The sequence below is a fragment of the Corticium candelabrum genome, chromosome 4 (assembly GCF_963422355.1).
Source record: "Corticium candelabrum chromosome 4, ooCorCand1.1, whole genome shotgun sequence".
In the NCBI taxonomy this organism is placed as follows: Eukaryota; Metazoa; Porifera; class Homoscleromorpha; order Homosclerophorida; family Plakinidae; genus Corticium; species Corticium candelabrum.
The window spans coordinates 8,464,713-8,740,428 of record NC_085088.1 but is presented as its reverse complement, the minus strand read 5'-3'; the positions used below and the strand labels follow the sequence as shown (position 1 = coordinate 8,740,428).

General features: G+C 41.0%; 19 protein-coding genes and 3 long non-coding RNA genes across 31 annotated transcripts; 13 read left to right on the top strand and 9 right to left on the bottom strand.

The window, feature by feature from the left end:
* The first annotated feature begins 3,935 nt into the window (after positions 1-3,935).
* Positions 3,936-18,674, top strand: LOC134178121 (E3 ubiquitin-protein ligase rnf213-alpha-like). Its single transcript, XM_062644912.1, has 28 exons — positions 3,936-9,882; positions 9,953-10,180; positions 10,255-10,448; positions 10,534-10,636; positions 10,827-10,930; positions 10,998-11,183; positions 11,243-11,506; positions 11,577-11,697; positions 11,773-12,171; positions 12,306-12,425; positions 12,495-12,611; positions 12,675-12,932; positions 13,020-13,095; positions 13,167-13,201; positions 13,274-13,356; positions 13,427-13,580; positions 13,650-13,842; positions 13,914-14,005; positions 16,301-16,358; positions 16,423-16,604; positions 16,667-16,808; positions 16,874-16,957; positions 17,014-17,197; positions 17,268-17,475; positions 17,555-17,629; positions 17,693-17,974; positions 18,088-18,263; positions 18,323-18,674. Exons 1-28 carry the CDS (start codon positions 3,967-3,969, stop codon positions 18,462-18,464), a joined length of 10,176 nt encoding a protein of 3,391 aa, XP_062500896.1. The 5' UTR covers positions 3,936-3,966; the 3' UTR covers positions 18,465-18,674.
* Positions 18,675-28,868: 10,194 nt separating this feature from the next.
* LOC134178571 (uncharacterized) lies at positions 28,869-30,533 on the bottom strand. The gene has a single exon (XM_062645442.1). It carries the CDS (start codon positions 30,531-30,533, stop codon positions 28,869-28,871), a length of 1,665 nt encoding a protein of 554 aa, XP_062501426.1.
* Positions 30,534-53,076: 22,543 nt separating this feature from the next.
* On the top strand, positions 53,077-77,190 carry LOC134178092 (pre-mRNA-splicing factor ATP-dependent RNA helicase PRP16-like). The gene is made up of 23 exons (XM_062644880.1): positions 53,077-53,751; positions 53,803-53,920; positions 58,024-58,160; positions 66,516-66,571; positions 66,634-67,134; positions 72,649-72,807; positions 72,857-72,937; positions 72,997-73,158; positions 73,218-73,364; positions 73,414-73,512; positions 73,573-73,684; positions 74,525-74,587; positions 74,652-74,807; positions 74,859-74,959; positions 75,361-75,570; positions 75,634-75,798; positions 75,851-75,999; positions 76,058-76,112; positions 76,169-76,303; positions 76,365-76,490; positions 76,552-76,647; positions 76,710-76,831; positions 76,892-77,190. Exons 1-23 carry the CDS (start codon positions 53,136-53,138, stop codon positions 76,962-76,964), a joined length of 3,639 nt encoding a protein of 1,212 aa, XP_062500864.1. The 5' UTR covers positions 53,077-53,135; the 3' UTR covers positions 76,965-77,190.
* A 122-nt stretch (positions 77,191-77,312) lies between these two features.
* LOC134178692 (uncharacterized) lies at positions 77,313-79,236 on the top strand. The gene is made up of 2 exons (XM_062645576.1): positions 77,313-77,427; positions 78,134-79,236. The coding sequence occupies exons 1-2, from the start codon at positions 77,421-77,423 to the stop codon at positions 78,583-78,585; spliced, it is 459 nt and encodes a 152-aa protein (XP_062501560.1). The 5' UTR covers positions 77,313-77,420; the 3' UTR covers positions 78,586-79,236.
* A 383-nt stretch (positions 79,237-79,619) lies between these two features.
* LOC134178770 (uncharacterized) lies at positions 79,620-80,926 on the top strand. 3 transcript variants are annotated; one of them, XR_009969698.1, is made up of 4 exons: positions 79,621-80,014; positions 80,077-80,425; positions 80,489-80,569; positions 80,785-80,926. It is a non-coding gene; the product is annotated as an uncharacterized LOC134178770 (long non-coding RNA). The 3 variants fall into 3 exon arrangements; XR_009969697.1 differs by having other exon boundaries at positions 79,620-80,014; positions 80,077-80,569; XR_009969699.1 differs by having other exon boundaries at positions 79,621-80,055; positions 80,141-80,569.
* Positions 80,927-81,052: 126 nt separating this feature from the next.
* LOC134178771 (uncharacterized) lies at positions 81,053-82,590 on the bottom strand. Of its 2 annotated transcripts, none has more exons than XR_009969701.1 (4): positions 82,460-82,590; positions 81,871-82,316; positions 81,501-81,785; positions 81,053-81,436 (listed from the first exon to the last, which is right to left on the bottom strand). It is a non-coding gene; the product is annotated as an uncharacterized LOC134178771 (long non-coding RNA). The 2 variants fall into 2 exon arrangements; XR_009969700.1 differs by having other exon boundaries at positions 81,501-81,849; positions 81,912-82,316.
* On the top strand, positions 82,547-91,554 carry LOC134178769 (vesicle-associated membrane protein-associated protein A-like). Of its 3 annotated transcripts, XM_062645662.1 has the most exons (5): positions 82,547-82,730; positions 82,785-82,937; positions 83,000-83,103; positions 88,825-88,916; positions 91,296-91,554. In XM_062645662.1, the coding sequence occupies exons 1-5, from the start codon at positions 82,676-82,678 to the stop codon at positions 91,321-91,323; spliced, it is 432 nt and encodes a 143-aa protein (XP_062501646.1). In that variant the 5' UTR covers positions 82,547-82,675; the 3' UTR covers positions 91,324-91,554. The 3 variants fall into 3 exon arrangements, with proteins under 3 accessions (XP_062501646.1, XP_062501647.1, XP_062501645.1); XM_062645663.1 differs by lacking the exon at positions 88,825-88,916 and having other exon boundaries at positions 91,296-91,320; XM_062645661.1 differs by lacking the exon at positions 91,296-91,554 and having other exon boundaries at positions 88,825-89,016.
* Positions 91,555-94,104: 2,550 nt separating this feature from the next.
* Positions 94,105-95,058, top strand: LOC134178886 (uncharacterized). The gene is made up of 5 exons (XM_062645798.1): positions 94,105-94,287; positions 94,350-94,532; positions 94,591-94,638; positions 94,691-94,753; positions 94,809-95,058. Exons 1-5 carry the CDS (start codon positions 94,270-94,272, stop codon positions 94,983-94,985), a joined length of 489 nt encoding a protein of 162 aa, XP_062501782.1. The 5' UTR covers positions 94,105-94,269; the 3' UTR covers positions 94,986-95,058.
* Positions 95,059-102,848: 7,790 nt separating this feature from the next.
* LOC134178629 (uncharacterized) lies at positions 102,849-104,506 on the top strand. The gene has a single exon (XM_062645516.1). It carries the CDS (start codon positions 103,142-103,144, stop codon positions 104,315-104,317), a length of 1,176 nt encoding a protein of 391 aa, XP_062501500.1. The 5' UTR covers positions 102,849-103,141; the 3' UTR covers positions 104,318-104,506.
* Positions 104,507-104,733: 227 nt separating this feature from the next.
* On the top strand, positions 104,734-128,121 carry LOC134178570 (G patch domain-containing protein 1-like). The gene is made up of 15 exons (XM_062645441.1): positions 104,734-104,929; positions 108,874-108,959; positions 109,048-109,196; positions 109,265-109,350; positions 109,414-109,457; positions 114,123-114,281; positions 114,341-114,482; positions 119,835-119,896; positions 119,953-120,034; positions 120,097-120,162; positions 120,408-120,834; positions 122,328-122,691; positions 127,698-127,752; positions 127,818-127,906; positions 127,981-128,121. The coding sequence occupies exons 1-15, from the start codon at positions 104,734-104,736 to the stop codon at positions 128,020-128,022; spliced, it is 2,049 nt and encodes a 682-aa protein (XP_062501425.1). The 3' UTR covers positions 128,023-128,121.
* Positions 128,122-130,747: 2,626 nt separating this feature from the next.
* LOC134178912 (uncharacterized) lies at positions 130,748-132,430 on the bottom strand. The gene has a single exon (XM_062645827.1). It carries the CDS (start codon positions 132,334-132,336, stop codon positions 131,527-131,529), a length of 810 nt encoding a protein of 269 aa, XP_062501811.1. The 5' UTR covers positions 132,337-132,430; the 3' UTR covers positions 130,748-131,526.
* Positions 132,431-143,195: 10,765 nt separating this feature from the next.
* Positions 143,196-144,681, top strand: LOC134178568 (uncharacterized). Its single transcript, XM_062645440.1, has 2 exons — positions 143,196-143,726; positions 144,442-144,681. Exons 1-2 carry the CDS (start codon positions 143,196-143,198, stop codon positions 144,679-144,681), a joined length of 771 nt encoding a protein of 256 aa, XP_062501424.1.
* Positions 144,682-145,423: 742 nt separating this feature from the next.
* On the top strand, positions 145,424-181,670 carry LOC134179050 (coiled-coil domain-containing protein 178-like). 3 transcript variants are annotated; one of them, XM_062645953.1, is made up of 25 exons: positions 145,424-145,730; positions 145,833-145,897; positions 146,131-146,191; positions 146,262-146,360; positions 147,105-147,156; positions 150,217-150,286; positions 150,356-150,418; positions 158,191-158,270; positions 158,336-158,439; positions 163,658-163,707; positions 163,772-163,867; positions 164,230-164,366; positions 165,416-165,494; positions 165,561-165,665; positions 168,280-168,342; positions 168,403-168,471; positions 168,538-168,591; positions 168,657-168,695; positions 169,854-169,967; positions 170,022-170,096; positions 170,163-170,233; positions 170,296-170,381; positions 180,204-180,277; positions 180,876-181,025; positions 181,085-181,670. In XM_062645953.1, the coding sequence occupies exons 1-25, from the start codon at positions 145,430-145,432 to the stop codon at positions 181,481-181,483; spliced, it is 2,556 nt and encodes an 851-aa protein (XP_062501937.1). In that variant the 5' UTR covers positions 145,424-145,429; the 3' UTR covers positions 181,484-181,670. The 3 variants fall into 3 exon arrangements, with proteins under 3 accessions (XP_062501937.1, XP_062501936.1, XP_062501938.1); XM_062645954.1 differs by having other exon boundaries at positions 145,670-145,761; XM_062645952.1 differs by having other exon boundaries at positions 145,424-145,897.
* Positions 153,123-153,837, bottom strand: LOC134178955 (uncharacterized). Its single transcript, XM_062645866.1, has one exon. The coding sequence runs from the start codon at positions 153,747-153,749 to the stop codon at positions 153,294-153,296; it is 456 nt and encodes a 151-aa protein (XP_062501850.1). The 5' UTR covers positions 153,750-153,837; the 3' UTR covers positions 153,123-153,293.
* A 238-nt stretch (positions 181,671-181,908) lies between the features above and the next one.
* On the top strand, positions 181,909-212,707 carry LOC134178125 (integrator complex subunit 8-like). The gene is made up of 31 exons (XM_062644918.1): positions 181,909-182,529; positions 184,185-184,252; positions 184,323-184,450; positions 184,507-184,573; positions 185,294-185,367; positions 185,423-185,473; positions 186,445-186,481; positions 186,551-186,691; positions 187,347-187,439; positions 187,498-187,641; positions 192,693-192,932; positions 197,220-197,290; positions 197,345-197,426; positions 197,492-197,576; positions 200,326-200,468; positions 200,522-200,632; positions 200,686-200,834; positions 202,085-202,140; positions 202,195-202,295; positions 202,359-202,449; positions 203,129-203,201; positions 203,268-203,301; positions 206,009-206,077; positions 206,135-206,193; positions 206,252-206,373; positions 206,427-206,530; positions 208,867-208,917; positions 210,151-210,224; positions 210,278-210,342; positions 210,402-210,445; positions 212,476-212,707. Exons 1-31 carry the CDS (start codon positions 182,391-182,393, stop codon positions 212,599-212,601), a joined length of 2,892 nt encoding a protein of 963 aa, XP_062500902.1. The 5' UTR covers positions 181,909-182,390; the 3' UTR covers positions 212,602-212,707.
* Positions 212,708-215,436: 2,729 nt separating this feature from the next.
* Positions 215,437-225,603, bottom strand: LOC134178666 (uncharacterized). The gene is made up of 3 exons (XM_062645550.1): positions 225,334-225,603; positions 225,175-225,272; positions 215,437-216,214 (listed from the first exon to the last, which is right to left on the bottom strand). Exons 1-3 carry the CDS (start codon positions 225,554-225,556, stop codon positions 215,555-215,557), a joined length of 981 nt encoding a protein of 326 aa, XP_062501534.1. The 5' UTR covers positions 225,557-225,603; the 3' UTR covers positions 215,437-215,554.
* A 7,657-nt stretch (positions 225,604-233,260) lies between these two features.
* On the top strand, positions 233,261-242,663 carry LOC134177900 (uncharacterized protein F13E9.13, mitochondrial-like). The gene is made up of 5 exons (XM_062644676.1): positions 233,261-237,316; positions 237,375-237,814; positions 237,875-237,969; positions 239,419-239,750; positions 242,097-242,663. Exons 4-5 carry the CDS (start codon positions 239,440-239,442, stop codon positions 242,410-242,412), a joined length of 627 nt encoding a protein of 208 aa, XP_062500660.1. The 5' UTR covers positions 233,261-237,316; positions 237,375-237,814; positions 237,875-237,969; positions 239,419-239,439; the 3' UTR covers positions 242,413-242,663.
* LOC134177901 (tumor protein p53-inducible nuclear protein 1-like) lies at positions 242,448-243,390 on the bottom strand. 2 transcript variants are annotated; one of them, XM_062644678.1, is made up of 2 exons: positions 243,113-243,390; positions 242,448-243,025 (listed from the first exon to the last, which is right to left on the bottom strand). In XM_062644678.1, exons 1-2 carry the CDS (start codon positions 243,267-243,269, stop codon positions 242,607-242,609), a joined length of 576 nt encoding a protein of 191 aa, XP_062500662.1. In that variant the 5' UTR covers positions 243,270-243,390; the 3' UTR covers positions 242,448-242,606. The 2 variants fall into 2 exon arrangements, with proteins under 2 accessions (XP_062500662.1, XP_062500661.1); XM_062644677.1 differs by having other exon boundaries at positions 242,448-243,043; positions 243,113-243,385.
* Positions 243,391-244,225: 835 nt separating this feature from the next.
* Positions 244,226-252,232, bottom strand: LOC134178958 (uncharacterized). Of its 2 annotated transcripts, none has more exons than XR_009969732.1 (9): positions 252,048-252,232; positions 251,903-251,996; positions 248,694-248,762; positions 248,315-248,354; positions 248,103-248,250; positions 247,026-247,078; positions 246,853-246,960; positions 246,216-246,324; positions 244,226-244,649 (listed from the first exon to the last, which is right to left on the bottom strand). It is a non-coding gene; the product is annotated as an uncharacterized LOC134178958 (long non-coding RNA). The 2 variants fall into 2 exon arrangements; XR_009969733.1 differs by having other exon boundaries at positions 252,061-252,232.
* A 689-nt stretch (positions 252,233-252,921) lies between these two features.
* Positions 252,922-264,153, top strand: LOC134178337 (G1/S-specific cyclin-E-like). Its single transcript, XM_062645200.1, has 9 exons — positions 252,922-252,950; positions 253,012-253,078; positions 253,158-253,208; positions 253,277-253,621; positions 253,681-253,923; positions 253,983-254,129; positions 262,099-262,311; positions 262,371-262,427; positions 264,013-264,153. The coding sequence occupies exons 2-9, from the start codon at positions 253,022-253,024 to the stop codon at positions 264,094-264,096; spliced, it is 1,197 nt and encodes a 398-aa protein (XP_062501184.1). The 5' UTR covers positions 252,922-252,950; positions 253,012-253,021; the 3' UTR covers positions 264,097-264,153.
* A 60-nt stretch (positions 264,154-264,213) lies between these two features.
* LOC134178336 (ankyrin repeat, SAM and basic leucine zipper domain-containing protein 1-like) lies at positions 264,214-265,674 on the bottom strand. Its single transcript, XM_062645199.1, has one exon. It carries the CDS (start codon positions 265,648-265,650, stop codon positions 264,214-264,216), a length of 1,437 nt encoding a protein of 478 aa, XP_062501183.1. The 5' UTR covers positions 265,651-265,674.
* Positions 265,675-268,560: 2,886 nt separating this feature from the next.
* On the bottom strand, positions 268,561-270,393 carry LOC134178567 (52 kDa repressor of the inhibitor of the protein kinase-like). The gene is made up of 4 exons (XM_062645439.1): positions 270,006-270,393; positions 269,276-269,881; positions 269,102-269,191; positions 268,561-268,709 (listed from the first exon to the last, which is right to left on the bottom strand). Exons 1-4 carry the CDS (start codon positions 270,391-270,393, stop codon positions 268,561-268,563), a joined length of 1,233 nt encoding a protein of 410 aa, XP_062501423.1.
* Between the last annotated feature and the right edge of the window lie 5,323 nt (positions 270,394-275,716).

The window sequence follows — 275,716 nt, the reverse complement described above, 5'->3', positions numbered from 1 at the left end:
GTGCGTGCGTGTGCGTGTGTCTTTACGGTGTGTGTGTACTGTTACTAATTAGTATTGATTGTGTTATAAGAATGGCGAGAAGTTAGAAGTTTTGTCGAGTTAGCTGCGGCACAATCATCTGGAGAGGGAGACTTCGCGACGACTAAAGTTGCTCACCTTGACGCAGCATGTACTGGTTTCGTGCAGCTTTTATTTAAACTGCCACGACGTGCAACCTTTATAGAGTTGCAAAGAGCTTGCACTGATGTGTTCAAATCTCTTGAGCGGGATTCTCAACTCGGTGCAAAATGGGTAAGAGATGTTAAGTAGTACTCTTTAATATCTAAACCGTTTTCTTCTCATCATCTTAATAACTTACAGATTTCAATGTGCTAGACATTTATGACTTAAACTCATTTTTATTGATATTATATTTTTATTGATATTATTTCGTGTCTTGGCGAGCCCTTAAGAGCAGTGACTAAAATATTTGTCAGGAGTATGAATTTCTTCTTGTAGTAACTGGGACACACCTAAAATGTAATATTGTAGAATAACTTATTGGTAAAGATCAAAATTTGAGCACACTTTATTAATGATAAGCTTTTTCCTGATTTGCTGTCAAATGTTAGAACTAATTTATCATGAAGTGCTGAAGACACGAATGAGCATGTTTTTAGAGGGTATGACCACATCTGTGTAAGTGCACAGTACAAGGCGGAAAATAGTGCATACTTTGCACTATTGATATACTTTTGATATACACTATTGATAGACTACGTTGATATACTTTTAATCAACGTAGGACTGGATGCTCTGGCTGGAAAATGTCAGGTTGGCTTGAGCCAGCTATACATACCTTGATTTAGTACTGCATGAGTAAGGGACAGCTCCGAAATTTTATAATTTCTCTTTGAATTATCCTTGAATGAAAGATATTTAGCCAAGATATTCTAAACACATCTCTATAGAATGCCCTAGAAACATAAATGTGCAGTTGTATTTGCCAAGAAAATATGCTCATTACCGTAACGCTTTGGTACTTGAATGGCGTTTAATATACTGTGTTTAGTTAATCACATATAAGTGTGATTTAACTGAAGTGCACGGAAATGTTCAGCAACGACATTTTGCATAGAGTCCCGTATCTATTTTCGAATAACGGCTAGATTCGGACGCGAGATCTTGGTCCAACGCAATTGTCTAGGGATGAAATATAGGGCAACGTTGAGACGTTAGGTAACTATTCTTGATCCGTGACAATCAATGGATTTGGCTCGTTCTAGCGAGAACGAGACTTGACTAAACGTAAACCACGCCCTCCCTCTAGGCCCGGACAAATACCTCTAGTTTCGGATGGCCTCTTGTGTAGAGCTACCAAAGCACAGACGCAAACCGAATCTATTTGTTGCAGTAGCCTAACATCTCATCTTCCAAACAATGGTATGAGCAGCGTCGTCGTGTTTCGTGCGTAGCCGTGGTAGTCGACAGAGTTGAGTGAAGTCACGCCCTCTAGTTTCGGATGCCCGAAACACGCTAGATCGTCATTTTCCGAGCACATTTAGACACTCTGTAAAGATTTTGAGCATAGAATCTCGACGTCTAGTGCTAAAATCAACTTCTAAGACATGTTTCTACGTATTTCTAGCCAATTTCTTATTACTCTCTGCAGCGTAGAGATCGTACTGTGCCGTTTGAACATTAAGGGGACAAACGTTTCCTATGTAGCAGTATCTTACTGGCTTGCTACGCAATCTAGAGTAAAGAAGGTTCGACTTGTACAATCATAAGTAGGGTATTCCCCTCTGATAGTGGACATCTAGTTTCCTTTTCTCACGAGATGGTAGCACTAATTTGTTCCACTTTTCATACGGCATTTTCAATAGACGAACGTTCCTGATCTCTCTTTTGCTTCAGTAACAAACAGGAGTAACATGCGGCTTGTCTAGATTCATAAGGTTGACATACCTAGCCTCGGATTTCCACACTAATGTAGCACCAATTACAAAATCGGCTTAGACCAGCCGCATGTTATTACTGAAGCAAAAGAGAGGTCAGGAACGCTTGTCTAGAGGAAATGCGGTATGAAAAGTAGAACAAATTAATTCTATAGCATGAGAAAAGGAATCCACTATCAGAGTGGAATACCCTACTTTTGATTGTGCAAGTCGAACCTTTTTTTACTTTAGATTGCGTAGCAAGCCAGTAAGATACTGCTACATAGGGAAATTTTGTCCCCTAGATGTTCAAACGGCACCGTACGATCTCTACGCTGCAGAGAGTAATAAGAAATTGGCTAGAAATACGTAGAAACATGCCTTAATTAATTAAAAGTTGATTTTAGCACTAGACGTCGAGATTCTATGCTCAAAATGCTCAAAATCTTTACAGAGTGTCTAAATTTGCTCGGAAAATGACGATCTAGCGTGTTTCGGGCATCCGAAACTAGAGGGCGTGACTTCACTCAACTCTGACGACTACCACGGCTACGCACGAAACACGACGACGCTGCTCATACGATTGTTTGGAAGATGAGATGTTAGGCTACTGCAACAAATAGATTCGGTTTGTGTCTGTGCTTTGGTAGCTCTACACGAGAGGCCATCCGAAACTAGAGGTATTTGTCCGGGTCTAGAGGGAGGGCGTGGTTTACGTTTAGTCGAGTCTCGTTCTTGGTAGAACGAGCCAAATCCATTGATTGTCACGGATCAAGATCAGTTACCTAACATCTCTACGTTGCCTTATATTTCATACCCAGACAATTGCGTTGGACCAAGATCTCGCGTCCGAATCTAGCCGTTATCAAAACTAGATACGGGACTCTACATGCATTATTATTGGTTACGTCCTCGCATAAGAGCTGATATCGCCATTTCTTTATTTGTCTATTCGTATAGAAAGATTCGGAAAGATATCTGAACGACTTTAAACATATTAAGAAGAATCTTGGATCATTTGAGAGGTCAACATTGTATCAACTTGACCTAATCAACTCACGCGGAAATTACCACATAGGACATACTCAATTCCACATCCCGTCCGGTTGCAACGTTACAATGGACGAACTCGTTCGAGTAGAAATCATCTCTGAAGTGGACGACTCTGCTGGAACCGGAAATGTCTATCGGCTTTCTGACTTGCTTGATTTAGAGAGCAAACTTGTGCTCATTTCTGGACAAAGAAACGAACAGTCGACATCAACAAATGAAGACATCGATTACTTTGTTGAAGTAATTAACGTTCTTCCAAATTAATTAAAGTTGCTACCACCGTGCCTTTGTTTAGGTCATGAACCAAGCATGCAGACTTGCATCTGTGATTGTAGACTTGAATAAAGCAGGAAACGAAGAATACTTTCTATGGAGACGTACTTTCCGTTCTCGACGACGCCGTAGCGCGCTCTGCATTGAAACATCTAAAGTAAGGCAACTGTCAGTCAATCATTCTATTTTGCTCGAGTCTCTTACAAAACAAGCTGACGTCATGAAAGAATATCTTGAAAATTGGATTCAAAAAGTAGAGAATCATCGAAGCGAGTACTATTACCTTAACTATTTTACGACACCTCAACTTCTCTTCTTGCGTCGTGAACTGGGAGCTGTTGCGAAAAACAAAAGTCGTCAAATACCGAATGAATTGTTTTCACTTATTGGTTCCGTACACCCGTCTTGTACGCATTCCAGCCTACTAGCTGCACTCACCAAAGCATCTGTCGGTGGAGACATGGCAAGATCTCGACTGGTAACTTTTAATTTTGTAGATCAACACCAATCCAGCTTACAAATGGCGCCGAAAACGTTTGAGGAGCAAAAACGAGAGAATCCCTACCTTACAATAGATACGTTAGGGCGAGTACTAGATACCTTGGCTTCGAATACGCTTCAGCCATCCAGCCGTCCGTTTCCTCTTCAGCGGTATCGAGAAGGAGAACTTAATCTTACAGTTACTCCACAAAATGAGGTTTTGGCCTCTGTTTTGAGTTTGTACATGATTGACACAAACCTTCCATTTCCGTCTGCCCAGGAAGTACTTTTGTGCTCTTCGTCAACTTTGGTGGAAGACGTATGTTTGTTCTGGAGAAGAGCAATGAAAGATCCAGGACGAAGGCGTCTCTTCTGTCTTGCACAAGCCGATTCGTTAAGTTACGATGTAGCGAAAAAATCTCTCGAAGAATTCTATCGTCTTGCACAAAGCCTGGAGGCATCAGAGCAGGCTCGATTTAGAATAGTTGTAGTGTGTGCTGCAGAGAACGAAGATAAGTCTTATGTGGCCGATGCGTTAGACGCTTACCGCAGGCCGGCATTATCTTGTTTTTCGCCGCAGAACCTGCAGAAGTACTTGCAAATGAAGCTGCTGCAGTCAAAGCAAACTACACTTGCTAGTAGAAAGCAAGCCCCCACTCAATCAGCGTTACAATTGGATTGTGAAGGAAGTTCAGTAAGAGTTGTTAGATCTCACCGTGCGGGAGTCGGTAAGACTCTTTATGTCACTATGTTGACCGATGCTTTGGTTATGCACAGTAGGGCACGACATCGGATGAGACAGCAAGAGAGTTTGTATGTCATCGTTCCTCTACACGACAAGCAGGTACACGTCGACTCGATTGTGAAGATTCTGACGTCTTACTCACCTTCTCCAGAACCAGAAAAGCAATCACCTCGTGTTATTCATATAGACGTGTCGTCTTCAGTGATTCGAGGCTTAGATGAAATGTTGTTCAATCTGATCGTTTTAGGAGAGCTAGCTGACAAGGACGGTTACGTTTGGCGGCGTTCTTCGATAGATATGTACTTTATTGAAATAACAACAACAGGACGACAGCATGGTTTGGAATTAAATGCAAGGGCCACCACCGCCAACCCTGTGCAAACTCTTAGTACCTCCCTGCTCGACTGCTTACCAACGATAAAATGCGTGTCGCCTCTAGAAAGCCTTGCGATGCTATCCGGTAACAAAATGTCTGCAGTCAACAGCAGAATGCTTGATCGAGAGCTTCGTGATTGTGATTTTCAACGGGCGTGTGAGTATCTCAAAAAGTTTACCACTGGAGCGTCTCTTGACTTGTTTCAATTTCGAGAAGGTGAAGGTAGCGTGATGCACAATCTTCAATCGAGCTTACAGATACTCTTAAATACTTGCGGCGTGCAAGACCCTTCTTGGGCCGAAATTAGGCATTTTGTCAGTTTCTTGAGTAGTCAATTGCGTGATAGTGAACGAAACGATTTCTGTCAGCCATACTGTTCCGAGGATCTTCCAGGTTTTAAAGCGTTTGTTTTGAAGTTCCTAATTCGAATGTCAACAGACTTTGCTACACCATCTCTTGACATTGAAAGATCTCAAGAAAGCGGGAATGTTGATAGCTTTGAGAGATATCAATTAAGAAGACGTTGGGAACACTCTGATCACCCATACCTATTCTTCAACGAAGATCGTCATACGATTACATTCGTTAGCGTACAGATTACGAGAGAGGGTAAACTTTCTGATCCACGGACAGGCAGGATTCTCGATGCCAACATGATGTCACCTACTCTTAGTACCGCTCTTTACACTCAGGGATTTCGTCTTCAAGAGAATTACGAGGACTGGAACAAATCTCGTAAAATTGTAGAGCTTTGCCGGGTGATGGGTGTCGAGGGAGGAAGAGACAGTGACCCGAACTATGAGCTGACGATGGACAACATGAAAAAGATGCTAGCAATACAAATGCGATTTCGCTGTGGTATTCCGGTGATCATTATGGGAGAAACCGGATGTGGAAAAACTCAGCTGATTAGATATATGTGTTCACTTCAGTTAGGCTGTACAAAAACAAAAAATATGCTTTTGATGAAAGTACATGGAGGCATCACCAAACATGACATCGAAGAAAAGGTCAAAGAAGCTGAGTCACTAGCCCAGTCAAATTATTCTAAGGTGCATTCGAAACACAAGATACAAACAGTTTTGTTCTTTGATGAAGCTAACACTACAGATGCAATAGGATTGATCAAAGAAATCGTGTGTGACAAGCGACTCATGGGAAGGAAGGTGCGAGGACTTGGCACCTCATTGCAAGTCATTGCAGCTTGTAATCCATATCGCAAACACACGCTTGAAATGATTCAGCATCTGGAAGATGCTGGGTTAGGATATCATGTTAACGCTGATGACACAGACGACAAGATGGGGACGATACCATTACGAAGATTGGTCTATCGAGTTCATCCACTACCTGATAGCATGAAGGCTTTGGTGTGGGACTTTGGCCAGTTAGATCCAAATGTCGAAAAAGTCTACATCAAACAGATTGTCTCTAAATACGTTGCTAACCATCAACTATTGCCAAACAGTCCCGCTTTCGTTAAGGTTTTCATCGATGTTCTTGCTGCTTGTCAGTCTTACATGAGAAGCAAGAAGAACGAATGTAGTTTTGTCAGTTTGCGAGATATTGAAAGAACAATGACAGTAACAATTTGGTTTTACAATCTCCGTGATTTGCTAGATCCGCTGGTGTTGGCAAAGCACAAAGAGAGGTTGCCTCGAGGCCATCGTCTTGCTTCGGTAGATTCCTTGACCCGTTCTGTTATTCTTGGATTAGCCGTTTGTTATCACGCCCGTTTGAAGGATCGGCAACCATTCAGAGACTTTATTGCTCAATACTTTAAACCTCCCTGCTCATTGCCTGATGGACCAAAACAGTTTCTTGCCGAAATTACGTTTTGTCAGGAAGCATTTCTTGATGGTATAAAGCTGGACCAACAAATAGCCAAAAACACGGCTCTTTGCGAGAATGTGTTTATGATGCTCGTTTGTATAAACTTACGTATTCCTCTATTTTTGGTCGGGAAACCTGGCAGCTCCAAGTCTTTAGCAAAAGACATCGTAAAAGAAGCAATGAGCGGTCAATCGTCTGATTCCGACCTTTTGAAAGCGCTCAAACGAGTGAATATGGTTTCCTATCAGTGTAGTCCTCTGTCAACATCAGAAGGAATTATAGGCGTCTTTTCTCAATGCCAGCAATTTCAAAAGGACAATGGCACCGAGCATTACGTCGCGTGCGTAGTACTCGATGAAGTAGGTCTAGCAGAGGACTCGCCTCGCCTACCGTTAAAAGCATTGCATCCTCTGTTAGACGATGGAACGGCCGAAACCGATATTGTCGATGAAGAACAAGAGCGATCGAATAGAGTGGCTTTCGTAGGCTTATCGAACTGGGCTCTAGACCCCGCAAAGATGAATCGTGGCATCTTGGTGAACAGGGAAGAGCCGGATATTGCAGAATTAATAGCAACGGCCAAAGGCATTTGCAACTCGAATTCAAAAGCTCTTGGAGTGATGATGTGTTATCTCGAAGGAATAGCAAACGCTTACAAAGAAATATACGAAAAACAGAAGCAAACACGTCGAGAATTCTTCGGATTGAGGGACTTTTACAGTCTGATAAAGATGCTTTTTTCTTTTTGTAAGTTATCCAATCGTGCTCCATCCCATTTGGAGGCAAAACATGCTATTAGAAGGAATTTTGGAGGTCACGACAGGCTCGATGTCATCGAAATATTTGATCGTTGCTGCAACTTTCAGTTCGCTACGAGACACATTTCTTCGTTGCCATTTCCTATCGACAACACAACAATGGGGCTAATCCAATCTGCACTCGAGAGAGGACGAGAAGAGATGTTGGGTGAAAGTCGGTATGTCATGTTGCTGACGGAAAATTACGCGGCTCTTAATATCATTCGTCAGAGCGTGGGTCTCCGTGATGATGCAGTCGTAATCTTTGGTAGTGGATTTCCTAAAGATCAAGAGTACACTCACATCTGTCGGACTATCAACAGAATCAAGATCTGTATGGCAGCCGGTCGCACGGTCGTTTTGCTGAATCTTGACAAATTGTACGAAAGCCTTTATGATACTCTCAACCAGTACTATGTTCGTCATGGGGATCTCAAGTTTGTTGACCTGGGATTGGGCAATCACAGGCTCAAGTGTCTAGTTCACCCCGATTTTAGATTGATTCTTGTTGTTGAAAGAGAATTTGTGTATAACACTTTACCAATACCATTGATCAACAGAATGGAAAAACACTTTCTTGCAATGAAATCTGTTTTATTTCCATGGCAAGAAAATATAGTAGCGCGATTGCATACTTGGATTAGGAAGTATTTGCAAGTAGATACCAACTGGCATTCTAGCGACAGTGAAGAGAACAGATGCTTAGAGTTCAAGGAAGAAGATTCTTTCATTGGTTACCATACAGACGCCGTGGCTACCATAATACTTCAAACTACAAAAGAACTTTGTCAAAGAAGAGGAGTAGATGTGAATACCTTTAAGAGCGAGCAGTGGCAAGAAAGGGTCTTCGATGAATCTTGTAAAAAGTTTATCAAAAACGCAACACCCGACTCGATTGTTCGACTATGGCACTCTGCGCTGTCACACGAAGCAGAAGATATTTGCGATGTATACTTTTATGAGCAGCAGCACGCTAGCCTGGCGGAATATATCGCATTGGAGACCGTTGTGGATCAGGGGAGCAACGTTTGTAAAGGACGTCTCATTCAAGTCACCACTCATGCGCATTTGCTCTCTTCAGAATACTTAACGAACATGAATGGTACCAATAACACCGAATCCGTATTGCTGCAACAGTTCGACACCGAGCAACAGTTTTGCGACAGAATTCGATGTTTCTATAATAGTACCGGACGTCGTCCTCGTCTTCTAGTCGTACAGTCGGAATCGGGCGAAGGAAACAACGATATGATCGCCGCAGCTCGTTACTTGATCGAGGAAATTCGAGATCAATGTTTTGAGACAAGAAATAGTGATTCCGGTTCAAGACACGTAGTGCTTATTGTGCAAGTGTCCCGCATGACTTCTTCTAACTTTGTTGGATTTCAAGGAGGTTCCTGGACTGAAACTCACCTCGATGAACTCCGTCCGAGTAGCCACGGCAACGCCTTACCGGTATGCAAACTGCTACATCGTACAATAAGTTCGTTACTGTCTGCGGCAAACGATCTTCCAACAGGAGATGATGGTGATACTAGACCGACAGCGAATGCAGTAAAGTCGGCTCGTTCGGAGGATGTCACAGTGGATGGCAATGCATTGATTCGAGCATGCGTACATGCAGCTGTTAGTCGTATTGATAATGAACAACAAGCCATTGGAGACGCTTACAGAATAATCGATATTCTATTAAGACTGGTTCCTACCACAGACTCATCAAATTTGCTAGAATCAAAGAGATTTTCTACAGAACTCGTAAGGCAAATAAAACATTTTCTTGAAGAAAGAAATAGTAGAATGGAAGGCGGTGCTGCTCATCACTTTCCTTTGTGGATTAGAAGGGAAGCTATGAGTTTTACCAACATTCAAGCAGGAGGCACTTTCAAGCGAACCTTGTGGTTACGCATTGTCAATACAGTAACACCCATTTTAGCCGAACTAATAGCTATTATCGATTGCAATTCAAATCTTGATCTTCTGCAGAGATGCTTTACGAATGCTGGAGATTGGATAACCGAATTGTGGCTTGATATCTTTTGTGGTTCTTATTTCGATCAGCTAAACTTGCATTACGATGATCTGCTTTCGAACCCTTACAACGAGACGAGACACAGAGTAACTGCTCAGGCGACTGGTTTCCGAGGACATCCGTTTAAAGCAAAGTTTCCCTTCTCTCATTTGGTGAAGAGGCAGGTGGATGAAATGCTACACGACGCACGAAATCATGCAGAATCGCGGCACGAACGACTTGACGTTGTTTTACAACGATTGGTCGATGCGAGCGAGATTGGAAAAGTAATATACAAATCTCTTGCTAATAGTAGAGCAAACAATTTTGAACTGATGTATCTGTACCTCGACGACTTCGTACATATGATATATAAAGCTACTTCTCCAAAAGAATACCCGGTAAGACATTTTGCTGTATTTGTACTGAACCCTGTCCAATTAAGGTCTTTAATTTTTGACTCTATGTTAGCTGGTTAAAGTTGCAATTTTGAGTGAGATAAATGAACTGGCCGCTGCACAGCCAAATATCGACGAAGCGCTAGGGAGAGTGTGCAATGTCAAGCTCTCAATTGCAGCAATCCATGCTGCCTTTGACGTTGCGCGACCAAAAATCCACTTGTTTGGAGATATAGTTCGCCGTAGACCTCACATACTGCGAAGAGCACTTGAAAATGTTGGTGAAGTACGGCAAGAAATGGTTAGCATTCAATAAATGTGTTAATCAAAACTTGTGACTTTTGTTTCATCACCAATTTTCATATCTTTGTGTAGTTACTAGATGCCGTGGCAGCTAAGGCTCTAATAGACGAAATGTCTCTTAAAAGGAAGTTTGCTGACGATAAACAAAAATTGATGTGGCTGCATGAAATGCGAAGAGTGCAACTGCTGATCGAATCGTGGCTTTCCATTTCGAAGGAATGTGGCCAACACCAAAGAAGACGAAATGCCCTCTACTTGAAAATACGGTAAACATACATTAAACAAATGATTACGTTAACATAAATTTAAAATATTTGAATGTCTATTTACATTGAATGATTTGTGTTTTAGCCATAATTGGAGAACATTGTTAGCGTTACGGCTATTTACTGAACATGTTGAAATGGCGACAAAACATCCATTTCTTTTGTCAGCTAGTTTAAAATTTTCTCAGGTAAACGTATAACCTTTTGTACATACATAAGGATTTTTTGTATTTTCGCCCTTTGTATTGCACCCAGATTGCTTAGACATTGGCATCCTGCACATGCTGATACTTATAAATAGTGGAGCACCTATAACACCAACGTTGATGTTACACTTGTGCATGACGAAGACGTAACGGTTTGACTTTGTTTATACAGCATTTAGAAGAAGTTGATGTAGACTTTACTCAAGCAGTTACCATAAGTTGTGTACAACAGTTTCTCAACACATATGGAAAAGAGTTTTTGAAGCAACTTTTTGGGTATTAGTATGTCGTATATATGGTTGTGCGGTGAGTATATAATATCTTCAGGTACTTCTTTTCGTAGACGAGAAGATGTCACATGCGGGATTTGCCTAGAAACATGGATTGACAAAAATCCGGTCTCACTAAACTGTGGACACATTTATTGTTTCCTGTGCATAAACACAAGCATTTCGCAACGTCGTTTGTGTCCTACATGCAGATCGAAAATTTCGGATACTTTTGTTTGTCAATCCAGCGATCGGCTTCGGTACGTCCGAGTACTATATTGCATTTTAAATCTTTCGATCGTGAATGTCGAACATGTAGGGAAGCGAGTCAATTTTATACTGAATATAGACGTGTCAGCACTGCATTCTTTATGGAATTAGTGTCTGTCCACAGTTTCAGTAGTGCGGCATCTCGGCCACCAGAAGAAAGACTCGTACACATGCTTATGGAACTAGTCGTGCAAAGAAAGTTGCCACTGCTGGACTGTCTTAGTACTCGACCCTTCTCTCCGTTCGAAGTAGACACGATTGATCCAAGACCTGTTGTTCGCTCATTTCTGTTGCAACTTCTGTTAAAGTACAGGTAATCTTGCACGTGCATGGATCAGAAATGGTCGTCTATCGTTCGACGTGTTTATTTACGTTAATTTTAGCGACAAGACTCTTGATTATATCCAAACAGCATTTGACGAAATGGAACGACTGCTCCGACATTCTGGAGTGAACCTTGAAGACATCAAAAATTTGGAGATAATTTTCGTTCACTGCATGGAGGTAATGCTCGAGTCAGTTCAAGCAACGACATTGGCGTTGTCTTTGATATCTTAATCTTTGTTGATTACAAAACAGGATGCACTGAAGCAACGAGCGTGTTGCCAGTCAGAACTACCATTTGAATGCGTGGCGCTGTCTCAATTCGATATTGGTCTACGTGCTATGCAGGCGTCATCATCGACTGTAGTTCGTTTACAAGGGATTGCTGCCCTTCGACTAAGCCTGTCGTTTACTGCAGACGCAATTGTCAGTCTGCTTTCCGTTCGACAACGAAATCAGTTAATGACGAAAGATCGATCGGCGTCGTTATCAAAGCTTTTGCAAAGAGCAGAAGAAGTCTGTACAAGCGTTAGAGACCCGCAGTTAAACCTCTTCCTGATGAAGCTTTTAGTCCGAGAGCATGGCATGGATATTATGCCAAGAATACGTGGCGATTGTAAATTGCGTTGGATAACTGCTTTCCATCAGCATGAGGTGAGGAGGTTCTAGAAACTGCATGCGTGACACACACACACACACACACACACACACACACACACACACACACACACACACACACACACACACACACACACCATTACTCTAAATCTTCTTTCTATTCATTGTAGACGAAAGCTGCTGTGCCGGACTACTTCACAGTTCTTCAAGAGCCATATTTAACATTTCGCAATGCTGTAGCAAGAACTGTCATGACCGGAGACACACGATATCTAAGCAATCTGTTGAAGGCAAATCAATTGATCGCTCTGCCACTAATTTGTGTATTTGTAACTACTCGTGTACATGCACATTTCTAGAATCCTCCAGGAAACTGTCAAGCTAATGCAACGACAGTGGCAACTGTTTTAGCACTTTTCGCAGAAGTAACTAAACAGTTTTCTTCGACAGAGTGTGAGCAGCACGTTTTGTTCCAGGTTGCAACAGCAGCTAATATTTCTATAGTATACTTTCGCTAAACTCGCTCGTATTTTGTGTAGAGACTCGCTTCATTGGAGAACATTGTGAAACGAAAGGTATCTTTGCCTAGCTGGTGCACAACTTTCGTCTCAGATCTACTGTGCAACTACTCAAACCGTAGACCTCTAGCTCAGCTTCAAGTCTCATCTGGCCAGAGTATTCGAGATCGTTCGCTGGCAGGCTTAGCAATTCATATACTCATTTCAGTGTCCGTGTCTGGTGATTGCCGCCTTATTCATCCGCTACGCCAGATACTGACTGATCCGCAGAGTATGAGTGTGAGTCATTGTACGAGTTGGGTAGTATTCTCTACTGATTTACTTCCTTTTATTTCTATCCTCTGCATGTTCTCTAACAATATATAGACTTCTTACTTTCCCAGCATGCCAGAAGATCCGTTCCAAGAAGCCAGAGAAATGAAAATGGGGACAAGGTGGTACGGTAAGTTTCACAGACTGATTGTGTCAATAGCAGCAGCTCGATGCGAAGCAATCAAATTGGTCTCTTTGCAGAGTGTTCTAATGGGCATCCGTATTTAGTACTAAATGTAAGATTGCCTTGTCCCCATGCAACTATATAGATTAAGTTGCGTTCTCTAAAATGGAAAACGTTTTTGTAGTGTGGTTTACCAAGAGCAACATCTCGTTGTCCAGATTGTGGTCAAGCAATCGGTCAAAACAGTGGAAATAGAGATGCCACAATGTAAGGCAGTTGGATTGTATATTAAACAAAGAGGGTTGATTAATTAAATTGTTGTTTCCTTTATATATAGCCGTCAAGTGGTCGAGACTGGTCACATACTTGGAATCGTCAACCGAACATCTGACAATCCTTCTTCACAGCGTGCTCTCTCACCGTCAAGCTGCTCCTTGTTACGTCTAATCTTGAACGCACTTCTCATGTGGTCATCTTGTAGCGGTGCCCAGGTTTCAAAACACACTCAACTGGACTAATCGTACAATGCATACTTATACGTTATATCTTCTGTATTTTAGCGTATCGCCAACGGTGTCATTCGATGTGTATCTCCTGCTGTCAATCAATATTATCTTCCGCAATTTTTCTGGTCTCACTTGCAACACGACATAGTTGTATTTGCCAAAGCAATTGGCAGAAGTGTAGACGACGCCGTTGTTGTCTGTCACCGATTCCTCATGCAATTTCTTGGCAGTCGAACACAGCAAAGCGGTAAACACTATTCTAATATGACGGCATTACCGAGTGAAATACTTCATCGGTTGTTCTGAATACTCCTTTAGAACACGCGAGTTCGACAGATTGGACTACTAAAGACGGTAGAAAGGAATGGGAAATAGCGTTCAGTCGAAAGTTCTCTGTTCCGTTTTTCCAAGTCAGTGTTTCGTACTGTTATTCTTCTATATTAATGCGTGCAGGGGTGCGGGGGTGTGCGTGTGTGCGTGCGTGTGTGTCTACGTGTGTGTGTGTGTGTGTGTGTGTGTGTGTGTGTGTGTGTGTGTCTGTGTGTCTGTGTCTGTGTCTGTGTCTGTGTCTGTGTGTCTGTGTCTGTGCCTGTGTGTGTGTGTGTGTGTGTGTGTGTGTGTGTGTGTGTGTGTGTCTGTCTGTCTGTCTGTCTGTCTGTCTGTCTGTCTGTCTGTCTGTCTGTCTGTCTGTCTGTCTGTCTGTCAAATACATATATTTCAAATCCAAAGAAATTTTCATCAAGAGCTTAAAAGCTAGTCTTTAAGTAAAGTTCCCCTAAATCAACAACAAACACTTAAGACTACAACAGATGACCCCATAGGGGGGTCAGAATACATCTATAATACAATGCTAGCAAGATATCTATTTAAAGTTCCTCAACTACAAGAGTTTACTAGAAGTTGAACTACATTTTAAAAACAAACATCTAACACTTAACGAGAACAATGCAAACTACCCGGAGCCAACTTAGTGGCTGAAAGACGAGCCAACTTAGTGGCTGAAAGACTGGGTAGAGCAATCTACAGTACCGTCAATGTTATTAGTGAGAGCTGAGAGTTTTCTCATTATGACTCTAGCGTTGCACTTTAGAAGTTGAGTTGAAAATCTGTTTCTCCAGATGTCTAGAAACTCAGCAGCATTAGGTCGCCCAAGTTCATCACGTGACTTCTTGGCTAGTCTGTCCAGAAAGATTTTCCCCATCTCACCCTATAGTCCAAAGTGTTCTATGACTAAGTGAATAAAACTGACTGTTGCTCCACCTGGTAGATTTTCTTTTGCATATTTTACCTTCTTCCTCTCTTCTCTTCTTTCTGCAGCAGCACCATCTGACTCAAATGACTTTAAAATATTATCAGAGCTCCAAGGGTGTGCCAAACCTATATCCAGGTCAACGTTGCAAGCCTTGTCAGGTCAAAAAAGGCAATGTCTGGTCTATCATTTGAATTCGAATAGCTGTGTCGTGGCTCTCTTCGATGGTGCGCATTTAGCTCACGAAGACAATCAGACCAGTAGATGCATGCTATGGCTTCATGTGACCAAACTGGCCCACCACCAGACTTACAGGTTAACAGGTGGTACCCACTGCCATCTAGGGTGGCTCCACAGTTACAGGTGGTCATCCAATCAGAAAGGGGTATGGACAAGTCTAATCTCAAGAAGGTCGCCAAACGAAATTCATGGGTATTAAGTGCGAACACTTCTGAAGTTGGGATTGCGTTCAACCAAGCCCCAGCTCCTTTCCTTTTTGAGGAGCGAAGTCGTGCGACGTCATGAGCTGTGTGGGCTTCACTGATCAACTGCTCAGCCTCTTGTTTAGCTATAGCTGTGTATAGCTGTCTGTCTGTCTGTCTGTCTATCTGTCTGTCTGTCTGTCTGTCTGTCTGTCTGTCTGTCTGTCCGTCTGTCCGTCTGTCCGTCTGTCCGTCTGTCCGTCTGTCTGTATGTCTGTATGTATGTATGTATGTCTGTCTGTCTGTCTGTCTGTCTGTATGTATGTATGTATGTATGTATGTCTGCCTGTCTGTCTGTCTGTGCGTGCGTGCGTGCGTGAGTGCGTGCGTGCGTGCTTGTGTGTGTGTGTGTGTGTGTGTGTGTGTGTGTGTGTGTGTGTGTGTGCGCGCGCGCGCACGCGTGTGTGTGTGATTGCCAGTAAAAATAAAAAACAAAGACATAATCGGCAGAAATGTGAGTCAGCAGTGTCTACACCAAAATAAATATTTAGTTTCAGAGCAGAAGCTAAAACAGTTTTAACTTCTGAATACTTCGGAAAATATCTTCTAGACAGTCAACGAACGTTGGCGAGTCCCCAAAATAGCAGCTATTTATTTAGTAACGTTGCAATAATGCATGCAGTAGTTTTTAATGGGACATTTTTACCTCATTCAATTAGCCACATAAACAACATCGATATATTTTTTCAACTAAAAAGTTTCGTTGCTGTCTATTGTTAACAATCACGTTACGTTGCTTGCGTCAGCTTGCTTGTTTCTGTATTTAGTCGTTTGTTTTGTTTTACCATATCATTTCAAGCACGATGTTTTAACATCCGCAGCTCGCTTTTTACACTAATGCGCCATGCATCACTAGTTTCCAATTCTGCACTAGTTATGTTAGTTCTAGGCGGTAGTTGCAGTTTACTTCTTCAGATTTGTCTAGAGCCTTTCTTTGATGTAACATGTGTGTTCTAAAATGTCTATGAATACAGACTGTACAGAATGAAATCAATGGTTGGATGGCGCTAACTTTGAATGATAGCCAATCTGGTATCTAGCTTGATTACACATTTCTTGCTATACAGTATATTTATTTCTTATTTGTTTGCGACAGGTAACAATCGTCTAATGAGAGAGCTGTACGAACTAGAAATGCCCAAGAGCTCCCGCTTCTCTCCTGGATTATGGCGTTATCGAGTTTCTGTTAGTATTGACCACCTCGTTCGCACTATGGAACAAAATTTAGATTCTGGAGATCCCCATCAGTGCGTTTTGCTCAGAGAATTTTTGAATGAGGTTGAAGATATCGCGATTATACAAATAATATTGTCAAATAATAATAGCCATTTAATATACAGGAAAAAAAATTGCGCGCGTTGCAGTACCTTCCGGACATCATCAAGCTGCAACGTCTGTTGTTGTGCAGATATGACAAAAGGATCTCACAAGAAGAAGCTCTCACAACTAGCGTAGATGCTTTTCTTACGAAAGTGAAAGATGGTGAGATAAATAAATTTATAAAATAGTAAGTGTGTGCTTATATGTTTTGAGGCTTCGTTTGCCAGTACGAGAACGATGGGTATTTGAAAAATTGATTGTCAGTTTCAGTAAGGCCTGGAACCTTGTCCAACAGTTTGTGATTACTCATGGTAGGTATGCTGTTACTACCTGTTTCGGGCATGAAGTAAAGAGCAATCTTTGTCAGGTCGCTTGAGACCGAAAAACAAGGAACACGAGCTCGAGACCGTAACGGGCAGTACTTCGTTGGCTTTTCTCTTGCCACGACATCGAGATGAAGGAACTTGCGCTTTATCTTTAGTCGATTATCTAGTCGAATGCACGCATAACGAGTTTCTTAGAACCTACAGCAGAATTTCCGGCTGCGAACTGTCAGTTCACGTTATTTCATTACGTGTAAATATGAAAAATAATTATATTTTTGTGGTACCAACCTTTTAGAGAACAAGTTGGAATTTCAATAGATGAAGTGACAACAGCTCATTTAATAGCGTATGACGTCGAGAGAGACCTGATGCCCTTAGTATTTTCTCACTGTGACTACTCGTTGGCTGTTGGAGAAGGAGAAAAGAGCAGTTACAACTTTCAAGCTCTCGAAAGGCAAATCGTCGACCGATTTATTGCAGGGAAACCACTCGTTGCCATGAAGGTATAATAAATACACCAATTATGCAATATTCTGTCTCATGCATTATTACTTTTTAATAAGTGGAATTGTTTTATTGTAGGCGTACAGTATTAATTTTGTCAAAGACGTGTTTACTATTGACTTATTCAATCGCGTTAAGAGAAAGATCGTCCAGGTTGAATAAGTCAAAGTTACCTTGTATGTGATGGAGAGACTAACGCTCTGTCCGTTCGTGCAGGAAACGCTTCCTCCCTCTGTTCAACGTCAAATTGTTTCTGAAACACGAAAAGATGTTCAAAGTGTTCTTGCAGTCTTGGATATTGTCATCAGATTTACAGCATCATCGGGTGGTGCAGCCGACGAATCGTTGCACACGTATATTCACACAACTCTACGAATGTCTCTAGATTCAGGTCTCGTTAGTGGTAAAGCTCGACAAATATGCCAATTGAAGCACATCTGCGATCTGTGGCGACTGCTGAACGTCGAGAAAGCTAGACAACTTGCTTTGGCCGACCGAGTATATCCATATCAATTATTATATTTATATCAATTATTATATTTATATTAATTATTATATTTACCTATTTCGTTTTTTGTGTCATGCTTTGCAACCCAACACTTTTTGTTTAGAATCCTTTTGATCGAGTTTCGGCAAAATACAAAGAAAGGATTCCTAAGAGGGACGGAAGTAATCTCCTAAAAGCTCTAAGGAGGTTAAATATCGAAGCTATGCTGTCAGTTTTGATAGAAGTGATTTTGCTACAGTTGGGGCAATGGGAAGAAACACTCCATATAGAAGAATACGGGTTTGTGTGTCCATTCACTGTAAACGGACTCGATTGTCTAGATAATTTCTTTTTCTTAGACTTGCAGATGCAATTTATGATCTGCATGGAGTCACGACGATTGCAGGACTGGATGAAATTCCGGCTCAAGTGCAACTGAGGCACATTGTTGATTGCTGGACTATGACAGTCAAGTTGCAGGCAAATATGACGAAACTGTAATGAGTTACGTATACGTATGTGATTTTAACTGTCACATACAAATGAGAATGTGTTTTTAGTTTGGCGTGTCTGCTTGATATTGTTATATGGACTTGTTTAGCAGCGACTTTTTGTGTTATTCATTGTTTAAAGGTTTGTATCTCAAGACAGAATAGGGTTCCTGTATGATTGTAGCATTATATGATCAGAACAAGATTCTAGGTATCGAAAGTTTGCATTGCATGTTCTCTCTTACAATATATTAGCAGATCACAACTCGTCTTGTTTTGTGACTGCAACACTTCAAACTGGTTGTGTGTGATCCCATACAAACAAGTTGTCATCTGCATGTTCGGAATAAGCAGCAAACTTTTTACTTGATTTATGATTTGATATGAAGCTACAAAGAACTCCTAACGTCATTGGACGTCTAGGTGTGTCGAGCTCCCTTCAGTCCACATTATTTCTGTAGCAACTGTGCTAGCCCAATGCCTTATTTGTTTCTTTATTGGTGCTGACAACACATTGAGTTGTTTTACTTTTCCAATATCAGCTAGTTATAACAAAACCATGCACAATGACGGGTTATTATCAATTTAATTGTTCACTCCATTATCTAATTTTGTAAATTCTAACAGCTATACTTTGAAAATATTGAATGAATTGCAACGGCTCATGGGTTTATTATCATCATCATCATCAGACTTTTTGCACAGCAGAAACGTTAGACTCACTGCAATGTGGGCCTGTTCATCTTCTTTCTGGTAATTTCTGCAAAACAGGAATCTTTCTGGTAACTAGGAATACGTGCTAAATCCGGTCAGACTGTGCTAAAAGCAGCTCTATTCTACCTATAAACGAACACGAAGTTGCTTCCACCAGTCCAGCAATCACAACACAGTCACTGCACGTGACCACGTGACACTAGTGTGGTGCACTGCGATTGCAGATAAAAAGACTGATGTATTATAAGTAAGCGATGTCTTATATAACCACTGATATGCTAACGTGCGCTAAGACGTAAAACTATGATATTACTACATTACATCACTCCCCCTCAGACGAAGGGCTAAAGTCCGAGTCTACAATATAATCATTCAGATATTGTGGGCGAGATCTTTGACGTTGAGATCTTCTAAGTACCCAAGGAGCTTCAGTACTTGAGTTAGAATCTGATTCAATGGGATCAGGTAACTCTTCCGGATTATCCTCAGAGTCTGTGGAAATATCTGAGAGAATCTCTCTCTGTTGGTTTACATTTGTTTTAGTATCCAAAAGATCCCTCTGTTGGTTTACATCTGTTCTAATATCTTTAAAATGCAAGTTACGTTGTACATATGATTTTATTCTATCATGATGGAGAGTCACATCCTTCCTCCCATATGGTCGACGAACCTTGTAGACTACGTCGGATATCTTTTCAACAACTTTATAAGGTTTCATCCATCGTGGACAGAAAGAACGAGATACTTGTTTCCCTCCACTAGGACGTGTAATCCACACTAGATCTCCAACACTGTATGGGGTGAAGTGCAACTTTGATTTGTTGTACTGTCTCTGTCTTTCATTTGACCTATGACTGTAGTTTTTCTTACCTTTTGGCATATGTCAGGAACAGATGTCAAACTGTTTTCTACATAAGCCATTGGTGATGTCGTGTTGTGTTCTGTTATCCTGCACACAGAATCTGCTGCAGCTTGTAACAACGTTCTAGGCATCTCTTTGAAAATAACTCTATATAGAATGTCTCCAATCGACTCATGGTACGACGTATTATAGGCCAGTTGGACGTGTGTCAAATGGTTTGCCATGTTGTATGGTTAGAATCTATCACCTTTGCTAGCATTTCTCCCATTGTCCTATTGAGACATTCTACCACACCATTTGCTTGGGGGTGATATGCCGTTGACTTAGTATGTCGTATTTCATGTTGACTACAAAATTGTTCAAAAGCTCGACTTGTGAAACATGTTCCATTGTCGGAATGAACTACTTATGGCAGTCCATATCTACCAATCCATTCTTGAATCTTGCAATGTCTTCTTGACACCCTGATATCCTGAGAAGGCATTATCATGCGCCAGCCGAAGTACTTCACATTAGAAATACGGGACTATCATCACCCCACAAGTCAGGTTGATATAAAAAACGCGAGACGCAAGACGCAAGAATAGAAACCGAGTTTATTTACTTGCGTCTCCTTACGTCTCCGCGTTTTGCGTTGAGGGTTTTAATGTGAACAGACACGTAAGGACGTAAGAAAACGCAAAGCACGTAAGGAGCACGTAACACCTCCTTACGTCTTTAATGTAAACCCAGCTTTAGACACAACGCCCTAACATAAAGCTCCATGCAGCAGTTGCTCTTTGCATAATTTCAGAAGCAGCTACCTAATAGCTGCTTGCCTCTCTTTAGCTAAGAGAACAAACTTAGTGGTTATCAGCAAGCTATTCTAATAACTTCTTCTTCTGGTAATAATTACAATTTTTTGCCTAGCAGCTGCCTTTTAGTATCGTGTGCGTTGTACACCTATGTAGATACCCGTAGTCACGCAGACGCGAAATGTCAGATCTAGCAAAATGTGTACTCATGCAGTAACAAACACAATCATCGCCACTGAATTAGTTAATTAATTAGACACAGTGTGAATATTGACGACAGCTTTACTTTAGAGAAGACGGGAAGCATCTCAACTTTGGGGAATAAAAGGAGCCCAGCCAGTGTGCATGGCATATATAGCTAACAAAACTTGTCTTCTGCAAAACTTATTTAAAATTATTATAGATAATTGACAAACGTGATAAATGACGCGAGACGAGACTTTCCGTGTAACGTTGCTCAAAGGGCTTAGATTAAAGGTCAGTCGGTATGAAAATCATTTATTGAAATTTATATCGAGAGATACATTACAACATGTACAAGCATCTACAAAACTGGTAGCACAGTACACTATGCTACAACAGAAGTAGAAAATCCTCTAGTACTGTATCTATCTATCTAGGCAGAGCATATTTGGTTAAATACAATATATGCAGCTGTGAAATTTTCTATTGCTGTTCTTTGAGCCTTGTCAAAGGCAGATCCGATGTCCTAGCTGTTACATCTTGTCAATGTGAGACGTAACAAGACGTGTACTGTATGTTTCACTTTAAGCTCTTCAACAAACTATAGCTATACAGCTAGGGTGCTAAAGTTGGCCTGGTTGATATTCTTGTTCGCTCGATTTCGATCGCTCTTGCAATCGAAAGAGTGAGCGCTCTTTCTTTCGAATTCTATTACTCTATAATATTATGTACGCTTTTTAGCACAGATGGCGCTCCATACATCGATCTATATATATATATAAAGGAGAGGTGTCTGTCTGTCTGTCTGTCTGTCTGTCTGTCTGTCTGTCTGTCTGTCTGTCTGTCTGTCTGTCCGTCCGTACGAGCTTTTCTCAAAAACAGTGAGTCCGATCTCGGCCGACTTCGGCTCGCGCACGCCGAATTCATTCGGGTCGAAAGTGAGACTGTGGTCGTCTTCCTGACTTCTCCCACGACGACGCCATTTCCCGCTGATCGCACTCGCTTCCGCTCGTGCGCGAATATCTCCGGAACGACGCATCGTATCTCCACCGAATTTAGACTGCCCGTTTCCGACGTCGGACGGTAGGCGCCGATCGTGTCGTTCCTTGCGGGCGACGCTGGAAAACGGAAGATATTTTGCTGATATCCGGGTCTTGAAAAAATACGCCCACAGTCGTTTACGACCGTCGAAGAGCTGCCGTGTTTAGTGCACCTGTTCCCCGAAACGCCAGCAGCATCTTCGAAGAGACGACGTTTAGCGGGACTGTCGAAAAGGCGAGAGTCGGCATTCGTTATATACAGGGAACGGATTATCTGGGTAAGTATTGCACGTGACTTGCACGTTACGAGATTCACGTCGAAATTATAGATGCCAGGTTTGATACACCTGTTCTCCGCAACGGGACTGTCGAAATGGCTTCAACGGGATCAATAATCCAATCAACGGGATTTTTTAAAACTGAACACGTGTCGAAGAGATGCCAAGTTCGATACACCTGTTCCTCGCAATGGCAGCAACGTCCAAGTCGAAATGGCTTCAACTAATTGCTAATCCAATCAACGGGATTTTGGAAACGGCAATTGAACGGGATATAACTATGAATGAGAATTCTGTCTGGCTGCTACTAAACGGTAAAAGCACTTACACTACGGCTAACTAGTGACAGTAAACGGTTACTGACAAAACATTACAGTCTACTGCGCCAAAACATTACAGTCTACTAGCTGCGCAATATCCGGGAGTGCTATACTATTGCAAGTGTATACGCGACACTTTTCGTTGTTTTTACAATGCCTCCGAACAGACGGACTGGCTCAGGTTGCGCTGACAAGGGCATAAATTAGTGTAATTGGTTTGTGCTGTGATTGGAACTTTTTTGCACAGGGATAATAACCAACACTCTAGAGCAGAGAGTTTGGAAATCTACAAAGATCTCTCTATACAAACTGTACGTGACCTGGCTACACCCCCTCTGCCTCTCCAACCATCAAACGCATTTTTAGATACTTTCTGCTATAATCTCTACCTATAAAGGCGACCTGTCTGTCTGTTTGTGTGTCTGTCTGTACTGTCTGTCTGTACTGTCTGTCGGTCATTAATAGCAAACAGTGTCTGCAAATCAATAATTTGTGTGATTAAACTATTACCTGGGTGTTTAGCCTCGAACTTCCAGACTAGAGAGCGCGCGAAGCGCGCGAACTCTAGTCTGGACCAAGTCGATACCAAAATGATTTCGGAAATAGCCTTTCTAAGCCAACCAGCTTCTACAACCCGAATCTCGGTTGTAAATTCTGATTGGCTTAGCAATAATTGGTTATGCTAAGTGCACTAGCACTGATTGCGCGCGTGTGAAATCCTCGTGGGCGGCTAAGTGCACGCCAGAACAATGACTAAACTCTGCATGCCAGAACAATGACTAGACTCTGCATGTCAGAACAATGATTAGACTCTGCACGCACACATCTTAGTGTTAGTTTCATCTTCATTTCTTCGATATTTTCAAGCTTGCGGTGACAGGACATGCACAGCAGCGTCGCCAGACCATCACCTTTGACAACTGGTCGAGCGGTAGTCTCGCTAGTCGAGCGGTTAGACTAGATACCAGTCTGCCGAAGAATCAAAGAGTCGTCGTTTCATGTCGTCTACCAAGATATCGCCGCAAACACGGCAGACGTCTCTTCTTTGTTCGTGAGATCTCATGGCATTTACAAATGATATGTTGATCTAGGTAAAACGATCCTACGCTGTTAGACACCATTTAGCATCGCTATTGATAAATAGTTCCAAAATCATTTTAGTATCGACTTGGTCCAGACTAGAGTTCGCGCGCTCTCTGGTCTGGAAATTCGAGGCTACCGGGTGTTGTCCCCGGGCGAAGCCGAGCATTGGAGCTTGTCTATATATCTAAAAAGGAGAGGTGTCTGTCTATGGAACGCCGACTGTCGCAAAAATACCGTTTAGTGAGAGCAGGAGCATACTGTAGAGCGTGGGCAGTTTACAAGCGGAAGCCAAAACAGCGCTACTTCTAAGAGAGCTTGCTGATATCAACCGCTCTAACTAAGAGACCTTGCTGATATCAACTGCCTTAAAGAGAGCTTGCTGATATCAATCGCCCTAACTATGAGAGCTTGCTGATATCAACCGCCCTAACTAAGGGAGTTTGCTGATATCAACCGCCGTAACTAAGAGAGCTTGCTGATATCAACCGCCTTGACTAAGAGAGCTTGCTGATATTAACATCAATTTATGCACACGTACTATGATGGACACCACAGGCAACTTGATGGCCGACTGTCTCTCTTTCTTGCAAGACGTTGTTGCCAATTACTCATTAGGAGATTGGAACTACCGAGATTCTTTACGGCAAAGGGGTGAAGAAATCTTTTCTAGCTTCTTGGCATTAGGTTTTCCGCAAGACACAATAGACACGTTGTTGTCCGTAATTGTGTCTCTTCGCGTCAGAGAGGACGTAGATAGAGACACTTTCTTACTGGAAAGAAAGACATCTGGTAGAGGTCGTCCTAAATTTGAACTGGCAGAAGAGCATTTGCATTATTTTCTTGACCATGGATTTTCAGTCGTCGACATCGCGAAAATGCTTAGAATTTCTAGGAGCACTGTTCACAGAAGAACATCTCAGTTTGGGCTTACAGGGCCAAGAACATTCTCCAATATAGGTGATGAAGAGCTTGACGACGTTGTTTGAAGCATTCAGAACTACTTTCCTAATTGTGGTGAGAAACTACTAGAAGGTCATCTTGTTGCCAGAGGTCTCAAAGTTCAGAGAAGAAGACTGCGCGAGTCTCTTCACAGAACCGATTCTGTTGGAGTAGCTATTCGCCGCCATTTAACTATTATGAGGAGGAAGTACCATGTACCTCGTCCGAACGCACTGTGGCATATCGACGGCAACCACAAACTGATATTTATTGTATGTATGTATGTATGTATGTATATATATATATATATATATATATATATATATATATATATATATATATATATATATATATACACTCTATTTATAACTGCATTATTGTTATAAAGATGGCGACTTGTAATTCATGGAGGCATTGACGGATTTAGCCGACTACCCGTTTATCTGACATGTTCTAATAACAACTGTGCAGACACTGTATTAGAGGCTTTTCTAGGAGCTACAAATCAGTTTGGTTTGCCATCACGTGTCAGATGTGATCATGGTGAAGAGAACGAAAAGGTCGCCAGGGACTGATGCAGGGGTGGTGGACAGGGTGGCTAGCCACCCTCCCTTTTCCTCAGATTTTTTGAACGGAAAGAAACCTTGTAGTATTCTGTTTAACTTTAATGGTAGACAAATACAATACAATGTTCAAGGTTGTGTTCAAGATCAAGTCTACTCTTACAACGCATTGCTATCATCGTACAATACAGAAAGATTGCACATCCTTCTCGGGTGTTGACTCCTAAAAGTACTGCATATCTTCTCTATGTTAAGTAGAATGTCAAATCCATGAAGCGCCAGAACACCTAAGTCGCCAAGTCTATCGCAAGTCATAGTGGTAGGGTATGGGAGCCTAATTGGGAACGCCTACTTTCATTTCCGCCTTCTCCAGCAGGTTTCACTTGAAAGCCGTACAGCTGTGCACTGAGTAGCGCATGAACTTGAAGCTTAGTTTTTAGGCTAAAAAAGAACTGAAAACTGCAGACTAGAAAATTTCCATTGTCTAGGTAGAGCTTCTAGAAGTACGCGCGTTGAGATATTGATATCTGCGCAAAGTGCCCTAATTGGGAACGGCAGAGTTCTTGACGATCGTTCAGCGGTGGAGTAAGCCAGCGCTACAACATTGCAGAGCATCAATTCTGTATTGTACTGATTGATCGTTAGCTCTCTTTGTCTTTGTACTGTGAGCGTACGCTCCAATTTTCTCTAGGGGCTGGATTGGCATGTGATAGAGAGAGAAAGGGAGAATCAAGACTCTGAAGGGCCTAACATGATGGTATTTGTATTGATATTCAAGTACAAGTTGCGAAACGTCGCAAACGGACTAGTTGGAAGGAACTGTGGCTATGAATTGTTGAAGGTATTCCCACATGCTCCTGGAATTCACCTAGACACTGGCGTGAACAAAAACTAACAGCTTTACTATCATCCAACATTGCAGTAACAAAACTCGCTACACTACTATTATCATGTGGAACCGCTGCTACAACATGCTGTCTTGTAATCTACTTGTTAAATTCAATGACTACATTCTCATTCTAGACACATCCATAACCGTTCAAGGTCTGGGTACGTTGACAAGTTTGCACAATGGTAATGGTACCACCTCCAGCACTTGTCGCAGCCAATCCAATTTTTCTGCTCCTGTTTGGTGTCCTTGTCATAGTGTGCACCACAGCCTTGACATGTGCTCTCAGACTGATCAATGTGAGGACTTTTTGCTACTGTTTTCTTTACTTGCTGTTTAGACTTAGACTTAGCCTTTGACTTTTGCATTTCTCGCTGCTTTAGTCTTTCAATAGCTGCTTCGCTTGTTAGCGCTTCACCATAGTAGCCTGGTTGTAATCTACTTTCTTTCACATTAGCTTTTGTCTCTTGAATTGTTTGGAAGTGTTTCTTAAAAATTCCTGTGACACGTTCTGTTACAGGAGTAGCTGACAAGGGTTGTTCTATAGATGTACCTGAATAGGCTTCCGATGGCTTTAGCTTATCTTCTCTAATTATGCTTCTGTTAAGGGGGTGGATGCCAGTGGCACGAAATCCACTTACTAAGTGCTCAGGAAAAAAGCTCTCTTTCCACAGCTGACTCAACAAGGATGGAAAACTACGTTTAGAGACCACAGCCTCAAACTTTTCACTTTTGAATTCTTTCAAAAGTCGTGCCCACACATGCTTTACAGATTTGAAAACAGAGACATCTAGTGGTTGAAGGATGTGTGTTGTATGGGGTGGTAGACAAATGATGATAGTATTCTGTTTTGCAGCTTCTGTTACTAGCTCTAACGTGACATGAGAGCCATGGCCATCAAGAAGTAAAACAACAGGAGCTGTCAGTCGAAGAAGCTTTGTTGCTGGTAAAAACATCTGAATGAACCATTCAGAGAACTGAGCGCTTTCCATCCATCCTGAGTTGCTGACACTGAACATGCAACCGTGGGGACCACCTTCCATCCAGCTAGGATTTGTAGTCTTGGCCTTATAGACAACATATGGCAAGACGCGTTCTCCTATCGCAGATCCACAAGCAAGAACTGTGATGTTATCACGGCCAGAACCCGTGCCAATCTCATAGACATCTTTTTGGCCTTTTCGTACTATTACTTTCTTTGATGTAACAGATGTACATAGTCCAGTCTCATCACAGTTCCACAGACGTCTCCCCAATTCACTGTATGGTAGAGTCAGGAGACCCTCCTCTTGCAAGATCTTTTCTAGATTGGAAAAGAGTTTATCCACTACTTCAGTCGATCCTACTTGTGCACGCTGGATGGTCAAGTGCTCTGGTTTTCGCTCACTCAAACTTGACCATCTTGTGAAAAAATTCTTCCACCATTTCTTGCCTGGGAAGTCACTAGGAAATGGATTCTGCATGCCAGAGTCATCGAAGTATTTTTTGATGACACTGCCACCATGTCACGAGTTGGTGGATGGCCAAAACTTCCAAGGCTTATAATGCATCGAGCAATAACCTTCTCTTCTAGAGAAGTGAGGGCAGTAGGACGTCCAACGCTGGTGTACTTGACTCTCTGGTGTTTGTGTTTAAATAGGGTGGTGGCGGCACAACCAGCTCTTGCTGATGCTTGTCGGTATGACAATCCCTGCACTTCTACATACTCTATTGCTTGCTTTATCGTGTCTGGCGCATACGCTCTAACAGAATTGCGCTCTCCAGCCATTTGAACTGCTAATGACTAGCCAACGTATAGCAAACTCCACCTACAGGGCGTGCTTTCGCTGTCCTTGTGGGAACTCTAGTAAATAGGTTTGCAGGTTGCGAGATTTGACTACTCAATGTAGAAGAACGTTTGCCGCTACTTCAAAACAAGACGAAAGACCTCTTGCACACTTGCCTTAGACCGTCTAGGGTCCTATGCGCTTGGAGTATAGATCTATTGGTAGGAGGTGCAACTAATAGATAAGTTACGCTACTGTATGAGCTGTAGTCATATATTATTGTATGTATGGACGTTTGCAAAGCTGAACTACACGTCGGACAATCATTTACACAAGAGGATGCCATTCTAGGACGGAATTGACCACATTCACTCAGATGGATATGCCGTTTCTGTAAGAAATTGCAATTGATTTGCCACAATTATGTAAAAGTAAGACCCTTTCCTGCAACCCTTTCACGTCAAGCCCAATTGGTGACAGTCATTTCTCTTCCTTTCACACAGCAGACCTACTTTAGGCACGCGCTAGATAAGATCGTAGTAGGGAAGACCAAAAGTTTCCAATGCCTGGAAAAATTCTGATGACACAGAAGATATTAGACTACTGGATCACAGTCTTATAATTCTCTTGGAAGGCTTAGTCAACGAGAAACGAACTGTTCCCAATTAGGACAAGCCTCGTAGATATCAGTAATGTGAACCTTCCACTCGTTAGCAGCTCTTGTGTCAACACGATAGATCGCTAGCGTGCCAGCTGCTTAGAGGGTGTAGAGTGAAGATCAAGCTTCAACGCTATGGTTCGTTAGGTGCAGTGAGATTCGTTTTTCAGTAAAGAGCTTGAGACACAGGCGGAAGTACGTGTAGGCGTTCCCAATTAGGCGCCCTTACCCTACGAAGCCAGGTATGCACTTGCCTGAGGCAAGAAAATGACCTCTCTGCTTCAGCACTACCAACTGGAAGAACAGCTAGAATGCAGAGCAGTTCTCAAACATTTGGAAAGAATAGCGGATCAGCATCCTCGCTCAAAAGTTGTGTTATGGATTTGGTCTCCGCAATCCCATGACAGTGCTGCCTCCAACGGATAAGTTCACTCTCAAAGTTATCCTCTGTTGGCATCAGATGTCCCCATTTAGACGTCAAAATTCCTATCGTTTCTTCTAAACTTTCATTCTTGGTAATGACCTCTGGTACTAAAACACAGAGTTCAAAGTGTGCTCTTTTATCGCTTGCAAATCTAGACTCAAGTTCAGAAAGGATGGAGTCCAAAAACGGAATTGTCAGTGTTACTCTCCAGTAATTACAAGGCAACAACACAGTAGGATTTGCTCTTGTTTGCCTTCCCTTTATGATGTGTGGCATTGCTTCATCACTCCCAATATCAGCGGCTAGCTTCTTGGCTTTAGCGTATATTCGGTTATGCTCTACATCCACATCGTTTCGAATCCTTTTGTAAAAATGGACAACTTCGTCAACTTTCTTGAAGCCAAAGTACAACTCCTGCAATCTTGCTTGCAGACACTCTGCAATTGGACGTATGGGTTCAAGAAGCTGCCTCACAAGCATGAAAACTACAATGTGCTCAAATCCAACAAATGTGTACCTCAAGCCATTTGCAGCAGTTCGTGTTTCTGAATCCCATTTCCAGTTGCTTTCATCAGGATAAAGTTTGTCACAATTGCTTGGGTAACATATCTCATCCCAGGTTTCAATAAGATAGGTGTAAAGTTCCAGAATTGTGTCAAAAGTTGTATGCCTCTCAACCCATCTCGTCTTGCACAAACCATTGATTTTTGTCTTCTTGGTAGCTGGGCACTGACAGCTAATAACGTGTTCCAGAAGTCTCTGTCGTTTGGTAGAGTTATGGAAAAATAGGTATGCTTGCTGGCAACTGTCAAACATGTTCCTAATTGCCGTTATTTGTGACGACTTGCATATTACTAGATTCAGACTGTGCAAGCAGCAGCCTTGATAATCTGCATCAGGTGCCACACGTTTGATATGCGCTTGCACACCAACACTGGATGAGCTCATTGAACTGGTTGTATCATACGCTTGTCCTCGACAATTCCTGATGTTAATCTTATGCTTTTCAAGAACACATAGGATACCCTGTGCAATAGATTCTCCAGCTATCCTTTGAAGAAAGGCGAAATCCAGCAAGACTTCATGTTTCTTTGGCTTCAGCTCAAAGTTCCCTTTTTGAACTTCTAAGAACCGTAAACAAACTGACAATATCTCTTGCCCATGAGATGCAACCTCGTCTGCTACAACTGAAAAGTGTGCACATTCCCTCAAGCATTCTCTGTAGAAATCTCGAATCTGGTCAGCAGCAATCTCTGATATTTCGTTCTTAATGTTTTTACTGATGTACTTTGCATTTGCAGGTCCTGTCCTGAGATGCTGATCCAAGCAAGAATTGGTGCCAGCAAGCAGCCTCACCAATGCAATAAAATTTCCCTCGTTTCGTGTTACAGGACTGTCAAAGTTGATTTTATCTTGCTTACAACCTTGCAAGGCGATCCTCTGCTTTCCACACATAATAACAGCTTCAACGATGGTAGGCAGAACTTCTAAGTTGAATTTGTAGTTTCTGGCATTAATATATGTCATTCTGTTGTCAATTCTTGCTTCAGGATTGGAATAATGCATCCTAAAGTGGTACGTCCGATCAACAGCTCGTGAATGATATTCCGTTGTCGCATGTCTACCACGAATCTCTTTGGATTTGTTGTAATTAACAAACGGGGTTCTAACGAATACGCCAAGGTGAAGAGATCTTATCTCATCAGGAGTCAGAAATAAAATGCACGGTAGACATCAACCTCCCTTGTCATCCCTTGATTTACCATAGCGAAGCCAGTTATACTCTCGATGCCACCTTCTTTGAAATGTAATCTGCTTGACCTTCCGCTTTTTACCCTCAGGATCTCCAGCAGGAAATGACCTGTGGCCAACTCATCATCCCGGATGTCGTCTTGCGCGGTAGTTAGCAAACGGTACTTGTCATCGGCAGTTAGCTCTCTTGTATGTCTAATTGCAATCTGAAGGAGACTGCTTTGCAAACCCTCCGGCTCCGGTAGTTGACTTTTGCTGAGTGTCGTCGTCGCAGGTTGTACATATTCTTGCGACAGTTGCCTTTGTTCATTCCGCATCCCTGATTCTTGTGCTCCGTAGCCTCCATCGAACGCTAACTCAAACAGTGTTGGCTGCTTGAATTTCTTTGAGTCAGACGTCATGATCAGATGCTAACGTCACCATCAGCCGCCCTTGGCAATACCTTGGATATGGGCTACAGTCGCTGGTGGACTTGAGTTAAACTGTCTTCACTCAATTCGCTAGTAGCTATCTAGTACAATTTTTTCACACTCCAATATGTCTCACTTACGACCACTAGCTAGCCACCCCTTTCTAAAAAATCCTGGATCAGCGCCTGGTCGCGCAGTTTATGTTGCCACACAGGAACAGAGGTCCTGGTCGAGGTAGTGTCATTACCGGAAAGAGCGTGCACAACACAAGAATAGAACGTTTTTGGAGAGACTTATTTCAAGGATGCACAGGCCTGTACTATAATCTGTTCTATGCTATGGAAGACGATGGACTCCTCAACGCTTCTGACCCTACCCATTTGTACTGTTTGCACTACGTCTTTCTTCCACGCGTAAACAGTAGTCTCCGTATATATGCCAACGCTTACGCTGAGCACAAACTGCGTACAGAACATAATCAAAGTCCAATTCAGCTGTGGATAAGAGGGCAAATACAAGACCAAAGTGTTGACGTTAGCGAACCAATGACTCCTGTAAGTCTCGTATTTATATATAGTTCCAGTTTCATTCCACTGCAACTATCTTAAAAATGTATTTGTGTAGGAAGAACTAGCAGTCTACGGCATAGATTCTCATGGACCACTCCCTCAATTCTTACAGACAAGCAATGATGTTGTTGTTCCATCTGTTAAAGTCCGTTTGTCTCAAGAACTAGTAGAAGACATACAACAGCGATTTAACCCATTAAGAGACAGTGACTCTTTCGGTGTTGGCATTTTTTAGAGGTTATGAATTATGTACAAAATCATATGTCTGATAGTGCATGACTGGCATTTCGTCGTAGTCAATGCGGTATACTGTACAGTAAAGTATATTCAAAAATGTATCTCGAAGTTCACATATTTTGTTTAGGTAGCTAGCGATCGGATGGCCCGGCCATGTCGTAGTCCAATTAATTAAGAAACTAACTGCAAAGTGTTTGCAAATTGAAATTAATTAAGCTATTGCATTATATAAATTCAAAAATATTTTACCTCTAACTAGGATATATAACGCATAGTTATGCAGGCGTGAACAACACCTAAAACACGTGGACGGCTGTCTAGCAGTACATTCTCTGAATTAGTCGTGAATATGGAACGAACGAGTGCCCGCTATGTACGAGTGCAGAGAACAGACCGAGAACTTGACATCCCTCTCGAAGATGATGGATCGGTAGCAATCTCAACGATTCAGGTAAACAGATTTCAGTTGTAACTAAAAAACAGTTAGTTTAGTACGGACTAAAAACCTAAAGCGATGCCGTGTGATACGAGTTTGCTACCACTCCTCTTGATGTGGGGCCTTTGAATGTCCCATTTTGCATTGGCGCTTCTTATTGTTTGCTCTAGATATGGTGGGATTGAAATGCAGAAATTTAGTTTATTGCATCCACCAAATATTGCTAAGTAGTAAAACTGATGCAATGATTTGAGAGCGTGGCGCAAGTTGTACAAGTTACATTCTAGATACAGTTTCGGACAATGAACTTGTACTGCAGCAATTAGTACCTGTTTGGTGCTAAATTGCCGAGTGACCAGACTGTCAGGTGCTTAAACTATCTCTGAAAAGTTGATATATATTATGTGTTTTAAACCTTAAATGGTGCAATGTAGGGATGATGTATTGCTCAGCCTGTATGAGTGAATTCATGAAAGATGTTACAGCACACATGGCCTTGTTTCTATTCTTTTTCTACAAAAACTCTACGTGTTTCTTATTTTTTCAAAACGTTTTTGTACTTTTTTATTTATGTGGGTTAGATACTAGTTGTAGGGTATTAGTAGATGGCGCCTCGCGTTGGTGAGTGTGTGTGTGTGTGTGTGTGTGTGTGTGTGTGTGTGTGTGTGTGTGTGTGTTTGTTTGTTTGTGTGTGTGTGTGTGTGTGTGTTTGTTTGTGTGTGTGTGTGTGTGTGTGTGTGTGTGTGTGTGTGTGTGTGTGTGTGTGTGTGTCTGTATATATATATATATATATATTGATATCGGCAAACATTGACTATCTACGATTGGGAGTAAGGATTGATTGATCATGTAGTACGGAACGTGTGAATATTCAGCTCCCTAGGGTGTTTCTCGGTTGTCAAGTACTCACAATCCCTAGCTACAGTCCGAAGGATGGAGCGACGGAACATCATGAGGCTTTTCGTCGCTGTTTGGTCACTTGTTTAGTCGCGGACACGGAAACGATTTTTTTGAAGTAGGTTTTATAATGAAACATAGTTGTGGAGAGGAGAAATTTGAGGTTCGTGTGTACACAAGGATATATGTCTTATCAGGGAGTGCGGTAGCACTCCCTATGTAGGAATGCGAAGAATCTAAAATGGCGCCCCATACAAAAGTATCCAAACGCATCCGAACCGGATCGCTCAGAACTCATTACAGAGATCTCGGACCCACGTAGCGCTCAACTTCAAACGTTCCTAATGGTAGCCAGACTATCACCGCTGACACTAAGCGCCTCAGAAGCCAGCTATTGGCAAGTAAAAAAACCAATTTATTCTTTCACATTTCACGTTTCACATTTCACATTTCACTTTTGTCAGCCAGGCTAGCGCCTCACTCGAAGCAGCTACAACGACGAGAGTCACACCAAACGATTCGCTCTTGTCCGAAGAATTGCACTGACTCACCAGTTAGAAATGTGCAAAGTCACCTTGTATCAGTCAACTGCTGCCATGCAATTCCACGTACTGCTTCCCACAACGCCATGTTGTTCCGGTCACGTGTGTACATGTGACTACCGTTTGGAAGCCTAGCTGCCACTTCCACCTGCTGCTACATGCTGCTTACAGTTGCATGTAGTTGAACATGTACGGCTATGTTCAACGGCGCGGCGTCCTGTCTGACTCTCTGTGCATGTAAGCGTGTATCTCTTTCGTGGAACCCTAGGTAATGGGAGTTGTTTATAGATGCAATCAGTGTTATTACGTACATTCGTCAGCTGCTACGTACTTCCGTGTATGCTGAGCGGAACGTGGGAGTTGTTTAGAGATGCAATCAAAGATTGAAATCACAGCCGAGCTGCACACGTTTACTAGAACTGTCATTTCCATTTTAAACTACCCAAGTCTAAACAGACTATCACCGCTGATACTAAGCGCCTCAGAAGCCAGCTATCGGCAAGTAAAAAACCCGATCTATTCTTTCACATTTCACATTTCACATTTCACTTTTGTCAGCCAGGCTAGAGGTCACTTGAAAAGAAATACCGTAGCTAAACTGGGATGTGCAGCGTCTAATTACAGCCTGAAATTCGTGGCCTAGGGTGGGAGGGGGGGGGCGGGACAGAGAGTGCAACCTCCACGTGGTCTGTCCTGGGGGTTTGAACATGAAAGTATTCTCACATGTTCAAAATGCTAAGCACTCCGTTTACTAAAACTGTCATTTCCATCTAAAAATGTATGAAACAAGTCCAAAAATATATGAAACAAGTCCAAAAATATATGAAACAAGTCCAAAAACATTTTGAGAAAATGATGGGTATGTAGGGATGGGTATGTACTTATGTCATTTACGCCCATCTCCTACATCACACTCTTTTTACCTATATCGCTTGCAGCAATTGTGAATGTGATGTACGAGATGGGCATAAATAACATAAGTACATACCCATCCCTACATACCCTTCACTTTCTCAAAATGTTTTGGACTTGTACTATAATACGCAAACGCTCGGAAACGCCCACTTCCGTCTGTCCACATGTCTGTCTGTAACGCGCCGACCGACACGACGCTGGTCTCAGATCGTCGCGAAACGCGGTGGGCCAGTCGAGATCGCAAGTCCAAGACGAACGGTCGCGTCGGATTTCCCCTCGACTGCTTCCGACGGCCCGAAACGAGACTTTGGCGGCCTGAAATGAGATGCGCGGGAGTTTGTTTATTCAAATTGACCGAGTATGCGGTCGACGCACACCTGCTATCGTACGCCGTTCTAATTCTCTCATCTACGGTGTGAGGATAGGCTGGGTGTAGTCGGAGTAAGCCGGCCGGCTCATCGGGCCGCTTGTGCGTGCGTGCGTCCGCGTGTTACTGAATGTGTCTTCGCGGAAGTGACGTCATTCTTCACAAATAGATCATGACGTTTAAGGTGGAAAGAGTCTGAGATGGGGATGCTGGAAAATGCGTAGAAGGCCGCGTCTCCATCGCACCCACATTTTGTGGGCGTGGTCATTTCCTAACGACAGTACATGCAGCCTTCGTACATTGTAACATCCTCAACTTTGGCGAAAAAGATGCTCATCACCAGGCGGACGTGGAAGCTGCAGGTGGATGTTTCGATAGTTGAAACGTTTGGTTTTGGGACACCTGCTAGTCTAGCTACACTAAAAATAATTGCCTCTAAAACAATGACAAAAACCTGACTTTCATCTAGTCAAGCGTTTAGTAATTTGCTAGAACAGTTATCTGTTCGTCTTTAGCTGTTTAATGCTAGAATATTAAATTATAGATTAGATTTAGCAGTGGATGTAGAGCGGTGGGATCTACTCACTATATATATATATATATATATATATATATATATATATATATATATATATATATATATATATATATATACGGTTGATACCGATACCCGATCTTACAAGAGAATCCAACACAAACTCAACCCTGCGCTAGTGATATAAAGAGAGCTGCCATATAGGACCATGCGCCTTTCTGTTGTGCGACCCAGATTAGAAGCCTCGCTACGATTGACAACAATTAATTTTTCATATACATTATATTTAGCCATATATTGCACACGTGATCCTACAATGTTTTAAAAATGTACGCATATTTAATTAACGCATATTTAATTATCGAGGTTTACTTCTGCATAAGTTCTGTTTGTCAGCATGCTTGTATTCAAGACAATTTTAATATTAACGAAAGTTAGAAATTATGACAATAGTTTGAAAGTTGCGTGATTGCCAAAATGAATTTGGCTTTACCCGGTATTGCTTACATGTATGCATGATTTAGCCCAATCCTAGACTCTGTTCTGATATCATCTGTTTACACAGGCATATTTTCCGCTAGCGTCTGGGTTGGAGTTTGAGGAAGATGGTCGCATGCGATGTCTCCGTCTATCCAGTGGACGTGTATACCCTACTAACGGCGAATGGGGTGACAGGGTACACCATGCCTCAACTCTAAGTGGTAGACATCATGTCACTGATCATGAAAACGATCCTGTCCCATCCACCGCATCCGGGATCGATTCAGCGACATTTGCCGTGCAGCGTCGTCCTCTGTCCAGAATGCACGTCTAGCTGCAGCTAGAGAAGAGCAGAGTGCTCTTTTTAGACGTAGACAGTCTTTCTCCTTGCAAACGGATCGTGCTACCAGTGCCACAAGAACAACCAGTCGCACTTCAAGAGGAAAGAATCGCCGCCGAGTTCGTTCATGGGGATGCGACTTTAGATGTCTGGGGTCAAAGAACCAAACAAGATGGACAAGAGCAGACCACAGCACACTGAAAATTGCTGGTCTAGGTACTAAAAGAATTACGTTTGAGAACATCGACGAATTTTCGAGTATGGAATTGAAGGACCGTCTCTACAAAGAATTCCCTAAACTGGCCGGGCAAGGCTTCGAACTTCTTCGACTCAAAGTCAATACCACGGTATTGGAAGAGATTCCTGTTGGCTCCTCCGGTTATACCTCGTTGTACCTAAGTAGCGTTTTGCAATCAGCAAAGATACTCGTTCGACCCAAAGCAAATGATTTAAGTCTAGCACCTGATCGGGAAGTAAGTATGCGCTAAGTCACTTATCTAAGTTGCACTATAATTATTAATGCTTCTAATTATTTTAAGAGCTTTTTAGAGTCAAGAAAATCGGACGAGCCTAGAGAGAAATGTCCATGGTGTAGTGATGATGTCAGAATGTCAGAGCTAAGAAGACATCTAACCAACAACTGCAGGTAGCATCTCTACACCTGCACCATTTGTATATAGTACGCAGTGCGTACTTGATACCTCAGTCGAAGAATAGTGTGCCAAACGAGAGCACTAGAGTACGAAACCTTTTTCTAGCATGCTAATGTCACTTCACATACATTGCATGATATGTATACGTATAGCCCAATTCCATTTTTGGTTTGTCAAGCTGGACCGGCGAATCATAGCATGCATGAAAAACTTAATTGCATGAACGATGCAGCTTAATTAATTAATAGGCTAGTTTAGAATAATTTGTATTTTACAACCTTCTTATTAGTAAAGTGCTCTTTTCTATATTTTAGTAGTCATCTCGTGTCAGACGTAAGCGGTCAGCCTTTATCTTCTACGTATGTCCACTTCTTCAAGTATATAAGCGATGATGTTATTTATTATCTAAATCAGGCTTTCTGATGCGTTATTGCAGTAGTCAACCAGTGGATGATACAGACACAGACACGGGGTTGCCAGAAATTGTATTCTCTAGAAAGATTTCTGATGAACGTCGACGTCTGCCGTCAACATCTAGATGCTCTCAACAATTTCCTACCGTCTCTCAAGCTGCAGCTAACATCACATTTCCAGACTCCGCAGTTTCAGCTGTTCGGGTGTTTCAGAATGCTGCTGCTATCCAATCTCAGGCACTATCGCTAACCATTCCTCGGCAAGAATTATCTCTTTCTCAACCAGTGTTCTCTATCCATTCTATTCAGCCCACTTCTAACTCCTCTTCACCAGCAATTCACTCCAATTCTCAAGCACGTTCTTTGGCTTCAGTATCTCAGCCTTTGTGTTCCCCCCACTCTCTGCCTACCGTTTCTCTTACTGCCTCTCAGTCAGAATCTTTTGCAGTGCAGTCTAATTCGTCATCGACATCTACGCCTTCTTTGACGGTACCTTCTCCTTCTGAGCACAGTTCTGCTTTCCATTCTCCGGCTCCGTATAGCAGTGTCCAAACTTCGACTTCATCTTCTTCTTCTGTAGTAACACTTTCTGCTGAAAACACATCTACTTTGCATGACTACCACTCAATACAAGGTGTACTTCATCATCACACTGAAAGTGTGCTAACGGGAAATCCGTATTATCTACGACTGTCAAGACATAATATCTTTGCGGAAGCTGTGGCATTCTACAAGACTGCAACAAACAACGATTTGTCAAGACCACTGCGCGTACAGTTTGAAGGTGAAGATGGGGTTGATGCGGGAGGAGTAAGGAGAGATTTCTTCAGAAGCCTGTTTGTCAAGTTTGTTGAACCGGGAGGGGGTTTGTTTGAAGGTTCACCCAACAAACTCTGGCCTGTTCACAACGTCATCGCTTACCGCACCAGAATGTTTAAGTTAGTTGGCACAGTGATAGCGCACTGCATTCTTCAATGCAGTATGGGTATGTCTTCGTTTGCTCCCGCACTGGTAAAATATATAGTGACCGAATGCGAAGACGACTGTATCGCTAACATATGTCTGAAAGACATACCTGAGTCAGAGACAAAAGCAATGTTGTTAGAGGTATAAATTAACTTAATTGACTGCAACAGTACATAATTTGATCGATACAAGTAAGTAGATGTGTTTTGCAGATGAGCGGTGCCGATACCAGAACTACGTTTCAGTCAGTGATAGAACGCTTTGATGTCATCGACATGGTAGCGTCTAGCGGATGGACTGGTTCCACTAAGTTTGATCAAAGAGATGCAATCATTCAATCAATTGTATTAAATGAGTTGATCTACAAACGAAGAGCTGGCATTTCTCAATTACGGGAAGCCCTTGCTAGTCTTGAAGTTCTAAAGATAATGCAAATGGATCCCGAAATTTTGAAGCCATTATTAGTTTATGACTCAACTCCTATGACCTTGACAATGTATACATTTCTTGTGTAGGTAATTATGTTGAATATTAAATCAATTATTTTATTTCTATAGGTTGCAAGAATTTTTAGTGGTTGAAGAGCCTGACACAGCTAGAAAGCAATCCGCAGAATTATTTTTCCAGCAACTACTAAGCGACAACATTGTAATAAACGTTGGAGAAAGTAAGCTCAAATTATATAATGTAGTCATCTAAATTATAATAACTGGTTTTCTGTACAGACACAATACCAATTTTTCAAGCTGTCCTAGAGTTTACAGCATGTGTTGATGACATACAGCATTTTCTGCCTGAATCCTACATCAGTGTAGGATATCATGAAGAAAGTGACGAATCGGCAACGATGCCCACTACATCCACATGCACTTTGTCACTTCTTCTCCCACTGGTCCACGCAGACTACGAGTCGTTCAAAAATCAGTTTGTAAAGACTTTGCAGTATGGTCTGCGGGGGTTTGATCTTACTTAAGTTAACGGTTCGCTACGGCACCTGTTTTAATTGTGTTTTTCGGCACTTTTCAGTACGTAAGTCACGCAGTTTGAGTTCAACGTTTGTCAATGTAGTAGACATGTGTAGCAGGTTGACAATAATAAACATGGCTCGTCATCAACAGTGGTGTAAGATATGAAGCAACCGACGTACGCAACTGCTGAATCTCGGTTGCATAGCTGAACGTGTCCGTAGAAAGTTTTTAGTGGAGTGCGTCACATACATTTTTCGACTGATCCGCGATTTAGCCAGCAGGCTCTGACTAAGATCATTAGAACATTTGAAAGAGCAAATAATTGTTGACCTGTCTGACAGGGCCGTGAAAACCATTTTGTCTGTTCGACCACTTTTCAGAAAGATGATTTTTGCCAGGGGCACAATACAATCATCTAGGTATAGGAGATTCAATAAGTAACACATTTGCAGCACTTTGTACGCGAGTCTTGCGTTTTCTATTAACGTGCATTCCTTTTCCTTTCTAGACTAAATTTCAGGCCGTATTATTTCCTTCCTACCGGCCTAAAGGCTAGGCTGTTTAGTTGTTTGTCTAGACTAGCCTTTTCGTTATTGTTACTTAATCAGCAAGCAATGGATTAAAGCTAACTATATACGCCGGCCCAGATGCAGAATTTTTAAAAGAGGAGCCCAGTTGTATTATTGGCCACGCCCATACCATTTAAATCTTTGTTTGACCTACGGAACCAGCAAACTCACTTCAATCTGTATTAATTTTGTAGCATATTTATTAGATAATTATTGACAGTTAAGTTTAGAATTGAACGAATTAACCATCCCTCAAAACATTAATTAATTAAATACGTTCGCTTTAATAATACAACAAACAAGATTTCGGCTGCAGTGGGCTTGTCGTTGAAGTAGGGGTCATGACACCCAGGACAGGTACCCCTCTCTTTTATCCGCTTATGATATCGATATACGCCAACCTAATTTGCCTAGTGTGCCTAGTAAAGTCCCATATGGCTCGGACGGTATACTGTAGTGTACTAAACACTAAAATGAATTAGCATTATAATGCCATTTCTCACTTTGTCACGGTTATTATCAATCTTTGATGAGTACCTACCGTATTACGGAGTTTGCAATTGTCCTTTCTATCTGAGTTTTACTAACTAAGAGATATTACAACCAAATTACTACTACATGTAGTATGCATATCAGCAAGCTCTGTTAGTTAAGACGGTTGATAAGAGCAAGCTCTCTTAGTTAGGGCGGTTGATATCAGCAAGCTCTCTTAGTTATGGCAGTTGATATCAGCAAGCTCTCTTAGTTAGAGCGGTTGATATCAGCAAGCTCTCTTAGTTAGGGCGATTGATATCAGCAAGCTCTCTTAGTTAGGGCGGTTGATATCAGCAAGCTCTCTTAGTTAAAGCGGTTGATATTAGCCTCGGAGCCAAACCGCTTTTGCACGTGAGGGGCGGGAAAGGCAAGTGAGAGGGCGGGGAGAAAAAAAGCAGTCTGGGGACTACGCTATTGTAAGTGAGTTCGGAAGTAGGCGTAACGACTTAACTCGTTATTACGCTAAACAAGTCTCACAGTTATTAGCTATTAACAATCTACTTACAGTGGTGAGAACCAGTTGTTGTTTACTAACGCGATTCATCATGTCATCTACGGCAAGCAGTCTGCTTACGCCCAGGAAGTCTGTATCTTCACAAGTGCAGAATTTGCGACAGTAAGTTTACGTCAGGGCGCGAAAAACACAGCTTGTTTGGGACCAAGCAGGAATTCCACATCACCGATTGCAACTAGACGACTACAAAACGCAAAGAAAAGACGGGATTTTGCCTTACCACTGAACTACTGTGTGAGCTTCGTCCACTACCACGGCCACGAACCGCTCTCTCGACTCATTTGCTTGTAAGGCACATCGCCACTCGCGTGAGCCGCGGCCGACAAGCACTTCGGGGCTTCCATAGACATAGGGGAATTTCCCTACCTTCATAGCAGCATCTGACGAATCCGACTCACCAGCAAAGACAGCTGTAAATCTTTTGCGCTTAAAATAGCGACCTGATCTCTCATCAGCGACTTCAATGGAGTCACCACTAGGACCACAGGATCCACGGGATATTGCCAGAAGCCATTGGCTGCAACGCTAGTCGGGCACAAACGTGTGGGAGAAGATGAAAAATTAGCGACTTTCCAAAGCCTGTAGAAAAGCACGCGAAGACGTCCCGTCCCGTCTACGGACAAGGAGGCGAAGAGATAGCATCTGCAGTGGCTTCAAATTCTGCACGCCGAACAGAGTCAAAACGCTGGACATGGCAGTTGCAATGGCTTCATCGTCAGGCATTGCTCCGAAGTCATCCATAACTACCAGACAACAAGGACGTTCGTACACTCACACACTAACACCTTAGCAAGCTGTAATTGCGATCACTTACCTCATAACCTCTTGCACCTGCATACGCAATAGCGTGTCGTGCTGAGTTGGTATTAGCATTCTCATCACCGATTGACCGCCTTCCTGAAGGCGTGGGTTTTGATTGGCGCGGTTGCAATTGAGCGAACAAGAACCTCCTCTTCCGAACTAGGTTTGATCGGCAGAGTCCCCAGACCGCTTTTTTCTCCCCGCCCTCTCACCCGCCCTCTCACGTGCAAAAGCGGTCTGGTTCCGAGGCTAGGTTGATATCAGCAAGCTCTCTTAGTTAAGGCGGTTGATATCAGCAAGCTCTCTTAGTTAGGGCGGTTGATATCAGCAAGCTCTCAAAGATAAGACGGTTGATATCAGCAAGCTCTCTTAGCTAAGGCGGTTGATATCAGCAAGCTCTCTTAGTTAGGGCGGTTGATATCAGCAAACTCTCTTAGTTAGGACGGTTGATATCAGCAAACTCTCTCAGTTAGGGCGGTTGATATAAGCAAGCTCTCTTAGAAAAAGCGTTGTTTTGGCTTCCTCTTGTAAACTGCTCACGCTCTACAGTATGCTCCTGCCCTCACTGAACGGTATTTTTGCGACAGTCGGCGTTCCATATCTGTGTGTGTGTGTGTGTGTGTGTGTGTGTGTGTGTGTGTGTGTGTGTGTGTGTGTGTGTGTGTGTGTGTGTGTGTGTGTCCATCTGTTGGAGCGTTCTAAAAACGGCGAGTCCGACCTCGGTCGAATTTGGCTCGCGCACGCCGAATTCATTCCGGTCGAAAGTGAGACTGTGGTCGTCTTCCTGACTTCTCCCACGACGACGCGATTTCCCGCCGATCGCACACGCTTCCACTCGCGCGCGAATATCTCCGAAACGCCGAATCATATCTCCGCCGAATTCACACTGCCCGTTCCCGACGTCGGACGGTACGCGCTGAGCGTGTCGTTTATTGCGGGCGACGCTGGGAAACGGAAGATATTTTTGCTGATATCCGGGTCTTGAAAAAATACGCCCACAGTCGTTTGCTAGTCTACGACCGTCGAAGAGCTGCCGTGTTTGATGCACCTGTTTCCCGAAACGCCAGCAACGTCTTCGAAGAGACGACGTTCAGCGGGACTGTCGAAATGACGAGAGTCGGTACGAGTCGTGACTTCGTTAGATACCGAGCTGCCGTGTTTGATGCACCTGTTCCCCGAAACGCCAGCAATTTCTTCGAAGAGACGATGTTCAGCGGGACTGTCGAAATGACGAGAGTCGGCATTCGGTATATACGGAGAACGGATTATCCGGGTAAGTATTGCACGTGACTTGCACGTTACGGGATTCACGTCGAAATTATAGATGCCAGGTTCGATACACCTGTTCTCCGCAATGGGACTGTCGAAATGGCTTCAACTGGATCAATAATCCAATCAACGGGATTTTTTGAAAATGGACACGTGTCGAATAGATGCCAAGTTCGATACACCTGTTCCTCGGAACGGCAGCAACGTCCAAGTCGAAATGGTTTCAACCAATCGCTGATCCAATCAACGGGATTTTGGAAACGGCAATTGAACGGGATATAACTATGAATGAGAATTCTGTCTGGCTGCTACTAGACGATAAAAGCACTTACACCACGGCTAATTAGTGACAGTAAACGGTTCTCTATACAAACTGTACGTGACCTGGCTACACCTCCTCTGCCTCTCCAACCATCAAACGCATTTTTAGATACTTTCTGCTATAATCTCTACCTATAAAGGCGACCTGTCTCTCTCCACTTCCGTGTTGTATTGGCTCTATGCGGGCATTGGAGCTTGTATATATAAAGGAGAGGTCTGTCTGTCTGTATGTCCATCTGTTGGAGCGTTTCTCAAAAACGGCGAGTCCGATCTTGGCCGAATTTGGCTCGCGCTCGCCGAATTCAATACGGTCAAAAGTGAGTCTGTGGTCGTCTTCCTGACTTCTCCCACGACGACGCGATTTCCCGCCGATCGCACTCGCTTCCACTCGCGCGCGAATATCTCTGGAACGGCGCATCGTATCTCCACCGAATTTAGGCTGCCCGTTCCCGACGTCGGACAGTACGCGCGGACCGTGTCGTTTATTGCGGGCGACGCTGGGAAACGGAAGATTTTTTGCTGATATCCGGGTCTTGAAAAAATACGCCCCCAGTCGTTTGCCAGTCTACGAGGGTCGAAGAGCTGCCGTGTTTGATGCACCTGTTCTCCGAAACGCCAGCAACGTCTTCGAAGAGACGACGTTCAACGGGACTGTCGAAATGACGAGAGTCGATACGAGTCGTGACTTCGTTAGATACGGAGCTGCTGTGTTTAATGCACCTGTTCGCCAAAACGCCAGCAACGTCTTCGAAAAGACGACCTTCAGCGGAACTGTCGAAATGATGAGAGTCGGTACGAGTCGTGACTTCGTCAGATACGGGGAACGGATTATCCGGGTGAGTACTGCATGTGACTTCCAGTTCTGCTCTGATAGATTCGTCTAACTGCACGTGACTTCATTTCGGACAGCGCAATATCCGGGAGTGCTATACGATTGCAAGTGTATACGCGACATTTTTATTCACTGCAATCATTCATGGCCAACATCACCTATGATACCATCAAACGCATTTTTAGATACTTTCTGCTATAATCGACTATCTCTACCTATAAATGCGACCTGTCTCTCCTCCACTTCCGTGTTGTATTATAGAATCTCAGTCTCTTGCGTGTCAGCTACTATGGCGCGTGATGTGTGTTATAATTCCGTCGGCTGGGCTGCGCTAACTCGTCGGTTGGGCTGAGATATCATGTTACCACAACTAATTTGCATCTCAGCCCAGCCGACGACAGCGCGTCAAGTGGGTCATAATTCCGTCGGCTGGGCTGCAATATCATATTACATGCAACGTTCTTGTCCTAGCCCATAGACGTAGCACGCATAAATTGTGTCAAATTTTCTTGGCTGGACAATCCTAGTAGGTTCATTCGTCGGCTGGGCTAACCTAAATTGTTGCACTCGTCGGCTGGGCTATTCCACTTGTCATTTGATATCTCAGCCCAGCCGACGAGTAGCGCGTCGAATGTGTCAAATATGCCATCGGAAGTGAGATCGCCGTTGACAATATGGTAACTGCCCTCAGAAACAGGGAATGGGTTCCGATGACGCATGCCCACGCGCATGATATAGCTAACGTTGTGCACACACCATATAGCGTTGCACAGACAGTGCGTAGCGTAGGCTTTAGCAGGTCGACTTCAAGTGTAAGTGTCAGTCGATCTCTTGTTTTACATTTCATTTAGCGTGTAAAAATATTGTTGTCTCAAATCAGCAAAATCTTAAATAATTATAAGTCACAGTGTAGAAGCATAAAATCATATTTGAACTTTGAGATACTTTGTTAAGGCAAATAATGTGTACAATGTTCACTTTCAATCACGTACCTAACCTTATTTTAATTTCTATAATTAGTTAATTATAGAAGTTATAATAGTTATAATATAATAGAATTTTATTTAATAATAGAATGTTAGTTAATAATTTCACGTAAACCCGCTACAATTTCAGATTGTCATGGCACTGATTTTTATGTTCGTGCTCGTGAATTTGTTCAGAATGTATTTTTGTAAAAGTAAATTGTCAGTATCTACTTCACTAGCGTACGTACTATAGCTTGTAGCCGAATTTTGACATAAACAGGTCTGTTTTGTTATTGTAACGTGATTGGGAAGTGCTGATGTTACCTGTCATGAAACGTCATGTATTTCAAATATTAGACAATAATGGCTGAAATTGCAAGTAATGCACTGTACTCTCTGTTCGCGTTCACTTTTGATACTTGAAGTCGCAATAATTATAACTCCGCTGTTGGTAGGATTGGCACCGAACGAAACCGCAAAACGTCGGATTTCCGGTCAACAGATCTCAGTTTATAGCTAGGGTTGTAGAAGGGGAAACGGATGATTAGCTGCATGCATAGATAGCAAAGACCTATCTAGAAGACGATAAGCATGAAACTGTAAGCGACTCGTCGAGACCTGTTATGTGAGGCCTAAACTCTAGATATAATAAGGCTACAAAACATGAAAATAATAAAGGAGCTATAGAATATTTAGACAGCACACGTACCGCTTTACTAAAACCGTTACGGCGTAGGATTATGACATACACTGTTTCCGCTACGTACTATTCTGAAATTTTTAAACCTATATATACTTTATTACACCCAAACTGAAAGTAAAGTACCTGCTTGAAGTCGTATGGTAATCCCAATGTTTGATGACAGCATGCTGTTGACTATACAGCTTACCACATTAAATCACTGTACACTGTACCAATATTAATTTAGCCTGTCACAACTGCAACATCTTCTTTTACAAAACGTGAACACCAAATTCAATTCTCAACTGCTCATAATTTCCACCAACCAAGCATATTGATCAGATGATCAGAAAATATACGTATTAATTAGGATATCTGAACATAAATAATACTATTTCCTGCTGTAAACTGTGCAAACACGTTAGATCTATAAATACAACTATTAGACAGAATGTATTCTTGGCAATCTATGCAGCCTGTAATTACATTATTAATTAGTCAATTAACTAAAAATTATTAACTGTTCTACAGCATCTAGATAGGTGCTCCATCCGGCCACGCACTATATCGCCCGATATAGTGCGTTTTAAAGCAGTCAAATTGATCAGAGTATTGGGCAAAGATTTTATGGTCTAGATAAAGGAAATATTCTGCATTCAATTGCTAGTGTATAAGCTAGGGCTACCTGACGCATTCAGAAGCTTTGTGTAGACATGGGTAATTCGTGCATAAAATGATAGTCAAATGTAGGTTATGTTAGTTTGAATATCTCGCCCGATATAGTGCGTTATAAAGTAGTCAAATTGATCAGACGATTGTGCAAGGATTTTATGGTATAAATAAAGGATATATTCTGCGTTGAATTGCTAGTTTATATGGCTACATGACGCATGCAATGCTTTGTATGGACACGGGCAATTCTTGCTGAAAATGATAGTCAAATGTAGGTTATGTTAGTTACATTTCCTTATATAGCCCGATATAAGGCCCTAGAAAGTAGTTAAATTTATCAGACGATTGGGCAAAGATTTCATTGTATATATATATATATATATATATATATATATATATATATATATATATATATATATATATATATATATATATATATATGAAGGAAATATTATGCATTCAATTGCTAGTGTATATAGGGCTACCTGACACATGCAGAAGCCTTATATAGACATGGATAATTCGTGCAGAAAATGATAGTCAAATGTAGGTTATGTTAGTTGAATATCTCGCCCGATATAGTGTGTTATAAAGTGGTCAAATTGATCAGACGATTGGGTAAAGATTTTATGGTATAGATAAAGGAAATTATTGCTACCAGGCGCATGCACAAGCTTTAATATTATAATTATGCTCTACTTTTATTAATTGTTATTAATTATATAGATCTGTCCATCTTGTATCATCGCGTTTTCAAATTCTGCTTTACTACGCCCTTCACTGGGAAAGTAAACATTGTACACATTATTTGCCTTAACAAAGTATCTCAAAGACAAAATATGATTTTATACTTCTACACTGTGACTTATAATTATCTAGGATTTTGCTGATTTGAGACAACAATATTTTTACACGCTAAATGAAATGTAAAACAAGAGATCGACTGACACTTACACTTGAAGTCGACCTGCTAAAGCCTACGCTACGCACTGTCTGTGCAACGCTATATGGTGTGTGCACAACGTTAGCTATATCATGCGCGTGGGCATGCGTCATCGGAACCCATTCCCTGTTTCTGAGGGCAGTTACCATATTGTCAACGGCGATCTCACTTCCGATGGCATATTTGACACAGTCGACGCGCTACTCGTCGGCTGGGCTGAGATATCAAATGACAAGTGGGATAGCCCAGCCGACGAGTGCAACAATTTAGGTTAGCCCAGCCGACGAATGAACCTACTAGACTAGTCCAGCCGAGAAAATTTGACACAATTTATGCGTGCTACGTCTATGGGCTAGGACAAGAACGTTGCATGTAATATGATATCGCAGTCCAGCCGACGGAATTATGACCCACTTGACGCGCTGTCGTCGGCTGGGCTGAGATGCAAATTAGCTGTGGTAACATGATATCTCGGCTTAGCCGACGAGTTAGCGCAGCCCAGCCGACGGAATTATGACACACATCACACGCCATAAGCTACCACGTACGTGCTCTGGCTCTCCGTAATTACGCATGCCTCGTCACTGCCCTCGCAGTCCAGTTCAGTGAAATGCCACACTACATTACCCCCTTGTCCAACAACAACAAAACTACAACTCAACCCAAAAAACAAATCAGTACCACTTCGCTTATGCTCTTCTATAATTCTGCCTCCTTTGCTTTCTGCGACAACTTCACTTGTCTGCCTGACCGCGTTACAGTTCCTTCTTTGTAGATTGAAGGCTGTTCCGGCTTTAGTCTATTCCTACACGAAACTTTCTTACCAGCTGACTGGGTGCCAGTGTTCTCTGTCGTTCTACTGTCCATTGTGTTTGCGGCTGTGGCATCACCTGTCTGATTTTCTGATGCGAGTTACTGATCACTCTTGACTGTCTCCATAGGCGATGGCTGGGTATCGTCGCGACTGATCCCAAGGTTTCCTGAGCTACCCGACGCCCGATCGAGTTGTCTATTCATGTCAGGTACCGGCGATTTCATTGTCCATTCGAGGTGGCTTTCTTGTCTCGTACTATGATACTCTCGCACGTGCCGTCGGTTTCTCTTGCCATCTGTCACACCGACTTGTCGAGTGATGCTCCACTACTCTCCACTGCTTTGTGGGATCCATGCTGCCGTCTTGCAATACAACAATCGTACCAGTTCTCAACTCTGGGAAGGAGTGCGTCCTTCTCTTTTTGTCATGGTCGGAAGCCATGAGGACTTTGCTTGGTATCTGATGTGTCGGATTCACGATCACGCGAATATTGTACGAAGGCACTCGGGTATTAGGTATCCGTTGTAATAAGGCCTCACCGGGCGTTGTCCCCACCATCCTATTTTGTCGAATTCCAAATATCCATCTATATTTGTTGGAGTCGGCGTCCGAAGAAATGGATGGTTGGCCTTATGCCTCTTAACCTTTTCCGTAGTAGCCGATGGAATCGTTCTACCATCCCAAGTATATCGCGGGCTCGAACGGACATGCTGCACGCCCAACTTCTCTAGAACTGCTCCATTTCCGTGGATACAAATTGAGGACCGTTATCAGATACTAACACCGAAGGGAAACCAAATCGAGCGAAAACCTCCATTAGTTCGTCCACCACTGCGTGATCGTAGTAGACTCCAAAGGTATTACTTTCGGGTACCTTAACCCATAATCGATCATGGACAAGCATGTATGGCCCTCAATCGTGACTAGATCTACTGCGCGTTTGTTCCACACGATTTCCAATTTTTCAAAGGCTGCAAGTTTTTTAGCATGCAGGGTTAAAGCGTCTACGCCAGCATACATATCCCACAGCTTTCCGCGAAGATATTACCATCTTTCGTCAGTCTGGCCACCAATTTTGTTCTCAACTTATCCAAAAATGCCTTTTGCCACAGATGCTCTTCGTGAGCTAGTCGAAGTATTAAGTATTGGAAGTCGGAGGACCTCTGGAATGACGTAGCGATTGCCCAATAGTAGAGTGCCATCTACTACAGTCAGTTGATCACGTACTAACGAATACTGTTTCTCTGCGGGACTGAAATCTCTCCACGTGGCCGTCACCACCCTCTTGATGACACTCTTAAACAGAAGGTCCTCTACCGAGGCCTATTGAATTGCTTCCTTATTCACTGGTAATTCTTTTAAACCATGCTAACATATTCCAGAATCCTCCATAGACCGATACTCTTCAGGAGTTGGGTTTTGTCTGGAAGCGGGGCCCTAGACAGTATACGTCAGCGCAGATCAGGTGTTGGCCTGGCGTATATTTTAGGGAGTACTGATAGGGCATTGAAGAAAGTTACCTCGGCTGGTTTGTTGTCATAACGTCGCACCCAGTCCACGTGGTGAGCCGTTGAATCAGATAGATCTGACCGAAAATAAGAAAGCTTTTGCAGTACTGAAGTGATAACCCTCTTGACTTCACTAAATGCATCTCGCAGTCCTTGATCAACCACAAATGGCTCCCTCTTGGTCAGCCTACAAAAGGTCTCCGTAGCGCCCGCATCTTGTTGGTCCAGCAATATCTCTTGGCCCGTCAGCCAATGACCTAAATACCTAATTCACACACAACTGGCGTACCTGGCACTTCTGCCAATTGAGTCTCAAATAAGCACTTGTCAGACTCTCTACAACTTGCTTCATCCTCTGGTTGTGCTGTGCTTGATCACTGCCAAAAACGAGAATGTCATCTAAATAAATTATGACACCCTCCAACCCCCGAAGTATATCGCTCACAACTCGCTGAAAGATCTCGGGAGCACAAGCAATCCCGAACGGCAGCCGCTTCAATTTGAAAGACCACAGTTTGATGCAAACGTTGTGTATGGCCTGGCTTTTTTAGATAATGGAACTTGATGAAACCCAGATGCTACGTTCAGAACCGAAAACACTTTAGCTCCTTGCAACAATGCAGTGATTTCATCGACTGTGGGTATCACGTGCCTTTCTCGCACAATCGACTTATTCAATTGTCTGTAATCCAAGCATAGTCTCAACGTTCCGTTAGCCTTACGCACCGTAGCTAATGGAGATACCCATGGTGTGGCTTTCTATCCGGCTCAACGATATCATTTTCCTACAGCCCGATTGAGCTCTGCGTCGATAGATGCTCGCAAACTAAAAGCATGTCGCCTGGGGGCAGTGCCACTAGTACTGGTATGGCCTTGTTGTCTAGCCCTATGTCTATTGGTTGAATTGTGACCATATTTACCCCTGTTGGTGCCAATAGCTGCAGTTTGGTAAGTAACCTCTTGTCCAAACAGTACTGTCCGACCCTTAGGCACCACAAAGCAGATACAGAAACAGGACTTGTCGCCGGCTTGTACCGTTATCTCTGCTACGCCACGTGTCACGTCTTCCGTAATGAGCGTCCTCGTTGCCTCCGTATCCAACAGCCTTTTGCATCGTGGACTATTTACGGTGAGAGTTGCCTCAAACGCCTCAGATTGTCTGGGGTTACCTGCAACGTACACTGTCTCATATACGTAGTTCTGCTGTTTCTCTGACTCTAGTAAAGGTATATTGTCGTCTTCCAGTACAGCTCAGACCTCGCAACTGGCATTTTTTCTTTGAAGACACACTAAGCTAAAATGACCCTTCTTCTTGCAATCGGAGCACTGAGCGTCTGCAGCTGGGCAATGTTGTATTCCTCGTGCATGTTGCCAGTCGCAATACTTGCATTTGAAGTTCTTTCGTTCGGCTGTTGGACTTGGCTGCAAGACTCGATTTACGTGACTGGGTAGAGGCGCTGCCGAATGACCGGGAGGACATCCTTCAAAGAGAGAACTATCAGCGACGGAAATTTCCATTGCCACTGCTTTCGATATTGCTTGAGCCAAGGTGCATGCATGAGCTTTGCTTCTTTTAACAACTCTTTCCTAATTCGTTATTTCTTAGACCCACAATCAGCTGATCTCTCAGTTGTCTGTTGGACACAGAATCTACAGTGGTGGATTCAAAATCGCAGAGGTCTACTTTGTGCACAGACGATCAACAAAATTAATGTTGCCAGCGATAAATTCTTGCTCCCCTTGTTTGATCTGTCTAAATTATGCCTTTCCGACGTCGTGCTAATTGAGGGGCAAAATACGCTCGAACAGCATTGGTCAGTGCTTTATACGTGCTACCTGGTGATCTGTCCTCTAAATCTGGTGGTGTGGGGACAACCAAACCTTTCACGACGTACGCTCAGCCCGGCCAGATTCAAGAACAAACGTTTCTTCTCCTCCGCTGTTGTGACCTTGCAAATGGACATATAGTCATACACGTCCTCTTTCCAAAACTCGAACTCGGACGCTACGTCGCATCCATAGTCGGGCGCAAATTCCTTAGGGGCCTTTCCTGCCTTGGCCACCGCCATGTCTCGAAATGATCACGATCCTGCCGACTACGCCAGTGTAGTGAACTCGGTTCAGATAGAATCTCAGTCTCTTGCGTGTCAGCTACCACGTGCTCTGGCTCTCCGTAGGCATGCCTCATCTTGCAGCAAATTCAATTGTTGCTGAAATTGGAGCTGTGGAAGACAAATGTAAAAAAGGTCTCTATTGCTAGCGCTGCTATCTAGTGCCGCAGTAGTAAAACTAGGAGGTTGGATGTTGCTTGTCCGATTTGGCTCGGAAGCGTATTGTGGACGTTCAGCTGTGTCCGGTCCTGTCGTTATGCAGCCATCTCTGGAATTTTGAACATGTCTCAGTGATTAGTGCAGTCTAACTAAGGCGTATAGCAAGGAATTTTAGAGGATTGGGTTTCTACGAGGTACAGAGAGCCAGTACAGGCAGGTTGGAAGACTGCATGGTTTGTGGAAGCAGCAGAATTGCTGGAAAAGAGCAATTGTTGTTTCCTAGGCGGAATATTGATTCAGTGAAATAAACTGCATGGTTAAATATGTTGGCCAGCTTCACTACAGAAGTAAACCTAGCTAAGTCTGAGACTCATGGATCGAACTTGATAACGTGTACCGACCTGTAGAGACTTGTGTATATGTTCTGTAGTTTCTGTACGTGTGTATGCTAGCTGCCCTGTAAGGAAACTGCACCTGGATTGAGGAGCGATACAAACATCATCTAGACACTAAACTAGACATTAAATTACTGGCAAATATAATGGGATCCTGAGAAATTTGAGATGTTACAAGATGCGTACCAGTAAAAGTACAACTAGAGAGCTATAGCAAACTTGAAAATAAGACAAATTTTTAATTCTATAACAACTAGCTTGAAGAGCCCGCACTGTAGATCTAGCCCACGTCTTCCCATTACAAAATGTCGCCGCGAATCTGCCGTGAGTTGCAGGAAGGAATCCTTGGTAAACTCTATGCTTGTACTAGTAGATTGTCTCAATAGACTATACAGATCACCTGAAAGTGGATAAGCATTTTTTCATCAAAGTGATCAATGAGTGGTATCGTTTAATTAATTAGGTTAGTTGATGTGTTTGTTTTACTTTGCAGTAGTCACGTGCAAACCGGTTTGTTAGCGTGCGCTATAAACGTGTCTTTCTTTGGCCTTCTGCTAGAGCGTAGAGTGTGCCAGAGACTTGGAGCTCTTGAAATTATGTCAGGAGGACCGGAAGGATTTGAAGAAACTGTGCATCGTCTTGAGGCCCCATCTACCTCAGTTGGTGGCCTGGTAGTGAAGAAGAAAGCCAAGTCCAACTCAGATGTTGATCAACATGTGTTCAAAAAGCCACAAATTGTACTTGGATTGCAAGCACTAGCTGCTCAAAAGAGAAAACTTCGTGAAGAGGAAGAAGCAGAAAAGACGTTGGCAAGACGAGCGAAAATAGAGAGAACTGGAAAGCGAGTACGGGGGGATGTGGCACTAGAATTAAGTGGATCAGCGCGGTTTAGTAAAGGTAGAGAAGATGGGACGGTTCAGGGAAAAGATTACAGCTTTAGGAAGTACAGATCAACTACAATTGAAACACCAACGCATACAGGTGGTGTTAGTGAGGAAGCTAGATTGAGACACTGGAGTCGTCAAGAGAGGGAAAGAGATAGGCGCGTTGGTGTGTATGCTACGTCACTTGAGGCAAGAAATCAAGACCAACAGACAGAGAGAGATGGAAGAACAAGAAATGAACGATCTGGAGAATCAGCTTGGGAAGCTTCACCTTTGATCAAGAGAGAAACAGATTGGGAAGAGAGAACCCCTGGATCAAGACTAAAAGGCGAAGCAGTTTCACATTGAATGAGTATATCATCTTACTTTGAATTTTTAGGGTTGAGAACCCCTTCAAGAACTGGATGGGAGGATGGAGACTCAACTCCTAGCCGATCAAAGTGGGAACAGCCATCTCCTGCAAGAATTGGGTCTGGGGACTCTTCATCTGATAGAAGGTATATCTAATGCTCTTGTTCACATTACCGTACGTTAGGCACAATAGCCATATAGAATAATTGTGAGATTTATTGATAATCTTTGATATTACTACTATACATATAAATGGTGCTTTTTATTATTTGCATTGATGTCAGTAAATTACTTCTTGTAATATTGCATCAAGTGGTGTCTGAGAGCTCTTTGTAAGCTTTGCCAATGACTTTACTAGGAGGAACCTAGTAGGTGCATTGTTAACCCAAGTATTAACATGAATAAAGATCAAACAAACATTTGCTTTTCTTTTGACATCCTATGCACCACAGAAGGTTGGAGCATGTGATTGTAAATGACATGCCCATTTCGTCGTGGTGTTATTTTTGACCTAGAAGAATGTCTTTGACAATCTGAATTGTCAATGACGCTGATGTTATGTTGACGTTACGTTGACATTATGGTAATCTAACATTGTACTACTAACCAGGCTTTACACATGGTCAACCTAAACCTACTTACAGGGCTGCCACTTTTATATATTTTTACACATATCCTATGTAAATAGGCTACTCCTGCGCCCTTAAAATTCCCAGGGTATTCCAATGCAAATTGCTTTACAATATTTTTATGGCGCTAGAATATCCAATCTACTAAACTGTATGGAAATTTGTTTGTTGATTTATAGGTGGGTGCTACGATTATAGCACACTAGCCTGCACTTGGCAAGTCCAAGCGCACGCGGTAGGCAGTGGAAATCAAACCCGCCCTGACTCAACTTCCCATTTATAGCATGATGCAACTTCCACGACACAACAAAGCCCACCCGAGTCAAGTCCCGGCGAGTTGAGTGCGAGCACTTGTGCGAGCCAGTTGAAATCACACCCATTCGGCAGCATCGCTGAGCCAATCTGTTTATTTGTCCTGCCGCATTGCGTGCGTATGGACGGGGCGGACAGAAGCAACACTAGCACAATTATATATAAATTATTATGCAGTATGTTGTATGTGTAGATTAGCAATGTGTTAGGTGAGTCAGACTAGTTGATGATCACTGCTATCTAGTAAGTGTTTTTGACTGAGTGCCTTTCTTTTGCTACGACCATTCAGTTGATCGCTACAGAAAGATTACAGTTCTGCCTTCTTTGAAAGTTAAGCCTTATTGTTTCCTGTGTTTTTTACCTTCTAGTAACAGCTGTTTACAGTTTAGCAGCTTTATTGTTACTGGGCAGGATTTGATAAACTGACATTATTCAATTTATTTAAATATGATGTTACATTGTCATCGTGTGCAGCAGTTTTATTGAGTTAACTCCAGTTGTGTGTTTGTGAAAGCTGGGCATGGTCTGAAGGATGCTCAGGATATATAGTAGACGTTCAACTCATGTGGCATTCCTGGGCTCATGACCCTGCCCACTCATTTATGCCTCTTAATTGATCAAACCACATTGCTTAGAAAAATGCAATGAATGAACTAAATAAGAAGCTTTAACTTGTGTAAAGTCTGTGTTAGTTATCTCTTGCTGCATATCTACTTTTGCTCAGTGCAAACGATCAAGTAATTGCAGTAAGGTCTGATAAACTAATTGACTTGTGTCTACACCACTTTCTCAATTGGGTTTGGTAGTGAAGTATCCAGTGATGAAAGCAGACTACAATGCAACATTGTAGAAACAATATTCAGTATGTAAGTGCTGATTAGATGATATTTTAATCATCAGTGAAGATTTTACATCGTGCTTTTAAGACATGTGAGGCTGAGTAGCTTATTTTATGCTGCATTATTAATATTGATGTTCTACGGAATTATTGCTATGTGGTATGCAGTTCTGGTAGGCCAAGCAGTTAAGTTTGGGATGCTTGAGGAGAACTGTTTGCAGTGTATTGCTTAACTAGTTCTAAAATATTTGTTTTTGCCAAAAGGTTGTGGTTTGTTAGGCGATACATCAATGGCTGGTTGTTATTTCTTACTTTCTGTGTACTGACAGTCTGTTTTACCTTTATAGTAGCATTGTGTCTTCCATCGAATAGAAATACAGAAGTGTGAGAGGTATACGTAACTTTTACTAAGTGGCAGACACTGGTTGTATTACCATTGAGATTATCACTAGCTGTGGTGCATTTAAAGCAACAATTTACACGTAAATTTGAGTTTACTGTTGTAGAATTTTTAGGTTAGTTCAAAGATGTGTCACACATACATGAACTGTTGTTTGCATCTGGTTTTATGCTCTAAGCTTAGCAGAGAGTTCTGTAGGTTCTTTGAGATAATGGCAGCACACAATTTTCAACTTGCATTGCATGGGAATCGTGTGTTGTTACAATGTTGTAGGATATGGATACATGCAGTTTATTATCAAATCTGTGACTAAGACGATGAATTATTGGCGGGGAATTTATTTGGTGGATTGGCGGATTTCTTAGCAAGCGCCAATATAAAATCCGCCAACAATTTAGCCACCCAGATATGTTGACATCATCACCTATGTGAATCAAGCATCATGCGATGTGGCGCGGATGAGGTTACAAGATGGTAACCACTGCTTGCCATTTGTTGTGCCTACCCTGACAGGCTGTTAAACAGGGAGGTTAACCATGAGATTGAGGCCGTGTAGCTATCAATGAAGTATAAGTGAAGTCATGCAGGTTAAATTCCATAATCGCAAACTCCTCCATGAAGCAGCCACTTAATTTAACTACGTAGTGGGTGGGCAATATTGTACATATATCAATTATCTAACAACGATGTCCAATTGCCAATTTATAATCCGTCAATATGCTTTTACCATCAATTCTTAGTAAACTGCCAAAATATATTCTCGCCTATGTTTCATCTTATACGGTAGTTTCTCTGTTGCTTTCGAGAAACCTACTGATTTCTGTATACAAGTGACGAATGAGATTAGAGGTTTGCATAAATTGTGAAACAAACTATGCTGTGTGAGGGAGTAAACTCCCACAAGTTTAAGAAGGGAGACTTTGATGCTATGATGCAAATGACACAGCTTGCAAGTTGGAAGTAGTGAGGGTGCCCAAGTTGTCAGCAAAATTATTATTAAATTTTCTGTTTTCAATTAGCAACAATGGATGTCTTCTTGAGAAATAGAAATAACAGCTTTCTAGTTACACTGCTTATTGCATTTGAAATAGTATTTTTGCCATTAAGTTTATTCAATGAAGAAACAGAAATCACAGCTGTTTTGTTATTATTGCTGGCTTAGATGACATGATGCAGGTTACAAACAACACAGGATACACAAAGTGCAGACTTTAGTTGGAGTTAGAGTTGTTACTCTTAAAACCAATGGCTGGTTTCTATGATCTATTAATGTGACAATTTGATACTAACCGCAACCATTAGGTTACCAATGTACTGAAACTAAGGTTATGTTTCTCACAGAGCTGAGACTGAAGATGTAGAGATGTGTTACTGTAACCTGAGATCTGCTGTACGGAATACATAACTTTGTTGCAATATAGATGAAATGGTGACACTATATTCAATATATTGTAATTATTCATCAAATTATTTGACTATAAATTGTAAATTTCTATGATAATAGTGATATAAGGGTGTTTGATTGGGACTTTTTCAGAAAGGAAACATTAGAGAGACAAATTAGGTTGTTCGATTGGGTACTTTTCTCTCCAGAATGCTTGGAAATGCGTACTGTCCTTTCCACCCTCTAGTCTGAAAAGGACAGAAAGGCATTTGGAAAACAGCATCCCATGATTTAAAGTGCCAAACGATAACCGAAATTGTAATCAAATGCAAAGTCAGTGTCCAAACTGCAGTCCAGGTCGAGATGAGCCAGAGCTTCTAACAGGTAGTGAAACACAGGTGGCTAAGTCCTAAAACATGCGGAAGGAGAGCTATATTTGGGGTAATTTTGCAATGCTTTCACACATTTGTCTTCATGGTGTATCTAAGTGTCTGCATCGATGTCACTTGAGCAGTAGCACTATTGCAACAGCTAGCCTCTTATTGTTATGCACGTGTGCAAACATATCACTTTTCCTGTTTCAAACAACTGATTGCTTTTCTACGTTTGTTGGCTTTGTATTTTTGTATTTCTTTTTTATTTTCTAGAAAGCTAGAATTGTATATACCCTAAGTGTTTTTGTGTAGACCTGGCAAGAAGTATCGATCTAATGAAACGCCGTTGCCAACTCCCACTTACAAGTATAATTCATGGGCACGAAAAAAGACAAACACTGGAGGCACACCACGATTTTCAACAGGAGCAACTACTTCTGCACAAACATGTAAGCAGCACAGGTGTAGTACTTTAGTGTTTGGTTGTCTTATCGATTTTTTTGGTTGTCTGACCAATTTACTGAGCAAAACTTGATTATGATTGGAACCACTTGAAGCTCTTGCTGCATCTGCATGTGTGTGCTTTATGATTAAAGAAGTGATGTATGATGTTTCCTTATTGGCAGTCTCAGCATACGTGTAATCGTGGTATACATTTTGGCTTTCAAGTCACTTACCCAGAGCATGAGGTGGGAAGTGTATTTAATAGCAGGTATGTTACCGGTCAATCAGTTTCGATTGTTAAAACCTTGGTCTCACAATCGCATAGTTGGTCGTTGCAGCTTCACATCAGAAATGCAACGCTGCTTTTGGCGTACTTGACAATCTATTCGGGTTCTTTTGGGTTATTGTGAAGAATTTCTAAGCAACGAGTAAGAATGACTCAAGAATAGATATGCTACAGTAATTTTCTACTAGTAGTAGTAGTAATGTGCCATGTTGTAGAAGCACAGTCTTTTGCGTTGACTTCTATTTTCTTCATGGGAAAGGAAAGTCTGTTGTCATTTGTGTGTGCTGTGGCGCTCCGAAGAAGCAAAGGAAAAGGAAATGTAGAAATGTTTGTCATCGTCTTCAGAGATACTGGATACTCACATAATCTAATTGGAATATTAGCCCTTTGCTCTGGTTGGCTAGCTACTCGATTCATTTCTGCTTAACCGGAGACGATGTGAGGGTTTTGATGCTGGGATAGAACTGAATTCTATCCTTGCGTCACCTGTCTGTCACGGTCCGCACCACGTCATGTAGCATGAAGACATTCACGTAATATGCCGTTGTCCTTTGTGTGGGCAGATGTGACACGGTAACGGACTGCTCTCCGTCGCATATTGTGAACCCGGATTTACAGTTCCTAGAAGATTGGCTCTTATTCTGTACATAAAATCAACAGTGAATGACAATGTATCCATATCCAATGTTCTATTGTAATAGTAGAAAGAACACGCCTTTGATTAGCAGGTATCCTGCTCTTTATACATGACACTAAGTTTCAACATAGGGATTAATTAGCTACAAGCTCAAGTGGACATGCCGCATTCAGACAGTGAATTTTGTTTTGCTGAGGTTCTTAGTTTCCTGTAACAGCACTAAGTATACAAACATTTGGAAGACAGTTGAAGAATTAAGACAATTAGATTATAGAAAGATATTTATTATGTCTTACAATGAGCCAAAGACTCTCCTGAAAAAGTTAGAATTGTACTGTTTTTCTCTTTCCTTCTTTTTCTTTTTTGAATATATATATATATATATATATATATATATATATATATATATATATATGCATTTACTGCAACAACTTTCTTTTAGTCTTTGGCGGTATAATGCTAAACTGATCTTGGACAGACTAGCCATCTGTAATGTTGACAATGTTATGTGGGAGTATGTGTGATTTGTTTGCCCACTAGTGGGTAAAATAAAAAAAAATTAAAAAAATAAAAATAAAATATCTAAAGACTTTAAAAGGAATATGACATCATCAATCAGTGGGATACCATTTCCTCGAGCTTTCAAGTACATATTAGAACAGTCGTCTGTAAAACTATGGTGCTACAACGGCAAGATGTTACATGCACATATGCAATTAGAAGTTTTAGATGTTCGTAGTTGGGATTTGCCTACTTGACTTGGGAGAAATGTTGGGAGGGATGTTGGGGGTATTGGGGTATTGTAAAATATAATATAAAGAATTATATATATATATATAACTTTTTAATTCAATATTTAATTTTTTAAAGCGCGTCCTTACAGGAGAACGCCAGCCTCTCTAGAATCATTCTAGAATTAATAACCACAAAGCTACTGCAAATTGTTCATGCAAACTAGTAATTGTTCTACTAAAAATTTGTCCATTGTGAAATGATGCCTTGCATGCTATACTTTTCAATGTGCGTAAACTGTTCGGCGTCCACAGACCAAGAGACTCAACAACAAGTGGTTCAAATATGTATGCTTCCTGTTGCAGATACCATTGTTTGATGCTGTAAGACTTTCTCATCTTCCCCAGCTTCTGCTGCTGCTCCTGCATAACATGCTGCTTGCACTAAATATGACGGCTGCAGCGAGTTCCTCGCAGTTACATTGAAATACGCTGGTAAACCATGTTGAAAGTTAGGATGAAGTATGTTGCCTGGTTTTTTCCCCGAATCACTTGAACAACGCTGCTCACGTTGACAGCGGGAATCGTCCACCAATAATGTGTTAAAGATCACGTCACAGAGGGCATCATGGTGTTTTATGATCAGGTTGGTCTTCTGACTACAGCCAAGTAGGTGGTCTCCGTACTCATCCAGCACCGTACCACAAGTACAAAGACTAGGAGAAAAGATGGGAAGGCAGAGACGGATCCGCACTGCAACAACAAACTCTGCTGGGCATGGCAATATCTCAAACCACGCACCAGCATACTGAGCCGAAATTGTATTCATGCGTGCTCGATCACATAAATTGGCTTCTTCTTTTAGTCTGGACCACAGATTATTGTCCAACAAAAGTTTGCAAGTGATGTTGACTGTCTTTGCTTGAGTTCACTGAGTATTGAGGTAGCAATTTTCTGAAAATGATCTTTTGCAGAGCATTCTCCTGGAACAACAAGAATCGGTGACGCTGAACTCTGCAAAGAATCATATTGCGAAGGGGAGACCATGAGTTGATTGGACAATTGACGGGTAGCATTGCAACTTCCTAGAAAAACCGCTGAACACGTTCTGCATGCCTCTGTCAACCCTAATCCTCTTAAACGTATAGGGAGAGTAGCTTGATTCCAGGAATTTTCAGGAATGGACGAATTGATGATGACTTCTAGACAGTTGTGTAAGTTAATATCAAATTTTGAGAGTTGCTACATTTGTCTTTCGGCACCGTTCTAAGTAGATGGTCGATCTTACAAAGAGACAAGCATGATCTAAGTAGATGAAGCTCAACTTGCGGGTTCTCCATATCGCAGAGGTGTTCTTGACATTCCTGTATTTTTCTATTCTTTTGGAAAAACAGTTGTCCAAAGACCTTTGTGTCTCATAAACAGGTGATCCCAAAAGCTTCATGCCACCTTCCAATAATCCGATGCGTTGAATGTCTGGATGAAATTCAGAGAAGGTTTGGTCTCCGCTCGGCCAAAAAAGCTCACATTTGGATACATTGAGATGAAGACCAAACGATTTGCAATATGTCAAATATAGATGCAACAATATGACATGGACTTATGAATGTTCCGTTGTCCAGATACCACAATTGTAAGTGAAGATCAGAAAAGTGGCCAACAGCATCCAGAAACTGGAGGACAATCAATGGGAAAAGCAATGGTCTGAGCGGATCGCCTTGCTGAACTCCAGCGGTTGACAGCAACTGGTGTTTTCCAAATCGCAATTCCCCGGAAAATGGTAACACCATTGAATGCATTGCTCATGTCTAACTTGAGGCAGCAGAGGTCTGGGTCATCGCCATGGATTTTGATAAAAGCAGACACTAAATGTATGGCTGCTACTAATCCACCGGAGGTGTCAATGCCTACTTGACCGTAAGGTAGAAAAATTTGATTTTGAAGATACACAACATACACGTCTGAGGAGGCGTCGAAGGACTTTCCCAACGTCAATAGGTCTCACTCCACTGCTGTTCTTTTTCTTGTATAGTGCCGTTAGTGGTGCTCCATATTGCCAAGGAGCTACACGTTTGTCAATCTTACCAGATAGTGCAAGGCAGACCAATTTTTTCAAGTTATCAAGGCACTCTTGAGCGGCTGGAGCTGTTGTTTCTAACACTACATCAAGCAAATGTTGAGACCTGAATTTAATCCTGGGCTGGATGCTTTAGGAAAACTTTTTAGAGATTCCAGAACAGAAATGACAGAGGCACATAATGATGGAGGGATGTCACTGGACAATTCAGGTAAGTCCTGCAGTGGATGATGCAGTTTTAGCTCCTCAAATGCTTCCAAATCATCTTCACTTGTGCATCCGTAAGACCCCAATGAATGCATTGCTTCACGGTAATGTCCCTCCCTGGCTTTCCTTTGTTTTGGCTTTGCTTCTTAGCATCAGCTCTTGCATCCATCCATAAAGGGACGAGATCTCCAGCCTGCCACTGGCGTAGACGAGTAATATTGAACTCACTACGTGCCTCTTCTTCTTGCTGCTACGAACAGGATTCCTCAATACCGCTTTAGCAAAGATGAAAATACGAGCATAACCCCACAACATATTACTGACAGCATTATGAATTTCTTCAGCTATGACTTAAGCCACGAGAGGTTGAGCACTGCAAGAATATGACAAATAGTGTTGACAGATAAAAAAGCTGCTTCTGTCATCAATGCGTCAAAGAGGACTGATTCAGTCTCTGGTGGGCTTGTGAGCATGGATGCAACACGAACACCTTCCAGAGCAGGATCATCAAAACACTCATAGAAAATGTGTCTTCAAATGCGCAGTCGTCTTCTTGAATGTCAGTTCTAGATTTTTGAAATCCACATTGCATTCATCTGTATCAGATGTCCCGTGCACATCCGGGTCTTCTACAATGGACTGGTTGTAGGCTCCTTGTTAGCCACTTGGAATTACTAGGACTAACCATTTTTTCTCTGCATCTCGAATGGCCAGGGCCATCGGAACGACGGCAAGAATTCCATCATTCAGAATAAGTGAAGCCACTTTTATGACACACATTACGGCAACATTCCTGAAGACAGGTGATAGGAGGAAATGTCCTCTAGTGATATGACTTACGTTGACATTATGCCAGTGGGCTGAGTCGTCTCGAAACACGGAAGCACAAAGTGGACATTGACAGAAAACCATACCATCTGAATTTGACTTCTCTAGTTCTATCAAATTGGAATTCAGTCCTGTCACAGTCTCAAAAGTTGGCATGCGTTCTGTTCTGGAAAAACAATTCTGTTCTAACCAGCAAAATAAAAAACGTGTGCTGTAAATAGTCTGTAAAATTGTCAGGAGTACCAGGTAAACCAAAATTATCAACAGAGTGAAGATAAGTTGTCTCTTCTCTTTATATCCGGGATATGTCTATATATATAGATATTAATTTTTTTTATATTTAAACCATATATTTGTATATAATACAGATAACACATATCCGCCCTAAGGACGGAAGCACAAAAAGTCATAATAATTAGGCAGATAGTCACTAATCAGTCTTGAATTGTACTGCCATAAACGAACAGATAACTGTTCGTGAAATTGCCTGGAAGCTTGGCCCAGAGACAAGCCAGATGATAGAAGAGACTTGACAATTGATCTCAACACCTCCAGACTATGTGCAGCCCACACTTCGTATGATTCCACCACAAGAGGGTAAAACAAACAGTCATAACTGGAAACGTTAGCAAGATGGCGTTCATCTTTGTCCACTTCCCCAGTCTCAGCAGCAGCAGCAGCTTTTATGGCAGCATTAATAAGGTGAGAGGGAGTGAACGAATTCCTCACGGAAATGTCGAAATAAGCAGCCTTGCCTAGGGAAAAGTCGAGATGGAAAACGTCACCTGGTCTTGTCATAGAATGAGAGGAACAGCGTTGTTCTCGACGTACATTGGAGTTGTCTAAGAGCAACCAGTGGAAGATGACGTCACATAAGGCATCATGTCGCTTAATCCGAAGAGGACCACAGCCAAGAGCATGGTCACCAAAAATGTCCAATTCATGACCGCACACACAACAGACTGAGTGTGGGGGTGCTGGAAAAACCGGAATTCCCAAACGCAAACACAAAGAAGTCACAAATTCACGCGGAGACATGGCCAGGCCTAGACTTGAGTTGGGGATTGCCCTCAACCAAGCCCCCGCATGAGGATATGCGACAGCACTGAAACGTGCCTGTTCTCGCATACTAACAAGGCTGACTTTAATGCTGGATCTCAAAGCATCATCCAGAGCCTTCTGGAAGGAATGTTGTGTAGAAGAAACAGAGGACGAGACAGAACTAGTAGGTGGTAAAAGACTTGCAAGATATTGCCGGCATTGCACTTCACCAGGGAAAGAGGAAGAATGCTGAGTCCAATCATTTTCTTCATGTACCGGCATGAACGCTGAGTCATTAAGAAGACGGAGAGACAACTGCCGAGAAGAGTTGCAGCTGCCAACGAAAGCTGCAGATGAAGATCTAGAGGCCTCACGAAGACCTAGACCACCCAAACGAACTGGAAGAGTTGCCTGTTTTCATGCCAGGTCAGAGACCGAAGAATAGGATAAAGCCTCTAAACTGTGATGAAGACCACTGTCAAACTGCATCAATACATCATTGATCTTGAAGCCAGGAACCGTTCTAATGATGTGATTCAGCTTGCAAAGGCTCAAACAGCTTTATGTTTGCATAACCTTGTTTGCAGAACAGCTCAAACATAGATATATAGATATATTATGTTCTGACATAGACATACCACACATTCCTTTTTTTATTTGATGAAAATGCAACCTGGTGATAGCTAGTAGATTGTACTTGAAACAGGATTGGTATGTGATGAAGATCAGGTACTGATTTATATTCAGATGAGAGAGTCAGTTGTGTGTAACTTCTTTACCTAAGGGATATATGCTTGCATGTGCTTATTTTGTAGTTGAACTTGTAACTACCCAAATTACACACACACACACACACACACACACACACACACACACACACACACACACACACACACACACACACACACACACACACACACACACACACACACACACATGTGCACACACGTGCACACACACACACACACACACACACACACACACACACACACACACACACACACACACACCTTTAATTAACCTTCAATCTTTAACTGTCCACCTCTATTGAATGATGGCAAAAACAAACAAGAAAACACAAAATGTCATTTTCTGCTAACTAATGCATCAAGTTTAATTTTGATAGCATGTGTGTCTTTTTTTGTCATCTTCTCTTGAAAAAGATCTTTGCATTTGTTGCATTTAATTCTTGCTCTGTGTCTAACCAGCAAACCAGGACAATTTTTCTTGACTGCAGTTATGATTTTGTTTCTCTGTTGAGACTTGAGAGTTTGTTAAGAATGGATTTTGTAAAGGCTGTTGACCTCGAGAGCTGCTGGTGATTGCTGAGTTGAAACTTTGATTTTTGCGAGCATCTTCCAGTTCTATTTTCTGCTAGCTGAGTAGCCAGTTCTTCGGCCGGGCTGATTAGATTATTGACTGTTAGTTAATATCCCTTTGAAGACTAATGAAAATGTAACTGAGCGTCTTATTCTGAATTTATTAGCAGCAAGTTTTCCGTATAGAGATATACCCGGGCAGCAGAAATTTGGAATTAACGTGAAGTACTCACCCATATATAGCTTGACTTGCAGGCTCGATTTAGCTCACTGTTTGCACTCTGTTTTTGACGTTTTCGTCGAAGACAAATGAAAATGTAACCGAGCGTTTGCAATACACAGACTTATACAATTCTATTCTTTTATGCTCATAGTACACACATCTCTGCCTCTTATTTGGTAGAGGGTTCTACATGGCAGAGTGCACTGAACATTATAACAGCGAACACCTGTCAAGTCTTTTGTTGATGTTGTTGTATCCTTTGTTTTCTTTTAGTCTTGTTTTAGTTGCTGGGTGCCCATTTCTTGCTCTTTTTTGTAACCTTCAAGCTTTTAGTTTTTTAATTGTCCCATGTACATACATTGTATCTTGTACAATTTGTCGTGCTGAGTTATTTCGGAGAGCTGAATAACCATTGCACAGTTATGTAAGCTTTGCACATTATGAGACATGCAGCAAACGCTTCCCTACCTGCTGATATGACAACACGTGGCATGTCTGCAAGTACTTTTGGGAACTAGAGAGCCAGTACCTGCACATCGTTGTGAAGTACGTGAAACATGCTCTGTGATCACTTGAAAGGTGTTTTGCTGTCACGACTGCATCTTTGTGTTCACTAGTTGCATTGGACAGATAGTTTTACGTAGCAAACATATTGCGGAATGTTCTGTGTTTATCAAATGTGGTTGTTAACATCAGAGGTAGTTGGCATAGGTTTTCCTGTATACTACAGTTGTTGATGGTCATTGTCTATCCTCATTAGTAATCTGCTGTGTATCTTTATGGTTGTGCACTAGAATTACCAAGAAGTATTCAAGATATATATTTGCAATGTCTACTTGATATACAAGCACGGTTTATAGCTTACCAATTTAAAACCTGCTTAATAAATGAAAACATGAATACTTTGCACAATTGATTGTAACATTCTTGGTCAGTTATTATTGTCTATTACCTATCATACATTAGACAATCGTTATATCAATATTTCAACTCAGTGTTTACATGTTGCAGCTGAAAGCAATGGAACTAGTAGCCTCAATAAGGAGGATTGGGAAGAAGAACAAAGGGTGACAGTTTTCGGTATTTTTAGGTCTTGTGTTTTAGTGACTGTCAGTTGCTGACATTACAGAGACTGGACAGGGCATGGTATGATCTAGACTCTGGCTATGATAACACTAACAATCCATTTGCTGACATGCCAGAATCTTATACGCGTGAACGAGAAGAACAACTGGCAAAAATGGCAGAAAAGAAGATGTCTGCTCAACAGCGGCAGATTCACAAAGACAATGAGCGATGGGAGACAAACAGAATGCTTACTAGTGGTGTTGTTCACCGGCTTGATTTTGATGAGGATTTTGAAGATGAAAGTGGTGCTAAAGTTCATCTGCTGGTCCAGAATCTTGTACCACCGTTTTTGGATGGTCGTATTGTGTTTACCAAACAGCCAGAGCCCGTCATTCCCATCAAGGATCCAACTGCTGACATTGCAATTTTAGCTCGGAAGGGTAGCCAACTGGTACGAACCAGAAGAGAACAAATCGAGAGAAAGAAAGCTCAGAAGAAGGAATGGGAAATAGCTGGAACAAAGTTGGGTAACATTCTGGGGATTAAACGAGAAGATGACAAGGTACTCTTACGAATTGTTTTGTTTTTATTTATTACTGTTGCTCTTTTTGTGGATTGACTAATTTGCATTACTGACAGCTGCTAATGATCTTTTATTTATAATTAGGGTTGTTTTAATAATGTTAATAATATCTGCTAGGGGTTGTTCAAAATTAGCAGCAATTTTACAAGTGTACAAAGTCCACGTTATGGGAAAGGGTTATGGCCTTTGTACGCTTTAGAAAAGTTGATTGCTAGCAAATGGGTTGTGCTAATTTCTCTGTTTCCATGGCCGGGCTGGAATTACAACATGCATTGTTCCCGTGTTATTCACCCATATGTACGGCATTTGCAAACATGTACTATCGCGGCAGCCTACTCCGGTTGTGTTCTAGAACTACAGCAGTCGTAAAGAGACCAGCTGTCTCTACCATGACTTCTCAATGTTTTCGTCGTTGTCCACTTGAATGACCGGAAATCTTGAGCTGGCATCATTTGAGTGGGTTAACTGGAATGGAGGAAGAACTGTATCAATGCAGAAGCGCTGAAGACCACCCACCTGTCAACCCTCTAATAGATGGAACCATGGTCAAGCTATTGAATTGTGCATTGACAATATTGTGTATGCTTTGAGGAGGAGGGGATTCTTCAGAAGAGCTTGGGCTTTGTACGCTCGTGAAAGTTTAAACGACTCCAATTTGTTTAGTAAGGCATGTGAGTTTTACACTTGCATTGTGAGCATAGATCAGTTGAGAACCAATTTTTGTAATGACGTTGTTGAAAGGACATTGGATGGCCTATTGGGCACTTTAGGGAGTCATTGCATTAATGGTAATACAAGTTTTAATATGGTAACTCTAGGATTTAGCAATAATTTTCTGAATTAGACAGCATCGAGTACGCTGAAGCAATTTTGGAATGTAGAAGTACTTGATAACCTGGACCATACATGAACCATGCACTTTTCATGCACTTTAGCTATGGAAATCAGGGTTTTTTTCTGGGCAACTCCTAACTTGCGAACGAGCTGTTCAATTTGTGTTCAGGAATTGTAAGCTGTGACTGGAATATAACAGCAACAGGGACCTGTCTGAAATGAACTGTAGGATGAAATACAATATAATTCCTAAGACGTAATAATTATCTCATTTATCCAATGCCATTATTACATGAAATGCAAAGGTGTTACTTCAAGTAAATGCAGTATCAAATAAAAATGGCTTATTTGAAGTATAGTAAAATCAGTTTGAATCAGTCATCTGTACCTGTGACTCAAGCAGAGCTGGTTGAGACAACGGGCTTGCATACAGGGAGGCAAAACTTGCGTACACGTATACATAAATTGTATTGTAGGAAAAACACTGGGAATTGACACATTGACACAAAAAAGTAATGCCATATACACATATTCACTACTCACTTCTAAACCAAAATTTGTCAGGAAGGTTTTCTTTGCTTGTTTGTGTATCTAGTGTATTCTATCATTGTGAAGGAGATCCTTGTTTTGGTGATTCTATTTATTCTGGTTGAGAAGTGTAACTCTGGGCTCACTTTGTTTCCTTTGGTGGTGACTGATCTATTGGACACAACAGATTTTTTGAATGTACATTTCTAGTATCAGGAAGATAGCACTTCATTGTTTTGCATTTAGCTGTTGGTTCATTTATTAACAGATGCAAGATAAGATACTCTCTTCAAGACTTGGTAGTTGTTTATCTGCATGTGAAATGTTTTGGCCCAGTTGCAATCAATTATTTTTAAATTTCTAATGGACCGTGCAAATCCTACAGCATTGAGCATTTTGTCATGCTTATTTACTGGTCTGATGTTGTTTTGTCGACACTTGGCTATCTGGTAGAAAGTTTTTGCAATGTTGATTTCATTTGGACAGCATTTAAAATCTCATATAGAACTATTACATGGATTTTGTGATGTTCATTGTTGCACAAATTTTCACCAAGAAGTACAAACCACCAACTGCTTTATTTTGGATGCAAGGTTAATACTGTTTTTTAAACTTCTGATAAAATTTGGGCATATTTAATTGAGGCTTTTCTAAAAAAGGAAAGATTAGATAGATGGATTGAGTTTTTGATTGCCATACTTTCTCTTTCCAGAAAGCTGGGAAAGTGTTTCCATCCTTCAGCCTCAAAAGGACAAGAGAAAAGTTGAAAAACAGGATCACATGATTTAGAGTCCCCACGAAATTGTAAGTGGAAAAGCAAAGTCAGTGTGCAAACTGCAGGCCACAGGAGCCAATAGGACATTTAACAGGTGGTGATGTACGGATGAATGAGTCCAAAAAGGGCATCAGAAGGGCTATATTTTTGGGGTGATTTTGCAACAGTTTTGCTCATTCACTTTTATGGCGTATGTAAATGTACTTGTCAATGTCATTGAACTGTAGCACAATTGCAACAGAAATCAACAGGTGCTTGCATTGTTTTATGCACATGCACAATGCATGCCACCTTCCTGTTGTTAACAACTTGCTGTTCTATCTGTGTTAGCTTTCGACCTGTTTTCAGGAAGCCTTGATCGAATTTAGAAACAGGTCACACCAACTCACCTTGGGATCTTGGTCTAAGGAACCATCTAGGTTTTGCTATGGCTCTCCAGTTGTATTCACAAAACCACTGTGAAATATTACTTAATTAACTAGTCAATTTCTATTCTTCATGGTAAAGCTCAAGTGAGGAGCTTTTTGATGAGTCAGTTACTTTTATGCTGTAGTATAGACGTGTTTTGTGGCAATCAACAGCAGTTTCAAACTTTGTCGAACATTTTCCAGTCTTCGTTCAGGGTTACTTTGATTTGTGGTATTGAATACTCATAACTCCAGTTTCTGCTTCAATAAACAAATCTAAAACCATGCTGGATTGCAGTTAATTTACAAACCATCATTGTGCAGTTAAAAGACAGTGGAAATATTGAAGTTTATAATAATTGAGAGGAAGAAGGCTTCGATCAGAGGAGTTTTGTTTTTGCACATACCTTTGCTTGAGAGTGTCTAGATGTTGCATGTGTAACAAGATGTACTGTCTAACCAGTGAAATCATTGTCAGAAGACCAAAACTCTAACCACTAGGCTAAAGCAGCTTACTGTTATTGTTCAAGTTAATTGTAAGGACTAAAGGCCGGTTCACAGATCTCGTTGACCAAACATAACATAATGTTGAGTACCGAAATGTTAAAGGAGAACTCTCACCAAATACTATAACTTGTTGAAAGAAAGACACAAGGTCTGGTGTCTTCCTGCAGGAAACCTACGGTCCAGACAGCCACAGAAGCAGAGAATGGGCAACGAGTTATTCAGACGATTCCCCGTATGTGGCACAAAGTCTTACTCTCTGGAAGTAACTACTTTAGGTTAACCATACCAAGTGCTCCTAACGCACCCAAAATGCAGCGAGACATGATCTATGAACTAATCTAAGAAGGGTCTCCTTCCGAGGCTCCACGGTTGTATTGACACAGTCGATACTTGCATGATAACTTTGGGGTCCCAGTTTGCTTTAGTCAATAAATCACAACTTGACACCATATGTCTCACAATCCTTACCTTGAAGAACAGGTATTGGTCTTCCTTGCTAACCAACAATCAGAGTTACGCTCAAGCCACCTGCAGCTTGACAGCTTTCATCTGAGAGATGGTTGATTTTGGTGAGAGTTCTCCTTTGAACACCGTTAGGTAACATAGTGTAGATGCTATTCACAGAATACGTTTCTTAAACATAGTTATCTAGTTTTGCATACTCTGACCTTTGGTTGCGTCACTTCCTTGGTTAGCGTACAATTGGTTAAAGAAAAGTGCTGAATTGCTCAGACCCTAGTGGTCAAACGTTCCGCTCTGTTACATAGAAATAGAACACCATCCTATTCCAAGGTTGCACACGTAGCAAATCCTAACGTAACGTCACCTTGTTCACAGATGATGCTTGCAACATTAGGTTACGTTACATTATGTTACCTTACGTTACATTACATTGGTCTAGTGTATGTGAACCAGCTTTAAGAGTGCACCTTGGAGTTTCTGACACTTGGCAGAAGAAGTTAGAATTATTAGAACATTTGTTTTTTGCCTAAACTCAGGCAGATGTAAGTTTTATGTAGCTATACTACTTTCACTTCATGCTATTGATCTCCTGAGCCATTCGCATTAGTGCTCTTTCAATTCAATTTTCTACATTTCTTGGTGAATAACGTTTGATGATTGTAACCAACATTGGTGTGGTTCAACTGGCAACAATGTTTGAGAAATGTAATGCAATCCAAATGGTTAGATTACTGTCTGCAGTGATAAAATACATGACTGAATGTTTTGCCTATCAGAATATGCTCTGTTGCCTGGCTGTGTTGTTGTATACATATATGATCTATAGATTAGCTAATTGTTGAACAATTTGGAAGTAGCGACAAAGAGAGACTAATTTCCAGCAAGCAGCATCTGGTCATGTTTTTGCTCATTTTGCATTGTAATTTGAACGTGTTTAGTGGTTGTCAAGCTACATTGCTTAACTTTTAAGAATTTAAGGTCTATTAGATGTTACTTCTGACCACAAATAGGTCATTATGTTGTAGGAGCAGAGTTTTAGAGTAACGGATAATTTCAACACACCAGCAGTTTGTGTGACTGTATGGCACTAGCTCATTTTAACTCATTTTAAACTTTTCCAAATATGGAGCCATCAGTAAAGCACTACCCAGGCTTTCTGCTATGCTTCAATATATCCCCTAGGCATCCTTTCCTGTAAAAGTACTAAATAAACAAACATTTGCTATTATGTTTTGACATAGACATACCACACTCTCCTTGTTTGATTTGATGAAAATGCAACCTGGTGATAGCTACCGTATTCGCCCGTAATAACGCCCATGTCCATATATATGCCCATGTGCGACAGGTCAGAACTGTCAGCCTGAAAAGAACGCCCATGCCCAACTGTACACCCAAGCCCAAGTATAAGCCCAGGATACGCATGCGCAGACAAAACAAAATGGAGTTCGCAGAACATTCGTCTCCATCTGTGTGCGTTTGATGAGGTGGTGTCAATGTTGAGTGAAAGTGCTAACCTCTAGATTCATGTCTTCGTTGCAATTTTGACCTGCTTTGGGCTGACCACTCTGGTTTGCATGTGTATACATACGCCTGGGACCAAAATAATGCCCATGCCCTAGTATACGCCCAGAAAAATTTTTCTTTCTATACACCCGGGGCGTTATTACGGGCAAATACGGTAGTACTTGAAACAGGATTAGTATGTGATATAGATTAATCTCTTCTAATTACACTTCTAAAGCACTCCTTCTAGAATGGAGTTTGACCACTTTCAGCGGTTATTCATCTGTTTTCCATAGTATGGAAAGCAAAAGATTTGTGTAATTTTGTAGTGGTTTTAATTGCATTTAGCAGTTAGTTTAGTTCAGTGCTTAGTTAGTGCAAGCTTGCAGTGTGCATCTTTCAAAGATAGTGCTTCATCGTGCATTCAGCTGGTTGTTTAGCGCTCATGTCCCTGTATATAATGTTTTATGTTAGGATGATGCTGTTGATGAAGAAGGAAGTGTCAACTATAAGTCTGAACAAAGGTTTGCTGATCACATGAAAAAGCGGACTGAAGCATCTAGTGACTTTGCAAGACAGAAGTCACTAAAGGAACAGAAACAATATCTTCCTATTTATGCATGCAGACAAGAGGTATGTAGGTATTTTCCTTGTGCTCTGTAGCTTATTGTTTTTGTTTTAGTTGCTAAACATCATAAGAGAAAACAATGTCGTTGTTATTGTTGGTGAAACTGGATCTGGTAAAACAACTCAACTTACACAGGCAATGCAAGTTTATTATTATTTGGACATTTAATGAGCAATTGACATTTTTTCTTCTAGTATTTACATGAAGATGGTTATTCACAGTTTGGTGTTATTGGCTGCACTCAGCCTCGACGAGTTGCTGCTATGTCAGTAGCCAAGAGAGTAAGTGATGAGATGGATGTTGAACTTGGTGAACAAGTCGGCTATGCGATTCGATTTGAAGATGTTACTTGCAAGGTGGCATTGCTCAATAAGGTATGATGCTAAATTTGCGTGGTTATTGCAATTTGTTGCAGAGAACATTAATAAAGTACATGACTGATGGCATACTTCTTCGAGAATCATTGAGGGAGTCTGATCTTGACAGCTATAGCGCCATAATTATGGATGAGGCTCATGAACGCTCACTCAATACAGACGTATTGTTTGGTCTTTTGAGAGAGGTATGTAGAGTACCATATGCTTTCAATTTTTGCATCATTTCTTGTGCAGGTCGTTGCTCGGCGGAGAGATCTTAAGCTTCTGGTTACATCAGCCACCATGGATGCTGATAAGTTTGCTACTTTTTTTGGTAATGTTCCCGTTTATCAAGTGAGATATTTATAGTATGTCATGTTAATGAGACCATGGTGGCAGATAGTTGCTTTATAGATTCCTGGAAGAACATTTCCTGTAGATGTGTTTTATAGTAGAAATCCTTGTGAAGATCACGTGGAAAATGCTGTGCGTCAAACAATACAGATTCATCTTCAGGCACCACCAGGTTATTGCATTTCACTTTGATTACATAATCATATATACTGCTTTGCAGTTTCTTGTTTCTTGTGTGTGGCTACTTTGTTTCCAGTATCAGTAACGTAGTTTCAGGACCATCTCAAAAGTGCAGTTTTTCCGAACATTAACTCATACAGTACATAGACCAACTCCCACTTACTTTGAGATCTTTGTTGCACTTTTTGTAGAGGCACAAAATGTACAATTAATAATATGCAGCACAAGCTAGTGTCAAGTCTACTGTTTGTCACATTTGATGCAACATAGCATAATATTGTAGTCAGTGATTGAACACACCATTGTAGCAACATGACATGAATATTTAAAGACAGCCATCATAATCTACACAGTATGTAATGATGACTATGCACTGCATGGTGGACCAATGATATCCATCCAGCTATAATTAATGAGGTAGAACATTATGAATTGTGCGAGCAAAGGTAAACTGCAGCACTCGTGTTTAAATGGCTTTGCCAAATTCTTTGTATTTTGTTTTCAATTTTTTTTGTCTATTGCTAAGTTGCAAGAGCAACACATAGGGTCAGCTGGGCACGAGAGGTCAGCTTCAGATGCCAACTAGCCGGCCATGCATGCTCTTGTGCTCAATCATGTATTAAAAATGTACAGCAGCTGTGTGAAGTACACATTCATATTTTGACTCATCACATACCTTCAACCACACGAATCAGACATAATGAAAACGTGTGGTTTCTGATTTTCATATCTATCGGCTAAACGCCATTGGTTCCATTTGAAAGGAGTTATGTTTTAAAAGGAAATGTGAACTTTCAAGATGGTCACTTATTGTTATGGTTATTTGTTGAAGGTGACATTCTAGTCTTTATGCCTGGTCAGGAAGATATTGAAACTACTTGTGATGTCATAACAGGTAGAACATGCAGCTTTGTGTCAGTATGCTGTAGGCAATAGAACACTGTCGTGTTGTTGAATAGACAGGTTAGAAGAGGTAGAAGAGACTCCTCCTTTGACTATACTTCCTATCTATTCGCAGTTGCCATCTGACTTGCAAGCAAGAATCTTTCAGAAAGCGCCAGATGGTGTAAGGAAGTGTGTTGTAGCAACAAATATTGCAGAAACGTCTCTGACTGGTAGAATCATATGATTGTATTGCTGTGCATCCATAACATGATGTTGTCTAGTCGATGGGATTATGTATGTCATTGATCCAGGCTTCTGTAAGATGAAAGTTTTTAATCCACGTATCGGCATGGATGCTCTGCAAATCTACCCAATCAGTCAGGTACAGTAACTTTCTGGTTTAAAGTCCTATAACTGTAAAGAGTGGCAGAAGCAAGTTTTTGTTGGTCTAACTTATTGCGCGTTAAGTAGGCGTAGCTCATTTTTATAAGTAGCACACGTTAAGGTTGTTAACAATAGCATTTAATTCTAACACTTGTCCTACATCTAAGGCATTCCTAGTTACTAGATAGGAATGCATTGTCAGCCTTTTACAGAACCGTGTAGACCAAAAGTGTTAAAAGGTATTAGCTATTTAATTTTTTCCTTATTAAAAAGTTAAATGACAGTGAGCGGCTGGTGAACGTTTATTTTTTGTGGAAAGCCGTTGGGCCATAACTTGCTGGACTGTTTCTGCTGCTCCTGTTGTAGCTCTTATTCTGACTTTGCTTTATCGTCATTCAGGCGAATGCCAATCAAAGATCCGGTCGTGCTGGAAGGACTGGTCCTGGCCAGTGTTTTCGTCTGTACACGGAAGGCTGCTACAAGAACGACTTGTTAGAAACAGCAGTTCCTGAGATTCAGAGAACCAATCTTGCTAATGTCGTTCTCTTACTCAAGTCCCTTGGTGTCCAGGACTTACTCAAGTTTCACTTCATGGATCCTCCACCACAGGTTTAATTAATGTACCATTTTGTGTTGCATCTGTTAGCCAACTTACTGAAATTGGATGTGCAGGATAACATATTAAACTCCATGTACCAGCTGTGGGTTCTAGGTGCTTTAGACAACACTGGAGCATTGACACCTCTTGGAAGACAGATGGTTGAGTTTCCTCTTGATCCTGCACTGTCGAAGATGTTGATAGTGTCTGTAGATATGGGTTGTAGCACAGAGATTTTAGTATGACAGTTTAATTCTATTTGTGTACGTCTTGTTTATGAATGCCTTCTAGGTAATTGTGTCAATGCTGTCTGTTCCTGCAATCTTTTATCGCCCTAAAGGTCGTGAAGAAGAAAGTGATCTTGCTCGAGAAAAGTTTCAAGTACCTGAAAGTGACCACTTGACATTGCTGCATGTTTATCAGCAATGGAAAGCTAACCAGTAAACATTTTCGTCATGGTTTGTTAATAGTAAATCACTGATCATGTTATATTTCAAGCTACTCTGCCCAATGGGCAACAGAACATTTTATTCACATCAAGGCACTTAAAAAGGTGTCCGTTTAACCAGGTAGTGATGCTTTACTGTTAACTTCTTTTTAATGTTTAAGGTTAGGGAAGTACGAGCGCAACTGAAGGATATCATGGATCAACAAAAGATGATCCTTATTTCATGCGGGACAGACTGGGATGTACCCAGAAAATGCATTTGCTCAGCATACTTTTTCCAAGCTGCAAGACTGAAGGTTATTAGCTCTTACTTAAGCAAGGTTCTAGTGATTTAAATAATTTTGTTTTTGGTTTCAGGGTATTGGTGAGTATGTGAATTGTAGAAATGGAATGCCTTGCCATCTTCATCCAACCAGCGCTTTATTTGGAATGGGTTTTACCCCGGATTACGTCATTTACCATGAGCTTGTCATGACAAGCAAAGTTTGTATTAAATTTTTATCAGAATAAACGGTGATGTAGTGTGATTGTACGCTTATAATAGGAATACATGCAGTGTGTCACTGCAGCAGAGGGTGAGTGGTTGGCTGAGCTTGGCCCTATGTTTTACAGTATCAAAGAGACAGCTAGATCTCGTTTGGTATTGGACCATTTAGATCCACACGTTGATTACTGAAGTCTAGTCTAATGTTGATGTCATAGTTACGTGATGCTGATGCTAAATCTCAGCTAAATGCTATGGAAGAGGAAATGGAAGCTGCTGCTGAAGCCATGCGCCAAAGAGAAATAGAAGAGGAGAATAAAAAAGTCTCTATGACACCAAGGTTTGTTTGGATAAGCATGAGAGATTTTGAGATGTTCAAGTATTGTGTATTTGTGAATAGAGGGAAGATTTACACACCAGGAAGAAGGGATCCTGGAACACCCAAGAGGACTCCAGCTAGGTTTGGTATATGAGGACTGGAGACTTCATGTTCAATCTTACAAGAAATGTAGTAGCAATAGCTAGGAGTAGTATTAATTTACTGTTACTTACACTGCTGTCTTAATTAGTTCAAAATTAACTAATGTTATCGGGAAAATGAATACATAAGTATTAATGCACTGTTTGCATGGTCTGTGTCGGGTATGTTGATTTCTTTATCATGTAGTGGTTGAGAGAATTGGAAGTTCATATCTACCAATGTAGCCTGGTACCAGACCCTCTCCTCATGCTGTTGTGCCCCTCTGACACGACAATGCCGGAGATGTCACCTCATGGGAGGCACGACAGCACGAGGAGAGGGTCTGGTATGAGGCTATACAAGTGAGAGTACAGTACTCGTTTAAAAATTTGAATTTATTTAGAAATTATGGTATGTTAAACATTTCCAAGTTTCTGTGCAGCGATTATCACCGCCCAAACTAAAATCAATGAAAGGTAGCGTGCGTCTTTCTTTTGTAATAGTTGGTGTCAACATACATACATACATAAATGTTGGTGTCAACGTTTGGTGATTCTTCTCATCATGTTTTCTTTCTTTCTTTCTACTACCAACCTTCTTCAATTGTCTGTTTCTACCCTTCCAGTCAGCTTGTCTCCGAGATCGTCAATGATATCTGCAATATCTCTTTTCAGTGGCGGTGCCTTTTGTCAACATTGGTGTCAACTGGTGGCGATTCTTCTTGTCATACTTTCTTTCTTTCTTTCTTGCTACTATCAACTTCCTTCAGTTATGTCAGTTTCTGCTCAACCAGTCAGCCTGTCTCTGAAATCTTAGCGGCGGTGCTTGTCAGCTTTGTTGACACCTGCCGGTGATCCTTCTGGTCATGTTGCTGTTTCTCTATCTTTTGACTATCTATCTACATTCCAAATTTCTGTTACTGTTTACATTTTTTTTATCTCATCTTAGACATAAGTAGAACTTCAAAATATGGTGGTCACAAACTGCTTTTGGGGATGCTTTCTGATGTAGTATGTTGTTCAATTTCCGTCCATAGGGCGGTTATAAAGAAATTTGTATATATATAATATATATATATATATATATAATATATATATATATATATATATATATATATATATATATATATAAACTTGAAGCGCCACAATGCTCTATGTGATATTCTGTATCGATATCTGCTAGTGGATAATGCTGGGTCTCGTAGAGAACAGTGTTTCTCCAGCGAAAGTAACGACAGGCCTGGAGACGTCTTCCACCCGGATTTCTTACAAGGAAAAGCTGCTTTTTTTGACATCTCAGTTAGAAATTCTTTTACCAATCATTTCATCAACAGTTGCTCTACCAAAGCAGGAGCTGCCGCCGAAGCTGGCGAAGTTCAGAAAGACCTTCGCTACGATTCAGACGTCACAAGCGCAGGAGCCAGTTTTTACCCTATGATTGTTGAGACATATGGAACATGGTCCACATACAGCTTGGAGATCATAAAAGTGATTGCAAGGAAAACTTCAGTTTTGAACAAATTACCTGTTAGCAGAATAGTATGTAACATACATGAACAACTAGCAGTACGACTTTGGCAGTATAATGCCAGGATGGTTTTGGACAGGCTACATTTGGTCTGTCATGGAGAGTAAAATAAAATAAATATATTTATAAAAAAAAAAAAATAAAAAAAAAAAAAAAATATAAACTATTTAGATATAACGCATAGTGTGCAGCACTGTGGTTGAACAGACTTTTAGATATCTAGATATCAAAATACGTGTGTAATCCTTGTTCGAAATCAGGATGGAAGACAGCACCTGGACGCATGTTGTTTGTCGACTGAGCAGTGTTGTTCTCTTGGACAGTTGGCATTCGACTCAAAGAGCGTGAAGGAAGACATCACACAGAGCATCATGACCACGTGTTCTCCATTTCCGTTCACCACAGCAGGTGATCCCCAAAACGATCCAAACTCTGGTTGCAAGAGCACTGACTCGTTTCGGAAACAAGAATTGGAACTCCAAGCCAAAGGTGCAAAGATATCATCAACTCTTTCTGGGGTATGACAAGGTCAAGATTTACTGGCTTTCAATGTTTCTCCCAATAGCTTTTCTTATACTGACGCGTGATGTCGTCGTTTCATTCAATTTCTCGTCGCTTCGCACGTGATCGTTGGTAGGGTTCTCACCAACACAGAGGCAAAACAGTTAATTGACGAGCGTGTGTAGCGAGGTGGGTCGCACAACAGAAAGGGGCGTGGTCCTATAGGGCTATCTCGGTCTAAATAAATATTTAAATACCTGGTGTGTGTGTGTGTATATATAATGTGTGTACACAGGAACAACCTCAAATTTCACGACCACGTTTCATAACAATCGTTTCCGTGTCTGACTACAGATCAGTCTAAGAACGATTCGTGCATGTGACCAAACGGCGACGAAAAGCCTCACGAAGTTCCGTCGCCCCATCCTTTTGTATTGTAGCTAGGTACTTGACGACCAAGAAACACCTTCAGAAGCTGACTGGTAACTCCTAGTATGCCACCTACTGTCAACTATTCACACGTTCTGTACTACAGTATGATCAATCCTTGTGCTGTATCTAACACTGTAGCTGATATCAATTTATCTAGATGTCAACACATACATCATACCACTGTCGTTACAACGGATACTTAGACTGTACATTTCAATTGTCTTGAATTCTTGTATAATACCTCACGTGCCAAAGTCACGTGCAACCAATAACACCACTAATGTGGTTGTAATAAGCCAGCCCCTCCCCCTTTTTCATTTCCGTTACTTTCCATGCTAGAGTCCCGGATCTTATCTCGGTCATTTCCTAGTCTCGGTCATTTCCTAGTCTCGGTCATTTCCTAGTCTCGGTCACTCGTTCTCTGCCAAATAGCTGCAGCCAGACCTAGCTGCTACGCTAGCGTCATAGTCCTACTGGATAGCAACTAGGTAGAGCGGGCCACGTCAGCATCCGTCGTAACGTTGCTGCTGTAGAACTTGAAACTGATCGCACCTATTCTCGGTCACAGAGTATCATATCTCGGTCACAGAGTATCATATCTCGGTCAGTGCTTGCCATCTCGTTTCTACAACTCCGTTTGAGACGTAAGTCATCTCTGTCGATAGGCTCCTTATATGACTTCCTTTCGCCAAATTGTTGGTTTTGTCTTGTCAACATCTACTCGCGCAGACAACGAAGAAGACGGATGACTCACGGGACATAATCTCGGTCACCTGATCTCGAGTGATTTTCTCTCTTCAGACGCAGATCTGAGGCGTTCTTTTGGCTCATGTTATAGTCATCACCGCTGGCTACTATACCTACGGGGTGACGTTAGTGCTCATCGTGCTGTTGTTACGGCAGAACGTGAAATGTGAGAGACAAATACTCGGACATCCGGGATCATATCTCGGTCAGTCGCTTTCGTCGCGTTTCTACAAGACGAATTGAGATGTTAGTCATGTCTGTTGAAAGGTTCGCTTTGGATGTTTATGCCACTGAATAGCCAGTTTTGTCTCTTCAGTTTTTCTGTTGCAGGGCGGTGGGAAAGGTGATCGACCTACGGGACATAATCTCGGTCACGGTATGAGCGCACTTCTTGGGTTCTACAGCTTTCAGGTAAGTGGTCTTACCTTCATTGGGCATTGTACATACGGTCACAGTCGACTAAGGCTGACTGAAAGTGTTTTGTAGTGAATTTGTAGAACTATAGCAGATTCTAGTAACTAGACTGTTAGTTGTCCTGTCTAAACTATGTTTTTGAGTAATAATTAATATAACCTTTATTTAGTACATGTGGTTTAGTGCTAATTAGCAAATTTTGTGAGTGATAGATTGATCATCATGGAGATAAACATTGAATCCATTCTGGCACAAGTTGAATGGTCACAAAAGCATGCCAGGACTCTGCATACTTGTAAACTGTGTACGTACTATGATCTTGTTGATTGTACAAGATTTTAGCTACTTCAGTTATTATCAACAACATGCACTGCTTAGCTAATTCTATACACAGAAGGTTCGTTGGATATCTTTACTGGACTAATTATCATAACTGTCTCAGACTCAGAACTGTGTCATGAGAAAGACTGTTTTCTCTTTGGCAACAATGTCACCATTTTCATAAGTTCTCAGCATAACTCTCCTAGGGATAAAAGTAAAAAGCAGTTTGTGTGCAATTCTACTTGATAAAATCATCAATCATCCCATCCAAGATAAAGAATCATTATATCTGCCAGTCAAGAATGTAGAAACAGGTAGGAATACTCTCTGGCTAACTGCTAACAAAAACGTGAAAATTCAGAGTCAGCACGTTGCATGTTTGAAGTCCTGAAAATAGTAAGTTAAATACACACATTCGTGACAATATAGCTCTAGAACAACAGTAGACTAAAAATCACACAATACAACCTACTCAGGAACCCATCTTTCTCAAACTCGCGTGACCGAGATTATGTCCCGTACGCCATCACCTTTCTCACTGCCCTGCAACAGTAAAAACTGAAGAGACAAAACCGGCTATTCAGTGGCATAAACATCCAAAGCGAACCTTTCAACAGACATGGCTAACGTCTCAATTCGTCTTGTAGAAACGCGACGAAAGCGACTGACCGAGATATGATCCCGGATGTCCGAGTATTTGTCTCTCACATTTCACGTTCTGCCGTAGCAACAGTACGATGAGCACTAACGTCACCCCGTAGGTATGGTAGCCAGCGGTGATGACTATAACATGAGCCAAAAGAACGCCTCAGATCTACGTTTGAAGAGAGAAAATCACTCGAGATCAGGTGACCGAGATTATGTCCCGTGAGTCATCCGTCTTCCTCGTTGTCTGCGCGAGTAGATGTTGACAAGACAAAACCAAAAATTTGGCGAAAGGAAGTCATTTAAGGAGCCTATCGACAGAGATGACTTACGTCTCAAACGGAGTTGTAGAAACGAGATGGCAAGCACTGACCGAGGTATGATACTCTGTGACCGAGAATAGGTGCGATCAGTTTTCAAGTTCTACAGCAGCAACGTTACGACGGATGCTGACGTGGCCCGCTCTACCTAGTTGCTATCCAGTAGGACTATGACGCTAGCGTAGCAGCTAGGTCTGGCTGCAGCTATTTGGCAGAGAACGAGTGACCGAGATTAGGAAATGTCCGAGATCAGATCCGGGACTCTACATTCCCTCCTCCGCTTGTGAACATCTTCCTACGCCACTGCAAGTAACTGCGTTCTTAGCACGCGCTCAGCCGGTCTTGCTGTTAATTATCTCAAGTCGATCTATTTCGAGAATGACTGCTGTTAAAAAAGACAGCCCAATACAAGTTCCCGGATGTCCATACTACATTCCCGGATGTCCATACTACATTCCCTGACAGAAACAAGACATATGTACAGACTGTCTCCTTTGGCGGTCGCATACTAGTATTCAACGGTGCACATGCATATGTAGATCCATCACCCAACATCTAGTTACTTACATGTACCCGCTAGATGCACTTTGTGTCTATTCACCTTGTGTCTATTCACCTTGTGTCTATTCACCTTGTGAAATCTAGCTTTTCGCACCCATTCTCTTTAGAATATTATACTTTCGTCATCAGTCACCGCTGTCGCACAAAATGTTAGTACAAGAGGAGGCTCACACTGAGAGGGTGCTACGCATGCGTGTTAGTGCCCAAAGATTCACTGTGTTTCCTTTTCCTACTGCCGGCTCTTGCTGGTTGTAAAATGAGTAGAGATCAGCTCGTTCGAATAAATCCTCCAACGGAACTTAAGTTTCAAGGTTGGGTTTTTGGGGGACCTTATGATTACAAATTGTAGGCGTTTGTATCTGTAGGACCGTTTACTGAGACAAAGACGGTAGTTTTAACCCTCGAAAACATCAAGGATGCTCCGGTCTGCTTTAAGGTAAAGACGACGGCACCCAAACAGTATTGTGTGAGACCCAATTCGGGCGTAGTCGAACCACATTCCTCGGCAGGTGTACAGAGTAAGTCTCCTCTCTCTCTCTCTCTTTCTCTCTCAATCATCTTAATTATTTTTGTACTTTAGTCATGTTACAACCGTTCGACTACTCGTCAGCCAAAGTCAGTAAACACAAGTTTATGGTGCAGACTATGTACAAACCTCAGAACTACGTTGATTCGGAGAGCGTTGTAAGTGAACGACACTGTTTGCGAACAATGTTTTGTTGTTTTTCGAATAGATAAGCCTTAATTAATTAATTAATTAATGTTACTATTTGCATAGGATGCAGCAGTAACGGGTAAACTTTGGTAACTCATAAACCAGCTGATTTGAGTCTTAATTGCTACTTTCTTGATAACTTTATATTAAAGGTGCCTGCTCACGATTTACCACACAGGCACATCCATGCAAACTTGAAAGCATGCCACGATTTCAAGTTGTGTCATAAGCAGAACAAGGGAATATCTTAGGGTGCACCACGTTTTATGACATACAGTCTTTATTCCTAGTATAAAGAAAAAGGCGAATCGCGTTCTTGTCTGCCACGGCAATTTCGCTCCTCGTACTTGACATTTCAGGAAAGCTAACGACAAGTGTGTTACATTCTTTATCCACACATTTACTATTTACCATCTTGAGATAGCTTGCTGTTGAACGACAAAGTGCTTTCTCGGTCGTTTTCTAGTTGCACGTGACCCGGAAATGGGTGGAGCACAGAGCATCACGTGATGGCATCTGAAACTCGAAGCGTGAAATAAGCCATGGAGAGGTGCCAGATGCCACCGCCGCTGCACCGGCAATGCAGATTGTGCATGTATTTTTACATGGTAGCTACAAGAGCTGGCTATACTTGAGGGATAGTCTATACCCGTAGCGACTGACGATGCGCCGGTAGCAGCGTTTCTTCTATGGAAATTCAACAACTGCAAATCAGATGTATGTGTTGGTACACTGCTAAGCTAGTCTACAACTTCATAGATGGTAGATGTCTGTCTAAATGCCATCGCGTGCTCTGTGCTCCACCCATTTTTGGGTCAAGTGCAACAAGGATAAGATTGAGAAATCGCTTTGTCGTTCAACAGCATGTTATCTCAAACTGGTAAATGGATAATTATGTGCATGAAGGCACGATTTCAAGTTTGTGTGGGTGTGTCTGCTCGTGCCGGTGAATCGTGAGCGGGCACCTCTAACTAAGTTATCTTTGGACTCTGCACTCCACTAAAAACAGACTTTTTGACATAGAAATTAAACAAGGATAAAAGTGGCTTTTAGGTTTATAAATCTTTGACTCATAGGGCAACTGCTATGAGTCATTACTAGTGTTTTTCTTGATAATGTTATGTATATTATTTACACCACACAATGTTCATTTTTATGTTTTGGCATGGAATTCAAGTTTTTCAACAATGGACAATCTTTAATTAAACAAAATTAAGCAGTACAGACCAAGATGACATCTTTACAAATATTAGTATTAATCTATTGTTAATTAACTGTGTGACGTTGTTCACATAGTTAACTTCGGTACAGCCAGTGACTCTATCTCTATATGGTAAATACAATGTTCTTGCTAAAAGTTGACACAGCACCGTTTGTCACTTTGTTGTAGTAGCTCAGGTTGAGGATCATCTACTTGACTCTATTATTCACATTTCTGACACTGCAAGGTATTATCGCATGTGTCAAGCATTTGTACATACCTGCAGTGGCATCCATGTGTGCCACTATGAACAACCTTACATTAATGTCATTTTAAGCACCAAACAGCAGTTGAGTAAATGAAAATATGGTGATGCAAAGATCAACTTACTGCTTAACCACATCTGGCAGACATCACTACTTCCCCAATTTGACTTGCTACAGCTCAGATCATAGTATACTTTTCCAGCTATTTGCAATACATTGGTGAAGAGTAATACTGATTGTAACTGGCATGAAACAATCGGAAGGTCAGTTCAGGAAGCTTTTTCCTTCTGGAACATTGCTTATTAGGCTGTGACTATTTGGCATGTGATGCTAAATTTCCGAGGCATGCCAGGAGGGATACCATAAACTCTAAGGGAATATGACTAAGAGGGAGTCTGTCTTCATTAGCCTGGGGATATACTTTATCTAAACACAATTTAAGCTGAAGTTTGTCCTGCAAAATTTCTATTCTAAGCAATAGGGAAAGACCCATCTTATTTGGTGTTTTTGTTATGACAGAATTCTGAATTTTGAAGTACTTTCTAATTTTACCCCGAACAAACATGTGATAAATAGCTTAATTAACAGCAGACATGTTCAGGATTCGAAAAACCGGTCGCCAAGTTGTCAAATGGCGATCTCTGTCACAGGAATGGCGACTAGTCAAGCTTAGGAAGTTGCCATGCCGTGGGAATGGTAAACCATGACGAAGATAGACTTTCCAAATTTCTGAGTTTAGTAGGAGCTTGAAAACTAGTACGGTGTAATCTGGGTACACAAAAACCTCAACTTTTCTGTCTACATGAACATAAACTGTCCGACCTTGTGTTCTGCAATCTTAATGCGCTGAAGGAATGACACTTACCTGCACCTGGGAAACACTTAGGTAATTAATTAATTAAAGAAATCGAACAATAGGCTCGATTTTGACTGGCTTCCTGTACAATGGCGTGCATTCAGCACTTACAAAACTTGAAATGTGCAACAGAAGCCAGAGCAATTCTAGCCGAGACCGGCGAATACCAATATTCCCGGAAGCCAGCTACTAGTTTCTTGTCTCGGTGCCAACTAGATTTGATGGCTAGGGATCTGATACTGGACAAAGCTCCTGCAAATCTAGCTGTGGGCACAGACGGAAACTGTCTCTCGTTGCTTTTTGCAGGGCACAAAAATTGTCATTAAGAACTACGGCTTCACACTGTTCTTGAGCTCATGCTCAATTACATCAGTTGCTGCAAGGCGCTGACAAGGTGTCAATGAAGTCTGGCGTCTCTCTGCCTCACAATCTACTTGTCTAGTGTTACTTATGGTAAGAACTTCAAGTATGAGATAACGGAAATATGGGACGTGTGCATGACGTCTGCACAAAGAGACCGTGGCCTTAGTGTAACAAACTGTTGTTCAGTTGGTCAGTTTATAAACTCTAGGATGTCCAAACCTTTGAACCTAGATATTAATCTAGAGAATGAAACGTCTTCTATGCCTGCGTGTGGTTACATTGCTGCACCATACTATTGAACTAGGATGAGTGTAACAAAAAGTAAGTATATATATAAAAAGTAAGTATAGCTTTGGTAATGCCAAAGAAGAAGAAAATGCAGGCGGCAGCTACAGGCTGCTTGTAGAAAGAGAATGGGGAAATTTTGCAAAAGTCAGTGGCAATTGCTGTTTGTTCCTATCATTAGTGGGGACATTGACTGCGGTTAAAACAGAAATGACTTCTTGGAATAAAGTATGGTCTTCTGATTGGTGAGAGCAATAGTGAACTAGGCATTTGATGGCAATGACTGGTAACACAAGTAGCAAAACATAAAAGTTACGAGCCTCATTTTGAATTGCTGCTGTGTTAATTGACTAAATACAGTTCCTTGTAGCTGCCCGTGTACAGTGATGATGTGCAGCTGTATATTTCAATGGTAGAGTCTAGTTCCAGTTGGCCAACAATAGAAATAAGAAATACTGTTCTGAAAGTGTTCAATACACTGATCAGCTTGAAGACTTATTTGCTTAAGGTCTCACATACTTTGCACGATGTGGCAGTTTACAGTTTATATAAAATTGACAACATTTGTACAGCTCCACAGGAAGGGCAATGATAAAGAAGACCGATTCATCTCACATGAAGACACTGTATTCTACATGTTCTGGCTCCTACCCATATTGCATACTGTGGGGTCAGTGTTTATTTATGTTGCATGTCTGCAATGCCACAAAATAACAATATACTTTTTCATCATTAGCGCATTACACGGAAAACAACAGATTTGTGGAAATGGTAACAATATTCTAAAACGTACATCACTGATTGCATCTACAGTTTGACTATGACATCCAGTTTACTTGCTATGGCAACATCTAGGACACTGTTGCTAAATAAGCTGCTTGAATACTTTTCAACAGTAAACAGTCAATACAGTATAAGTGAAAGTGCACGATTGGTATGGTGTTATAATAAGAAGGAGCTGAGTTAGTTCATTCTCTGACTGGATAGGTTAGAGTATGAATTGGCGCAGTAAGTACATTGTTCTGCAGTGAGCAATTAGGTTTGGTAACTGAAACATGAGTGAGAGTGTGATCATGTTACATGCAGTTGTTGTGTATGAACACCATGTTGAGTTTGTGTTTCCTAGATTAGAAATTGATGAGTGGAGAGGCAGAGAATGTCTGGTCTTGTCTTGTGAAGTTTTGTTTATCTGCGAGTATTTGTGTCTCGTTGGAGGTTCCTATAGGACAGTTTTACTTTGGTCGTGTTTCTGCCACAGGACTTATTTAATACATCTCTGTTGCATTAGCAAAGAAACTCACAAGGTGTTTCTGGGGTCTAAAAATGTTGAGAATGTTTTTGACCCCTAGTCAAGATCGGCACATTAGGCCAGGTCAACTAAATAGATTGATTATCATTCTCGTGTGTCCCAAGTTTGGAGGCCGTCCAGTGAATTTTTTATTTTATGCGCATGTATAAAGCAGAATTCTGCAGTAGCTAGATGAGTAGCATGGTAACATTCGCTACGGTGAGAACCCCAAACAAGTCATGCCTTTCGTCATACTTCAGATTTGGTGTCGCTGTTAGGTGTGCAAGCCATGGTATGGGTACATCATTTCAGAGTAGGCCACTGTTGTGGATATTTTTACGGACTAGTAGTGGTGTGCTTGATTCTGGGAGTCTCCTACTGAATAATTTGTGGACGTCCTGCATAGAGACTTGAGTTGCCAATACTAAGAAGGAGCTGGTAAAAGTAAGTCCACAGACCTCGGTTGGGGAGGTCGTAAGTTTGCTTGGGCAATACATGGTCTGCATCACAAAGCCAGACAGTTCTGTAGCAACCAGCAGCCACGTTCACGAAAGCAGAGATGGAATAAAGTACACGAAATGATGGGTCAATGTGTAATAAAACTATATGTACATCTTGAAAAGCTGGTACATGCTGTTTCATACTCTGTTACCTCCACCCAGGTATTTACAATTGATACTTACATACGTATACATAATAAATACATGCTAAATTTAAAAAATAAAATTTATTTGTAATTAAAAAATATCTGGATGATAATTTGTTTAGTTGACTTGGCCTTGTATGTAGATGAAACACGCATGTTGGATTTGGCATAAACTAATTCAAAAACTGAAAGGAGCAGATGTAGATTTACACTGAGGATAAGCATTGATCTTTCCGCATGCTCTTGTTTCCGACTAAATGGGTTGCATAGGTATTCTCACTGTTCCGATTATCTTGGCATGATAATGATGTACAATCTAAGTTTGGTGATCAATTAAATCACACTTGCGCTTGCACACACACACACACACACACACACACACACACACACACACACACACACACACACACACACACACACACACTGCTGTTAGCTGTCAATAATTGTATTTGACAGGATTTTAATATTAGTGATTGAGAATAATTTTATTCTCTTCTTCCTCACTTTCTTTCTCATGTGACTAAGTTAACCTACAGAATGTTTATGTTTCATGATGCTGTAGCATTAAGCTGATAATCTAGCATTAAATACACATCACCTTTCTGTCATTGATATGCATGATTTTGGTGGTAGGCAAACAGTTTTAGGCTACATTGCACAAGGCTATTTGGGAGGTTTGAATTACTGGTCGGCTGACTAATACTGAAATATCATTTAGTTGCTAAGATTGACCCAGCAAACTCATAGGTTTTTGGTTTTTGACCTTTCATTTTGCTGTTTCGTAGGTTGCTGATTGCTGTCTTTGCAAATGTTCTGACTTTGAGGGCTCATGTTCCTACACTACCATTGATGCTTGCTACAACTGTACAGTTTCCAGGTTTTTTATGAACGTCCACATTTTTGCAACGATCATTAGAATAGCTTGCGAGTTTGGGCCATTGGGAACAAATTTTGCGTGTTAGTTGTCTGGCCATGATGTTTGGAACTTTCATTTTGGTTTGGGCTCAAACAGTTTTGAGACAGCCCAGTGTCATCATGATTCGTAGAACAAACACACTGATTTCTTTACAGAGGCTTTAAGCAGACTTACTGCCTGCAGCCAAGGCTTGATCATACATTAATAGAAGGCCCTTATCTCACCTGTTGAGTTACCATCTTTGCTGGAAGCAGCTATTTTGGTATTTTGCTCCCACTGCAAAGTCTAAGTGCTTTGATTACTAACTAAGCCTACACAGTTCAGTTAGGTTTCAAGATTTGTACGTACTGAGATGTTACCAAAGTGGTCATCATGAATGGTGTGCCCATTGGCAGCCACATCTACCAAAGCCAGTCCTGGTTACTTGAACTGGCAAGTGTGGGGACTAGAGCCGATCACGTACCAAAATGTGTAATCACAAATGCAACTAAATCCTTTACGTGACACTTGTGGTCTGGGCTTAACCTGGGATTACTGAGTGTATACTTTAACCTAGTTTACACACAACATTATGGGACCCGGGCCAAACCCGAGACCGTCCGTGTGTTTACACAGCAATTATTTGAGCCGAGTTGGGCCCCGGGCCCATGAGCATGGCTCACTTTCGAATGCCGGGTCGGGCCCCTGTTATGATATAGCTCCGTCCATCATTGACTAGCGTGCATGCAGTTAATCATGGCAAAAGATTGTGAACTCATCTTACATGTTTTTCGCACGCTCTCATCTTCAGTGAGTGCTGTCACCTGATCGTCAGTCCATAGTACGCTTCTGCATCCTGCCGTTGCTTACAGGCCACGTGATTGACTCGCACTGCAGACCCTGCGCATCTAGCTGAGATGCCGAATGTGGCTATGGACGTGTGAATGCAAAACAGGGCCAGGCCCGGGACTATGGACCCAGGTCGATCCCGGACACAATTTAGTGGGTCTCGTGTAAACAGGCTTTTCAGATGCTGGTCGTGCCCTGGAACAATAATAATGTGCATGAAATCAAAAGCTGGGCATCATTTGCTCATCTTTGGTCAGGAAGTGATTAAAGAATTGCTGAATGATACTGAGAAGAACAGATTAATGAAACACAGGCTGCTACTTAGGTGGCAACTACTGTCATTCTTATTGTTAATGGTGACATTGAACACATTCGAAAGAGAACCTTTACAGGTTTGATGCGATAGTTAGCAGGCTTTGTGTTTAAATTAGTCACTATGTACAGCCCTGTTGCATCACTGGTGTAGCAAGGATTGAGAAGTTACTTGGGCAAGCACCATATCAAAAGGAAAGTTATGCTTATTATGTGTCGTTATGCCTCTTCATGATGGTCAAGTGGGGTCTTTACCCCCAGCTGGGCGCCCACCAACCCGGCAGGTGAGCCCAGCAGGGTACATGCTTCTGTGTAGTCCACACGGCGATCAATGACTAGCCAATTTGATATAGATTGCAGGCATTACAATGACTGCGAACTTGGGTCAGCATGCCTATTGGATATCAATGACCACCAGGAAAGTGGTGAATGTCATGGTCAACAGACCATTCACCAGACCACAGAAACTCCTAACGACTGAAATGAGTCATAGTCTCAAGGACAAAGGTAGAGAAACATGAGAAAGAAAGACAAACAAGTCTCATAATTTACTGTCATCACTGAGGTGTGAACCCCCAAACCATGGAGTGGTAGCCATTGTCGCTAACCACTAAGCCACGGCAGTGACTTTTATGTGTGTTGTTATGCCCTTCCATGATGGGCAAGTGGGGTCTTTACTCCATCTGGGCGCACACCAAGGCAGGTGATTCCAGCAGGGTACGTTTCTGTGTATTCCACAAGGCGATGAATGATTAGCCAATTTGATATGAGGGGTTGAGAGCTAAAGTGGCATAAGCACCAGGCACTTAGTTTCAAGAAAATTGAATATAAAGTTTGTGATGTACATAAAATCAAAGAGACTTCTTTCTAGCTAATCAACTTGAAATGAATATATACTAGTGCAGTGAAAGTTAGTCCTAGTCGTTCATTCCTTACTCTTTTCTGCCATTAGAGTGTACACTCAATTTGCTTAAAGTAACGCGCGCTAGGAGATACGCCGCTACAGCCCCAGCAATACCTCTTGCTTCCATAGTGCTATAGCGGAGTGGCTGATTTCTGACACGCCTACGCTTCTGTTACTTATGCCAATCTAGCACTAGGTAGATATCATTGCTCTGTATCATCTCCGTAGCATAACTCAATTCTGCCTAATGTGTCGCTTACGCCACTTTAGCTCTCAACTCCTCATATATATTGCAGGCATTACGGTGATTGCGAACTCTGCTGACCAGCATTCCTAGTGGATATCAATGACCACCAGGAAAGCACTGAACGTCATTGTCAATGGACCATTCGCCAGACCACAGAAACTCCCAACGACTGAAACGAGTCATAGTCTTATGGACAAAGCAAGAGAAACATGAGAAAGAAAGACAGACAAGTTTCATTATTATCTGCGTCGCACACAGTAGCACTGGTGCAAATAATTAATTTACGACACACACACACACACACACACACACACACACACACACACACACACACACACACACACACACACACACACAAGATAACATAATATTCAGTCAATCATTACTAACTACACTACTCAGTGTTTAACAGTGTAAACGAGTCGGAAGAAATGGTCAGTAGTATGCCTTGTCAGCTGCTTCATGCCTACTTTAAGCAACTCCATTATATAGAAATCTACGCTGCCTTTGTTCTGCCCTGTCTTCTTGTTATCTTTGTAAGTTGTAAGGTGTTTGTGCATTTAGCCAACATTAAATTTTTTCATGGTTTTATTTCAATAGCTGAATGTGTGACATAGAGACTTTTCAAAACAATGTGGTCTTCTGTTTGTCTATCTCTTTCATACCAGACTCACAGACAAGGCAACAAAGTTATGTGAATTGATGCTAGGGGCTTGAATTTCAGTGGGGCTGTATTGTATGAATAGATATGTGATTATGGATACATTATAGAAATTCTGGTGTTGTTAATTTCAACTATATGAAGATCTTTCAGTTTGTAAGTTTGTTTAATTGGTGAGCACTATATCATCTCAGTGTGCTTTCACAGCTTTTTGGGACTTCTTGAAGAGCAGCTTTGAACTGCTTCATTATTCAATGAAGTGTGGTGGTTGATTTAAGCAAAGTGGTTTTGGCAATGTGACAGAATCATGCAGCCCACCGTTTGGGTGAAAATGGTACATACTTTTGTCTTGAAAAATCACCGCATTTAATGCCAGAGCTCATATTAAAACTGTTGGTACTATGTACCTTTGTACAGTGTGGTTTGGGAATAGGTTAGAAGCCATGGAATTCCCTTGGAGGACGAAGACGAAGTAAGACATCGCTGATAGCTACAGTTCTAGTGAAAGTTAACAGCATGTGTAACTGATGCATGAGAGCAGTTGCCAACTGAAAATTTACCTGAGGAGGAAGCAACCAAATCAGCATCAGAAATATGGCTATCAGTGATGTCTTCCTTGTCTTGATCCTTTAGGGAATTCTCTGGCTTCTACCCTAATCCCTGGCTACTTTGTACAAAGGCACATACTACCAAAATGTTTTAATAAGAGCCCTGCTGTTAAATGCTGGAGTAATACCCTATTTGTGTATTTCTTTGCTTTTGTCTTGGGCCACACACAAAATATCTGGTCTGTGGTTTCTGGGCAGGTAATTTTTCCACAAAATCTTTTTTGTCTGGAGCTCACTGTGAAAGTTTTTCTGCACCTGGAGGTAGAATGCTTTCCACAGACTTGTCAACTGAATTGTACTGGTTTCGTCTCCTACTGTGAGCAAATTTCAGTTATCTTATTGCTCCATTACATTTTTGTTGCATGTGTACTGGTCTGTCATTACTGGTTCCATGTGCTGGGGCCCCCTCGTTCTTGCATTGAAACTTTGAGAGCAACCAGTATCTTATTTGGTGGTCAAGTCGGCAGATTTACACATATTCCAAGGTGTTTCTTTTCTCTGTCTGTCAGCCTTTCTGCTGCTGTGAAAGTTTAGGCTATATAGTATTGTGTTCAACATTTAACCAGTCTTCGTGCCCCCTCATGTACAAGTCTGTAAACATGCTTTCAGGACGATGATGTCAGCCTCACAGAGGCTTTTTGGCCAGTCACTTATGGCTAAAAAAGACTAAACAAACTTAAGAACTACACAATGCCATGTATCCTGTTTTCAGAAGAACTTGGGTTGAATACTTGATTGCTTAATTAGTTTGTTTGGTGATAAATAGAAATAGTACTATGATGCTGATGGTTGTGAGTCTCTTGTAGCCAGACTCTTCCCGCTTACATCCTGCTGGCGAAAAAGGGTCTGGGAAAGTGCTTTGTATAGGTTGTTCTGCCGCCATCATTATCCCACTGCCTTCTGGTGGGGTAAAGAAGTATTAAACAGTCTTTGGTGGGGTATCAATATTCATAGTGAACACGACAACACGCATGTAGCAGATGTCATGTTGTGATGTCGTAGTTGTGACGTTGTAGTTGTTTTAGCATTCCAATAACAACAACATCTGCAGCGAGACTCGCAGTTTGCATTTGTCTGAGCGAAAGACGAGCAGGCGTAGCTGAAAAACCGCCATTAGTGAGGTGTGAGTGTAGTCTGAACAAGCAATTAATCGCATGGATGTGTGCATGCTTGTGGTCATTGTCGTGTTCCAACTGCACTCCCACCTCACTAACGGCAGTTTTTCAGCTACGCCTGCTCGTCCATTGCTCAGACAAACGTAGAGCACAAACTGCGAGTCTCGCTGCTGCAGGTGTTGTTGTTATTGGAACGCTAAAACAACTATGACGCCACAATATGACATCTGGTACACGCGTGTTGTTGTGTTCATTATGAATTTTGATAGCCCACCAAAGACCGTTTAAACACCTCTATCCCACCGGAAATGCGGTGGAATAATGACGGTAGTAGAACAAACCTATACAAAGCACTTCCCTAGACCCTTTCTCGCCAGCAGGATGTAGGCGGAAAGGGTCTGGCTACACGAGACTAGATTGTTGTGGCATTCGATCTAAAAAAACAAAATTTCAAAAATACATGCGTGCTGGTCAACTTTACTGCTGTGCTGGAACCAAAAACCTGACATTTATTTTATGTAGCAGTACTTTTGTTTTGATGGGAAAGTTTATAAATGTTGTAGCTGACAGGTTTGTTTTTAGTGGAAAGATTGTGAACCTGCTGACGTTATTGATGCGAAGCTGAAATGCACATTTGAAATGCCAGTTGCATCACAGGTGTCAGTTGTACTGGAAAATTGATGACCAAGGTGTATTGTTGTTTAATTTTCTATATTTAGAACAATTTGTCGGCAACCTCATCTGCAGCAACAGAATCAGTTACTAAAGCATCATCTGCTGTGATTACTGAACAGCCACAGAGCTCGTCGCCTATTGCGTCACTGACTACACCAGGTACAACATTTTACTCCATTGATCCGCCCAACGTAAGGGAAGAAGATCAGGAGAACAAGGAGGACAGCGTATGTTTAACCCATCTGTGTAAGTAATTTTGGTATTTTGGTAGACTGTGTGTTGCAGCAACAGGAAGCTCCTGCTTCTGAAGTTTCTACTGCAGACTTTGATGAGGTAAAAAATTTGTTTGGAGCAACATCATTTGGTGTGTAATTTTGTGGGACAGGTTGTTAGGGAACGGTCAGCTCTTCAGAAAAGGGTGTCTGAGCTACAGTCAAAAACAGCAGAGGTACAAATGCATGGAGTTAGTCGTGGGCTGCATGTCTTATTTTTGTGCTTCACAGCTTGAAAGTCAGAATATTCGGCAGCGTAAGCAAATAAGTGACAGTCGTAAGTCTGAAACGACACCGCAGCTCAAGCCCTCCGCTGAAATTGCTGTGGACAATAATGGCATCCCCGTCATTGTTTTTGTTCTTATTGCACTGATTGTTGGACTTGTTGTTGGCAAGCTCTTATTCTGAGTTAGTCAGCTTGGCACGTGTGCTGTAATGCCATACACTGTGTTGTTGATATTTACTTAGATTTGATGATAACAGTCGTCTGCATAGTGTCTTGTGTCATATCCCTGTTGGTTCCTCATGTTATTCATAGATATGATTCGATGGATAATGGTAGTTATTGGTCTAGTGCTTGACAACTGTTATTTCAAGAAGATGACGTAGGAAGGGCAATGGTACAAGTAATAATATAGTGCCTGACATAGGAGCTGGTCCGGCCACTTTTTCTAGAGTGAACTTACCAGAAGCCTATTTCTGCCACTTCCGTTTCAGATAAGTAATCTATTTAGTAAAACAGCTTACGTTATTGATCACATACATGCAAACTCCATATTTTGCAGTTGTCGACTAGATCCAAGTAGCCTCAAACTTCCCGACCAATTTGCAGCTCCATGGGGAGCTGAAATACAAGACGCTACTTTATACATACTTGCTAGCGCACGTTAAGCCGGACCACTTTCGCTACAGGCCTGCCTTGCTTTGGTGCAGTTTACCAGATTTCTCTGCCCTTGCGTTAGGCCAACTCCTGCCAATCCCGAAAGTCCGCATCAAGGAGCGCTGGCACTCGGCCTTTTATACGTTCTCCTAACGTCTCGGGCGGGCACCCGCCCCATCTCGTCGCCCTAGGCGATGGGAGAACGTAGATAGCCGATGGGTCACGTCCTGTATAGGTATAGACAGCGTTTAGCAGCGCTGAATTTCAATGCAAATGTACAAGTGATGGACAACCAAGCGATGGCAGACAACAACAAGACATGCAACCGAGCGATGATCGACCGTCGAAGCAACGGCCGAAACGACGTTGAAGGCCAAGAGATGGCAACGCAAGCGGCGATGGCATACTGGAATTAGTAATGTACATGATAGATTGGACCATTTTTCTGAGCCATCCGGTTCTGGACTTCTCGGTTCTGGGCCAACCGCTCCTGGACCCCTTTCTTTTCCCAGTTCCGGACTTTTCCATCGGGGTTTCTCTAGTCGTTACAAATGCATGCTTCACCCATTCCGATCGCGTGGGTCATCTTCTTGCTGTATCCTAGCTCCAGAAGTTCTCTGGCGCGTTCCCCATGCACTCGTGGCCCGAGACACTACGTAAAAAAGCGTATTACGAGACCACAACATGTGTTCTAACAGCAACGTAAATACTGCGTCCCGTAGATAGAAAAAAGTTTCTATGTACATATACAGGCGAAACTCTCACAATAGACAGCAGATTATTTTGTTCCGTAAAGTTTGCAGAGTAATTCACAATTTGTAACGCGCTCTCTAGATAAGTGTGGTGTTCGTGTAACACAAGTTATCTATATTTTACTACTATAACATATACGCTCTCTAGACTAACTCAACATTCACCGGAATGACACAACCGGAATTCAGTCAAAGCAACACAACCCCGGATGCAGGAAACCATACACAACAACTTTCCGCTTTCCAAAATTGTCAATAATATCTAGGTAGCGTATTGATGAACAAAATCCCGATGGTAAGCTGGGCGATGGCGCAGTCTCGTTGATCTTCTGGGAGCCTGTTCTTGTAACTCTTCCAAACGATCTTGTTCATTTCTCTGTTCTTGTAACTCTTCCAAACGACCTTGTTCATTTCTCTCTCCTTCCTCTGCTATGCCAAATGATTGATCTCCCTCCCCTAGAAGTGGTCCTAGCGGCATATGCTCTAAATCTGCTAGCTTGGAGGATAGAGAAGGTGGGGCTTTAGTTCGTACGAGATTATTTGCATGCCATTTTCACCTGTCACTCAACAAGTAGGAGTCATTCGAGATCTTCTTCTGAATTTGTATTGGTGCTGAAAGTTGTGATCGTAACTTGAGACCAACTTGAGGTCGCTTGATCCTCACCCAATCTCCCGTCTCAAATGACGACATTCTAGCTGACATTTTCTTATCTACGTATGATTTTACTTTTTCTTGCTTACGTTGAATGTCTGCCCGCAGACCTTCGTTCTCGTTCGTATCCTGCACCTTGCTACTCTTGGGTTCAGTTTGCAGTCGTAGAGTATCCAATGGTCCTCGAAGTTTTTTTCCAAGCATTAATTCAGCAGGTGACCGTCTAGTCAAAGCATGGGGTGTCATTCGATAATTTACCAAGATCGATCGTATCGCGTTGATAATGGATTTGTCATTTGCAAGGTGAGTTTTAAACCCTGTTTCAATGCCTGATTAAATCTCTCAAAACCTCCATTCGCCTCAGGATGGTAACAAGACGTCCTAACATGCTGAATAGCTTTCTTTTGCAAATATTTCTCAAACTGAAACGACGTGAAATGTGGTCCATTGTCGGTAACAATGATACTTGGCAAACCCCATCTAACAAATAAAGACTGAAGAAAAGCAATGACAGTGGCAGTGGTTACATTCTGCATGACTTGCACCTCCGGCCACTTTGAAAATAAGTCATGAACAACGATCACTGGCTGTAGGGAGCTGCGTGCAGTTCTCCAAAAATATCAATCTGAATTCGGTCCCGAGGTCGTGCAGGCCACTGAACTGGTTGTAATGGAGCCACCCTAGGACGAACTGATTTCCCACTCAGGAGACACGCTTCACAATCTCTTACCCAATTCTCAACTTGCTTATCCATTCCTGGCCACCATACCACCTCCCTACAACGCTGTTTCATTCGTACCATTCCTAAATGTCCTTCATGTGCTATCCCCAACACCTTCTCACGCAACTTCTGTGGTCTGATTACTCGCTGACCTCTAGCCAAGCATTTCAGATCTTTGCCCCATAAGAATAGCTCGGATCGAACATGATAATATCGTTGAAGACTCTCATCAGTCATTCTCAATGGCCATCCTTTCTGCACAAACTGAACAACCTCTTGTGTGATGTCATCTACAACTGATTCCTGTTCCAATTCCTCAAGAGAAACAATTGTGTCCGAAGAAACCGTCAATGTCTGAATTCACAGACTATCATCCTCAGCAGCAGCATCTGGCTCATCACTGAGACAACCAACAATTTGATGATTGACACTTGACAAAAAATCAGCAACTTGATTTTGCTTACCAGGTCTATACTGTACTGAGAAATTATACCTATGCAATCTATCCGCCCATCTATGTAATCTAAGAGGGCGTTGTCCAGAACCGGTTATTGAAAGAAGAGTTGTCAACGCCTGATGGTCCGTGCGTAAAACAAATCTTCGGTCATACAAATAGATGTGCCAACGCTCCGCTGCCCCAATACAGGCCAATGCGTCTCGTTCCGCCACTGAGTATTTCTTCTCTGTCTCTGTTAACGCTCTCGATGTAAACGTCACAGGTCGCTCCTGTCCGTCCTGATATTGTGAAAGAACAGCGCCTAACGCCGTTCCAGAAGCATCACAGGTTACATACGGAACTGCCATAGTTGAAAAATGTGCTAGAACCGGGGCTGACGTAACTGAGTCTTTTAATTGCTGGAATGGTAGTTGACATTCATTTGTCCACTTCCAAGAAACATCTTGTTTCAACAACCGTCTTAGAGGAGTAGTGATCTCTGCGTAATCTTGCACAAAACGCAGGTAGTAATTTGCCATTCCAAGAAACGAAGCCAACTCCGCAGATGAAGTTGGTGATGGGACCTCCTGTATGGCTTTCACGTTTGATTGCTGTGTCATTATTCCCTGTGCCGAGATGACATACCCCAGAAACTCCACTTGTCGCTTAGAAAACATGCACTTGTCTTCATTTAAGGTCAACTTGTGGTCGGTCAGTTTCTGTAACACCTGCTTTAGTCCATGATCGTGAGACTCTTGTGTAGGACCATGGACAACAATATCATCCATAAATACCAATGCTCCCTTGATTCCAGACACGATGGTCGCCATCATCTGTTGAAAAGCACTCGGTGCGGTGACAAACCAAATGGCATTCGACGAAACCGATATACTCCATCGTGTGTCACAAAAGCTGTAAGATTGCGACTGTCTTCCATCAAAGGCACCTGTAGATCTCCTTGCTTCAAGTTCAATTTAGTAAAGATGGCCGAACCATAGAACTCCGCAGCTATCTCTTCAACAGTAGGTAATGATATTTCTGTGGAATAACAGCTTTATTTACTTGACGAAGATCGACACATAAGCGAATCTCTCCAGATTTCTTTCTTACGACTACTAAATTTGACACCCAGGGAGACGACACCACTTTCTCAATGATAGCCTCTGATTCCAATCGCTTCAACTCTAGCGAAACCTCGTCACGCAACGCCAGAGGAATTCGGCGTAAAGATTGCACCACTGGTTTAACATCTGGGTTGATCATGGGCTGATGAGCAAATTCCTTGACATATCCTAAGCCCGTAAAAAGGCTAGGCCATTCACTCTGCCATTTTGATACCACTTGCAGGATAGGCTCTTTTCTTTGAGTCAGATCGTCTTGAACTATTTGAAACCCCAATGCATCAAAAAGATCCACTCCCATAATGTTTGCTCCAGAGGATGTCACGTAGAAAGGAAATCCACCTAGTTTGTGCTTTCCACACTGGACTGGAATATGGATATCTCCTATCACTTTAATAGGAGATCCTTTATAGCTATTAAACTGTAGAGGGTTTAGATCTTCTGAAGATCATGTTAGAGTGCTTGCTGAGCAAGCAGATATTCTTTGCCTTCAGGAGCACTGGTTGCTGAAAGAACAGTTTGATCTACTTGGTCATGTAAAAATGGATATGTTTTTCACAGCTGTCTCCCCAAGGAGGAGTAATTTAATGGGTCAAGGGAGACCCTATGGTGGTGCTGCTATCATGCGGAAGAAGGAGTTACAAAAGAATATCCAAGTACAAAAGACCCCATCAGACAGACTGAGTGCTATTAGCATTGATTTCGGAGTAAGGAATTTCTGGTTGCGTCAGCATATATGCCCTGTGATTTGGGAGATGTAACATCAAGTGATGATTATGAAGAAGAACTTGGATACTTGGATGGTCTTGTCAATAGCCCGGAGTTCACAGCAAAATAATAATTGGGGACTTTAATGGTGACCCTCGCTCATTCAGTAGTAGCAGGTTTGGAAAGAAGATGAGAAAGTTTCCAGCAAATAATGATGTCGTCATTGCAGATCTAGATCGCTTTGAAAAAGATGTAAATTTCATGATGTGGGAATCAGGGGATCTCTCAAAGTGCAGTTGGTTGGACTATGCCTTAGTGTCAAATAACATCAGATCTCAGGTTAGAGACTTTCATGTAACAGAGGATAATATAGTTCCTGGTTCTGATCATTGGCCAGTGCGACTATTCACTCAATTGAATGATAGTCGATCAACATAATGTAAAGACCTCCAATGTCAGACATAACCATTTGGTTTGTAATTGGCAACAGTGTCAAGACCTGGACTTACTTAGATACCAATGGGAATTGGATAGACGCCTATCAGATATAGAAATACCGTGGGATGCAATTCTATGTAATCAACCAGACCGATGTTGTCACAAAGCTCTCTTGGAACCATATTGCGAAAGTATTATCCATGCACTACGTACTGCAGGGCAAAATAGTATTCCAAAGAAGAAATACAGACGAGTTTGGCTTCATGGATGGGATAACGATATTCGACTAAAACAACAGGAAGCCAGTGAAGCATACTGGAAATGGAAGCAAAGTGGAAAATGTCGATCTGGTACACTCTTCGGAAAATATTCCGAAAAGAACTCAAGAGAGTTAAGCAGGCGAGTGAAAAGAGAGAGAGTGAGATCCTCTTGGAAAAACTTTGTTCAGCAGACAAGAACGATTTCTGGAAAACAATTAAGAATCAAGGTCGACCATCATGCAATGGTGTTCAGATAGGGATGGCAAGAACGGACAGCGACATTAGCAATTATTGAAAAGAGTATTACCAAAAATTAGGAAATATTCAAGATCAAACTTTTTGCGATGTATGGAACAACCAGCTTGATAGAATGGTAGAAGAAGAAGATATGAGAAAAAGAACCTCGTGGTGGCACTTTGTTATCAATGCAGAAGAATGTAGGAAGGCTTCTTTACAACTGAAGAACAATAGACCTCAGATTTGGATGGTATTCAGGCAGAACATATCAAGAATGGCTCCCTGAATCTCTATAGACATATTGCTGGCTTGTTTACAGGATTGGTCAAGCATGGCTGTATTCCGAGAAATTTTAGAAACTGGAATAATCCCCATCCTGAAAGATCAAGCTGGAGATAGAAATAATCCAGACAATTATAGAGGCATAGCGATATCGTCAGTGCTGGGAGAACTATTAGAGAAAATTATCATGGCAAAATATCAGAGAGTTTGGCATACAAACAAGCAACAATTCAGTTTTAAGGCTGGTCATGGCTGTGATATGTCTACGTTTGTCGTACAGGAGTCTATCAATTATTTTCTTGAAAATGGAAACGAGATTGTATTTGGATGCTTTCTTGACTTATCGAAAGCGTATGATAGAGTTAATCATGCTCTATTGTTTATGAAGCTGATGGAACGGCATACCCTTACTTCTATCGTGAAATTCCTGAGGAACTGGTATAAAGAACAAGACCTATATGTGAAATGGAACTCGTCAAATCAGCGTCTTTCAAAACATCTAATGGAGTTAGCCAAGGCAGTGTACTCTCTTCTGCTCTATTTAATGTTTACGTTGATGACCTTATTACTGGATTGGAACAATCGGGAGTAGGTGTTCGAATCAACGGGAGGTTTAGTGGTGGCATCGCATAAGCGGATGATTTATCGCTTCTGTCTACAAGCAGAGAGGGCATGCAGAGGTTATTGGAGATCTGCGAGAGTTTTGCAACAGACCGCTGCCTGAAATTTAATATTCAGAAAAGTAAATCAATTAGTTTTAGGAAGAGGCGATCCATTTACTGTAAAGAGACAGCTTTCTCCATCAATGGAGAGAGTCTGCCTGAAGTACATGATGTCATTCATTTAGGTCATAAATTATCGGCTGTTCCGAAAGAAACAACTGGTGCGGTGGAAGAGCGGTGTCGGAAATTCTACTCTTCATTATACTCAATTGTAGGGGCTGTCAAAGGTGTGGGTCGTAATCCTACAGTATGGACAACAATAATGTACTCTGTATTGTTACCTGTGTTGGGCTATGGATGCGAACTGTGGGATTTGGGAATGGGAAGTACCAAACGTTTACTACATCAAGCGTGGAGAAGAGGGTATCGGAGAGGGCTAGGGATCTCAAACAGAACATCCTTGCGTGAAACTCTTGGAGAACCTATCAGGGAAGCTCCAGATCTATTGCGTGTTAGCCAGCTCTCTTTCTTATGAAGAGCAGTTCATTCTAATAACGAATTAGTGAGCGGGTTCCTTTTGAATACTCAAGGCAATCTGTGGCGATCAGTGGACAATGAGACAAGGACAAGAATCATGGTGTTGTTCTACATGGACTTTAAGAGCTGGATTAAACCTTAATTTATGTTTGTTTATTCTTCTACGTTTATTTTTCTATGACTATCTATTTTTTCTTGTTAGTGTATGTATCTTGTCTGGCCTATAGCACTGTACCCGTAGTGATATGAAACAAAATATATTATTATTACTATTATATTACAACTTACCTTTGGTGCTGGGGCACAAAGAACACCTGAAAGACCTAGTAGTGGAAGGTCCACCACTGAGAATCCTTTACTTTTGACATAAAAGCGGAAACGTACCGTCTCCGTAAGTGCACTGGGATCGCCTCGTAGTACCTTGCGGACCCGTTTGGCTTTGGCTTCAGTTATCAACTGAGAGTTCGGCCTCTCAGCCCCCAAACTCACGGGAGTTTTCCTTGCGCTTGTTTTCGTCCGCCGCCATACTACGATTACATCTCACGCCGAATTTCACGCAGTGTACCCATATATATAGAGGTCCACATGAAATTAATGCTGTGTGCAAGCGAACAGACCAATTCCTCGAATGGTCTGGCCTAGAAGTCAATGCAGCAAAATGTTCAACTTTTTCACGTCGGAGGCTGATTCATCCAACTGTCTTTGACCCGGAAATCTCTATACAAGGGCAAAAGATTCCATTCTTGTCACACAAGAAAAGCTACAAGTACTTGGGTCTTCCAATTGCGTCTGATCTGTCTCATGCCGACATTTCAAGAGAGCTTCTGGAGACTACTAAGAATTTATTGAATAAAGTCGATCAAACAGCCGTTTCCCGAATGAATAAATGTCTTCTCTATAAGAGAGCGGTGCTACCGCGGCTTTCATGGTTACTGAGCATTGCATCTATTCCTTTGTCATGGATCGAGCAATCATTGGACAGTGTAGTCACGAAATTCTTAAAAAAATGGGTCGGTCTTGCTCATTCAGCAGCTGTCTCTCGCCTTTTCCTTAACACCAAGAACGGCGGCCTCCAACTTGGCCAACCGTCAGATTCTTTCAAGAGACTACAGTCTTGCAACCTGCTTCGATTTACTAAATCAAATGACGAATGCTTGAGAGCCCTGGCAACTATAAAGATTTCAAGAGAGACTGAGTTGTCATCAACCAGATTTAGTGCCGGCAGTTTCTTGGCAACTCTTGATACTTCGCCTGGGTGCCTGCAATCAAAAATAAAGAACATCAAAAAGACGATTACGGAATCATCAAATAATCGTCATTTGTCACATCTTACCTCCCTGTCTGTACAAGGTCAAGCGGCTCGATTCAAGGACGTGGAAGCTGAGCACTTTGCCTTGTCCCTAAAATCTCTACCCGATGACTTGTTCAAATGGGCAATAAATGGGCTCCAGGACACCCTCCCATCAGCAACCAACTTACAGTTGTGGAAGAAAATTTCGTGCAATCAATGTCCTCTCTGTCACCAACCCCAATCGCTGTGCCACGTGCTAAATGCATGTCCCAGTCTACTTGATCGAGGTTTGTACAAACAGAGACACGACAATACGCTGAGACTATTTGTGGACTTTCTAAAACGTCATCTTAGTCAACAGTTTTCCATAGTAGCCGACCTACCAGAATCAGTATACAATTTTCCTGTCGATATAACCTGTACCTGCCTTCGTCCAGACATTGTTGTTTGGAATGCCGTCCTCAAAAAGGCCTGGATGCTTGAGCTGTCGGTCCCATTCGAAACAGTCGTGGAAGAAACGAAGGCCCGGAAAGAACGCCGCTATGCCCAACTTGTCAAAGATGCTAACCATCAGTATAAGACGGAGCTTTTGCATCTCTTGGTTGGGTCGAGAGGATTGATTTTTCCTGAAACTCGACGAGCAGTCTGCATGTTGTGCAAGCCTCTTCAACGCGACTTGGACGATCTGTTTCAAGCTGTCATTCATTCCACCCTGAAAGACTCTTTTCGATGCTGGTTGGCAAGAAGAGACAACATCTCTTAACTTAAAAGTGTTTTTTTTTTGTTGTTGTAATTTCTGCTTTTAATCATTTGTGATGTATAGTCTTCGACTGGACCTCTACATAGTACTCCAGAACTCTACTTCTGTTATAGTGCTACCAGTCCTGTAGACGCTTATTGTACTGTATCGTTCGGTATATTACAATAAAGGACCTTCCATAGATAGATAGATAGATAGATAGATAGTTTGACCTACGCGAATGGTCTGGACTGGAGGGTTGACGAATACTTAGCGTACTGGCCATTGGCGAATTGTCTTGCCGGTATACGTATGCGAATTCGCAAATGGTCTAGCCCATTCGCAAACAGTCTAGCCCATTCGCAAACAGTCTAGATTCGCATTTGGTCCGTATCAGTGTCACAAGGCTAACGCGCGCAAGCTAATAACGCACGCTAATCATGAGTGACGGCAGTTTTGTCGTGATTGGTACTGCAAAGGAAGTACCTGAAACGGTAGAGGAGGAGATAGCAAGACGGAAAAAGAATGAGTATGCAAACCAGGTGGTTAAGGACAAACAGGGTCGAAGACGATTTCATGGCGCTTTTACTGGAGGATTTTCAGCAGGATTTTTCAATACTGTGGGAACTAAAGAAGGTGAAATGGAATGACGGTTTTGAATGTTTATTTGTCTGTTTGTCTTTGGCAATAAAACTGAATACGTCTAGTCAATAGAGATAGTGCGTGCGGGGCGGGAAGTAGGCGTTCCCTATAGTACCCGTATTTGCCACCATTTTAGGGGGCAAGCTTCCGTCTTCGGCAGGTATCTCTCTTTGCGACGGCGGCTTGTACAACATTTCAAGGACGTTCGACTGTGTGTTAGATAGTACAGCGATAGTATACTAATTCCAAAAGATTTAAAGCAAATTTTATCGGTGAATTTGCGAGTTTGACGTGATTTCTTAGTCTGATGGTTGAGTGCGATAAAGCTAATTCTTAGAATAGAGATTATGGAACAGAAGTCTAAAAGCCTCTCCGTCGAATCGCAAAAGCGATACGAGGAGAAAGTTGTAACTGCGAGCCTAAAACAGATGCAACGGGGGCTCAACTGTGGACGGAGGAGCCAGAAGTCATTCCCGACGTGAATTGGAGTGACATGATGTTGTTTAGGATTGTATGCTGTTAGGTGTACTAGACCTTCTCTTGAGACGAACCAATCTCTCTCTACTGGAAGTGCTTGTAGCAACATAACTCATCCTTGCAGATGGTACCCAGTCAGGGTTAGTTGAGTCATACACAAAGGATGGCTTTCCTAGAATCGTTCAGAGTAGCATAGATTACTCTTTTATTATAGAACATACTAGAAATGACAGCTCTACCAGACAGAAAGTGCTCAGAGCAAACACGCGAATGCTGCGACGGCTTCCAGTCCTTTCTGTTTAGGCTGGAGATCCACGCTGCCCGTCGTCTGTTGCTCAGATGATGCGTTTCAGGTCCCTGACTGGTTAGTATAGCCGTATAGAATAAAAACGTAAGTTGCTGCCCTGACTTCTACGATTGTGGCAGCCGCAAACGCAGCAAGTATAATCTATGCTAATACGCTTGCCCCCTAAGATGGCAACTTCTGGGATATCATGTGATTGTGACGTCAAACGCACTATCTCTATTACTTTGTACTAGTTGTACGGTATCGGTATCCTTAGGCGCCTCGCATTCGTGAGTAACACGTCCAACTGAGTTTTCAGATCGTCTACTGAAACGTCGAGTCCTAGCTAGACAATACGTATTTGTTGAAACCCTAGCTGTCATGGAAGTAAACATGCAAACTTCCTAGTAGTTTAGATTACGTACATAGGCCTGGTATAGGTAGTCGTCGTTTTGCGATCCTGATCAAGACAATTGAAATGTACAGTCTAGGTATGGACTCGGTTCCGTTGTAGCAACAGTGGTATGGTATTGACTGACATAGAAATTGATATCAGCAAACATTGACTATCAACAGATGCAGCACAGTGTAGTAAAGGATTGATTGTAGGGGACGTGTGAATAGTTGACTGTAGGTGGCATTCAAGTCCTGAAGGTGTTTCTTGGTTGTCACGTACACACAGTCCCTAGCTATAATACAAAAGGATGGGGCGATGAAAGTTCATGAAGCATTTTCTTCGCAGTTTGGTCACTTGCAGGAATCGTCTTAGACTCATCTGTAGTCGGACACAGAAATGATTTTTTAAGGTAGGTCCTATCATGAAACGTGGTCGTGGGGAGGAGAAATTTGAGATTTGTGTGTACACACACACACACACACACACATACACACACACACACACACACACACACACACACACACACACACACACACACACACACACACACACCAAAAGCTCGATGGAGACCCATATAGGACCATGCCCATTTCTATTGTGCGACTCGGATTAGAATCCTCGCTACGCTCGGCAACAATACTATTGTATTGCAAAGGCAAGAACACGTCTGACTTTACCTCTAGAGGTGTTGTTACCGTTTCCTCTATTGCAATATGGTACTACATGTTCTCAATCATTTACCAGACCCTGTAAGACGCTACCTCTTCCTGAGTGTGACTTATCATTGCATGGTTGCTGTAACAGACTGGCTTATACCTGTTTACACAAGCACTTGTAAGCGGGCCAGCCCGTGCTGGCTTGGTTTCTGCGGTCCGTGTAAACGTGGCCTGAGCTAGCCAGACCAGCATGGGCTGGCTCGGGTCAAGTACAGCATGTAAATGCATAGCGTGCTGGCAAACGAGCCACGCATGCTCATTTTAAAAATGGCGTGGAGAGAGAAGGAGACTCTGTGTCTTATCCAATTGTGGGGCGACCAAGATGAGCAAGAAATTTAGCTTTTGAACTTCATTCCTACAACAGTCGCTTGGCAATAGACCTACGTCTTATCTAAATAGTACGACATCTCGTATATGTCCTGCACATTTCTCGATGTGACTGTTGTAAAGCCATAGAGAAAAAATGCAAGCAGGTTGGCTTCTGTCCATTGGAAACGTGAGCTAACACAAGCTATGTCAATCTCAAGTAACTAACGCACGTTAATGACACACATTGGCTGGCTTCTACAGAGTGTGTCGTGTAAACGCGGGCTGGGATACTGGGCTGGCTCGGATCGCTTTGCGTGCTCTTGTAAACTGGGTATTAGTAAGTACTGTGTGTAGTTGTAAGTAGTTGTCACGTGGCCAATAGCAGGTGCCTGTCACGTGACCTAAATACACGCTGTTCTTTGTAACTTGTACGTAACTAGTAATAGAGCTACTTCACGGAGATGCTGTAACTCATTAATGTGCCATACATCACGTGGTGTCAGGAGTAACAAATTACCACATCACTGACTCATTCACGGAAACAGACCGAGATGGCGGCAAAGTACACATTTGGTCTTTCTGCCATGAACTGGGGTGCATCAGACCCTATGAAGAGTTCAGACAACTCGGAACATGTTAATTTCGTCGTCAATGGTCCACTCAACAAGGCAGAAAAAAAGAGAAAGCAAGCTGGCTTGACATGTGGATCAGGCATGAGGGCCATGAGGTATACAAGACTTTCTGAGAGGACGGCGAAAAAGAACACCCCACCAAGGCAATCGACAAATTGGAAGCCTATGTTAGCCTGTGAAAAAATAAACGTATGCGTGTGTTTCCGATTTCACCAACGGAATCAGAAAGATGAGAGCTTTCATACATTCTTGAAAGAATTGTGCTTACTTGCAATGGACTGCGTTTTCACGGACAATGATGACGTCCTCATAGACTGGATCATCGTGGGGTTTTCCACAAGAAAGGTACAAGAGTACCTCCTGAATGAAGGAGAGGGTCTCACACTAGACAAAGCTATCTTATCCACATTGCACGCCAGTACGAACTGTCTGAACAAAATATGAGTGAGATGAGAGGCGAGGACACTAGAATGCACGTGATAGGCATTGCAGCATCACTGCCCAAAGGTGACACCAGCAAGATCAAAGCTTTCAAGAACACCAGCACCACAGATATGTCTAAGAAAAGAGGAGACCCAAGCAACAAAAACACACGTGCAGCCGCTGTGGAAAGGAGGCGACCCATGCCAGAACTAAATGGTAAATGCCCGCTATAAGTTCACAACGCATGTTTTGTGACAAAAAATGCCACTGGCATACTGTATGCAGCAAAAGGCTGGCTTGGCTGCCGATACACGCTCTACAATCCACCAAGGAACCAAGTACACTGTCTAGCAGTGACAGTGAGGACATGCTGGATGACGGATACGCCCCATCTTACAAAGGAACGATGTTAAGCATCAATACAGTTTTTCTGTTCATCTCAGTTAGTCTGTTGTTTAGCCTGTCTTTTCAGTAATTTTAGAAGACACATTGGAGGAAGCATATTATACTTTTTCGTAGATTTGAAGCTAATGCCACAAATGGTGTAATTTAAAAAAAGCAATTTCTCTACTTTAGGAGGCTGGACAGTATGATAACACCCTATTATTTATTGCATTTTATGATTGATGTAGCAGTAGCACGGAATGCATGTACTTGCTGCTATGTCTGACATTCTAATGCTAGACTTGTGGTTGTAGGATGGGCTCCATCTGAGTTTGTGTCATCTCGATCAAGAATGAAAAACAAGACAGAACAGCGTCCTGAGGATTTTATGGATGAAGAGGTTTGGAATAAATAAAGAAAAATTTTCTTGTCTTGCTTGATGTTACAGTAAGCATCACACGTGTGTGACTTCAAGCTTTGATTTATAGGATCTAGAGGTATTTGGTATTGCTCCACGACAAGTAGTAACAACTGAACCATTTGCTGGAGAAAGAGAGGATGATTTGGAGAAGTTAAGGAAGCGAGTGAGACAGCACACATTGCTGGCACCTTTGGAAGATGTCATACGACCTACAAGGTACTGTATTTGGAGTGAGCAAATGCATGACATTCTATGCTTGCATGCTGTCAATGCTTTGTGGTCAGGATGACTATTGGCATGCGCTTGTTGAACAAGATGGGTTGGAAGGAAGGACAAGGCATTGGACCAAGAGTTGCAAGAAACATAGGAGGTTAAGAGCTTTGTTGCAGTTGCTATGATAACTGTGATCATAATGATGTCATGCTGGAAATAGTGAAACAGTATGGCTGTGTACAAAGACCAGAACAGGAATTGCAAGTAAACCAATAGACACAATGCTTGTGAAAGAGTTTATGCTGCACATTTGCTGATTAATTAATACATGCAATTGACTACGTAATTTCTTGTTGAACTTACTTGTCTATGAAACAGTCAGCAGATGACTGCATGTGAACAAGGCTTTTCAGATGTCAAGACAAGTGTTTCTATCAGACATGTAGTATCTAGATTAACTACAGTGTTCTATGTATGTAAGACAAAGAAATGTTTAGAACTTCTGTACATGTAAGCATGTACTTTCAATGGCTTTGATATTATTGGGTTTGCTTTTTTATGGCACATACCTAAGAGGCTCTAATTCAGGATCCTTCTAGGGTAAGCACTTTAAGGTAAGCACTTTTTGTATGTTCTAAGGAAGGCATTTAGATGTGTCGTTATTTTTTGAAGGCCCCTAGTAAATTGAAGCTAGTTGGTTTCCAGTGTTTGCCAGGTCACAACTGGATGGAGCAAGCTTGGTCAAAATTGAAGAGAGTTCCTGAAATGATTAGAACATTGTTTTTTTATGAGAGCTCTAGTTTAACTATAACATATGATGGTCTTTTGAAGAGATGCATTGCATAATTCAATATGCTCAAAATGCTTTTGACAACTCCACAGTGACAGTAAATAGTGATGACAGTGAAAGTGATGGTTGCTGTAGTGGTGGCTGGCTTTGAGAATGTCTAGATACAAACATGTGAGTAATAAACTAAATACCATTAGTTATTGATTGATGAACTGCAATGGTATCACCAAGTATACCTACCAGGTCTGATGTGTTACTTGATGGCAAAGTATTTTTTACTAAGCACTGTTCTAACTGAATTTTTTTTAGGGCTCCTGTAAAAGCTCTAATTGAGGTGTTTCATAAAATACTGTAATTGAGTGATGAAAAGGTGCTTGGTCATTAGGAGACTGCTAAAATATTTTTGCTTTCAGAAGGCGATTCAGTTAGGATGGTGGCTATATAGATAGAACTAATTTTGGTATCAAGTAACACATGAGTCCTTTGCTGTATATCAGTGCAGTTCATCAATCAATAATGGTATTGAAGAACGGCACTGCACATGCACACAGTATCACATAGCTGATGTCATACAGTACTACACTTTTACACAGCTACCACTACCACTGTCATCACCTTTACTAACTCCAGTCTTAGCAAAGTGTCTGTTGGAACAAATTTGATAGAAAAATGATGAGAGGACTTTACAATATGAGATTAAGCTGAGGACAGTACAGTTGTCAGACTGCCAGAGTTATCAGCAAGCACTTGGTTATAACTGTTCATCTTCCAGACCACATTTTATTTTAGCTGACATTGTACACCAACAGGTTCCATTAAGTAATTTTACTAGACGCCCTAAAAATTTAGGTACCTGAAAGGCTCTTCTTTCAGATCCCACAAAATAATTCTATAGCCTCTAAGGGTGCCTACCTTTTAGAATGGCGCCTAACTGAGAGCTTTTAGGGTAAGTTATTTTAGTGTCTTTAAAAGCAACTGTTAGAACTGACAGAACCAGAACTAAATCAACGAAAAATCTGCTTTGTGAACAGGACTGCTAACCGAAGCAATGTTAACGCCTACTACGGCTTCATCAGCTACTAATCTATCAACTACCAGAGCAACTTCAGCTAACAACACTTAGTTGATCTTGTGCTGGATGCCAATCTTTCTCAAATGAAACTATCAGTAGTGCTGTCAGCAAAATACTGCGCCATCACACTTCTGGAACTTTTTTGCAGAAAAGAGGCGTGTCAGTTCCGTCAGTTCTAACAGTTATAGCTCCTTGGGCAGAACTGTCAGAACCAGTTCGAACAGTTTCAGAACTAAATCAAGCACGAGTTCTAGCAGTTCTGGCAGTTCTAGAACTGCAAATCGAATGCGTCTTTAGAGCTTCTATAGTACTCGAGGGCAAATATATAGCTAGTGATCTCATTGGTCGTTGAAGTGATTTTGTATCATTTTGTGTATTCCATTTTGGTGGCTGTTGTTGATTTGTCATCTGTTTGCTTTCCTTTCTGTTTGTTGGTTTGTTGCTCTGTTTCTGTTGTTCTCTGTGTTTATCTGTTTCTGTTAGTTCATCAACTTTCTTGGCAACTTACTTGTATGTCTTTTTTGTGAGATTTTCATTGTTTGTTTATTTATGCAACAGGTTTGTCTTTTACACATAGACGTACATGCATTAGTATTACTGAGAAATCATTTACCAATAGGGGTGTGTTTTGTTTAAAGCAAATACTGGCATTGTTCTAAAACATACAGTACTTTAAAAGTTGATGTAATAGAAAAATTTAATCTTATTTAGCTACTGTAGAGATGGCAGGTAGTCTAGTTGTTTTTTCACAGGAGACTGAAACAAGAAACGTAAACTATGCACTCCACTTTTATTTAAGCATTAACTGTAGCGAAAAATGAAGTTTTTGTATAGAATCTTTAATTTTAAAAGTTGTTTTCAGTTGTTCAGCTTTTGGCAGTGGGCTTGGTACTGTGTACACGTCATTGAGACGAGACGTTTATTCTAGTGCATATACAGGAATCTGTTGAGGATTAACAGTATAGTATTGCAAGGTTGCAGGGTACCAGCTGTTGCAAATAGTACAGTCTTTGTGTTTTGTGGTCTGCTCTTTGTCCGCATTTATTTGTCTATTTATCTGTTCGTGCTTGTTTAGCTGCTTGTGTGTGTGTGTGTGTGTGTGTGTGTGTGTGTGTGTGTGTGTGTGTGTGTGTGTGTGTTTGTGTGTGATCTTGAGTTTTTCTAAGTAACCTGACAATTTTAAGCAGAATGTCAAGTTTGCAAATATAGCAATGAGTCTAATGTTTTGTTTGTTTATTTTCCACATCAAATCAATTACTATAGGAAATTTTTTGCAATACAGGAGAACTTCCAGTGGTTAGGCATTGAACAATGTTTGGCATACCAACAACTTTGTCTTAGAATGTCTTTATGTCTAGACAAATGGCAAATCTTGACAAATCTTGAAAGATTTAACTATATACTGTCTCTTTTCTATAGAAAACCCCAGAAATGAGCAACGAGGCGGTAGTCATGTCATGTGTTTTTACTAATTAAAGGCAATTTAGTAACAAATGAATTGAATATATCTATCACTTCATTCATTTTTGCATATTACGTGTTTATGGCATTTTCATTGTGTCTGTAAGGAGAGGGGCATAGACAACTTAATAAGTAATGGCCATTATGCCATACAGTTCTAACCCAGAGTAGAACATAGCTGTTGTATATTGGACATTTGTTCAACTGGAAACAGTAGTGTCTGAGCGTGAATGTACCAACGGAAGTTTGTTCAAGAACTATAAATTGGAGAGGGTGGACATCCTAAGCTTGTCAGCATGTAACAAAGGTGAATCTACACTATTTGATAATTTTGGTGACTAGAAAATTGCAGATCAAGAGATGGAGTTCAGATTGATTAAACTATAGAATAGAATTACCATGATGTTTGGTAGTTACTTGTACTTTCTAAATGTTCCTTTAGTCACTTGTGGCATATGTGCAATTGTAATTGGAAGGCACTGCGAATGCAAAATCTTATTACATTTGTCATTCATTAATTCGTGACTCTTTCTCTACATTTCTTGTCACAAACCAGTTTATTGTGAAACACCCACAAAATTTGGGGTTGCAGCTCTTTTAGCCCATCCTATGGTATGCCCTGCTTTAAGTGGGCTCATTTATCATGTGTCTTGCTAACTACATTGCTTATTTTATTTAATAAATAATATTCACATTCATTTACTGTATCACCTACTCTTTGCTGAAAGCTGGTATAGGGCAGAGTTTACCAGGGTGTACCTGTATAGCTACCGTAAAATACGTTGCAAAAATTACAAATCTCGGCTTCTTTTGAGCAAGATATTGAAAGCATTGGTCTATGCGAATGTTCTGCAGAAAAGTCATGAAGCAGTGTCATAAATATGCAACAAAACTTTAACAATTCAAGGCACAACCATTAATTACATAGAAAAATGTAATGTGACCTTGTAAAGTAGCAAGCATGTTGTTCTCCAATACTTATAAACCAGTTTCCTTCTTTGCCTTCTCTTTATCTTCTTTTGTTTCTTCAGTATTTGTTAGTCCCATTACTTGATCCACCATGTCCTCACATTTTCTTACCCGTCGATTGTTTGTGCATCCATTTTGAAGCATGCACATAACTCAGCTCACCCTCACTTATACCGGCACTCCTAACCCTCTACCAGCATGCCAGTATAGCTGCCAGACTCAGTCAAGCCATTTTTGGTAAGTCCTCGCATTACCAACATGCAGCAGCATGTGCAGTCATATTACTACACGTCCAGTCAGAAGGTTTCCTCATCTGACATTTGGTTTACAGTGCCCAATAGGTTATGATTAGATGTTTGAGATGGTGTAAACAGTGCAGTATAACTGACAGAATCATTATTTTTGACTACTGTAGCTATAGAGTATTGACAAGACTAAAGTAGAGACTAGAGATTGTAGCAAGTTTTTCTATGTCATTTTCTGTGTGGTCATATTTGAGTGGTTTTTGTTGCCCTGTGTTGTTATTAGGCTGGCTAGCTAGCTGGATAGATATTTTAGCACATACTGTGTGCTTGTTTATGAAATGGTGCAGTCTACATGTATATGATACTATGATGCTAAGCAGATTTACTGTTAGGATGATGGTGTGACATATGCTCCACGTGATGTGGAAGTATTTCAAATTACTCCAAAAGATGATGTAAAAGGCATAGGGTATAGCGGTCTGGATCCTACAGCAGCTCTTCATCGACTGAAAGAGAAAGAAAACAAAAAGCTAATGGGAATATCAGGCCAGGTAATATAGAATATCCTAATAATAGTTGAAGTACAATAAATTATGTATTTTGATGGTAGGCATTTGGAATTGGTGCATTAGAAGATCATGATGACGACATATATGACATTGATCATCTTTCTAATTACAATCGCATTCTTGATTCTGGCATGTCATCTGACAATCAGTTTGGGTGGACTGGATGTAATGCAAGAGCCTCAGGTCTTTGCAGATAACTTGCTGTAAATTTTATTAACATTTTGTGTAGCATGTAAGAGCGTCAAGATGTTCTCTTTGTTTAAGCTTTACAGAAAAGTTTGAGTGTTTGACTAAATTTGCATATTCTGTGTATATGCATGTACATGTGTCTTGTATGACTTATAGGTAAGACATCTGTTTCTTTGTGTGTCAGTAGTGTGCGTGTGTGTGTGTGTGTGTGTGTGTGTGTGTGTGTGTGTGTGTGTGTGTGTGTGTGTGTGTGTGTGTGTGCGTGCATGCATGCGTGCGTGGTGGCATCTGTAGTTTAATTGGTTAGGCAATGGCATTTGGAGAATGGAAACATCTAGGTCATAGCTTCAAGTACAGGATGGGCACAGGCATAATTCCCTTAGGCAAGGAACTCGCGACTCAGGAGTGTAAATATGTACTTGGTCATTGACTGGGGTGGACAGGACCGTTGTCTTGGCTGTAACATTCTCCAGCAGACAAGTACGTGTGGGCCTTGATGTCCAGTCCCAGAGCTGCACCGTAGTCAGTGCCCCTGGTCAAGCTCCAGATGGATTGTAGCGCTAGCCCTAAGCCTTTACGTAGTGCATGGAGGCCTTGTCTCTAGAGGCAAGGGGAGCTGAGCTATCTCCAAAGCTGATTTTCAGTCGACATCGAATGTTCGTGTGTGTGTGTGTGTGTGTGTGTGTGTGTGTGTGTGTGTGTGTGTGTGTGTGTGTGTGTGTGTGTGTGTGTGTGTGGTAGTAGTAGTAGTAGTAGTAGTAGCAGTAGTAGTAGTAGTATATTGTTATAACACGTACAGCTTTCTTCTCCAACCGATGAAGTCGTTGATTCTGTGTTTTACTCAACGACGACCAGGCAACAGCAGCATAGTCAATGTTAGGCTGCATTACAGCTTTATGGAATAAGAATCTTTTGTTTTCGGTCATATTGTTTCTATATCACCAAAGAACTCCAATCTTTCTAGAGCTTTGATCAATAATAGCTGAAACAGGATGTGTCCAAGAAAGATACAATCAAATTGACACCAAGATACTTAGCTGTAGTTGTTGCAGAAACGATGTCCGAACTAATGCAGATATGAGGTTGTTCAGAAGGATGACTATACATAATTTTTTGAAGCACTAGAACTTGGACTTCTTTGCATTCAAAACTAGTTATCTTGAAGCCATTTACTCATTTTTTCAATAGCTGCATTTAAGATCTTGCACACGTTTGCAGGTGTAGGGCCTGAAACATATATACAAGTATCATCAGTGTACATCAATACCTTACAATTTGTGACAACATCGGGCAGATCTCTTGTATATAGAATGAACAACAAAGGACCCAATTTGGATCCTTGAGGGACTCCTCTTTTACATGAAGAAGGTGGTGATACTTCGGTACCAACTCTGACCGACTGTGTACGATCATACAGATAATCTTCAAACCACTATAACTGTTTCCTGAAATTGCAATTTGCTTTATTTTGCGAATAAACGACCATGATGAACTGTGTCAAAGGCCTTTTTGAGATCAAGAAAAACAGTACCAGAAAAAATAAGCCTTTATCCTTGGCTCTCAAAGGTCGGTAGCTAAAAGGGTGATAGCTTCTTTTGTAGAGCAACCAGATCTAAAACCAAACTGAGCTTCGGTTAATAATTGATTAGATTCAAGGTAATGTTTTAATTGATCAAGGACAAGAGACTCCAATATCTTGGACATGATAGGAAGTAAAGATGTAGGTTGGTAACAACTTGGATCATCTCTTGATCCTCCTTTATAAACAGGTACGATCAGAGCTTCTTTCCAAGCTTTTTGGAAATGACCTTGATGTAACGATGCATTTAGAATCTTAGTCAAAGATGGAAAAATGATGTCTGCAGCCAATTTCAGGAAATTTGCCTCAGGTCCACCAGGACTAGAGGCTTTAGCAGTATCTAGTGACTTCAGACAGTTTGTAACTTCCACCTCAGGTATTACAGAAAAAGCGAATTTGTGGATAGGAGTATCCACGTTAATCAAAGGCGCAGTGTCAGACTCATGTACATCAGTTGAGTAGTACCTTTGCGTGGGTTAGTTTAGTCATCGCCTAGCACTGGATGGTGAAAACTACTCAGTAGCTACTATTTGTTATCATGTGATGTACTCCAGATACTAATAGCAGAAGACTTGTCTTGGAGCTTGCAACCCAAGAGAACTTTCATCTTGTTTAGCACCAGAGATTGTCAAGTGTCTAGGGACATGAGGAGAAGAGACAAATAGTTTTGGCAAAAGGGTAAATGAAGTTGTGACTTGTTGAAGAAAGAATGTGTATGCTGCTATCAGTTAAACTCACGGGAAAACTTTGGGTGTGAGTGTGTAATGACATTCCATAAACAGGAGACCATACCAGACACAAACATTTCTGTAAGAGTTAGATGTTGCCAAAGCCAAGGTTTCACCAAGGGTCTGGCTATCACTGATGTTTGGCAAACTCTGTGTGTTTCTAAGGTGTCCGTGTGTGTGTGTGTGTGTGTGTGTGTGTGTGTGTGTGTGTGTGTGTGTGTGTGTGTGTGTGTGTGTGTGTGTGTGTATGTGTGTCACTAGAGGAAGATCAAGTCTACCACCAAGCTGTGCATCTTGGTCTCTGTTCTTTCCACCCTCTGATATGGTCTGGAAACAGCAGTACTTCTGGAGCCACGGATACACTGTTTATAGAGTTCTGCTCCATCCTTGGAGTGTCCCTATGGGACGGGAAGAGAGACACCTCCATCAGAAAGATAGCCCACCTCTATCAGAAAGATAGCCCACCTACAAAGAATCTCTACTATGCTGACGCAGAGACGTCTTCGGTCATTGGGTCACATTTTGCACATGCATGAGTGTCGTCTACCAAGGAAGCTTTTTGTGTGTGCATCTCTTCAAGGTGTTCAGTCAGAGGCCAGAGAATGAGATGGAACAATTTAGTACTGAGGGATTTGAGGAATTACAATCTTGATGGAGTTTTGAGAATAGTAGCACACGATAGGAATGAGTGGAGGAATAAGATCTGGGCTGCCACACAGGAAGTAAATTTCAAGAAGGAATAACAAGAAAAATACCGCAAGGATGAGTAGAAACGTCACAGCGAAGCAAGGCAAACGGCATCAAAGTTTGCTGTAAACCATGCCGGCCTTGTAACCCACCAGAGACAGAAGCATGGACAGTCCCTGACCAGTCAATGTCACCAGACATTCTGCCAACAAGGTCTCCACAACCATGAGAGTTTCTGCCGTCAAAGTACATCCACTCGTCTGATATAGCCTATAGTGACCTTGGCCTGCATTGTTTCTCATTGGAATGAACGCAGCGAAAGGAAGGAAGGAAGGAAATGTGTCTGTGTGTGTGTGTGTGTGTGTGTGTGTGTGTGTGCACTCGCGTGCATGTGAGGGATTTGAGGAATTACACACCGTATTATCTTGCATAGAACGGCATGCCATTATAAGCTAATTTTACCAGAATCCGCTATAACTCCAGCTGGTACCTATAACGGCATGCCGTTATAGGGTGAGGTGCCGTTATAGAGTGAGGTACGCTGGTCACAGTAATACGAGGCCTATCTTTTGATATTAATATTGCGGTAATGGAGGAGACACGTGTTAAACTAACGCATTGATGACAGATGAAGCAGCTACTTGCGAAGAACCATTAGTAGATGACGAACCATCAGGTTTGACACATCAAGACATTGATGATGATGAGGAACACGAAGAAGTAGAAACTGATTAGTGCTTACCGGTAATCTCTATGCATGGCATGTTTTTGAAGACTTAGTAGTGGTTAGTAGTACCGCTTAAGGAAGATATTAGATTTTGTTGGATGTGCAACTTGAGGCGCTGGTAAAATTCCCTCATTTACAACGGCATGGCGTTGTACCTTGAGGTATAACGGCACCCTGGTAAAATTCGTTCCATAACAGCATGCTGTTCTATGCGAGGTAATACGGTACAAACTTGAGAAGGTTTGAAGGATACTAGCACAAGATAGGAATTAGTGGAGGAATAAGATCTGGACTGCCACACAGGAAGTAAATTTCAAGAAGGAAGAACAAGAGAAAGATGGCAAAGACGAGCAAATGTCGCCACGAAGGAAGGCAAACGGCATCAGAGTTGTTCTATGCTGCAGCTTTGATAGTTGTGGTTGCACTGCTGTAAACCATGCCGGCCTTGTAAACCACCAGAGGCATAAGCATGTCAGTCCCTGACTAGCCAATGTTACTACTACCACCAAACATTCTACCAACAAGGCCTTCACAGCCACGAGCATTTCTGTTGTCAGAGAATCGCCACCTCTCCAGCACAGTTTGTGGTGACCTTGTCTTGCATTGTTTCTCATTTAAATGAACGCAGCGAAAGTGAAGTGTGTGTGTGTGTGTGTGTGTGTGTGTGTGTGTGTGTGTGTGTGTGTGTGTGTGTGTGTGTTTGTGTGTGTGTGTGTGTGTGTGTGTGTGTGTGTGTGTGTGTGTGTTTGTGTGTGTGTGTGTGTGTGTGTGTGTGTGTGTGTGTGTGTGTGTGTGTGTGTGTCAATTACCATCTGGCAATGTTGATTTACAAATTGTTGTCTGCCATGACTGCCTCAGATGTTTCAGACACATTAGTGATTTAAAGAGACACAAATGCATTGCTAAAGAGAAAAACTTGTACATCAGCAAAGTGGAGCCATCGAATGCCAGACCTGTAAGAGATATTTTTGAAGCAAATGATGCTGAGGCTATTCAGTACATAAATGCATCGATATACATGGGAAGATTTTTTGTGACTTTGTCTTTGTCCTCACTGAAGGGGTGTAGCGTGTTTGTTTAGATGGAAGCGATACAGGAGGAGGAGATGTGTGTGTGTGTGTGTGTGTGTGTGTGTGTGTGTGTGTGTGTGTGTGTGTGTGTGTGTGTGTGTGTGTGTATGCGTGTGTGCATGTACAAAGAGGTCTATGTGTAAATGTCTGCATTCATATTTACATGTTGTTTACATTAACAGATTAATGATGCTATATTTAATTGATAGAGATAACATTTGTTATTGAAATATGTAGATCTACAAACTTCCCAAAGTATTCTAGAAGTGTACAATGTATTTCAATAGCATTGTGAGCTAGCATTGTTACATTTAGACATTAACAGATTAATTATGCTATATTTAATTGATAGAGATAACATTTGTTATTGAAATATGTAGATCTACAAACTTCCCAAAGTATTCTAGAAGTGTACAATGTATTTCAATAGCATTGTGAGCTAGCATTGTTACATTTAGACAGAGATGAGTGATATAGACATGCAACGTTGTGTTGCATGCAGTTACATGTAGAGAGGATACACTGATTTATGTATACAATTGTTTGCTACGTTAGATGGCACTGAAACTGTCAATAATTTGTTTCGAAAGGCAGATGAGACATTGGCTTCGCAGAAGGTAGAGCAATGCACTTAACTGCTTCTTGGCAGTAGAATTAAGTGTTTGTGGTTTAGAGATTTCCTCCTCCATTGTTACCAAAAGACTTCAAACCATATCATCAACAACATCTTTCACAGATGCATGTCTCAACACCAGGTTGAACTGTGGAAATTTCTTCATAAATTGAAAATCACATTTGACTGTTGTATTGCATTTAGCTGATCTAGGCAAGAAACTGACTGCACAAGAACGTGGTTACATCCTTGGAGAGTCTACTATTGGTGGTGAGATTTAGTCAATAGTGTAGGTAAAGTACTTGTTTTATTATCTAACAATTATTTTGAGCACTGCAATGGTGTCAGTTGATAATTGTGTTTTAATGTACAGCCTGTTTTGATTTAAAGCACCTCTTCTCTTGTATGACTGCTTTAATTTCTATTAATTGTGTTACTTTAAGTTTTGTTGATTTGTTACATGAGTCATTTTGATTAAATCTGTCTCTAAAAGGGCATTGTAATGGTTTTGTTAGGTTTATCGTCAGTTTATGGCTTGGTGTCAGGAGAAGACAGGATGAGACTTTTAGCAGCTCGAGAATTAACAGGAGAACATGGAAAACAAATGCAACCATTTCTCAGAGAACACAAAACACAGGAACAACCAGATGGCTACCCGATGCAGAGCAATAACTGCCAACCTGAAACAGAACATTATAGGAAAACAGCAAAACAGTTTGAGAAGTTGGCTGGTGCCATGGCATCTCGCTTTACTTCTTCTTATGTAGAGAAGCAAACTGATCAGACAGTGGAACAGAAAGTTGATGAGACAGATGTCAGATTAGACGAAGCTGTTTCAGTTGCAAAAATGAAAATATTTGGACTGATGACAAGACAGATCATTGACTGGCACCCAGATAGGCTAGTGTGCAAAAGATTTAATGTTCCGGATCCTTACCCAAAGTAAGTACTCTTATCTTTTCATTTTAGCATGAGTGCATACCCTATCTCTAGACTCATAACTAGTGCAGCAAACAAACAGGTGTCACGTCTGATGTGCCATAATCTTTTGACTTGAATTTTTACTGAAAAACAGAGTCAGACAACTAAAGAAACTGTTGTTTGATTATTGATTACTTGTTCATTGAACAATGTCTCCTGAAATTGATGAGATGGATATAGAGATACGAGTATGCACAATTGCATAGAGTTATATGAATTGTTTCAGCTGTGAGTCATGAGAAACAGGACATTGTAAAGTCATGAAACTGTGCGAGTAGCGGTACTCAAAACGTATAGGGGTTAACTGATTTCCAGTCTGCAGGCTGTGTGTGTAGATGGATGTGTGACTATGTCTTTCACGCTCAGGAATGTGTTTGCCCTCAATGCGATCCAATCAACGAGCAGTAGTTGCAATTTGTTGTACATGGCAACTTTTGACAATGGACAAACCACCAACCAGATATGTGAAATGTTCATGAAAGAGTTTTTTAGCAGAACAGTGTCATTCCTGTTTGTGATTGCCAGGTCTTGTCAGAAAAAACAGCAGAACTTACTTGTCTGCAACTGCTAACGCGAAATCGATCGCTTTTGTGCCTTACAACTTTCTTATGGGAACCTAATGTTGCATAATCATGAGTGATAGTTAAGTCTCATATGTGATAACTGTTACTGTACTTTGACGAGTACAGACCATGTACAGACTTTGCAGTCATGTGGAAACTACAGTCACTTTGTATAATTTTAGATAGATTTTACAAGTAGCGAGCAAGATTCAAAGAAAACTAGCATCTAAATTTGTAATTCTTTGCGACAGTCCTATCGTGGTTTTCAGAAGGCTTATAGCTGTGGAAGCAATGGTCTATAAACACAGCTTCAATTACTAGTTAGCTTCTTTTGGTTCCTCACCACGTGGGGTGTCAAGCATAGAACATCTGTGCAGCTATTGTCTTGAGTCATCTCAGTGGCACAGATGGTTGGTAGGCTTGTTATGGACTCTACTTTGTAGGCTGTAGGTAAATGTGCTGGCTAATAAAGTGTAGAAGCATTTTAAAATGCCATGAATTTGGCTCTGCTAGCTCTTTGCTTATTACATTGCAACGTACAATCAAACTGTTGTTATGGACAGTAATTTTAGCTTTGACTACTGAGCAACTTTTGGCAGTAGCTCTTATTCAGCTAGTTCTGCAAATGGCTTTGTAGATATTTTACTAAAAGGACACCATGCCACACAGTAATTTTGCCCTGAAGTTTATTTTGGTCTAAGTTGCATGGCTGAAACTGAAACAACAAGTGCTGTGGTGTGGTACTGTTTGGCATAGTAATTGTTGTGGAAGTGTGTAATTTTTAGAAACTGTCATGTTCTTGCATGTAGCATTTGATTTTATAGAATGTGCCATGGGATGTGTGTCTGATTCTGTAATGGATAGATTGTCCAAAATTGTCTTATGATTTAGATCAAGTATTGTTGGCATTCCAAAACAGAAGAAGTCTTCTTCACTGGACCATTTGATGTCTACAGGTCATCTAAATGCCTTAGGAACAGGGGTGCCTCAAACTAGAAGTCGCGATGGGGTACAGTCAGGTGATGCTCCTAAACTTGAATTTCAGAGAGTAATAGAGAGTCACTCTCTCTACACGGAGAGAGAAAGACAAAAACTTCCATCAAGTGGTGTTGATATTGCTAACAACAAGGATCAGTTTGTTGATGAGATTCCTGAGCAAGAAGAAGAAAGACCTTCACTTGATATCTTTAAAGCAATATTTGCTGAGTCGGAAGAATCAGAAAGTTCTGAAAATGAGGATGAAGACACTGCTGAAGTAAGTGCTTCATGAGCAAAGTCAGGTAGAGAAAATGATCTGTTGAGCAGTCACAGGATGCAACAATAATTGCATCATGGCCAATTATAAGTATGACACAAAAAGTCAGGGTTTCACACAGTTTCTCATGTCAACATCTAGCTTTGCAGCTCTAATTTATCAGCATTCAGCCAGATTGCAGATCCAGGGATGTTTGGACTGCTGTGTTGACTAGCAAGAGGAGCAAGTGTATATGACAGAACGACCTTGATTATCCGGACCTCGATTATCCGGACAAATTCTGTGTCCCTGACTTTTTGTGTTCCCGGATAAAGAAACTACTATAATATATTTTCACTTTGTACTAATACATTGTATGTACAGTGTCTCACAAATGAGCAAATACATAACAGAGAATGTAATAATCTAATAAATAGATAGCTGTTGATGACTCTCCTAGTGACATGAATGTAGAGTAAGCGTGGAACAGAATGTGAGAGTGTGGTCTCACAGTGGAGGAAAATTTGTTGATATTTATCAACTTCTGATTATGTGGACACTTGATTATCCAGTCTTCTAACCTGTCTCTGGAGAAGTCTGGATAATCGAGGTTGTACTGTAATTTTAATATATTCTGTGTTTATAGTATTTGTAGCAAATGTGTACAGTATAGTGCAATTAGCTTTATTCTTATGTTGTTTTTTACATCCCAGATATATTTTCTCAGTTTATCTAAATGTTTAAACGTATGTTAGGGTATTTTAATTCCAATTTGTCTATGTTAGCTGACTAAACTGTTGAAACTATATGGGGCAATTTTGTTTGGGCATGAAATAATTTAGTCATTAGATATTGCTTGTTTATGCTTGAAATCTGTTTTATTTGGATTTAGTTGTTTTGCTATACATACTCATTTAAGAGAACCAGATTTGGTATTAGCTTTAGTCTTCTACATCATTATTAATTAATTTTCAAAGTGTTGGGAACAGTGTAATATATTATTTCTCATTGATCTTCATCTTTTTGGAATGGAGGTGGTATAATGTACTAGGCTATTAACATTATTTGAAACATAGGCTTGGTCACTATTACCAAATTACTTTTGAAGGTTATTCTAAGAAGCAGGCAGCATCTACATAATTTTATATGTGATAGTGACATTTTCTGTCAAATGAGTTATTTGTATATACATATATATATATATATATATATATATATATATATATATATATATATATATATATATATATGAATTCAGTGTATACAATTATATGTTATGTTTAGCAGGAACAAAGGACCGTCAGGCATGGCAATTCTGGCAAGTCTCCTGACAGTAATTGTTAGATATGTTGCATCAAGGGACTAAAGGGAGTAGCAACTAATAGTCAATTAGATCAGTAAAGGACTTTCAGCTTTGCTGGAACTGAATATTTCTACAGCATCATGAACCAATACACAAGAAAGTCTCATAGGTCTGGTTAGCAAACTAGACGTGTTGTCCCGGCTAACAGCCATACTGAACATCATTGAGATGTTGAACAGGTGGATATGCAAAAAATCCACCAATGTAGTTTAAATTATGGTGTTACTGTGGTCAATGATGTCTTGGATTGATGGACACAGCTAGTGTGTGTGTGTGTGTGTGTGTGTGTGTGTGTGTGTGTGTGTGTGTGTGTGTGTGTGTGTGTGTGTGTGTGTGTGTGTGTGTGTGTGTGTGGCACACGCACGATTTGCCGTAACAGGGAAATGACTCATTTGTTCAGATTGTTTTTGCAGCTGTAGGTTACAAGACGACAGGTATCATCATGATGGCTGACTTCCAGGTTCAGGTGTGTGTGGGGCAGAATCCAGTCACACCTTTATGTAGTGCCTTGTGGTAACAGTTGTTATTAACGCCGGCAAACTTGACTAAAAAGGCATTTGGTCGTGTAGTATATGTTCTGACCTTGATGTCAGTTGCTGTGTGTACATTATACCGTTTCCACTGCAGCGGTCTTGCATGCCCTCGGTGTGTATCAGCTAGTGCGAAAGAACAGTGGGTAAAGAAAGTGGGAGCATTGTGACTATCATTGTTAGCAACGACAGAAGAGGTGTTGCAGTGAACCGGAAAAACCCTTAGGTTCTAAGAACTAAAAAGGTTCAAACTGAGAATTGTGTTGGTCTAAGTGAGACAAATGGTTCAGAAGGACTGTTCATGATGTTGATGAATGTAGGATCCTGCACCCTGGGAGACCAGTACCTTGAGTAGGTCAACCTGTTAAGTGTAATGAAGGTGTTGGATTGTGTTGGATTGTAGTATTATCATTGCTTGAAAGAAATCTGGGGAATTTTGGAAAGCAGTTTTTTCAAGAATTATTTCTTGTAGATTGAAGTTTGATAGGTGCGTTGTATTGACGATATCGTTTTGAGACAGAACCAACAAAGTCTCTGTTGTGATGTTTCAGTTTCGCACTCAGCAGATTGCTCGACGGACCACAAATTGCTTTGAGCTCAACTTAACAATCAATCTCAGACAAGAAATAAAAGATTGAGGTAAAGAGACATTAAATGTTAATGCTTTACAATACCTAACTGTGCAAAATGACTACAACACTCTTGCTCATTGTCAAGCAATGGTATGAGATGATGGGAAATGAGAAGTGGGATGTGATTAAGAGTAGTTTCTACCAGGCTGCAAGAAGTCTTGGCTGTGACTCACATACAGCCTGATTGCTTTGCAGTAAATTACACGGCGCTACAATTCTTGATCACAAAGCGCATGCAATCATCTGTTTGCAAGATGACTTGGTACAACCATCACAGTGGTTGCTAGTGGTATGTAGTCAAGAGAAAAGCCATGGTTGCTGCAATTTAGACAAGCTAAGAATTCCTGGATTCAGCAGAAGGCACGGCAGATTGAGCAAAACTTGATAGAGGACTGGCAGGAGAACTGCCCTTGGAGGGCAATCAGAGAGATCCTACTGTTACACAGGCCTGTAGGAAACATTTGAAAAGTGGTCCAGCCTAACTCGCTAAGAGGGTGTGGTCCATTAGTGCAAGAGAACAGTCTTCCAGCCTACTATAGGTACATAATCTATTGTACAACGGATTGTTGAATAATTACTCTCATTTGCCAACAATTACTGTAGTATACAGCCTACGCAATGACCTCAGTCTCCTGGGCAGCATAAATAGCAATTCAAGATGCTAGAATTTACTTTCGTTTCAACTATGAATATATTATATATTTAATCACCTGTATTTTCAATCAGAAGTTTCAGGCAATGTCGACTGTCCAAAGTCCAGTTTCTGTATGTTAAAAGTACCCTGGCAAACTGGACTGACCAGACTGCATGCATATGTGGTTCCTGCGGCTCTGAATTAGGCCTCTGGTAAAAGTTCACCTTAGTAAAAAGTCCTACGGCCCTGGTACTACAACCAACACTTTCCAACATGATCAGAAAGGAAAGTGGCCAGTCTTACTCAGGTAAGAAAGAGACACTGTAGAGATGAATAATCATTTTCATACTGTGCTCAATTTGCAAAGCAGACACATTATGTCTGTCATTCAATCAGCAGAGCAATATCGGATCCGTGGTAGCTATAGAAAGACCACCTTCAGGAGATGAACTTTTTAATGATGCTGCTAACTTAAGTGGCAACAAAACTAATGACAAAACAGAATCGTGCCAGAAATGGTAAACTGTTTGCTAAAGTCATTCAAAGACGACTACAAAATGCTTTTTGAAGGACATTCTCTTAGACTCCCAGTGCGTCTGTTGGTCTGGAAGAGTCACATCATTCAATTCCCAGGGATTCTTTTTGGCTGGTTAGCAAAAGTACTATATGGCATTCACTAGTGTTGGGGCTAGTGTGCATCCTTGTCTCAGACCTTTTTGGACACTAATTTTCTCTGTAGATCCATCACTTACTACTTCTTCTGCCGCTATGCTATCATGGAATGACTTCACCAGATTCAAGAACACGTGAAATGCCATACTTGTGTAAACCAGCCAAAGAGCATGAAGTTATCGCGTAATGGCATAGAGGCAGAAGAGATAGTATAAGTAGTGGATCTACAGTAAAAATTAGTGTACAGCCTGTGCTACAATTCAGTCATTCTGGAATGGAGACTACATTGTCAAAATCTAGGTCTTGAAGTACTGTAGCAATGTAATGGTAAGTTGATGGAAGAGAGAACAAGATTGTCATCTCGGACGTTTGTGACTGAGCTCTTGTTTGCATATGACGTTGCTGCAGTAAGTACAACAATAGCGGAAATCGAAGAGGTGATAAGGTACCAGAAGCATGCAGACTGAAAAGGAGCATCAAGGAAACCAAGTTACTAGTGGCTGGAGCGCAATCATAGGAAGAATGAGTGAGACTATGCCTATTGTCATTAAAGGTTAAACCATAGAAGTTGTCATCGATTTTAAATACTTGGGTTCGCTAATTGAATGGCAAGGAGAAGTTAACAAAGACATAGAAGAAACGATTGGAAAAGCTTCCAGTGCCTTGGAATGTTGAGATCTCCTACCATTAAGGACAGAAACTTGTCCATTGAGACAAAGAGACAAAGCTGTACTTCTCTGAACAGTCTCTGTGCCTCAGCATTGCACCAAACAGGACACAACAAGACGCTAAGAGACGTTTGATGATCGATGCCTGAGGAGGAGCCTTGATGTGTTTAATAAAATTCCATGATTCAGCTACACTACTAATGCTCAAGTAAAGTCAACATTTGGAATGTCCGAGACCTGAGAATGACAGATGATAGAATTTCAGAGAGTGTTCTTTTGGGCTGGCTATCAAACAAACGTTCAGCGTATGGCTTAAAACTGTGAATGCGTGTATTGGGGATGTTTCTTTGCAGACATGATGATAATCTTAGATTTTGTTACATATGTTTGTATTGGGTTTCTCAGAGGTTAGTTTCAGGAAGATTCTCACTGTTTTTGTAGAGGAGACTTAATCTTAGTCAAGTTACAAGTCTTTAGTTACTATTATATCTTAAATGTTTTTCGACATTGTAATTAGTATCTGTATAGGACACTATGTATGGCCCGTGCTTACCACCGCCAGTTTTAGAAGTTGTTGCAAAATGTGAGTTACATACTGGTATGGACAAGTAGGTTCATTTTTACATTAACTGTGTATTCTGGCTGTAGTTGACAGAGATGGTGGCGGTGAGCCAGATACAGACGATTATAAGTCATCCTATAAACCTTCCAGTAAGTCATCGAAGTTCACCAAGAAGGTCAGCACAATCAATGTATCTAGTGAAGAGCACTGGTGATTCAAGTGTGCTATTGATTACATGCTTTTTTCTAGAAGAAACACAAAAAGAATAAGAAACGGAAACGAAGAGAATGATTATGCTATTGTATATGCTAAGGGTGTGGTATATAATCTACTTCTACATCTCGTGTACTGAGTTAGAAGTGTAAAAGAAAGGAAAACTACAAATGCAAACGCTATGTTGCTGAAACATGTCGTCCACCAGGAGCTTATATACTTGAGAAGATGGCAAAGATTGTACTTGTCTCGTGTGAGATCATCCCAATGGCTTGTAGTTAGCTTTGCTGTCTGGCTATCTAGCTATCTGCTCTGCTGCCTGTCTGTCTCTCTGTCTGTCTTATTTCACTATTGAACACAAAAAGCAAATTTTACAAGAACACTATAGGTAAAAACTGCCAAGCTAAATGTCCATCTACTGAGACATACAGATCGAATTATACTAAAACTCTAATGAATGATGTTCTGAATGTCTCTTTCATTGTCGTCCAATTCTTCATTTCCCTCTGCAATTCTTCTAAGCTTTTTCATTATTACATTGGAATTGGACTTCTGAAGGCATATTAATAGTCTCTCTCTCCATTGTCCTCTAAACTATGCTTCACTTGATCCACTTTCTACATATCTCAATCTCTTGACCAGCTGGTTCAAATAAGAGTCTGCCTTTTCTCCCCAACAACCAATGTTCAAAAATCAAAGGAATGAAAGTACCTTTGCATGACCCTGGATGCTTGATTTGAATATTTATTTAGTTTTTCTCCTCTCTTTTTGCAGCTGCAAATCTATCCTCTCTCGATGCTCTTACCACTGTGTCGCTATTGAATGGGTGTGCCAGAGAGAAATTGTGTTTGACATTGGCACCTGTTCCTGAATCATGCTATGATGTCTGGTCTGTCTTCACTGTGTGTATATTGATTCTTAGGTTCTTTTTTTATGATGCAGTTGCAAGTCCCTGAGACACTGACACCACTCTGCCAAAAGATTATTGTATCCCACACAGGTCCTCTACCAAGCTTACAAGTGAGGAGATGGTAACATCATCATCCAGTTCCCTGCCACAGTTACTATGTGTTACACAAGAATTGAAAGGCATCGATTGTCCTAGTCTCAGAAAAGCCGCTATCTGAAATTCATTCTTATTCATTGCAAACTTTTCTGAAGTAGGGACTGATTCTAACCAAGCTCCTGCTCTTCCTTCTAGCGATCGTAACCTGGCAGCATCTCTAGCACCTTTTGCATCATCTAAGATCAAATCTGCCTTTAGTTTGTCGATTCCTTGAGTAATTCGTTGCTGAACCTTCACAGGATTTAAAGACAAATCACAAAGATTTGAAGCATTTCCCAAATTGTCATTCAAAGATGGAGACAACGGTAATGACAAAAAAGCTGAGTTTAAGTGATATGCCAATAATTGAGATGGTAGTTCTAGGTCTGTTGAGTGAATAGTATCAACAGATTCTTGCAAACTTGGGAAGCGGAAAGGTAACTCATGAATACTGTGAGGCCAATTTGCTACAAAGGCAATGCTTGATGACTCTTCCGTTGATATCAATCCAAAACCTCCATGCTTGATTTTGGAGTAGGTTGTCTCCATTTGCACTCATCGATTGACTCTGACTTCAAAATATCGGTAAATGTAGTTCTAGTCATTTCATCATGGATCTTTGCAGCAGGTTGAAGATACTTGGTACATGACAATCTAGCTAGGTGGTTTATCCTGGTACATGACAATGTCGCAAAAGTATTAGTGCACTCTGTGAATCATCCAATTCAGTTAACTTTGTGCATAGATCTTGGCCAGACTTAGAAATCTCAACGCAGTTTGACTCCACATACCTGGACTTCCAATTGGTGTTCCTAGTACTTCTCTGTCATCAAGTACCACTGGAATCTCAACCTGGCTATCAAAAGACCCACTTGGACAATAGAGCTCACACTCTCTATCACAAATAGCTGCTTTGATATCTGATAAAACAGACATACAGCAATTTGATGGTCCTAATACATAGATGTCATCAAGGTAAGCCAGGATGGTTACATTAGGATGTTGCTGCTGTAGCAAAAGGAGATTTGGATGGATTGCTGTAGGAAAGAGAGCTGGTCCCAATGGGTCCACCTTGATGAATTCCTTCCTCTGACTGATGGTGACAACAGATTGATTTTTAGTGTATATCAGAGATGATGGCTTTGAATACATTTGATGTACGTGAGCTACATCCCAGGAAAACATTCTTCCATGAGGTACTTCCTTTTGATAGAGTTGAGAGCGTTACTGACATCTGATCCATAAGCAGCTGTATATGGTGAGTCAGCAACTCTGCTCCTCCAGCTGTTGCCACTCCATGTTGTATGGGGCTGAAGTACTCTGAGAAAGATGATCGTTCCTGTAAACATATTACCCTAGCTGTAATCCTCCTAGGGTTAGTCTCCTCAATTGCTATTTGACAAACATCTCCATTAGCTTTCGGAAGAGCTAGAAGTCGAGATGCTGACAACAAAGGGATAATGTTAGATGGAACGTTACCCTCAGCAATGAGAATCAAAAGTAGAATGATTGTCTTGCATGAACTTGAACTGTTGGTACCTCCATCCAGATGGACTACAACTTGAGCCTCTTGGGAGCTTTCCGCAAAACTTCGCTTACACTAGATTTTTGTCAGGATGGTTTGTTGTTTGTCATCACAACAAAGATCTTGTAAAGGAGAAAATCGAGAAGGATGTTTTGATTCAATTTTTGTATAGTCTCATCAGTGGCTGGAGCTAAGCCTTGACTTGTTAGAAGCGTAACAGCTTTTGACTAGCCTTAGAGCTACCTTCATTTCTGGTCAACTTTAGTAGATCCTGGATGCGGTAGTAATTCTGGTCTACTTAGCTGAATTAGCTCTTCCCAGTAGAAGTCCAGGAACCTCATGTGCACAGCTGTCTCCTTCCGGCCGTCTGTCTATCTGTCTGTCTGTCTGTCTGTCTGAATAGCTATCTATCTCTCTGTCAATTTCATTTATTGAAACACAAACTCTACGTTACATTTCTAGCAATAAATACAATCAATCTGAGTTCAGCTTTAGTTTAATGCAAACTACTTTGATAGTCTCTATTGTGTATGTCCTCATCTACTTCACCAGGGAAGACACGTGTCAGCTTGCGGAGGATGTCTGTATCTCTGTCTGTCTGTCTGTCAAATACATATATTTTTCAAATCCAAAGAAATTTCCATCAAGAGCTTAAAAGCTAGTCTCTAAGTAAAGTTCCTCTAAATCAACAACAAACACTTAAGGCTACAACAGATGACCCCATAGGGGGAGCAGAATACATTTAACCACTTAGTTTAAAACAAATTGATATTCGTCAAGGACACTGCAGATTTTTGTCCAGGTGAAATTACTGCCATCTTCCTAGAGATCACATTTGCATTGCATTGCTGCAGCTTGATCGAAAATCGTCGTCTCCAGTGTGTCTTGAACTCAGCAATGTTAGATCGTCCATTGTCATCCCTCCACAAAGCAGAGAGGACCCTCGAGTACTCAGACGCTTTCTCCCCCAACGGCCAAAATGTTCGAATACAAGAGGCACGACAGTTGGCGATTATCCACCAGGTAGTCGTTCCTGGGCGTACTTGTTTTCCTTGATTTGCTCCCTTCTCATTGCCGCGCTTCCCCCAGTTGTAGCTGCACGAGGTAAGATGTCTGATGCCCATGGGTGAGCTAGTGCCACGTCTAACTCAACGTTAGATCCTGTCTCCAAGTCATAAACTAGGATGTCAGGCCGATTGTTTGAATGTGTGTAGCGGTCCCTAGGCTCACACTTGTGGGGCAGATGAACTGAACTCAGGCACTCGGACCATACTGACATCATCGAATCGTGGGTCCACACAGGGCCACCACCGTTCTTGCATGTTAGGAGGTGGATTCTATCTGCGTCAGAGCCCTTTATATCTAAAGTTCGACCACAATCGCACTTGTTGACCCACTCAGGAAAGGAGACAGGAATCCCTAACCTCATTGAAGCTGCTGAAATAAAATTATTGCGTGATAGCGCAAACTTCTTTGAGGAAGGTACAGCACTGAGCCAAGCCCCAGCTCCCTTTCCCTGCAGAGACAGCAGACGTGCAGCGTCTTTTTGAGATGAACTGTCAATCAAAGCATTAACTGTAATCTGGTTGTTAGTATCTGTCAATCTGTGGAGTTTCTTTGTGTTAGATACCACCTCTGACAGATCCTTGTCATCATCCAATAGTTGATCCAATTGATAACCAATGCTTCTCTTCTCCTTGCAATTTGATAAAAGAGTCCTGACATGATCTGCCAGGGAAGAGAACCGGTTCGGTAACTCCTGCAGGGAATGACCCCAGCTGGATAAAAAGGCAAAATGGGAGACAGTTTGCAACAGTGTCATTCCGAACCCACCAAGACGTATGGGGAGTGTTGCTTGCTCCCATTGTCTAGCTGTTAAATCTCTGGTACCGATCAAAGTTGTAAAGCACTTTTTAGTCAGTCGATCATGAATAGTGGCAGCAGGTTGCAAGCTATCCGGGCAAACTCCTCTAGCCAAATGGTTGAGTCGGTTTGCATGGCAATATCTCAGAAGAAGCATTGCTCCCTGAGGCTCATTCAAGTCAGGTAACTGCTGGCAAAACACATTGCCAGAGTTTGCGACGTCAATACAGACATTTGAGATGAAGTCATGGCGGCCAATAGGAATCCCAAGAATCGTAGTTCCTGTGTGGGAAATAGCGATATCTGTTGACAGTAAATCTGGTACTGCTGAAGGCAATGGGCAGTACAGCTCACACTTCTTGTCTTGAATTTGAAGTCCGACATTGCCAAACTCTTGCTTTAAGGATGCAAAAGCGTCGAGCACATTGAGTGATGATCCAACCAGGAAGACATCATCCAGATAAGCAAGGACAACAATGTCTTGGAACTTGCATTGTATGGTAGCCAGAATGTTGTGAATACCTAATGAGAAGAGCACTGGCCCAAGGGGTCCCCTTGATGGATGCCTTCCTCAGATGACAGCACCATTGAGACATTATCCATTAGGTAAACTAAAGGATTGGACCCAGAATACATTTCCATCACGTGGTTTGCAATCTCAGAAAAGATGACAAAACTTGTGACATCACTTGGCCTCTGTGAATGGAATTAAAAGCGTTTTTGCGTCAGTCTTTAACACTACCCAGTCCTTGTTTTCCTCCAGCAGCAAAAGGACGTGATGGACAAGGAGGTCTACGCCTCCCTTGGTTGCTACCCCATGTTGAATTGGTGAAAAATACTCAGAGAGTTGGTCTTTCAGCTGTAAGCAGATAGACTTGGCAGTAATCCACCTCAGGACTTCGCCAATTGCAATGGGCCTCACATCACCATTAGGCTTGGGTAGGGCTACTAAGCAGGCAGACGACAGCAATGTTGAGATTGATTTTGGAATTTCTCCTGATGCGATGCAGGAGCACACAGTATGCAGATATCGGGCAATTGCTGCATCAGACACCAGAACTCGTAAATGCTCATATCGCCAACCAGAACGGCCGCAGCCAGAGCCTCTCGGTAACTTTTGTATGCTGTGCAGGAAAAGCTGCATGGAAAGAGATATGGTTTCTTCGTTCAAGATTGCTTCAGGCAGGGCAGATGATCTCTTTGGGTGTTTGCTTGCTAGTATCTCTGTAGTTTCCTCTGTGGCTGGTGCTAACCCTGAACTTGTCAGAATACGAGATGCCCTGGACAGTTCCCCACACTTGATCAATTTCACAGCCGCTCTCTTGACTTGATCTCTACCACAGACTGATTTGCTTCTCACCGCAGAACTGTCCAAAGAGAGTAGTTGTTGCCATTTAAACCGCAGGAACTGCTCATATGTGGCAGCAATGACAGACGACCTTGCCCTGCCCCCTCTTTTGGGTGACCCAAAAATCATCCTGGGCAGGAGATAAAGCAACTTCCACTCCCCTTCATTAGATGGATCCTCAAAGATTTTCTTGAGAGGCACTGTGCAGCAATCCAAAAAACGAAACTTCATTGCGGGCTTGATGCAACTGATTATTTGAGCGGGGACCGCTTTCAAGATATCATCAGGCGACAGAGATTGAATGAAATCCCATGCTTGAGACTCACAGCTCCCGTGAGGGTTCAGACCAATAGTCTCCTTCTGACGATCGGCTGACAAACACGTGGCGGCGCCATCTTGATTGACACGAACTCTTCCTGCGGAAACCACAGGATTGCCAGCCCCTGCATGACTTCTTCTTGCATTGTGACAGATGCTGTCCAAGCTTCACGAACCATTTCCCGCAGAACTGACAACAGGAAAGGCCCAGTCGATCACAAAATCTCTCCGGAACTTCGTCGCTATCGTGGGCCTGACGAATGTGGTGAAGGACCCGTTGGATTGTACCTCTCACTGAACAAGACGGGATAGGACATGCTTCCATGCAAGATTTGACCTAGTATACGCTTTACGATCCAAACGAAACAAGCCTATCTTATCAGTCAAAAACCGTCAGGAAAGACAGTCAACACCATCTAACATCCGGGCCGTCTCCCTGTCTGTCTGTTTGTCAATACATATATTTCAAACATTGAACTATTTATACACCATCTAAGCAAGCAACTAAATCATACCCAAGCCAATGTTAGTCTGTCTGTCTGTCTGTCTGTCTGTCTGTCTTTTATTTTTTACATCAAAGTATGATACAATTCTGCAAAGAACTACAGTAGTACAACTAGACTAATGTTCATTGAAAGCTAACATTACAGCAAACTAAAACACTTATATAGACTAATGAGGAAAAAATTAGGTGCTGAGAGAGTCAGGCCTCTCAGACCTACTGCATAACATGCTAAGTTTCTTTGATATAACTTGAACATTACACTTCTGTAATTGTACAGAGAATCTTTTCCTTCAAAAGTCTAAAAATTCTGCATCATTAGGTCTTCCTGCTTCATCTGATGAAAAGACTGCCAGTTTCTGCAAAAATTTTCTCGCCTCTTCTCCCCGTGATCCAAAATGTTCGATAACCAGTGGAACGACTTTGACTACTGAGCCTCCAGGCAGTTTGTGTTGTTTGTACTTGGCCATCTTTCTGGTTTCTGTTTGATTAGCTGCCTCAGCAGAGCTTGGGAAAACATCTGAGCTCCAAGGGTGTGCCAACGAGATGTCAAGATCAAGATTAGAACCGTCTGTCTGTCTGTCTGTCTGTCTGTCTGTCTGTTTGTCTGTCTGTTTGTTTGTCTGTCTGTTTGTTTGTCTGTCTGTCTGTTTGTCTGTCGGTTTGTTTGTCTGTCAATCCATGTATTTTGTTAATTAATTAAAGCAATCACTATAATACATCAATTGCAAGGCATTTTTCTAATATGTTCAACAACTAAAACTAGAACTACAATTAGACCGATAACAATGACAAAACAGCAAGAAAAAGTAGCAACTATCAGATTTTAGTCAATGCCTAAAATACTGGGAGCTGTAATCATTGCAGATCCTTTCAACATCAAGTCCAGACAACTTCAGAATCACTCGATTGGGCATTGCATCTCTGTAATTGATTTGAGAAGCATTTCTTTCAGATTGGGCTGACATAGTTCATTGGTGGATTTCTGTGCTATAAAGTCCTGAGATATTTTCTTGCCTCTTCCCCCATCTCCTAAATGTTTCATTACAGCAGGAATCGTGTTCACTTGAGCTCTCCTTCAAGCAGTTTCTCCTGTATTGTACTTTTCCTCTTTTTCCTCCCTACGTTTTGCTGGTGCTTTATCGACATCTGAAAACTTTAACAGGAGAAAAACATGACAATACCAGTAATGGGAAAGTGATGGGAATTACAGTAAATCCCATTAAGTTCCCACTAATGGGAAAAGAACACTTCCCATTAATGGTTATTGGACCTAATTCCCATCAATGGTATTTGAAACACGCGTTTCCCATTAATAAGTGTTCTATTTTCCAATTATACAATGAGAAAAGATTGAAGCAGTAGCGTAGTGTCCATTAGATGGGATCACTTATTTTCATCCATGGGATATTGATGAAAACTACTCTTACCATTTATGGTTATATTAGATTCTCCTAATGGAATTATTTCTTTCCCATGAATCAAACTGAGTAAACCATTGATGTACTCTATTGTTTGTACCTATTTTATATTCCATTAATGTAATTATTTTTTCCTGCGTGGAATCAACAAAAACCATTGATGGAAACTGTAATTTCCAGTCATTGGCATATTAATGAGAATAATACATCTTTTCTTGGTATTAGCATTATAGCAAGGGAGAAGTCTATTCACTTCACAGTGTAGCATTGCTGTGGCAATCAGAGTCTAATCCTGTGATTGCTTGCAAGTTTGCTTCTTTCATCTCATATCTAGCAAGAACTGATGATCGAGTTAATGTCTGTTATCTTGTGCACATTAAATCTAACACATTCTGACATGTAAATAATAACTTCCCTAGCATATACCTCTTGTGTTTGCTTGCAGTTTTAAACAAATTAAGTCTCCCCTAGGCTTGAGACTGGCTCGATCGAGAGTCTAGGCTTCCCCCGCTGGAGATCTCCTGTACATGCGCGCGTAGTGTCGAATGCGAATTTTGACTATTAATTAACTAAATGACAAACGAGGACGAGTAGAGTCTAATGTCAATTATCGGACACTCCCCAATATCGGACACTGGCGTACGAAGATTTCTTGTATCTAAGGCATGAATGTAGAGAGTAGTCACACGGTAACACGATGTGCTAGATTCAGCTTGATCACTTGGCGTATTGCTGTTCACGGTGACAAAATAGAACTTCCGCTGCTTTTCCCGTATATCGGACACGCCCATCAAATATCGGACAGCCGCAGGATTTTGCTTTCGACGGTACCACAGTTCACTGTCTGCACCTTGAAATAATAGGTACATGTCTCTTCTACTCGCAGTGATAACAGCAGATCGGCAGCTTTACACGTTGCTCTTCAGGAAGCTCAAGAAGAGGGGTGCATGGGTCTTGTGCTCTAGTATCGGACACTCGAGTTTGCTTGATGCGAGTGCAAATAGGCGAGAACCGCGATGAATTGTGTTAATACTGACTGTAGACGTTTTGTAAATGCCCCACGAGCATCAAGAGCCTTGACTCGTCTCTGTATTGAAAGAATTAGCTAGATATGGCCGTCCACAAACAAATGAATGAATCTACAGGTGCTAAACTGAGAACATTTATAGCCCTCCTTCATCTAGCACGTCCTGAACATCGCCATCGTTCGCAAACAAATGAATCTAGACACGGCGGTAGTAGATAGCCTCGCGCGGCCAGACTCTACCGTCGCGTCATATACACGTCGCCTTGTCACCTAAAAACACTGCTTTTGCGATCGTAGTTGTCTATTCCGCGTCTATATTGACCATACATGCATCATAGGCGTCATTTCAAGATCTACTTTTCTCTCCAAATACTTCTTTTGTTTGATACGGAGACGAGTCAAAGACTTTCCGTGCTTGGTGGGCATTTAGTAGACGTCTGCAGTCAACACTAACACAATTCTTCACGGTTCTCGCCTATATTGCACTCGCATCAAGCAAATCGGGTGTCCGTTAATAGAGAACAAGACCCGCCCCTCTTCTTGAGCTTCCTGCATGAAGAGTAACGTGCAAAGCTGCCGATCTGTTGTTATCACTGCGAGTAGAAGAGACATGTACCTATTATTGCTGAGCGTAGCGAGGCTTCTAATCCGGGTCGCACAACAGAAATGGGCGTGGTCCAATATGGGTCTCCATCGACCTTTTGGTATATATATATATATATACCAAAAGTTCGATGTGTGTGTGTGTGTGTGTGTGTGTGTGTGTGTGTGTGTGTGTGTGTGTGTGTGTGTGTGTGTGTGTGTGTGTGTGTGTGTGTGTGTGTGTGTGTGTGTGTGTGTGTGTGTGTGTGTACACAAATCTCAAATTTCTCCTCCCCACGACCACGTTTCATGATAGGACCTACCTTAAAAAATCGTTTCCGTGTCCGACTACAGATGAGTCTAAGAACGATTCGTGCAAGTGCCAAACCACGAAGAAAATGCTTTATGAAGTTTCGTCGCCCATCCTTTTGTATTGTAGCTAGGGACTGTGTGTACGTGACAACCAAGAAACACCTTCAGAAGTTGAATGCCACCTATAGTCAACTATTCACACGTCCCATACAATCAATCCTTTACTACACTGTGCTGCATCAACACTGTTGATAGTCAATGTTTGCTGATATCAATTTCTATGTCAGTAAATACCATACCACTGTCGTTACAACGGAACTGAGTACATACCTAGACTGTACATTTCAATTGTCTTGATCTCGATCGCAAACCACGACTACCTATACCATGCCTATATACGTAATCTAAACTACTAGGAAGTTTGCATGTTTACTTCCATGACAGCTAGGGTTTCAACAAATACGTATTGTCTAGCTAGGACTCGGCGTTTCAGTAGAAGGCCTGAAAACTCAGTTGGACGTGTTACTCACAACAACTAGTTTCAAGGTGCAGACAGTGAACTGTGATATCGTCGAAAGCAAAACCCGGCGGCTGTCCGCTATTTGATGGGCGTGTCCGATATATGGGAAAAGCAGCGGACGTTCTATTTTCACCGGCGTGAACAGCAATACGCCAAGTGATCAAGCTGAATCTAGGACGCCGTGTTACCGTGTGACTACTCTCTCATTCATGCCTTAGATACATGAAATCTTCGTCTGGTTTCCGTACGCCAGTGTCGATATTGGGGAGTGTCCGATAATTGATATTAGACTCTACTACGCTAGCTACAAGACCAGCACGGAGACTCAGGGATAAGTCAGTTCAGTCCATTCTTTCTATTGTACAATCGTTTTCCAAGAAACGCATGCAGTTATTACGTCATGCAGCCTTTGAGGATCGTGATGGCGAAAAAGATGATAATTATCTAAGACAGGGATATATTGTTGTGACACTCATGCAGTTACTGCATGATGTTTTATTTGGCACGTAAATGACACTTTTCTCTAATTTTCAATAATTTTAAATTATTTTAACTTCCAATTCATCGTGTTCCGCGTTTCATCTTATACACTGGTATGAAACGCGGAACACGATGATATACGGATACCAGTGTACAAGATGAATCGCGGAACACGATTAAGTAGAAATGGAACACAATGAAGTGGAAGTTAAAATAATTTAAAAATGTTGAAAATTAGAGAAAAGTGTCATTTACGTGCCAAAGAAAACATCATGCAGTCACTGCATGAGTGCCACAACAAAACAGAAGAAGCAACTAACACCGGTGTAGGAAGCCGGGGATGGGGACTGAAGCCCCCGCGCTCATTGTATACGTAAAGGATTGAAATTTGTGTGCCGGTGACTTTTGCAAATCTGTGTAAGGCCCGGCAAGCGAGGTAGCTAATGGCGCAGAGGCAGAGACAGATTGAGTCCTATTTTTCTGATCAAAGTTCTAGTACCTCATACACAGCAGTCGTCTGCAGCAGCAGGATCGTTAGAGTAATCTTGTGACTCGCCAGACGCATCTGCAGTTGCTCTGCCGTCTGAATCATGTAGTTGCAAACTATGAGTCACTAGAAGAATCGATTACTAACGACATGAGAGCCAGAAAACGCGTGTCAATTAACTGTACGTCGCACGTCGGCTGCGAAGAGAATACGAGACAACAGAGCTGAAGAAACAGCCAATAGCCGCGAGTTGAGACTAGCCATGAACAATGACAGAACAGCCAGAGCGAGAGAACTAAAAACGCCAGAGCAGCGGCAAGCAAGAATGTCTGCCAACAGAGAAATAACCGCAAGAGCACGACAACAAGAGACACCAGAGCAGCGACAGGCAAGACTGTCTGCTAATAGAGAAGGCACTGAACAAGCACAACAAAAGGAAACGCCAGATCAGCGACAGGCAAGACTTACCAACAGTTGAACGATGGAAGAGAGAGCTTTTACTACGACCCTTCGATTTACAGCGGACATGCTGATGTACAGATTGGAGCAATGTCCAGAAGTGTCAGGATTGCCATGCCCTAAAATGGGTCGGCGAATTCCGGGAATGTGCTGCTGAAATGAGAAAGTCAATTTTCCTCTTATCTCAAACATTTCCGAGCCGCTAAAATCTTTGCTTCTCTTAGAGAATCACAAATCAAAGGAATTGGTTAATAACATCAGAAAATACAACTCTGCGTTCCAGATGACAAGATTTGGATGTACGGAGAGAGTCTTATGGAGAGAGTACGGAGAGATTTATGCCCACCTTTAAAGTTCAGGGCCAGGTTTATCACAGAATCGGTGCCATGCAACCTCAGTCAGGAGAAACCCACAGTTTCTGCAAATCTATTTTATGTGTGATGAACAAGAGCAAGCTGAGAAACAATGCAGAGCTGTGCCTGGAGTGAAGATTGACATCATTTTGTCTCTTCAGGTGATACTTCACAACGTAAGCAACTATGTGGCAAGCTTCAAGACTGCCCTAGAGAAGATGGACCTAGCTACCAGAGCACCGCATAGTAATTCGACCAGACAACGCTCCAACCATTGAATATCCAAGACGATGTAACACTCCACTGAGAGATGAAGTTGCGTTAGCCAACAGTTCAACAAGCGTGACATTGTTCTGCAAAGGCGCAACGACCAGCTTCAACGAGCCGCTGAACCCACAGATCCTACGATGCGCTTCAGTACCCGCTACTCTTTTGTCGCTGTGAAGATGGATATAATTTCGAACTGCGTCAAGTTGACCCAAGAACAGGTTTGTCTACCAACAAGAAAGTATCCGCCATGGACTTCCACGCCTACAGAATCATGGTTTTTAGTCGATATGCACGCTAAGGTCGAGGAAGTACGCCACAATCAGAGCAAATTGCGAGTCGACAGCTACATCCACCTAAAGGATGCTCTCACCCAGAATAGCCAAGGAACTGACGGAGCAGTCATTCTTCCATCTTCTTTCACCAGTGGTGCCAGGTACTGCACATGCATAAGAAAACTCAAGATGCTATGGCGTATGTCAGAAGTACGGCCGTCCTGACCTGTTTATAACTTCTACATTCAACCCTTCTTGGCCGGAGATAAAAAAAATTAGCTGATGAGAGGACAAACATCCCAGGACAGACACGACCTTCTGGCCAGAGTCTTCCTCCTGAAGTTTAAAAAGCTAATGGAATTGCTAATCAACGGTGCTATCTTTGGCACAACACGCTGTCATGTTCTCCATCGAGTGGCAAAAGCGGGGCCTTCCCCATTCGCATATTCTGGTGACACTGGCTTGAAGAGAAATTCCACCCTGCTGATGTCGACCCTATTATTAGTGCAGAGATACCCAACCCCGAAGAAGACTCAGTGCTCTACAACATCATCAAGAAGCACATGATCCACGGGCCATGTGGTGCACTAAACCGAAATTCACCATGCATGAAAGACGGCAAGTGTACAAAACGATATCCAAAAGAGCTTCTCCAGGATACTCAGACAGGGCACAATGTGTACCCACTTTACCGCAGAAGAAGGGCGGGAGATGGTGGCTTTCCAGCGAAAGCGACAGTCTCAGGTTGCAGCGAAGTGGAAATTGACAACAAGTGGGTGGTCCGCTATTGCCCTATCATGTCAAAGATATTCAATGCATACATTAATGTTGAGTACTGCAATACAGTGAAATCGATCAAGCACATATGTAAATACGTCAACAAAGGTAGTGATCAGGCAGTATTTGGGGTTGAACGGCAAGGAATGAAAAGGAATCAGGTTTCAAGGTACGAGATTGGAAGACACACCTGCAGCAGTGAAGCAACATGGCGTATTCTCGACTTCCCGATTCATCAGCGGTACCCATCAGTGCAGCATCTGAGTGTTCACTTGGAGAACGGTCAACGTGTGTATTTCAATGAGGCTAATATAAGAGAGAAGTTAAGCAACTGCCCAAGACCACCTTGAAGAATTTGCAAGGACCGTACTGTACTGTGATGTGCCACAGTATTACCGATGGGATAAGACCAGCAAGATGTAGAAGCGACGTATCCAGGGCATGCAAGTGGAGGGCCATCCCGGAGTCAAGTCCTGTGATACTATTGGTAGAGTATATACTGTCCATCCCAGCGCGTTTGAATGTTTCTGCTTGCGCCTTCTACTTCACGTTGTTAAAGGACCAGCATCTTTTAGAGATCTGCGAATAGCCGATCAAAGGGAATGTGCAACATTCAGAGAGGCATGCTCTATGAGAGGTCTTCTTGATGACAACGGTCACTGAAATGCAACCTTTCATGAAGCTGCCGTCAGTCGTTCTCCATGCATGCTGAGAACCCTCTTCAGTTTTATGATTGTTACATGTGGGCTTGGCAGCCCAAGGAGTCTGTGGAACACACACAAGGAGAGCTTGGCAGAAGATATACTGCTGCAGGTGAGACCACTTTGTGATCTATGTACAGTATAAAATTTCCTGTACAATGTTTGCATACTAATATTTTCTATTTGCGTGGTTTGCAAGGTATAAATACGCCATCAGAATCCTAGCGCACAAGTTTACTTTAATGACGACATCTTCAATAAAGCACTGATCCTATTAGAAAACAAGATTCTCAGTTTAGGAGGTAAAGATCTCCAAACGTATGGTATGCCGACTCCTCAACGATATCAGCAGGTGCGCATATCCAGGGACCTGATACGAGAGACGAGCTACAACCAAGAAGAACTAGCAAGGTACATTTTTCGAGCAATGAGTCCCTGTTAGTCCCTGACCAATCCGCTGGCTATCAGATTATGTTACAAAAGGTGCAAACTGGATCTGGTGGTATCGCGTTCCTTGATGCACCCAGTGGTACCGGTAAGACGTTTCTATTGAACATTCTCCTAGCCAACGTGAGGCAGATTTGAAAGATTGCCATTGCAGTGGCATCATCAGGCATTGCCGCTACACTGCTTAATGGAGGCAGGACTGCTCATTCTGCATTCAAACTTCCACTACACCTGACCCACATGGAAACACCAACATGTAACATTAGTAAGGGCACTCTGATGCAGCAAATGTTTTGAAAGATTGCCAACTTATTGTTTGGGATGAGAGTGCCATGGCACATAAACTGGCATTTGAGGCACTGGATCGCACTTTGAGAGACATTACAGGACGAAAAACACTTTTGGTGGCGTCAGTATTCTTCTTGCGGGCGATTTTCGGCAAACTCTGCCTGTAGTCTCAAAGGAACTCCAGCTGATTAGCTGTCTGCTTGTTTCAATCTCTTCTTTGGCAACATGTCCAAACAGTTACTCTGTTTACCAACATGCGAGTGCACTTGCTAGGAGACACATCTGCGGATAACTTTGCATCACTGCTTCTAGAAGTTGGCAATGGAGAACTGTCTGTTGATTGTGAAGGCCTAATAAGCTTACCTCCTGGCTTAGGTCAAGTGGTAGAGAATGTTGAGGCCCTGTACAAAAAGGGTTTTCCAAACTTGGATCAAAACTACAAGAATCATAGCTGCTCTGTGAACGTGTTATTCTCGCACCACGAAATGACATGGTCAATACCATTAACACCAAGTTGTTGCTGCAACTATCTGGATATGAGAAGGTTTTTGAAGTCTATCGGCACTGTTGTGGACGCAACAGAGGCTGTGCAGTATTCAACTGAGTTCTTGAACGCTTTGGAACCTTCAGGCATGCCATCGCATAAGCTTAAACTAAAAGTTGGCTGCACAGTTATACTTCTTCGAAATTTGGATGCGCCCAAGCTTTGTAATGGCACAAGACTAATTATCAAACAGATTATGGCACAAGCCACCATACTGACTGGACAAGGAAAAAATAAAAATGTATTCATTCCAAGAATTCTGCTAATTCCTTCAGACACACCCTTCCAATTCCGGAGGTTGCGGTTTTCTATGCGTGTCTGTTTTACGATAGCCATCAATAAAGCACAGGGCCAATCACTAAAAGTAATAGGAATTAATTTGGATTTGCTTTGCTTTCCAACGGGTCAGTTGTATGTTGCATGTTCGAGAGTTGGCCAAACTGACAGTCTTTTTGTCTACGCACCTGAAGGAAAACAAAAAAGTCTATGCAAAAGCACTACTACAGTGAAATAAAGTTATTCCACAAATCTACAAAAACTGGCATTTTTAAAAGCCACCAAACACGCTCAGAGAGAGTCAGATACCTACTGACGTGTGTTGCCATTCATACTGCTAGGACTTAGTACGTGTACCGGTAAAAAGTGCAGCGGGTATATGGAAGAAATAACCATAGATATTGTAACTTTCGCTTGCTAATAGCCCGTGCAACGAACGGGTTCAGAATCTATATAAGAGAGCTGTCTGTCTGTTTGTACGCATAGCCGGTCGTACCTCCGCCGTCCAGAGTCCCATCTCCACCGAATTTGACCCGCGCACGCCGAACCTGTACCGGCCGACAGTGAATGGCCCGATTTCTCCAGATTGCAGGGGTCACCTTTCGAGGGATCGACCCCCGCGTAAAATTTCTCGACGACGTGAACGCTACACATTCCGGTTCATTTGAACGCACGCACAGGTTCCGTGTGGACTGTACGCGTCGTCGTCCTTCGCAACGCTTCCGCCGATCGACGATTTCTTGCCGTTTGAAGCCGGTCCTAGAACATACGTTTTTCTCCAAATTCTGATTGCATTTGCACCGAATCCGACCTACGCGTTTTCTGCACCGAGCGGTACACGGGAAGTGTGTCGATTTCTACCGAAAAACGCGAGAAGAGCAAGATTCGAAGTCATCGGCACGCGAGTCAAGGGTGAGTAAGTACCTGCACGTGACTTCCCAGATTTGCGACTTCCCAGATTTTGCTGCCCGGATGGCATACTTGATCCCTTCTAATTTCTCCGAACGGGATATAATTGAACGGGATATAACTCCGAACGAATTTTTCATGAGAATTCTTCAGATATACACTTATAATAAATTAGAAGGGGTTAGTGAGATAGATGTATACACGATAAATTAATAGCTAACAACTAATAATACGTATCGCTCCTAATAGAAATAACGTAAAACGTTCTTCACAGACAAGAGTTCAGTTATAGTGGTTAGCCATTTTAATTGTCCGTGTGCTTGTAAATTATTCAATAGTTCAACTGCACGTATAGCTACCTGCAGTTTTACAAAAGACCAATGGCTCTAGATAACATAATGAGATTTCATACTTTCGGAGCTATTGTCCTGGAACAGGATGTAACTTCCTAGGACAAGTCACCCGAATGTAGAACATATTCTAGGACACTGACAGTTTCTCCTGGGGAGCTTAATTCTGTCTGACGCCTCTGGAGGTCCTGCATATGTCTGATCCTGTGACAACTGTAGTGTACAAATAACTCTTGTAGGCCTATATCATTCATAATGCATATACTAAGTGTATATACCTTACTACACTGGTTATACGCTAGACTATTTAGTAATCTAGGTAAAAGTCTTGGCGAACAATTTGGAACTCCGAGGAAATTGTGTATATCCGGGTATGCATAGTTTCTTGTTGCGATGGAAACGTTATGACATGGGAAGTTTTGAACCCGACGTTTTATTCCTTGTTCGCCAGCGCAGTTGTAATAATGCAGCTCCGTTTGCGTCATGCATTAGTAAAGCTGCTGCCCACCTGCAGCGTCTTCGAGACAGACTGTTACAATACGCTGATGGACTCTATGTGAAATCGCCAGTGATTATAGAGACAAGTGATGAAGGGAAAAAAGTATCCGCAGGTGGTTTTTTGTCTCTGGAGAGTTTCAGTATGGCCAGTTGTAGCTCTACTAGAATGTATCATTCGAGACTAGAGGTGTGTGGAATATCAACTGGGACAGGTCAAACACATAACGCGATGGTTGACAAAGGGTCGGTCTTGGACACGACGATCCTGCCAGAATTAGATTTTGATGAGATAAAAGATTTGTTGGTACGATTAGACGATGATAGGCGTGTTACAGAAGAAAAATTGGTAGAAGAGCGACATCGATGTAAAGAACTGAAGGTGCGTGATGTGCACGCTGGTGCTTGCGTGCGTGCATGCTTGGTTGCGTTCTTGCTGTGTGTGTGTGTGTGTGTGTGTGTGTGTGTGTGTGTGCGCGCGCGCGCGCGTGCGTGCGTGCGTGCGTGCGTGCGTGCGTGCGTGCGTGCGTGTGTGTGTGTGTGTGTGTGTAAGCACATAGTCACTTACATGAACTGAGTCATGTGGGTGCGATAATTACGTACTATTTTACTCAGGATAAGGTTGGTAAACTACAACAGAAACGGTTGCAAGATCTACCAGAATCTGTACAGCAAGGTGTGTTTGTGCAGCCTATTGGAGATTGTGGATTTTATAATTTTTGTAATTGTTACTGTATTGATGGCAGAACACGAGGCATGTGCTATGGATATCGCTGAGTTGCAATGGCACCTATCCTATCAGGGTAGAGTACAAAGCAGGAGGCAATCAGCTGCTAAAGTTGCTGGTTAGTCAATTGTAACACCTATTTCATTTGAAATGAAGACTTTTAGCAAGTGGACCAATTAATGAGGTAGCAATTAAGACAGACAGACAGACAAAGAGACAGATGGTTACATTCGCACATTTAACTTTTTCTACAAGGTACTGTAAATCCACATGTTTTCATATGCATTGTATGTTTGTATTGTTCGCACAACTCTTAAATGTACTAAATTAAAATGCATAATAAGATTTTCTTGAATGACAAGCTGTTATTAGATATCGTTACTAGCGATGTTGATGATGTACAACAGCACAAGATCCAACTGAACAATACACTGGTCTTACAACTACAGAAAACCAATGTGAAACTCTCTGTGTACAACATGTCCCGTTAGGGTAAAGAAAGTTGTGATTAATAGGAAGGATACACAAGTAAGTGGTAGCTAGTGCACGTAAGGATGAAGATGAAGGTCGGCGACAGTCACACATGATAGAATCCAAGAGTAGAACAGGTTGCCTTAATTTCTCGTGAATGCCCTGTTTGGTGGCACTTAGCCTTGCCAGATTGAAATTTTGTCTAGAACTGACTGCACACACAAACACACACACCACACACACACACACACACACACACACACACACACACACACACACACACACATGCACAACATACACAAGTTGGACGTAATATACAGCAGTATTATAAGGGATTTAACAGTATTTCTGATTACAGTGACTTTTCAATTTATTTGTTCTGCATTTGTAGCCAACCAAAATCAGAAGATGAAAGAAGATGTTTATTTTTTACGAGAACAATGGTATGTTCACTTCTCTGTCAAATGCTTGCATGTATAACTAAAGATGAAGGTTATGACTGAGACAGTAGCTTTTATTTTCTAAAGATTATACAAAATATAAATACATTTTGGAAATTGCAGCAAACTGTTTATGTACTTTGGGAGTATCTAAAAAGGCTCAAAATTGTCCCTATCTATGGCTAGACAAGAAATTATTAGAAAATCCTACAAGTCTACAGGTGATATTTTGATGATAGTACTAACTGACCTGATTCTGTTAGTACCTTTCTTAGTTAATTAATAAGACTCTTTCTTGACACAGAAGTTATGATCCCAACTTGGAGCATGTCACCTGTAGCAATGATGACATGTGAATAGCTTACTTTCTCACTGATATTGCAGTACATGAGTAAATTTGGTTCTACCTAACAAAAACACAGATTGCAAACTGCTGTGCTTGTTTATTGCTTAGCTCTTAGGAACTAAGATCTACTTAACAGTGGTTAACAAAGCGCCAACTATACCATTCTCCTGTTGTGTGCAATCCCAGTCTAACATGTGGGATGTCTATAGCCTGCATCTGCATCTCAATCTAGGTTAGCTAGTAGTGGCTTCTGAACTTGAACTGTCTTCAGCATCATCATGTTTGGTTCTAAACCATAGGGAGGCAGAGTCATGACATAGCAGATGATACATACACAAAACGTAAATTGCATTCTTGATGTACTATTATCAAAACGTCACTTTTATATTTGTGAAAGTTCTCTGCTCTCTTTTAAGTTTTGAACTTTATTAGCTGAATTCTTGTAGAGTTGAAACTGTAACTGATCTCATTCCTAGACTGCATGGACATAATGCTTTAGACTGTCAGTTGGACATCAAGACATCTGAAATTAATTAAGTAACAAAGAGCTGCAATGTTTTACACACATGTCACATGCTTAGAACAAGGAAACCTGACCTGGCTCAAAGTGCCAAGGGCTTGTCGAATTTTACCAAACTGCAGTGTTTCAACTTCAATTTTGCAGAATTGAGATTTTAGACGAAAAATTCAAAAACCTATATACATATATATATATATATATATATATATATATATATATATATATATATATATATATATATATACAGTGTTCTCCCCAGGCATCTCAAGACATGACAGGCACGCCCTGGCTAAATTTTACAAGGACACGCCCATTCCTGCCATTCCTTGGCTAGAGCCGCCACGCCTTGACTTATGCCCGCCACGCCTTACTATCTATGTGCTAGGCAAGAAAAGGGAGACCAGTGGTTTGGGTTCTTATATCTAGGAATAAAACACCTGTTGCTGTGGAAGTCCAAAAGCAACGTCATAGAGATTGCTATGTCCCAAATATACTTATGACGTTTTTCGAATCCGATCCGACGTCATTTGGTGGTGTATTCGCCCACATTCCAATCCGTATGTGAGTCATGCCCTCGGCAGCTGTTTGTGCTTTGGAGTAGTTATTGGTGCGTTGAGAGAATACAAAGTCGCAAGGCAAAGTACATCAATGCGTCGAATTGTGTTGTTGAAGTGATAGCCCAATTTCTCGTTCTTCTAGTGGCGTTTTTGGCACCTACGGAAGCCGATTTTGGAAGCGTTACCCTTCACAGGATGTAAGACAATGCACTGATTACAGATGCCAAAACGTGCTTGAACGGCATCGGCCCAAAGCCTAAGTTAGTGAATGCATTGGTCAGGTTAGTGTAAACACGTTTGCAGTTTCACAAATCTTGTAGATCTCGGTGAACATGCCGATACGCTGTGCATGTGCACGTCTCTACCTCTAGCATCGATATCGGCATGTAAAATTGTCACCGACTGCTTAGCGAACTTGTCTACTAGTGCTAAGTTACTAACTAAAGCTATTACAATCGATTTTGTGATTTGTATTGGCATGGATTATATTGGGAGATGCAGGTTTTGACATGTATGCAGATTACAAAGTAGCCCGGATGAAAAGCGAGGCGATAAAGGGTTGTGTTGTACTCTGTCCACGCATAGAAATATTGTACAGCTAACATTTTAGACCAAACACAAGCACCCTATGTTGCTTTAGCACTGCACCACAAAGCCAGGAAATCCCACTCAGATGACCACGCCCACATTTGAACCAACCACGCCCACAAGTGCATTCCATTTAGCCATGCCTACACCTCCATGCCTTTGAGATATTCTGGGGAGAACACTGACATATATATATATATATATATATATATATATATATATATATATATATATATATATATACCTCATTCTCTTGCTGCAAAGTCTTGATCTTTCCAATTCAGGCTATAAAAAGACTTCAGTCAGCTTTGCCTTCAGAGCACCCAGGGCTTTACGGTTACGCAGTGTTGAATTTGTTAGCAATGAAAGCAATGAAATGTGCATGCTCTAGTATGACCATGCACCTTTAAGCACCTAAGAAATAGACATTTAAAGTGATACAAGAAGAATCAGAATAAACAATTTCTTTTACTATACTGCATGTATGTGTATTTGTAGACATTTGTAGCATTTGTCTTATCATAGCATACCAAGAAAACTCAAATCTTGTCATGACACTCAGTTATTGGGTCACTTTATTGCTTTTTGCTATAAATAATTCATCTTGTTTTCTCTGCCGACTTGGAGAAAATAGTTGTATTGTTTAAGAGATGAGATCGAGTACAGTGTACACAGAATGGGTTTGAGAGATGAGAGTATACAGGCTATATAGGGGCATGAAAGCAAGGTTATGTGCCTTTAATGATAGACTGCATACTAGCTATAATTAGGCAACAAGAAACATTTTCCTACATGAAACATTTGTAGAAAGATACAGTGCAGTGTACTTACATTTCACAAATTTTCAAATTGGTGTGTTTGATTGCCTTAAATTGGTGTCACATTTATAGGAATGATTTTTATGGCACTTACATTGTAGGTTTGTATTATTTAATAAGCAGAGTGGTGATTTTCTTATTGGAAGTAAAATCACTATCTGCTGTATGATTATTAAGAATAATTATTACAAGTTTCAGTTGCTTGCTTGTGGTCACTATGTCATGCATGTTTAGTCCACAACTGGAGAGGAAAGTAATCAGAGAGGAAGAAGCAGTGGGAAACATTAAACATGAACTGAATGAGGTCAGTTCATGTGCACTCAGAAAGTTGTGTTATTGTGCCTATTGTGATAAACGGCAATTATACATGCAGACTTTAGATTGTTTGAATCAAGCACAGAAGCTATTGTTAGAGACAGAAGACAAAAAGGCGGAGGTTGTCATGTGATGTATTGTAGCAAGTGATAGTTTAGAAAATGCAAGTTTACAACCTGTAGCGAGGTTGTAAGGGTTTCAGAGGCACGTGCGTGTGTGACATCAGAGTTGTCAACTTTCTCGCACGATGCAGGAGACTCCCACATTTAGGCCCTTCTCCTGCTTGTCCGCATTTGACCGCAAATCTCCCGCATCTTTGTCGTCCTTAATATTCAATTATTGCTTTCAATCCAGGGCACAGAAATTAGAAATTATGAACATTACTACGGTTACCAATCCAGTATCCCGTACACTCTAATGAATGCGAGGGTGATGGGGTGCGAAGCTAGTAAATCACGTGTGCTGCACTTGTGTTCCCATTCAGATTGCACGTGGCAGTCTCCCCTTCTGTTCAGATGGAAGATCTTTAATTTAGTTGATATTAGAAAAATGGTTGCTGCTTAAACAGTTTTCCGCATTCTCCTGCATTGCTGTAGAATCCCTCTTTTTGGTTACCACAGGTTGACAAGTCTGGTGTGTGTGTACGTGTGTGTGTGTGTGTGTGTGTGTGTGTGTGTGTGTGTGTGTGTGTGAGCACTATCTTTTGAATGGCTTAAGCCTAGTTCACAATACGACGCTGACGTTGATGCTGACGATGACGCTGACGATGACGATGACGCTGGCATGAGCGTCGTATTGTGAACATGTCAACGTCGACGACGTTCGTCACAGCGTTCGTTCAGCGTTCTTGACGCTGGAGTTGACTCGAGTTCAACTCTAGCGTCGATTCCGGAAGTGTACCAACGTAACCGGAAAACACGTGATTACTTTCTACAAATCAAAGAACAGTCTTATCAAATCCCGGATTTCGCATGGAGGGTCTAATTGACAGCGTGCGGAGTTATCCGTGTCTTTGGCGCGTACATCTAAAATTCTCCCTGTTGCCGCCTTCGTTGAAAGATTGGTCTGACCCACATTTGCTGTTGTTGATATTCTCTAGCTCTACGCCTACGGCGACGAATGAGAAGTAGAAGAATTACAATTTCTTCGTCCATCTACGATACACACGTGGTGTTACAATAACGTGGGTTAAGCATGCGCTCAACGCTCGAGTATCCAGACAGGTGCTGACCAACGTCTCCTGACGCTCACGGAAAAATATTGTGAATGGTACAACGTCAGCGTCAGCGTCAACGTCCAGCGTCATCGTCAGCGTCAGCGTCAACGTCCAGCGTCATCGTCAGCGTCAACGTCAACGTCAGCGTCGTATTGTGAACTAGGCTTTAGCATATCAATATGAAATTTCAGAATATGAAGATTTTGCCTGAACATCTTGCCTGAAGATCTCACCAAAATCTCAAGACAATTTAATAATGAGTACTCGGGTCAAGGCCATAGCTCTCTGAACAAAGATTGTTGTCGTCATGTCTTGAAGCAGTTGCTACCATTATCAGTAGATTGCTGCAATATTGAATTATCATCACTTAAGTCGACAAAGTTGTTAGCACGTTTATAGAAGGCCTCTTTAGGAGGTAGTGGCATTTTATAGTGGAGTTACGATTACCACATAACAAAATAAAAAAAACATTTTGAGAAAATGATGGGTATGTAGGGATGGGTATGTACTTACTCATGCTCATCTCCTACATCACAATCCAGTACTGTGAGTGTCACACACGACTGCTGTGTTTTAATTAATTTAGGTAAAAAGATTGTGATGTAGGAGATGAGCATGAGTAAGTACATACCCATCCCTACATACCCATCATTTTCTCAAAATGTTTTTTTATTTTTTAGGTAAAAGGATTGTGATGTAGGAGATGAGCATAAATGTCATAAGTACATATCCATCCCTAGACACCACCCATCATTTTCTCAAAATGTTTTTAGACTTGTGTAGTTTGAAATGGAAATGACAGTTCTAGTAAGCGTGTGCAGCTCGGCCGGGATTTCAATCTTTGATTGCATCTCTAATCTCTAAACAACTCCCACGTTACGCTCAGCATAGACGGAAGTACGTAGCAGCTGATGGATGTACGTAATAACACTGATTGCATCTATAAACAACTCCCATTACCTAGGGTTCCACGAAAGAGATACACGCTTACATGCACAGAGAGTCAGACAGGACGCTGCGCCGTTGAACATAGTCGTACATGTTCAACTACACGCAACTGTAAGCAGCATGTAGCAGCAGGTGGAAGTGGCAGCTAGGCTTCCCAATGGTAGTCACATGTACACACGTGACCGGAACAACATGGCGTTGTGGGAAGCAGTACGTGGAATTGCATGGCAGCAGTTGACTGATACAAGGTGACTTTGCACATTTCTAGCTGTTGGGTCAGTGCAATTCTTTGGACAAGAGCGAATTGTTTGGTGTGACTCTCGTCGTTGTAGCTGCTTCAAGTGAGGCGCTAGCCTGGCTGACAAAAGTGAAATGTGAAATGTGAAAGAATAAATCGGGTTTTTTTACTTGCCAATAGCTGGCTTCTGAGGCGCTTAGTGTCAGCAGTGATAGTCTGGCTACCATTAGGAACGTTTGAAGTTGAGTGCTACGTGGGTCCGAGATCTCTGTAATGAGTTCTGAGAGATCTGGTTCGGATGCGTTTGGATACTTTTGTATGGGGCGCCATTTTAGATTCTTCGCATTCCTACATAGGGAGTGCAGTACACTTCCTGATAACATAAGTCTACTGTTGGCATGTGGGTTGTAGTAGTAGTAGTAGTAGTAGTAGTAGTAGTAGTAGTATATTTCAAAAAGCCAAAACACCAAATATTAGCAGCTGACAGATAACACCCACGCAGCAAAACAAACAACTAAAGATGGTTACCACTAAGAGACAGTTACTACTTTACGTTATTATGCCTAAACTATCAAGATAAGCTATAGTCAACATCTACTCATCTAGATGGGCCTCACTTTCAATGAGTCCCAACAAGTCCACTTTGATAGGTCTATAGAAACTGGATCGTGTTCCACGAATGCATAAGATGCTTGATCGTAGAAGAGCAAAAGAAAGCCTGCATCTTATCAACTGCATAACTTTGCTGTAGTGTTCACCCGATTTTGCTGCATGGAGACTTGCAAGGCGCTTATAGAACGTAGTAGCCTCTCGACCTGTGCTTCCTGTCGAACTGAAGACAAGTGGAGTAAAAGATCCGTGTTCAATTTCTCGTATTCGCTCACCATACTGACGTTTCTTCTCATTCTCATGCACTCTAAAAGCAGATTCTAAGTTGGGGTGTTTCAAGCTGGATGGAGCGTTTGGGTAGAATACCCTTACATCGAAGAATGCTCTTTCTCCAGCCCTCCACACGCCACGAGCAGAGATATCCGCTCTAGCCTCCGGCATTACGTTGGCAGTAGAATAACTAAAACTTTCACCTGATAGCGGTTGCAAGGTAGGCTCAGTAACAACATCATGACAGACTTCTCGTAGTAAATCAGCTGTTATGTCTCTGACTTCATTATGTCTTAGACTTCATAGTAGTAGTAGTAGTAGTAGTAGTAGTAGCAGTAGTAGTAGTAGTAGTGCTATGATCCAAATATAGAAGGAATACTTTTCGTTGATGCAACCAATGCATTTAACAGTCTCAATCGTCAAGTTGCTCTACACAACATTTCATGTCTCTGTCCCATGATACATCCGATTTTGGTCAATACATACAGAACAGCTACACCTCTTTATGTTGGTGGAGAGACTATATGGTCCCAAGAAGGCACAACTCAAGGCGACCCATTAGCAATGGCTATATATGTCATAGCTACAGTACCACTATATACAAACTATTCAAACGAATGGAAGTACTCAGATCTGGTATGCAGACGATGCATCGAGCGGAGGCAAATTAAAATTGCTCAAGCAATGGTGGGATAGATTAAACAAATCAGGACCATACTTTGGTTACTTTCCTAATCAGAAAAAGTCTTGGCTGCTTACAAAATCTCAGTTTCTTGAAAGTGCACAAAAATTGTGTAAAGACTCAGCAGTCAACATAACCACTGACGGTTGAACCTATCTCGGTGCTGCCATCGGTAACAACAACTTTCAGCAAACTTTCCAGGAGGCCAAAGTAACTGAGTGGACTCAACAAATATCAATGTTGACAAAGATTGTCAAAACTCAGCCACATGCAGCTTATTCTGTACTCATGCATGGCATCAAAGGGAAATGGACTTATGCTACACGAACTAATGAATTCCAGAAGACTATTCTAGAACCACTGGACTGTCAAATACGGAAGCAACTGATTCCTGCTCTAACGGTGAGATCTCTATTAGGAGATACAGAAAGAAATCTTTTGTCTCTCCCATCACACTTGGGGGATTGGGAGTGATTAATCCAACTTCCTTGATTAGTGAATACATAACATCTAAGCAAATCACAGAACCTCTGATGAAACTTATCCTACAACAAGAGTATCATCTGTTTGACTCAAACAACCAACAAATTTTGCTCAACTTTAATCTTCGTTGAAGTAAATGAGAAATGGAGAAGCAGACGGCAGATTTGGTAAACAGAGATTCAACCATTCAATAGAAAAGAGTGACTGAACTAGCAAGCGAAAAAGGGGCATCAAATTGGCTTACCGTACTTTCACTGCAACGACATGGATTCCACTTAGACAAGACCTCGTTTCATGATGCACTTTGCTTACGCTATGGTTGGCGACCAAACATCCTTACAGATCAATGTGCCTGTGGGTCAGCTGATGCAATGCCAGATAATGCCAGATGACGCATGTTTGATTGCATTTAGAGTTTGGTAGATGTCACATATTTTTGCCTTGGAAGCTGCCACGACTTTGACTTGTCAACAAATTCCGGCTGAAAGTGCAAACAAAATGTTGATGCGGAAGGCGTCGGAGCAGCGTCTTCCCCTGCCACCTACATCTGGATCTGGCGGTACAGTCACTGGCATGGATCGTCTGGTTGCTGACATTATTAATCTCCTCAGGACGGCTGGCCTCGGATTCCCGGTTAGTTTCTGTGACAGTGAGGGTACGTACATCGTGCTCACGCGTTGGGATGATCAACGGCCACCATGACACTTTAGCAAATACTGCAGCTTGAAATTCAGATATACCAGCACTTCCATCAACTTGGATGGCTTTTAATGACTACAATGACTACAGAGCGAAGTCGTTTCTGCTATATTATACCTGCTATTTAGAATATAATATGTTTGCATATGCAGGTCTTAATGACTGCATAGTCTAATATCAATTGCATGTTTTTCCTTTCTCCTGTGTGTTTTGTAGAATTGTCTTTGCAAACACCAATACGAGGAACAAGAAAGTTTACTCTGACAGAATTTAATGTTTGCATTTGTAAATAAAATAATTTTGGAAAATAAAACAAATTCTGACCGACCGACTGTGATTTTTTTGCGTTGTTACCCGAAACGAAGAACTCTTTCGGTGCGGCCTCATTTACTATGTTTTCTAAGTGTGCAAAAAGACAACCACGCCCACAACACTCCATAACCGGGGCAATCCCTACATACAAGGTACTCTGTGATAAGACAAAGCACCGTAATACACATAATTGACACCAAATGTTGCATACACTGCAAGCTGCAGTGCAAATTTTAACAATGGAATAGCAGAATTGAAAACATGGCAATGCAAGGTAATAAAATCACTTACATTTACTTTACTGCTGCAGCCAGGAATGTTTTGTGCTTTGAGTGTTTACTTAGCACATACTGCTAAAGTCCCACAACCATGCAAGTATAGTGCTACAAATACAGTAGGTGCAATCATCTACCTAGAGGAGCGTTCCGGAGAAGTGCGCAGCTTTAGTGCGCAGCGCAGTGTGCACCTGAAATTGTGAGGTCCGGTGATCAAGGGAGTTTGCAGAAAGTGTTCCTGCATAGGGGTGAGTGCTTCGTAAACTGTTAGAACACGATTCTAACGCCAAAGAATTTCACAAAACGCCAATTCTCTTGAATGTTGCCAGACAGAAATAAATCGCACGAAAAGAAGGTCAGTCTGTAGACAGTCTGAAAGTAGCACGACGGTTTCCACAGTTCTTGGAGCGACAGAAACAACAGAGATACCATTTCTGGGAACGTGATTGCATCAGTAAGGCTCACGTGATCTGATGGCGCGCAAAAATAACGCTTCACTTGGCGGACGAAATTCTTGAAACGGCTCCGTCAGTTTTTACGTTTTTGAATGATCTTAACGTACATCTGTCGGGTATGCTCTGAGATAGCACCCAGATGCTCAACTTGGTTAGTATACATTTCCCATTAGTGGGCGAAGGCGGAGCCAGCAGCCTAGCACCTATCTCCAGAATGCTCCTTTAATCTGAAACAACCACTTTTTCATTTTCTTCTTGTTCTTTATCGTCCAAGTCGTTTTCATAACCTGCTGTTATGGCACCTCATGGCTTAATCAAAGTTAATGTTTCTGACGCAGGTGTTATTGGCTGGCAAATAAGGATGAAGATTTGTCAGTCTTTGCACCTGATGTAAGATGCCTGCTAGGACAACCAACCATACCCTGCACCATTCTTTCAAAGTTGAGGCGATTTAATTTTGTCCTACCTTGCAGCATTTTTTAGGGGTGGCACTTAAACAAGGAATTGCGGTTATGAAATCCATTTTTGCAAAAATTTGCATTGCACCATACTGGTGTTGACTACAAGTTACAACTTTGTCTGAAGGTAGATCTGTATGTATGTAGCTATAATTTTGTTACGGTTATTAGTAGGTTGTAGTCATTGTGATTTTTCACATTGGTGACTTGCTTGAAGCATGGCTGAATAATTCAGCTAAACCATAGTGCAGCATTGGCTATTTTCTATGAGAGGTTGGCGTTTTAGTGTGCACATGCATAGAACTCAATGAAATACTCATTTATACTACTGAGGTGCTGGTCAGCTCACTGAAAGATGCCTTAATTCTGCAGTTGTAGGAAAGTGAAATAATGTTCTGGATTCTTACTATAGATGTTCATGAGCGGGAGGGGGGGGGAGCTGTACCATGGATGTCATCATCAGTAAGCAAAAACTACCTCGCTTGCCAGACCGTAAACAAAATTTACAAAAGTCATGGGCACAGAAATTTTCATTTCTTACACCGAGCGAGGAGACTGCAGTCTCCCATCTCCCCGCTTCCTACGCTGGTGCAGTACTTCTTCCATTCCAGTTGATTCTCTCAAATGATGTCAACTGGAAGTTTCTTGTCATTGGCCCTGGATGAAGAGGAAACATTGAGAAAGCCCAGGTAGAGGCAACTGGGCATGTTATGAAGCCTTGATATTGTTCTAGAACAAAAGTGGAATGCCCTGTGCCACTACATTTGCAAGTTCTGCATGCACTGGTTAGTATCATTATGAAACAGAAAAATTAGATGGTGAAGACACTTTTCAGCCATTGGCTACCGATCGACATTTATGAGCATACAGAAGTCAATACCCCTCCCCTTGCATGCACTGTGGTACGCTTATGAAACTGTCAATAATTTTGAATGACCCTTAGGCAGCTAATTAGTGCTGTAGTGTTTGTCAATTGGTCTATATGTTTGTTTGTTTGTTAGTCAGTTGTTTTCTAAGTTGTCAGCTTTGTCTGTTCTTCTGTTAGTCTGTCAGTTTGCCTAGCTGTTAGTCTGTCACTTCATCTGTGCCTTTGTTAGCTGAAGAGTTTCACATTTTGTAAAATTTATTGTGCTTGCATGGTGTTGACATTGTTTAGTTGGTTGTGGCAAACAGATAGTAGCAGCACTTTGTGATTGTAATCTATAGAGTAGCTTCATGGCTGTTTTTCAATATGATCTAAATTGATAGGCTTATGGTCGAGCTAATCAGGAAAGAATGCACATTGAACGTAATCTCAATAGAGTACGAAGCAACTTGAAAGACATTACGTTAGTGTGCTTGGAGCAGTTTTCATTGTTACATTAGTTATCATCTATAATCATTTTCTTTGTAGTGAAGAGTTGCAAGACGTTTTGAGCAAGAAAAGTAGTAATGCTCATGAGATCAATGATGCTCACATGAAGTTGATTCAGGACAAAGGAACATGCAAAACGTTTGGTTGGTCAGATAATACTAAGTTTGTAATAGAATAATAGAGTGATAATGCAACCATATTGTGCTATAGTTTGCTACTTATTAATTTAAAGATAGGAAACTATATGAATTAATTGATAATACTATTACATTTTCAGTGTATTTTTACTATTTACATTTTCGGTGTATTTTTTACTATTACATTTTTGGTGTACTTTTACTATTACATTTTTAGTGTATTTTATATTACATTTTTGGTGTATTTTGCACCATTGTGCCTTCCTGCTCAACTTTTGGTGCTTTAGCATAGTAGACATTGCATTTAGAAATATGTGCTGCTGTCTGGGGCTCCAAGGGTAAGCAGCCTAGTGCAAGTAAGTGCATAGTTTACTCAACAAGTATCAAGAGGTTGTCATTTACTCTGTTGAGCACAACTAACTTTCAACAGCAGCAGTAACTCTACAGCAGTTCCAACTATTAAGAAAAACCATGAGCAAAGAAACCAACTGAACAGTGAGTCAGTGTTTATAATTGCAACAAACTAGTACGAAATCTGGATACTAAATTATTTTGAGACTTGGTTATAGGAGATTTTATGGCTTTGTTAAGGAGACATGCTCCTCGTGAACAGGAAAGTCGCTTCAAGTATTGTTGTAATTTGGACATGAACCAAAATCTATTTTTACACTAATACAGTGTCACGTTGTGAGTATTTGCTTATGCAGGAATAGGTCTTGTTAATTACTGTGGGAAGCTGCTCAAAATTGTTAAGTACATTCGCGTGTCACTTATCCGACCCCCTTGGGACCGGACCCCTGTTGGATAAGTGAAAATGTTGGATAACTGAAGCCGTTACAAACTCAACTATTGTTCGTATTAGACGGCATTTTTTCCACATTAGGTATACTGAATGTAGCTGTAGAATGAATGTAGATGTAGATGAATGTAGAATACAACGAGAAGAAACGCTTGAATTCACTCTCAAACTTGTTTCAAGAAACAACTGACATGCACATGGATGTACATGTACGTACACTTACACAGCTGACCAGCCACGTAATCACCCACATGACAAGCTTGACCTGTCGGTTAACCGGCATGTCGGATAGGTGAACGTCGGATAAGTGACATGCGACTGTACTAATTAGAATTGTTATTAATGAAATTACAGTAGACATGTGGGAAATACATGTCTAGCAGAACATTGTTATGTCTTTGTTGTGATGACGTACCATATTCGCCCGTAATAACGTTCTACCGAAATAACTCCCATTCCCGTTTATACGCCCATGTGCAGCAGGTCAGAACTTTCAGCTCGAAAAACACCCATGCCCAAGTATACGCCCATGCCCAAGGGTACACCCAGGATGTATATGCATGCGCACAATAAACAAAATGGTGTCTGCAGAACATTCGTTGTTGTCTGCGTGCGTTTGATGAGCTGGTGTCAATGTTGTGTGAAAGTGCTTACCGGTAAAGTCATTTCGTCGTTGCAATTACTGATACTGATGCTGTTGACATGCTTGTGTTTAGTTTCTGCATGTATGCTGATGCTGTACGCGAATACCAGTACCAGTACCTTTGATCTTGCAAATGGGCATTTAGTGGTATTTCTGTCTTCGAGTGTTTAGATGATGACTGGCCAAACGGCAGCATGTTGCAACCATGTATACGCGTGGGACCAAAATAACGCCCATGCTCTAGTATATGCCCAGAAAAAAAGCGTTTCTTTTCTATATGCCCAGGGCGTTATTACGGGCGAATACGGTATGGTGGCACATGAAACTTATACCATGTTTACACGAGCAAGCATAGCGAGCTGAGCCATACCAGTCAGTGTTAGCCTAGCATGCCAGCCCATTTACACAGCATACTCTTTAAGCAGTGCATCTGATGGGCATGCTGTTTGCGTGTGTTATCTAGTGAGATCGACATAGCTTGCGTTAGCTCATGCTTGCAAAGGACAAAGCTAAGCTGCTTGCATTTTCTTCTCTATGGCCTACAACAGTCAAATTGAGAAACAAGGATGACATTTAACAAGATGACATCCTATTCGTACACAGATTTTCACACTCACTTTTTGCCATTTTCTAAGACCTGCATGCCAATTTCTAAGACCAGCATGCCATTTTCTAAGACCTGAGCATGTGCAGCTTTTATTCCAGCACAGATAGCATTTACATGACATACCTGACATGAGGCAGCCCAGGCGGGCATAGCTAGAAATTCCAAGTCAAGCCAGCACAACTTGCCACAGCTCGTCATGGCTCAACCAGTGGTTACAAATACCTTGCAGCTGACTTACAAGTGCTTGTGTAAACAGGCTATTAGATGCTAGGAAGGAAGAATGTAGAAATCTCTCTCTCTCTCTCTCACATGCACACACACACACACACACACACACACACACACACACACACACACACACACATGCATGCATGCACACACGCACGCACACATGCACATACATGAACACACAAGTGCATGCTCACATTGTCTCACACTAACAAACCACTTGATGGCATAATTGTGATTAAGTGTAGACTATAGTCCGTGTTTCTACTAGCTTCACGTTAAACTAGTTAAAGGGGAACTCCCATGAAAATAGAAGTAACGTTCTCATGATAGTACTAAGTGGCCTGATTCTATTGGTACCTTTCTTCTTAATAGAACTCTTTCTGAACGGAGAAATTGAGCTTCCAATGTGGGGGTGTAACCCTATGGTAGTCGCCATTTTGAGATGATGACGTACGAATATCTTACCGATTGCGCATGTGTTATCATCAGAGTATAGGGCGTAGCTTCCGTACAGTTTTGAGCCCGAATGTGATGACGCTGAGAGCAGTTTGAGTTCGGGAAAATCTCATGAAATTGATTCGGACACAGGGGACGGAATCCCTGAGCGCTTGGTCAACTCAGACTGGTGCACATGCGGTCCGTGTGTCGTCATGCCCACTGCCTTTGCTGCCAAGAGTTTGACGCGCTAAGTTAGAGACTCTGTGGTTTACGGTGTGTGGTAGAACACGCAACTTTTGAGCTTGTCTGCCTCAACTACAACGTTCTGCACACTGCTGTGTCCGCAGTGGTAGATGTCACTGAAGATTCCTTCACAGATCCTCTGAATCACAGGTTTCTTGACACAAGTGCGTACGGTATTGCCATTTTGTTTATTGTCTTTCACTTTACAGGCTTTTGAGGTCGACAGCATACAGGCAGTTCACACATTGGGCTCCTAGGAGACTGGGCAGGCGTGCTAAAATGGTCATACCATCATGTGTAGATTTGCTATTAGAAGACCTTTCCCAGAAGAAGGCGAAGTGTACGTGGAGTTTAGGTAGCATCATGATTAGATATGATTTTGACAATAATGCTTGTAACTACCTAATTCTAAGAATCTGTGTCAACTAATGTCCCATCTTATACATGCTATAGCATTTATATGTCATAGATGTATGTTCTATGTAAATCTTGTTTTACGAGCACTAACAACAGTTTCCTTGAGTGGTCTTTCACAGGTGGCAATGTTGGCTGGTAAAATTACAGGAGGTTGTCTGGCTTTGTGTTTTCGAAGAGGTTGTGGATTCAGCTGCCGTTTATTTAGAACTGCTTTAAGGATTCCTTGCAGATAGCCATAGCTCTTTGATTCAGTGATGGGCTTTGCAACCCAGATCTTGGTAGGTTTGGGAAAAACCACCTTGTATCTCACTTCTCCGCCTAGTCAACCTTGTACGCGTATGGCCTGAGGTAATAGTAAATGACATTACCACGCATCGTAGACGGCTCACACCCGAGGACGTTCTTAGTGAGCATTCAAGATACTGTGTTATTAGATGCTACAGCCTTTCAAATTCTGACCGACCCTCGATATATCCTCGCTACACAGAGCAACATACGCGAGTAAGATATTGCTACATCATCATTTCAAAATGGCGACTGCCATAAGGTTACGCCCCCATGTTCGAAGCTCAATTTCTCCGTTCAGAAAGAGTTGTATTAAGAAAGAAAGGTACCAATAGAGTCAGGGCACTTAGTACTATCATGAGAATGTTACTTGTAATTTCGTGGGAGTTCCCCTTTAATTAAATGAGTTCATAAACTAAACCAGTTTGACAAGATGACTGTTTCCACTGGGGACTTGTGCATCCAGGATGTGCTATTATCCGGACAAATCTGTTTTGCAATGGCGGATTATTCCTGGAACAATGCTAGCTACATTGCACTGCTATGTAGCAATAGTTAGTTGTCACTTCTATTTCCGCCTTTAGTAGGTACATACAGTAGCTGCTGCTTTCTTTTCTTTATTTAATGATGCTTCTATATATATACAGGAGAGCTGTCTGTGTGTCTCTCTGTCTGTGTTCGTATGTAAGAGAATATCTCCAAAACGGCAAGTCGCAGTGCCACCTAATTTTGCACGTGCACACTGAATCGATTAAGGTCGACATTGAAGGTGTCGTTGTCTTCCAGAGTTTTCTTGGGGTGACACGATTTCTTGCCAATCCAACCCGTCTCCACTCGCACGTGAATTTTTCTACAAAGGCACATCAGATCTCCACCAAATTTAAAATTCCCCTCCTGACCTTAGATGTTACACAAGGAGTGTGTCATTTATTACTGGCGTTGTCGATAAGAGCAAGATATTTTGAGTATATTCAGGTCTTTAAAAATATGGTGACCTTTGTTTGCCTGTGTACACGCATCAAATAGTTGCCACGTGTGCTTACACCTGTTTTCTGCAATGGCAGCAACATCTTCAAAGTGATGACATCCAGTGAGACTGTCAAAATAGCTGCAAGATAAAACGTGATTTGGTCATGCACATAAAGGGAGAACAATTTATTCAGGAGTTTGTGTGTTTTTTCCGCCCAATAATGGGAGTGTATATGCAGAAACTTGTGTTAATTAATGTAATTAATTTGCCGAGGCTAGTAGTAGTAGTGTAGATAAAATCAAAACGGCATTTTCAGCAATCATCTTCAAGTACGTATTACTATCACACGACAGCTAAACCTAGACTACTTACTAAACCTACTACAAACTACTATAAAACAGGTTTAGGAAAAGCAGTTTAGGTTTAGAATATAGCAGGTTTATTGCAGATGTAAACAGGTCAATCCTTAAACCAGTTTAGCTTAACTTGTTAAATGAGTAATAGTGGAACACAGCCATATTGTACTCGTAATTTAACTAAACCTTTGTAATTGATGTTGTAAGTAAGATTTATTTCATTACATGTGGGCAGATGAATGGTGTGAAAACTGCTTGCAAGCTACCAGTGCAGCAAAGGAGAGAGTAAGAAATAAAGAATTAGAGCTGTTTAGTGATTTTGCTAAAACGTGATCTTTTTGGGCTACAGATTAATGATCTTAAGGTTGTGTTATCGCAGCTGGCAGATGAACAAGCTCAACTTGTGGCAAAGAACGATGGTCTTGTGAGCAAGATGGAGACTGAGGTAAGTCTATGAACAGTTGTTCATAGCTGATAGTAGTGATAGGTATGCAGTCTAGTTGGCTTGCAACTTGTTGTGGAAACAAAGAGTTATATGGCTATTCTGTTATTGCCAGTAATAAAACTTGGTTTGGGAAAGTTAATGTACTGGTTGAAGTGTGTATAGGATCATGGATGCTTTCAAAGTCTTTTTGTTTATGCAAAATGGTGCATTACAGATAGCTATGTATAGGTTCATGCTAAGCAACATTTATTTAGCATTGAGGGAGGTCTTGGATGTTGTAATTGAGTCAAGCTGTAGTAACTACTGTAGCATGATGGACAATGATCAAAGATGGTTTTTGTTTAGTGTAATTTTACTTTTAGCGTGAAACGTTGAATGGTGAACAGGCAGAGTACGAAGGCCGAGTTCAAGAGGTCAAAACCAAATTGAAGAAAACCAAAGCTAAAAATGAGCAACTGAATGATGAAATTCACATGATGAAGCAAGACATTGTGACCTGGTAAGTAAGGCACTTGCAGAAGTTGCAAAACTTTTATTAGCATATATTGTAAGCTTCCCTTTAACTGTATCGTGATGCTTCAACAAACGGTATCACCGTTTGCTCTCATTTGGTTATCTTTGTGTGTTGGATTAGCTAGTGCTTTTATGATTGTACTACTGTAAATCAATAAATTTTGTAAGCTATTTAATTTGATAAATTGTATAAATTGCAAAGAATTTACTAACTTAAATTGCTTACTAACTTTTATAGTCCAAATACTCATCAATACTGTCAATCCAGAAATTTTCATACTCATAATTTTAGTACTTTTGCCCATGAAGTAGTTCGTACATATGGTATTTTCATACATAACATCAGTACTGTACTGTAGCTGAATTCAAGTGCATCTATCCATAAATTTTAGGCATCTGTATGAAAATAACTAAATTTCATGAGTATGAAAATTTTTGGATTTACGGTACTTGGTTTTATTGATTTCATAGTCATTCCATTAGGCTCACAAGAGTGAAGTCTGCTTGGCTCATTGGACGATGTAAACAATATGTCCATTAAACTCACTAACATAGCAAGCAGCAACAGCGGGACTCTTCATTTGCGGATGTACATATGGCACTGTTTGAATGATCGTCTTCATTGTTTGGGCGGCAACGGCTTTGTCAGCTCAGGGTAGCGTGCAGTCGATGAATTGGCTTTGCAAGCCAAGAAATCAGAGACATATCGAGAGAAGTAGGTACATCGGCAGGCACCTACCCAGATGTTGGTTGAGCCTCATTGTCACTTTCATGCATGTGTTCAAGATGCATGAGAGAAATTTTTTTAACATTTATTTTTACAAATGAGTTTACTGCAATTTGTAGTTACGTTTATATCTAAGAAAATTTATTGATTTACAGTATATATATAAATTAGTCAGATTATTTTACTCTATTTTGCTGTTTGAAATTGTGAAAACTTTGGTAAGGTATTGTATTTGAACTTCAGAAGAGGAGTTTTTCAGTGATGTTTCAATAATGTGTAACTTGATGAAATGTATCTACATTATTTAGTCATGGAAATGCCATTCGTGACAGAAAAACAAGCAAGCGTTGTGAGCGAGACTTACAAACATTGGAAGAGCAGCTAAAAGTAATTTAGAGGACATATCTAGATTTAATATGTCATTGTAGTTTACTGTTAATGTTGAAATTCTAGGTGTCAGTTGAGGAGTATCAAGTTGCTGAAACAAATCACAGTCAGAAGCTAGCAGACATGTGTCAGCTTGAATTTACTGTACAAGAAACTGAAAATGCACTGCAAGTAAGTTAACCAGTCATGATGAACTTGTCTTCTATTCACGCTACCTTTGTGTTGTATTGTAGATGAATTTATATTGACTAACTGTTATTCTACATTTGATATTTATTGGATTAAGCTAATAACATGTGGTTGCACTAGTGCAAAAACGAATAGCATTGTTGAAGTCTCCTACTTTTCTTTTCTATGTGTGCCAAGTTTGAACCTCTAAAACCATTTGGTTTATTTTTGAATGTATTTGCAATATGTTTCGTCTGACTAACTAACTTTCTTCAGACGGGTTTTTTCATTCTGCATGCTTTCTCCGACTGAACTGGTTACGTTTCTTTGCTGCAAACTATCCTGGGCAGAAGCAATTTTTTTGTTTAACGATCGGTTAAAAATACTGCTATCACGATTTTGTGTGAGCAGCTTGATTGTCGCGTCTTCTGCCAATCTAAAAGTGGCACTACGCGTGCTCCAGCACTCACAGGTGCGTCTTCTGACATTTGCAGCCGCTTCTTTTGTTCTCAGCGATCCACAAAATGTTTAGGATGCAATATTTTGTCTACAGATGCTGCGACTAGACAGCTAAGCAAGCATGACTTCTCTTTGCTGCGGTATCTAATAAAATGCGCTAGAAATTGTTCAGGACGAATGCAACTGACGAAAGCGCACTTCAAAATCTCTCAAAAGATGTACTGATGACTTAGTAGGACTTTCTGCGGTGACATCTAACGGTCTATCACAGCACCATTATTGAGTATCAAGTGCAACCTAGCTACATTGTTGGAAAGAGACTACTGAGACCACATTTCTGCATGCAGCTGAGCAGTTTGCTATCTTTTTGGTTGAAATCGATTTGAGCTGATTTTCTTGGGTCTTCTTCAGCAGTTATTTATCTAGGTTGCGTTTTAGTTGTAGGGAACTATGTTGTGTTCAGTAGTTCTTAGATTCTATTTACTATGATGTAATGAACCCATCAAGGTTCTCAACTTGCTTGGCCATGGCCAAAAAATCAATGTCACTACGCTATGCTCTCCACAGTTGGCCAAAAACTTCCAGTCAGACACAATTGACATGTCAACACTACTCAAGAATTATGATCAAAACAAACAGTCAAGCTTAATTAAATTGCAATCCATGTGTATGATTCATTAAATAGATAGATAGTTACATTTCCTAGAATTCCCTAGGCTGGTCTTCATACGGGTCTTGTGATATTCTTCATGCAAAAAGTGAATGAACAAACTACAAAAACAATATAAATGTATTTTAGTAGGAGTGGCTACACAAACCAGAGAGAAGCGAGCAAACAGGTGTAGATGGTTCAATACTGTACCAAAATGAGGGTGCCATGACTAACTCACAATGTACAGTTGTTACAATTTTCTGCAATGGTGAACTTAGTCATGGCACCCTCAATTTGGTACAGTATTGAAGCATCCACACTTGTTTGTTTGCTTTTTGCTGGTTTGTGTAGCCATTCCTACTAAAATACATGTATTATGTTTTTGTATCTTTTGGAAGAGACTGAAACAGTTGTCAACCTATTTTTTGTTTGATTTCCTTCTTCCCCTTTCTGAAAGGTTAGAAGAAAGAGTCTTAAGGCCTTTTCTGCCTTAATCTTGTGGCTATGGGACAGAAAAGTCAGAAGGGAATATAAAGCTCAGGTATGCACATTAAACACCCGCAAAATTCATTACCATGGCTCAAGTTAACATTTCTTTCCATTAGCTTTTTTTGTTTTGCTTGATAACTGTGTGTGTGTGTGTGTGTGTGTGTGTGTGTGTGTGTGTGTGTGTGTGTGTGTGTGTGTGTGTGTGTGTGTGCAGATATACCGTATTTCTTTAAATAGTGGCCGCATTTGAATAGAAGCCGCCCTCGTTTAGAAGCCGCAGCTGAAGAGACTTGTTGAAAATAGAGGCCGCCCTTGAAAAAATTGAGGCCTCACTAGTCTACTGGTCATGCCCATATCACATGCTTTTGATGCTTCCATGTCAATCTTATTCTATTACGTGCACTCGTCTATAAATTACATTTTTATCAACACAACGTACAGCAATATGTACCGGTAATAGTCGTGGCAGTTACAGCTAAACCTGCTGCAGTTGACACCTTTAAAGTGTCCAATTATGTCAACAGAAAGAAATGTGATGTTCAAGTACCAACATGTCACAGTGTGAAGTAGACACCTAAAAATAGAGGCCACCCTCGAATACAAGCCGGCCTTGTTTGGAGGCCACAGTTTCGTAACCTTGTTAAAAATAGAGGCCGTGGCCACTATTTGAAGAAATACGGTACTTGGATTTATGTACTGGTAGATGAATTAAACTGGTAGATGAATTAAACTGCTTGATTTTGAAGACACAGCAATACTAGAGAATTTTACTCTAGAATTTACTCTAGACCCTGCATAATTTGTATCTTGATGTAGTCTAATTAATTAACATGCACTTCTTGTTGATGAGCTGCAAGTCTACACGTGTATCTGTTGCTTTTCAGCAATTTGTGCAAGTGCCCTGTAGATAAATATTTGGAAGTTTTGCTAAACTATGTGCAATGTTATTAAGACTACTTTTTTTTGCGATGCATAAATGTGTATATGCAGCTGTCTTTTTCTTGTCCTTCTGTGTAGGTCACATTGGACACATTGCGGCATCAATTTAAAGAGGAATCTCACGCTAAGACATTACTACGAGTGATTACAACAGTATTGGTACTATTTATGTCTTTTAGTATTGTCCACTTTTGTTGTTAGGTTCGAATCAAAGCTGATAGTAGTGAAGCAACTGAATTCAAAGTCAGCTCTACAAAGAGGCTTGAAATTGTACGTTTTGTTATTGTATAGTGATTACTGAGAAAATACAGGAGCAGCAATGCCTATTTCTTGCAGACTTCTGAAAAGGCCAGAACTTTTGAAAAGCAAAATACAACCCTCAGCACTGAAGTAGGACAGATCTTGATTTGTAGCTTATGAACATATATTATATTATGGAAATGAATCACTTGTAGATTGGAAAACTGATGGCTGTAGCTATGGATAAGCAACAGGTAGTTTTACTCTAAGCATAGAGACACACATTGACAGAAAGTGATACGTTGATAACTATAGGAACTGTGTGAATTTACTGATGTCACACAGAGAATGCAGAATTTTAAGTTTAATTTGTAGTTGCGTAGGTGTTGTGGTAGGTAGTTTCACTTACTTTTCAATGGCAATCACTGATTCACTTGCTCAGTCTCAGTTAGTGCCTTTACTATTCTCAATGTGGGCATCTGGTGCTATGGTGCTCAAAGCAAAGCACCGTGTGAAGTGAGTGAATCGTTGCTTCTTTGTCTGCTTGCTGCTATTATATTGTTGGAAGGCTTGTATATTTTCCTGCTTTCTCTCGTTTGCCAGGGTTCCATATATTCCTTGTGATTTCATGTTATTTGGCTGTGCTTTCTTTGAGAAACACCGATGCATGGTCACTTACCATGTAAACCATTATATGAGGGTCTTCACAAAGAGCTATCAAATATTTTTATTATTTTATGACTGTTGAAGTGAAGCTTCCTCTTTTTTGTAAGGTGATCATCACTAGCATTACTAGCTATCATCAAGTAGATGTAACAACAGATGGAGATGAGACTGCATGTATGTATAGGCGGAATTCCTTGAGCCTCAGTATGAGCCTTTTCTCAATCAGTTTCTACATGCACGCATCTAGTAGCTTGTAGCATTATCACATAATGATGGTCTTGTATTGAATTTGTAATAGTGGTATGGTTTGAATACAAGTTGATGTGTATGGCGACAATTTTTGTGGCTACAATTGACGTCTAACGTTTATACCACCATACATCACACAGTACTAATTAATTAAGTGAAAACGAACATCAAGCCAAAATGCTCTAACATTGGCTGCCTCTATATTCCTTATGTCAAATACTTAGTACAGTACTATTAGTTAGACCATTGAGTTGAGAAGAAAGTGCATGTACATGGGCAAATGCAAGAGAACTGTCTTGATTGGTACATGTACCATTAAAATTCAAAATTTTTAGAAATTATTTGTATTTGCACAAGTGTGAACATGCACACACACACACACACACACACACACACACACACACACACACACACACACACACACACCACGCAGGTACACAGACCCTCATCTTTGTACACATTTACTGTCCTAAAATGAACTGTATTTCTTCTAACAGACAGTAGACAAATTGACGACTGAACTGAGTGATATACAGCAGAAACATAACGAAACTACTCAGCAGCTTGGGAAGAGGAAAGATGAACTTGTACCTGTGGAAATGGAACTGAAGGTTGTAGTTTTGAAATGAGAAGTGTGTAGATTACATTCATACGTACCATGTCAGGAGGAAGTAAACAGATATCGTAAGGAATCAGATGAGGTTGATTGGAAGACAGATATGATTCAAAGAAAGTTGGAGGTGCAGTTTAATTATCAATATATAGTCTTCAGGTAATGTTAACTCTAATTTATGGAGTTTTTACAGGATTTAGCTGCGTCAACTAAAGTAGTGGAACGGTTGGAGACAGAGGTGAGTGGTGTACTGGAAACATTACAGTGAGCCTATAAACACTAATTACTGCAAAGAGTTTGCTGTGTTTAACTTGATGGATGAGCAGGTATGAATTGGATGATAAAAATGCTATTATTCAAGCAGCAAGACAAGAAGAAATTGATCTACAAGAAGAACTCAAAGAGATCCAAGGTAGAGACATTTCTAATTTATATTTGGATGCCAGCATTGACATTCTGTCGTTTTATTTTAGTTACTTATCTGATAGTGATTTATACATGTGCAGTTGTCTGTGTGTGTGTGTGTGTGTGTGTGTGTGTGTGTGTGTGTGTGTGTGTGTGTGTGTGTGTGTGTGTGTGTGTGTGTGTGTACGACAGAGCGGAATATAAAGAATGTTTTTTGTCCGGACAAGCAGGTTTGCCAAAGCCACATCCATTTTAAGGCCACGCCCACGCTATCAATTTCAAAGCCCGCAAACACTCTATTGCTATTATTATTAGTGATTATTTGACATTTGTACAAATCACGACAATAACAACTTTGAGACAACATACCTGCACGGCAAGCATATTTATTGCATTACAATAAAGTCTAGAAAACTTATGGAACTTCAAAAGGCAAACTTGAAAGTGCACTATAATTGTGTGAGACAATAGCAGAACATTAACGGGTAAACCTAGCACAACGATGTACAAAATTGTCAGTCAGACTCTTCTGGAAAACTAAATGTAGACAGGCTTAGAGGATTATGCCACACGTCCCAGTCATCTAAATTAAAGCTGCTAGTGCTATCGTCTTGGGCCGACTCTTCAGTTTTCCTTGCTGTGTATTGCTTTCTGAAACCTTGATTAGGACGGCGGTTGGTCTTGAATCCTTCCCACCACAGCTGAATAGCGGCGTCAGTGTAAAAGTCTTCAAGTGATGGTCCTTCATGGTATACTTCCATAAGGTCAGACAAGGTGGTGTTGCCCATGCTGGTGCGCCTGTCTGTCTTGATCAGTTTCAGCGACGAAAACATCCTTTCAACATGTGTGGTAGTAAAGGGGAGACTAAATACTAGCTGGCACAATTAACGTTTGGCCACTTACAATGGTCTGGACAGGTGTAAAGTATGTACCACACAGACTCATAGCACACCTTGTTGACATTAAGATATTTTCTAGCATAACGGACTACCTCCTCAACCTCGTCATGAAGAGCAAGAATACTAACGCCTTTCCTTTCTAGTGGTTTGGCAAAACGAACAGCAAGAGCTTCTACAGCTTCTCTAACCTCTGCAGTATCATCAACATTCTCGTCTTCACTATCTTGCTAGAGGTTTGAACGTTAGGTTTTCTTTGCCATGTTTGGTTTCAAGAAAGGCATTTATATGACGAAGAAGTTTGGTGTCACACCAACCTAGTCGCTCCTTCATTTTATTATCAAGGCATACTAAATTGGTTTTCACCTTTTCTGCACAGTTACTTAGTGTGCTGACAGAATAGTTTGCCAAAGGGGCTCCTTGATACAAAGTATCTTCTTTGTCTCTCTGAAGACGGCTCAAAACGAGTTTGAAGGTTGGCCATTCCCCGGGCTCTTTCTTGGCAAGACCTTTGAGTGATTTGCTGGCTTTTAGCAGGTTATGTATACCATGTACAATGTTGACTTTGTCATCTTGGAGACTGAGGCTTAAGAGATGTACGGGCTGTAGCAAGTCTACATACATAGCTGTGCCAACTAGCATTTTGTAGTTCTTCATCTTAAAAACATAACCCTTGAGGCGTGCTTTATCCTCTGCCTTTGTCTGTCTGTCACTTGCTAGTGTGGACAAATGGTTTACATACACTTCATATCTGTCAATGAATCGTTGCAGAGCTTTACGCTTATGAGCAATCCAACGTGTTCCTGAGCAGCGCACAGGCACATTTCCGCCTATGGGGAAGCTGTATGCTTCCGTAAGGTCTGCAATGATGCCTTCAAGCTCAAGTAATTTTTTTAGGAGACTTGTGGTATAAGCAATATAATCGAAGCAACAATTCCATGACATCCTTGATTACCTTGCTGCACAGCGTGTCTTTGCAAGCCAGTTCAAGTCTGTGCCCACAGCACCACTGCCACATTAGCCAGGGCAACTTACTTTGCATTTTCCCTTTCATGCCATTGATTTCTGAACTTCTTGGGTATCGTGATCAAGTGCACAGTATTGCACCATCACAAGCTCATCATCAATCAATGTTTCCTGTATCTGTTGACCCATCAATTATTGCACTGTAAAACTTGGCATCCTTTAACTTGCGTCGTAATTGCAAGCGTTGGCTCTCTGCAATGTAGTGAGTAAACTCTTGTGCTCTGGCTTTGTTCAAATAGGAATTGCCAATATCTACTCCGTGTCTCTTTTCAAGTTTTGGCTAGCACAGGATACTTCTTAAATGCCATCATTTCCTTGGCTAAAATATATCAAAGATCAAACTTATTCAATAAGCATGTGTGCTCTGATTTCTCGATGTGAAGTAGGCTCTTAGCAACTGGTGCATAGGTGGATATAGACTCCTGACATGCCCGAGCATTGTCAGTACGCCATTTGTTAACCGCTATACTATGCTGTTCACTCATTGCATGATCGATAATGTTGCTTGTTCTCTGGTTAACAGATCCAACTAGCCATGCATGTTGAAAATTTTTAGATCCAACAATACTGCTTTCATACCTGCGACGTAGCTCGCACCAAAGAGAACCAACACAATCATTTGAATCGAAATCAAGATTGCAACGAAGTCATGACAAAGTCTGATATTCTTTCTCATAGTGGGTCTGCCACTTTTTAAACGTGCTAAGGGATACTCTACGTGATGATGACTGCTTCTGGCACTTAGACAGTGACTTGGCCATTCCTGGTTGGGGTCTTTTTTGGTAAGACTTGTGAGTTTCTACTATCTCTGGTTTTCTGTCTAACAGGTCAGTTGCAAGTGATGGCATTATTTAGAAGCCTTTAGTGGAGCTTGACGGTTGAATTGATTTCGTTGGGCTAGAGCTTGCTGCTGTTTTGAATGTTGCTGTTGATGCTACCTGTTTCGGTTGCAAGAATGAGAAAATGTCTGACTGTTTTGTCTTTGCCTTTTTGGAGTCAGATGGAGAAATGGGGAGAGGACTGTGCCGTTTCAGCTGTTTTGGGGGTTCAACCTACGAACTGATGAACTCATCTTCAAATTCAGCCTGCATGCAAGCTGGCGACAAAGACTGACCTACACTCTGGCCTTTCATACACCTGTCATTGATCTTTGGGTCAGCAACTGGAAGAACAGGAACAAAGTGATTAGGTACATACAACTCCTTGGCGAGGAGAGTAAACAGTTTGCATGAATGATCGACATGCACATGAAAACTGCTTGGGATCGATGGTATGTACATCTTTGCCAAGTACAGTCGCTAAAGCAGAGATCTCTAACATGCCACTTCACACTCCTTTCCGGCGAGATAACTCTGCTTGATGGTTACTCCTTCAGCAAAGGCATGGTGTATTGTGAATTTTTGTCAACTCATTTGAAAAAACAGCATGTGCTTTGTTTCCTAATACCTGTGACAGTATTGCAGCAGCAGAGAATACCTTGTGTCCATCATCGCCATTTGCCTGCTCAGCCCTTTCAACGAATAGCTGAGCATAATATCGTACAGTTTTCTAGCAATTCTCTGACCACCTTTTCCCTGATATTCGAGTGCTCATTCTGCTTTCCAAATACAGCAACACTAGCTGCTCGGTACAAACAGTTGCCATCCCCAAGTACCACCACAGGGACATGGTTTACTGGGGCATCATCAGGATACAAGATAGTAGCAACGCTGTCTGCAGCAAAGCCAGCTGCATCAATTGTGTTGGGTATGATGTCCATATCTACAAGCTAACACTGAACTTGTACTGTAACTAAAGAAAGATATGAAAATAGAGAATTCCTGCGTTGAACTGTACTTTACCAATATACTCACAATTTGAACAGGTGGTTGGGCTTTCCTTTCCACACACTCCAAGTAAATGCGTTATCCCTTTCACAGTGAACAGCTTGAAAATCTACGTGCACCACATGTTAGCACCAATTGATTAGCATCACAACACGTTCCCACTTCCGGGCTTCCACTGTACAGTACCAAGATTTGTTTGAAAAACTTACGAGGCTGCCTGAACGACGGGAGTCAAGGTTTTGCAGATGAAAGAACAGAGTAAACGTACAAAAATAGACAGATGTGCTCTAGTTGCTGTCAGTCAAATCTAGAAACTGTTTAGAATCTTTCTAGAACGACTGGAATTTTCAAAGAAACAGCAGTCACTGCTACGGCTTCAAAAAGTTTGACAATGACAACTATTGACGTGTTTGCGGGTTCCCGCACTCTCACCTACAGTCCCTGTGTCAGAACCATTGACACAATTACCCGCCCTTCACCCCGCACATCCTGACCACATACCCAGAAAGAAAACATTCACAAATCAGGATGTTTGGATTACCGTCTAGGGGACGCTGTTTCTACCAATTCATGTCCTTCTATTTGGTGCTGTGGTGCATTCTTGGTGAAAATTTGTATTCTAGGGCAACTTCCATTGCAGTAACCCGTCTCACCACTTCGCACAGAAGCTTACCATAAGTGTGGTAAGGAAGTCCCCATAAGTGTGAACTTTGAAAATCTGTAATATCTCCACTGTTTTTTGGACCTTCCGTGATGATCTCGGAATCACCAGGTCTGGCATCTGTTTATTAAATTATTTAAGCCCTTCCTACAAAGACAACCAAAAGATAACAGTTTTGCATATCAAAGACATATTAGCCTAGTAGAAATGGTTATTATCCAATTATTCTGTGAAATCAAGGGATCATCAACTGGAACCACTTAAGATAACATGATCTAATGAGCACACCTGGTGTTACCTCTACCACATCCTAGTTCAGACTTAAGGAGAATAGATAGTAGATTACCGCAAGAAAACATACTCTGATAGTGCACAGTCTGACTCATGAGTTATGTCCCCATCATGACATTTGGGTGTGACCGTTTGATTAACCATGCAATGTCCGGCCAAGACAATATATGGCCGGACATGGACTTGTTTTGACCGGACAATGTCCGGTGTCCGGGCGTTATATTCCCCACTGTAACTAGCCCACCATCCCACCATCCCGTTCTTCTCACGGGCAGATTAGATTAGTTGTTAGTAAATTATTTTATCGTTGTATGCACGCACACACATGCACACACACAGACATCTGACACTCACTCACACACACACACACACACACACACACACACACACACACACACACACACACACACACGCACACACATGCACACACACACACACACACACACACACACACACACACACACGACAGCTCTCCTTTGTATAGCCTGTTGAGATAGAGAACAACTGATCATGAAGATGGCAGTGTGGAAGTAACAAATTGGGAGAGGTGGGCATTACTCTAGGCGTAGAATGACATGACATTCAGGCTAGCAGCCGGACAGCATTCTCATGAAGAATTTCATTCCGAGTTATATATCCCATTCAACTATATCCCATTCAACTATATCCCGCTCAGAAAGTTATCGAGGATCCAGTATTCCAAAGTCTAGCTAGCAGCGAATTTCCCGTTCAGAATCATATATCCAGGCGAAATCATGGAAGTCACTTGCAGTTACTTGCTCACCCGTATATGACTTGAATTCGAATCTTGCTCTTCTCGCGTTTTTTTGGTAGAAATCGGCACTTTCCCTGTGTAGCGATCGGTGCTGGAAATGCTTAGGTCGGATTCGGTGTAAATGCAATGAGAATTTGGAGAGAACCGCAAGCTGTAAAAGAACGGCTTCAGTTGGCGAGAAATTGTCGATCGCTGGAAGCGTTGCGAAGGGCAGTGATGCGTAAAGTCCACACGGGATCGGTACGGGCGTTCGTTTGAATAAACCGTAAGTTGTAGCATTCTTGTTGTCGCGAGATTTCACGTGAGGGTTGACTCCTTGAGAGGGGACCCGCGATTAACCAATGGGCACAGACTGAGCCAGGGTAGAAGAGTAGATGAACGACAGTTTGATCACCTCTCGCCAATGCACCGTTTGAGAGTTTACTCTGAACACGTGCACGCACACACACACACACACACACACACACACACACACACACACACACACACACACACACACACACACACACACACACACACACACACACTGCGGCTATATATGTCACCATTAGTCTGTTAAATATATGTTGAAAAAAATTTTAATATGTATATTTAGCTGTTTATGCTGGATATTGGGATGGCCGGCTGCATGTTCTGTTGCTGTCAAATTTGAAATTAGGGAAAGAGAAAGATTTTCTGTTCAACTTGAAAATCATATAGGCACTGATGAGCCTGCCTTTTTACTTCACCGCAAGAGGCACTACAGTTGCAGCTGGATGTCATTCAGTTTCAGTTTCTCAAGGACATGAGCATTGTGAGAAACAGAGCAAAGATTAATACAATCTCTTCTCTTTATGCTGGAGCATGGCTGAGGGCAGTCTCAAACCAAATCTTGGCCTATTCATGCTTCAACATGAGTTCATTATTGCCATCAGGATTTGGCTTGGCATTCCTCTGTTTCCGGATTTCCTGACTCGCTCAGATGTGTTTGTGGCAGTATCATTGACCCTAATGGAGACCATTTGCTGGGTTGTGTTTGCAATTCAGCTCTTAACAGACGTCATAATGCTTTATGTGACATTATTTGGCATGCCTTATTGATAGACAACGAAGAAGCCAGGAGAGAACAGACATGTTTTAGTAAGTCTAAGGCTAGTCCTGGTGACATTTGTTATCCAGACATTGTTGATGGCAGGCCTGCTTTCTTTGACGTAACAGTTCGTAACACTGTCCAAGCTAAGTATGTATGTGAAACTGCAGAAATGGCTGGAGCCGCTACAAGGGCAGGAGAATTGGAAAGGATTACAAACACTAAAACGTGAAGGACTGTTCTACCCTTTGGTGCTGGAATCTTTTGGCTTTTGGACTCAAGCAAGTCTTCAGACGTTGAGAACTATTGCAGCCAAAACTACGACCTATATAATGGCATCGATTTACAGCAACTTTCTCCAACCTTTTGCAACAGCTCTCTGTTCAATTGTGGCAACACAATGCTAGAATGATAATTTGTAGATATTTGCTAGAAACTGAGTTTGACATGTGGGATTTGACTACATATGTAGAATAATTGGGGTTAGGTTTTGTTGGGGATGGTGCTTGTTTGTTGGGGTCGGTGCTTGTTTGTTGGGGTCAGCCACTTAGGGATGTAATAGTTAAAAAGGCAGCTGATGATGATTTCAAGGCACTTCGTAAAAACCTAAACCTCCGAAGCATAGAGGCAGAGTTGCTTGCATCCAATTTGGATCTGAAATAGACGAATTGGTTATTTGACATAGTGAATGTCTCATGCCAGAATCAAAACAAGAAAGCTGTTCAATAATAGAGTGACCAGGAATGGCTCGAAGTAGGTGGTTTAATTTGCAAACGCTTAGACAACTATATATGTAGTGTACACTATTTTGGCTATAGTTATGCTTATACAAAGTACAAAGGGGTCTGCATGGAGTTATGCATTTGCACTAGCTGTGGTGATGCAGGTTGAACTACCTGATACTGCATGTCTGTTTTCTTTTTTATTGACCTCAGAAATATTCAAATTGGATTATTTAATCTGTTGTTTTTCTTGAGCTCCATATTTAATTTTTATTATTTGAACTGTGTTTTTAGTAAGACAATTTATAAATCTGGACACCATGGTGTATTTGAAGCTGCAAATGAAACTGTTAGCTGATGCAGGGGCGTAGCCTACCACTGTTCACAGGTTGCATGCAAACCTCCACCCAAGCATAATTTGCATTTCCAGTCCGCAAGACAACAGCATGCATCGTGCCAATGCACCAGCTTGGATGCCCTCTACCTACATTGATGATGGACTAAGTTGTCGATTTCGACAAATCTTAATTGTGGCTTTGACCATGACAAACAGCCCAATACGGGATCCGCATATACGACCACAGATGGTACAGATGTATTGGGTGCTTTGATGACTGCCTGCTTTTGCGGCTTGTCGTTTGAACATTAAGGTTGGACAGCGATGTTGTTCAAATTGGTCAATGACGGTTCTGTACGTTGATCTCCATAATGGCATGTCAATATCTATTTTTCCCAAAGCTGAGAATTAATGTTGCAAGACTTTAGGTTTGCCTTTAGACTGTCCTTGAACCATTTTTGGGACCTCCTTTCAAGCGTACACCCTCCTTTATTTCTCCATAGATCACGGCCTTTGGAATTCTTTCATCTTCCATATGAACTAAGTGGCCTGACCAACAAACTTGTGCTGATAGCAAAAATGTTTCAATACCATTCACATTGCAGACCCTAAGAACTTCCGTATTACGAACAAAGTCTTGCCATTTAATAAATTTCAGCTATTTTGCATAGACACATCATATGGAAACAATCCAAGCTCTTGATATGCTTTCGATACAGCATCCACGTTTCAGAACCATATAGCAGAGTTGATATAACAATAGCACGCTATACGTTGATTTCGGTTCGCAAATGTACTTCATGCTCCTGTCACAACCGTTTGCTTAGTTTTCTGAAAGCTGAACTGGCCTTTGCAATACGAGATGAGATCTCTTCATCCATTGTTAAATTTTTTCATCTTGTTACTTTCAAGATAACAAAATTTGTTCACATTCTTTAGAGGTGTGTCTTGAACTGTAATGATTGATTGTTCGATAGAGTTACCAGGTCTAGCTTGTAACATTAATTCAGTCTTTTCAAACTAATTACAAGACCAAAGTTACATGCTGCATTAGATAACCTGTCCATAAGAATTGCATGTCACTCCACATAGGAGAGAAATGAGCACAGTCATCTACAAAGAGTAGTTCACGAACCAACAATTCTTTGACTTTTGTTTTCCTGACATCCGTCGAAGATTGAATACTCCACCATCAGTGCGAAATCGTATATTCATGCCTTTTTCACAACCTTTGAATGCGAGAAAAAGATGTTAAACAAGAGCGGGGCCATAACACATCCATGCTTAGCACCATTTGATGCTATGAAGGGTTGAGACATTTTGCCGTTATCAATCACATGAGCAACCATTTCATCATGAAATGATTTAATGATGTTTAAGACTTTAGCAGTACAACCAATTTGTGCAGAATCTTCCAAAACCCAGTCTATCGACCGTGTTGAAAGCTTTTGCTAAGTCTACAAAGGTTATTCGTGTAGATCTTTATTTTGCTCCTGGCATTTTTCCTGCAGTTGTCGAGCAGTGAAATCATGTCAGTTGTACTTCTATTTCTGCGAAAGCCACATTGACTTTCAGGAATTATAACTTCTGTTATGGGTCTAAGTCACTTAGTCGCCGATATTTAGTAGCAGGACATTTAGTCGCGGACATTTAGTTGCCAGTAAACTTAGTCGCCATACCATTAGTCGCAGGTGCTTACATTTACCATAATTGCAAAGGAGGCAAGTTACACATACATATATTATATTTGTTTTCGATTTGTGAACCCACTTCAGGACACCCGAGCTATGTCACTGTGATGTCATGAAAATATTACACTTGTAATTGAAAGTTTTATTGAAACAGATTAACATATCGTGATTTGGTAATTATGGTGACTCTTGCAGTCTAGATCCTAAAATTTATTTGCTGTCTCAGAGTCTTGATTTGTTTGCAATTTTGGAAGCTATTAGGTTCTTAATAGTTTAGTCAAAACTAGTAATTTTTAATTTGTGTACGTTCTTTGTGATAATTTGTTGATTGAGATGCTTGCTTAATTAACAAAAATACTTGAACTTAAGCAAGACAACTTGAATTTGTTGCATGCTGCATGCTTTTGTAACAAGAACTTTAAGTGTATATGATGGACTGGAATTTGTCTAAAGTATAGCTTGTAACCTTGAAACATAACTGAATCCAATATTCTTCTAGTTATACTAGTTTGAACGTTGTATTAATGTTTTGTAGACTATTATCATGATGTCATCAAAAGACATCAGAAGTACGTGACCGAAAGGAAGAATCTTACTTTGTGTCTCAAGGTATGATCTCGATCTTGATCAGTTACTTGCTGTATTTTGACTTGGTTAAATAGTTGGACTTACTGCAATTTATAAATATAGATTGACAGGCTATAGAACATAGGATAGCATGATTGAATAGAACACGTACCATAGCTGTCTGTGCACAAGACGCGAATTGCTTTGGGGCACCCATACTCTGGAGAAAAAGAAGTCTAAAACGCTGCTATGTAATGACGAAGATTCTTAGATGTTGTTTGTCAAAGTTATTGGTGTTGATAGCATGATCAAAACTAAACGGCCGTGTATGCATGTGACTGGATCTATTTAATAAAGAGTGAACAAGCATATGTAAAAGTTACCACAACCTTGCCTCCTATCATCTGGCGGAGTGACACTGGTCTTGAGGATAATTGAAATAGATTGACATACGTAAATAGAGTGACATACGTAAATAGAGTGACATACTTGAATGGTAACCGTAAGGTCTCCACAAATTCTTATGATGACCAGTCATTCTATTATTAAAATTTGAGGAAATATGGTGGAGTATGTGTGTATACATACATACCAGCTGCTTAATTGTTTCTAATTTACCAACTTACCGCTTTATGAACAGGGTAGGATGGAGAAGACAATACATGAGAATGAGCTGTTGGCTGCCGAGTATAAGAGACAACAAATTTATCATATGAAAACAAAAGCAAAGGTAATGGATTCTTTGGAAAGAAAGCTTGCACTGGAACGCAGTTTACAAGATCACAAAAGTGTCAGTGGTTTCTTCAAATGTTTGTTTGCCAAGATTGTATTGATTTTATGAGTTCTTAGTTGTTAAGCCTTCAAGAGCGAATGCAGTCAATTTTAGACGAGTATCATCAGATTCGTTCTATTTGCAACGAAAACTGTTACTTTGAATGCGGTGCAAAATCAAGTCAGAATGTCAGAAGACTTGAATCAGTGGAGAAGAGGTTTGCTCAAGCGTTAGAAAGCATCAGACGCTTCTTACGACGAGAGAGAATGTTTGCATTGTCATCAGGCCAACAAATTTGTCAGTTTGCACCGCCATTGTCTTCGTCGTCATTACTAGTGCAGGATGACTTTGAGTCAGAGACACATAGAAGCAGCAGAAGTCATCGTGAAGAGGCAACTAAAAGTGCTACAATGGGCAATAGTGCTACTACATCTTCAGCTATTACGTATACCCTGGTGCCAAATTATGTAGGATGACTTTGAGTCAGTGACACATAAAAGCAGCAGAAGTCATCGTGAAGAGGCAACTAAAAGTGCTACTACATTCCATCCTTAGCTGGTGCCATATTACGTTTGATGCTGTAGGTGCACCTAGTATGTATATAATGCACAACAATTTGCCACTTTCGATTTGTAAAGGCAATATGATGTATTTACCACTGTACTGTGTCAGAGCGTGAAAGTACGTGGATAATCACGTGAGAAATCAATTTACTCTAGATGATCAAACAGAATAAAATTCTATCGTTTTTAGCCTGAAAGATGTTTTCGATCAGACAATCTTTGCCGTTTGCATAATGCCGTTTAGCAATTTACCGTTTGTCCGACTAGATCTACTATGTACATGAAATACATTTGACGGGTCCTGCATTTTGAGTAGATCCGGGAGCCAAGTAATGCGTATGCTGTTCACGTACGAAAATTTATTATGGTCGAACAACTTCTAGTTCCGTTAGCAGATTATTCGTGGATTTGGACGTTGGAGGTTTTGTTTGAGCAGTTACTTTACGCAGCAGTTGGCACGATCTACTCTCTGTTTTTCTTCTACTTTGCTTGCTTGACTCTTCTCGACGTTGCCGACTGGGTGAAGAAGACGGACATATATCGTGAACGTATTGTAGGTTGTCTCCTTATCCTAGGGAGTGTGACCGTATTAGGTTACTTTACTTACTCGGCATTGTACTATTTTGCTGTTGGCGGATATTTTGGGATTTACGCTGTTCTAACGTCAAATCAAGACTGGCTTGTATGGATTCCATCATATCATTTACCATAAACGTGAAATTTCATAATTTACTAGTCACTATTAACTAGAGTCTAGCATATAAATTCATATGATATCAAGTGATTATTAGTTGTTTATCCGGGATGTTCGCGATCAAAGATGGCTGAAGCCGCGTTTATGCCTTTTTTAGGTCCTCCGATGCCTAAGCTACCAAAACTCGATCGCACTACTTTATCATGTCTGGATTTTGCCATTAACGAGTCGCTTCTTGATAACCATTTAGCGGAATGGAAGAGTGGTAAGTCTATCACTAGAATTAATATTGCGACGGTGCCCTGCCCCATGAATGAACGCAGTTATTAATTATACCAGTATGTAGACGTTGTAGTAGAATTTCTTGTTTCTTTACGTCGATGCCGTTTGAGAGCGGCAGTGGCCAGTAGTTTTACAATAGCTCTAGCTCTAGAACCAATATTTAGATGAACTATATTTGTGCTCATTGAAGGAAGACAAGTAGATGCAGAGTTTATGTCATTGGCGACGACGTTTTCTGTGACTCTCCAAAAATGCAATATACTATCATCAATTATCATGTCAAATGGCCGTGCAATCTTCTCATTGGTCAATCAAAGGCATCGTTTGGTTGGCCGATGGCTGCCCGTTATTTCATCCTCTGCTGAGTGTGGTCTGATGCTCTAAAATGCAGTCTCTATTCATTTATTTGTTTTATTACAAATCCACTCAATATATATGTCTCTGTTTTTAGAGTAGGTCAGATACAAATACGGTACTATGTACTGGGAAGATTGCAAAGTCTGAGTTCTGTCTGTAAGGAATGGAGTGGAGCTTTAGGACCTTTTCGTTGTAGATATTTATGATGTACGTTAGTAGTAGGAATTAAAGTTTTAGGTGTAAATTTGCTTGCAATTTAGAGTATTTTCATATTTATTTGATGAGGACCTTATGGCAGTGTCATCAGCAATATCATAATTTGTTACTGTCTATTCGTGTGTTTATGTTATATGAACCATTCCAGACTTGGTGTCTTTTTGTTTGATAGTGTAGGGGGCTGTTTTGTTTGTCAATGTCACTAACTCTGTGGAATGCAAGTTCTACAAATTAGAAGAGACTCACCATTTACTCCAGTAGTTTTAATGGAAAAACTATTGTCAATGCACAATCTGAACGTGCAAACTACAGAGACAAGGATTTGATGAATCAACGCATCATCTTAGATTTACAGCCAAGTAAATTTGTATGATATGCACACTAAACAGTAACTTACAAGATTCTGGATATTAACTGATGTACAACTTATCAATTTTTTGTATGGTTTATTAGTATTTGTTTTCAGTATATGCACAAGTTCCAACGGGTAAACAAAAGAGTCCTGGTCTGTTCTGGGGTAGTGAGAATTTTTGAACAAGTGTCTTTGTTGGTCAGCAAACAGCATCATCTGTCTTGTGACTGTGTAGAGTGACGGTAACAATCACATAGTGCTAAAAGCTCGACAATGCGTGATGAATTTTCAAAACAGATTATACTTTCCTTGTTCACCTGTGGAGTTTATATGCCGATTTTCCACATCAGAAGCTCTACAAGGAAATTGTAGTTGTACACTTGCACGTGGATTCTACACTTGAAAGTTGCATGTAACCACAAAGTGACACCCTTGCAACATGAACATATCATGTTTTACGAACATAGCCTGGCTGCCAGATTCATTTTGCATGCAATAGAGTCTTACTGATATTACATGTATGTTATTTTGACTTCGAATGACATACCTCCCCCACTGACAGAGGTAAAATTAACAGACTGAAAATATTATATTTTCTATTTGCAATCATATGTAACAAGGTTTGGGTTGTTGGCTTCTGTCTATAGTTATCATGAATCATTGATGTAGTGAGGTGAATCTGTGTGATCATTTAATAAACAAACTATGTTTAGATGGTGTTGACCCTAGCCCTGCTGAACTCATAAATGGCTTCTTAGAAATGTCTTGGAGAGTATACACAGTATGCAGATGTCGTATAGATGATTGCTAAAATCTAAATAAATAGTTAGTCAAGTTTATGACTTTTTTAGGAGTCTCCAAAGTTGACTATAAGGAATGAAGAACGTGAAATCAAGCGTCCTCCACCATTGTTTTGGATAAAGTTAGCACTAAGGGTAGCATCAAGTTGTGAATGGGATCTTCAAATGATTGAGAAGAAGTACAGAGCTTAATGTTTTTCACGTTGTATAGTTATTTTAGAGTTGCTGCCATTAGGCTTCCCTTTCAAGCTCAGAGGTCATTGTTTATTGGACTTCTCACTGATGGCGTGCAGGCTTTAGAGGTAAGCTAACAACCATGTGTTGGCATGCACTTGAGTGTGTATGATCATAGTATTATGTTAGACTCTACAGCAGTAGACATGAATTTGTTTGCAGGCCAATCTCTTGCAGATGCCATTTGTAGTGTTTCATTCCACTTTTGTAAGAATGTTTTACATTATCAACATTAAGGAAACTGCAGCTTCCTGACATTGCTACCATTGTTGCTGCGAACAAAGTAACTGCACAGGGTTTGAAGACTTGATCTTAAAGTATTTCCTGCCCAACTATCCAATCTAGGCAACCACTAATTCGAATTAAGTACTCAACTATCTGAGCCAGGGAACCAAATATCTTATTGTGCAGTCAACTGTCCATGCTTGCCAAATGTTCGGATTGTGTGTCATCTGTATTTTCCATTGCAACAAGGGGTGGGCGATGGGTCTATCTTGCTTTGTAATATTTGTTCTGATAAGACTATCTGACATTTACAGATGCCCTCATTGTGTTGCTAATTTGTTATCATTTTGCAAAAGTTGGGTTTGTGTTATTTATTAGTGAGTAACACTAGCTTTTCCTGGAATTTCGATATTATGATGGGCATGGACGTTATCTAATCTTTGGCATTCAAGCCATTGTATTGTTGCATTATAAGCCATTGTATACTACCTATAGCATGATGATATTCAGTGATTGTGTACTGTAGATTGTGACCAACCAATTGTAATTGTTTACTGGTATAGATTCCAGTGGCTGATTTGAAATTGGAGAAGATCGACAGCGTTGTGGCTATGGCATACATCTTATACTATAGCTGGTTAGGTGGTTATGGTCAGTATACCACTCTGCATTCACAACTGTTTTGCTTTTAGGGTTATGCATGTCTCACTGCACTGTTCACTGTGCCAGTCAATACAGAAAAAGTATGTCGAATTCTCAGGTTACAGGTTTGGGTTGTTATGATCAGAATCTTATATGCATTCACACACATTTGAGGATACACATTTTTAAAGAAGGGAGCTCACCATGCAGTGAATTTTGCTGCTGTTTAATACCTTTTCTATTATTTGTTTTTCTTGAAATCGGAACTGTCATTGATGTGACAAGCTATTGTGTGTATACTGTTGTTTGAGCTGAGTAGGTACATGTGACAATGACATGCAGTAACAGGGAGACGGTCTACCGTAAATAGTAGTACTTTAGACAGTATATTGTAGCTTTTTGGATGCATGTACCAGGAGAACAGACTCACTAGTTGGGTTATAGTGTTTGGAGGGTATGTGATGTAGAGGATAATTTTGGGTGGCAATGGTATATCAGCTTGATTGAACCATAGAGAGTATTAGAATTTAACACATTCAAACTTGATTAAACTTGCAAAGTGCAAAGTTTCTAACGTGAATCCAACTATTTTGATGGAACTCATTTGTGCATGAAAAAATTATCGGAGTTTGTGTGACTGCATTTCATCCCACAATTAAATCCCGTACATTAATTTTTGTGCAAGCGTGGCAAAGGTTTTTTGTAAGGCTGGTAATGTAGCATGGAAATGTAGCAGATTGGGCAATTGACTGCTGTTGCCATATTTGAAGTGCGTGCTATGGGTGGCTGAAATCTGCATCAAAGAATTGCTATGATTTCATAAATTTCTGCAGTGTTTTCAAAATTGCCCATGCACAAATGAGTTCCCAAAGTTCTCAGAACACGTCCTGAAGTGCTAGGTTGAAGTCTTGTAATAAAAATAGCTTGGTGCATGGTAGCTCATAATAGATAATGTAGTAATGTATTTGGCCATAGGACATAACTGTAGTCCTCTGTCTCCTATTTCAGTGTGCACTTTTTTACATGATTGCTAGTGAGCTGTATAAAGTGACAGACTAATTTTGTGAGCTAGGGAAGCACCGATGTCTTCTCCATCCAAAGAAGAAGTGGTGAGTGTGGTATTTCATTGCTTTGTTTGGAAGTCGTTTTGTTGGAACCTGTGATTTTGCTGTCACCAGTTGGAACAACTTACACCACACGCTTTAAGAATTTTATCTCAAGCAACTGAAATACAGAAATCTCTTCCTTTACCAACATTTACTGCATCTGGTCTTGTGGAGTCATCTTGTGTAGTGCCTTGTGATGCAATACATTGTCAGGTATAATGTTGATATTGCTGTTGTTATCTGTGTTGCAGTGTGAATTATACAACATGTCATGAAAAAACTGCAGAGGCAAATGCTAGAGACAAATGCTGGACAGCATAACTTTATATATTTACAAGGGCTAAAATGTACTAGTTTAGTTAATACTAATAGCTTTCTAAATTAGTGCTTAATATTGTTACAGAAATATGGTAATTACAAAGCCAGTCACCTACAAATATTCCATTCAGTAAATGATCCTGTTCCTACATCAATTATATTTCCATGAAATAGAACAACCTCATTACTTGTGGTTGTCTAATGTCTAATTGGAATTTGCAATTTGGGGAAGTCTTTAACAATCATGAGACTTATCTCCAGTTCTTTGCTTGTGATCACACAAGGTTTACAACAGCAAGCACCTACCATAAACAATGGAAGCTATGTTTCTTGTTGCGACAGACAGTGGCTTATTGGATAGGGTTTGAATTTTTATGGTCTATAATGATAGACGTGCTTGCTTACTTTTGGTCTTATATAAGTTAATACTGGCTCTCGATACTGATGGTCAGATTACTGCTGGCATCTAAAACTTGAACTTGATGTTTAATACTTTGTAATTATTAGCTGTTGTTGACACTGTATCAATATTATTGTAACATTGAACTAGGTGGCATTTGATTTGGGTCAGTTTCACTTTTTGCATCAAGAAGTTGACAAAGCAAGGTCTCTCTTCACAGCATGTCAGAAACTATTGCCGAGTGTAATGAATGAGATATTTGTTATGATAACTGACACAAACGTGTTTTTCGTTTTTGTAGGTTGCAACTCATTCATTTGTTGAAGTTGACCACAGTAAATTGGCTGGTTATCTATGTGCATGTGGATTGAGTTCTGATGTGAAGTCACCTTTACAGTCTGATTTGATGTTTAGAGCTGAACAAAGTAGACACCAGAGTTACAAGGTAAGTGTTGGCTGTTTGTTTAATATAAGTAACATAGTACAGTTAAAGTCGATTTGCCAAGTGCTCCACAGCACTCTATTTAGTTTATAATGAGGGTAATCACACCCGTACAAAAGAGTGCACATGAACGGTTTGGTACTTAAGGAAGAAAGGGTAAATAGAATACATAATTATATGTAATCTAAACAGTCAAGATCCTGAACTCTGAGACTGTAACGTCTGTGTACTCTGAAGTCTTACAGACATCTTTGTTGGTTATTATACTTATGTCTTGCTCAGCCAGCTCAGTCTGGTTTGTAAGGTCTCTTGTAAGCACCGGAAGTAAACCCTACCTCATAGTTGCTTAGATCGTCATCGCTGTCTAGACAGAAGACATGACTTTATGAGGGATCCAAACAGATCTGAGAAGCACTATTTTCTGTAAATGCTGCAGGTTGTGATGACCTGGAATGATTTCGAACCGTCACAATACCTGTGTGCACCATGCCCAAGCTCCCAACTAGAACAACCAATGTCTGGCACTGTCACGTACAGCTTATCTTCACCCACAAGTCGCTGCACTTTGTCAACTTCTCAGAGTCTTTCCTAGGGTTAGCATTAGAGATGTCACTGGAGATCTACTTTCCAAAGAATGTAATTTTATTGAAATAGAACCTAAGCTTTATCCCTGAACAGGAGAAATATTTGCCATGCGATGCAACAGCATAGATTAAGAGGCTCGTCTTGACTTGTTCTCATTTGGGTTCTGGGGAGGCAGACTGGAGAAAGCCTTGATGTCGCAGTTTTTATCCCAATGCTCCAACTTAACAACGTACCACTGACCTTCCTATTGCATATTGACGACACACAAGACAAATGTCGGAAATACAAGCAGCGAATTATTATGGCCGAGCTTACAAGAGACTTGAACATTCAGCTGGCAGCTCCTGAGAGCCAGATGTTAGAGACTTTTAGCTGCATATTGAACTTCTACTTATGTCTAGCGTTATTGGGAATAGTTGCATCATGTGTTATTGCTGTTGTACGACATAGATGGTTGTAATTGAAATATACCATGGTTATATTATTAATAATGTTATATTGTTGCATTTATCAAATACACCATGTCTTTCAGTAGTACCAGTTCTCACAGTAGTAGTGGTAGTGGTAGTCGTCGTCGTAGTCGTAGTAGTAGTAGTAGTTTTATTCAGCAAAAGCATCCACCGGTCATATCCATACTACAAAAGCTACTACAATGGTACTCAATACAACACTATATCAATCGATTTAATTAAACAAACCTACTTAAGTCAACATCACAATCTACTTAGTGAGGCAAGCCTCACTGTTGATTAAATCCATGTCATAACATTTTAGAGGCCTGTGCTTGGCTGATCTACTTGTGCGAATGCACAATACAGAAGATCTTATTAGAGAAAAGCTGATCCGACATCTCAGAAGTTCCATCACTGAACTATATTTCTTTTCAGTTTTGTTGGCAATTAAACTGGCAAGATGTTTGTAGAAGGTGGAAGTTTCAGAGCCCATGCCACTGGTAGAGGAAAAACCAACGGTGTGAAGCTGGCATGTTCCACTTCCAGTACTCACTGTGCATATTCACGTTTTTTCTCACATTCATGGATGTTGAATGCTGATCTCAAAGAGCCTTGACTATTGGAGCATGTGTTTGGGTAAAATACCCTTACATCAAAAAATGCACGGTCTTCTTTCGTCCAGACTCCTCTCGCTGAAAGATCAAGTCTAGCCTCGTCAGACATATTTGCTGTTTTCTTCTGAAACTTTTCTCCAGTCAGAGGTTGTAACATCGGTTCTATCGCTACATCATGACACACTTCAGTCAAAAGATCGGCAGTGATATCCCTAATTTTATTGTGCCTTAGTGTCGGAAAGCCACCTTTAGAACATACCATTGCATGGTCAACGTTGAAAGCAGATCCACAGACACATTTTGAAGGTAGATTTGGTAACATCCAACCATAGCGCATGCACAAGCATCACGAAAATCTCCTTTGCTCAAATGAAAACCATGTTCTTCAACCGGTAAAACGGATAGCCAATTTGATGCACCCTTTTCAGAGGCAAGTTCAATGCATCGTTTCATAGATGCTGGGCAATTAGCTTCTATCTCTACTAAAGCTTGTTTCTGAGAAGCCGGTTTTTCAAATTTTGTGGCAGATTTTTCTTTCTGAACAGCTTTGACAGCGACATTGTAGCACTGTTCTTGTTGTATTATGAGAGCTGCTAATGGTGCTGTGATACGACAAGAAGACTTGAACTCAACATCGGACGTGTGAGTTGGATTAGTCAAGTTTAAACCTCCAAATCGACAAGGTAAAGCCAACAAATCTCTCACGTCTTGGCTACAATGTTGCTGGCCGGTTATGGCAGGAATGAAATAATCATGAATGGCTTCCTCAAGCGGCTGCATCATGGAAGAGATGTTTTCGACAGTTCTTGATATGTATGACCATTGACAAGCCAAGCCATGAGTAAATGCAGAATAAGCAGCATGTGGTTGTGTTAATGCAATCTCTGACAAGCGTTTTACTTGCATGACCCACTTATCTACCTTTCTGCTGACATATTTTTCAACAAAGGATGAACTACCAAGAGCAGCACCAAGGTGTCTCTTCCCTGATGTTGTTATCTGAACAGAAGTGTCTCCAAAAATATCTCTTGCCCGCTCCTGCTTGTTCTCTTTCACGATCAGCCATTTTTGTCAGCATTAGCAAAATAGCCAAATTCTGGTCCATGCTCTGTAATAGCATCCCACCATTTTCTCACATTCTTAATGGATCCTGCCCCAGTAGCATCATCAGCAAACCAAACTTGCTTGCACGTACCCATAACTTTGGTGATGAGTGGACTAATGCCAATCGCATACATTGACATGGCCAGAGGGTCACCCTGTGTAGTACCTTCAGTTGACTGTATAGTCTCTCCTCCAATCACATACATCAATATGTCAACTCTGCAAGTGTTAATTAAAGCTGTTGCAATAACAGAGCATTGTGCAAAGCAACTCGACGGTTCAAAGCATTGAACGCATTACTTGCATCTACCAACAGAACACAGTCTGTAGCATCATCTTCAAATATTGCTCTCATTGCATGAACAGCTCCTTCACATCCTCCTTCTTGACCAGCACACACTTGCAAAGGCCCTGAACAACAGCAGACATCATCCTTCACTATAGACATTATCGATTTGGCAATGATCCTTCTGAACGTTTCTCCAATACCAATTGGACGTAGACCAGGAGACTTGTCCAATGGGATTAGTCGATAAGCTACTAGTGCTTGGATTCCTCTTGGGTCAACAAATTCTGTACAAATGCGTCTTGTCAGAGCAGCCAATGCATTGCATAATTCTGTGGACTGGTTGTGAAAGGAGCAGCAAAATCTTCTCCATGCAACAGAGTCAACTCCGGAAGGCCCGCCAGCACCCTGAGTTCGCAAAGCTGCAGACTTGATAACAGAGCCATCAATACTGTCAAAAATGACTGCTGGTATGTCATTGACAGGAACACGAAGCAATGCAGATTCACATATTGGTTGGTGTTTGGGATGCTTCAAATGCAATAGTTCTTTTGCAGTTAAACCACCACTCCCTTCAACAATTGCATTAAGCAACAAAACACCTCCTTTGGCATTGTCTGATAGGTACCGTAATGCACTCTTAACTTTGCCTTGAATCATAAGACGTGTAAAGACTCTTGTTATTTGTTCTTCTGAAACATGGCATGACTTATGCAAACGTTGTTGAAGTGATCGACCTTCACGCAGCAAGTCCTCAAATCTTTCATTTTTCCATAGTTCCAAACGTCTCTGAAGATTTCGTATATGTTCATGTGACTTTGACCTGGCAGAGGGCTTTTGAAGCAGAAGCACTTGCAGGACTACTACTGCCCTAAGAGGAATACCTTCCAATGCTGTAGCATTTGCAAATGCTCTAATCAGCCTTGACATTTCTAGTAGTAGTAGTAACAGAACCTCAAGGGACTTCAACATTCTGCTGGAAGCAGCAGAAAGTAGATTATAGAAGACTGTTTATCTCAAAGTTGTTACAACCTAGAAACTTGTTGCTATAGAGGAAGCTTTTACATACAGTAGTAGTATGTAGTAGTGTGTTAGCAGATGCCGTTTGATTGTTCAAATACACCAGTTCTCTCAGTAGTAGTAGTAGTAGTAGTAGTAGTAGTAGTAGTATACAACACTATAAGTGACAGATATACGCACGCAGCAAAACAAACAATTAAAAGTCAGTTACTACTTTACGTCATTACACTGTATGCTTAACTATTATCACAAGCTATAGTCACCACCTACTCATCTAGGTGGGCCTCACTTTCAATGAGTCCCAGCAGGTCCACTTTGATAGGTCTATACGTATAGTAGTAGTAGTAGTAGTAGTAGTAGTAGTAGTAGTAGTAGTACTCAGCAAAAGCATCCACCGGTCATGCCCATACTACAAAAGCCACTACAACGGCACTCAACACAACACTATATCAATCCATTCAATTAAACAAACCCACTTAAGTCAACGTCACAATCTACTTAGTGAGGCAAGCCTCACTGTTGATTAAATCCATGTCATGACATTTTAGAGGCCTGTGCTTGGCTGATCTACTTCCGCGAATGCACAAAACAGAAGATCTTATTAGAGAAAAGCTGATCCGACATCTAGTAGTAGTAGTAGTAGTAGTAGTAGTAGTAGTAGTAGTAGTAGTACAATTTCAGCACCAGCATCAAGGGTAACGTTGCCGTAGCTACAACGGTCTCTTAAGTAGCAGTAGTAAATACACAATGTCTTCCAGTAGTAAGAATTTGATTACTGCTTTCATTGTTAGCTACTTTGCTGTGAATGTGTGCTTAAGCTTAAACGTAAACGTAATGGCAAAGTAGACAATCCAAGTGAGATACATAGCTACTATGACTGCAATTGTGACATAATTTCTGTGTTTATGCAATCTTTCATTTACCAAAAATTGACATTTGCAAATTAACCTGAATTGTGCCTTGTCATTTATGCATCACTTTTTTGTGTTGTAGGGTATTGTAGATGTTTTGATGGACGACATTGTGAAACGTCAATTGTCTGTAGATTACAGACAGTTTGTAGAGGAGGAGTTGGCTAAGGTAGCAGACCTGCAAAGTGTGTATCGACTAGTGTGCTTGTGCAATGCTGTTCGAGCTGTGATTGACTGTCAGCTAATTCCATCGACATTCTGGTCACTGTTTGAGGACTCAATATCAATGCAGATTACGAAAGATTTGAGCTTTGTCTGCCAGGTAGGATTATTGAATGCTTAGTTGTAAATCTCAACTACTATCTGACTTTACCAAAAAGTGTTTATGTCTATTGGATAGAAGGAAACAAATATGTTGTCATAGAAGTGTTGGCTATAAACTTTAGTTTGAATTGCTATGCAGATTTCCAGCAATCACAGTGCTTATTTCATTACAGCTTATCATATTCGAGTGTAAAATGTCATACAGTCTTGACTAGATATGAGTTTAGTAAGAACTTATTTCTGGAACTCAGTTGTTTATGGAAGAGTGGTTGTACAGTCCCAAACTTTTAGCAGTGGAACCTTGGACTTTAAAGTTTAGGGATTTTACTGTAATTGTAATGTGTCTCACCTTTTTTAGTGTTGCTCAATTTTAAGCAAGCCTCCATTCCTAATTTTGGCCCAACTCTTAGAAATTTTACACGTAGTGTTCACTAAATTGGTATTAACTTAACATGAGGCTAATATGTTTCTTAGTTATGCCAAAGAACCTGACCATTTGCAGTAGAACAGAGTGTGGCACTATAGAATGACATAGTCAACATGGTTTTAGTGTCTAGGACGGCCAAAGAAATTTGCAGTCACGATTAGGACTTGCAAGTGCAAACAACTAAAAACGTTTGACATGAATTTAAGACAGAAGGAAAATTATGAAGCTGCGTGAAAGGAACATATCTCTATGCAGCTTGATTAAATAGTCTGTCTGTGAGTTTCTGAATGAAAGACTTGCTATGGATTGGCCATATCCATTGTGGCACTTACTGAGTAATCAAGGCAAGTTTCAGAGATCTCAACATGGTTAAGTTTACAGCTAGTGTTGGCTGATGAAATGTTGCAGTTGTGTGTGTGTGCTTGTGTGTGTGTGTGTGTGTGTGTGTGTGTGTGTGTGTGTGTGTGTGCTTGTGTGTGTGTGTGTCTGTGTCTGTGTCTGTGTCTGTGTCTGTGTCTGTCTGTCTGTCTGCCTGTTTCATTTATTGAAACACAAACTCTACGTTACATTTCTAACACTAAATACAAGAAATCTACTGAGTTCAGCTTTAGTTTAATGCAAACTACTTTGGTAGTCTGTCTGTCTGTCTGTCTGTCAATACATATATTTTCAAAGAACAACACTACTACATTCTAGTCTGGCCCAAACGGCCGACGCCATAATTTAACTACGTGCGAATGAAGAATGTCCCAGTCTTGCCAACTTTCTGCTAATTACGCTAGCATTACGCCTTTGCAAAGCTACCGACATGCTTTTACGCCACAATAACTTAAATTCATGACTGTTCTTTCTTCCATCTTTGTCTATAGACTGGAGTGACAGGCGGTGTAGGAATTGAGCTGCCTCTGAGTCCCAACGTCCGAAGTGTTCGAACACTAATGGGATGCATTTGGAGGGGAGGCCCCAGACGTCCCTTTCTTTAGCGTATTTTTCTGATTTCTTGACCTCACGGGTAGCTGCGGCCACGCCGTCTTCCTGAGCCGCTCGAGAGATCACATGTAGTGCCCATGGGTGGGCCACCGAGATGTCCAGCTCAATGTCACAACCCTGTTGAGCGTCAAAGACAACGATGTCGGGGCGGTCGTCGCTATTAACGTAAAGATTCCTTGGTTCCCACTGATGGGACATCTTCAAATGCTGTAGACAGTCGTTCCAAACACTAGACAATGTCTCGTGAGTCCATATTGGCCCACCGCCGGTCTTACATGTGAGAAGGTGATAGCCGTTTTTATCAATGTCTTTGTCGCATTCGCATACAGGGACAACAGAACTGAGGGGCATTTCAAGACCCAACCTCATGCGTGTTGCTAATCTGTCTGTCTGTCTGTCTGTCTGTCTGTCTGTCTGTCTGTCTGTCTGTCTGTCTCTTTGTCTGTCTCTCTGTCTCTCTGTCTGTTTGTCTGTCTGTCTTTCTGTCTGTCTATCTTTCTGTGTCTTTGTCTGTGTGTGTGGTGCTATAATAGCTCAGTTGGATAGAGAGTCATCCTATAGACTGTGTACATTTGGGACCCATCAGGGTTGCAAGTTCAGGATTATTTCGACTACTGTTGTCTTGTGGATTTTTGTCAGGCTAACGCGACTGTCGTACTATCGGTAACGAATATGTACACAGTGTCCATGTAAATTGGTTTTACGTGTACCTTGTCAGAAAGTGAGGGTGTTGGATTATAGGGTGTTGGAATAATGAAGCCTGTTTTTTGCCACGTTTCGCAAGCAATTATAATTAATTATTGGTTTATGCTACACCTTTTACATGGCTATTAACAATTTCAAAACCAATATTCATTATTTAGGTTTGCAGGTGAAGCATTAAAGGTGCCCACTCACGATTCACGGCGCACGTGCAGACACACCCACGCAAACTTGAAAACATGCCACGATTTCAAGTTGTGTCCTAACGAAGCAAGCGAACATCTTAGGGTGCACCATGTTCTATGACATACAGTCTTTATTCCTAGTATAAGAGAGAAATGCGAAGCGCGTTCTAGGCATCCACGGTAGTTTTGCTCCTTGTACTTGACATTTTGAGAAAGCTACGACAAGTGTGTTAGGTTCCTTATCTGCACATTTACCATTTACCATCTTGAAATAGCTTGCTGTTGAACAACAAAGCGCTTTCTCGATCGTTTTCTTGTTGCACGTGACCCAGAAATGAGAGGAAACCAGAGCATTGTCGCACTATCATGATGGCATCCGAAACTCGGAGCTTAGAAGTAGCCGTGGAGAGGTGCCAGATGGCGCCAACAATGCGGATCGTGCAGCTATCGAAGTTCCAGACCCATTTTTGGGTCACGTGCAACAAGGAAAAGATTGAGAAATCGCTTTGTCGTTCAACAGCTATCTCAAACTGGTAAATGGTTAATGTGTGAATAAAGACACAATTTCAAGTGTGCATGGGTGTGTCTGCATGTGCGAGTGAATTCGTGAGCGGGCACTTTTAACTCTTCGTAAGGAGGTATGTAATTGAACAACTACAACACATTTTTAATTAGCATACAGCATATAGAGTATATTATCATTTTATATGCTATGTGGTTAAGAATTGATCACTAGTGCAATATGCAGTAGGTACACTTGTCTCAGCCATCATTGTCTGTTGGACTGTCTAGATAGATATCTACATTTAATGCATCACTTGATACCAAATTTTCTCATTTAGACTTTGCTCTCTAATTTCTTTCTGTTGTAAGTGCCATTGTAAGTGCCACACAAAGCAAAGTTTGAAAGCAATCAACATTGCTATTGAATTAGCATCAGAGTGGTCAAGAACATCTTACAGTATGTTTTGTTTGATGATGGACTGAGTTGTCGATTTCGACAAATCTCATTTGTTTACATACCAAACATTGTGCAGTTTTGCTTGACATGAATGACTTGACAGCACATTTGAAAGCGATTGGTTCAAAACATTTTGGGAAGTTAAAAAAGTAACTTTGCAACATTGCTTTTTTACCTGGTTGTGGAGTTCAATTATAACGTTTACTGCGTCGGGTCTACATTATTTATTTAAACAATGCTGCTAAACAATTTATCTAGTGTACCTCCAATATGCGAATACAATTAAGCTGTATCATATATTGAAAGCAATAAATACTGCAGCATCTAAATAAGGAAATACAGACATGGGCATAATTATGGAGCCACTCCCCATATCAGCTGAAGCATGGAAATCAACAGGACACTGAAGATTTGTGAATACACCTGATGACCCACTGATTCTACATCAAATCATGCTATGTGGGTATTTATATTGTTCTGATTTGACGTTTTGACAACCCATAGCAACAAAAAGATCAAGAGAATGACCAGACTATCCACTGCCGCCATGCATTACCATGTCCAACCCGCGTCCATATTGCGACGTCACAAGAGCAGACTCACAATATGCAAGTAAACTGAAACATATAGTCTCTATTTAATCTTTGAGTATGTCTTCTGACATAAACAAAGTCTTTTTATTGTTTAGAAGCTTTGTGAAAATGATTTTGATTATTAAGTTTCAAATTTACTGGTTGAACTGACAGCATGCAAGAAGCAGTCGTGTATCTCAACAGGTCAAACATCCTCCAATCTCAAATATGAGGATGGCAAAATCAAAGCCATTACCTTACCATTATGACTTGTTTTAATTTACTAAAACGTGCAGCTGTCACTGTAGATGCATGTATTTGCAGTGTCTGAGAAAGTCCAATAATTTTTAAATCTAAGTCACATGCTCAGGGTGGCTCCATAATTATGCCCATGTCTGTATGATATCAGTTTGGATTGGTTAATTATATCGTGTTGTTACAACTATAGGCATGTTCATTGTTGGTCAGAGAAATGGAGACAAATGTAACTATCAAAAAATCAGTGGGTTTACTGTTGAGGTATTTTGTCATGTGGATTGAATATGTTGGTAACTTTATGACATCTGAAAGTAGGGAACTGTGTTTGAGACTTCGGAAACACGATGTTTTATCTGTAGTACAGCAAAGTAATGTCAGCAAGTGTTTCAGTGAAGAGGTGAAGTTTGCTGTGTATATGAAATGGTTTGATTTTTGTTTGATAAACTCCTTGCTCTTGATTAGGACTGGAAGATCATAGAGGGAGTGTGCAGAGAAAAAAGTCCAAGTACTGACATCACAATTTGTCCACTTCCTAGAGTAGAAATTAGTAAGTGCTGGAGGATGGTTGATAAAGGTGTCTTTGGTCGCTGTATATGAAGTTACCACATAACCGGTATTTCTGCTGTAAAAAATTTCTGGAATTTGAGAACTTAGACAAAAATTTTAATTATTGCGAATTAAGTTTCTGCGTTCTAACCAGGAAGACAGCTACTGGTACACACGTGTTACATTGTACACATATACATGTCTCGAAACAGTGACTTCCTGCATGAGACTCCGTAGATAGGTCTAAGTATCTGCGAATTTTATTTGTGCACTTAGTGATTTCTTTGCAGAATTTGCAGAAATATCATGATCGCAGAAATAATCGGTTATACGGTAACACACACACACACACACACACACACACACACACACACACACACACACACACACACACACACACACACACACACACACACACACACACCTGGAACCTGGAATTCTGCCAATATCCACTATGGGCTTCGGCATTGCAGAAGTTTTCACCAGGACTTGTGGTCATTGGCTTGTGCCAGGTCAATATTCAATGATACCAGGTCTCGTTGTATGGTATCAACTCACCTGTTTTTTTGGATCATGCTGAGGACATTGATATTATGTAACTTGCTTTTCAGCAACAACTTTTGTGGACAAGAGACGTTCATTCATTCTAAGTGACCAAGCCACTGTAATCTTTGATGTTTAATTTGACGTTCATTTGGTTCTTCTTTGGCAGATTTCAAGTAGATGGTATTTCTTATCTTGTTCAGTCTTGTTACACTCAAGATTGATCTAATACAGCACATCTGAAAAGTGGTCAGTCTTCAAATATGTACTTGAGTGATTGCCCAAGTCTCACAACCATGTAATAAAACTGGCATTACTAGTGATCTAAGGACTCACAGTTTCGTGTTCTTGCTAAATCCTCGATTTGTGAAAACTCTACGTTTCCAAGATAAAATGTCCGGCTAGCTTTCTGAATATGTTCAACAACCTCTGTGTGACAATCCCCAGACTTAGTTACAATGCTGTTCAGATAGCAAATTCGGAAACAATCTCAGAACACGACCAGCTAGCAAGATGTTTGCTTCACACCAATGCTGAAGATTTTAGTTTTTTCAGTGTTGATCCTCATACCTCATTTCATACAAGCTTCATGGAAGCATTCACCATCTGTTGCAACTCATTATTTGATGTACCTATTAGAGCCAAATCATCAGCATACATGGGAACTTTGATCTTTGTGTCCCTTCAGGTTTTACTTGATAGTTCATGAATAGGCCACCATCTGTTCTGTAAGCAATCTCAATTCCACCACCCTTAACACCAGTTTCACGCATAATTCTGTTCATAAACAATTTGAACAAGATTGGAGACAACACACACTCTTGATGGACACCTGTGGTTACTTCAAACCTTGATGAGATTTTCCCCGTATTTCGTACAACACAACCTGTACCATCATGCAGGTCAACAATCAATCTAACCACTTCATCTTCTATACCAGAATATTTGAGAATGTTGTGAGAGCGTGTCTTGGTACAGAGTCGAATGCTTTTGAGAGGTAAACAAAACGAATATGTAAGTTAGATCTGTGCTCTACAGCCTTCTCAATGACTTGGCGCAGTACCTAAATCTGTTCAATTGTTCCCCTTTGAGGTGTGCAGTACCTAAATCTGTTCAATTGTTCCCCTTTGAGGTTGAAAACCGCATTGGTCATCAAAAGAGAAGGTACTATCACTGGTCTTAGCCGACCTAACAAAACATTGGCAAGGACTTTCCCAGGAATATTGAGTAATGATATCCTACAATAGTTATCACATACCAGACAGTCATTCTTTTTAATAATGGAATCAGAACTGAATCTTTCCATGAGGAACTTTACCAGTCTTCCAGATCAATTGAATAATCTCAATTAACCAGTCAACAAGTTCAGGTGGTGCAGCTTTGAGAGACTGTGCAGTTGCCTTACCATTCTTCAACTTTCTAATGGCCTCTATAATTTCTTCATCATAGAGTGGAATGCCAGGAACTGAACAAGGAGAAACTGGACGTGTCACATTCAACACTGACTCAAAGTGGTGCTGCCAACGAGCTTTTGATCTTCAGTCGTCAACAATTTGTGGCCGTGTTAATCTAATATCACACCAGGGGGCTGCACCGACACTTTATCAAACTTCCTGAGTTTCCTAAAGAATTTGCCATGCTTGTGTTGTTTACAATCACTTTCTAAATTTCTCATTTCCCAATTTAGCCACTCCTATTTGTCCTTATGCATTTTTACCATTCTTTGCAATTCAGTATATTTAGCACGTGATTCTTGTTTAGCCTGAGAACGCATCCAATGGATGTGAGCAATGCGCTTCTTATCAATCAAATCCAAAGTTTGCTCAGAAATCCAATTGTTTTTTGCCCTTCTTCACACACGCACACACACACACACACACACACACACACACACACACACACACACACACACACGGACAAATGGATATGCCCTTCGGAAAGTTTTGAAGATAGCACCCCTTCCTATTTCTAGGTAGGGCCCCCGGGCTACTTGGAGTTTAGGCCGTGCTGACGAACCCTTTGATGCGTGGCCAAAGGATCGAAGGGCACTGACTTTGGTGCAGCACGCACGTGCACGCACACGCATGCACACACACACACACACACACACACACACACACACACACACACACACACACACACACACACACACACACACACACACACCTGTTGAGTCATTGGCATTTCTGAGGAAATTTTGTTCTTAGAGCACTTTGATTCTGGAGCTCAAATTTGGTTTCTTCTTGATCAACTCAGTCAAACTCTTCAGCCATCTCATATTCATAATTTGATTAGTGACCTTACACATGTTGTAAATAATTCCGAGGAGGCAGACATACTTCTATACAAGGTAAGGGTTTTAAAACTTCCTCTTTGTTTGTAGACACTGGTTTTTGTGGATAGCATTATGGCAACCATCCTTACATTAATGTTTCAAAACAAATTCCTGATAGCTATGTCAGGCAGTTATGTTGTGTATTTCAATCAAAAGCTCAGCACTGTTTTAAGTTGGAAGTAAGCATTAGTAGCTACTTTAAAATGTATTTTTTGAGTGGATTGTTTTTTAGATATATGATTCTGCTGTTTCTTTACTCCAAGCAGCAATAGAGACCATCAACAAATGTAAATCAAAGCAGAGTGAAGTGATCAATGTCTTAGAGCAACAATTTCTGGTTGCTCAATTGCTTCACACACAAGCATCAGACTATCGTCAAGTGTAAGAAACTGTCTAAATGTTGGTGTTTATGATGATTGGAGTGTTCTGCTTTGTGGTTTGTTTGTAATGCAAATAGTTAATATCGTACTTGCTCGATTATTACCTCAAGGCTTAAATAAGCCTCTAGCCTGACTTTGACCCACATTCGAAGATTTTTACACTTCTTAGTTTTTTATTAGTGTTAAGTGCCACTTTCCACACTGACTGTCTGTTAGATTTGCACCTCTAGGAATGCTAATGTTCTTTAACTTGCTCATGTCTGTCGACTGTGTTTTTCCTGTCAGCAAAAGCAGCAGCAGCAGCAGCAGCCATGTCAAAAAGAATTTTGTTTTTTCATTGTTCAAGTCAAATGTACGTCATTTGTGAAAACAATGAGCGTTTGATAACCTGATTGATCTGGTGCTCCAGATCATGGCTCAGTGTAGTTCAGCATTCTGAACGGTGTTCAGCATTCGAGTTCAATGGTACTCTACGATACCCCCTACTGTGAACCTCCCAATGTCGACCCAAATTGCAATGCAACGCTGTGAATCATGGTGTTCTCACAAGCATGGTGTTAATGTACTACATTTAGCATCTCTCTTCAAAGGTATTCGTATACAATGACTTTGTCATATGTTCTCAATCACTTCAACCAGTACATGGAAACATTTTATGAAATCCTAGTTTCAATCAAACAGTGATCTAGATTGTGGCAACATTCAAGTGCCATCTACAACTTCACATAACAACATCACAACTTGACAAATGTCACAATTATAATTGAACAGTGTGCAATATGATTGGTTTATAATCAGTAGTGTTTGTAACTGGGTCTTATAGATTCTTTAAACAGAAATATGTATAAATATTGCACTAGAACATATCTAGTGCAGTTCCATAGTTGGGCAACAAACAAAACAACGTTAACATTAACACAAACACAATAAGACCTATGGCAACAGAACAGTTACTTTAAATATTTTATCAGTCACTGATCTTATCCATGTGCATTTCTCTTTCAACATTAATTAAACAGCCAGCCCAGACATTTTACTAAACTGTTAACAGAGTCTACGACTCTCTTCATGAATAGAATCTGTTGTCTTTGTACTGCTGTTTTCTCTTTTCTCCTCATTTCTTTTCTCTTCTTTCCTCTTCTTTCCCCTCTCTTTTTCTCTTATCTCCACTCCCATCTCTCTCTTCTCATCTTTCGTCTCTGCTTTCCTCTTTATTATGTATCCATTGATTTTGCTTGTGTGAAACAATAGGAATCCTCAGTTGTTGAAGAGAGCACGATGTTTTGTTCAAGTTGCCCATTCAGCTGGTAAAGTATGGTTTCATTTTGTGATTTATGGTTATTGCTTATTGTACTGCTTAGAGAGTGGGGCCAAACAAGATTTAGTGGAGATGGTTGTAGTGTGTCTTCTGAACAGTCGAGATTGGGACTTTTTAATTGATCAGCACCAATACAATGGAGAAGTAAGATGAGAAGTAACATTAGACATGAAGTTGTGTTTACTTAATTGCTTTTTTGCTTTGTAGCTATGGTACCAGTTAGCTTGTTGCTGTAAATTTGTTTTTGCTTCACAAGACTTGACTTTACGGGGATTTTCATCTCATTTGTGGAAATTAGGTAATACTTAATTCTGTAATTTTTAGCCATCATTCCATATGAAGATTATGTGCACTCACTTATATAGAGTGCATGTTAGGCAATGTATGTAAGTCATGTAGCATTGATGTATTGTAGTAATGCCTGATTTTCAATAGTTGCTGTTTTTTAACGGCATGGCACATTCCAGCTTACTGTTGTTCGAGTACTGCTTGCTCAGAAACACAGCCTAATGCTTGCAGCAGACTGAAGGAAATTATGTAGTATCTGTTGAACTTGATCTTGGTTTGCTTAAGGGGTTCCTTACTATAAATAAACTGTACATATGACACAAACATTCATTTCTGTGGTCCTTAGCTAGTGACTGGAGCTTTCCAACAACTTTTAGTAAGTGATGCGGTTAAAACACTACACTTGTCTTGAAGATACTACTAATCAACTGACTGTTATGATGTGGGTGTGTAATTAGGCATTGTTTAGAAATTTGTAGTGACTAGGGTTTATGCACATACATGTATGTATGTAAATATGATCAGGAATTGGGGTGTATACTTTTGGTCTATGGTTACATTGAAATCCATTCTCAGTGGAAGATAAGATAGTCAAACATCAGGTGTAGATTATAATAATGAGTGCTTTAAATTACCTTTCGATCTTATATATTCTGTTTGAAATTCTTCGTTTACATTGTTTTTCTTAGTTTTGGCGATCTTGAGCAGAGACTTGGGAAAGACTGAACAGCTAGAGGAAGAACGAAGGAAGCCAACTTCCTGGTTTGTCTTGCTATACTTATGCTGATTTGTTTCTGCATCACTGATTTGTTAATTTATATTTTGCAGCCATTCATTATTGAAATTCTCTAATCAAATTAAGGTTTGATGCATATTGTGAGTTAGCAATAGTAATATAGCCATGCATGCAATATTCACAGTTGCTAGGGTTTGATCTGTTGAGAAATGTTAGGCCACGTATCTTTTTATATCTACAGGTGTGGTAACGGTTGCAAGAGGGTGGCAACAATGGGCATGTGCAGTATGTTTAATAGAGATATTTTATATCTGCTTTTTTGGACTGCAGTTAGTAACTTACCCAGCTTGAATGAAATATTTGGCAGGTTAAAGCTTGTCTGCTGGTAGATACTGTGAATCCCATTATGTATTAAACTTTAGGTGGTTGAAAACAGACTTGACTGTATGACAGTACTTGATAATTAACATCCTGGAGGAACTTATTCCGATGACGTAAGAGCTCTTATACCAGTGGCACTACTTTCAGTGTTGACCCTACTGTATGCATTGAAGAAAATGATATCCGATCTTTCGTCACTGTTGGTAAACTGACATTTGGGCTCTTTGGTATGACAGTTACATCACCTTGACACAATTGAATAGAATTGAATTGTGAGAAAATGCCTATTATGTGCGTGATCAAATGATATCTATGTAAGTTACGTCGGTCTTGGTATTTGACATAATTGCAGCAGTGTTCTTGCCAGAGTTGGCAATGCCAGTGTTTTGTGGCTGGAAAGGGTTCATTGCTTGTTGAGATGAGGAATCGCTCGATTGTGCCGGTCACAGCTCACTAAGCAAGTTGGCAGCATTGGTTGCAGTGAGATTCTACGGCAGGGTACAATACTCTAACTTGTTACATGTATATATTGGTACTGCCTGTTGTGGTTAATCGTTGGTCATGGCATGTGTATGCCTGTGCAGTATCACAGTTGCAATGTGGCAGACGTCTCAACTTTCACGATTTTATCGTGAGACTTATGGTTTATGGACATGTCTCATGATCTCACAATTTGTGCCCAATTCTCACGATTGCCAGTCCTTTCTCCTGACAAGCCTACTGTGAGACACTCTGACAGTCACTTTGTGTAGCCCCGTCTTTCTGGACATAGCAGATTCTTTGAACTAGACTCTCATATACAGCTTGCTTGTATTTGGGGTATTCAGGCAGGGTAGCTACTAGCTTTGCATGGAAGTTCGAGGCAAAACTTTGGCACGTACACAGAAACGTAAAGCAAGGCCAACGCCTACTTTGGACATCATTTAATGGGTGTGGTTACAAGACAGTCTTACGATTTGGTGCGAAGAAGAGTTGAGAGGTCTGATGTTACTGTTATTTTACTGAAATGTGAATACTTTAACAGGCCCCAACTTTCAAAATAAATGAAATTTGGATTCTTTGCCTTGTTAGACCATTGTAGTTGGTGTGTGAAATGGGTGTTTTTATATCCCATTCACATGAGCACTAGTAACCGGGCCAACACAGTTTGACTTGGCTTCAGAATGTCGTGTGAACATGGTCCAAGTTGTGCTGGCCTCTGGCATTGTCCTTATGTCTTGTGAACGGTAATCGTGCCGTGTTGTCACATGCTTTATTTCTACAAAATGGTGTGAAATGTGCAAGGGACTTTGCCTAGCCATCCTTGGAACAACGACCATGTTTAAGCCCAAACTGAAAGATGCACCAGAAACAAAATAGCATTGTGATAGGATAACTGAATCGATGCTTGTTTTTGATTCATTATTATCATAATGAATAATATTATAACTAAAGTGGTGTTGCTGAGTTGGGAAACTCCAAGCGAAGACACTATACACTGAATTGACTCTAACCTGCCAAATGAAAATAGATGGAGATGGTGCTAATTTTATATAGGACAGTATGCTAGATACTCTCGGACTTGTTCTGTTGTCTGACAAAGACCTCAAACAAACTTCGTTTGTTAGTTTGTATTGTCTATTATTCTATATTAGACTCACTGGCATTTGATTTCTGTTCATGGTGTGTCAGCTTGTGTTATAGAGTAAGGCATTTATCAAACAGGTCTGTCAGAAGAGTTGGTTAGTAGTGACATATACATAGATGTTCAACCAATTGATCTTACAGCTTGGGTAGTTGACTGCAGGTCTATGCCTTTGTCTAGATTTGCTTGGCTAATGAGATTAATGTATCAACATTGTGCTTAATAAATTGGCAAAGTTTTAATTGAATTAATGATTGCTATGGTGCAAAGAATGAGTTGAAATGTTGATCTAGTCAGTGAGTCATTCTTGTTGATTCAAGCAGTGTTTTTATATGACTTACCAACTTCAAAGCAATTTAATAATGCAGGTGTGCAGAACTGCAAATAATTTAAACGTTATGGTTTAATTGCAGACAGTTTGGATTTACACTTGTTAAAAATGTACTACTAGAATGATTTGCACTGTTATGGGATACTTTCTGTACTGGCAATCTAATGACTTGAGATTAAGATGCTTATTGCTAATCTGCTAACAACAGGGTACTTAATATATGTGGTTTTATTTACATGGTCGATTCTTGCCATCATTATCTAGTTTATTGCTTATTTGTGTGCAAGTGTAGGTATTTGTTTTAAATTTTTTGATGACAACCACACATGGTACAGCTTGACAAATCAAGAAAGATAGCGTTTCTGCTAATGGCAACTGACTGCTATACTGACCTAGGCTTAAACTCAGTATGGATCATAGTGATTGATATTGTGTATTTAATTGCATGTAGCTTGTACTTGTATAGTGTTTGAAGTTTTATTTGCATTTGCCTTTAGGATAGTACTGCTCTTTCATTGCTTATTTCATGTCTAGTGAAGCTGAGCAATTTGATCAGGCTAAGCAAGGTGTGTTGAAGCTTCGTTTGAAAACTATATCTGTTTAACTGTTTGTTTGTGGGGAAGACCATGTCTGGTAATATTCCCCTTGTTGTAGCACTTCACACAGATATGTGGTCAAATGAGTAAGAAACAATAGTGGCATAAGTTTTAGTGTTGAGAGTTTGTTTGTTGTGCAAACAGAGTATCTTGTGAGTTGCCACTGGACTATGTCAATGGAACTGTGATGAGCATGTTGAATAGGGCAATCCAAGTTGGAGGACCAAATCCTTTCTGGCTTCGAAGTAGAGCAGATCTTCTATTCGGTAATTAGTTTCTTGCGTATGTATTATTTTGTGTGGACTGTGTTTGTGGTTAGTGGAACGAGATTATCGACCTTCATTGAAAAATTATTTGGAGGCAGGAGCTGCAGCTTCAAATTTCTTTGCAAAAGAAGTTCCACCTGATATCTGGAGTAACGATGTAATGGTTAATGTGTATTTCTTTCTTATATGTGGTATAGAGTATTCGTCAAAACTTTTACCTAATTGTACTATAGTCTCGCATAGCCAGACCCTTACCCGCAGTGTTATGCTTCTGAGCAAGTAAGGATTCCTTTGTCGCTCGGATGTATGGCATTATGGGAGAGGGTCTGGCTACGCAATACTAATTCTACTCTTTGTTAGTTTTGCTTACAGATGCTTTGGATTTAAGCGCTGTTTCAGAATGCTGATGTGGTCTTTGAAAACAATTTAAAAATGTATTTTTTGTCCTTCACAGAAAAATATGGCAACATTGGCAAATAGAATCGTTTTCATTTTTAGTGCTGCCAGTTCAGCTGGAAAAGATATAGTGCTTATTTATGGAGTTGCTATATTTACAGTATTCAATTGAGAATCATCTTTTTCAGATGACAATTTGTCTAATGATTTAATTTTTTTGAGTAGTGTATTTTTAGGAACTAGAAAAATATTTGTAAAAGGTAATAGGAAACAAAGGGAAGTTGTTATCTCGGAAAATAAATACAGCCAGGCATACATAGCTAACCAATTGGCATGTGTTGCTAAATTGTTTCAGATATAACCAGAAAGCATCAGAGCATTGAAATATAGAATTGAAAGATACTAAGGAACTTTACAAATTAATTTCGAGTTAGTTAATTAAGAATGTAGAGTTAACTTTGTTAGTTATATTGACAGATGGAAGGATAAAACCTGCCACTGTCAGCTGATCACTCTGCCTTCGTTGCCTCAATTTTCAGAAGACTAAAAACTGGTCAGTCGTCATTTGAAGTTGAGAAAGTACTAGTATATTGAGAAGTACAAAGTAAAGGCAGCAGTACGATATGTGGATTCGTAAGGAAGAATGGAAGTTGGTTGGTTGCACATGAAGTTGATGGCACAACAGTATAGCACTATTTTGGAAAGCAGTAGTTCTAGAATCTAAGTTCTAGCAGATTGTGACATCTTATTTGGGTGTGACAGTTCACACAACATAAATAGTCTCTTGTCAGGGTCTTTGATGTGGACTGAATGGAAACACATTTATGGACATCTGTCAATATTTTATTTAGTAATCTAAGAACTGGGAAGGTGATAGTTGCTATTATACATTAGTTTTTGTGCCCATCTGGTGCTATGGCACTGCATGTAGTGCCAAGCCAATTTTTGCTGTGCCAGAGCAGCACCAAGACTGTACTTAAAACACCCATTACCGATAATCATGAGCAATAGGTATGTCAATATGTCAAAGCGAAGAACAATTGACTCCTACCTGTCAAGCAAAAGGAGGTTTGGTGACTCTAGTCCTGAGATGCAGACAGCAGCTGTCATACGTTCTGTTAGATACTTCATGAGTCATACATACATATGTACCTACTTTACCAGTATGTGTGGGAGTGTCATTGAGTCAAAGGTGTAGCAAATGTTCCAGACATTTTAACTTAAATGAGACAGACAAAAAGTTGTGTATGGTTAATATGTGCTTACAGTGTAGGTGTTGGAAATGGGGATGAGTGTATAATAAATCTTCACAAAGATAGGCATTAATGGTCTCAAACATTAGTAGCACCCCAGTAATGTACCATATTCTGTTGTGCAAGGTTCTTTGGAGAATGCTTGAACAAAGGTACATTGATAGTTGTAGCTAACATTGAAACACTTGTAACGTTTATAATAAGTAGGTTTGCCTCTTGCAGCTTCTGATTAGTCTCTACATCAACGCTTTAAATATTAATCACATGTTTGTTGGCATAGATTTTGTCACATCTGCAGAATTGTAAGTTCACTTTACACATGACCAAGCTTTTTGACATGAACTTGAAACTTGTCAAGAGTCAATACATGTTAATTAGTACTGGTTCGTTTGCTCTTTGTTAGGTAAACAAATTTGTACGTTTCTCATAGTTTTTTCCGTTTCTTAATGTTGATAGTGATGTTATTCAATGTGGTCGTAATTTTGACAGTTTTTAACTTTGACATGAAAACTACAGAACTTTTAACAAGATGATGTTTTTGTTGTTAATAACATAATCCAGAGAACATGACACGATTCTTGCTCTTGGGACAACTTGCTTGATGGGTACAAATGGTTGACTACTTTTAGCTTGCATGCTACATTGTAGACATGGAAATTGGATAGACACTCACATGAAGTCATGACTAAACATCTGGCAGGATTTATTTATACAGAAAAATAACGCTGTTGACTAGAAATACAGTTAGACATTAAACGTCAATTTGGTTATATTACTTGTGTTGGTTGGACATATCATTTGCTATGAACTGTATCATACCTCTAATTATTTCTTGATTGTTTAGATATACTTTCGACTAGTTGAAATTTGCAATGTACTTGGAATGCACATGCAGGTACTACTAATCTTAAATCACCGTACCGTATGTTGTATTGTGTCATCAGGAGACCATCTATCTAATTAATGTACTACAGTAGAACCTGTCTTTGCGACCACCCAGTAAATGCAGGCATCTAAGACGTGCGGATAGTTGGTGACAGTCGCTTGAAAACTCAATAGATTTGCATATATTTGGAGCCTGGAAAAACAGGCACCTGTGAATTACGAATAGTGAACATAATTTTATGGCCCAAACGTATGTTGTGACCTTTGAAATGCAGACATGGTGAGAATGATAGTGCTGAGAATGATAGCAATGAAGAACCAGATCAGGCTGATAAACTGAAGAAACATTAGGTAGACTGGAGATCAGCAGCTTGCATCAAGCACTGCATTATGCACAACAACCAGCTTAAGCTTTATTCGCTTGAAGCGACATGGGAAAGTTGCATTCGAACACGTTTTCATCTTGCAATGTGATCAAGAAGGCCATTGTCAAGAATCAGAGTACATTGAAGCAGTCTAACCATTGATGGCTATTTTGTGTGATTGTCATATTCATCCTGAGATCTACGGCACGTACTGCCTAACTATTTCTGGTGTCGGATAGTGATTGCTTTCATGTGTTTGGCTACATGCAGTCCTGGCTACATCTCTATGTATACATTGATCTAGTTTATTTAATACAATACACGAACATGGTGTACAGGGATTGGTTTACATGTACAAAATTCAGTCTGACAATTGGGACCACCTGAGAATTAGGGGCAGGTCAAAACTGTCTCTTGGGTGGTCATAATTCACAGGTTTCACTGTCTATCAATTAAATGTAAGATTTTCTTAGTTTTTGCTAGTGTTAACTTTACTTTTTTGTGCAATGGTAGTTTTCATTTAATAATTAGAGCATGCTGCAGACTATGTGTGGCCTATCGATCTACCTGAGCAGTTTATTCACCAGTAGCAAGGGACTGTGAGTAGTCTTGCAAACCTAGAATTCAGTTAATTTGAAGGTCTGAATTACAGAATTAAAATTTACTGTATCGCTTGTAATGAAGACATCTAGCTGTTGCGAGACTTAATTGTAGTATGTTTACAGTTTTTATTATGACCGTGATGCTTAATTAATGAACTATTCAGCTGCTTCTGAATTTACGGTTTCATTAAAATAATTGTGTATATTCAATCATCTCTTGTAATAAGTACATCAGATATAATGATTATTGTTGCATGTAATTTGTTCTCTGTTTAGGCTGCTGTCATTTGTCAATGCACAGAGCCTGTTGATCATGATACTGCATTCAAGTCTTTGCAACAAGCATTTAGGTATGAGAGTTGATTGCTTAGATAATTGAAATCAATTTTCTGTCATTGTTTAGTCAAGGATCTCTGGAAGACTATCATGACTGTGTTTGGGATGTCTCCATACTAGAGTTTATGATCAGTATAGTTGTTTATGTAGTTTGTGTTCAGTTTATAATGTAGAAGAACTTTGTTTTACAGAAATGCATACAAAACATGGACAACAAGAAAAAAGAGCTCTTGCAGTAAGATTTTTGAAGTAGTCTGCCAGCGAGTCTATGGTAGTAAATGTAGTGAATTACGTTAAATCTGGGTCATTTTATTTGGTAGTCAATTATTTGTGACTGTCAATTCTATTAAATACCAGCTAGTAGACTCGGGTGAGTGAGTGGTCGAATGTGAGCAATTCATACTGTTGATTGGGGTGTGCATTATACATGCAGGGTGTGTGTGTGTGTGTGTGTGTGTGTGTGTGTGTGTGTGTGTGTGTGTGTGTGTGTGTGTGTGTGTGTGTGTGTGTGTGGTAGCTCAATTGGTTAGAGAGTGCATTTGGAGAATGAAACATCCAGGACCTTGCAGGGTTGCAGGTTCAAGTCACAGTGATGGCGATCTATGGCATAAGTTCCCTAAGTAAGAAACTTACACACAATTGCTTCTCTCGACTCAGGAGTATAAATGAGTACCTGGTCATTGACTGGGGTGGACATGATCGCTGGCTTGGCAGTAACATCATGCAGCAGACGGGTACTTGTGGGCCTTCGTGTCCAGTCCCAAAGCTGCGCCATAGTCAGTGCCCCTGGATGACTCTGGCCAAGCTCCAGGGGATTGTAGCGCTGGCCCTAACCCTCCACGTAGCGCTTGGAGGTGTCTCTAGAGGCAGGGGGAGCTATCTCTGCAACTGACCTTAAGGTTGACGTCATTCATGAATGACGTGGAGGGCTTAACATTTGTCCATTTGTGTCTGCCTGTGTGTGTGTGTGTGTGTGTGTGTGTGTGTGTGTGTGTGTGTGTGTGTGTGTCTGTGTGTCTGTGTGTCTGTGTGTCTGTGTGTGTGTGTCTGTGTGTGTGTCTGTGTGTGTGTCTGTGTGTGTGTGTGTGTGTGTGTGTGTGTGTGTCTGTGTGTGTGTGTGTGTGTGTGTGTGTGTGTGTGTGTGTGTGTGTGCGCGCGCACTCGTGTGTCCAGGGAGGAAATGCCGATATGATTCACAATATAGTCTTGGATATCACTTTTCACTTGCAAATGAGTTGTTAGTATATAATCCAAGACATGACAGAGTGCTTGGCTGCGTGTTTGACACGTTGAGGTCAGTCAGTTTTCGATGTCAGAAAAACTCACGGAGCAGTTTGAGATAAATCAAACCATATTTTGCAGTTTTGAATATCAGGATTTCAATGAACTGTTGTTGGATGTCACCATTGCACATTCTTAGAGAGAAGTACATATTGAAGAGCCTCACAACAGCCAATTTTACAGCATCAGAAGAACACTGAGCACTTGTGGAAGTCTCGTGAGCTTGACTACTTGTTTTGTTCATTTTCTGTTGAAATGTTTGCTCGTTGGCAAAATGAAGCTGAGAAGACTTTACAAGAAGCATCCAACCTTTCTCGCACCTGAGACCAAGTCAATTTCGTAACTAGTGGAGGTGTTGCCTGTCCCTATACAATACTCAGTGGGAAGATACAATAAATCTATAGTTGGAAGCATCTACAAGAGCCAAATGCCTCTTGTGTTACTGTTGTACGCCACTTCAGTGTAGACTTTACATAACTGTTATACACAATTTTGGTGTAGATTTTATATTATCATTTCAGATTAATAACTCCAGCACTACTGTACCTTGTTGCGTTAGAGATTACATGTATTTATCGAAAACTTATTTAGAGGGTGGAAAGGATTAAAGGGAGGGGAGGAGAGGGTTGGAGGGAGAGGAGGGAGGGGAGGAGAGAGGGGAGAGGGGAGGGAGGAGAAGGAAGTGAGGGACAGGAGGGAGGAAGGGAGAAGAGGGGACGGTCAAGAGGGAGAGGGAGAAAGGAATAGTAGAGAGTGGTAATAATGTTTACATAAATGTTGTCTGTCACACCCACATCTCCCATGTTATGATGCATGATCTCTATGATGATGGACTGAGTTGTCAATTTTGACATCTATACATATCACACAAGTTGACAACACTATGTAGACTTTGTTTGGTAGTGTTTTTTTTAGACATTAAACACATTTAGAATCAGTTGTGTATGTTTTGCTTGCTCTATGTCTCATGTATTTGTTGTGAAGGTACAGGCGCTAAGTCAAGCACAGCTGAACAGTTGCAATCTACCCGAGGTTTTGTGTCAAGCAGCAAACATTAGAAAAGGAAAGTTTTTTAGAATGTTAGCAGATCGATTGTTGTCAGGTTGCTGACATTATCGTGTGCTGTTAGTGGAACAACATCCGTAATATAAGAAGTTTCTATTCAGTTAACAATTAGGTCTGATGTTGCGATATATCTATATCATGTGTTGCATAATACTGTTGTGGTGATGGGACAACGTTGGGGCATTGTAGGTTACGATCGAAATTCAAAAACCGTTTTCAATGAATGATGTGACTGCATTTGTGGGTGTTAATTAATAAATCAAGTACAACTAAATTCAAGTGATTGAAAGAGACATGATTGCACATACCTACTGGATATATCAATGTTTGAGCAAATTCAGTTTCAACACGTTTCAGAGAACAACAAAGATAATCTTAGTCATGGTCTATCATTGCATGAACAGGCCATTGAGAGTTGAATATCAGATTCTGCAAAGGCAGAATGCTTGCAACAGTGTTTAGCCAAACGATCAACCATTGCAATTATTGCCAATTCTCTCTCTGTTATTTGGAGGTAGAAAACTATGGCAGATGACTGTACCACTAATAATGCAAATTCAAAACACAACAACTATTGTAGAGAAAAAGTAGACACAGGTAGAGAAAAAGTAGACACAGGCAGAGTTGATTATTACTTAAACGACTATTAACCCAATGTTAAATTAAAGTATGCTTACTACAGGCTTGTCTGGAAGTAAGTGGTTCTCTACATTATGATATGAAATTTGTACTGGAACCCCCTCTTCAAGTCATACAGAATACGCAGGTCTAGTTCCTGTTCTGCAATGCTGTTGCACCAATAATTGGTAAATAGCAAGTTCAACAACCTGCTATGACAAACACTGTATTCTTATTTTAGTGTTACTATCTGAAGAGTCAATAAAATCCCATAAAATTTGACTACCATCTGCTACACGTGTACATGACAAATTTTACCTAAAGGAATACAGTATTTGGCATAGGGTAACAAATGAAACACAACGTACGTGTATATGTAATATTAAACATCACCCAAAAGACAGTTGGAAATTCATATTGGCTTTTAGTGATGATGGATTCTATGGGATCTTCTTTTGCTGCTGCCAGATGTTCTTTATTGGTTATTTTATGCCATTTAGACTCCTAAGAATCGTTCTGATACATGTGAAATGTGTTCAGCTTTTGAATATTTACTTGAGTCACAGGCCAAGTCTCATAGCCAGACCCACCTCGATCTCCTACGCAGTGATTCATTTCCGTTAACATGCAAGAAAGAGAGCAAACAAAATTGGTGCCATAACACAACCCTGATTTTTTCCCCACCATAGATGACTCTTGCTGACATTCCTTCATGCAATTGTTTAATCAAATTGACAAACTTGGATGGACAACCCAATCTTCCCAGAATTTTCGAGAGAACTTCACGATTAACTGAGTCAAAAGCCTTTGTCCGGTCGATAAACACCATATACAACGGTTTTTGCTGTAGTTGTCTTAGAGTAATCACCATGTCAGTTGTGCTTCTTTCCTCAAGGAAGAATGTCCTCCGTAATTGATTTTATTTGTCTATTCTAGAATCACGTTAACCTTTCAAAGCGCCTGCGTGTTTTTTAACACATTGAAGAGGTTGTTGTCTTTTCACACACACACACACACACACACACACACACACACACACACACACACACACACACACACACACACACCGCAAGAACTACTCGTATGAGTATATATGTGCACTTTCACAGTATCTATGCTTATGGCGTCATTAATTGACAAAGAACTATCAAGATACTCAATCCTGGTGTAAGTCATGATCACCATTTCTATCTTTCCAACCGCATGACTGCAGTGGCTAGGACATGTAAGAATGACACCTTGTAAGAATGCCAATTGCAAACCACCATACGCCCAAACAACTTCTATGTAGTAGTAGACTTCTCTATCATAAACTTCATAAACGTCCAGCTCACGGTACTCAACAACGCTGGGTTGATGTTGTTCAGAAAGACTTTGAAATCATTGAACTTATCTATAGAAGATCCACACAATTGCCAGCATGGTGATATATATTCTGCAAGGTCTAAACCCCTAGTGGGTATGGCTGAATCTCAGGTTTGTGTGTGGTGTGTTCGTGTGTGTGGTGTGTGCGTGCGTGTGTGCGTGTGGTGTGTGTGTGTGTGTGTGTGTGTGTGTGTGTGTGTGTGTGTGTGTGTGTGTGTGTGTGTGTGTGTGTGTGTGTGTGTGTGTGTGTGTGTGTGTGTGTGTGTGTGTGTGTGTGTCACAAGAATGAATGACAGAAGACTACCAAAGCAAGTGTTCTATGGACAGTTGTTAAATGCTGACTAGATATAAAGACATGTTGTGTCATCATCTACAGAATGTGGGCATCAATCAGGACAATTGGGAGTCACTGGCGTCTGATCGTTTGGTTTGAAGGAAGAAAGTGTCATCTGGTCTGAAGAAGTTTGAGGATGAAAGAATGAAAAAAATAGAAGAACGGCGACACATACACCAGTAAATGGCTCAAGGAGTAATTACAAGTCAATATGTATGCGCCATCTGTCATCGCAATTGTCATTCTCGTATTGGTCTTTACGCACATGAACAAGCACACAAGCGATGGTTGAATTCTAATCAGTAGAGAAGTCGTGAACTCATACACGAGTAGTGGACAATGAATGAATGAATGATTGAATGTGTGTGTGTGTGTGTGTGCGTGCGTGTGCGTGTGCGTGTGCGTGTGCGTGTGTGTGTGTGTGTGTGTGTGTGTGTGTGTGTGTGTGTGTGTGTGTGTGTGTGTGTGTGTGTGTGTGTGTGTGTGTGTGTGTGTGTGTGTGGTACATGTACAGTGTGTCCACGCACACGCGCTTATGAACTAATACATTTTACAACACCAAGCAACAGCCAAACAAAGTTGTTAATTACAATTGGACTCCTAATTAATAAATAAAAAACTATACGTCATCTGTAATTCAAAGTGTATAGAAAACTTAATCCAACAAATGAAGCAATTGTTTTATATATCAGCAGCAAGTTGCAGTAGACTTTTTTCATATGCTGACGTCCTCAGTTGCCCTAACCAGAGTTCTAATCGTGTTGCATCAGCTACTCTATCCAAGCCTCTGTATGTTCTTATCATAAGCCTTACAAGCGGAGGAAGCCACATCCAATGGTTTTCTCTCTCTAGGACTTTGAGTGCCATTTCACTGTACCTTGCCACTTCTTCCAACAAACCTCGTTGAAAATTGACAGCAGCCAAATAGCAACAAGTTTCCACCACAATAGGATGAGATGTTCCCAGCAGCTCACTTTGTGCTATAAATGCTTTCTGAAACAGACAGTGTGCTTGCTCATAGTTCATGGCCTTGGTCATAGCAGATGCCTGAGAGACTTCCTTGTACGAACAGAAACTTACAAATGGCTGACTCTGCCTGAGAATAATATTGCTTGTAATAGCTGCAAGATATACTTCTAACGCTTGTCTCCTCTTTTCAATGAGACTGGGACTTAAGTTTCCAAACCAAACTTTTGGTGGAAGAACTATGCCAGTCATGTGGCTGTCATGATGTTTCAATAGTGATACATGCAATGAACAAAAATCAGAGAAGCGCCGTCGAATAGCACAGTCTGACATATTGAGATCATGTCCATTATAGTTCAGTAGTATTGTGTATTCCTAAGAAGAAATAAACAAGTACGTCACATATAAAGAAGTGTATTAGAGCATCAATACAGTACTGTCAGTAGGAACGTTGTGTGTGTGTGTGTGTGTGTGTGTGTGTGTGTGTGTGTGTGTGTGTGTGTGTGTGTGTGTGTGTGTGTGTGTGCGTGTGCACGTGCGTGTGTGTGTCACTGTGTGTGTGCATGTGTGTGTGTGTGTGTGTGTGTGTGTGTGTGTGTGTGTGTGTGTGTGTCACTGTGTGTGTGCATGTGTGTGTGTGTGTGTGTGTGTGTGTGTGTGTGTGTGCATGTGTGAGTGTGTGTGTGTGTGGCAGGGTAGCATATCCGTTTAGACAGAAGCAATACAGAAGGAGGAGGAGGTGTGTGTGTAATGAAGAACTCAACAACATTGCCTAACTCAGATCAATTATCAGACCCTGTAATCAATTATTTCAATTACAAATTAAATCCTGTTGTGGCTATAACACATTTACTAATTTGTATTAGCCAACAATTTCTATTACTTCCTTTCTAACTCTGTGATTTAGCTTCCACTACTGTTCTAGCTCCCACTACTGTACTAGCTTCCACTAGGGTACTAACAAGATGCTTAACAACTATTTATTGAACACAAGATCAACAAACATGTATCTAAAACAAATTGGACTATTACAATCTTTTGTTAAGAATTACATCCTGCATAGTCTAACATCACTGTTGCACTGTTGCTAGTGTTTATCCAGATTAAGATATTGTGTTACTTAAACAAGATGATTGGCAATTTCCATTTAACAACAGTTTAACAAAATCTGACTACAGGTTGGATTAGAAAGGTTGCACTAAATGAATTCTGTAAATTATAAATTATCAAATTTCTGTAGTAAAACCACGTCACTCATAGATTCTCCCACATATAATGCTTCAAGGACAAAAACAAGGTGCAAAGTCATTAGCAAATACTCTGATTAGAATATATGCACCATGATACTTAGACCTCGCCTTTGCCTCAGTAAAATATCTTGTTCATAATGAGGCCTCAGATCAATAGATGTCATAAATACTAGTTACCCATTGAATGATTCAACAACTACTACATAACAGACTGGTAGATGCACTGACTCTGAGGTTAATGTTGCAGAAATGAAAGCACAGCCACTTGTAACATAAGTCTCCGCATGCGCTAGTACCTTAAGGTATAGGTGCACTGGTTCATAACAGTCACATATAGGCGTATGTGCTTTTATGCACATTTATATAAGATTCCTTTTAACTTTTATTCCGGTTGGTCAGTTTGGTTTTCATGTCCAAATATCCAAGCATAAAAATTTAGTTGGTCTGGCCTTAGTGGCAGCAACTTGTGCCTGTGGGCTGTAAAATTTCAATTTATAGGTGCAAGCACTTACACCTGTAGAAAATCCTTAATTTTGAGCCCGAATGGCCACCCTCGTTTAGAAGTCACAGCTGACAAAACTTGTTGAAAATAGAGGCCGCCCTCGAATTGAGGTCGCACTAATTTTAGTCTGCAAAGTTACTGGCCATGCCGATATATCACATGCTTTTGATGCTTCTGTGTCAATCTCATCCTATTACGTGCACTAGTCTATCAATTATAACATCATAGTCGTGGCATTTACAGCTAAACCTGCCAGGGTTGGCACCATCCACAGCATCCAATTATGTCAACAGAAAGAAATGTGACATTCAGGTACCAACGTGTCACAGTGTGAAGTAGAGACTTAAAATAGAGGTCGCCCTCAAACACAAGCTGCCCTCGTTTAGAGACCGCAGTGTTCTTTCCAGAAATCTTAAAAGGCAGCGCAGGATACTTCATAAAGTGGGCGTTACCCCAATGCCACGCCCAATGCTAGTCGAAACTATATTTTACAGATCAATGAGGCTCAACTGTGTTAATGTATCATCATGTGGTCTCACTCTACAAATATTTTAATAAATTTCCCAATGTAAAGCTAAAATTTATTATATTTCTACATAATCCAATATTTAATTAATTATACCAGAATCTGAAACAACAAATGATTTATTCTATTAATTAAGATAATATGCTGTTCAAGTAGTACATGCACAGCAGTGCAGAAAAACCATTAAAGCAGCTAACGAGACAAAGTGTCAGTCTCAATGATTCTACGATTTCTCCAGCTGGCCCAAACGTCACATGCTTTCTCATATGGAAACAAGTCAGGGTGTGGTCCCTCTATTGAAATCATCATAAGTTTATTTAGAATTCTATGACTGAGCCTGCTATGTAGTTCGGTTTTGATTCTTGATAACGCAGAAAACCCTCGTTCACAGTCTGCTGTCGATGTTGGCAGAACAAGTGCTATGCATGCTAGTTTCCACAGATGGGAAACATGGTTTGTAGCTTCTGTGATTCTACACTGACAAACTTGCACATCAAGGAATACCCTGACTCATTCTTGAGATCCTTACCTTATACTACAGTGGCCACAAACAACTTATATTCCAAGAGTGTACTTTCCAAACTGATAACATTACAGGCTCCGTAGTGTGCTGCCAAGTCCTGAACTTTCTCTATCAGAGACTGTGGAAGATCTGCAGATGGATTTTGAGGCATTTCTGATGGATTAAAAATGCTAAAAGCTGTGATCAGAGAAACATCGGGAAAGCGTTCATCTAAATGTCACGACACTGCAGCCAGGTAAGGCTTATACACCTCCTCTTTGAATTTTCTCATCTTGTCTTCATTATAGTGCTCAAAACCATTCTCAGACAATTTGACAATGGCAGCTGGAAGGCTCTGGAAATGGAGACTAGGTGAAGGCTCTTAAGCAGCTACTACTGCTCTTATGCCCTGCACAAGTGGCTTCGTAGCAGAAAAATTGAGATTCTTTTTCTGGAAAGCCTTGAGAGAGATGCCAGATGAAGTAGAAGATCAGAAAGCATGTACACTGATGCAACAAATTTGTATTGTTTAATGAAGGTAGCTAATCCCTTTGCTTGTGCATCACTTCTTTCTGATGCCTCCCTTTCTAAACTTGACAAGACTGAAGGTAAGCATCATCAAAGGTTATTGACTGCTTTTTCATGAGATAGCCATCGAACATCTTTGCTTGGGTGAGTTTGAGGTTAGGATCACCCAAAACTTCTTGGACAGCTGCCAATCCAGCCATTCGAAGCAGAGTTCTGATAATCACAGGGTACAGTAGTACCCTGTATGTAGGGATTGCCCCGGTTTTGGAGCGTTGTGGGGCGTGGTCATCTTTTTGCACGCTTAGAAACCAGAGTAAATGTAGACTAAAATTTCTCAAAATCAACGAAATGAAATGTTTGTATGTCGTGTACTATATCCTATTTTTGTTTTGGTCAATAATCATCTAACAACCTAGAAACAGTTGCTAGTCTCGGAGGCCCAATGCACCAATTTTGTTCTTCTTCTTCTTCTTCTCCACGGATATCTCATTTTGTACGTTACATACAGCTGTAAAACTTGAGAAAACACTTTAGAATTACCCGAACTCTATTCTTTTGGTGGCTAGAGAAACCGAAATCAACGTTAATTAAAATTTGTGTTTCTTTCAAGCAGATTTGATTTAACGACCATCATCAATGCTATTACAGTTCGGGCCAATCACGGAGCAGTATTTGCGATTGCTTGTCCATGGCAACCAGGGACAATGGACGAAGAGCCAATCAGATAGGCCAAACACGTTTATGAAAGAGTCTATCACCAAAACTGTGTAATTCGATCGTGTTTGCCATTGTCCGGTCTAGTCTGAAATTGTTTGCGATCTGTGTCGCACACAGGAACAAAATTGACAAATAATTACACACACATAGCAATTTATACGGGAACCCAACATTTGCAACGCATATCCCGTATGTGATAATCTTTGGCTTTGTAGGCCAAGATCCCAGTCTTGACAGAACTTTAGTATCGCATTAGTTATTGTCTGAGCTTTGCCATCAAACAAGTCAACTAAATCTAGAAAAGCTACCTTGGCTGACCATTGTACATATTTTGGCAGTAGACAATTAATTGCTTCGTACCGGAAATGTCTGTTGCAAGAATAACAGTGGAACCAAAGGGTCTCCCTGTTGAACACCGGCTAAGGATATAAGACGGCAGTTTCCAAATCAAAGCTCACCAATTATGTGATAGCACCAGAGAACCCAAGAATAGAGTTCAGAAGTTCTCTTTGTAATCGATTTAGAAATGAGTGTCGGTCGCAAGTGTTGAAGGCATTAGCCATGTCTATTTTAAGCCAGCACAAATTGGGATTGTTATCATTAGTATTGATGAAGTATCTGAGGGCATGTATTACAGCTTCTAAACCTCCAGAAACTCCAACTCCAACTTGCTTATAGGGAAGGAAAATAGTAGGTAGCTTTGAACGAACAGCAGCACAACAAACACAACTAATAAGATGACGCAGTGTCTCACCAACCGCTATCGGCCTGATCCCTTCTTGACCCTGCTTCTTATACAAAGCTGTTAGGGGTGCTCCCGTAAGCCATGACGTGACACGCCTATCCATTTTACCAGAAAGAGCCATGGAAATGCAACGAGTCAAGCCCTCAAGGCAATCCTGCGCTGATGGAGCTGTGGTTCCCACGATTGCATCTAGCAGGTGCTGTGGGCGTAGTTTGGAATATCCAGGACTTGAGGCTCGCGAAATTTCTTGAGAATTTCTAAGACAAAATCAGAGTCGGGACACAGAGAAGCAGTCAGTGGATCAGTCCATTCTGGTAGCTGGTGACTTGGATGACGACGACGAAGTTCCTCCAGGGCCTTGGTATTATCTTCTTGTGCGCAACCTTGAGAGTTCAGTGATCTTATGGCATCACGGAAGCATCCCTCCCTGGCAAGAAATAGAGCTCTTTTGGTATTTAGTTGACGTTGTGAAATTCTTCTGCCATTGCTTTGTTGACTGGCGTCAAGTCTAGCCTCTCTCCACAGTGTTATAAAATCTCCTGCCTGCCCCTGACATAAGCGACGGGACAAGGTGGCACTCACAACATATCTCTTCTTCTTACCTCCTCGTGGTGGAGACCGTAAACTGCTTTAGCAAAAAGGAACAAACGAGCAAATCCCCATAGACCTTCCTGACCAGGATAATTGAACTCAGAGAAGAGGACTTCTGCAAAGAGAGGGCGAACACTACAGGGAATATGACATACAGCGTTTACTGGTAAACGGATAATTTCATCCATCAGAGATTGAAAGATGACAGCCTCATTATCGACTGAGCGGCTTCTTTGTACGGCTGCTCTGACTCCTTCTATAGCCAGGTCACTAGTGGCAACATGAATTCTACTGATTGGCTCGACAACAAATCGCCTACTGCTATTGGAAGAAGAAACATGACTGATGCCACTGTTTGGAGAAGATTCGTCAATTCTGCTTAGGCTCAACCGATCATTCTTATTAGTCTCCGGCCATGACGATTGGCATGAGTCGACCATCAAACCATGACATCTAGGTTGACCACGCCCCAGTGAGCGACGACATGTACTGAAGCATTTTTCATACAGGAAGCCACATTCTGAACAAACACTACAATCATGGGATGAAATAAAGTCTGCATCCGGGAATTTGCACCGAGTGATGTGATTTGAATTGATGTGCTGAAACAGGGCTCCAGAATCCCTCGAGATGAAGCAGCATAGTGGACAACAACGAGAACCACTGATATGAAATGAATCAGTTGAGAAAGAGGAAGAATCAGACGATTCGTCCTGGTTTTGTGACGTGGCCGACATGACAGAGCTCATCCCTCAGCTCAAGTTCCAGTGACTTCTTAAAAACTCACACGTTTGCGATGGGACAATGAGAAGCACTCCACAGAAGCAGAAAGCAAAAACTAAGTCGGAACACAATCGCACCATGTGCCACCATTGCTCATCCGGGACACAAACACACACACACACACACACACACACACACACACACACACACACACACACACACACACACACACACACACACACACACACACAATATATATATATATATAGACTTGGACAAAATTATAGGGACACCCTGCTGTGGGTATGTAGTAACACAATAATTAGGTCGCAATTTACCAACTATCAATATTGTTAAGAACTTAATAGTTACCGCGTTGATTGTTAGGTTTCTTGAGAATACTGTAGACCCTAAATTGTTTTCTTTACGTTTCGCATTGCGGAAAACGAGACCTAAAAGTGTATGATGTCATGACTGTGTAAGCGTCGTAAGTTAGACTCTCTCTGATTTCGTTTAGTGGCTTTTAAAAAAGCCGGTTTTAATAACGCAAAGGAAAATTGAAGCCCTTCACCAGTTCCTCAGTACCGAGTGTTCTCGCCTCTCGCCCTCCTGATTGCGTCCAAATGTCGCGGAACACTTTCTGCCAAGTTCCGGACACGCGTGGCTGGAATCTGCTGCCACGCCTCTTGTAGAGCATTCCAGAGCTCAGCTGCAGTTCTCGGTTTGTGACGGTTGGCAGCAGTTTTGAGTTCATGCTACAACTTCTCGATTGAATTCGCATCAGGCGAGTTTGGCGGCCAGTCCAACAGTGTGACGTCATGCTGGCGTAGCCATTGTCTTGTTGACCGAGACGTGTGGATTGGCACGTTGTCCTGCTGGAAGACAAAGTCGTCTCCTATCAGTACCGCTGCGTCTGTAAGCATGTGCTTCTCCAGAACCTGTTGGTACGCCGTGCTGTTCAAACAACCTTCCAGTTTCACCAGAGACCCCACACCATGCCAACACATCGATCCCCACACCATCACACTAGCCGCGTGCTGGACCGTACAATCACAACATTCAGGGAGAAATTCCTCACCTTTGCGACGCCAAACGTACAGAGCACCATCGTTTCCTATGCTGACTTTTGACTCATCTGTAAAAAGAACAGATTTACAGTCATCCAAAGTCCATTGTGTGTGAGTGGTTGCCCATCCCAGTCGCAAACGCCGATGGTTTTCTGTTAGCAGTGGTTTTTTCTAGGCCTCCAAGCGTTTACTCCTGTCTCACTGAGACGACGACGGACTGTTCTACTTGACACCTCTTGCTGGTTTCATCAGCCAGCTGATACGAGAGCAGTCGTGATGGTGCTCTGCGGTTCTGCAGTGCCATTCTCTTCAGTCGATGATCTTCCCGGATTGTCGTTGCCTTCCCACGTCCAGGTCGTTTCTCATAATCGCTGCTGCCATGGGAAAGCCGTTGCAGGCACTGATGAACCGAATTCCTGGAGCGGCGGACAAAAGCTGTGATCTGACGCACAGAATGGCCAACTGAGTGAAGGGCTTCAATTTTCCCTCGCGTTTTTGGACTCAACTGTTTGCCTTGAGGCATCGCTGCAACTCGTGAAATATCGTACGGAACAAGACTCTGCAACTGCGTGCAGCTGAACGTTCAGGCTAACTTATCGCGTAAGTTTGGCGGTCTCAAGGGCAGCGGTTTTAGTGCAGCTGACATTTTGGCGGTATCAGTTTGAGATTTTGCTACCTAAAACGTGGACCAGAAGTGGCATGTCAATGTCCTTTTGTTGCTATAACTTTTTTAGTTTTTGTCTTAGCAGGATTTCTTTGTAATTAATTAGTGTCGCATGATTTTTGAATACGTTGAAGTTTGTTTTATTGATTAAAATGGCAAAACAATTCAAATTGTGATGACATGCGCGAAATCAATGCGCAAAAACAGATGATTCGCCTTTTTTTCATAATGTTGATAAGAGGACCCACAAAATTGCTTTCACTCTCTAATACAGAGCATTCTTAGACTGTATGCCAAGAATGAGAATCCAAGAGCGATGAACGTGTACAAAGACAAGAAAGGTAGGAATGGCCGTCTTCCTTCTTCAAAGCAAACTAGATGCACAGTAGGTAGTAAGTACAGCTGCAGTCTTGAACTCGAGCTATGTTACATACTAACAATGGTGCAAGCCATGAAATAAGAAATTCGAAAAACATTTGGTTTTGCTAGAGAAAAGTTCAGTGCCAAAGTTAGACTAGACACAAAAATGCCAGGTGTCCCTATAATTTTGTTCAAGTCTGTATATATATATATATATATATATATATATGTTCGATCACTTTTGCTCTCATATTAGTTCCTTTTAGTTCTGTGGCCAATAATTGCAACTGCTGATGTAGACTTTGCACCTCTGCACCACAGCTAGCAATAAAATACCCTACATCCAAATTCTGATTGGGATCACTTCCACAATGAAATCACCTCTAACTTGGGCCAAGACCAACCTCTGATAAACATTTCATCAAAATCCATCCAGAAATTTTTCCAAATAATCCTGCTAACCAAGAAAAAACAAACAAAACAAACATAAAAAACCTCCTTGGCAGAGGTAACTAATAGCCTTTCACACAAGCTCCTTTCAAAACCTAGCCAAGCCAAGCTAACCTGTGCCAGAGAGCTGAGCCAGCCCCCTTCACACAACATTCAGAAAAAGTGAGCCAGCTCACTTAGTGTGTCTCTTGCTAGCAAAGAACAATCATGTGTACATCAGAAATGCTCAAGCTACACGGCGTGAGAAAGTTTGGCTACATGAGCATCTTGCAGGAGTGAGGCTCTGGCTATGCAAGACTACACTTTGGCAATTGTTTGCTGTTCACACGATGAATGCGAGCCGAGTCGAGCCAAGCCAACCGTGCTGGCACAGCAGTTTGAGGTGGGCCATTCCAGTACGGCTCGGCTTGACCCACGTTCACACATTTCTAAAGTGAGCCGGGCCATGGTGACTCGTTTTAGTCCAGTTACAACTGCTAGTGTGAACGGGCTACAAGAGACTTTACTATACGCCAACAATTAACCCTTGTATCACTTGTATCGTAAATTTCAGACACTCCAGTTTTCCTTCAATTTTATGTGTCATAAACACAATACAACGACGGATTCTTAACTACAATTGACAACTATCAAACTATTCGAGAATGAAATCTAACAGTTAACAAAATTTAATGAAAACAACAAATCCAATATTAATTAATTGTACTTACTACATAATGCTTGATGTCGCCGACGATGGCTGCTCCTACGATTTTGGGAGCAAAGTGAAGTGGTATTGCGTCAGCAGTGCGGTCGACAATATGGAATTCTACATGTACATGACATCATATTCACTTCCTGTTTTGTCGTAATTATTGTTCGATCCCTACCTTCGACATGTTTATTGCCACCATCTGGCTCTTCGCCTTGTTCAAACGAATGCAACCCATTCAGAGAGCAGGATGAGGATGACCGACCGCTCCTAGTCGACTGTTCTTCGTCTGTATTATTATCCGATGGGTCGCAATGAAATGATAACCTTCCATACGCCGGAAAACTAGGTCCATCATCTTCTAATAAATCGTCAACTTCGGTAGCGTTTTCTGCAGTCATTGGAGAGCTCCCAAGGTCTGAACTTCTCGCATTTGCAAATAAAGCAAGTACAGTACGGGGAACAAAGTCTGTATAATCACGTGATTTTAGCATGGCGAGTAAGTTTGCTCGTCTGTTCGGTCGCAGTAAAGGAGTCGTGATCGGCATGATTCATGTAGACGCTTTGCCTGGTAGCTATTTAATTTAGCAATTAAACGGTCGAGGGTCTTTTGGACGATGTTGTAGGATGTTGCTTACTTGTGTCTAGGAACTCCAAAGAACTCATTACCAATATCTGCAATTATCAACAAAGCTGTTGAAGAAGCAAAGACATATAGGAGAGCTGGAGTGGTACGTACTGATGCTTGCCTTCGAGATTTTGTGTAGGGAAATAAGTAGATTCTAGTAGATCTAGAGAAATCAAAGGTAAATAAATGTTCTTGTTTGATGAAATAATTTATTTACTGAAACTTAACAACATGATTATGGCGTTAGGAAAGGTAGGCAAATGGTTTGTTTCAATTGACGTGTTAGGACGTTCTTATTTGATGAAATTAATTGCACAGAGTCAGTACAACTGCATTGTAGATTGATGAATCACATTGCAGCAGTTGCTTGATGCTGGCTTAAAGTTTTTGAGAAGTTTGATGTCACGAAGTTAGATGTGACTTAATTAATTAATCATTTTTTGTAATGATTTACCTCAAAATTCTTGTTAATGCTGATACATATAGCTAGCAGCAGATAATACGCAGTCCAATTGGGATAGCGAGTGTCCACACTGCACTTTGAAAATGATATCTCCACCTCTCTTCAATATCACATGACTGATATATTTTAGGATCGCGGCTGTGTGTGTGTGTGTGTGTGTGTGTGTGTGCGTGTGTGTGTGTGTGTGTGTGTGTGTGTGTGTGTGTGTGTGTGTGTGTGTGTGTGTGTTAGCATGTGTTTGCTAGTGGAAAACGTTAATACATTGATGTAAGGCAATTTAGCGAGAACAAAAAAGTGATGTTCCGACTACACTCGTAGCTCACGTGAAGGAAATGCTCACTGACTTCATATGTGGATTCAACCTATCATAATCAATGTGCATCGAGTCCACATCTCAATGTTTATTACGATCAGATCATGATCGCTTCAAACGTAGACTAGGTGTGGATGCGATGTTTGCAGTCGGATTACGATCCAGTTACCAGTGTAGACAAAGCTTATGTCTATCACTATGAGTATGGGACTATTATTAGTTTGGTTTTGAATATTTGAAAGCTACGAGTCATAGGAATGGGACTTCGAAGAAGTTATGTGACTTGCGAGAAGTGGTATATACTAACGAGGTTCTATTTGCCCCAAGTCTTTGTGGCTGGCTATGTATGTATGTCAAAAAATGACCATATATGGGTGTCACGAAGCAGGAATTTATGGTGTGCAAGCGAGTGACCAATCATGACGCACTATTCTCTTGTGTCACACGCGGTAACGAAAGACAATGGCTGGGCAGCCAGTCACTAGGCACTGTTCGGCATGAGAGAACGTTTTGCCAGAAACACATCATGTAATGCTCTAATCAATAGAATGACACCAAAAGAACACGAAACCTGGTGAAATATATACCGCTTCAGTCAAAACCATGCTATGACTACTCTCAAGTCCCGTATTGGGCAGAACGACATATCCGTCTTCCACACTTGGTTCTTTTGACCGTATCTCTTGCCTCCACATCCACGTTGACACAAGGTAACCCACACAATGTCCATTATGCCCATCTTCATTGTCAAGCTTTTGTCTTCCCATGACCCATCCAAGACGTGACATCCAAGAGGTCATTATGGCATTTTGAAAGCCTTTGTAGTGAGACATCCACTTCCTCATCAGTAGGATCACTTACAGGTTTGATAATAGCATTGGTCTGTGTAGTAGATTGTACTCTGTATGGGCTTCTAAATGCACGATCCAATGTAAACTTTGGTTCCACCTTGAGCTAACAATGTCACCTTCCTGGATAGCAAAGTCTTTTGCTTTCTTGTCATACTGGCACTTTTGGTGATCGGTGCCCGATTTATCATCTTGTGGGCCACACTACGAGCCTTCTTTATGTTCTTTCACAATTATTTGGCATAATCTGTGGCTGCCACTGCAGGAATAGTACATGGGTGATAGAAGTACAGGCTTGTGGGAACTGTGGGTCTCTTCCATACACTAGCATGAATGGTGTCTCCCTAGTAGATGTTTGTGGAGCTGTTCGATATGCAATAAGAATAGGACCTAGTAACTCGTCCCAGCCTTTACCCCCTTTATAGACTGCCTTGGATAGCATCTGCTTCAACGTTCGATTCAGTCTTTCTACAAGTCCATCAGTCCGAAGATGTCCACCTGATGTTGGTAATTGTTTAATTCCTAGTATCTGTGCTGTTTTTGAAACACATCTGAAAGAAACTCTGCTGCACGATCATGAAAATAATCTTGGCCGGTACACCATGCCTCCATACCAAATCAGCTAGGCAACAAGCTACTGTCTGTGCTGTCCTATCAGACACTGGATACACCTCTGGCCATTTCGACAAATAATCTTGAAACACCAAGGCATAACGATTTCCATAACGACTCACATCCATCTTCTTAAAGTCCATGCCAATACACTCAAATGGCCTACCAACAGGATTGTTTTTCGGTGGTGGGTAATCTATTCTTCGTAGCCGTTGCACAGATGCACAGACTATACAACTCTCACACTTGCAATACACATCTGCTCTCATGCCAGGGCAGTAGTACATCAAACTAAGTTTTGATAGCAGCTTCTTAGCTGCAAAGTGTTTTACAAACACTGACTCGTGGTTTTCATCAAGCACCTGCTGTCGCAGGTGTTGTGGCACAACCAACCACCTCCTCCCTGAAACATCGGCTGCCTCAAAGTACAGTACTCCATTAACCTGGTAGTATCCTTTATGTCCTTGACTAAGTACTCGGTCCTTATCATGTGGGTCAATGGAGAGCTCCTTACAATCCAGATAGGTTATCAGTTGGTTTATGTCTTCATCGTTCTTCTGTTGTTTCTGTGCAATCCCCAGCTCTGTATCACTCTTGTGACTTTCACAAATAAAGAACACTTCACCCTTGCTGGGAAATCGTGATAAATCATCAGCCACAGTGTTTGTATGACCTGGCTTATACTGCAAACGTAACTTGGGCAAGAATCTTGAAAGCCTCAAATACCAGCGTGCTAAAAGTCCCCTTGTCCGACTCTCCAAGTGTGTCAGAAAAGCCGAGACAAGTGCCTGGTGATCCATGTATACTGTGACTTGATTTCCCAACAAATAAACCTCGAAATGTTCTACCGCATAAACAAGAGCTGCAACCTCTGACTCAGTTGGAGCATATTTCCTTTCAGCTGGATTTGTCTGATGACTTGCATATGCAATTGGACATTTCTCTCCATCATCCCCAACCTGCTCAAGAAGTGCTCCAAACCCCATCTGTCCATAGGAAATATTCCTTTGACAAATCCGGTGGATGAAGGAGAGGTGCAGAAGACAACAACTGCTTAAGTTCAATGAAAGCCTGCTTACACTCCAAGCTCCATTCAAGAATCACTGGCTTGCCAGTGGCTTTTCCTTTCCTGGTCAAGGCCGTAAGAGGTCTTGCTTAGACTGCCATGTTTGGTACGTGTCTCCTATAGAAATTCACCATACCCAGAAAACTTTGAACATCCTTAACACGTTTTGGACGTGGGAAGTTCTGTATTGCCTCTACCATTTTGAAATTGGGCCGAAGGGTCCATGACCCTTCCGGCCATTTCAATTTTCAATTTTTCAATTTTTAGTTTCATTTTTAATGTTTTATTTTTCAATTTTTTGTCAAAGCTTTTTAATTATTTTGCTCAAAAAAATTAATTTGGCGAGTAAATTTTAATTTTTCATTTTTCACATTTTCATTCTTCGGTTTTGACTTTTTATTTTTTATTTTTTATTTTTCATTTTTCTATTTTCAAGTTTCTATTTTGATTATATTTGGTTGAGTTGAATGTCAAAAGAATTGAAAGCGGAAAGAACAAAAAATGAACGCAGCAAGAACGAAAAATGAAACAGCCTTGTGTGAATTACACAGCAGGGAGTCTTGTGGAACGCGTGCCCTAGTCATAGCTCAACCCAGTAGGGGATCGTTTTTCATTCCAATGTGTGCTGCTTCATGATTGGAAGGGGCGGAGTGGTTCTTTGACGACTTCCGCTCTCCTATATATCACTCTCTTGCAATTTCCGCTCTAATAACGAGAAGGAAATCTCCTTCTCCCCCAAAAAATAATCAATTTCAGGTGTGAGCAGCCATTGCTGATGAGCACAGTACGTATATGCATGGTATATGAATTTATCTATTACCACATATAATTATAACAACAGTCTAGCTAAATCTAAAACTCAACAAATTTAGTAACTATACTGAAACTCGTTCAAACTCTTTTAGACTACTCTAAATTAACTACCATTTATCGCAGTACACAGCAACTAAAAACAAAGATGCGTGGTTTGCTGTTCTACACACACGTGCGTACTTGCCTCCATCAATTCGCTCAATCACCTCGGGTCTTGAATCTTGAGCTTCTGCCCTTGCGGATGGCTCTCTTGTCACTGCAGACTTGCGTAAGCCGGACGACGTCGTGTGCTGGCAAAAGCACCTCGGGTAGCTCATGCAGACTCGGTTGATTCTGAGCCGTCATGATCACACCGTTGCTGTGAACAAGGCTACTACCCAATACATGGGAAGACTGGCAGAAACGACAGCGAAGCTTCTCCAGTGCTAAATATGCCATCTCTTTACAAGACCTCCGGCAAACATCACAACCTGGTGTCGGCAGCTGTGGCTTGGGCAGTGCGTAGAGCGGTTGCAAGTTACAAGTGGCCGACATTGCCCTCTGTCTCTAGATCTGCAATACAACATAAGATGACAGTCCACTCTGCGTGACTCTCCGTAGCTTGGACGAATTGACAGAGCTGGGCAAGCAAGTAAGTCATGTATTGCATGGGTAGTAGCCTCATTTACAGCAACGGTGATCGTGACGGCGCAAAGTCAATCGAGTCTGCCCGAGGCACTTGGCCATCACACGACGTCGTCCGGTTTACGCGGTCTACAGTGACAAGAGAGCTATCCGCAAGGACAGAAGCTCAAGAATCAAGTCCCGAGGTGATCGAGCGAATTGATGGCGGCACGTATGCGTGCATGTGTAGAACAGCAAACCGCGCATTTGTTTTTAGTTGCTGTGTACTGCATGTATAAATGGTAGTTAATCTAGAGTAGCGTAAAAGAGTTTGAACGAGTGTCAGTATAGTTACTAAATTTGTTGAGTTTTAGATTTAGTTAGACTGTTGTTAGAAGTATATGTGGTAATAGATAAATTCATATACCATTCATATGTAGTGTGTTCATCAGCAATGGCTGCTCGCACCTGAGATTGACTATTTTTTGGAGGAGAGGGAGGTTTCCTTGTTATTAGAGCAGAAATTGCAAGAGAGTCTAGGATCGTCCTAGAGCGGAAGTCGTCTCCACCCCTTCCAATCACTCAGCAGCACGCATTGGAATGAAAAACGATCCCCTACTGCGTTGAGCTACATATGTATGACTAGGGCATGCGTTCCACCAGACTCCCTGCTGTGTACTTCGCACAAGGCTGTTTCATTTTTTGTTCTTGCTGCGTTCAATTTTTGTTCTTACCGCGTTCAATTCTTTTGACATTCAACTCAGCGATGGCCAACCAAATATAATCAAAAATAGAAACTTGAAAATATGAAAAATGAAAATAGAAATTTGCTAGCTGAATTAATGTTTTTTCAGTAAAATAATTGCAAACCTTTGCAAAAAATGAAAATGAAAATTGAAATTTGAAAATTGAAAATTAAAATTTGAAATTTAAAAATTGAAATGGCCGGAAGAGTCACGGACCTAGCTAGATGATGCTAGCAAACGTTTCAATCAATTTCAACTCAACTATATAGCTATAATTCGGCTAGAAGTTACTCCCAATGATTATTGCTTCATAGCTTTCATTTGAAGCTATGCTCGACGGAGGTTCACAGTCAAAGAAGTCACATGACTTACGAGGAGCCGTATACGAACAGGGTTCTATTTTCCCCAAATGTCTGTAGATGGTTGGCTGGCTGGCTTACTCATGTCAAAAAATGACCACATTTGGGTGTTATGCTTCAGGAATGTATAGTATGCAAGCAGTGACCAATCATGACGCATTATTCTCTTTTGTGTCGCATGCGGCAAAGTCAGACAATGGCGCGGGCAGCCAATCACTACACGCTGTTTGGCATGAGAGAAAATTTAGCCAGAAAGTCATCAATTTTGATCACAAACAAACAGAAACGTTGTGTTTCAAGTAACGCTGCCTGGAAATCTATGAGCATCCGATCTTGCTGCCGTAGTACGCACAAACGTGAAGCATAATGCGCGCGTACAGGACTTTGTTGCTAATGCGAGTTGCCAACTAGCCTAATGCAAGTCGCCAACTACGAATATAGTAGATATTGTAATTATGTAAATTGATACAATATTTATTTAGATACACAATTTAGACTGTAAAAGTGATAGACAAAGACACGCTGCAGACTCTATACCTATAGCATTGGAGATAATTGGAAATCTGACTGAATCCTAGAGTAGCAATTTCTTTATGTTGTAAGTTACGTTTGGGTGATGAATGCTTAGGAACTGTATGTTGTGGGTAGGAATAATACATTTCCACAGTATAGGATCTTTACAGTAGTAGATGTATCTATTGTCTAGACGATAGCAAACGTTTCAATCAACTTGACTCCAGGTAGAAGCTATTCCCAATGAGTACTGCTTCCTAGCTTTCATTTGAAGCGACACTCAACGAAGGTTCATGTATTACTACTATACTACATTATCAAAACCATGCACGTTTGGCGCACGAGCCTGTACAAGGATGCCATCATACTGTCACACTGTGTGCAAATTTTTGACAAAGCTTTTTGCTCTACGTTTGTTTGCTGCTATAAATGCTCTGGGACATCCAGTGAACCTTGGATTTGATGACATTTCAATGTAGCTTCAAAAGCTGTGTTGTGGTGGTTCCCTTTATGTTAAATCAGTAGACAAATTAGTTTTTCTTTGTTTCTGACATTATAACTTCTCAAGTTAATGTCTGAACAATCTCGAAATTCTGTAAAGAAATTACCCGAAAAGGCAATTTTTTGGATTGTTTTCGTTGCCATTATGACATAACTGTAAGGCAAATAACAACCCACATGACATCTCTCCAGCACCAAAGTCATTACATTTGACAAAATATATACAGCACAAACACAGGTAGTCATTCAAAGTGAATGGTGGTCAAATCCGGGTCATTAATCGTTAACTTTGAAGTTGTTAAGTAAAAGCAAATTATTGAGTATGTGAGAGACTTATTTGAAGAAGAATGCTGAGGTAGACATCACGTAAGCCTCAACAAGGTCACTGAGCGGTTGTCTGCAGCCACTGGGTTTAGCAAGAGAATGCTACGCAGGGTCCTCAAGGAACACGCTTCAATAGGAATAGTCTCCAGCATAATAGAGGAAGTGAAACACAAAGTCAAGAGGAAAAAGGCATCAATGAGGATGATTTTGAATGTTCAACTATTCACAGTGTTGTCTACCAAGTGCATGAAAAGAAAGAACGCTCTATGCTGGACAAACTTTTTGCTCAAGTCAGCAGAAAGGAGTGCTACCACTAGATAGAACAGCCAACTTTTTGGTGTTGAAGCGAAATAGGAGTCAACTATATCAACTTCTAGCTCATTAGCTCGTTCTTTGCCCGGGAAAGGTTAACAACACAAATTCCCATTATGACCAAACATTTTATCTAATTAGCTAAAGACCCGGATATAATCAGCACACACGGGTGGAGTGAGTGACCGACACAACCAAGCTTATTTTATGGCTCTGTCTGTGTTTCCAAAGACTAATGCATGCTGTGCAGGAGCATCCACAAACATCGTAAGTGAAGTTGCCACTCTGCAGTCTTCCGTTCTTATCTTTTTGTTGGAGTACTTTCGAATGTTGGTCTTCAAAATGTTCTAAGGACTTTCTGCAATAAGATCTCCACAGAGATCTGTCTGATGCATAGCATTCTCAGTTGGATACATCAATATTACAAGATTTCAAATTGGATTTTAGTGAGTCTTTAAAGCGTAGTCTCTGACCTCCTGCTGTTCTAGAACCTTCCTTTGGCTGACCATAAAACACTGCGTTTGGGATTCTATCATCCTTCATTTGAACAAGATGGTCACACCATCGAAGTTGAGCTTGAAGTAGCAAAGCCTCAATTCCAGGCATGTTGCATTTTTTCAAAACCTTGTATTGTGTACCATTCTTACCACTTGACATTGGCGATTTTGCGAAGACATTGCATGTGAAATTTGTCCAAGTTGTTTAATGTGTCTTCTATATAATGTCCAAGTCTCACAGCCATAAAGTAATGTGGTAATTACAACTGCTTTATAGACTTTGATCTTAGTTGCTGTGGTAATGCCATGTTCATTCCAAAGGCATTTAGTGAGATTACTAAAAGCAGCACCAGCTCTACAGGATGCATTGAAATTTCATCATCCACAACAAGGTTTTGAGGCAGAGTACTTCCTAAATATGAAACTTGGCAACTGAGCTCAGTGGGGTGTCTTACACTTTTACAACAGGAGGTGTGTAAGAAAACCCAGGTGTTGGTTGGTACAAGACTTTGGACTTCTTGAGACTTACAGTGAGCCCAAAATGTCGTGCAGCATTTGAAAAGCAATCCATGATGAATTGAATATCCTCTTATGTTGTGCGCAACAAAGGCACAGTCATCTGTAAAGAGAAGGTCACGTATGAGAATGTCACTGACTTTGGATTTTGCACTGAATCGATGAAGGTTGAAACTGTTCCATCAGAGCGCGATTGAATTTAAACACCTTTATTGCAATTCTTGAAGGCAATGTGTAGCATGACAGAAAAAAAGATGTTAAATAACAATAGTGCAAGAACGCAACCCCTCCCTCACACACACACACACACACACACACACACACACACACACACACACACACACACACACATGCACACACACACACACACACACACACACACACACACACACACACACACATGTACACGTACACGTACACACACACACCACACACCACACACACAGCTCTTCTTTATATAGCTTATGCAGAAGCTGAACAGTAACTGTTCATCATGAAGATGGAAATGTGAAAGCAACAAATTGGGAGAGGAGGGCGTAAGCATGTAAAATGATACCACATCAGGTTAATTGAATGCAAAATCATGTTTTAGGCTCTCCTACAAGTATACAGAAATTCGGAGTGATGCACGCAGTCGTCACATGCTTTCACGTTGAATATCAGCTTGCAGTTTACCGTTTAGTCATGAGAATGGCCATGTAGTTTGGCGTTACTAAAGCGGGTACGTGTATGCCCTATGTATACCCGTGCCTTCTTATTATAATAAAAATGTGATTGTGGTAAGAAGATAGCCACATTCATTGCCACTGTAATAACAACAGATGTCCCATTTATGCCTCACTTCCGTCCGCTAGGAGAGATACACTCAATCCGAAGGGACCGTCTTAATACCGAAGCATACGTTTGCATTGTGGTGTGGAACACAGTCTTCACAGTTTTATGGTGATTGGCCCGGTAGTGTTGGCATGATTGATGTTACAGACAGACAGACAGACAGACAGACAGACATTTAAGTGAGTTTGTCAAACAGCCCAAGAAATTACAACAAAAACTATCTAGTCAACTACACGAGACAAACGCAAATTCCTGCCTGGAAACTTCAGTTTCACAATCAGATAGAGCTGCAGCTAAATTTAGATCAATAAGAGGTAAGGGAGCTGGGTCATAGCTGGAAGCCATTCCTACTGAAGAGATTTTTGCACTGGAACCCGACGAATTTCGTTTGGCAGCATCTCTGAGGTTGGACATACCTGCACCTTTTGTCAACTGGAACATCCAGTGTGAATGTGGCAAGTTGGCAGATGAATATCATCTTCTTACATGCAAACATGGAGGTGGGCCTGTGTGGCAACACGATAAAATTGTAAATGCATGGAGCACTTGTCTACATGAATTAAAGATTCATCACGAGAAAGAACCTCGACATCGTTACTCTGGAAATGAGAATAGACCAGACATAGTTGTGTATGACTCTGGGTGTAGCTATGACCTTGATGTGGCTATGGCTCATCCTTTCAGGCAAGACGCTTTAAAGCAGGCAGCTTTAGAGGAAGGTTTTGCTGCAGCAAGAAGGGAGGAAAGGAAGATGATCAAATACGAAAAACAACAACATGCTGGCAATACATCAAGCCTCAATTTCACTCCTCTGGTATTTGAACATTTTGGAACATGGGGATCAGAAGCTACCAACTATCTAAACAAACTAGCCAGAAGATCAAGGGACATTGAAGGCTATACAAATGAAGCTGACTTTAGAGGTTTTTGGAGAAAAAATTCTCAATAATATTACAACGATGCAACGCTAGAGTCATCCTCCACAAGCTGACACGTGTCTTCCCTGGAGAAGAAGATGAGAACATACACAATAGAGACTACCAAAGTAGTTTGCATTAAACTAAAGCTGAACTCAGTAGATTTCTTGTATTTAGTGTTAGAAATGTAATGTAGAGTTTGTGTTTCAATAAATGAAATTGATAGACAGACAGACAGACAGACAGACGACAGACAGACAGACAGACAGACAGATCAAACTTTATAGAGATAGAGAAGATATATCAAGACAGACAATAACTATTTTTGTACGAGCAAAGGAACATTGTTAAGTAGCAGCAGAATTACCTGAGGAGGATCAAGCAGTACAGTGTGTACAGGAAGAAAGAAGACCCATAATCTATCTTAAATTTAACCATTGCTCCAAAACTTTCTGTGGATAGATCATGATGGAAGAGGCGGGTGGAAGCAATCACCTGGGAGACGGCAGTGCTTGACTAATTGCATGCTGACTGGACAGAAAGTGGATCTGTGGCACTGATCATGTTTTCTGCTCTAAAAAGAAGACATTGTATTATCATGATGAGCTTAATTCTCAGCATTTTCTCGAATGGTTTACAAGCTGCTAAAAATTACGTGGGTGCTCGTTTCATTCTTGCCTGTGCGAATGAACATGTACCTTACTTGCTTGACTAGCTGCAGAGTGGAAAAAACTTATATGATATTCTAAGTATTAGCTAAGAACAGCATTAACTGTCACAACAACTCAATCACTATATAAGTTAACGCTGCTTATGCCTAATTCAATATTGCTGCCATGGCAATAACAGAGTTATGGTCACATAACATAAAGTGTTAGTATTTTATACCCATCAAGGAAAACAAACAATTATTCAAAATGATCAATTTATAACAGCTGTCTTCTGGGTGTAGCAGTGGTGCAACACTGTCACATAAGTGAGCATAGTTTCCATAGAAACACTACATCTCAAGTGATGACTTCATGTGACGTGAGCTATTTTATGTTTACCTTCTTTAAAACTAGCAAAGAATCATTTGAATTTATTAATTCCTAAATGATTGCCCCAGGGTGTATGAGTGGTGGCGCATACACGGACGTAGGTATGGATGGATGGACATTCAGAGTACCCCTATGATGCATTAGAGCAAAGTCACTTGCTCGCAAACAATGTCTCACTTTGATCTGTGACAGTGCTGCAAATGGTTATGCAATGGCTTACTGCAAAGGTCATTCCATTTGATGAGAAAGACCTCAGGTGGGATCTCTCACAAAAATCGAACAGCTTAATCTCAATCGAAAGGTTTACTCCACAGATAAAGCTGCCAAGGAAAAGGGCTGTGTTGTCCTTGTTCACCAGTGTGACACTGTGAGTTGAAACCAATAGAGCTGGTCTAGTTGGACTTCCAACTATACCTCCATGATCACACAACAAACCATTTCTGGTATCTGCAGCCTTTCACATTGTTACTCCAGAATTATGTGCCAAACACTTTGATCATGTCCTGAAGGAGGAAGAGCAGTTGTGGCAGAAGGACAGGCTGCAGGGAGACTGTCATTAAGGATCCATCATTCAAAATTGAGTAGAAGAGGAATAGGAGGTGGAGGTGGAGATTGCTGAAGGAAATCAAGAGACCGAGAATGTTCAGACTTGAAGAGAATGAAGGTGATGAAGACACACCAGAACTGGACAATGATGACAATGCTCTACTATGCCCGGATGCAGTAGGAATGGACATAGCAATGTAAAGATCATGTAAGTAGTTGCAGGAAACATTTGAAAGGCAGATGTTTTATCACTTGCTCCTACTTCTAGATTGATCTCTGTTGTTTCACTGGTAAAATGGCAGGTTCTGCAGTTTTGAACAGTACCAATATCGCCTCTAGTACATTGTGCAGTGAAGTTATTAAGTAAGCCAAGTCAATGTGAATGGAGAGTAGTTGCAATCAGTAGCACTGGGGCGGTTGTGGTTTAGGGAGAACCTTATACGTACGGGTATATTTAATGCAGGATCTTTCTTGAAAGCGAAGTAGGGAGCACACTAGAGCAGATATGGTGAAACATATAGAGATATTAAAACTTGATGGATTGATTAATTGATTGACTGATTGATTTATATGGCTAGGCTATAAGCTACTTGTATGTCAAATTGGCTGCTATTTTTACTTAGTAACTCATGCTAGGATTGTGAAGTTGGGCTTAGTTTTGTGAAAAGATGGCATTGATAATCAATGCCAATGAGGGCATTGCATAAATGTATGTGTATAAATATAGCAACATTGAAAGCATCTAGCTGTCTGTTTGTTTAATTAATAGCATGTAAGCATTAATACAAATGTATGATGTTTGCTGATATATCCAATGCACTGCTGCTTAGTGATGGTGTTGGGATCAACATAAGGTCATATATTGCACTTGCACTGTTAAACAAGTTTGCTTGGTTTGTTTTTCTTTGGTTCTTTCCCTTTGATGGAAATGCTTGACTGCTCATCACTGTCAAAATACTTCCTTTTTTGATGATTAATTTATGAGCATCTCTTACATGTAAACTTTGCATTTTGATTCTGTTACAAGACATAGCCACCCACAAGCACAGCCCGCAAACTAGAAGTCAGTTCAACCGTATACATTTGAGTAGCTACTCGCAAAGTCTTGTCACTTTTACAAAATTCCGTTTCTTCTGCTCATAGTTGAAATATCAGGCTTGGCAGAAGCAAATTCAAAGTGTTACGGTCTAATGCACGCTAGGAGGAAGCGTGGTCAACACAAGAATTGAAAATTACATTACAAGAATCTAGCACAAAGAAAGTAGACTGATTGACTGTGTGGACAACACATTGTGTATGCATGCATTGCGTACAGGGTTCCATACAATTCCTTGGGAACCCAGACTGCAACAGGCTGTCAGCAAAATTTTTAATTTTAAAAAGTGTAAAAAGTGCTACAGCATAATGCCATAGCGTTTGCTGGCTCTGTTTATTCATCTTGTATTTTCTTTTGATGACAAATGAGTGGTGAAAAGTTGTAAAAGACGATGTTGTGATTGTGTTGCTTTTTATACCTTTGTTGCTGAATTTGTCTTATTAGTACCTCAATTCAGGTTTTTCTCTTAATCCTTCCACTTGTAATATTCTTCACTACACACTAATTCATTGGTTTTTCAGGAGACTAGGAGAAAGATAGAGAAATGCACAACTGAGCTAGAGTTGTCACACTAGAATCACACAGCTATTGACATACGTTGTAGTTTCAAACAGGCCTATACTCGGGCTGTGCATAGGACTAGTGTAAATTTGACTAGGAGATCTTCAGCGAATACATGTATACTTTGACTTATTTTAATTTGTACTGTTTGGTAGCATGGCCTTATTGTGGAGAATATGCATGATGTGCCCTACGTGAACAAAAGAGTTGGTCCAGAGATTACAGCTGCCATGACAGCTATTAGTTATTGTGTAAAGAATGAAACAGAGTTGCCTTGTGGAATTCAGATATTGTCGAATGCAAATATAGAAGCTATTGCTGTTGCAAAAGCAGCCAGTTTGAACTTTGTTCGAGTGGAAGGATTCGTGTTTGCTCACATTGGTGATGAAGGAATAATGGAGTCGTGTGCTGGACAGCTTCTTCGATATCGGAAGATGATTGGAGCTAATGAAGTTTTAATATTTACTGATATCAAGAAAAAACACTGGTATGTCATTTGCTGTAGACATTGATACTACAGTAGGTAGTCTGCTTTTGTGCATGTGTTATTATTATAGATGTTACTTCTACTTTTTTATTTCTTTGTGTGATTGTTTGTGTAATATCTTTTAGTGGAAAATGAAGAAGTCACTTTTGTAGCTATCAGTCGGCACCCATTTAATTTATGATTTTCAATGCAGTAATACACGAGCATGTTTATGTGTCAAGTTGTAGTGTGTGAGGCATAAGCGTAAAACCCTTTACTCTATTTGCTGTAAAGGACTTATGCCAGTAAAGGAACTTAATTGATATTTATTGTTGGAAGTGTATGCGATATTTCTCTAAGTTTTTTAGGTAAGTTCAATTTTCAGGTTTTGTGGAGAGTGGAGGCAGTTCAGTGATTTTTTTTATTTTTTATCAAAATGTAACATGAATTTTGGGAATAGTAACAGTTTTGTTGTGCTAGTGTAGTATTTGAACGTGTGTGAATTTTTTGATTACTAGGTGACAAGATTAATACATTTGTGTATACCCTGAAAGAAGAAATTTGTGCAGGAGAAAAATTCATGTGATTTTGTGCGATCACAAGCCCATTGCACAAACTAAATTCCACATATTTTTCCCTTGCGCATGATCTTACTGCGCATGGCCTTATTGTCACACAAATTAATTCCGCACAAGTAGTGATGCACAATTTTTCTCCGGCACAAATTTCTTTTTTCAGGGTAGGTTAATGTGATTAAGCATGAGCATACATAAGCATTTAATTCTTGTTTTTGTAAAGATGAGATTGGGACTAGATTTGTTCGTTTTAATTGAGAGCAGCTTAATCACAGCCAGGCAAGCTTGCTGAAAAACAGTGATTTGTGACTTAATTAATTAAGATCACTTTTTAATATTAATATGTGTATTGTAGTTTGCTTTAGCTTACTTCCTCTTTTTGCGGTAGTATCATAGTTGGCTTGGTATTCAATATAATTGTTGTTTGGCTCTGTTTGGTGTAATCTCAGCTGACTGGCCAATTGTTGTTGGTGTACCATAATACTGTGCTAGTTTGAAATGAAGAAAGATACAATGAAGATTTCCACAGTAGGCTAAGCTGTGTATGAAACTTTCTAGAATGAATGTACTGTACAGTTGTAGGCTGGTTTGTGACTGTGTTTTGAGGTAAGAGCATGCATGAAGCTGGTAGTGTCAAAGCATTTTGATTCTTTACCTTTCCAAGCAATATTGATAGGTTTTATTAGGGATATGAACATTAATTGAAAGTGATCGAGCAAATGGATAGTTGGTTTGCATATACGTAGGCATCTAAAGCAGTTTAGTTTGGAGCTGAGGTTGTAAACAGTTGCATGAATATTGTCAAGTTTGCAAGTAAGAGGTTTATCTCTCAGCGTTTTAGTTCTGATGTGCAGTGGCAGATTAGGCATTCTAGGACTGCTTTTACTATCACTCAGCATTCTCTTTTAGTATTGGTTGTCAACAGCATTGCATGGTCAGAGTCAGGCCTGGGTCAAAGTTATTAGATCTGGCGGAATTTCTCATGTTTAATTTGAGTCTACCGTTGTTTCCGATATTGAGTACTTGATATACTGGCATGCAGTTGTATTTATTTATTTATTTATCACATGATAGTTCAGTTGGCAGGAATTTTCAATAATGGCAATAAAGTATGAGGATTTCTTTTTCATCTTTTGTGTAGCAGATTTGACAGGAAATAAGGCTATTCTTCATCTTCTTTGCAGACTTATCATTTATAGACATTTCCTTTAGGAGATTAAGAAATAAAAGATATACATGTGTACATCTGGGAGATAAACTAACAAGCTGGCTTTGAGTTTTGCAACCGAAGTGACGTACGCAAACGTTTATTAGACAGTACTGAATTTTTGTGGCTTGTGACTACTGCTACCACAATGAAAGAGCAAAGCAGCACTGATTACCAGATATTTGTACGTAGCGCAGTGAAAGAAGATGGACGAAATGATCTGCTGATTTAGCACACAAAGACATTGTTGTAGATTGTCTAGCTGTCAAGACTACGTATAAGAATACTAGTGGCATATGCTGAGGATCCATGACCGCAGCTAACTTGTATATTCTTATTGTAATTAAATGTAGCTCTCAAATTCTTTATTTGTGACATGCTTGTAGACTTACCCTGAAAGAAGAAATTTGTGCGGGAGAAAAATTGTGCTTTTTCTAGAAACATCACTACTTGTGCAGAATTATTTTGTGGGGTGAGCTTGTGATGGTATGAAATCGCATGAATTTTTCTCCAGCACAAATTTCTTCTTTCAGGGTCTAGAGCAAATGACTGCTGTTGAGTTATACCGCTGATTCTCTTTTGCAGCTCACATGTGTTAACATCGGATTTCGATATTGCAGAAACTGCAAAGTCTGCTGAATATTTTCTCAGTGATGGAGTTGTTGTTACTGGTATTGCAACTGGTCATCCTGCACAAAGAAGAGATGTTGAAAACGTCCTAAATTCCACAGAACTACCAGTCTTGATTGGGTCAGGCGTAACTGTGACTAATGTAAGTGAATTCAGTCAAGCACATGGCGTGATTGTGGGATCACATTTTAAAAAGGACGGCGTGTGGTCAAATGAAGTAAACATTGCAAGGGTCGTTGAATTTATGCAATCTCTACATCCTGGTGAATAACTAGAAATCTGTTGCATTCTAGAGACACTCATTATTTACATTCCTATTGCCTGTTGCGAATATAACATTTAAATAGGTGCAGTATACATCAGATGATCTGAGTCAAGGAGTAACTTATGATGCTGCAATCCTTAGATACAAAACAACTAACTACATATTTATATTGCTATTGACGTATTAGCCTAGAGATGTGTCTAATGTTTGCGAGGACACAATATGCCTCGTTGAGAGTATCGCCTCTGATGCAGAGATTTCTTTGTCCAGTGTACATGAGTCAGGTTATGTCGCTTCAACGCCTTGCGTGTTTCCTTACACTTGGAGGAGCGTGTAGACCGACGACGAGTATGTGCTACTTGGCAGCTGGCAGCTAGTCCCAATGTTACTTCCGATCGGTTGTCTAGACCCCCTTGGACGATTGCCAGATCCCGCGCTGCTACCCTAGGCCTGGCGTGGTGTTGGCGGGATGGGACATCGTGATATACAGACATGCTGGGGTGTTCGATCAGGAGATCTTCCAGTTCATTTTGTTCTGGCTCTTCACACAGCGGTCTCGTGAAACATTCTGGCGGCGTAACAATCCAACTGCCATCACTGGTCATCGAGGCGCTGTCATCTGCGTCAGCAGGACGATCTTTACAGTACAGTATGCACAGGTTACCAGAGAAGGCACACAAATGAGCTGCGTATGCCAGATGTTTACCTTCATTTGTTTGTGGTGGTTCTGGCTCTTCTATATGTACCCAATCGTCTTCAATGGGTTCGTTGAGATCTATATGAACGAAATCCTTGTCCTGATCGCCATTCGCATGGTAGTTTATCTCTGGGCCCCAAATGTAGTCTATCAAGCCACTTAGCATAGTTGAATGATTTACACGAAAGACAAACGGCAACAGTCAGAAAGACGATTATTGTGTGTTTGAACGCTGCGCATCCTGGAAGTGGATCCTATGATTGTGACGTCACCTGCGCACGTGCGTAGCATGCGTGTGTCATGCTGCACGTGTCGTGTCATGTCTTGTAGCCTCGGATCCCAGAGGTTTCTACAGGCGCCTACGTACAAAGCACAGAGTAGGCGGAGAAAGGGCAAAAGTGGGCGGGAAGAAAGAAGTTTAGAAAAAATAGGTATGAAAAACACTTTACCTAATTTTGAGGGACTTTGTATGTACGTAGAGTATTTTTCAAAAGCGGCCCTCTAGCCTCGGCCTCCCAGACTCGTGTAGCGCCGATTCAATATCGTCCTCCATTTGTGAGCATGGGAATCTAGTGAGCATGCGTGGCCGTCAGCCTGGCTTGGCCCCCATCACACAACGATTTGAAGCCGCGCTGACCTGAAAGTGCGTTTAGTCCCGCCTGTTTCTTTCGCGCTCTTTTCGATTTCGCGACATGTTTGCCAAGTTTTCGAGCTCTTTTCTTACGACATTCAAGGGCAGGTTAGCTAGTGAAGCCGTACCTATGCACACGTACATGAGACTCAATCTGCACTCCACCACGTGTCTACTTCTTTTTCAATGCATCTAGGTCCGCTAGACGCCTAAACAGGCAAGATTGTGCGAGACTGACCTTTCTTTCCCAAAGTGAGTCCAGAGAAGGACCAGCTCATCACTGTGCCCAAAGCCACTCACTTTAGCGACCCACACAGTAGCCCAATGATGCCCAGTGAGTCTGCCTGCAGAAATCTGGCTGGAAGAATCAATGAGCAGGCTGGAGACAACAAGCCGGTGCACTCCTATTTGGCGTATTCAATCTTGAAGGAACTAGAGAGTTCTAAGCAATACATGAAGCCAAACCATTGCCTCCCAAGTATATGTACGTGAATTTTACTAATTAACCGTAATTCGCTATAGCACACTTGAAGCAGTATGCAAGAGTTACTAAATGCAACATTGTACACACACACAACTACAAACAGGTTGTTATTTGACTTGCTACTCGGTACTGATTGGCCACAGATTGTTATCAGTGCTCAGTATACACTTAGGTTATTATACATGTGGTGTGTGTGTGTGTGTGTGTGTGTGTGTGTGTGTGTGTGTGTGTGTGTGTATTTATATTATTATATCCAACCGGTAATGACTATAACTGGTTAGAATTGAATTATACAGCATCGTAAACTGGTAAACAAATGTCACAGCTGTTGCACTAGCAGCTTGAATAGTGGCATGATTTTGCTGGACACTACTTTGACATGCCATTCATTGATCCAACCTTCCAAATATGTGCAATCTTCTTCACATGTCCTACACACAATGCAAAATATTAAGCATAGCATTTCTTCAGTAAAATTTTTCATTTAATTAATCAATTAATTAAAAGAGTGTACAGTACATGAACTGGTTACTTGTACAGTGTAATGACATGGACCACACTCGCTGAACCATTGATTTTCAAGGGACCAATATATATGGACACCACAAAAAAAGTATAGCTGCACCATTTTTGCAGCACTGGCTGTTAAAGGCAAAACATACATACACGCCTGCACTGGAACATGTACAAAAACCCTTTTTTGCTAAAGTTGCACTGATAAAACAGTTTTACTTATTCTCCAATAACTGATAATCTAGACCAATACAAGCCGATACCGATTGATACACGTAGCCAATCCAATATTTCACAATTATCTGTAATATTGACAACTTAATTAGTTAACATTGAGTCATATTTGTGGTATCGTAGGTCTTGTACCCTGCCACAAGAAATAAACTTATTTCAAAAATTACAGAGGCAAATTGAAAGTCCTCTCTCAAGTGAAAGTGTTCCTAGAATGAGATCTCTTCTTTAGCTTCAAATTCATCACGAGGCGACCCTCACACGCCAACCATACCTCTACACATGTAGATCCTCATTCTGTATTATTGGCTGCAACCAAACCATGTATCGTATGCATGTAAAGTGTATGTAAAGAATGTATGGCATACCTCACTTTCCTACATTTATTTAGTACTTAATTTTTAAAAATTGAGAAATGTTTGAATAATCTGAGGTGTGTTGGGTTTGATAGCTAATTCAACATGTAAAATTATACCTAAAATCATATTTGTCTGTAAATTTACAGTTAGATAATGATTTCTACAGCCTACATTGATTGATTTATACAGTCTATTTATATATAGTCAATATGATCTTATACAGCCAGTCAATATTGATTGATATACACAGTCTATATTGGTTGATATATAGTAAGACTATTATTGCTCGGTCCTTCATTTTAGTTCTCGTTTGAATTCCTTGTTATCTACAAGCAGTGCACGCCAAATAATTTCACTGGTTGCATCATGGGGTTTTATCCATAAAAAGTCTATGTCCACACTAAAGAACAAGGTCACCAAAATAATCCATGTTTCCACATAGACATCTTGCTGCTTCTTGACTAACTTGAAATAGAGAATGTCAGTCTTCGAAACAAGGTTAAGCTCAACACTATTGCTAATGTATATATCAATTAATATTTACTGTACACGATACATCAATCAATATTGTCTGTATACAATAATGTTGACTATATATAAATTGGCAGTACAAATCAATCAATGTAGGCTGTATAAATCATTATCAAAATGCAAATTAACAGACAAATGATTGAAACTAAATTTTAGATGTTGAATTAATTAACTATCAAACCCAGCACACAAAAGCAAACATCAAATTATCTAAAAATTTCTCAAAATTCTTTAAATTAAATATTAAGCAAATGTTGACAAAGCAAGGTATACATGCTAGCATTGCTCACACACAAATGTTTAGAATATCAATCTTGCTAATTGAATCCTTGCCCAAAATCTATTTATTTATTTGAAACGTACCAAGAATTTTTTCAGCTGCTGCTCTAAAACTCAATTGCTATACCCAATTCCTGATTTATGTGGTTAGCAGACCATTCCCATGCCAAACTGCACACAGAAGAAGATGCTCCTAACAGCACACACACATATTCAACACACGTTGAGGCCAAGAAAGACGCTACCACAATAGAATCAAACAAGAACTACAAATACTGGAATCGTTACTGTAGACTTTCTGCACAGCGCGTCGTGTACGAGAAATCCGGGACAGCAAGGATAATATTCAGGCACTTGGACACACACACACACACACACACACACACACACACACACACACAACACACACACACACACATACACACACACACACACACACACACACACACACACACACACACACACACACACAACACACACAACACACACACACACACACACACACACACACACACACAAAACAGGAAGACACGGACAGACAGACACAGACAGACAGACAGACAGACACACAACACACACACACACACACACACACACACACACACACACACACACACACAAACACAGACAGACAAACACAGACAGACATACAGACAGACACATACACACACAAACACAGACACACACACACACACACACACACACACACACACACCCTCACCGATCGGTTTTGTTGGTGTGACTATCTGCCCACTAACAGTCAAATTTGATGTTCCTTTGTTGTCTGACTGGGCTGATAGAGACATCATCCCTTCCTTTCCAACTCCAACTGACACAAGAGACGAGTTCTCATTACTGATATTTAGCCAAGCAACACACAAGAGTAATTCTCACGGAAATTGCTTGAACCAAGTTGGTAGAAGCACGAACAGACGGTTTGACAGCAACTCAAACAAAATACAAAATGTAGATCTTTACTGTGGAGGGATGGAGGGATTGTACAGGATTAGTGTCTTCTTTCATTCATGAATCTGTCAGCCAATCAACTGTCTGTCTGTCTGTCCATTGTTTGTCCATCTTTCTGTCTGTTTGTCTACTTGTTGGTCCATTGTCTGTCTGTCCGTCTGTTTATCTGTCTGTTTGTATGTCCATCTCTCTGTCTGTCCTCTCTCCTGTCTGTGTATTGTTTGTCCATCTTTCTGTCTGTTTGTCTACTTGTCTGTCCATTTGTCTGTCTGTCTGTATGTCCATCTGTCTATCTGTCTGTCCATCTTTCTGTCTGTTTGTCTACTTGTCTGTCCATTGTCTGTCTGTCTGTAAGTCTGTCCATTGTCTGTCTGTCTGTCTGTTTGTTCATCTGTCTGTATGTATGTATGTCCATCTCTCTGTCTGTTCTTCTCTCCATCTGTCTGTCTGTCCATTGTCTATCCATCCATCCAAACATCTATAGATAAGTGCCATTTTGTCTGTCCCGTCCGTACGTGGAAGTTGCGTCATGCTGTACAGACAGGAAGTAGAGTCGGGACAGGGTGGAGGCTAGTCACTTTGATTCTCCATCTGTCTGTCTGTCTGTCTGTCTGTCTGTCCATCTGTCTGTCCATCCATCCAAACATCTTTGATTTTCCATCTGCTGTCTGTCCGTCCGTCTGTCTGTCCATCTGTCTGTCTGTCCATTTGTCTGTCTGTCTGTCCATCTGTCTGTCAATACATATATTTAAAATTTCAACACTATTACATCTGTCCATCTGCCTGTCTGTCTGTCTGTCTGTCCATCTGTCTGTCTGTCCATCTGTCTGTCTGTCCATCCATCCAAACATCTTTGATTCTCCATCTGTCTACACGTCTTCCCTTCCATCCAATCAACTTCCCATCATCCATCTCTTTCCCTCTGTCTGTCTATCAAGTCCAACCCTTTGCCCACTTGTCTGTACATGCTGCTATCCCCTAAACTCTCCCATTAACATGTCATACCAACTGGCTGTGTCGTTGACATCACCGGCATCGAGCTCGTTCCCAGTGTGCTCACATTTCTCGGCTTGAAATGCTTGAAAGGACAGTTGGGCTTGAGGCAGCCACTCGATTGAATCTCAAAGCAACACAACAACTCACTCTTCAACGGCTAAACATTCAACATTCTCACAACAATGTGAGAAATAGACAAAAGTGTCACCAAGTGTTGTTACCGAGTGCAGCTTGACTGTGACGGAAAGGGCATTGGTCACCCTGGAATAGAGACGACAGTTAAGACGTACAAAAATAAAAAATAATTTGCATACAAATAATTTATATAAATAAATCATTATTAAATAAAAAAAAAAAATTGTATACAATTAATTTATATAAATTAATTATATGCAAATTATTAATTTATTTATTTTTATTTATTAATAAATAAATCAATAATTTGCATACAATTAATTTATAATTTTTATTTATTTATATAAATTAATTGTATGCAAATTATTTATTTATTTATTAATATAAATAAATAGCATACAATTAATCTATATTAATAAATTATTAATCAATAATTCACATGATTGGTGACTATACCAACTGTACCTTCACACATTCAGTATTATAATAGAAATAACAATCGTCTCCTTTCGTAGCCATTCGATCGCCTCAACCCTGCAACACATGAAATACATCCAACACATAAACTAATCGACGTCATGCAACTTCCGTGTTTCACACCACAACAGACAAACAGAGACTTGAAATGAGTTTAGATGGAAAGTGCGTGGGTGTGGCAGATAGGTGTGCGTGTGTGTGTGTGTGTGTGTGTGTGTGTGTAGTGTATTTACCATTCATGATACATTTGTCATCTGTCGATAGTTTTTCCGTCTGTCTATCAATTGTTTGTCTGTGTGTCTGTCCATTGTTTGTCTATGTGTCTGTCCATTGCTTGTCTGTGTCTGTCAATTGTTTGTCAACCTGTCTGTCAATTGTTTGTCCACCTGTCTGTCCATTGCTTGCCTGTGTCTATCAATTGTTTGTCCACCTGTCTGTCCATTGCTTGCCTGTGTCTGTCAATTGTTTGTCCACCTGTCTGTCAATTGTTTGTCTGTGTGTCTGTCAATTGTTTGTCTGTGTGTCTGTCCATTGTTTGTCTGTGTGTCTGTCCACTGCTTGCCTGTGTCTGTCAATTGTTTGTCCACCTGTCTGTCTGTCTGTCAATTGTTTGTCTATGTGTCTGTCCATTGTTTGTCTGTGTCTGTCAATTGTTTGTCCATCTGTCTATCCATTGTTTGTTTGCTTGTCTGTCAATTGTCTGTCCATTGTTTGTATGTCCGTCTGTCAATTGTTTGTCCATCTGTTTTCCTGTCCATCTGTCTGTCCGTCTGTCTGTCTGTGTGTCTGTCCATCTGTCTGTCTGTGTGTCTATCCATCTGTCTGTCTGTGTGCCTGTCTATCTCTCTGTCTGTGAGTCTGTCCACCTGTCTGTATTGTTTCCTAATTGCGCCAAAGAGGAGTACAACAATTTGTTTGAGTCAGGATACTCAGCAGCCAGGGCTCGGCATGAATATATTAACAGACTACAGGTAACATTTGGCACTTCAGATGTTGAAGTTGCACTTGCTGATCGGTCCATCAACCCCAACTGCCAGGATGTCCAACGCTTGTTTCAAAAATGGAGACAGAAGTGTGTTGGCCCTGAAAATGGCAAATTAATGTTTGAGCGTCTATTGCTAGAAGTAAACCAATTTAATGAAGCCCATAGCTCAGAAAACGGCAGAGCGTTTCTTCAATTTTATCAGTCAGCTGAGGAGACCAAAGAAGCAGTGGCTCCTGAACATCCATCAAAAGTTAAAAAAGTCGCTCACAATCTTCCATTCCTTTTAGCAGTTGTCACACCCTTAGTGGCGAGAGCTCACAAACTATTGTACCAAAGCAGTGAAATGGTCTACTGCGATTCTATAGCCAGCTTGGACAACTTAAACACTGCAGTGTTTGTACTCAGCTGCAGCACTGTTGCAGGAGCTGTACCGTTAGGGTGTGTGATGGCTTCAAGTGAAGATGTAGAGACTCTTACAGCTGCACTTAAAGCACTTGTCAGCATCCTACCTAACTATGCCTTTTTTGGAAGAGGCAAAATTGCAGGGCTGTTAACAATTTTAACTGATGACTCTGCAAGTGAACGAAGAGCACTCCAGATAGTATGGCCAAAAGCACAACTGCATCTTTGTGTGTACCATTTCCTCCAAAGCATGTGGCATTAGCTGTGGAGTGATAAGTCCAGGGTAACAGGAAACGACAGGGTAACTTGTATGCTGCTCACAAAGTGCCTTCTGTACTCATCTTCAGAGCAAGCCCTAATGAATGTAAAAGCTGAAATTGAAAGCAGTCAATTTCCTGTTTTCAAAAAACGGATAGACAGTTACTGGCAGTGAAAAGAAGAATGGGCTTTATGCTTCCGGACACAATTCCCAACACGAGGAAACTACACGAATAATTATTCTGAGGCAAGCATAAGAATAATCAAAGATATTCTGTTTCAAGGCAGAAGACCTGGAATGCTGTACAGTTATTCCAAATGATGCATATAACAATGGAGTTGTATTATCAGCGCCACTTACTTTCACTGGCAAGTAACAGACTTGATCACTTCGTGTCATTAAAATATATATACATTAGCTGGTGTGAAGCTTGGTAGCACTTCCTTCGATGATGTAACAGCCACAGAAGAAGACCCTGATCTATACATGGTTAGAAGCCACACAGATCCACACAACCACTGGATAGTAGACTTGCAACTAGGGAAATGCTCTTGCCTGGAAGGATACAATGGAACACCATGTAAACACCAGCTCGTTGCAGCAACAAAATACATGAAGTCCACCATCAACAAGATTCCAACTGATTCCCCAAAAGGACGCCAGCTCCTTGCAGGCGTAGCTCTTGGAAAAGATTGCCAACCCATTAGCTTCCATAGCAGTCTTCACCAACAGTCAGATGAAGCGAACTTGCAGTCCCTCTCTGTTGATATTCAATGGCATAATGAAGACACACGGCATTCTTTCAAACAATCAGCCATGCTGGATGATGCTCTGTTCCAACAGAAAAGGCGGAAAACAACCATGAAGGAGACTGAAATACCCAGTAGTGGTGAAGACAAGAATCAGACAATCGAGACAGTCAAAACAAGTCTCAATGAAGTCATGGTTGACCTAGAAACTGGACTTGCCCCCAACATGACAAATAATGACGGGTATCTGACAGCTGTTAAAAAGTTTTCTGAAAACTACTGGAAATGTCGAGGAAAATCAACACATCCACCGACCAAACAGCAGCGTTTGGTTTCAGCATTACACACTTTTGGCAGTCATACAGGGATAACAAAGCACAGGCAAAGAATTCAGGTGCAGCCTACAGCCCTCAGCAGACGAAAACACATGAAAAATTCAAGCTCTGTTCCTGCAAAAGCTGGCCGCCCCAGTGTGTCTAATAGTAGGAGATCAACTCAAACAACTCCTTCCGTCAGTAGGTATGTGATGCCGAAGCGAATACAAAAGATAAAGAGACAGCACAGTCTGTCCGCCAGTATTCAGCAGAACAGCAAAAATGCTTGACAGAGTTTATTATAAACTTTATACTTAGAAGCATGTTTACTATAGATATACAATGTAAGGTATAGATTACGTGTAAGCCCATGCAATATTCCTGAAGAACTAAAAAGTTAATCTATGTCTACGTGACTATACATACCGTAGTCTAGCTACTAGTAGTCTGCATATTTTAATAGATAGCTAGCTGTATTATGTGTGCACCAGTTTGAAGAGGTCTCTGGTTGAACAGCTGAAAGTTGGAACAGCTCCTTTTGCGATGCCAGTGCACTGACGCAGATTTCTGCTGAATTATGAACTAAGAAAAATAAGTTATCACAACGTAAGGTAGACGAAACGTCTAGCCTACCTGCTATACCTACTTTGTGCGTATGTGCTTTGATGGGCCCCGAGTTCGAAAATTACGACGCGGCTACCGCTTCAGCAACGTCAATGGTGTGGCGTCGCAAGGTGCGCAGTAGCCAACGAACGCAAACAACAATACAATCATGTCACGTTTCTTGCCAACGTCACGTGCAGATTACAGGGTATACGGGACGTTTATCCGGGTACTAAAGAAAGTGGGCCCAAAAAAATTCGCCACGCGAGCGTCCAGAGCCGTTACTAGCCTCGTCCAGACCCTCTCGCGCCGTCGTGCCCGGTTCCCGTATAACACGAAAACGCCGGATTTTTATACGGGAATCGGGCACGACGGCGCGAGAGGGTCTGGTACGAGGCTAGCCGTTACCATGCGCAGTTGAGACGCGCGTAATTTAAATGTGTTGAATATTATTTTAAAACTTGAGTGTAATTATTGTAGCCCTAGTATCTGTAGCTCAAACTAACCAAAGGGCAGTGACGTGACGAAGTTAGTTGCAGGGACGGCCGTCACGCAGTGACAGAGTTTCTCTAGTTTGTCCTAAGTAGACTTTGTGTCGACGAGAAAGCTCGCAACAGCTACCTTGATTGTTCTGTTAGACGGATTTTCGATTACATTGATGAATTTGTTCGTCACGCCGATGTCAAGGTCTTCTCATGACCTTGTCATTCTGTACAGCTGATCATGACAGGAAAGGAAACCTTTCAATAATGTGCACAGAAGTTGTAGCTATCTGCCGACCAGTCACCTTGCCCTAAACATTACTCGCTACTACAGGGAATATTTTTTAGTAGACACAGGCTACTAAACAGTACAGTAACACTCCACATACGGGTTCGTGCTGCATGATGATGCGCTAGGCCTGCGCGGGTAGACTGGCGGGTAACTTTCGCGGTAAGTTCTCATTGATTTTTGGAGGGTCATTGAGGTGTTTTTCATTCGGTTGCACCGTCAGGAAACGCGTTATGTCTTTATGTCGTTCAGTGGGAAAGTCACAAAGGCGCAAACGGACGGCGTTCGCGGTTAGGGCTAACTAGACAAATCGTTTCGTTCCTCAAGAATAAACGGGTGAAGAACTTGCGTTTTCTGTTTTGTCATTAGACTGGGAGCTGCAAAATGACAACCAGGAGGCGGAAATCTCTGTCACAACGTGTGAGTCTGCGCTCGTTGAATGAATGAACTTTTGTGTTCATCAACTTCATGCACGTTTTCTGATTTAGACTGCACCAAGGCAGAAAAGTTTTGCGGAGGAAACTACTAAATTGATGGACTCTAACTCGACTCTAAATAATTTCAGAGCTCCTCTTGAGGAGATACATCCCATTACACACAATTCTGTGGAGGATACTCCACCTGGATTGAATTGGTTTTCTAATTCGGTAGTAAGGCAATCTAAACCTCGACCGTGTCCTTTGCCGAGATTTAGCTGGGCTGACTCTGAAGAGCTCTGGGAGTATCTCTTGCAGAAAGACGGAAGTTATAATATTGACCCTGAATATTTAGACAAACAGCATTCCATATTAACCCCAAGAATGAGAGCCATTCTTCTGGACTGGTTGATTGAGGTAGATCTTCCACTGAGTTTTACACTTTGCTGTTTAATACATGTTCAGTTTGTTTTTAGGTGTCTGAAGTGTATAAACTACACAGAGAGACGTTTTACCTTGCTGCTTATTATTTGGATAGATTCTTGGCATGTCAGCACAATGTTGCAAAGGAGAAGCTGCAGTTGATAGGAGTGACTGCTCTCTTTATTGCTGCCAAAGTAGAGGAAATCTATCCTCCTAAACTAACTGATTTTGCATATGTCACAGATGGAGCTTGTAGTGAGGAGCAAATACTAGATATGGAAATTATTGTGATTGAGGTAGTTTGCGTGTCTTTATTGTTTTAATCATTGTAATATTTGGTATTTCACGTATTTAGGCACTAGAATGGGTGTTGCTACCTATGACTCCAAATGCTTGGTTGACCTTGTTTTTGCAGTTGACTAACATGGCAGGAATGAAAGAGCCATCCAAGAATTTTGTTCGTCCAAAATATTCAGCAAGAGAATTCATTAGGATTATTCAAGTAAGACCAAGTGAAGTGCTAAGAAGATTGCTTGGTAACATGTGTCAAGTTGTCGCTGTAGAGTCTTACATCAACTATCAGACACTCCCCAATATCGGACACTGGCGTATGGAAACCAGACAAAGATTTCTTGTATCTAAGGCATGAATGTAGAGAGTAGCGACACGGTAACACGACATGCTAGCTTCAGCTTGATCACTTGGCGTATTGCTGTTGACGGTGACAAAATAGAGCCTCCGCTGCTTTTCTTGTATATTGGACACTCCCATCAAATATTGGACAGCCGCTGGTTTTTGCTTTTGGTGGTACTACAGTTCACTGTCTGCACCTTGATATAATAAGTGCATATCTCTTCTACTTGCAGTGATAACAACATATTGGCATGCAGCTTTGCACGTTGCTCTTCAGGAAGCTGACGAAGAGGGGCGGGTCTTTTTCTCTAATATCGGACACCCGAGTTTGCTTGATGCGAGTGCAAATAGACGAGAACCGTGATGAATTGTGTTAATACTGACTGCAGACGTTTTGTAAATGCCCAACGAGCATGAAGAGCCTTTGACTCGTCTCTGTATCGAAAGAATTAGTTAAATAGTCGTCCACAAACAAATGAATGAATCTACATGTGCTAAACTGAGAACATTTATAGCCCTCCCCCATCTAGCACATCCTGAACATCGCTATCGTTTGCGAACAAATGAATCTAGAGATGGTGGTAGCTGATGGGCTTGATCATGAGCAGTACATAGCCTCTCGTAACCAGACCCTACCGCCTTGACATCTAGAACACGGATTTTTGCAATCATAGTTGTCTATTTCACGTCTATATTGAGCATACATGCATTATAGGAGTCATTTAAGGATCTACTTTTCTCTCCTAATACTTCTTTTGTTGGATAAAGAGACGAGTCAAAGACTCTCCGTGCTCGGTGGGCACATAGTAGACGCCTGCAGTCAGCATTAACACAATTCTTCACGGTTCTCATCTATATTACACTCGCATCAAGCAAATCGGGTGTCCAATATTAGAGAACAAGACCCGCCCCTCTTCTTCAGCTTCCTGGAGAGCAACGTGCAAAGCTGCCAATCTGTTGTTATCACTGTGAGTAGAAGAGACATGTACCTATTATTTCAAGGTGCAGACAGTGAACTGTAGTACCATCGAAAGCAAAAACCGGCAGCTGTCCAATATTTGATAGGCGTGTCCGATATATGGGAAAGCAGCAGAAGTTCTATTTTGTCACCGTCAACAGCAATATGCCAAGTGGTCAAGCTGAACGTAGCACGTCGTGTTACCGTGACTACTCTCTACATTCATGCCTTAGATTATACCAGAAATCTTCGTCTTGTTTCCGTACGCCAGTGTCCGATAATTGATGTATTACTCTATAGTTCTCTTGCGTGTGCGTGCGTGTGCCCTCGCACACACACCTGAATTTCAACCATACCCATTACTGATTTAGGCTTAGCAGAACCAAACACCAAGCATGTTTTTGAGGTTGGCTGTTCTCCATTTAATGACATGGCCCAGCCATTGCAATCTCTGTCATTGCAAATTAATACGGTCTTCCTTTGCTGTACAAATGTTCTTTTAATCGGGGATCTTATGCCATCCTAGTGGTACAGTTAGAATTGTTCTGATATGTCTCATGTTGACATATAAAAGTTTGATAACCGTCTAATATTCTCACGAGTCACGGGCCAGGTCTCACACCCATATAACAGAGTTGGAGGTTCAGTGCTCTGAATAGTCTCAGTTTGACTGTTCTCAAAATCAATTCTTGCTAAATACTTGTTTCTGCCAGTAGTTTGAATATTGCACTTGCTTTAGCAATCCTGTTGTAAATTTCTTTGGAAATGGAAATGATAGCTTCACTTGACACATGAATTGTGTAGAGCAGAACAAATTGTTGTAAGCCAAAAGGAGACTTTCAAGGTTTTATGCAGTACCCCGGAACCCTGGGATTTCCCCTACCAAAGATTAGGCACTGATGGCGTCATTTGATTCAAGCCAGGTTAAGTTTAAAGCAGGGTCATGGTCGGACATACGCACTGCATGACTTTGAAAAGGGTGCACTTTTTCAAACACTCAGTAACCGCGAGGACCTAGATGCTCTAGTTTGCACTGAAGGCAACACTGATTGAAGTCTCTGTATAGACTGAATTGGGACAATCAAGACATTGAAGTATGAGGTTGCATTAGTCTGTGACTCTGGTAGCTATTCTAGGCTTTTTAGATGTAGTTCTTGGAGTTTTCTTCTAAAACCTCAAACTGAGGTTGCTGCACTGCAGTTTCAGTAAAATTTGACAAGCACCCTCACACTTCAAGCCAGATCAGAGTTTCTTACGCACGTGACCAGAAAGCACATGTCACGTTTCTGTATGTTGCAGCTGCCGTAGTCACGTCTTTCTCTCAGGGCAAACAAGCGCACTCAGTTCACAGTCCGCTTACACTGCTGTCGTGCCTGTCAATCGACACCTAAATAGCCAGTTTTGCAGTAATTTCGTCAATTGACCTTTGCACATGCACAACATACGAACAGCTTTTGAAGGGCTTACTTGCGATCGAAGCTGATTTTCTTGCCTGGACACTTGAGCATATCTTATGTGCAATAGCTATGAAGCAAAGCTACATCACTTGAGATCGGCTCTAGTGCATCCGACTGTGACCCTGTACCTTCAATTAACACCAAGTTGATTTGGAATGACACTTAGTCAAGAGTCACTGATTCAAAGTCATTTTCCGGTACGTCCGTGCATTGATTTGTTGGCCACGCCCCACAGCGTACTCTTTCTCCTACCAAAACTCGAATCCTGTATGAACCCCTGACTTTGATATGAGAGCCAGGTCATCTGCATGCATTCTCGCTTACATCTCACTGTAACCCTGTCCATGAGCTCTATCATTCATGTACGTATAGACCACCTTCAGTTTTGTATTCAATCTGAGTGCCACTTCCAAGAGAGTTTCACGAATTATATTGTTCATGTAGATATTGAAGAGAACAGGAGATAATTAGCAGCCTTGTCTTGCTTCTGTGGTTATTCTGAACCTGTCTGACTTCCCACTTTTAGTCCAACAACACATTAATTTGGTGTTATTATAGATGTCAATAATCAACCTATAGACTCATTTCCTCTACTTCATGATTTCTCAAAACTGAAAGAGGGCATGTCTAGGGACTGAACCAAAGGCTTTCAACAAGTTTATGAAGTAGATATGCAGACTAGAGTTGCTCTAGAGCTTTTGCAATGATTTGCCTCAATCCCCAGATCTGGTAAATGGTAGTACCTCTATCTTGAGATGTTCCCACAGGATGTTTACCAAAACTTTTTTCTGGGATTCTGAGCAAAGATATGCCTTTTTGGTTATCACATATTTGTCTGTCATTCTTTTTAATAATGTCACGAAGGCAGCATCTTCCATGCCTGCAGGACATTGCCAAATTTCCAACACGATTGAATGACCTCAATCAACCAAGAAAGAAGCTTGCTCTCTTTTTGCTGCTCATGACCGGTATCTTTTTAGATTATGTCTTTCCCTCTATTTGTAGTTGGCAAAGAATTACTAACAAGGAATGGATCCTTCATTTAGGTCTATTTTGAGCTAAGAAATAACAACCTTTCATGGTCAGGTTTAAAAGATTTCATTTCTAGTTGCCACTGCATCTCTCCATCTCTTTTTTATGGTAGCTCCCCAACAGAGTTTGTTTAGGATTGAAATTATACGGCAGTGTTCAAAAAAGTGGTCATCAAGTTGTCATTTGATGACTAAACCGAGTTCATGTGATGACCCATTTTATACCAGCGAGGTTGCCATCCTGACGACTAAAGTCACTCAAGTTATAGTGAACCCAATAAAGTTTGTTTTATGCTGTCAAGTAGAATAGTTAAATTACTCAGGTCAGACTGAGGGTGACACCTTTGAAGTCCTGAGATTTGTTTACAACAACAATCAGTATCATTATTTAAGTTATAAATTTCAAATACTGTAGAGTCCATGTAGCTACGCAATGTGATCCAACCAACATAATCGCTAGAGCATGTCACAAATTTGTTCACTCGTGCAAAATCTAAGGACAGCTGCTTTGATTTGCATGTTTCTGCCATGTTTGCTGATTTCAACTGAGGTCTAGGACGCATTTCTTTACCTATTTTGGCTCTTCTGTAAAAGTCTTCTAAGAAGACTGCAGAGCCAAAGGTGTCAGAAGAGGTGTTTTCACTGAAACACTCAGAAGAAGTTGGAAGAGATCGTTCTTGCGCAGCAAAGTTGCTAAACTGGATGGTTGCAAACAGAATAGATAAAAGTTGTTGTATATGAGCTAAATGCTTGTTACTTAACTCTGCACTACAAGCAGACTCTTGATCGTGATCATCCCTTCAGGGCTTGTCTCTCCAGACTTGGGGATCCCTGGGCTGTCACTCCACGAAAGACATTCATTCCCTTCTCTGCTGAAACACGTCCCTGATGTTATCAGACTTGATTGTCTAAGTCTTTACATTATACTAGAATTTTAAAAAACCTTTTTCTCTGAAAAAAGAAATGAATGTAGGGATTGTATAAGAAGTAACAGAAACAAGATCTATAGATAATATGAACCAAAGCCAGACATCATTAGTGAATCCTTCCAACCCCCACATTCCCTTACATTTTGGGGGTTGGAGGATTACTAATGGTGTCTGGCTTTGATTCATATTATCTATAGATCTTGTTACTGTTACTTTTTATACAATCCCTACATCAATTTTTTTCAGAGAAAACCTTTTTAAAAATTCTAGTTTGGTAAGTTTTTAGGAGCGCAAAAGTGCAACATATACCTACATTAGGACCTGTACGACTTTTATAAGCATGTCTAAGATTTAGCGCGTTTTCATTTGCGTTAATTAAACCTGTTTATACATGTATGTAACAGCTTTCGTTAGACATGATTCAGAGGTAGTTTACTCAAGTGTTTTATAGGTCTACGGGGTAGATACGGTACCGTGGTATCCTAGCGCATGTTGCACAAATATGGATCCTAATTTTTAGTGCCTTTGCATTGTTCTTTCTTCTGTGCATGTATAACTGAATACGCAACGGCAGTTGGAATAGAACTTGGTTTAGTAGTCAAAGCCAAAGATTATCACATACGGGATATGTGTTGCAAATGATGGGTTCCCATATAAATTGCTGTGTGTACTTAATTATTCGTCAATTTTGCTCCTGTGTGCGACGCAGATCGTAAACAATTTCAGACTAGACCGGACAATAGCAAACATGATCGAATTACACAGTTTTGGTGATAAACTCTTCATAAACGCGTTTGGCCTATCTGATTGGCTCTTCGCCCATTGTCTCTGGTTGCCATGGACAAGCAATCGCAAATACTGCTTCGTGATTGGCCCAAACTGTGCAACAGCGTTGATGACGGTTGTTGGATCAAATCTGCTTGAAAGAAACACAATTTTTAATTAACATTGATTTCGGTTTCTCTAGTCACCAAAAGAATAGAGTTCAGGTAATTCTAAAGCATTTTCTCGAGTTTCACAGCCGTACCTAACGTACGTGGAGGAGGAGAAGAAAGAAGAACTAAATTGGCGCATGGGCCTCCGAGGCTAGCAACTGTTTTCTAGGTTGTTAGATGATTATTGACCAAAACAAAAATAGGATATAGTACACGACATACAAACATTTCATTTCGTTGATTTTGAGAAATTTTAGTCTTCATTTACTATGTTTTCTAAGCGTGCAAAAAGACGACCACACCCCACAACACTCTATAACATGGGCAATCCCTACATACAGGGTACTACCGTACCCTGTGATATCTGAGTGGGTTACTCGTAGAACAATTGCCCGATATAGACTGCTTGCTTTGTATGTATTGACAAATCTTTGGTTTAGAAATTGACTGACGTAAGCATCCAAAACTTTTTGAAGCTTCACCAAATGACGGACGTGACGCTTCCTTTAATTTATTCGCTGTCTGCTCTACTATGCGGCATTCGAGATATACAAACTTGTTGACCATTTTAATTAATAGAAACCGTCAACAACAAACCAGATCCAAGTCTTCTTGGATGTTGCAGGAGTCATTTCCAAATGCCATGTCCTTGAACTTGTTAGTGCTAACGGTGAACAACAGTTTAGAAATGCCTTCAAAATGTCTACATGATGTAACATACGGGACACATTGTTCGCAAACTGAGAGTCTGCAATTTAATAGACAAGACTTGCATGGGAGTTTTGTGATGGTTCAGATGGCTTTGGGTGTTTTAAATTTTGGTAATCAACAACGAATGTTTCACCTGGCAGTTGGCATATCTTATTAATTACGCTCAAAATAGATGTTGATGCAAACTTGGAAGTGTGAGAATTCAACTGAATGCCAGGTGCCTGTCCAAGTGGCACATTTGTGTTACATTCAGGTCTGCGTCTAACCGTTTTACTGCAAACGCCTGGTGTGACCACAACAGTTGGAGACCTGGTCTCAGATGCAGACATAGTGTGACCGGGGCTTAAAGAGTGTATAGACTAGGTAGCTTGTGTGTAGCCTCATAAGCTAGTATGCTACTATAGGCTTTTGTGTGAACAAGAACTGTACTGTACTACTTACATGTATACAGTGAATGTGGAAAGATTCTGAAGCTAGCTGTCGTGTGCATGAAAGACAAATTCAAGACTATGTGACAGTTGCCCATGATCGGAGCATGTGCTAGGATTTAGGTATAGGTACAGCTGTACCAATGACAGTTTTTTGTAAACATTTACTAGTTAATTAACAGAGTTCTGATTATCTTGAAGCAATTAGAAAGACCCTAATTCATTCCATGAATCTGATAGAGGGCAACTACTAGCTATAGTGTACTTAAACATCCTAAGAGAATTTGTAATGTAGCAGTGTGCAGAGGCTATTTGTGTATGTTACAGAATCAGTTTATTTGCTAATTTTTGGGCAAATGAAAATAAAGATTTTAGATGGAGGTATGTGTTAGTGGTGTCGTAGCAGTATTATTGTAAACTAATAGAAGCACCTGACATTGCTCAAGAAATACAGATGTATGTGTAAAGGTGTAGGGTGTTTGCTTACTTGAGCATAATCCCAAAAATGGACTTGATGAAACAAATACCGTATTACCCTGTCTGCATAGAAGGGCATGCTCTATAAGTGAGGTTTAGCAGAAAGTGAGACCAAGGAATCCTGCAATTATAAGAAAATGCCCTTATGGGCAAGGTAACCTCGATTATCCAGACCATCAGCAAGTCACCGCTTGTGCAATCTGCAATTTGCACCATGGCATCTTCTGCAGAAGTTGGAGTGTCTAATAGTGGAATTCGAAGAACAGTCACCGTCAGCCGATTTTGATAAGAAAAGAAAACTGCCAGAATGTTCACAGTGAACAGGAAGCTTGTCGTCATGTAGAAGTACGATAAGACGGTGGTAACAGAGCAAGAGCATCACAAGCTCGCAGTGTACCCCGAACTGGGTGAAGAAAGGGAGGAGTTTGCAAACTGACAGAACCAGAAGAAGGCGATTGCACGGGCATCATAGATAGGAAAGACAGCGATGAAGACGAGAATGAAGGAGAAACAGTGATTAGGTGTAGAGTGGAAATCTGTAGCACGTGAAAGCTATGCATGCGCTTTAATGAGTAGATGTTGTGACTTAGTATATCTGTGTTAGTGGGTAGTGCATGTTTGAATGGCTGCAATGTTGAGTCATTCCCTCACCTAAAAGGGCATGCCCTTGTACCCTGGGGTATAAGGGCAGTCTGCTAAACCTCACACTATAAAGGCATGCTCTTCTAAGCAGGGTAATAGATATGGGCAATTAGACCATTCTTCTAGGTGAGGAGTCTCTAGCAATGTAGTACATAGCAACTATTAGCAAGTTACGATGTGTATTGCATCTTTATTAATGTGCTATTCTAAGTTATAACATTTCATGCAATTTCTCTAGCTAATATTGTTATTGTGTTTGTCATTTTGTAGTTATTGGATCTGTGTGTACTCGACATTGGTAGTTTACAATACACTAGTAGTGTTTTGGCTGCATCTGCTTTGTATCTGGTGTTAAATGATGATTTTCAATGGAAAATGACTGGTCAATCGTGGGAAATCATTGGTAGGTGTGTTCAATGGATGCTTCCCTTTTACGCTGTCCTGAATGAGAAAGTATTTCTGTCAGTCAAAGACATGGACAAGGTTCTACTATTATATTTCATCTCACTGCTAGTTGATTAATAAATGCTCTTGTATTGCAGCTTTCAAAAGACAATGTACACAACATTCAGACACATGTAAATGGCCTAGGCTTGTTGGTAAGTTTCCAATGTTGGTCATGTATCGTAAGCATTGTAAGTTGTTATTGCTATGTGTGTGTAGTGCTAGTGTTACACTGATAACGGTATTTGGCTGATATGCCAATACATGATCCAATATGTCGGCAATAAATAAGCCAATAATCTATAATCATTGACTCAATACTAATAGGTAATCTAATTTTATTAAACGTACTTAGGATATAGTAATAGAAATCTTTGCTGGTATCCATCCGCCAGCTATTTAACAGTTGGTTTGATGAAATTCTATAACTGCTCCAGAGAGACAACGATCAATACCTCAGGGTAGCTGTTGACCTTCCAGAATTGAAGTCTATTGACACCTAGCCGATCTGATTATCGGTGCAACCCTAATGTACCCTGTCATGTCAGATAAACTTTTAAGCTAGTATTGTACTGCCTTGTGAAGTGGACAACTGACTAAAGTAGTAATGTTAAAGTCTTGGCAATGGGTGTTAGAAATAGAGTTGTAAACATATTTCTATCACCTTAAAATGTATTGTGTGTGTGTGTGTGTGTGTGTGTGTGTGTGTGTGTGTGTGTGTGTGTGTGTGTGTGTGTGTGTGTGTGCACGTGCAAGTACACAAAAAACATGGATATAGGCAATCCATGTATTGTTGTTCTGCACACTTAGTGCAAGTTAGTAAACTCTTTATTAGACAAGACAGACCAGAGATTGGTAATGTTGGACCAGTTGTCTTAATTTATTAATATAGACATAATGTATTTGTTTTAACCCTTCACCTGTTTAGGACTATATGCCACCTATTACACGTCTAATTATCTAGCGTGCGCAAGGCAGTAGTTGCGTACCTATTATTTGCAATTGCAGCCACATTATAGAAGTAAAATTACAATTCATACATCTTTGATAATCATATTAACTGTGCTTTTGAATGATACAATTCTTGTAACTATTGTTAAATACGAAGCAAAATATGGCCCAAACAAACCAATCTTCGTGGTTCTTTGGATGTTTAAGCAAGTGTTGCATAGATCATCATAATGTACAGATATTTTCAAGTAAATTTGTACCCCTACCGTTATCTCTCTATTTAACTGTAGCCGTAATAAACCTGAAGGTTGCACAAGCAATCTATGGATTGTTAAAAACCAAATGTTTTCAGGATACTGTGCATGATGTGTGCGCCCACACACACAGTTATTTCTTTACATTTTGAATTATATTTCTGTAATAACGCAGTCTTGTGCATAGCTGAAGGCCACGAGTGATAGTCATGGACTGTAAAAGAAAGCACTAGAGGAGCATGTTATTAGGGCACAAATGTGTTGTTAGGGTACAGTCAATTTCATGAATGCTGTTTGTGGGCATTTGATGCATGCTTGTACACGTACCTGTACCTTGTTCAGTCCTGGTTTGAGGTAACTATTCTGTATGGTCTCTGCTATCCTATTTATACCATTTGTATCATACATTATTGGTGCATGCCAAATCATAATTCAGTTAAAACATAATGGGTTGTACACATGCAGTATCAGGAATTATAGATGTGAATATTGTTTCATGTATTCTACAGCTGAATCTGGTTGTTGTGATTTGTAGGACAAGGTTGCCACTGTTCCACATTTACCTGTACTTCCTCCTGGTGTTGACATACCTACTCCACCTGGAAGTACACAGAAGTAAACGACAGTATTTCAGAGATGTAGTTTTCTATAGTCATTTGACTTCAATAACAGACTACACATTGGTAATAACTCAACTCTTCTTACTGCATGGCTGATGATAATTTACTTCAAAGCTTCACAAAAGTCGAGCATAAACTTCGCGGCCAATAACAATAGCTGCCACTGCTAACAGTCCAACATGAACAACTGACCATTTCCTTTGTCTTCTGTCTAGCTGCTGTTGCTTCACATTGGTGATGAAGTGAAGTTGTTCGCGTAGACCTTCAGTTTCTTGTCTGAGATTGTCAACAGAGTGACAAGCCCGCTCTAACTCAGAAGTGAAGTTTCGTGTTGCCTCGACAAGTGGACTCGGGTCAATCATTTGAGGATTACCAGCAATCTGTCTTGCTACATATTCTACAGTGGCAGTAATATAAGAAGTATGTTTGGCAACATTGCCAAGAATCTCCGTTGCTTCATTTATACCAATGGCTGTAGCAAACTGCTCGTTAAGGTTTGATGCATCCCACTCTTTCTTGTGTAGCTGCCCAACAGCTTCCAGGATTTGCTTTCGCACTCCCAGCTGTGAGATACCTACCTTCTCCAGGTCACAATCCCTCATCCGAAGTAAAGCTCCAAAATCAATCTGATGTCGCTGGAAGATTGGGACGAGACTGCCAAGTTCTATGCCACACAGAAAGAGCTCAAGATCACCATATTTGGCGCATGCCTGTGACTGCGTGGGTGCAGGAATTGGAGTTGTCTCAATTTGTTCAGACTGACTGTGATGAAGGCTAGCTTGGATAAGATCAATGATATCAGTGTGGTCACAGCTGTATGCTAGATCAATTGGTGTTTGTCCATCATTACATGCAAGTTCTGGATCAGCCCCGTGGTCCAACAAGTAGCGGATAACATTCACCCGACCTCTTTGAGAAGCCCAACTCAAAGCAGACCATCCCCTTGAGTCCTGTCTATTTGGTTCAGCTTTGTACTCGATCAGTAGACGGACTGCTTCGAGGCGGCCTTCTCTAGCAGCAAACATGAGTGCTGTAGATTTGGAATGGTCGTGAGCATTCACACGTGCACCATGTTGCAGCAGCAGACAGACACATTGTGCTATGTTCTCGTCACGGCCGGTCGCTACACTAGCAGCCATTACAGCAGTAAACATATTCTTGTGGAAATTTGCATCGGCACCGTGCTCTAGCAACAAACGTGTTGTGTCAGGCTGACCGCTGTTGGCTGCATGCAACAACGCAGTCCACCCACTGGGAAGAATGGCGTCCACATCACAGTCTTCTTGCTGCAGGTAGGCTTGGACAGTCTTCACATGGCCTCGCGTAACAGCAGTTTGCAGATCTTGCAGGGTGACTGTGTCTACCTGTGGATTAGTAGGATTACCGTTGGGAAGAGAATGAGAGTGATGGTTCGTAAGTCCCTTCTCTGGCTCCTCAACAGACGAAGAACGCAGTAAACTATGGCTACTTTTTTCAACTGTTGGCTCATATCCAAACCCAAATTCGTCGTCGTCGTCGTCGTCGTCGTCGTAAAAGCCTGCCGGAAGTGCCATTACAGACCGGCAACAATCTAACGCGCGTTGCCTAACATTCTAACACGTGCAGAGCGAACATTCTGAGCGGCTCTGCAAAAAATCGTTGTTAATTAATACTAAACTTTAGAGTCCTGGTCTTATTGTAGCCATCGTAAATTTAGCTAGACCAGATGTTTTGCCAACGGTCTCAGTGCGTACGTCGTCTGGCTAGCTGTCTAGTTTAATTAATTAATTATTCTAAACTGCAAATAGACTAGCTGAACTAGCTGTAACTACCTAGTGTACCTAGTATCCGGAATAGAATCGAAGCGGCACGAAGAGAACAGAAAGATAGAGTACACGTGATGGTCACCCGGCCTCGCCATGCAGAAGAAACCTCTAGCTCTATACTGTGTGTTTATTACAGATCGAGTAGACTGCAGGTGGCCTGGCCATGGGCCTCTAGATATATACCGTATTCGCCCGTAATAACGCCCATACCGAAATAACGCCTATGCCCGTATATACGCCCATGTGCGACAGGTCAGAACTTTCCGCCCGAAAAAACGCCCATGCCCAAGTATAAGCCCAGGATACGCAAGTATAGACAAAACAAAATGGGTCAGCAGAACATTCGTCTCCGTCTGTGTGCGTTTGATGAGCTGGTGTCAATGTTGAGTGAAAGTGCTTGCCGCTAGACTCATGTCTTCGTTGCAATTACCGACCCTGATGCTCTTGAAGGGCTTCAGGCCGACCACGTGTGTCTAGTGTGTTTAGTTTCTACGTGGATGTTGATGCTGAATGGATACCAGTACCGTAAGATCTTGCAAATGGATAATTGCAAGCATTTGTGGTATTTCTGTCTTCAAGTATTTAGATGATGACTGGCCAGGTCGACGACAGCATCTAGTGACCTAGGGCGCGTTTCCACTAGAGCCTAAACCGGTTTAACAAGTGGTTTAAGCTAAACTGGTTTAAGAATTGACCTGTTTCCACCAGCACTAAACCAGTTCTATTTTAAACCTAAACAGCTTTCCTAAACCCACTTCAAAGTAGGTTTAGCGAAGTGGTTTAGGTTTAACTGTCACGTGACAGTAGCACGCTTGTTTAGATGGCTTCCCACAATGTCGTTTTGATGATATTGACTATTTTGCTGGAATAGGATTGCCCTAAAAGATGTAAGGGTCATTAACTAGGGGAAAGAAATCAGTAGCTACGGAGACAAGACGGTGTCCTTGGTCATCGTCATGCAAATTCCTACTAGCAGATGTTGAATCAGTGAAAACCAACAGTTGGTCTGACTTGGCGACAGAGCAGCCCAATACTTCAAAATAAGGCGTTCCTAGACTGTTTGTTTTGCACATCCCGGATGGGCAAGTTACTAGTGGAAACAGTCGCTTTCTTGAACTGGTTTAAATTAGTTCTTAAACCAATTTAAGCTAAACTAGTTTAAGGTGCAGCTAGTGGAAACACGGCCCTAGTGACCATGTATACGCCTAGGACCAAAATAACGCCCATGCCCTAGTATACGCCCAGAAAAAAGTGTTTCTTTTCTAGACGCCCAGGGCGTTATTACGTGTGAATACGGTATAGGCCTATTTCTTTCTACCAGTAAAATTCTAAACAAAGAGACTTCAAAAGAAACTGACCTGTAACTCAGACTAGGCTACCACGTGTATGCATGGTTACTAGATTGCCTAGCTACGGAGGATTTTCATTGTTTCTTCTAACTAAGTCCCAATTACGACCGGTAGAATACATGCAATCTCAATTGTTGTCTGCATGCAAGCCTCTAGTTTAATCTTCTCTATTTCCAAGCCACTTCTCTATATAATTTTGTCAATGTTTCTTTCCTTTTGTCTGGATGCATTTAATCAATTGAGTGATGTCTACGTACGTGGTTTAATTTAATCTCAATTAATAAATCATGCTTTGTTTTCGTGTTTGCTCACTCATCATTAGTTCAATTTCACACACTGGTAACGCAATTGTTCCTATGATCTGTATACACCAGAGAGGACCACTATAATTGAGCACACGGAAGAGTCTACGATATGTCAGCCACGTACCGTACAGCCAGGCACCGGCGTAGCGTCGGGGGGGGGGGGGGGGATGGGGAAGGCTATAGCCCCAAACATTTTGGGCGTGTCATTCCCCTTCAAGCAAAGCTCTAATTTTAAGTTACTAGACAGTGACAGTCCGCTTAATCTCGTAGTACGCTGACGATCGACGACGTTAATTGACTCTACCTCTTTGACAATACACGTCATCATTTCAGTATAATAAAAACCAATGTCGAGAAGTCGTGGATCCGGGGAATGACGAAGGCGGGGAGAGACTGGCTCGAGTCTAGAAAGTGCGCATGGCCATCACTTATTTGAGACGTTTACTACGCTATCCGGCAACGAAAGAGTCAAAGAAGACCGCATCAGAAAAGCATGGAGAAGCCTATCCATCAATTATTTTTACGTAGTAAGTGTAGCTAGGGGCGACAACCCAATTGACCGGAGAATGGAATTTCCTGCGGCTCCGCTACCTAGTGATTTGCTTGCACTCCAGGGTACTTTCTCTACAGGTTATTCTAGCTAACTAGCTAACCTATATATATAACAGGGGCGTAGGCAGGATTTTCTTTGGGGGTTTCCAATTAATATCAGTGGCCAATAATATTGATATCTATTAGCTCAAAACAATTGTGGCAATCTTTGCTAAAGTCAAAGTCATTATGCTATAACATTCCTCGATATCATCCTCCTTGGATGTTTACGGGCAAACATGTCAATGACTTCATTACTTAACATCAATTACCATTGAGTAATTTATGTGAAGAAGAGCTAGACTGCTCAACCTGCCCTGTCTCATGGTGGACCTGAGGTATGTTTTGAGACGTCTAAGCACTGAGACAGTCCTTTCACACTCAGAGGTAGTCACAGGCAACGTGCAGAATATTCAAAGAAGACAGTTGATGTTCGGATACAACGTTGTGTGAGCATAATGGAGAGCATCTGCTGGGTTGTCTGGTAAAGGGCTTTCATGTCTCCTCCAACTGTTTGTCCAATTGTGTATTTCTTGTGGCAAATCGGTAGGTGAAGGGAGATCTTCCAAGAAACACATCGTCAATCCAGTTGGTGGTGAAACTCACATCCAAAGGGGTAGCCAGCCTCTTGTCGTTGCTAGACTTGATCACAGTGCTTGGCAGAATTCTCCTCAAGTCTTCCAAAACCTTGGTCTGAGTGGCTCCAAAACGGACTTATAGATAATTAATTAGTACATCAAGGAATGGTACTGCTATTGATCTGCGGAAATAAACCTCAGGAGACTCACCAGGTACATTGTCTCTGTTCTTCTGTTCTGGCAATGTCGAGGGATAGCAGGGTCAGATGCACCTACTGCCTTTCCAATACTGACAGCTGTTTTGTACCATGCTAATGGACAAGATCAATACTTTCTCGTACCTGCGAAAGGGAATTCCTTACATTATTAAGCTCACTGTAAGCTTTGCAAATATCAGATGCTCGCTGCTGCAGTGACCGAGTGAGGCCTTTCACATAGCCAAGCGTCTTCTTCACTACCACTAATGCTATTATGAATCCAAATTTTGTAATGTTATTCAGCAGTCCCTCTGCTTGCACAGCTGAATCCTTATTTCAGCCATTTCTAGTACCCTGACTGACTTCTTCCAACGTGTTCACAACTGCTGGAAACAGCCAGTCAAAGGTTTCAAATGCTTCAATTCGCGCAACCCACCGTGTTCGGCACAAATCCACCAGCTTTCTCCTGTTTGATCCAGTACCTTCCATTTTGGCAATGTGGCATTCTAATTCTTGCTGCCTCTTAGGTGAGTGAGAGAAGAACAAATTGATTTCTTTCGTTGTGGTCATCGTCTTGTTTACAGCTTGGATTTTGCAAGCTGCAACAACACATAGATTGAGAACATGAGCTGCGCAGTGGCAGTATAAAGCCTTTGGATATATGGCAGTAATATGAGCTGCAGCCCCTTCGCGGATGCTTGCCATATTTCCCACTCCGTCATAGCCCTGACCACGGAGGTAATTCATGTCTAGTCCATTGTTCTGCAGGCTTGATATGATTTTACCAGAAAGAGCCCTGCCTGTAGTACCTTCATCGCAATGTATAAAATCTAAGAATTCCTCTCGAATGTGTCCTTGCTTGTCAACAAATCTCACAATAAGGGCCATTTGCTCTCTGTTGGCAGTATCTGCAGCTTCATCGGCACAAACAGAGAAAAACTTTGACTCCAAAACTTCCTCTACAATTCGATTTCTACTAGCTCCACTCCCCAATACATACAAGTAGGTCGTTCTGGATAGTTGGTGAAGTGTACTGGGCATTTCTGCCTGCAGTCTTAAAATGGGATTCTATAGTGGTATCACCTGCGTCAAGACGGAATTTCAGTAGAGCATGGAAGTTTCCCTGATTACCTCCCCTGCCAGCATCCCCGTGTCCTCTCAGTGCAATGTTTTGCTTGCCACACAGGATAAGGGTGTTCACGATTGACTTCAGAATGGTGCAATTTTTCTGAACATTTGATCTTGCTTCACTCAACAGTAGTTGTCCAACTGACAGTTCACCTTTTTCCGTTTGTCTCATAAACGCTGCCATACTCTCTGTAGCCACCACGTGGGTCTCCTGAAGCTGATGTTCATCCAGGGTCTTCTTCGCTCGAGTGAAATTCGTCATTGGACTGTTCACCAGCTGTCCAAGACCTGTACGGTCTTCTTTTGCAAAAAGTACACAGGAGACACAAAACCCGCCAATCATTGACTTGGAATGGGTTAGCCATTCAAATCTTTGAAGCCATGACGGTTGCAATGATCGATTTTTCCCGTATTCTTCTTGACTAGGGAACTCGTAGTCAGCGATAGGCCTGAAAACCGTCTTGATCAACTGATACTTCTCATCTACGATAGACGACTTATTTCTTGGTCAGTGTATTGTCCCAAGTCGTTTCTGTCAGAGGACAAACTTTGACTGTCCCTTCAACTTTCAGTCACCACCACTACTGGCCCGCATGCTCGTAAATCGACGTAAATAGCATGTAAATCGACGTAAAATACGAAGGCACGTAATTTTTTCGTAATTTACGATCCTGGGTCGTATTTTACGTCTGAAGTGTTGCTTTGCGCATGCTCTTTGCGACGTAAATTACGAAGATCGTAAATTACGAAAGATTTACGTGTCTTCGTATTTTACGTCTATTTACGTCTTATTTAGATACGTTGATTTACGCAACATCGCTAGATCATAATGACACGTGCACTGTGTGATTACACTCCATCATTTGACATTAGTATAGGAACTCTTGAACATGCATCTTTACTAATTAATTAAGAATAATACCGCCGTTCAGTACATGCAAATGTGTGTAAGCCGTATACAGAGTACTACACAAGGCTAGAGACCAAAGGTTAGACGGAGCCGTCAATCTGTGTGAACTAAAGGTTCCGCCCATGGGAGGGTCTACGCAGTGTACAATTGTGGTTGATAGGCGTTGAGCTGTTATTAGACGCTTCGTGCCAAGAATGGATGGTTCGCTAGAACTGGTGGAAGGCAACAAAGACCGGTTGCAATAAACGGTAAGCAATTAAGAATCTAGCTATCTAATTATGTAGTGTATGACTGACAAAAATTGATCTAAGTGGACTACATCGTGCATTCTCTAGGCTGAAATTCGATTAGCTGCCTATAGTATTGGCAAGACCTTCTCTAGAGGAGACGTACAAAAAGGCTTTCATGAGCTAAACTTCGATTCAAAAAGTAATGTCAACATGATAAGTTTTTGGTGATGTAGTAGGCATAAATATGTTGACAGGCCTGTGGTCAAAGTCTACTGTAGAGTTGGTATTATGCAAGACATTCGGCAGCGCATAAAACGCCATGAATGTAACACAGCGTAAGTGTTTATCGTTTTGCACTGTTGTATGCATTTTGGGGATAAATTTGTTCCGTGTGCATCTAGACGATCGCGACGGCCTCGTCATCCTAGGAATTCCAGATCCGTATGTCGCGCCACGTTACCAACGCAGTACTCATCACGACATCCACCTCTTGATCATGAACAGGCAGTCGGTGATGAAGGTTTGAGAAACCTGCAGCTGTCGCCAATTGCAAGCTCGGAACTACGTATTTGTCGTGCACGTGACAATTGTAGTTCATTATCACAATATTTAAATTCAATTTGTGGTAACAAGTGAAATAGATTTCCAAGCTGCAGGGCTAGCGACAGCTGCAGGTAGCGTACCCACTTTCAAGCAACAGGTGCATGCTTTTGAACAATCATGACAATGGGCTGCCTCGTGGCGCTGGGACTTCTAGCTAAACGACAGGTATTCTAAAAATAGCTATATATAGATACTCTGACTTACAATTAGACATCTTTTTTGATACAGATTCTTTTCTGATTGAAATAATTCAAATTATCGATGGGAAGACGATTCTACCTGGAAGCAGAAGAAGACAACTGCCATCAAGGGAACTAAATGTATTAGCATTATCTACATGTGTACGTTCATGACATTATCATTGATCTCTTCATTCAGCAGGAAAAAAATATATGGAATCAAGAAAACTGTCAAATAATTTATCTTGTGATTTTGTAATTTGAATTATATCATTTTGTAATTAACATAATTATTTTGATAATAAAGGAAATTTGCATATCGGTGTGGCAATTTGCACTCTCGCGTTACTGCATGCATATATACGGAAACTCAGTCGTAAATGCTACGTAACTGCTACGTATATGACCGTAATTGAAAAGTAATTCGGTCGTAATTAGACGTAAATTTTACGTAAATGTCCGGTATATGAACCGTTTTCAGAGCGTAAATTGACGTAAGTTAGAGTAAATCGAGTCGTAAAGTCTACGTAAAACAATCGTAAATCACTCGTAATTGCAACGTAAATGACGCGTAATTGCAACGTAAATGACGCGTAATTGCAACATAAATGACGCGTAATTGCAACGTAAATGACTCGTAATTGCAACATAAATGACGCGTAATTGCAACGTAAATGACGCGTAATTGCAACATAAATGACGCGTAATTGCAACGTAAATGACTCGTAATTGCAACGTAAATGACTCGTAATTGCAACATAAATGACGCGTAATTGCAACTTAAATGACTCGTAATTGCAACGTAAATGACTCGTAATTGCAACATAAATGACGCGTAATTGCAACGTAAATGACGCGTAATTGCAACATAAATGACGCGTAATTGCAACGTAAATAACTCGTAATTGCAACATAAATGACGCGTAATTGCAACTTAAATGACTCGTAATTGCAACGTAAATGACTCGTAATTGCAACATAAATGACGCGTAATTGCAACGTAAATGACGCGTAATTGCAACTTAAATGACTCGTAATTGCAACGTAAATGACTCGTAATTGCAACATAAATGACGCGTAATTGCAACTTAAATGACTCGTAATTGCAACGTAAATGACTCGTAATTGCAACATAAATGACGCGTAATTGCAACGTAAATGACGCGTAATTGCAACTTAAATGACTCGTAATTGCAACGTAAATGACGCGTAATTGCAACATAAATGACGCGTAATTGCAACGTAAATGACTCGTAATTGCAACGTAAATGACTCGTAATTGCAACATAAATGACGCGTAATTGCAACGTAAATGACGCGTAATTGCAACATAAATGACGCGTAATTGCAACGTAAATGACTCGTAATTGCAACATAAATGACGCGTAATTGCAACTTAAATGACTCGTAATTGCAACGTAAATGACGCGTAATTGCAACGTAAATGACGCGTAATTGCAACATAAATGACGCGTAATTGCAACGTAAATGACGCGTAATTGCAACATAAATGACGCGTAATTGCAACATAAATGACGCGTAATTGCAACGTAAATGACTCGTAATTGCAACGTAAATGACTCGTAATTGCAACATAAATGACGCGTAATTGCAACGTAAATGACGCGTAATTGCAACTTAAATGACTCGTAATTGCAACGTAAATGACTCGTAATTGCAACATAAATGACGCGTAATTGCAACGTAAATGACGCGTAATTGCAACTTAAATGACTCGTAATTGCAACGTAAATGACGCGTAATTGCAACGTAAATGACTCGTAATTGCAACATAAATGACGCGTAATTGCAACGTAAATGACGCGTAATTGCAACTTAAATGACTCGTAATTGCAACGTAAATGACGCGTAATTGCAACGTAAATGACTCGTAATTGCAACGTAAATGACGCGTAATTGCAACATAAATGACGCGTAATTGCAACGTAAATGACTCGTAATTGCAACGTAAATGACGCGTAATTGCAACTTAAATGACTCGTAATTGCAACGTAAATGACGCGTAATTGCAACATAAATGACGCGTAATTGCAACGTAAATGACGCGTAATTGCAACATAAATGACGCGTAATTGCAACGTAAATGACTCGTAATTGCAACATAAATGACGCGTAATTGCAACTTAAATGACTCGTAATTGCAACATAAATGACGCGTAATTGCAACATAAATGACGCGTAATTGCAACGTAAATGACGCGTAATTGCAACATAAATGACTCGTAATTGCAACATAAATGACGCGTAATTGCAACGTAAATGACGCGTAATTGCAACATAAATGACGCGTAATTGCAACGTAAATGACGCGTAATTGCAACATAAATGACGCGTAATTGCAACGTAAATGACTCGTAATTGCAACATAAATGACTCGTAATTGCAACATAAATGACGCGTAATTGCAACGTAAATGACTCGTAATTGCAACATAAATGACGCGTAATTGCAACGTAAATGACTCGTAATTGCAACATAAATGACGCGTAATTGCAACTTAAATGACGCGTAATTGCAACGTAAATGACGCGTAATTGCAACGTAAATGACGCGTAATTGCAACGTAAATGACGCGTAATTGCAACGTAAATGACGCGTAATTGCAACGTAAATGACTCGTAATTGCAACATAAATGACGCGTAATTGCAACTTAAATGACTCGTAATTGCAACGTAAATGACGCGTAATTGCAACATAAATGACGCGTAATTGCAACGTAAATGACTCGTAATTGCAACATAAATGACGCGTAATTGCAACGTAAATGACGCGTAATTGCAACATAAATGACGCGTAATTGCAACGTAAATGACTCGTAATTGCAACATAAATGACGCGTAATTGCAACGTAAATGACTCGTAATTGCAACATAAATGACGCGTAATTGCAACGTAAATGACGCGTAATTGCAACATAAATGACGCGTAATTGCAACGTAAATGACTCGTAATTGCAACATAAATGACGCGTAATTGCAACTTAAATGACGCGTAATTGCAACGTAAATGACGCGTAATTGCAACGTAAATGACGCGTAATTGCAACGTAAATGACGCGTAATTGCAACGTAAATGACGCGTAATTGCAACGTAAATGACTCGTAATTGCAACATAAATGACGCGTAATTGCAACTTAAATGACTCGTAATTGCAACGTAAATGACGCGTAATTGCAACATAAATGACGCGTAATTGCAACGTAAATGACTCGTAATTGCAACATAAATGACGCGTAATTGCAACGTAAATGACTCGTAATTGCAACATAAATGACGCGTAATTGCAACTTAAATGACTCGTAATTGCAACGTAAATGACTCGTAATTGCAACGTAAATGACGCGTAATTGCAACATAAATGACGCGTAATTGCAACATAAATGACGCGTAATTGCAACGTAAATGACTCGTAATTGCAACATAAATGACGCGTAATTGCAACTTAAATGACTCGTAATTGCAACGTAAATGACTCGTAATTGCAACGTAAATGACGCGTAATTGCAACGTAAATGACGCGTAATTGCAACATAAATGACGCGTAATTGCAACGTAAATGACTCGTAATTGCAACGTAAATGACGCGTAATTGCAACATAAATGACGCGTAATTGCAACGTAAATGACTCGTAATTGCAACATAAATGACGCGTAATTGCAACTTAAATGACTCGTAATTGCAACGTAAATGACTCGTAATTGCAACGTAAATGACGCGTAAT

Coding starts and splice junctions, on each gene's coding strand:
- LOC134178121 (XM_062644912.1), top strand. CDS start 3,967: ATGATTGACACAAACCTTCCATTTCCGTCTGCCCAGGAAGTACTTTTG. Junction 11,184..11,242: donor CAATCCAGCGATCGGCTTCG/GTACGTCCGAGT, acceptor TCGAACATGTAG/GGAAGCGAGTCAATTTTATA. Junction 12,172..12,305: donor CTGCTTTCCATCAGCATGAG/GTGAGGAGGTTC, acceptor TATTCATTGTAG/ACGAAAGCTGCTGTGCCGGA.
- LOC134178571 (XM_062645442.1), bottom strand. CDS start 30,533: ATGCATTATTCCAATCCTGAAGCAAGAATTGACAACAGAATGACATAT.
- LOC134178092 (XM_062644880.1), top strand. CDS start 53,136: ATGTCAGGAGGACCGGAAGGATTTGAAGAAACTGTGCATCGTCTTGAG. Junction 53,921..58,023: donor GACTCTTCATCTGATAGAAG/GTATATCTAATG, acceptor GTTTTTGTGTAG/ACCTGGCAAGAAGTATCGAT. Junction 76,491..76,551: donor AGCTTGTCATGACAAGCAAA/GTTTGTATTAAA, acceptor CGCTTATAATAG/GAATACATGCAGTGTGTCAC.
- LOC134178769 (XM_062645661.1), top strand. CDS start 82,676: ATGAGTAGAGATCAGCTCGTTCGAATAAATCCTCCAACGGAACTTAAG. Junction 82,731..82,784: donor AACGGAACTTAAGTTTCAAG/GTTGGGTTTTTG, acceptor TTGTATCTGTAG/GACCGTTTACTGAGACAAAG. Junction 82,938..82,999: donor TTCCTCGGCAGGTGTACAGA/GTAAGTCTCCTC, acceptor TTTGTACTTTAG/TCATGTTACAACCGTTCGAC.
- LOC134178886 (XM_062645798.1), top strand. Junction 94,533..94,590: donor AGGAGAACAAGGAGGACAGC/GTATGTTTAACC, acceptor TGTGTGTTGCAG/CAACAGGAAGCTCCTGCTTC. Junction 94,639..94,690: donor CTACTGCAGACTTTGATGAG/GTAAAAAATTTG, acceptor TTTGTGGGACAG/GTTGTTAGGGAACGGTCAGC.
- LOC134178629 (XM_062645516.1), top strand. CDS start 103,142: ATGAATAAATGTCTTCTCTATAAGAGAGCGGTGCTACCGCGGCTTTCA.
- LOC134178570 (XM_062645441.1), top strand. CDS start 104,734: ATGAGTGACGGCAGTTTTGTCGTGATTGGTACTGCAAAGGAAGTACCT. Junction 108,960..109,047: donor AGGATTTTATGGATGAAGAG/GTTTGGAATAAA, acceptor TTTGATTTATAG/GATCTAGAGGTATTTGGTAT. Junction 114,483..119,834: donor ATGTAATGCAAGAGCCTCAG/GTCTTTGCAGAT, acceptor TTGCTACGTTAG/ATGGCACTGAAACTGTCAAT.
- LOC134178912 (XM_062645827.1), bottom strand. CDS start 132,336: ATGACACTGTTGCAAACTGTCTCCCATTTTGCCTTTTTATCCAGCTGG.
- LOC134178568 (XM_062645440.1), top strand. CDS start 143,196: ATGCGAGTGCACTTGCTAGGAGACACATCTGCGGATAACTTTGCATCA. Junction 143,727..144,441: donor GACAAGGAAAAAATAAAAAT/GTATTCATTCCA, acceptor ACGCACGCACAG/GTTCCGTGTGGACTGTACGC.
- LOC134179050 (XM_062645952.1), top strand. CDS start 145,430: ATGGGAAGTTTTGAACCCGACGTTTTATTCCTTGTTCGCCAGCGCAGT. Junction 145,898..146,130: donor ATCGATGTAAAGAACTGAAG/GTGCGTGATGTG, acceptor TATTTTACTCAG/GATAAGGTTGGTAAACTACA. Junction 163,868..164,229: donor TGAGCAAGATGGAGACTGAG/GTAAGTCTATGA, acceptor TTTTACTTTTAG/CGTGAAACGTTGAATGGTGA.
- LOC134178955 (XM_062645866.1), bottom strand. CDS start 153,749: ATGCCGGAGGCTAGAGCGGATATCTCTGCTCGTGGCGTGTGGAGGGCT.
- LOC134178125 (XM_062644918.1), top strand. CDS start 182,391: ATGGCTGAAGCCGCGTTTATGCCTTTTTTAGGTCCTCCGATGCCTAAG. Junction 192,933..197,219: donor ATTTGAGCTTTGTCTGCCAG/GTAGGATTATTG, acceptor TTACAACTATAG/GCATGTTCATTGTTGGTCAG. Junction 208,918..210,150: donor TACTTGGAATGCACATGCAG/GTACTACTAATC, acceptor TTCTCTGTTTAG/GCTGCTGTCATTTGTCAATG.
- LOC134178666 (XM_062645550.1), bottom strand. CDS start 225,556: ATGACTGCAGAAAACGCTACCGAAGTTGACGATTTATTAGAAGATGAT. Junction 225,273..225,333: donor TGGCAATAAACATGTCGAAG/GTAGGGATCGAA, acceptor ATGTACATGTAG/AATTCCATATTGTCGACCGC. Junction 216,215..225,174: donor GCGACATCAAGCATTATGTA/GTAAGTACAATT, acceptor ATTTCTTCTTAG/GAATACACAATACTACTGAA.
- LOC134177900 (XM_062644676.1), top strand. CDS start 239,440: ATGCATGATGTGCCCTACGTGAACAAAAGAGTTGGTCCAGAGATTACA. Junction 239,751..242,096: donor GATATCAAGAAAAAACACTG/GTATGTCATTTG, acceptor TCTCTTTTGCAG/CTCACATGTGTTAACATCGG.
- LOC134177901 (XM_062644677.1), bottom strand. CDS start 243,269: ATGCTAAGTGGCTTGATAGACTACATTTGGGGCCCAGAGATAAACTAC. Junction 243,044..243,112: donor ACCACCACAAACAAATGAAG/GTAAACATCTGG, acceptor TGTACTGTAAAG/ATCGTCCTGCTGACGCAGAT.
- LOC134178337 (XM_062645200.1), top strand. CDS start 253,022: ATGTCTTTATGTCGTTCAGTGGGAAAGTCACAAAGGCGCAAACGGACG. Junction 253,622..253,680: donor TTCTGGACTGGTTGATTGAG/GTAGATCTTCCA, acceptor GTTTGTTTTTAG/GTGTCTGAAGTGTATAAACT. Junction 262,312..262,370: donor CAGTCAAAGACATGGACAAG/GTTCTACTATTA, acceptor CTTGTATTGCAG/CTTTCAAAAGACAATGTACA.
- LOC134178336 (XM_062645199.1), bottom strand. CDS start 265,650: ATGGCACTTCCGGCAGGCTTTTACGACGACGACGACGACGACGACGAC.
- LOC134178567 (XM_062645439.1), bottom strand. CDS start 270,393: ATGATTGGCGGGTTTTGTGTCTCCTGTGTACTTTTTGCAAAAGAAGAC. Junction 269,192..269,275: donor GTTGGAAGAAGTCAGTCAGG/GTACTAGAAATG, acceptor GATTCATAATAG/CATTAGTGGTAGTGAAGAAG. Junction 268,710..269,101: donor TGATATTTGCAAAGCTTACA/GTGAGCTTAATA, acceptor GTTTCTTGGAAG/ATCTCCCTTCACCTACCGAT.